The sequence below is a fragment of the Lycorma delicatula genome, chromosome 5 (genome assembly GCF_047948215.1).
Source record: "Lycorma delicatula isolate Av1 chromosome 5, ASM4794821v1, whole genome shotgun sequence".
In the NCBI taxonomy this organism is placed as follows: domain Eukaryota; kingdom Metazoa; phylum Arthropoda; class Insecta; order Hemiptera; family Fulgoridae; genus Lycorma; species Lycorma delicatula.
In genome coordinates, this window is record NC_134459.1 from 35,608,895 (window position 1) to 35,897,252 (window position 288,358).

At 30.1% G+C, this 288,358-nt stretch overlaps 1 protein-coding gene and 1 pseudogene across 1 annotated transcript; both read left to right on the forward strand.

Moving 5' to 3' along the window:
* The first annotated feature begins 6,932 nt into the window (after positions 1-6,932).
* On the forward strand, positions 6,933-195,500 carry LOC142324811 (tubulin alpha-3 chain-like; annotated as a pseudogene).
* Positions 195,501-199,744: 4,244 nt separating this feature from the next.
* On the forward strand, positions 199,745-200,893 carry LOC142324812 (general transcription factor II-I repeat domain-containing protein 2-like). The gene has a single exon (XM_075365827.1). It carries the CDS (start codon positions 199,745-199,747, stop codon positions 200,891-200,893), a length of 1,149 nt encoding a protein of 382 aa, XP_075221942.1.
* The last annotated feature ends 87,465 nt before the right edge of the window (positions 200,894-288,358 follow it).

A 288,358-nucleotide genomic window follows, 5' to 3' on the forward strand; every position in this document is an offset into this window, starting at 1 on the left:
TAATCTATTTGAGGTTAAGATTATGCAACAGGAAGATTCTAAAAATTTTGATATTATTCAAAAGAAACTAGCAAAAACCATCACAATTACAAAATCTGTATGGAACCAAATAACAGCTGACAATTCTGCTTCCATTAAAATACGGTCATAACACAATATCCTGCGTACATCAAAGCTTATTCCATTAACTAAAATAAAGCAAGGCAAAATGAACAGAGTTACAGATGTAATGCCTAATGATTTATCTCCACTTACCAGCAGTGCCTGTATCAAAAGAAAATAAAAAAGATCTTTGTGACATGATTACCTACCTCCTAACAAAGGATATGAAGAATTTTATTTAAATTTAAATTTTACTTAAGTGAGATAATAATAATAATTTTATAATATTTTTAATAACAAAAATAAATAAAAAATTATTTTTATATTTTATAAATTTATTTTCATCATATTTTATTTTACTTTTTTAAATTTACCTTGTCAGGAATAATTTAAAAATATATGTTAACTGTTTTAACTTTTAAATGATTAATAATGTTATTATTTTTAAATGGATAATTAAATCATTTGATTTGCACCTTACAACATTATATTTTCTTGTACCTTACAACTTTATTCCACAACTGAAATTTAAAAACTTCAGATTATTATTCTAGTGAGTTTTTGCAGCACAAAATATACAGAATCATGTATATTTTGTCTAAACATATCATTTAAGATAAATAAAGGAAAAATTTATTTTAATTCTGGGGTAAAATACATTTTTTTCAATTCCTGTAAAAGTTTATTTATGCGCCCTACAACATTCTTCCAGGCAACTATTCAGTTATTAATTTTATATTTAACTTAAAAATTATATTTTTGCAAAAAAATCGATAAAGAAATTCAGAAAACTTTTATTTTCATATCTAATGGACAATTGGCCTTTGTGCTATGAATAATTATTTATTCATCAATTCAAAATCTTGCCTAGTACTTTTTAAAATGTTTGATTTATAAACTTAAATGTAATAATACTTGCATGAAATTTTTATTAATCAAAAGTTTTATTAAAAAATTATTTTATAAAATGTAAATTATGTTAACTTACAAATTGAAATGTTGTCAAATTAATCTAAACTTTAATTATACATCATCACCTTATGATGTTGAACCTTCTTTGATTAGAAATATACATTAATAAAAATAATAAATGCATAGCTAAAATGTGAATTATCAAAAAGAGTAAATAAAAATATTGAAAATATTCAAACTGTGACTATGGATGGAATAAAAAGTGTGATGTGTACAATACATGACTTCCTTGAACACCTATTAAATTACATTTACACATTTGTTTTTAAATGAAAAATACATCAAATTTTATTTCATTAATAACTTTTTTTAGGTTAATATTATTAATAAATCAATATATTTAAAATAAAAAATAAAAAAGGTAAAAAAAAAAAGAGATGAAGTCTGATTCGAACTGATGAGCCTTCCCCTAAGATCCAAATATTTCATTAATTAAAATTTTATTTGACTGTAAATCTGGAACCAATGAAAATAAGTACCACTTATGAATATCGTTGAAAATCTCTCAATGAGGGCTATTATTACAGTTAAGAAAAAGTCCAAAATCCAATTTTTTTTCGATTTTGGGCTTTTTCGAATACTTCTGGTTCAGTCGATAGGAATCAAAATGGGAGTTGTACAACTAGATGTTACAACAATCCTAAATCCAAAATTTCAACATTCTATGGCTAATCGTTTTTGAGTTATGCGATATACATACATACATACATACTTATGTGCATACAGATGTCATGCCGAAACTTGTCAAAATGAATTCAGGAATGGTCAAAATGGATATTTTCGTTGAAATCTGGAAGCTGAAATCTTTCTCGATCACAATACTTCCCTTACATTGTACAAGAAAGTAAAAAGGAATTGGGATAAAATCAAGAACAATAAGACAGGGTGTAAGAATCTGATAAAGACACTTATTGATAGTGATACGTACAAAGAATTTGTTTGAATTCCTAATGGAAGCTCCAATTCATCTATCTGTAAAACTTGTGTTTTTTTATGATTTAATCCCTGAGAATGTAGTTTAAAGACAAAATTAAAGGAACAAAAGTTAAAATTTTCATAGGGATATTTTTTTAAAGTTTTTTAAAGGACACTCACTCCCATTGGCAGACACAATGCGAATTTGTCATTCATTCTCTGTCTTTCATTTTTATATAATATTTCAAGGGAAAAAATAAAATAAACAAAAATGTTAAATGCTTTTATAGAAATTTTTTTTTAATATTTTGATAAAAGGTCCTTTCCTTCATGTTACAAACGGTATTTGATGGAACCTAGGGTACTTCAGCTGGTGTAATAAATAATTTCTAACATGAACTTATTAATGAATTATTTTAATGAACTTAGACGAAAAAAGATAAAAAAACCTTCCATTCTACTTCATATTAAGTAAATCTAAATAAATAATTTATTCTGATCAGTACATAATAACAAATTATATACACATATCAGGAATGAGTGGATATGCTACTTCATGGTAAATAAAAGGAACTACCCAATTATTTACCTGGATAGATCAAGGAAAACTGTGGTAAAACCTTGATTAGTATAATATCACAAAATACACAATTAATTATGTAATAAAAAACAAATGCGATTAAAATTAATATTAGCAATTTAAATATAAATAGATGTAATAATATTAAGGTAAATAAATAAAATAATTAACAACAATTCAGAAGGTGTTATGGACAATTATTTGAGCACATTGTATTTATGTCCATAATGAACAGAGATAAAAAAAAAAAAGTGTTTTTCAATTTTTTAATTAGTATTATTTAAAATGACATAACTATTATTATTTAAAATAACATATTATCTGTAATGACATTATTCTAAAATTAAAAGCTCTTTACAAATTAGAATGTGATAAGTCATTTCACAAGATAATTCTGAATCTAATATACATAATAAAATAAAACCATGATAAATTGCTATTTCATTTGAAGCCATTCAGTATAGTAATTGTCTTAAAAGCATATATGTCAGATCCTACTCTATCATATAAAACACCAACATATTTATCCCATGTTAGATATTTGTCAATTATGGTTCCTAGAAACTTATTTCTTGCATTTTTATTTAACTTTGTCGATACTGCTGCATATATCTTATGTTGTATTTTTTAAAAATATGACGACTATTTTAGCCGAGTTTTTACTATAATAATAATAAAAAAATCTGATCTCATTATTCGTAATAATTAAGCTTGCTTCATAGTTAGCTTTTAATAATTAGAGTACCTATTTTACACCCCAACGACATTACTGTTAACCTTGAAATTTAATTTCATTACTGAAATTTATCTTAATGTTTCTTTTTTTTAGTTTTTTTTCACCACTTTTAATACTCAATCCTGCATCTGTATGAAATACATTGCATTTTTTAAAAATATGCCTTATTAAACTGTAATAAATTTATTAAAGGTTATTGATAACTTTTCCATATTTAGACATTTTTCAACCAACAGTTTTCTAGTCATGTCATTTTTTAGGTAATAACTATTTCAGTCAAGAAAAAAATAGTCATTTTTAAAAATTAAATATATTGATAATTTTAAAGGCCAACCCACTGACAATTACAGTAAGGGAGTGATAATATTTCAGTGTTTCATCCAGAAGGTATCTTGCTCAAATTCTGATCAGGCATGGGATTTTTGATGCTATAAAATTTGCATTCTACAATTGCACATTCAAGTTCCAAGTTTATGTGATGAATTAATAATAAAAATAAATTAATTACACAAAATTTATTGAAAATATAAAAAATTAACCTAAAATCTACCAAAAAAAAATCTATTGTTAATTATAGGAACTGATAAAATACAATATTATTATTGTATCATTAACTTTAATGATGTATACCGCTATATGTTGCAGACTGTTTATACCAACCAGAGGTCAATATCCAAAGAAATAATTTCCAGATTGTATTTTTCTGATGTTTTTTGTTTTGTTCCGATGTTAATATTTCTTTCTATTATAAAATATTATGGTTTTTTTTTATTTTGCAAATGGAATTGATAAAATATAAAACAATAAAGAAAATATTTGGATATTTATTTTATTTAGAAATTAAGTTTTAATATAATCTTTACGTATTAACATAAAGTTAATAGTCTTTTTTCTTTTTTATCTTTCATGAATTAGTGGATAATCAAATATATACGTAGATTTTTGTATCAATGACATATTTATAAAAAAATATATTAAAAAATGTATTGTAATTGGCTAGGAGATATGTTAATTGCAATCAACACTAAAGTTTTAATGTAATACTAATTAACAGGATATCTTACCATTAGATTTCAAATTCCAGCAAAGAGGAAGTTGAAATGTTCTTCTTAAGGAGATTTCAACCAGTAAAATTTATCATTGTGAGACAATATTGGGGAGCAATTTTTTTTAATTTAACCTGTATGTGCACCACACACACACACACACACACACACACACACACACACACACACACATATATATATATAATCAAACATTCCTACTACTGCATTGAATTATAATTTAAACAATAATAAAATTATAAAATCAAAACTATCAGATAACAGTACATTAAGAAGTTAGACACTCAGCAACTGTAGCACTTTCAAAATCAATCTTTTATCAGCAGTTAAAATTATAAATTACACATAAAAAAAATCTGCATATAATGAGTGCTTTGTCATTTACATTAAAACCTCTATTCCAAAACATGACATCATGTGATAAAAAAATGTACACATTATATATATATGTACACACATATATATATATATATATATATATATATATATAGAGAGAGAGAGAGAGAGAGAGAGAGAAAGAATAAAAATAATTGACCAAGTGAGTTGAATTTCTTCTACTTTTATCTTGCTACATTATAACTATTTATTTCTTTTACTTGTTTCCTTAGCCACTGTTATTATAACTTAACTTTTCCTTTTGTAATTTTTTATGTTAACAACACACATACTGATTAATCAATGTTTTCTTCTTTTAAGCAGAAATTCACTGGTTTATTGTCTTCTTCTTAATTTTATTTTATTCATATTCATTTTCACTACATATTTTGTCTTAATGTCTCCTAATTTTGAAATCACCCCTTGAATATCATCCTTCATCTTATAAAGAATTGATATCATCTGGGAACATTACAAAATTTGTTTTTCTTCCTCTTATCCCTTTATTCATTTATATTTTTAATTAAATGATCCAAAATCAAATGAGGTTTTAAACATAAAAAGAAAAGGATTATATCCAGACACCTGTTTCTGTTCTATATTTATATTTAACCGCAATGTATTTGTTTTATATTAGTCATATGGTTAGGTTAATATCGATATACTACTTTTATACAAATAAGTAACAATATTAAAACTGTAATGGTACTTAAATAGCTAAATAGGCTTATATTTAGATGGTGTATAATGTCCATTATCTCATAATTGTTAACAGTGAACAAATACTTTTGTGATTTTAATTATAAACAGGTCACATTCATGACTGTACAAAGGCTATTACTATTATAACAGAAATATAATGTTTTCAGTCAAATTCAGTAAATGAGTCTACAAAGAAAAATTTTAAAAACTAATTAAAATAAAATATGTATTAGTTCCTCAATTAAAAAAATCATCAGCAGTTTTAAAGAAATAAATTTATTTGATAATTTTTATTTTTTTTTATTGTGAAAAAATTCTTTTTTTGTAGTTTATTATATAGTTAACAAAGGAATTGAGTATCAAGTGGTTTGGAGGATAAAAAATAGCTAAAAGACAAGAAAAAAGAAAATTCCTGTTGTTACAAAATAGGGATACATAAGTAAGAAGGGAAACGCATGAAACCGCTGTTGGTATCGTGATTCAGAGACAGATTTCTGTTTCCTGCTTCTTCTCTTTTGGATTGGATTAAGCAGTTGTATGTTTTAGACTCCTTCCACAATAAATTCTGTGTAATCATCCCTCCTCCTACTTACACAGTATCCAAGATATTATCCTATTCTTATTTTCTTTTGTTTTCTCTTGAGAAAAAAAAACTTTAAATATAATTTTAACAGATAAAGGAAAATGATAAGAATATTCTTATTCCCATAATAGAATTATAATTTTGTTAGCTAGCAACTGAATAACATTAATAACCAGTAAAAATCTGAAAATTTAAAAATATCAAAATAATATTTCCTTGAACAATTTCCATGAGGACCATTTCTATTTTTCCATATAATTTATTATTATAATTAAATTTTTTAAAGAAATCTCAGGGAATTTTAACAATTTTTCCAAAATATGAAATAAAATATTTTCATAATATTATTATTTGATACAATAAATATTTTACAGATTATTTTATAAAATAATCTGTTTGCAAATTTCAGCAGGCTACCTCAGTAGCCCTCTACGTCTGCATTCAATTAACTGTTACAAAACAATTTTTCTATCTTGAGCAGAGTCAATACAACAATGGGCTACTTCTCTAGATAATGGAATACACTAATTATTGTTTAACACTATATGTTCAGTCTTTGTTATACCTTTGATTTACATAAATTAACTAAAATACAAGGCGGTACCAGTCACAGTTAATATTTTTGATAGTAAACATGTTCATTACAAAGCTCCTTTATATTTCAGAGTGAAAATGTTACTTATAAAGCTGAATAATACCTGCTTCAGTGCAGATGCATCTGTGTTTGGTTTGATTAAGAAGGCAACAAAAACTCAGTTTTTCAACTTTCCTTGTAAAAAATATTCAATGAAATTAAATATCATTTAAAAAAGCTGGCAAAGTGTCAGATGACTTTCACAGCTGTACCAGTAAACTATGATGATGACAATGACAACGATGATAATAACAATTATAACAACTATGATGACGATAATTGATAGTGACGATGATGGCCATGATGATGATGGTGATGATGATGATGATAGATTTGTTAAATTTCAGGAATCTTCTCTATACTCACAATAAAGTGAATTTCTTTCATAATAATCATGAAGAGTTACAAGATTTATAATCTGAAGAAAATTGTTTAATGTACTGTAATAATGTATGACTTCTCATGGATGAAATTCAGAGTTCTAGGCTCGGTGGAGTAAGGACATGCTGTTGTGCACACATTTATCAGCATTGCTTGTTGATATACGGGTAGTTATGACTAGCTGTGTTTTGCTTATGGTCAATAATAATATTTTCTGTGTATTTTATTAAATCTGACACATTCAAGAGCTGAAATTTAATTTCAATGCGGATTGCCATGTGATTGTGAGGAACTTCTGTAGGGATATGTTACAAATAAATTGGCAAGTAGAGATTAATCAAGCCCATACACTTGGTACAAAAAAGTATAATGTTCCCATTATTGAACATTTGCCATTTGATAATGATATTGAGTGTATATTAAAAAACACAAAGAGTTTAAAGGAACTCGCATGATAGTACACAAGGACTTTTGTTGGGAAACTAGGAAAAAAAGAGAAAAGCTTGTGGCGATTTGAAGAAAATGTGGTGGGCAATAAGAACATGATTATTAATGTAGACCATCTGAATGTGGAGGGTCAAAAATTTACTTGGGCAGCGACAGGACAGTTGATGTGTGGATCACAAGATGGCATGGCAGAATTGAAGGAGATGCTCAATTATGACTTTGGGGAAATTGTTAAAAATATCAATGGACAAATCAGGGAGGTTCAGTAGTGTGAAGTTGTATGTCAGGAAGGGGAGAGATAAAATACTTAAGATTCTAAGATATAATGTAGCGGGACTCAGTAGTAAGTTATTGTTGATTGATTTTTTATTTTTGCTTCTAAAGAAGTATGATATTGTTTGTTTGTGTGAGACTTGGGTGGATGATGAGAAAGCTGGAAGATTTGAAAATTTGTTTCAGGAGTATAAAGTTGTATGAGTTCCAGCACTTACAAGTCTCGGTTATGGAAGGTCTAAAGGTGGAATTATAGTAGCTTATAAATATAATTTGTGGGGTTTAAATTGTAGTTTTTTCAAGCTGTAGGGGGACACCTGTGACAGTGAAATGGAATGATTGCTTTGTATACATAATTCCAGTTTACTTAAACAGTAGTGGGACGTGGGAAGATGATTTTAGAAGATTATGAAGCTTTATGGAAAACATTGGTGAAAATTGTTACTTTGTACTGCTAAGGGATTTTAATAGTAGAACAGGAGCTTGCCAGGTAAAATAATGGGAAGTGAATGGAATGTAAATGCAATTAGGTGTTCTAAGGATGAGGTGATTAATGCTCGGGGGCAGAAAGTGATTGAATTTTGTGAGAGGTTTGATCTGTGTGTGATGAATGGGAGAACACGAAGTGATAAGAAGGGTGAATGGACTTTTATTGGGGGGATGGGAAGTTCGAGTTTAGATTTATGTTGCATATCAACGAAGTTGTTAGTACAGTTAATGATTTTCAAGTTATTTCCGCAGATTTCTCAGAGCACATACCCACTGAGGTGAGAGTACAATGGCAACAACCATTTAAAAATTATAATTGTTTTTTGTCTCTGTTACCAAAGCTGAGGCAGTCTGCGGTGGAGACCGAAAGGTATAAGCATACATTGGAAAATTTAACATGGGATGTGGCTTTGTCTGGGAAACGTGATCAGAATGGGGAAAAGATTGTAGGTATGATTTATCAAACCATCAGATTGATCTAGTGGTGAACATATCTTCGCAAATCAGCTGATTTTGAAGTTGAAAGTTCTAAGGTTCAAATTCTAGTAAAGGCATTTACTTTTATATGGATTTGAATACTAGATTATGGATACTGGTGTTCTTTGGCAATTGGGTTTCAATTAATCACACATCTCAGTAATGGTCGACCTGAGACTGTACAAGACTACATTTCATTTACACTCATACACATCATCCCTATTCATCCTCTGTAGCAATACCTTACGTGCTTTAGAAGGCTAAACAGAAAAAGAAAGAAAGGAAGGTAATTTATCAGGCAGTCGGAGGAAATCTGTTAAGTAGAGTAAACATTAAAGAACCCGGAAGGCAAAAATGGTTTGACTGCAAATGTATTAAGGCTAGGAAAAAATGCTTTGCTTGTTTAAATTTATATAGACAGCTTAATACAGAACAAATGTGCCTTATTAATTTGGAAGAAAGAAAGAATTATTATAGTCTCTGTAATAAAAAGAAATTGATTTTTTTAAAGGGATAAGGAAAAAATTTGTAAGAGTTCAGGATTCACAGGACTTTTGGGAAGTAGTTAAAATATTTAATAAGAGGGAATTTAAATAGATGGTGGAAATTACAGCAAGTTAATGGGTGCAGCATTTTCGTTGTTTATTATCTGTGGGAAGGAGGGCTGTTCCAGTCACGTATGCATTACCATTTAGGATTGATGAAACTTTGACTCTACAGTTGATGAGGAAGAATTAAATGTTGTCTTGCAGAAATTAAAAGAAAATAAAGCCCCAGGTACTGGGGTTCTGTTCAATTTTACAAAGCTGCTATCAAGTATTTCAATAAAATAATAGTTAAATTTTTTAATAATATTTTAAAGACTGTTCAAGTGGCCACTGATTTTTCAGAAGAAATTATTTTCCCAATCCATAAAAAAGGAGATCTGTTGGATGTTAAGAATTACAGAGGTACTTCGTTTAACAAAATAGCAAAACTATCTAGGTATTTTATTGAACAGGCTAATAAAGTGGCTAGGAGACAATAATATTTTAAATGAGTCTCAAGCTGGTTTTAGAAAAGCTGGTAGTTCACTACAGACAATATATTTAATCTGCATTCTTTAATTAATTTGAAATTTAGAAATAGGGGGATAGGTGTACTGTCTGTTTGTTGATTTTAGGGTTCCCTTTGATAGCATCATTAGGTCGGCGCTTCTATATAAGTTATATGAAACGGGTTTGTCTTATAAGTTTTGTAGGGTTATTGGAGAATTACATAAAAAAAAAAAAAAACGTGCTTTTGCATGGTGTTCTGAGGATTTAACTGAAGGGTTTAGTATATTTAGCGGCTTAGAACAGGGATGTTTATTGTCACATGCTTTCTTCTCATTTTTTATCAATGATCTTATGGATTGTATTGGAGAGGGTGTTTGGATCGATGATCTTAATATTACAGTTGTGTTGTATGCTAATGATCTGACGCTAGTGGCATCCTCACCATGAGTACTTCAGATAATGATTAACAATCTGAAAAAATACTGTGAACAATGGGGATTAATAATTAATATGGAGACAACAAAGATTATGGTTTACAGGAGAGGGGGTCAGTTAGTGAGATATGAAAGATGATGGTTTTGGGGAAATGAGCAAATCAAGGGGGTCAATAGATACAAATACTTAGGTGTTACTTTCACTTCTTTGCTCTCTTTTGGAGAGCACATAAGGGAACCGTACCAGTAGCCAAACATGGTTTGAATAATATGTGAAATAGTTTTTTGGCTAATAATGAAATACTGGTAAAAAGTAAATGGGACGTTTTTGAAGCAGTAAGTGGTAACACATAGGAAACAGGTTTGGGTTTATTATATATTCGATGAATTAGAGGTTTTGTTTTTTATTAAAAAGCTATTCTGTTTGCCACAGTCCACTCCTAATTATGTAATATACTTGGAAACAGATAAGATTAATTTATTTCAATTTACTTTTAGAATGAATTATAAATATATTATAAAAATATTAAACTTAAAAAAAGATCGTTGGCCACGTAAACTTGCTACTAAAGTTATCAAATACAACATCAGATGGTGTAGGTTGTGGAAATCAATGACAGAAAGGTATGCCTGTAAGTTTAGCAAGGATGTAGATGGTGCATATGATTGGAATGTACAGTTGAATGGTATGAATGAATGCATGAAGAAGGATGTAAAGAAGAAATGGATGGTGTGTGCAGAAAAGTTGTTATTTCACAATATTTACCATCATCTGGGTCATGTACTCGAAGATTGGAATTATTTTACTAGTAAATTTAATAAGAGCAAAATGTCAGTAATATTTAGAACACGGGATGTACTATGGAGATTAAATAAATTAAAAAGATTAAATATCACATAAAGAAAACATATCACATTTTATCGGTAGGTGCTTGATATTAGTGCATATGAGAAATTCTAAACTGAGCAACAGTATCTTAAAAGAGGAGCAGATAATTAATCTATTTAATGGAAGGGATTGGAAAAGGCTGATAGGATTTATTACGTGTGCTTGGTCTTACAGATGTAGTTTAGCTGCTGAATTTAATACTTAAGAGTCAAATATGGAAGTGTGTATATGTGGGTGTGCTATCCAGGTACTTCAAATTTAAGATGAAGTATATATTGCTGAGTTCCGATGCACTGAAACAAATAATTTAAAGGTAAGGTTATAATCAAAGTAAATTAAAAAAAATGTATGTTCATTAAACTGGGTGTGGATTGAAGGTCTTGTATGTGTAAATGAAATTTAATAATGTGAAATTATTGTGTCATTTATGGGTTTACAGCTTTGCAACAATAAATTCTGTTTGTTTTTATGCAACTGGGAGAGCAAAACCATTACAAATCATTATATCAGGAAGGATTAGCCAAACATGAAACACCTACACCTGGACAGAAAAATGTTGTGAATCTCTAACTAGTTAACTCAGAAATAATTATTCTACCTTCATTTCATTTAAAATTAGGGCTTTTCAAAAATTCTATTAAAACGATGGATAAAAATGGTGCTGGATTACATTATCTGAAAAAATAATTTCACCATGTTAATGATGCTAAAATCAAGGAAGGAATTTTTGTGAACCCCACATAATAATTTTGACTAAAGATGGACAATTTAAAGAACTGTTGAGTCAAGTCAAAAAGTCAGTGTAGAGGTCATTTAAAGGTATTTTGCAAAACAATTTAGGAAATAATAAATACGAAATTTATTTATTGGCTGAAGTATGCTGCTTCAATATTACAGTATCTGTTAAAGTCTTGCGAACAGAATATATTATTACCTGGCTGAATACCTATGAATGTCAGAAAACCTACATACCTACAAAATAACTTCTTTGTGACTTGTAGTACAGTTACAACATACAATCTAAAACTGCAGCAAAATAGTTCATAAATAATATTCCCCCTTTTGAATTTTACAAAGGTAACTTTCTTAGAACTGAGAAAAAATGATTCTGTACTCAAAATAATGAATGAAGAGTTTAAGTTTTGGGCAAGTTTTTAAAAAACATTTCTTACTTTCTATGACATTCCATTTATTTCTAAATCAGATATTGCAAAATATTTTTCATTTTTATTAAATTCCATTAAATAAGTCTTAAAAAGGAAAGGTACTTACGTATTAACGCCACTGCAGCTACAGCTTTATTTAAAAACAAAGTAGTCAATCGGATTTCGGTGGAAAATGAACAGTCTCTTTATTAATTTTAATAAATGGTTATTTATATTTATTTATTTTATAAATATAATTTAACCAAACTTAACCTACGCTTGCTTACCTTGACTAATTAACACCGTAATTTTTTGAGTATTTATTTAATAAATTCAGTAATTATTGCAATTATTTATTATTTAAATAATCAAAAACACGCCTGTTAATTAGTCAAGGTTAGCGAGCGAAGCGAGTGTAGGTTAAGTTTGGTTAAATTATATTTATAAAATAAATAAATATAAATAACCCTTTTATTAAAATTAATAAAGAGACTGTTTTGAATCTATGTTAAACTCTATATCGGCCCATTTTCCACCGAAATCCGATTGACTACTTTGTTTTTAAATAAAGCTGTAGCTGCGGTGGCGTTAATACGTAAGTAACAAAGGAAAAGATAATTCATGTAAATTATATTTTTCAATCTCATCTTCTCTTCTTAAATATTAATTTTCTAAGATGGATTATGATTTATCATTGTGTGAGTTAGATTGTACTGATTTGTTACAATTTGAACTTTCTTCTCATCACAGAAAGATGGTGGATCTTTATTGTTGAATTTCAGACAACAAATAAAAAAATTAATAAAAATGTTCATAATGAAACTGTTCTAGAATGTTGGTTGAGGACTAATTCATCATCTCCTAAAAGGTGTGGTGAAAATTCTATTTTACAGAAAAAGAAAGTAACCTTTGATGCAGAACAAATCACAGAATTAGGTTCAGGTTGTAAAAAAAAACAAATTTTCTTCAGTAACAATAACACATTCATTGAGTAGTTTCAGTAAAACAAATAACTTTCTAATGATACATTTTGCTATTAAACATATAAACACTAAATAAACTATAAAACCTGGAAAATTTGCAGAGCATTTTCTCTAGATGTTATCTGCTACTGTGAATATTAGCTTAATAAACCAGAAATTGAAGTGCATGTGAACGTCTATACACTTAATAACTTGTGTTGTCACTCTCAATAATGTGCACTCTTCTACTTACTGATTCAAAATTGAGCATAAAAATATTAGCTGTGAAAAAATGAATGCATTCTATAACATATCTGTTTATATATATATTATATATTCAGGGTGAGCAACATAAAACCGAACCCATAGCGTAACTGCTACAGAATCAGTAGGTTATGTTGGAATTAAATTTTATGTATGATACAGATAAATTAAATAAGAAAACCATAAAATGTAATTTAAATCTTGCATTTATTTACCTTATTGTTACAAAAGATGTTCAAAATAACCACCCTGGATATCAATGCACTTTTGTGCTCGACTGATTATATTAAGAGTCGTCTGATGCAAAACATTGTTGTCAATTGCATTGATTTCTCATTGAATTTTCGCCTTCGGTTCATCAATATTATGGGAATTAGATGCATAGACTCTCTCCTTTAAGTAGCCCCAAAGGAAAAAATTGCAAGTAGGAACCCTGGGAAACATGGAGGCACTCTCCACCGTCCTCTGCTGACAGCTCATTGTCTGTCCCCTTCAGTTGTAACGCAGTATGGTTTCAGTTTTAATTCATGAAGAACTTTACAACAAGATGTGTATTTGACACCAGATTGTTGGGATAACTTGCATAGTGAATTTTTTGGACTGCAGTATTTTTCTTTCAATGTCGACAATGGCCTGTGGAGTCCTCAGAAGATTGCCTATTTCGTTTTGAATTTGAAATCGAACTTGTTGTACACCACTTTTTAACTAAATTGTGTATGCTACTCTTTGCTGGGATACAGGCATTCAGAAATTTTTCTACGAATTGACGTGATTCTTCAAACGATCCAGAACGAATATAGGCCTCAACTATAGCTATCCTCTCCTAGATTGAATAAGCTTCTTTTTTGTTAAACTTCTGGGACCACCATTAGGTATTAATTCAGAGGATGAGATGAATGATAAGCATGTGAAAATGTCATATATTTGTCATAATTTTATTCTGAGAGTTCTTTCTGTACAATTTCCTAGTCAGAAATTTCAACTGTTATGTAAAATTATATTTCACTAATAGCAGAATGGTTTTATGTTCAGAATTAAATAAAAATATACATAAAAAGAACCTACAGTTAACCCTTTTGAGCCAGTAATATTTGTGTGCCTCCTTTCTTATCATGCCATGATGCAAGTAATATGTCATTTCATTAGCTTAGTTAGCTAATGATTGGATTTTGCTTGTGAATAAAGCTGAATTGGAGTATACAACTGACAATATTGTTATGTTTTTGTTGCTTTTGTGTAATGAGACCATCGCTGTAAAATTGAACTGTAAAAGTATAAAGCATTGAGAAAACTATGGTACACTTTTGAGTTAAAATTAATAACAGAAAAGATGCTTTGTTATTATGACCTATTTGAAGCAACTAAATGTAGCATCTTAAGAGATAAAGATTTGTCTTTACAATGATATATTTGTTAGTACATTTTATTTTACCATTTTTGTAGCTGTCTTTTACAAAGTCAAACACCACAAATATATCTACAATCAGCAAAGGATCCAAGCATTAAAGAAAAAACCTCCAAATAGAAACTGCCATTTAAGAGGTACTGTTCATTAAAGAATTCCTTCACTCTTTGTCAATTCAAAGAAACTTTAACCAGTTTCCACATATTGTACAGATAAATCAATATTAGATAATAGAATATTACCATATTTGAAAGAATCTACATTGAATTCATTCATACCAGTAGCTTTCCTTTTCTCTAAGGCTTTTACCACTTCGTTCATTTCCATAATTATAATATAATCCAAGTCCCTTGCATCCTTATCAGGCAATTTTTCCTGACGAATCTCTTTAGTAAACCACAATTTTTTATAATATTCAATCTACTTCTTCTTTCAAATGATGTTTAATCTGACAGTCACACAGTTCATTACATAAGAGTTTGAAGTGCTTTATAAGAATAGTCCTATCATCCATGTACATCATTTTTAACCTCCGCAATAAATCTTTCCTAGGATCTTGATGGTTCTTCCTAATCACTTTCTTTATGATATTTCTTGTTTCTTTCCACAAGATTTCATGTAAAATTCTTATAAGCAATATTCTTCTCCTTTATTTCCTTTTCAGTTTCTTCCGTCGTCATTTTTAGGCATTTTCCTCTTTTGAAACTTTTCTTTTTCCCCAGTATCTCCATAGAAACTTTATGTATAGCTTTTTCCAAGTTATTTCACTCATCTTCTATATCCGGCTTTGTTTCTCTAGTCTCCAGTTTTACATTCAATCTCTGCTGGAATTTAAGTCTAATACTTTACTCCTGTAGCAAATGAAATACATAGACTTCTTAATTGTCTTCTATATTTTTGTAAAAACATCAACTTCCATCTTGTATACATACCTATCTTTCTGATTAAGAAGTTGTGATCTGAACTGATATCAGAAGCACAGTATACTCTTACATCTACTAATTGTCCAACTAATTTTTTATTTATTATGTGATACTCAATTATTGACCTAAGACATCAAGCTGTCCATGTGTATTTATGAACTATTTCCTTCTGAAGAAAGTATTCTGAATATTTATATCATTAAAATTAACAAAGGTCACTCAACAAGAGACCGATCTCATTAAGTCGTTATCTTCACCAAAACTACCCACATCTAGAAATAAGGTAGTTTCCTATCCCAGCATTTAAGTCATCAGATATTACTATCTGATACTATCTATTACTATATACTTGGGATATTTATCTAATATTTTCAAAAGTATTTTATAAAAAACTTCTGATTCATTGTTCTTCTAATGAAAGTAAAGATATAACAATATTTTATATGGATATATAATTATTCGAATTTTTAGTAATATAACCTATTAATAAAAAAAAAAAAAAATTTGATACAGTTTAGACGTCATACTTACCCAGTCATCAATCAATGTACTTAATCTAAAGCCTGCAAGATGTTTATTCTTTCTGTTTTCATTTGTGGCGCAAGTGAAAAATCATTCAACAAAAATTCAGACAAATCATTTTATATTTACCTATAAACACTTATTTCACCTTCTTTATATCTGATGTTAATAAAGCATATTTACTGATTATTACAAATACATACCAAAATTTATTGTTAAAAAATCTTTAAATTTTTCAGACATAAAATACAATTTAATTAATTTTCAAATTTGGTGAACATGATAAAACATTGAAGATAATAAATCTCATTTTAAATATAATGGGGAATCAGGTGAATACAACAGAATTAACTTGCCTGTTGATTTAAAGGTAGAAGATTTAATAGCCTTTAACTAAGTATTTTTTGAATGATTCAGATATCATTAAGGGTCTTGGTTAATATTAATATAGAGATAATCAAGTACACTTCAACAACTTTTAACAAAAGGTTATCTTTTACACTGTTTGCTGAAGATCGAGTTATTATCTGATTCATGGAAAGAAACTTAGTTTGTTTTCATTTTCAGAAAAGATAACAGATACCAACATGGGAAGTATAAAGGTATTTTCAGAGATTTATTCAAGTTAGGTTACAATTTCAAAAATCATTACTCATAAAATGAATTTGCAGAGTTAGAGATGTTTACAAAAAGAACAACATCGATTTAGCCAGGGAGTTGCTACATTGATTGAGTATTTACCCTAGGCCAGTTAATAAAAACAAACAGAAAATTCAATATTCCAACTTTCAATGGTTGCTGATTACACAAAGACCTTTGATTAAGTTAACCATTTGAAGGTGAGAAATATTGAACAAGAAAAATGACACATCATCTAATAAGGCTTATTATGAGTTTGTATAAAATCACTCAGATATGCTTGAGACTCAAAGGACATAATGGTAGGAGAAAAGAGATATGTGTCAAGGAATCAGACAAGGTTGTCCATTATCATGTGTACTTTTTAACTTTTAAATTGATGATCATTAATTAATGGCAGAAAAACTTAAGGATCTACATACAATTTATGGCTTCCCACTGAATACATACATTGCCATTGGCAGATGACCAAATTATTCTCTCAAATTCTGAATATAATACACATTATAACCCTTAAAAAAATTTTTAAGGAATGTAATTTTAACATATTATTATCTTTTATGGCTGCATAGGATCACTTTAATCAGGTCATTATCCAAGTCTCTTCATTGGGACTGTTTAGGCCTTATGGTCCTCCTTATACTTTTTTGTATATTCCAATCTTTGTGCCCTTTCTAGTGTTGAAAATGTTCATATTGTGTTTTTTCTTGTGAGTATGAAGCGAGTGTTATTGTTCTTGATTTTCTTGTTTAATTTTGTCTTATCTGTCGTATCTTCTGGTGTAAGGCCAATTTCCTTCAGATCCTTTCTTATTTCTCTGATCCATCTGCAACCTGTCTTGGTGTAATATCTTCTGTTATAGCTGGCTATTTATTAGAGCATCATAAAGCTAATACATGTAGGTTCATTTCTAAGTTTGTCAAATTTTGTAATACTTCCCATATTAGAGTTTTCATTTTAGTTAACTATTGCTCATCAATTTTCTACAACAGTCTATTAAATACATTTATTGCATCTTGGAGACAGATCTTTACTGCAAATAGATTGGAAACAACATATTGTTTGTTATTTCCAATACCTAAGTATGTTAATGTGTTAGTTATATAATATTTAAATTTTATATTTCTGAACTTTAGATAAAGCCCATGGTTTTTTAAATTTTTTAAATTTTTGTAGAGAAATCCATCATTCAGTATAACTGACAGAAAATGATAGCAATTTCAGGGCACTTTTTTTGCTTTCAAAGTACCTAAGTAAAAAAAAGCTTTCCAATACCTAAGTATGTTAATGTGTTTTTATATAATATTTAAATTTTATATTTCTGAACTTTAGATAAAGCCCATGGTTTTTTAAATTTTTTAAATTTTTGTAGAGAAATCCATCATTCAGTATAACTGACAGTAAATGATGGCAATTTCAGGGCACTTTTTTTGCTTTCAAAGTAAGATTGATACTATATTAAAAAATATATGTTGATGTGTAGTATTGGAAATGCACAGTACACCAGTCCTAGAATACAGAATGAAATAATTGAAGTGTACAATGACCTGATTGTTCGAAATCTCGTGAAAGAACTTAATGCCTTCAGTTGCTTCTCTATTCTTGCAATGAGATGTCATACATATCAGGCTTAGAATAACTATCACTGTATGTTCGTTATGTTGATAGAGAAAATTGCAGTGTGAGGGAAAATTTCTACAATTCGTACCATTATATGATGTGACTGGAAAAGGAACACAACGGTGATATATGACAAGTTTCGTTCATTAAGTGTAAACATAACTAAGATTCATGGTCAAGGGTATGATGGAGCTATGTCCATGACAGGAAAAGTACACGGAATCCATGCACATGTAAAACAAATAACTCCATCAGCTTTATATGTCCACTGCTCAGCACACAGCCTCAACTTAGTTGTATCCAGTGCTCATGAAGTAACTGCCATTATAAACTGTATGGGTACAATAACGAGCCTGTATTTTAAAATCGGCGATAAGTGAAATGAAAACTACAATTTCATGCCGTGAAAAACTCGTTCACCTTTTGCAACACGTTGGTTGGAAAGGTATAATTCCGTGGCAGCAGTGATGGAATTGTATGACCCTATTATTGCAACCCTTCAAATCATATCAGAATGTAATGACAGTGACTCATCCTCACAAGCAAATTCACTTTCATGTACTTTGACTGGGTGTCAATTTGTGATATCGCTGTTTTGTATTCAGAGACATTCTTTAAGTTTCCCATTGTGTAAATTCCTGCAGAATTCAACTACTAATCTCGTGGAAGCAATAAACCTTGCTGAAGATATTAACAATGAAATGAAATGTATACACAAGATGTTAATGAAGATTTTTCTAAAATTTTCATTTGTGCTTCTAAAGTCTTGAATAGGTTGGGGTCCTCCAATCAAATCCCTCGCATGGCAGCACAAGCAAAAAGTGTGTAAACTTGGACTTGAACTTTATTTCCATGTCTCTACTTTTATTCCATTTCTGGATACCTTCATGTCCCAACAAGATTTGTGTTTCTTGAAACGCAAGGAAAAAGGCTTTCTGTGCCTTTTACCTACATCCCACTTCTGTCACTGCCATCTCAAGTTTCTGCTTGCACTTAACTCACAGAATTCTACGCCAGTGACATAAGAAGCGGTTGCCAGGAAAACTTGAATAATGAATTAAAATTATGGTACAGAAAAATTGCATATCTTCTGAAGGGAGACCAACCAAAAGCAGCCGTAGATGAGTTAACTATGAGCAATCCCAACATAATGCCAACTATATTCACTTTGTTAGATATACTAGCTGCACTCCCAGTGTTCACATGCACAAATGAACAATGTTTCTCAACATTATGCCGTCTAAAAACATATTTGCATAATTCTACTGGAAATACACATTTGAATGGACTCGCACTCTTCAATGTACACAGAAATTCCACTCCAGCTGCAGAAGATATGTTAAATGAACTATTGAAAAAGAAACATCGTTTGGACATTGTATTGTGAATGCTGAAATTTCCAAATGTAGTAACATAATACACCATAGGCTACATACATTATAAATACTATATTTATTTAACTACCAATACTCTTTTTAAACAATGATTTTTTCAAAACAATAATACACTATAGTAGAGTACTGATTTGAACATTTGTGACAATTGCATTCAATTCTTTATTCAAATTCCTTCATAGAATGTGGATTCATCAGTGCCAGTTTCATTCTTTAACCTTGGTGAGTTTCATATTGACATGTGTTTAATTAAATTTATTTCATTATATTTGTTTGCTTCCATGGATTTTATATGTTATGTAAAGTGTCTTACCTGTCGTATAAAAATAACCATTGACTAAAATATATCATTATTGTGTAGTCTAAGTGTAATAATGGCATGTGGCACTAGGACCAGTATTTTTATTATACAAAATGAGATAGATGTTAAAAGTTGTTAAAAAAAATTGTAGCCTAAGGCTGTGAAAAAAATACGTTGTAGAAGATTTTATTGGGGTATTTATGAATGTATTATATTCAAACATTTTAAAATAAATATATCATAACATGATATAATAATAATAATAATAATATAACACACAAAATTTAAAATACCAATGTCTATTGTAAACAATTTTAATAATGACCCCCCCTTAACAAAATTATGCATACGCCACTATGTAATAGGATATTATTACAATGATGGCTTATGATGGCATTGAGTAAGTCGCCATATCAGAAAACAAAATAAATTAGTATATAACACAATTTCTCAAATCAATAGAATAGTGAATACTACAATAGTTGTTTCAAAAAGGAAACATGATTAGGTGAGTGGTTAGTTCTCTCACTCTAATTAATGATTAATGTGTGCTTGAATATATAAGATGGTTTATTGCAGTGTGAAGTTATATTAAATGGATTTAAATGACAATGTTACAGGTGTAATTTATTAAATGAAGTTTAATTAATGGAAGTACATGAAAAGTTGTGTGATTTGTATCTGGAAATGCCTAATCTCATATTTATGTTACACATATCATCTTCATCTCAGAGAGTGGCTAAAGTGACCGTTATCCCAACTTCAAGGAATTAAAAATTAAATGAAATTTTAATTACCTGTTGCTCTACAAGATTTCCATTTTATGATAAAAAAGATGAAATGAGTAAGTCTGAGGTAGAACAAACAGTTCTTTAAGAGCTGTTAATTGTTTAGTGAAGGTTCTCAGGATGTAATCATCATCTGATTTGAAGAATCCACACAAAGAACAAAATACACTTTGACCTGCTTTTTAAAAATTGAATTTATAAGTTTGAAATGCAATAATGTTCTAAGTTTTGATTTAAAATACAAAATAAATTACTATAATATCCAATCTTGAATTACAATTAATATTTTTAATTTTTAAAAATAATTATGAAATTTCAGTTCAATTTTATAAAAAGGAGGCGAAAAAATAAGTTGTCATCTTGACTACCGAACTAATGCCCATCTGCATCCCAACCCTGTAGAGAAGACACCCATCTGGTCACATTCTGGTCGCCACACCAACCCCCTTCCCATTTGAAATGCCCAGCTGCAGTCAAAGACGCAAAAACCAGATCAGAAGATATAAAATAGTGGAGATTACGTGAATGCCTGCCACAGATGAAAACAGCACTAGCAGCCATGAACTCTGATGCTAACCAAGCTCCAGCCACTATCTGGAATGAGACCACTTCATGTATCCTCGCATTAGCCAGTTAATAAAGTGGAAATTGCTACTGCTATCAATAAAATGAAAAACAGCAAAACACCAAGATCAGATGACATCCCTGCTGAATTGTGGAAACTGTTGGAACAGCAAGGCACAGAAATTCTAGAGTTTGTTCAATCAGATCAGATCAGTTTAGGCATGTTTTACACTGTGACAACAAATCAGTAGCCAAAACTGCAATCCATCTTTAAATTGCATATGTGGACAGTGTAATTTTTCATTAAAGAAGTTCACAAAATAAAAAAACATGAAATGATCCTTCATGAAAATTAAGGCTTGAGATTAAGGTTTGAAAAGTTTCCAAAAACTTCTTTATTTCTATTTTTATTTCTACCTTAAGACCTTTTCATTCAATTTCCATTAACCCAACTTGTTTTCAATGCTCTTTAAAAGCTCTAAATTGAAAATAGATGAACTGATATAGTTTTTGACACATGAAAGATTTATTCCGAATTTTATCAATTCAAAAATGTAATCAGAAATTTTCCATCACCCAGAATGTTTGTGCGAAACATTTTTAAAATATTGTTTTTGTGGAATTTTACAGATCTTTTAAGAGATAACATATGCACTCAACAGAATATTTTAAATGATTTCTAACAGAGGGTGGAGTGTACACATACCATTATGAAAACAATAGATGAATGATGATTCATTATTGCAGGTTCTGATATGTAAACAATCGTCTAATATATATAATGAGCAATATATGATGTGATATGTAATACATTTTATAATATCATAGTATATGGTATGTATCATATACCATATGTAAGATATCATAGTAATTGTTTGAATCATAATATTAACACACCAGTATTATTTAAACATTCACTGTGAATGCATGTTCTGTTTTGTGAATTGCAGTTACCCTGTCAAATATGATGCGTTAATAAATAAATTTGCTAAGGAAGTGCTTATATAATATGGATGACATGTGATATGCATGAAAGGATTTTAAGTTTAAAGAACAATGTCAAAGTTTGATTCAACTAGTAAAAAATTGTTTTGAATATATTTTGCTGTAAAGTTGGTGATGAAGATAAGAACTTGGCCTGTCTCATATGATGTTCAACCTGAAGGAAATGTCTGATCAAACTGGGCTAGGGATAATCAGTGTATGGGTTTTGCCATACCAATGGTGTGGCTTGAACCACAAGCCACAATTTTTTAGACTTTCAATTTTTTAGACTGTTATTTCTGAATTACAAAGATGAAAGAAATAAGAAGTAAATCCAAACACACTGCAGTACCCTAATTTAACATCTTGTATAATACCAATTCCTCATCATGATATACCTGTACTGCATCCACCTATACATATAAATATAGAAGATGAATCAGAATATGAGGTAGCCATTGAAATTTCACACGAGGAGCAAGAAGATTCGACTTTTAAACCAAAATCCTCATTGTTTCAAACCTCATACGCTAACTCAAGGTTAACTAAATTACCTTATTAAGGATTTGAATTAAATCTGTAAAATTAACCCAGAAGTAATTTTTCTACCTCCAATCCATTTAAAATTACGGCTTTTCAAAAAAAATTTATTAAGGTGATGAATAAAAATGGTGATTATTATTTGAAACAATAATTTCCTCATACTGGTGTTTCTAAAATAAGGAAGAAATTTTTGAGAATCCCCATGAAAGAACTTTGGCTAGAGATGGACAATTCAAAGAACTGTAGAGTCAAATTGAAAAGTCAGCGAGGAGGTCATTTAAAGGTAATTTTCAAAATCTTTTAGGAAAGTATAATCCCCCAACTAAGATGACAGTGCGGGTCATACAAACATATGTAATACATGTGGGGTATAATATATCTTTAAAAATTCATTTATTGCATTCACACCTGGATTTCTTCCCAGATAATCTTGGCTCCATCAGTGTCAAGCATGGGGAATGCTTTCACCAGCAAAGTTCAGCCAAGGAAAACAGCTATCAACAACAATATAATGAAAAAATGCTGGTGGATTATAATTGGAGACTAAAGAAGGATGTTCCGAATGCCAAACAAAAAAGGTAAACAAGTTCAGATAAGTTGAGAAGTGCCATGAATGCACGTAAGTTCTTAAATTTCTTTGAAAGTTTACCTGTGAATCACAAAGAGCACAATGGGAGAAGAACATTTTTTTCCATATTTAAAAAATAAAAATAAAAAAATATATTTTTCGTATTTCAAAAAATTCATAGTGAAAAGTTCTATTAAGAACACATATTTTCTTCCTTGTGCAGAAAAAGTGTTTAATTTTGCTCCTCAGTGTTATTTGTCATTCAGGGTTTCCTATTGATTATTTTTTCTGTGTTAAGAAAAATATTTTTGTTACTTTAGCAATTCATAAGAATAATTTTAATGTTTGTTTGTTGTTGTTTATGCACAATAGGATGGATGTGTTGAAATATATTCAATATTGCATAATTTTATTAGGTGTTATCATAGCTACATTATTTTGTAGAAACATCAAATCTGAAAAGAAAGTAATTTTCAAGAACAACAAATATTCCACCCCATGAATTCTAAAAAAGAAAAGTAAAAATTGAACTAGTTTCTTGTTAACTTTTTTATTGAGTTGAATTTCTCATTGCTCATCAAAGAAACTTAAAAAAATAACAGAGGCAAGTAAATGTAGGCAAAAAATGTAGATGTAAAGCAGTCAGTTTCTCTATGTTACCAAACAACTCATTATGCACACTCTCTAATCAGTTGGGAAAAAAAACAAATTAATTTATCAAAATACACCAATCTTATTTCAATAAAAGAAATAAATTAGTGAACAGAATATACTACTACCAAGTTCAATACCTATAAATGAAAGAAAACCTACACAAAACCATAGCTACTTCATGACCTACAGTACAGTAATGACATGCAATTTAAAATTGCAGCAAAACTGTTCATAAATAATATTCCCCCTTTTGAATCTTTCAAAGGTAACTTTTTTAGAACTGAGAAAAATGATTCTATACTCAAAATAATGAATGAATAGTTTAAGCTGTGGGCAAATTTTTAAAAGATATTTCTTACTTTCCGACATTTAATTTATTTCTAAATTAGATATTGCAAAACATTTTTCATTTTTATTAAATACCATTAAATAAGTCTCAGAAAGGAAAAGACAAATCAAGTAAATTATATTTTACAATCTCATCTTCTCTTCTTAAATATTAATTCTCTTTGATGTATTATTATTAATCATTATTAGATAGCATTGATTTGTTGCAATTTGAACTTTCTTCTCATCAGAGAAAGATAGTGCATCATTATTTGTTGAACTTCAGGGAACAACATAATAAAATTAATAAAATAAGAAAACTGAGGACTAATTCACCATCTTCTAAAAGGTGTGGTGAAAATTCTATTTCACAGAAAAACAAAGTAGCCTTTGTCGCAGAACAAATTACAGAATTAGGTTCAGGTTGTAAAATAACAAATAAATTTTCTTCAGAAATAACACATTCATTGAGTCATTTCAGGAAAACAAATAGCATTCTAATGATGCATTTTCCTTTCAAACATATAGTTCTTTCTACACAGTTTCCTAATCAGAAATTTCAACTGTTACGTGAAATTATATTTCACTAATAGCATAATGGTTTTATGTTCAGAATTAAATAAAAATATATATAAAAATAACCTACCAGTTAGCCCTATTGATCTTGTAACATTTATGTGTGTCTCCTTTCTTATCATGTATTGATGTATATATTTCAATTCATTAGCTCAGTTAGCTAATGACATATATTGGATTTTGCTTGTGAATAAAGTTGAATTGGAGTATACAGCTGATACCATTGTTATGTTCATGTTGCTTTTGTGTAATGAGACCATCTCTGTAAAACTGAAGAACTGTAAAAGAAAAACATTCAGAACATAATAAAAAAAAAAAAACAAAAAAAACAGAAATTAAGTGACAGAATGTTAGTGTATTTTATTATATTTTTATTAAGAAACTTACTTTTTATAATAGATGGACTTTTAATGACCTTATACATTTCAGAGTGCCTAATAAAATCAACATTTTATTGCTGTTGAAGAATATGCATTTTCTATTTTCTTAATAAGTGTTCTAGAAAACCTTATTGTGAAAACAGCAAAAATCTTCCTCTAAAAAGAATTATAAAATTGGTTCATTTCATGAAAAATGAAGAAATATATATATATATATATAAATTTATTTATATATGGACCAATTGAACAGAAAGGAGAATGAAAACATATCAAAAACATGGAATTATAGTTTTAAAATATGCAATGTTCAACTGTAATTTTAAAAAACGTCATCTGTAAAAGTAGATAAAAGTTGCAAAATTTACTACTCTAAGTAAAAAGGTAACTTGTCAAAAAACTGAATTTGTAGAAATTTATATCTTTCTGTCGATTTACTTTTCTAATTTCTTATTTGTGTATGTTATTTTAGTCCTATTACTAATGTTGTGGGAGTATATGATGTTTATGAATAAATATCAGTTATAAATAAATGTACATACAAGTACTGTGTCATAAAGATGAGTACAATCTAAAAGTCTAAATAGAACTTTTGTCGCCAAATGATGCCTTATGAAAATAAGGAAGTGAAACTACTACCCAAAATCTGACATTATAAACCAACAATGAATGAAAAATTTAGAATTAAATCTTTGCTATTTTCATTATTATTATTTTTGCTATTACTCACACATTACTGCACACCGGATTGGTCTAATGGTTAACTCATCATTGTAAATCAGCTGTTTTCAAAGTAGAGAGTTCTACGGTTCAAATCCTACTGAAAGCAATTACTTTTATTTGGATTTGAATACTAGATTGTGGATGCTGGCATTCTTTGGTGGTTGGGTTTCAATTAACCACACATCTCAGGAATGGTTGACCTGAGACTATACAAGATTATACTTCATTTTTATTCATACATACCATTCTCATTCATCCTCTGAAGTAACACCTTAGGTGATTGCAGAGGTTAAACAGAAAAAGAAAGAGATTACTTATTTCAATTTTGAATTATGCAATTAGCAATAATGATTTACACATCATTTTGATTCCTAAGAAACTATGTTACTGTGGATGGTTTTTTTTATACAGATGTATGTACAGAATAATTTCAAACTGCACGACAATCTTTACAAAACTTTGTAGAATATTTAATTCTGAGAAAATTGATGTAAATAACGTTTATTTAAATTAAACAAAATATGAAAAGTTCAATTTTAATTAGAAACAAAATATACAAACTGGATTGGGAAAGTGATATGATTTTAAACAGACAATCTACAAAGTTAACTATAAATTTTTATTTATTTATTGGTAAATTAACGAAGTTATTTTATTCCAAACCTAAAAAAGTGTATTTTCTGACAAAACGTTTTTGTGTCTTATCCCTTTTTCTTAAAACCTAAATAAGACAGAGGTCTGGGAAAATTTTTATTTGATTTCTTAGATCAAAAACCATAAGAAGATACCAAATTTACCCCTCAATTTGTACCCTACGAATTTTAATACAGTTTAATTTCACAGAGGTAGCAGAAAGCAGAGCTAAATGTTTCGCAAGCCAAAACTCATTAAGAACGGTTTTTTGACCTATGTTTATATGAATCTTTTATCTTATTTTTGGCTATAGAATCATCTCCTGAGAGATTGCAGTGCAATTTGGAACCTTTCTGTATAGATCCCAAAATTGTTCACTATTATATTCCAAGGTATTCTAAAATTTTACTTTCAGGGTCAGATCTATGTGATGATTCAATCTAAAAACAAAATTGTTAACAGTGGTTTAATTCACATTAAACCACTTCTTTTTTAATTCATAGAGATATTTTTTCTTAATTTGATTGCAGATACATCTTTATGATTAATAAGAAAGTTAGTGTCATCTGCGTATAGTAAAGTAAAAATAAAATTACCCAAGGACTAACCAACACAACACAATTGTAATTCTTATACAACTGATCATTTTCAATTTGTCATTTAAAATGCTAAATTTAAAATCTCATTTCTGTTTGTTAAGGCTGTTTCTTAACTAGGAGCTAAAGGGAGAAACATAAAAATTATATGATGAAAATGGTGCTCTATGAAACTTAGTAAAGGAAAAAACATTTACTATAACTTTCAGTTTTAAAAAGAATGCATATAAAAAAAATTAAGTTTAATAGGTACATATATTTATTTTTATTTATGTATACCAGGTTACAAAGTAACAGCAGAGTGACATGATGCCAACAGTACTTGCAAATGCCATGGCCAAGTTTGGTGTGTAAGTGTAAATGTATCAGTAAATGTGTAATCTTAAACAGATTCAGGCTGACCACTCCTGAGATGTATGGTTAATTGAAACCCAACCGCTAAAAAACACTGGAAAATCAGCTGATTTTATAATGACATGTTTACCCACTAGATGACTGTATTAAAATTATGAGGAACTACTACAAAAGGGTTGATTTTCTAAGTCTATGAATTTCAGAAGTTACAAGTATTTAATATGAAAGGTGAATTAAAATCCATAGGAATTTTAAAATCTCTTTATTTAATAATTTATTTGAACTGACTAAAAGTTTAAAATGAAGAGATAATATTATAAAATGTAAACTGCAACATTATATGATGGTGACTTTGGCAATGTGATCCCGGAAAATTGTACAGTACCGTCTACAAAGAGGTGATAAAATTCCTTAAATATTGCAACAAGAAAGGAGTATAATTCAAAGTTAGTCAACCAGAAAGGAGTATAATTTTAAAATTAGTCAACTACATGTGAGAAAAAAAATACATGATGGTGAATCATCTGGCTCAAGGTGATTATATATATACATTTTTTTTGCAAACATTATATACCAATGCATCAAATAAATTATTTTAAAAATAACTATTTAAATGTACCAGATACAATTGGTAGGATAATAATGAATCTTTGATTCATTATATTAAAATGGTTAACAAGAGAAGTTTTAACTATAACATTGTTATATACATATTAATAATTTTTTTTTCATTTTAACTATTTATTTTAATATATAATAGTGTGTAATTTATAAAATTTAGACAAATTTGATAAATTATGATGATGGAGTAATACTCCAGAAGCGCTACAGATAGATAAGTGTTGTTACCTTTTATTTGAACTGTATCTGGGGGATTTAAATATTTGTTTTTAAAATATATATATATATATATACATATATACACACACACACATGTTCATCATTTTAGCTATTTAAAAAAAAAAATAATGGTCACTTATTCTTAAAAAATAATAATATTCACCTTTACTACACCAGACAACGAAACTGTTTTTGTATAAATAAACACAATAATTTGACTTATGAGAAAGAGCTTTATTATGCTACCATTGAAATATTTAATAAATTGCCTAGCCATCTGAAAAATTTTCTATCAATTTGTTTAAAATACAATTAAAATTTTTTTATGAAGTCGTAATAATATTCTGCTGATGATTTAAAAAAAAAATAATTATCTTCACATTCAACCTATTCAACATATATTAAATATGTGCCAAAATAATTTTCAAAAGCAATTTCTGTATTGTGAATTATTTTGTAGTCATTTTTTATACATATTGAATATTTACCTTAATATTATTTCAGGTATTTGCATTTAATTAATTAATAATTCCTTATTAATTAATAACGAATCAGTTTTTTAAAATTTTATAATCTGTTTTTATATTTATAATTTATATACTGACATTCTCAGTATAATGTATTTTTATTTACTGATCAGAATAAAGATTTATTTTTATTGATTTGTTTTATATATTTATATATATATATATATATACCCTTTTTTAAATTAATTTGGCACCACAATATAATAATATTTTCTTAATGATCACATTAAACTTTCGTTCTTCTCCCAGCTTTTTCTCCAAAAATAAAACAAATTTATTTTATATTACATTCAGAAATTTTACAATTAGCATTTTTATTGTTTCCATGAAATGATTAATCTTTTCTTATTTTATCTATTTGCACTAAAGTACTATAGGTTATTGTATCTTACAACTCAAGCTGTAAGTTCTATGATAATTTTTTTTTGTAAATTTAGATTGCTAATTTATGAAAAAAATATGCAGCAGATTAAAATCACATCAATTTTATATTTTGTTGCACCTTATTGATATAGAAATTTCTTTTACTTTTTCCATTGCACCTTGTTAGATGGAGTATAAAAAAACTTCATCTTCTATGAAAATAATCAAATCATTTAACTGTATTTTATTTCATGAATGAGTTGTTTTAATTAATTATTAAATTATAACATTTTGTATGGTCTGTTAAACCTAACATATCTAAAACCCAGAATAGATATATTGCCTTCTCTAAGAGGACGCCATTTCTCTACCACCCTACAGATTTTCCTATTTAATCCAGTTAGATAATTCTCCAATGATGGTTGTGGGTAGAGAACCATTAGCCAAAAAAATTAGCTAAATAAATGATTTGCTGTATTCATTAATGTCAGGCAGTTCCTGCCATTAGCAGTTTTCATATTTGAAATTTACTCATGTAGTCATTACTTAGTAACTACTTTATGCTATTATCTATTTACATGAAACACAAGAAAAGAAAACAAAAATTTAAAGTATTCTAGGTTGTAAATTTTTACAAAAAAAAAGTATAATAATAAATAAATAAATAAAGAAAATGAACAACTTTGTACATTGTTATTCTAAAGTCAAAATAAAACGGAAAATTTAAGATAATTTCCACACAAGAATAAACTAATGTTAGTTAGTCATTTTCAAAATTATTCTCTACGTTTTATGCATTTTGTCCAATACTTAACAAGATTTTGAACTCCATCCAGCGAGAAAATCTTTTTGATCTTGTGTGTAGCCAAGTTTGTCCCACTTCAATGTCCTCTTAATCTCCTGTATGCTTTCCCTCCCAACTACGATTAAAAAGTAAAAAAAAAAAATGAAATTGCAGGTGGGACTACAGAATGGATTACCAACAGGCCAAAACTAAAATGCTAAAGGCAAAGTGATGTTTTGTTGTATGGAGGTCATGGACATCCTGAAGCAAAATCCAATCTATTGAAAAATTTATCTCTTCTCTAAATTCTGTTTTTCAGCCTCAGGTTACCCAGCAGCTCATGGGTGTTGTCATGTTTCTACTACCAAATATTTTTTCATCTTCAGATGTGAGCTAAACTCGTCCTTCCACATCCCAGAATACTTCATTATCAGATTTACAGAAAAACCAAACCCTTTAGTTAGAATAGATTTTACAAGGAATAGGTGCACTGGCTTTATCTAGAAATTACTTCAGGTACAAGTTTGTATTTTTTTTCTTCCCCAGACAGTCTCATGGAGTCGCTACCTCACTGATCTTCAGTAAAGAAGCGATTGATCACACGACTACTTAAAGATGTCACAGATAGAACCAAGGTAGTATAGCTGACCCAGTTCCCATGGGAATCACCCAAGAAAGAAGGATTAAAGGATAAATTAAGGTGGTGGGAAGAAGATAATCTAACAAGGAATTGATTTGATTGGGGTAGTTTGCCATACTGACTAGAGTCTAACTCCAACTCTTATTTTCTAGTTCGTAGTGATTAACTATGACTTATCAACAGTTACTATTTGTGTCACAAATTTACCTTCCTAATCTTCATTATTTTTATAAATGCTTTTTTGATATTTTCAAGATCCTGTTTGTGTTACATGGAACCTATCAAAACAATGACTTTTATAAAATTTATTAAAGATTAAAATGATGATTTACTTATTATTATATTCAGTTCATTTGCATTGTGTAATTTTGACTAGCTATTCAGCACAAATCATTTGACTAATACTTTTGATACCAAAATTGGTCTTTGAAGTAGAAGATACATAAACATTGTTCACCATAGAGAAATCTGGCAATTTTTTAAATGATCTATTCACTCCCAGATATTGCTTCAATTAAAAGAATCAATATACTCAGCTAGTCAAATAATAGTCTATGTAGGTAAATGAAGGAAATGCATTTTACTTGCATCTCTTCCTTACTGCAAACATGTAGGAGAGCAGTGGGTGCACCCGGCACTTTTTTTTTATTACAGCTTTAGAAATTTCTCAAGAGAAAGATGAGATGGGTGAAATGAAAGAAAAAACCAAGATACTTGGTGGGTTGTTTGGTAATTATTCATTAAATAGGTATCACTGTAACAGAAAGCTAATTAATTATTTAACATAGATTCAGTGAGAAGTCGGTTGAGCTAGCCTCCTAATTTGTAATACAAAAAGTGTCCTTTTAGTGTTTTCTTTAACTTGGAGTTTTCTCATTGAGAATTAAGGTAACTTTATAAAAAGTAAAAGAACTATGAGAAAAAGTTGAAAATTATACAATTTTAGTAATTTGGTAAATTCAGTCAAATAATGTTTTTTAGTAACTCATCTGGGTTTTTTAAAATCGAATGTGTAATCCACATTCAATAAAAAAAAAACGTAGATCATATATATGTAGAAAAAACTATGTTCAAATCTACTTGGTACAAATATAAACAAACTGGAATGCTGAAATAAAATTAAACTATACTTTTGTATTTTTTTTTTTTTTTTGATTTAATTCAAATTTTTTTGCATATTAACCTTTGTAAGTTTTTTATTGTTTGATGAAGAATTAGCTTGCTGAGATTTATATTAGTATTCAAATATGGGCCACCTCCTCAGGTAGAAAATTCTAAAGTGGCACATGTTTGTATCTATTAAGCTGAAAGACTGAAAAATTTATAAGCAACGTTTTCAAAGAAAGAGGTTTCAAATTAAAAATACATGTATCAATAAATGTGTTAATAATAAAAGTCTGATTAGAAATAATTGATAATAGAACAAACTGAGAATTTAATCTTCAATACTTACTGTCCTAAAAATGAAAAAGAGCTCTATGCTCTAAACTTTCTTATTTTTCAATGCTTTCTGAAAGGTAGGGAGCAAAGATTTTCAGTAAGTATTATTAAATAAGGCTACTTTTTTTTTAGTTAACTTTAAAATAATCCAAATCACTAAATTGTTGCACTTAACTTCTTCAAGAGGGGGTTGTCATCTCTTTTGTAAAAAGAAACGACTTGCAATCATGGCAATATGTCATGATTGCTAGTACACAAAGCTGTTACTCAGCATTTTCAGGAGGATGTTGTAAGACAGATGTGTACTGTGCAATATACAAAAACTACTCTATACCCCAACTTGAAACATTTATGAAATCTTTCTCATGATAACAGGTGTAATAACACTTGATGTTTTAAATTCAAAAGTACAAAATTTTGTATTTATTGTACAAATTGAATATGTATTTCCTTGGAGTGAAAAAATTATAAAACAATACAGAAATGTTTATATTCTATTTCTTTGTGGTTGCTCATAACAACAAATGGCATTTTAAGTTGCTCTTTCTTTGAAAATTTGTATTAAGTTACTTCAAACACAAGTAGTACTTTTTCATAAACTAACACTTAATTAAATTCATGTTAGTAGCCGAAAGTGCTAACGTCAAGTGAATCAATAATCATTATTTAAATTTACTTTCATGATGGCTATTACAAAAGTTTAGCAGTCCTAATCATAATGTTAAATTTATTTTTTGTATAGATTAATTTTTTTTAAAAAATGTTGCACGGCAACTTAATTATAAATAAAACAGCGGTAAAATACTTCTCACTATTAAATTTGTTATAAAAAAAAAAAATAAATAACTGAAAATGTAAAAACTAAATCAAATCAGTCAAAATGTTAATTTACACACAACAATCAGTAAGTAAATGACTGATAATGTATTCTTAATTCAAATAATTAATCCTTAATTCTTTTCACACACTACAAAATTCCATCTCCATACCCCATGCACAAGCTTCAACCTTATGTGGTGATATAATCAATCCAAACAGCTAGGGTGGGCAGAGACTGCTGCCACAACACACCGGGGTGTCGTGGCCCGACGAGGACCGGTTGCCTTGGAAGTGTTTAAAGAAAAAAATGTTTTGCTGTGAGACAGCTATGGATGTATTATAGAACAGTTCATGTGTGTCCTTACCACTGTTTTTATTTTTTGTGTATGTTTCATATGTGTTTGATGTTTTTATTGTTTATGTATGCTTCTGTCCTGATGAATGTCTGCAACTGTTGGTCATTGTTGCAAGGTGCTGTGCGTATCTGAATACGGAGAAGCAGAGTTAGTAAAGTAGGAGAAGTAGGATGAGGTGATATATGTGTGAGAAACGGAGTGTTATAATTAAAAAAAAAAAAATCAAAAAAAATAAAAATTCATATAAGCATATATTAAAACAGAAATAACATACTAATATAAAATAAATATTTGTTTATAAATTTTTATTAATAAATAGAATAATAATTAGTTACTTATAAGCAACAAGGAATTCATGTGCCAGAATTGCATTAAATTATAGTTAAGATTTTTATTAAAAAATTGAATTGGTATTTAAATTTAAATTCCATTGTTTAAAAACGTTAGTGAGATTGTTCATAATTTATAGGAAAAGTGTAAATAGCATCTTAAATACATTTCACTAAAGGATGTAATGATATAGCAGGTAGGTTGGTAAATACCAAGGCCAAATGATTTTACTGCTGATGGTGAATTTTAATTTAAGAGTGGATTTATATGTATTTTAAAAAAAAACCTACTGAATTTCAGCAAAAATTCCTAATGCCTACTTAAATCTTAGTAAAAAATTCCTGTTGATTACTAAGAAAAAAAATAAGACTAGATCTTACAGTGGATTCATTCATTTTTTTTATTGTGTTTGCCTTAGTATTCTACATCATTTTTTTTAGCAGATCATTTTGTAAAAATTATTTAACTTAGTGAAAGTGATACCTAACTTATCATCTTATATAAAGAGTATTACTGTTAAAATTACCAATGTTTTTTAAATTAACTGAATTTTTTCTCAGCTTCATCTCATATAAGTATTCTAGTTGAGAGGTTTTTCTTACACATGGCCCTATTTTTTTTTTTTTTTAAGGTCACAGTGGACCACGTCAACTTTGGTTCACATTTCCTTTTTATTTTTTTCTTGATTGCTTCTCAATACTTCATTCTGTCAAATCTTGCTTTTCTAAGTTCTGCTGAACAAACTCTTGTTGTAGTTTTCTTTTCTTTAATTTTAAATCTGGAGTTTGCTTCTTTTAGTATTTTTATGTCAGTTTTGTTTCGTAAATCTTCTATTGTGATTTCTAGTTCTTGCATATCTTGTTTAATTTCAGTTATCCAGGTTGGTGTTTTAGACATTTTCCAGTATTTCTCGACCAGTTTCCTGACAAGCCTTCGGTTCTGTTCGTATTATGTGTCCAAAGAACGAGATTCTTTTCTTTCTAAAATAATCTAGAGCTGATTCTACGTCTTTATGTACCTCATGGTCTGGTATGAGTCTCCATTCTCCTGCATCAGTAAGTTGTCTTTTATTTATGCATGTTATTAGAATTCTTCTTTTTGCATCTCTACTGAGTAGGAAATCTTGGATTTTAGTTTGAAGAACATTTCGTTTCCATGTGATATTACAGTTTTGTAATGTCTGAGTTTGTTATTTATTGAGATGCATCTTATTATAGTTGTTTTGGTGGTATTTTGTGCATAATTGAGCTTTTATGATCTTTCTTTCCTGTTTATTTTTTCTTTGAGGTCAAGTGTGATATTTTCTCCTAAATATCTAAACCGTTCAACTAGCTCAACTTTATGTTCGTTTATGATTATGTGGTTCAATACCAGGGGATTTATGACCATTATTCTAGTCTTTTCATATGATATCCTTAGGCCTATTTTTCCTGCTAGTTCTTCAAATGAAGTTACTTGGATTCTAGCTTCTGCGATGTTATTGGCTAGAAACGCTCGGTCATCTGCAAATCCTGGACAGTTTACTTTGATATGATTTATATGTTTCCTTGCTTCAATTGGTACGTGTGGTGGGTCTTTTTTTTACCACTCTCTCATTCCATATTCTAGTGCACAGTTGAAGAGCAGTGGGATAGTCCATCTCCTTGTCTTAAACCAGTTTTGATTAGGAATGGTTCTGATATTTCTCCTCTGAATTTTATTTTGGTGTATGCATCAGTTCTATCATTTTTTTTTAGTTTCGGGTGTAATCCTAGGTTTCTTAGTATTTTCAGCATTGATGGTCTTTGAATACCGTCATAGGTTTTTTGGAAATCTATGAATGATATTACTAGTTGTCTACATTTCATTTTTTGTACATCCATTATTAATTTGAGAGTGATTATTTGCTCAGGACAGCTTCTCCATGGCCCTATTTTTATTATAATTTCATTTGCAGCTATCTTCCCATATAAAAACAACAGAAATATGAATATCAAAAGAATATTCATAATAGAATAAAGCAATAGTTAAGAATAAATTGTGATCAATATAAGATAGAATTAAATGATGGATGAAGCAATAAATTTCAGAAGCACGTATAAGAAAAATAAAGTTATCTTCATCTATTTAGGTTTCTTCACTTTTTATTAAGTTTTGCATCATTTTCCACATTATTTGTTTTAATAATTTTTATTATATTCTCCCTGTTATTGACAAAAACTGACTGCATTATAAAAAATCAAAGTATTTTATTTATGATAAGAATGAAATCAAGGTGGTCTGAGTTATAGTTAACTAAATTTAATTAAGCAGGTCTTCTCCTGTTAATGAACTAATAACAATAACAAATAATCAATTTGCCAACAATTTCTTAACCAGGCGATGAGAAGCCAGTGTTTCTCACCCAGAAATAAATTAACTTCTTAAAATTTTAATTAAAAGTTTTCTTGTTTTTTTTTTCAGGAAAAATAATTATTTCATTTAATTACACACATCAGCACTAACTATCCTCATGGAAAATACTTGGAAATCATATTCTGTAAACATAAACTTCACCAATCAAATAAATAATTTTAAAATTATCAGTTAGTCATTACTCAATGATGGGGAAGGCGGTAAGTTTATAAGTTAGTATTAAGATTTTGACTACTTACAGGTTATGAAAAATTAATCTCGCTTATATTACACAATTTTAAAAGAAAAGAAAAACTATAAGTGAAATATGTAACAAATTTGTACAGCAAATACGTTTTAAAAAGAAACTATGAACAGTTCTAAAAGGTTTTTGAGTTCAGATTGGCTGGCAAAAAACAAAAGAGAAAAAAGATTTTATTATATTATCCAAATTAATGTTCTGAGCAATTAGATTTAAGGAAGATATTATTATCTTATCTTAATGATATAGTTTTATTTTACATTAAAAAAGCATTTCCGAATATATTTTCATCGTTTAATCATAAAAACTCACTTTTTAAAACTGCAGTCAGAATAATAAAATAAACATTTAAAATTTTTTGTCATGTTAGCTTGTCATAAGGTTCTACAATAAAACTGGGATTGCATTATTGACATTTATTACAACAGTGTAACCAGCATGATCTGCTATTCCTTTTTAGTTAAATAATAAATAATATTTACCTCTCAATTTTTTACTGGTAAATTCCATTTTCATATTCCCACATACAAGATTCAAACATTTCTGTGGTGAATTAATTCATCAAGGAAGAAAATTAATAAATAATTTACCCCTCATAATGAGATCATATTATTAAAGTAAAAATATCTTAAAAAGCAGTGATATTAATAATAAAGTGTTCATCATAGATTTTATTATATATATCCAAATTGTCTATATATCTACATTACTTCTCTATTTTACCATCTAAATTATAGCATTTGTTACAACATTAATTACCCAGCTTTACCAAACCCTCATCAAAGAATTAAAAAACTGGACAATCAGGAGATGCAGTTGGTTAACTTGGAAGTAATTACTTATAATCTTATTCATAATAAAAAAAAAAATCAACGTATTTTCCCTTCCTCAAAAAATGCCAAGTAATCCCACTACATTCATAGTTGAAGGGTTGGCATTTATAGGTTTTATTTTACATAAACTAGTAGTTTACCATTTTACACTGAACAGAATGGATGACAATGAACATTTATAGCAAGGGTTATGAATTATATTACTGTATATAAAGTATGTTAAGCAAATTGTTTATTATCAAAGCCAGTTACTTAAAAGTCAGTTAAAATAGTTATCATACTCCTAAAACTTTTTCTATATTTATATTTTTAATGATGATTGAGGTGAACTGATATATAAAAAATTTGAATTTATTTACAACGAATTATGGTTCTGTAAATAAATGATGAATCTGACTTGCAGAAAGCAATCCAAAGATAAGTAGAAAAAAAGAAACATATATATTTGGAATTGAGCAGGATAATCTATTTAAATAAAACTGTATGGTTTGTTATATTTAATATTTACAAAGAGGTTTTAGTTTGAATTTTACAAAATAAAACTGAGGATAGCTTTTACCTGTGCTGTGTACCCAAATTTTTTAGATAATTTCATAAGAAAACTACCTATTGTAATGGGTACCATGATTCGACTTCCAGAAAATTTTGGCATATCTTCACATTTCATATTCCCCAGACCCCAAAACCACCATCAGTTCAAAAGTTTATATATACATATATATATATATATATTTCACTTTCTTGTGTTCATGATAACTGCCGTAATTTTGCACCAATCACTTTCAAATTGATACATAAAATATAATGACCCAAAATCTCGGTTGAGTTCATTAATGGGCAAAATCGGACCATGGAGGTGGAAATGGGGGAGATTTTTTTAAACTTTCTTATTAAGTAAAATATTGAATTCTTTTAAGTTCCTACTATTCTTTCGATAAGAGCCTAAAACTTATCTAAGAAAAGTTTTTTGATATCATCAACCATTTGGCCCAGGGGGTTGAAAAAATGGGGTTTCAAAGACAAAAAAATCATACCTCCCTAAATAGGCACAGTATCAAATCGGTTTAAAGTGGTCGTTAGTCCTCTAAACATTACCTAAAACTTTTGTCTGAAACAATTCTTCATATGACGAACCCTTATGGCAAGGGATGACCAAGATATTGCTGGAATTATAAAAGATGGGGCTTGTTATATGCTAAACATGTGAAACTTTTTTTCACATGCAACCATTGTCATGTTGAGTAAATTTCATGTTTTTCTTCACTTTAAGGTGGAAATCTTTTTTATCCCCTACATAGCACCAGTGAAATCTACCTCTGCCTTCTGACATGCCGAAAGGGATTTATTAGTATACTTACTGTCTGTAATAGATACAATTTTTTGTAAGAGCATAAACTGACCAATTCTGAAAGTAGCAACAAAAATTTAAGATACAAGAACTATCTACAGAAGGAAACAATTTTAAATGCTGCAGTGGAGTAATGAAACAAAACAGCAAATTTCTGACAAATTCATAAAGAGATAAAAAGTGAATAAGGAGAATTATCCAAAGAATGTTATTTTAAGGTTACAAGTTATTTTAAGTATTCAGGTGGAATCATGGAGAGATATACCTTGTATTTGTCAGTTTAATCAGTTTGTATGGTTACATTATTATGAAATTAACATTTGAAACAACATTTAGATATATTGGATTACTTTTAGGGTATATAAAATCTTAGGAGATGTTGGAAATACTGAGATGGAACTATCTTGGTCTGGAATTAATGGAAGCAGTTCTAGGATCCTTGAAGAACCAAAGCTGGAGTAATTTAATGTCGATGTAGTACACTAACGTGATAAATGACAGGATTCTGATTAGGTCTTTATTATTATCCAAACAACAGGGAAAGTCTAGTATGACAAAGAAAAGGGTTTAATAAACCTGCTAAGATTCAGATAGTGGATTCTCCCTACATTCCATGATCTCTTCCTTCAATCTACCAGTAAATAATTAATTCTTTTTATTTATATCAACTTATATGCAAAATTTTTATGAACTGTTGAAAAAGGATGCTGCAGAATTCTAGTTAAAATGCATTTAAGATATAGCTATTGTAATTACTTCTAATTTGATTTAATTGTCTTAATTACAAATAATTTTTTTCCATTGGAATCTAGACAGTGACACAGTATTATTAATGATAGGTCTGAGAATAATTTGTAAATTAGTTAATCTTAAAATTAAACCAAATTTAAACAATAATAATGTTACAAATAAATAATATTATATGGCACGCTTTTAGTTTAAAATTTGTAAAAAAGTTAATTTTAAAGTTTATAAAAAAATTATCTATGTTTTATAAAAAATCATCAGAAACCTTATTTCAAAAAATAAAGGATCTAATTTTATTTATCAAAATTCTGTGTAAAAATACTGAAATCTTAACAACTGTGTAAATAAGTTAAATCTTAACAATAATATTTTATTATTCTTCCTTTTTAGAGGGAAGTAGTTTCAATACATATTGGTCAAGCAGGAACACAAATTGCAAGTGCAGTTTGGGAGCTATACTGTCTCGAACATGGTATACGACCTGATGGTTATCTATATGATCAGTGCCAGAAAAATGATGATACATATAACACAATATTTTGTCAAGTAGGAGGAGGAAAACATGTGCCCCGAACTGTTATATTTGATCTGGAACCAACAGTCATAGGTATAAATAAATACATAAATTTAATTAAATTTGTTACAGTATGTTAATTTATGGTGGTTAGTAAACCTTTCAATGGAATGTAAGATATAATCATTTTCTAAGGAATTAATTATGTAACTACGAATTTGATTTTATAACTAACAAGAAAGTTAATACATTTTAAGTTAATATATTTTTCTTGTTTTATTCAACACTTAACTTTATAAAACAAAAGAATGCTTAATGATAGCGAAAGAAATTCATAAATAAAAATGCTTACAAGCTGTTAACAAAAAAAAAATCTAAAAATAGATGCGCATTTCAATAGTTAAACAGTTAACAATGATACAGTGGATATAAAATTCTGAAAGTTTAAGCTAAGTTAAAGAAATGATCAATTTCATTTTTCCTCCTTGAATAAATGAAATTTTCATCCTCCTTGGATGAATGGAATTTTTCTCCTTGCCCTTCTGATATTGTATTACAACTGGAGAATCTTCTCATTACCAAAAAATGTTAACAGGCAGCTACACCAGTAAGAGTAGCTGCCTGTGGTACTGTTTAGGAGACAAGAGTCTGTGGCTAAACAATAAGCTTATCTAATGTCTAAGGAGTGAAGCCTATTCAGCACTAAACATCACAAAGTTTTTTAATCCCTCCTTAAAATAAAAACATCTAATTATTTAATAGATAAATATTATTATATAGTAATTTCAAAATTTAATATTTACAGTTAATGTTTCAATATACTTAGTTCTGTAGTAATGCTTCATTTGTTTCCATTGGCTGACATCACTGTGAATGGAGTCATCACAGTACTAATGCAGAAATAGATCCATATATAGTTAAATAACGAATTGCAACTGTAGCTAGTCATCATAACTATGTTGACACACAGCTTATAGTTACTTTGTAAGCAATATTACAAAAAACGAAAGAAAGAAGATACAATGCTAAGTAAATTTATTACAATTGATATTTATTATGTTTTCCTTATTTTTTGTTTATTATTATTATATCAAAACATCTCTTGTTTTAACAGATGAAATACGAGTTAATACATATCGTAATTTATTTAATCCTGAAACACTTATAAGTGGTAAAGAGGATGCAGCAAGTAATTATGCAAGAGGATATTACACTGTTGGCAATGAGATGGTAGAATTAGTATTAGATCGACTGAGAAAAGTAGTTGAAGATTGTCCCAACATGCGGGGTTTTTTGTTATTTCGTTCATTTGGTGGTGGAACAGGATCTGGATTTACATCCAATTTATTAGAACATATCTGTAATGATTATGGACGTATACCTAAACTTGAATTTTCAATCTATCCAGCACCTAATGTAAGTAATATTTAATATACATTACATTTATTAATATAAAATAATGCTATTACTAAATCTGGTAAGTTGTCATGGTACTAAGATGTAACAAAATGACGTCTAAGGTGATATTTGCCAAGTTATTTTATAGATGCATAAAAAGATTTAGTTACATTGATAATTAATATATTTCAACATCAGTATGTAAAAAAATAAGTCATTCCCTGACAGGTATTCAGGAGACAGCAAATGGTCATATCTTTGCACTAAATTCACCATTTTTAACATCAATCCCAAGTAAACAAAAAAATATATATATATCACGCTCTCTAAAAGAAATAATTTTTTTATAGAAGTAAATTACACAGTTACATTAATGGACCAGGTTTTGTTATTAATGTCACTCCAAAAACAGATGATAGTTGGTAGACAGAAATGTGGAACCACTAGTGTTGATAGCACAACAGCTCTGAAAAGATTTTTATAGGAGCATTTGCTGTACATTATTTAATCATTCATGTAACAAGTCTTTTTTATTTTTTTCTTAAGTTACCACATTTTTTCATGTTTTTGAATGAAATTAACTAAATAGAACATTATTTATAATCCCTGCTACAGCTATTTGCTTATATTTTTCAATCGTTTACTTAACCCTCAGTAAGACAAATCAATTAATATAAGTCAATTTGTATTAATACATTTTTAATATAAAAAACATTAAATATGACACATAAAGGAAAACTACCAGAACAGGGTTTAGTATGGTGGTATCCCATCTTTTTTTCTGCATGTTCAGAAATCAATTTTCTTATTAAAAGAATTATACAAGGTAGATAAAAATGATATTACACATAATTAAATGGTGGATGAGCTGTTCCAATTGCACAAGAACATATTATCATCACAAATACAAAAATTAACTTATTTTCACTCATTTTGATTCTTAAATTTCTGACAATTTTTTCATTGTATATCAAAATACAGTTTTAGTTATTTATCTGATTTTATTCTCCCAGTTGCTACTGAATATAAATGAATAAATGACTCTATTTTCTAAAAACAAATGACTAAATTAATTTACCAAGTACAGAGCAGATAATATTTAAACAGAAATAGAATAATGAGAATTTATATGATTTGGTTAGATATATTATTCTAGCAGTGTAAATTAACATTAATAAAAAATTACTGATGTGTACTATATAGAAATTCTCCCTTTAATCCATTTATTACTCATTCAAGAGATTCTCTTCAATGAATGGACTTTCCATGCTGAGTGACTGAATCACAGCTTTAGTCTTGACCAAATCAGTTCAGTGAGAACAAGTCACTTAACCACTTATTATGAATAAATCAGTTAATACTAACTGAATCACCAAGATACTGAATTACATAACAATTTATAGTTCTTTATCATTCGAGTCAGGAAAGCACTTTAACAATATACGTTGTAATCAGACAGAAGCTAATAATCTGAAATGAATACAGTACTGACTTTTTATCAATTAATTATAAAATTAAACATCAATTATCTTATTTTATAGAAGAAAGTATAAAAAAAATCTATTATTAATATTAAAGAATAAATGTTATATTAAAACAAAATCAAATAATAAAAAGAACACTAAAAATGAATCTTTATAAAAGAAGGAAAATTGTAAATAGTAATAAATACAGCTAACTTAAGTCTACTTATTTAATTTTTTTAATTTACTTATGTTGTTTCCATGCAAAATTCTTTTAGAAGGTATAGATTGTCAATAAAACAATCATTGGATCACATGACAATGACACAAAACATAGACAAAAATACAGAGAATAATGGATCATTATAAAATCAATTTAATACAATCTATAAATAAAATATTCCTCCATCGAATAAAATCATTGCTTTACTAACCACCCTCTTAATTTTTTTGTAAAGGAAATAATATTGGTAAAGGCTTTAATTTTACTTGGGAGTTGTTAAAAATTTATTTTCCACACATATGCTGATCTCCGTAGAAGAGTGGTAGACTCAACCTTTCATCTGGAGATCCTGGGTTGGAATCCTGGGCAGGCATGGCATTTTTCATATGCTACAACTATGTATATATATATATATATATATATATATATGTGGTAGTTCTATTTTGTATGGAATTTCTCATATTATATCTATGTTGCCTTGAATCAAAAACCATATTATTTTGAACAACATACAAAACTGCCTCTTTAATACAGCAATATTCATTTGAGAAGATGGATCCCAGAATAAAATTGAATGTTTAATATGTGAATAAACAAAAGTAATATTGTATAGTGTAATATTGTAATATCAAATTAGTAAAGTTTTTTATTTGTAGTTAGGAAGTTTTCCTAATAATGAAAATATCGGAAACTAACTTAACATAACCAATAATAACATACATAGCCAATAATAACTTAACATAGCCAATAATAACATCAAGAAATCTGATACTGACAACCTCTTGCAATCTGGCATTATCTAGAAATATGTTTTAAGTCTTCATTTTTATTTTATTACTTTTTTTTGGGGGGATATATTTTATGAAAACAGTTTTATGAAACTTATTTTTAAATGTAAACCATTATCTTTAAAATACTGAAAAATATTATTAAAGTAAAAATAACAATTTTCAAAATTATTTATTATATCCTGGGAATTTATAATAGTTGGTTGTATCATCAACAAATGAAATAAATTTCCTGCTCAAAATCATATCTGAAATTTCACTTCAGATATGATGAAGTGAAATCAAGAATAGCAACGGGCTCAAAAGATAGCTTTGTGGGATTCCTGCAAAAATATTTTTTTATCATTGTTAGAATAACTACTGTTGAGTTTGTGCTAAAGGATTGATGCTGAATTTCTTTTTGTTTATGCCAATTTGTTAAACACATGTAGTTTTCTGGTTATCCTGTGTATGTCTACTTTTATTAATTTAAAAATTAGACTATCTTTCAATATAAATCAAATGATTTACTTAGGTCTAAAAAAATTTCCATTTTTTGTTTATTCTGAAAAGAATCAATTAATTTATCAAGAAATTTTTAACAGCTAATCTTTTTAGATTTTTTGCTTTAAAACCAAATTGCATTGGATTGAAAAGATTACTATTTTACAAATATAAGTTGATTATGAACCACTTAAAAAAATCATTGAAAAACTAATTAGGATTGAAACTGATCTGTAATTATTATTCATTTTATCACCTTCTTTTAACTGTAATTACACATGATACTTTTAGAGCTGATGGCTTTACACCACTAAGAAATGAAGAATTTATAATGTCCTAAAGTTGAAGACCAATAAAGTCAATGCACTCCTTTATTACAAAAAAAGTACTCCATTATGACAATAGGACTTTCTGTGTTTAAGCAACCTAGCTATAATGAATTATGTTATTTTCATTGACAGGGAGAATAGTATCAGAAGTTGCAATTGCATTTCCAACAACTACATTGTAAACCATTATGAGGAAGGATTTCAATAATTAAACTATTTTTTGTATTAAGTTATTTAGTCTTACTGTTTATAATATTCCAAACTGACAAAATTTTATTTCTAAAAAATTAATTTTTTGCAAATTTGATATTTCTTTCATAAGATGTTTTCCTTAACTTACATAAATTCCATTTAAGAGGATCTTTAGGTGATTTAATTTTGTAATAAATTTTTCATCTCTTCAGTTTGCAATTTTTCGAATACCAGTTATTTTTAAAGTGAGGAGGTTTTTAATTTCTTATGGATAAGCCTTTTTAAAATGTGTAGTGAAAATATCATAAAAATCATTATACTTTTTTCTGTATCATTAATTCTAAGATGACTAGATCAAGACTGGATAGCAAGAAAGTCTATCTCTAAGGGTTTGAACTGTTTCTTTATTTATTATTCGTTTTTCTTTTTATAAATGAGAGAGAATCTTCCAATTAAGATTCTCCAGTGATATAATGATTCCATTATGAGCAAAGAGATATGTTGAAACAACATCAGTTGAGCAGTTGGTGAATTTCATTGAACCACTCCCTAAACATTGAATGATCCATATACTCTGATATTAATTGGCTTTGGTAACATTAGTATGGAGGATTGAGTCTACCTGCCTTTGAATTTTAGAAATAATATTCTAAAAAACTTATTTTTTACTACATAATGTAGAAGTTTTTATGTATTTCTGTGTAGGATTAAAATTAAAAAAAAATGTATAAAGCATATTATACACAAACTGAAACATGGATTTGAAGAAACCAAGTTTTATCTGTATTAGTAAAGTCTGTATTAATTAGAAATTTCCATTAATATTCTAGATTTACAGATTTTTTTATTCAAACTTTTAACCTCACTGATTTCTTTGTTGGAAGTGAATCGGGTGTTAGCATTCCCCAGACAGTTCTGTTTTATTTTTTTCATGAAATTTATAATTAGAAGTTTTATATGAGCAACAAGTATACCATTCTAATTTAAGCCAATAACTATTGTAGGTTATGTACTACATTCATAATTTAAGTAAAAATTACAGTTATTTTTTGCAAATTATTTTCCTGGGATGGATTCTAATAAAAATATATTTTGCAATGCACTTCTAATGAAACATTTGACAATATATAAAGTGATAAAATTATTCAATGATTTTTTTCTTCCTTTTCCTAAGAATAACAAATAAATGCATTAAAATATATTAAATCTGTATTATTAAGAAGGAGAATGAAGTTTTATATTATGAAGTTTTTGATAGTATTGTAACTGATGGCAGTTTTCTAACAATGACACTTTTTTTTAAAACACAGTATGACTTGCGTGTTTATTTTTCAAAGGAAAGAAAGGGATGGTAATATCAACAAGCCATTTTTTAAATGATATAGTTTTCCACTGAACTTAGTTGGTTCCATGGATGTATTCCATGGTTGGTAAGCCATATCCACTAAGTTTATTAAGTGAAATGAAATTTGAGACCCATCTTGATTACTAATATTTCTTGTTATTCCTTTCATTTTAATGTAATATTTTGATAAATATGTGGGCATGGTGTAGACTTCTTCAAAACACTAATTAAAGATAGAATAAAAAGAAAGGAAGATGTTTAAATTTCAAGATTTAATAGTACATAAAAAAGCAAGTCAAATAGTCAGGTACACCTGGAAACAACAGATGACTGTTGGCAAACTACATCTGGCAAATACAAATGATATTGACTGCAACAAATCACTGAATACCCAAAATAGCCCTTTTCAGGGCTGCAGACAAGTATTGGCAAGAATATCCTTACCATACAGTTGAATGTCAAAGGTATATCTAAAGGGAGAAGTGAAGTCAATTATTTTTTTCAAGTGATTGCTATATCAAATGAAACAAAAGCAGATGTTCTTCTACTCCAAGAAACCTACACTAGAGATGATAAGGAACCACTGAGCAGAGAAAATATTCAAGGATTAAGGCGGTTTATAAACCACCTAATAACAGCTGGCCAAACTCTATGTTAAAATGCTATATACACACCTCGCCTACTATGTTGGAGATTTTAACAGACATTCCATGGGGATATGAACAAGACAGCAATGGTTATGAGTTACTTAACTGGATGGAGTGTATAAACCTTGAACTGCTTTTCAATGTTAAAGATCATGGAACCTCTTTCCATTATGCTGGAAATGAAATTGTACACCAGACCTTTGTATATACACCAGTGATGGTGAAGAACATCAAAGACCAATTCATTCACTTCTGGAAAGGTTCCCACGTAGTCAATATTGTCCAGTCCTGATAAATACTGTATTACACATTCCAATAGTAAAATCCATAAAAAAGAAACTCTGGAATTTTAGGAAAGCAGACAGGAAAAAATTTAAAGAAAGACTCGATTTATTGTTAGAGGAGGAAGCCCCTGATGTCAAGAATACGGGAAATTTACTACCTTGGTCTTCAAGGTTGCTACACAATCCATACCTAGAGGTTGAAGTAAGGAATATCCCATGTTTGATAGACAAGTGTAGAGAATTACTCTAGCAATATTCAGGGAACCAGGAAGTAATTGATGAATTTCTGAAAACTAGATGAGAAAAAAACAAAAATGGAAAGTTACAGTGGAAGATTTGGACTTTACTCATGGAATTAAAAAGGAATGGAAACTCTTCAGAAAGTTTGTATAAATTAAGTAAATAACAGATAAGTTACTAAACACATGACACCAGACAAAACAGTGCTAGACTCCTTCTGATGAAAAAATAAGAGCGGATAAAGAGGTGAACAGAGAGGTTAGGACTCAATCAACAATTAAAATCTATGCGCTTATTTCAGAGTACTCCAAGAAAGCCCGTATCAGAAATTAAAAATGTGATAAGCAGACCAAAAATTGTGAGACAAATGATTTCATTGCAGTATACCCAGAATTCCTTAAGAATTTAAATCTGGTTGCTTTGAATTATTTGGAGATCCTCCTTAACCATATCCTGGACACTAACCAGATACCAAAAGAATTTAAGAAAGCTAAAATTATCATGATATTGAAAACAAGGAAGGAAGGTAATAAGCCAGAACACTAGTCCAATAACACTACTTTCAGTGACCTATAAAGTGTTTGAGGATATTATTTATAACGGAATTGCTCTGAAAGTCAATATACAGTTCTTCCAAAAGAAAAAGGTGGTTTCAGACCAGGCAGATTGTGTATGGATCAAATTGTAGCACTTACCCAGTTTATTGAAAACTGTTTTGAAAGAAAGGAGAAGACATTAATAGCCTTTCCAGGAAAGTTTTTAAGCCATAGATCGAGGCCCTAGCTCCCTTGGGATGAAATTGTGAATAAAAGATATTTACTAAAGAAAATAAAAATTAATCCTTTTGCTTCATTATTGTATTTCTTTCACCATGTCAACAGAAAAAGTTGTGAAGTTTACCTTATCAAAGGCCTGTTTACTTTAGTTACCATAGTTACTACTTACTATTTTGTCTTTTTCAGGTTTCTATAAAGTCATACTTTAGTTATATATCAGTATTAATCTCATTGCCAAAAGGGTAATGATCATAGTGGAACCAAGGGGACAGAGCCTTCAGGCTAGATGGTAATGGTGAGCGAAGCGAGCACCGCAAGAGTCCTGGGGTAGGGCTAATTGGTAATGGTTTTTTGCTTGCCAAAAAGCAAAAAGAGTTCTTTGGCCCTAGGTTTGGCCCTGAGACCCTGAGTGGCTGGGGGAAGCCCTGGAGCTTGCCTTGGCTGATCTAGGCCTTGGGGATCCAGGGGGCAAAGCCCTGACTGTCTAGTATTAAAATAATATAATCATATGATGGGAAAAAAATTTTTTTATGAAATCCTATGGATAAAAAGTTGGTGTTTCTGCAAAACTGTATTACAGAATTAAACGTTCAACTATTATAGAATTAAACATCAATTCTTTAATACAAAAATTAATTTTATTCTCCAAGTTGAAAATTTTCTGTACATAAGTAAATTAGACAAAAAAAAATTGTATTGTAATGGAAATAGTTAAATAGAATATTATTTGAAAAGCAGTTATGAAATCTAAAAATAATTCTTAACTGATGTAAGGTGGTCGGTATTATTTTGACATCACTATAACGTATATAATCTAAGGTCAAGGTTTTTCAACTTCTAACAATACATTGGTTCTAAAGAAAAAATAATTCATAAAATTTGTTAAAAGAGCAAAACATTAAATTTTAATATTAAAGCAACTATCTTATGTAGTTATTTACTTTCATTTTAAAAAATGCAATTATTGAAAATGAATTTAAAACTGAGGAATTAGAATTACATAAAAATTTCATGTCTTTGATTTTTCATAAATACATAATAAATTCTCATAAATAATTCATTCATTACTGATGTAGATGTATTACAAACATTTAAACTGAACCAGTGTGCAATGTTGTTAATAAAACTTTCATCTAATTTACAAAATGAATCTAAAATTTATGGAATTGGTAATAGAAATCCGTGTTATAAAAATAATATGGATCAACTGAGTGAACAGTCAATACATATACAAAAATAGTTGCAGTTAATTTTTATATTTATCTTTAAAAGTTTGCGTATTTTTATTAAATTTTACTTGCCCCCATGTCAAGTGAGGCTTCTCTTATTAAGATAATATTGTTATTAGCTAGATTTCATAAGAAAGCTACCTACTTCTGGAAAATTTTGACATATCTTTGCATTTCACATCCCCCAGTCCCCAAAACCACCGTCAGTTCAAATAAATGTTTATACGTACTCGTATATACATTTATATTTCACTTTCTTGTGGACACGATAACTGCCATAATTTTAGGCCAATCACTTTCAAATTGATACATAAAATACAACGATGCAAAATCTCAGCTGAGTTCGTTAATGGGCAAAATCACGGGGTGGAAATGGGGAGACATTTTTTTAAAAACAAAATATCGCTATAATTTTCTTATTAAGTAAAATATTGAATTCGTTTAAAGTTCCTACTATTCTTTGGATAAGGGCATAAAACTTTGGATAAGGGCTTAAGTAAAGTTTTTTGATATCACAACCATTGGCCCAGGGGGTGGAAAAAATGGGGTTTCAAAGACAAAAAAATCATACCTCCATTAATAGGCACAGTATCAAATCAGTTTAAAGTGGTCGTTAGTCCTCTAAACATTACCTAAAACTTTTGTCTGAAAAGTTTTTGATATGAACAATCCTTGCAGCAAGGGATGACCAAAATATTGCTGGAATTGTAAGAAGATGGGCTCGTCGTATGCTAAACATGTCAAACTTTTTTCACATGCAACCATTGTCATATTGAATAAATTTGAAGTTTTTCTTAACTTTATGGTGGAAATCTTCTTTATCCCCTACTTAGCACCGATGAAATCTACCTCTCCACCTTCTGGTATGCTAAAAATTTTTTAGGTTATTTTAGCAATTATTGTTAAACAAGTATGATTTGAACATTATTAAATTGAGATTGTAAAATGTTTTTTTCCATTTTGAAGTCTCCCATATTCAAGAGGAAGGATTTGGGTAAAATTAATTTTAAGAAAACAACCCGTAAATGGCGATAATAAATCTTTATAACAGATCTTTTTAAAATCGTTTAAAAATAAAAAAAAAGCCTTAATTCTAAATAAACATAGTTGTACTTTTTTAAGAAGGTGGAAAATTTTTGGTTATTTTTTTTAGAGATTTCTGTAAACTTTAAATATTTACTCTTGTTACTTCTTAACAGTAAATAGAAAGGTTTTACTCGTCATTAATGTTTTTTAAAAGTTCATTATTAACTTTTTTTAAATTCATCATTAACTTCAGTACAGAAGAATTGAGAGGAGAGTGGAAGAAGTGTTAGGAGAAGTCCAATTTGGTTTCAGGAAACGTATAGGGACAAGGGAAGCAATTTTAGCACTCAGATTAATAGTAGAAGGAAGATTAAGGAAAAGCAAACCAAGATAATTGTCATTTATAGACCTGGAAAAGGCGTTCGATAACGTAGACTTGAATGAAATATTCAGCATTTTAAAAAATTAGGGTTCAATTACAGAGATAGAAGAACAATTGCTAACATTTACAGGAACCAAACAGCAACAGTAATAATTGAAGATCATAAGAAAGAAGCTGTAATAAAAAAGAAAGGCAGACAAGGATGTTCGCTATCCTCATTACTTTTTAATCTTTACATAGAACTAGCAGTTAATGATGTTAAAGAACAATTTAGATCCAGAGTAACAGTACAAGGTGAAAAGATAAAGATGCTATGATTTGCTGATGATATAGTAATTCTAGTTGAGAGTAAAAAAGATTTAGAAGAAACAATGAACAGTATGGTTGAAGTCCTCTGCAAGAACTACCGCATGAAAATAAACAAGAACAAAATGAAAGTAATAAAATGTACTAGAAATAACGAAGATGGACCACTGAATGTAAAAATAGGAAGAGAAAAGATAATGGAGGTAGAAGAATTTTGTTATTTGGGAAGTAGAATTACTAAAGATGGATGAAGCAGGAGTGATATAAAATGCCGAATAGCGCAGGAGAAACAATCCTTCTGTCAGAAATATAATTTGTTTAAATTAAAAATTAATCTAAAAATTAAATTAAAAGATTAGAAGCTTTTGAAATGTGATGCTACAGGAGAATGTTAAAATCAGATGGGTGGATAAAGTGACAAATGAAGAGGTGTTGCTGCAAATTGATGAAGAAAGAAGCATTAAAAGAAGAGACAGACTTATAGGCCACATATTAAGGCATCCTGAAATAGTCGCTTTAATATTGGAGGGACAAGTAGAAGGAAAAGAATTGTGAAGGCAGGCAACGTGGTATCAAATTGATAATCGTATGTCCCATGAAGTTACATACACAAAGAACGAGAATTTTCCAAAACATAGTTTTGAATTCTATTTTCATTACTGTTTCAGTTGTGAAAAACATTCCTTCTTCAGTAAGTTTAAAAATTATAATATAAGAACGAAAAAAATCTATCAAAATAAATGCTGCACTTTCCAACATTGTCTACAATGCACAATAAATTTTAAACAACTGAAGCACCTAATCCAAGACTAGAATATAATTCTGTTTCTTTTCCACGAAAAAAAGAAAGTTGAAAAGAAAGGTATCCTTGAGAAGAACATAAACACCATACCTGTAGCTAAAGTGCACAAGTGACCAACATATGGTATCATCTGACCATCTATTGAAAAGTGGTGAACAAAAACACCATGTTTGCCAAAGTTTTTATTCAGATGTAAGGCTGCACTTTAGAGAACATTTTTGTTGTAGTATTTAGCATATCATTGTCAGCCAAATGTAAATTTATTTTTATATCTCTATACTGCTGGCAGCTCTTGGCTTTCCTAATGAATATTCACTGCTGCTGAAATGTGAAAAATGCAACATTAATTTTTTTCTGTCTAAGTATAGACATAATAAATAATTGACAACAAGATAATTTTACAAAGAAAAACTATCGCTATTTTTGAGTATTTAATAATCACTTAAAATAATATTGTACATTGGAGTTTATTCTTACACAAATTATTTATAGGTCATCCCAGAAGAAGCCAAAAATGATTAAATTTAGTGAAATAACATAAAATACTTATTACCAACAAAAAGGTTTTGGTATTACTTAATAATATGTAAGATTGTTATTAAACGGGCTTATTGTGAAAAAAATAAACAAACAAACATTATTTCATGTAATAATAACACAAAACAAATTACATTGCGTTATGGGTTAACAGAAAAAATCAGCATAGGAATCAAAACCGGATAAAAATAGACATACAGAGATTTGCAGATGATGTAGCAGTAATGATAGGAAGTGAGTAAGACATGAATGCTGCTGTTTCAAAAATGGACAAGATTTTACCAATAATTACAACCTTATCAACAGAGCAAAAACAAAGAAGGCCAAAACAAAATAACAGTTATGGACAAGATACCGGATGAGTTCAAATACATTAAAAAACAAAACTTTAGAGCAAATCAAGGAATTTAAATACTTAGAGAAATCATAATACCAGAAGTCAGAGAGAAATAAAAACAAGAATCAGTCAAGGAAAAATAAGTGCCAATACACTTTTGGAAACTCATTGCAAATCTCTATGAACTGATAAGGAGAGAGAGAGAGAGAGAGAGAGAGAGAGAGAGAGAGAGAGAGAGAGAGAGAAAGCTTAATTTAAATTTAAGAAATATTGAAAACTTTGGATTAGATCAACAACTGCAACTGGAATTATCAAGAAGTACTTCATGTGGCTACAAGTAAAAACTATACAATGAACATAAAAATAACAACAATAAAATAATTCAAGTGTTCAAAATTAAAATTAAAGTAACAATAAACCTATTTACTGTTTCATAGCAACCATTCAAAAAGTGTGATTAAAGTAAAATTCATGTTTATTAAAAAATTTTGAAAGTAGAAGACAAGCTCGCCATTGGGTGGTTGTGCCATGGCAAAAGCTGCGGCACCCAAATGGATGGCTGAGCCATGGCTTAGCCACCCATTGGTGACACACTACGCTTCATTCTAAGAAGAAAAATAAGATGGATTAAATTTACAATAAGACATAATTATAAATTACCCCCACCCCAAAAATGAAATCTTAGAACCTTTTATTGTGTATACTTGTTTTTCCAACTATATAAGAATAATTAACCAATGCCAGGAAAACATTACAACTTTGTTGTCAGACCTTTTTTGAATTTCTATTATTCAGGTGTTAAAATATTTAACAATTTTTCAGATATTAATCAAAATTGTGATACAATTAAAGCATTCAAGCTCAACTTAAAATATGTAATATTATAAAAAATATTTATAATGATTTTTTGAATGAAGGTTTTTATAATGATTTTTTGTTCACTAACCATTTTTTATGTTGTTTTGTGTTATTGTTGGGGCTGAGGAGCAAATGTGTTTGCCAGTATCTTCATGGACAGTTTTAATATTGTTTTGGGAACTAAGTGTCTTTGATTTCTTCTTTTTTTGTCTATCAGTTTATGCTTTTATTTAAAATTAATTGTAAAAAATGTAACTATAAGACTTTTAATAATATTTTATGCATTAATGAGTAAATTTTCATTGTAATTTGAAAATTATCAAATGGTATGACAAAAATTAAACTTGTATGTAGTCATTCAATACTATATTGTAATAGATACATGAGTAAAAATATAAAATCGAATCTACTGCTAAAAAAATAAAATTTATTATATATTTAGAAGTTTTTTTTTTATCTGGTTTGATGCAGCTCTTCACTTGACTGGTCTGATGCAGCTCTCCAAGATATTATATTCCACGATACCTTAAGATGCAGCCTACGTATGTTTTTTCTTTTTAACTATATTTTTCCAAATGCTTCTTTCTTCATCAATTTGTTGCAACACCTCTTCATTTGTCACTTTATCCACCCATCTGATTTTTAACATTCTCCTATAACACTACATTTCAAATGCTTCTAATCTTTTCTTTTCAGGTACTCCGTCCAAGTTTCACTTCCATATAAAGCTAGCTCCAAACATATACCTTCAAAAATATTTTCCTGACATTTAAATTACTTTTTGATATAAGAAAATTATATTTCTGACTTAAAGCTCGTTTCATTTGTGCTATTCAGCATTTTATATCACTCCTGCTTCATCCATCTTTAGTAATTCTACTAACCAAACAACAGAATTCTTCTACCTCCATAATCTTTTCTCTTTCTATTTTTATATTCAGTGGTCCATCTACATTATTTCCATTACATTTCATTTACCACATTTGTTTTGTTTTTGTTTATTTTCATACAGTAGTTTTTGCGTAGAACTTCATCCATGCCAGTCACTGTTTCTTCTTTTAGGTAAATCTCAAAAGAAAGTTATCTATTGTAATGGATACCATGATTCGACTTAGGGAAAATTTTGACATATCTTCGCGTTTCACATTCCCCAGACCCCAAAACCACCATCAGCAGAAAAGTTTATATATTTCACTTTCTTCTGGACAAATCTGCTGTAATTTTGCACCAATCATTTTCAAATTGTTCCTTAAAAATAACTCATTCAAAATCTCGGTTGAGTTCGTTAACAGCAGGGCTTTTTCATAAAAATAAAATATTCTTATAACTTCTTATTAAGTAAAATATCAAATTCATTTAAAGTGTTTTTTTTTTTTTTTTAAAGGACCTAAAATTTATGTAAGTAAAGTTTTTTGATATCACCAACCACTGGCCCAGGGGTGGAAAAAATGGGGTTTTGAAGACAAAAAAATCATACCTCCCTTAATAGGCACAGCATCAAATCGGTTTAAAGTGGTCGTTAGTTTACATTACCTAACACTTTACCTAACATTAATTAAAACTTTTGTCTGAAACAATTTTTTATATGACCAACCCTTACAGCAAGGGATGACCAAAACATTGCTGGGATTGTAAAAAGATAAGGCTTGTCGTATGCTAAACATGTGAAACTTAACTGCTAGTACTATGTAAAAATTAAAATGCAATGGGGCTAGGTAACATCCTCGACTCCCTTTTTTATTACAGCTTCTTTCTTATGTTCTTCGATTATTATTGTTGCAGTTTGGTTCCTGTAAATGTTAGCAGTTGTTCTTCTATCTCTAAACTTGAATCCTAAATTTTTTAAAATGCTTAACATTTTATTTAGTCTACGTTAACAAATACCTTTTCTTAGTCTATAAATGCTATGTATGTTGGATTGTTTTTCTTTAATCTTCTTTTTACTATTAATCTGAGCGCTAAAATTGCTTCCATTGTCCTTATACTTTTCCTGAAACCAAATTGGTCTTCTCCTAACATTTCTTCCACTCACCTTTCAATTCTTCTGTACAGAATTCTAGTTAAGATTTTTGATGCATGAATAGTTAAACTAATTTTTCTGTATTCTTCACACTTATCAGCTCCTGCTTTCTTTGGTATCATGACTGTAACACTCTTTTTGAAGTCTGACAGAACTTCCCCTTTTTCGTAAATATTACACACCATTTGTATATTCTATCTATTGCTTCTTTACCTGAACTGCACAGTAATTCTACGAGTATCCCGTTTATTCCAGGAGTCTTTCTGCTATTCAAATCTTTTAATGGTCTGTTAAATTCAGATCTCAGTATTGTATCTCTTTTTTCATCCTTTTCGACTTCCTCTTTAACTCCAGTTTTAATTCATTTCCTCCCTATAACTCTTCAATATATTCCACCCACCTATCAACCATTTCTTTCATATTATAAATCGGTGTACCATCTTTATTTAACACATTATTAGATTTTAATTTATGTACCACGAAATTCTCCTTTACCTTTCTGTATATTCTGTCTATTTATTTTACCAATAATCATTTCCACTTTGAACACTTTTCTTTAATCCACTTTTCTTTTGCTAAGTTGCACTTCCTGTTTATAGTATTTCTTAATTGTCAATAGTTCCTTTTACCTTCTTCAAAACTAGCATATACTTTCTACGTTCATCCATCAGCTGCAATATATCGTCTGATATCCAAGATTTCCTACCAGTTCTCTTTGTTCCACTTAAGTTCACTTCTACCGATTTAAGAATTTCCTTTTTAACATTCTCCTATTCTTTTTCTATATTTTCTACCTTATTGTTTTTACTCAGACCTGTTGCGATGTCCTCCTCAAAAATCTTCTTTATCTCCTCTTCTTCAAGCTTCTCTAAATTCCACAGATTCAGCTGACAACTTTTATTCAGGTTTTTAAACCCCCATATACATTTCATTATCAGTAAAATATGGTTGCTATCAATGTCTGCTCCAGAATATGCTTTGCAGTAGAGGAGTTGATTTTTGAAGTCACCACCATTTATAAGTAAGAAGCTCTTTAAAAAATAATATATGTATTGGATGATTTACATAAAAATGCAATAAATTTTCAGGATATGTTCTACTGGTGAAAGTAAAGAAGAGAGTTTATATAAACATAGGTTCAGAAATGCATCATTAGCAAGTTTCAGTTATGGAAAGATATTGCCCTGATTTCTGCACTTTGGTAACATTAAGCCAGTATTTAATTCTTTTGTCCTGTATTAAGGGCAAATTTAGTGGTTTTATATGAAATATAACCTAAAATAATGAATAAAATATGTCCCAGAGCTGAATTTATGGTAGTTTTTGAGAAATCTAGGATAAAATACAAAAGATTGGGATTGAAAAACATAAATCATTTTAAGGAATGATTACCTCATTTTTTCCTGTGTAATCATCTTTCTCATTCAAATGGATCCAAGGAAAAACATTTGGGGTAGTTAGTAATCATTTTACATCCCGTAAATAAATTTCTAAACTCCACTTTTAACATGTATTTCAAATGTGTTTTTTTTAAAATTTAATGTGCTTTTTTCAAATATATAGAATTTATTTATTATTTTTAATTTGAAAATATTTTAAAACATGAAATTAAGTTATATGTCCTAATAATACAAGAAAAAAAACTTTCCTTGAAGCTTTCAAATAATATAGTTTACTAAAAAAAAGTATAAAACATGTTAGGGGACAAACAACATTAGATTCTATTGTTGGAAAAAAGCTGGTAATGAATTGCATAACTTGACCAGCATAAACAGTAAATTTCATTCATTTTCATTTTTTTAAAAACTTTCAATCCAATCATTTAAGCTACTTGGGGAGATATTTAAAAAAAAAAACATTTTTCCATTTGTTTTTATTTCACAGCTTCCCCATCAAGGGAGGGTTATTAAGATATTTTTGTGACTTTATTGTTTAAAAAAAAAGCTATGAGCATAAAAATTTTAAATTGTGAAAAGATCTTTTTTCATTTTTGGGGGCTCCCAAGGGGAACATTCAGATAAAATGAATTTTTGAGGAAATAATACCTAAGTAAGTGATAATAATTAATTAAAAAAAAAAATAACTTTTTAAAATTATTGAAAAGTATAAAATAGTCATAATTCTAAATAAACAAAGTAGTTATTTTCTAAGAAGGGGTGAACATTTTTTTCAAGAAGAGTAAGAGCTATTAAAAATGAGGATTTTTACACTTTAAATGCAACTGGTAACTTGTGAAATGGATTTAAATTTAAAATAAATTGTTCAATTTTTTTTATAAATAAATATATAATTTTATTTGACTGTTAAAATGGGACGGGGTAAACATTCTTTAGTGGTTTGATGGTCTAGTGATGTAGAAAATAAGGATGCAAAACACTCCCATTAACTTTTCTGAAGCAAGATATAACTGAAAAAAGAGAAATATATAATTGCTTTCTTTGGGGAGGAGGATGAGTATTAAAAAAAACTTTTTCATAATTTGTGGTGTTGATAAAAACAACTTGTTTTTGTAAAAAAAGGGTTTTTACTAAATGCTCCAGTAAGATTTGAAATTTTATTTCAACCAAAACAGCCTGATCCTTTTTTCCAATTTTTGCAAAATTGTAATACATTCTTTCACCCTAAACATATTAGTCATCTACTACATTTGAAGAAAATCAGTCAATGGGATCCAAAGTTATAATACCAAATATAAGTATATATGCGTATATACACATGTGCACAAAATAGATTTTTTTTTGAACTTGGGAGCATTGGAATAATAATTTTTTTGCAGATTTACATTTTATTTTAATTTATTTTTTTTTTTGTTAAAAAAATCTGGTTAAATATCTCCTAAAGGCAAAAACTTAAAATAAGGCAATCTTTTTTGATTTTTTTTTGACCATCAATATATTTTTCCAATATAGCTATTGCTGCTGTAGCATCATTTATTGCTGTAGCCAGGAAAGTAAAACTCTATATTTACAAATTCTTCTTAAAAGCAGTTTGGGTAAACTGTAACCAAATTTAAATTTATTGATATTAAAAATTATATTTCATACCTAAAATATAACATTTAAATCAAATCTATTAGAAAAAAATAAATAATATATCTAAAAAATACAACTCTACAAGAGTGTCCCATTTGAAATGCCCTATATTTATTTATTTAACTATATCTCCCAAAATATTACACAAATTGACACGAAACAAAAATTAAATTAGTCTTTCTTATCAAATTATAAAAAACATCACATTATATCACACCACTTCCACATGTGCCTCACTAGTCACACAAAGAATATCCAGCCGATAGGCAATTTCTTGCCATGTTTGTCAAAGAATTTCTGCTGTGATGATTGAAGTGGCATTTTAAATGCTCTCACACAGCTCCTGGATGTTTGCTACTTTTGTTGTATGCACTCTGTCTTTGACATAACCCCTGAAGCAGAAGTCGAGAGGGAATATGTTTGGCAATCTTGGTGGCCAGGGAACTGAACCACCTCTTCCAATCCACCTAAAAGGAAATGTCTCATCCAGCCTTTCCCTTACCTCAATAGGCCAGTGCAAGGGAGCCCCATCTGACCAACTGGGTTGGTCTAATGATGAACTCATCATCACAAATTAGCTGATTTCGAAGTCAATAGTTCTAAGGTTAAATTCCTAGCAAGGACAGTTACTTTTATACGGATTTGAATGCCATACCAGTGTTCTTTGGTGGTTGGGTTTCAATTAACCACACATCTCAGGAATGGTAGACCTGAGACTGTACAAAACTACACTTCATTTACATTCATACATTTCATCCTCTGAAATAGTACCTTAACAGTGGTTCTGGAGGCTAAACAGAGAAAAAGAGAGAGAGAGTCCATCTTGCAGGAAGACGATATTAGGATGCCTATGTTAAATTTGTGGGAATGCAAACTGCTCCAACATGTCAAGATTCTTGGTAGGTGGACTGGAAGAGGTCGTTCAATTCCTTTGCCATCCAGATCATCAGACATAAACCCTCTGGACTTCTTCTTTTGGGGTAATGTCAATAAGAGGGTGTATATGACAAAAGCAGCAAACATCCAGGAGCTATGTGAGAGCATCTGGAATGCTTTCAACCATCACAGTAGAAATTCTTCAACGAACATGGTGAGAAATCACCTATTGGTTGGATAATCTTTGTGTGACTGGTGGGGCACATGTGTAAGTAATGTGATTTTTTGTTATAACTTGGTAAGACAGGCTTTAATTTAATTTTTATTTCATGTCGATGTGTGTAATAGTTTGGAAAATATAGTTAAATAAAAATAGGACATTTCAAATGAGAGACACTTTATATAAAGACTGAAACAATATCTGAATAGAGAGTCTAGTTAAAGTATGTGTTTATGTAAATCAAATAATATTTAATTCCCATTAGTGTTCTGTTACTGAGCAATAGTCTTGAAGCCTTTTAAAGTTTTAATAATTCCTTGTATTTTATTTGTTAATTCTGAATGAAATTTATGAAAAGAAAAAATTCTTGATTTATTATTATTTTTTTAAATCTTTATTAAACAACTATTCTTTCTTTTTTTTTTAGAAACAGTTGTTTCATTTAAGCTGTCCTCAGCAATATTAGATTAGAAAACTATTGCCTGCAATGAATACATATTTAGTAAGAATAATTTTTAAACTGATTTGAACCACCAAATATGAAATATTGAAATTGCAGTATGAAAATTTAAATTGTATTTCATCATATTGGTCTGCAACAAAAAAAGAAGGTTACTCAATTCTTAAATTTAAACATTTTAAATTAATTACATCAGTCTCTTTTTCCAGATTTCACCAGTCATTGTTGAACCATATAATGCTATCTTGACAACCCACGGCACACTTGAAACAGCAGACTGTACGTTTTTAGTTGACAATGAAGCAATCTATGATGTATTAAACAGAAATTTATATGTTTCTCGACCAACTTACACTAATCTTAACAGATTAATTGGACAGGTTAGTACAGCCACTTCTATTAGCTACTCTCTTATTTTAAACTACTGGCATAAACTAAAACAAAATAAAAAAATATTAATAATAAAACAGTGTTGTTGCTTATCTGCTATTTAATGAAATATGTAAAAAGTTTTTTCCTAATTATGTCAGCAGAATTATAATCACTCATTTGGAATGATTTGTATCATTAATCAGAGTATATGGGAGGTTCTGGATTTCAATACAGGTTGGGCTAGGGATTTTTCACATGCTACAAAAATTCATTTTCTATATCTCAAAAAAAAAGTAGTGATTGCAATTAGGTTTAACCCAGTAGTTGCCCAGTAAATAAATAAACAGTGTTAGAGAATAAAATTGGTGTATATTATATGTAATAATGAATTAGATCAAGAATATTATTAATTTCACATGTTAAGAGAATAGCAGCAATGCTACAACGGTTGGTAGCTAGTGAGTTTTGGGTTCCAGTAACTGGACGCCATGAAGAAAATTCTACGAACATGTTATCAAAATAACTTGTATATTTCATTTCAATTTTATTTAATATCTTGTGGTAAATCTTTTAAAATTTACTCTCATTTTTGTTCTATTATGCAAATACTCAAAGGTCATGAGAAAGAGATATTATGAATTATGAACACAGGAAATATATATAAAAGTATCAGTCTATATAAGTTAGTATCCAAACACAATTCTAACACCTTTAATTGGTCTAAAATTAAATAACTAAAGTTAAGGAGTGCACTGTATCTATCAAGTTAATGTTCTGCATTCATAAAACTATGATTATAGCTATAAAAATACTATAAAAAAAAATTAATGTTCTGTTTGACGATAATGCTAAACAAAAAAGTAAATATATGATTTTTAGGAAATTTTCAATTTTCTTTAAAATTTATTAAAGAATCTAAAAGAGAATTTCCTACTAAAAAAAAGAATTTAGGTATTCTTCTTTTTATGCGGTCCATCATATGCTTTTTTCTGATAATTTTTTTTTTCATTAAAAAATTGAAGCATATTATCGCTTTATTGAAATTTATGTTTTTGTTTTACTGTACCACAACAAAGTAATGACAATCATTTTTTTTTTTAAATTACACAATAATATTTTAATACTTTACAGTACCGTTACTAAACCTTAGCTATGTTATATAATAATAATAGTTTTATTCCCATCTTTTACAAAGTACATACATATTTCTTACAAAATTATGTTGGAACTTAGTAAAAATTACTGCAAACTTAAAATAAAATAAACACACTTACATAGATATGAATAAAATATACACAGCTATAATGGGTATAGTAATATAATATATATATATATATATATATATATATATATATATATATATATATATAATACTGTTGTAATAACATTGAAAGAAAATTACCTAATAATAGATATATACCATTAATAATTGATATTACCTAGTAAATGATACATTACAATGTTAGATCGTAAATGAATGAGAACCAGGAAATCCTATATGGGAGTTTCCACCTTTATAACTTAACAAATGTGAAAATTGGAATTATTAAATAAATGAATTGTTTATGCTGAATGTTATTGTATCAGTATACAAGTTTTCAAAAGATAGAAAAAAATAGAATATTTTATTCATTTTAATGTACTTGACTTCATTATCCATATCTTATTTAAAATTAACGTACTCATACTTAATTAATTATCTTATTTATATTCAAAATATATCTTATTTATACAATTATACATACAAATCTTCAGTAAATTAGCTTATTTTTGAAAATAAACTTTCAATATAATCAAGTAGCCATTTTTTTAAATGCAGATTTAAATTTTGTAATTATTTTTAGTTGTTTGATGTCTGTAGGGATGTCTCTGAAAATTCAAGAAGCGATAAAAAAATAAAATCTAAGGAAAATCTGTTTGTTTGTTTTTTGGCAGTTTGATGGTCACATGTTGTAAGTAGTGCGAATATAGTTTTGCTGCTGCTGGCCACTTTTTATATAAAACATTACTAGAGTCTTATGAAAATAATAGTATCAAAGGGGTTTTGAAGTAGTTCTTGTAATATATCCTAATATAAGAGGTTTTAATACAGAGTGAAAGGCTCCTCCCTATATTGATATTCCGTATTGGAGTCTACTTTCAATTAAAGTGTGATATATTTAAAGTGTAATTATTTCATAATATACTGTGGATAGGATTGCGAATAAAATAAAGTTTTCTACATGCATAATTCATTTCTTTCTTTAATTTCATTATCTGGTCTCTCCAGGATAACTTGGAATCAATCACTATGTCTAAATATTTTGCATTATTTGCTTCCTGTGTCCTCTCACAGTTGCAGTTAATAGTTTTCATTTTATGGTGCACATTTAAAACAGTAGTGGCTGAACTAAATTAGTTCTTAAATTAAATATAATTATTTTAGTTTTATTTATATTTATACTTAAAGCGTTAACTTGAAATTACAGGTTGAGGTCTTGGAGATATTTTAACTAATTGTTCCTCTTTGACAGTGCAATAGCTCAATTCTGTATCATCAGTATATATTATGACAGATGTGTTTTAGTTTTCCTTCACATAGGCCATTAATATACACCAGGACAGTATCACCGAGAGAGCCGATCCCTGAGAGACTCTACATTTTATTGATTTGCTAGTACTTAAATTATTACCTACTTTGACTTGGGTTCTGTCTGAGAGGAAACTCTCAAATCAAACATTAAACACTCCTCACACTCTTGCATTATGGAGTTTATTTAATAGAATTTCATGATCAGCATTGTCAAACGCTTTTCTGTTATCAAGAAAAAGAAGTGTTCAGTTTTATTTTTGTTTACAACATAATAAATATATCTCAACACTTTTGAAACAGCATCCTCTGTGTTTAGTTCTTTTCTAAACCCGAACTGGTTTTTAATATAAAACTCATTTTTGATAAAAAAATTTAGTCAGTCTGTTTCAAATTAGCTTTTCTAGAATTTTTGCAAATACAGATAGCAAGGTGATAGGTCTATAGTTATTCGCGTTATCTTTGTTATCTCCTTTGTGAACTGGAATTAGAAAAGCTTTTTTTTAAGCGTTCAGAGTATTTGCTTGTTGCCATATTGAAGTTGTAAAGAAACACTAAAACATATGAGATAGCATCATTTACCACCTTGATGGTGTCAATCTTAATACCATCAATATCTGGTGCTTTTCTAAGTTTTAAGGATTTAACAAAGTTTAGTATTTCAATGTTTATTGTTAGGGTGAAGAACATGAGGAATTAGAATTAGCTTGAGGGAACAGGATGTCATGGTAAGATAGCTATCCATATCTCGTTTATTCCTGTAAGATTGAGATGAGTTAAGTATTTGTGTAAAATGATCATTCAATTTGGAATTATGAAAATTGAAAACTTTCCTGGAAGTTTTATTTTTTTAACTTTGAAGTTTCTTTTTTAAATGATCGCTATATTTTACGTAATATTTGAGAAGTTATTCATTGTACAGTTGATTAGTGTCTTGTTATATAATTTTTTTTCCAAATATTTAAGCAATTCAGTGCTTAACCATGGCTTACCTTTCATGAAAGATGTCTTCTTTGAATGCTTACTTCCTTCATAGATAGTTCTCAACATAGGTCTTAAATTTATGCAGAAAAATCAGTAAAAGCTAAATTTACATCATTACATTGAACTATATTATATATTCAGCTATATGCAATGACAAAAATAATAAATTTTAGTGTAATACTAAGTAAAATGGATAAACAATGAGATGAGATGAAATGTAAATAATATATAATGATTATAAATCTCTTCTTTATCATTTTTACAAAATAAATTATATGATAAATAATAAAAATACACTTTATTCTAAAAATTAACGTAAATTTATTAGTTAAAACACATGAATTAATATTTAATACTTTAATTAAATTATCATAAGTAATCATTAGTTGAAAATCTAAAAATATTTTTCAAAAATAAACTTTTAGTAAGTATTACTTTTCCTAGACCATGAATATAAACTAAAATAAAATAAATTATCTTCATTTTACCCAGAATAATTTTTTGATCTAGTAAAACTACATCTAGCAAAGTATCGGTGAATACTTTTTTGATTTAGAGTTATCTATTGAAAATGTTCTAATTATCAAGAAAATTAGAAACTTAACAAGTAATTATAAAAAACCTCAACTGCAAAAAACCCATATTAGTTGTCAACTTATAATTTATTTATTTATTTTTTAGGGTTGATAATTTTTTTAGATTTTATGTGCACTTAGTGTCATTCTCAGGAATTAGAGAAATGCTTGAATATTTATTGTTACTATTGAAATAGGACAAATTAGATAATCGAGAACAAAGAGACAAACATAGTGTTTCTGAGAGCATAGTCAGTTATAAATTACTTTTAACTGTTTACGATGATTTAAAATCTCCACTTAGGATATAAATTTTCATTAATATTCTAGTAAAGATTTTCACTTAATTTTATATTTGTAATTTTATCATGTAATTTTTTGTTCTGGGTAATGCTCTTGCTGTGAGTATTCTAATATTCAATAATTACAGCTGTTATAAATGTCTATGTATTTTACATTACTGGTCTGCTTAACATAATGAATTAGATGTTTGATAATTGAATTAATAATGTTAATATTTTTAATGTTATTCTGGTATTTTCATAATATTATAAAATTATATATCTGTACCTATCAAACAAAATGTCCTGACTGACTCATAATCAATGCCCAGCAAAAACTACTGAAGATAAATTGAAGAAAATTTGTGTACATCTTCTTAGGCAGTATAAGTGCACACTAAGAAAGGATTTTTTGAAATTCCGGGTTTAAAGGGTTAAAACAGGGTACCATAAAATTTTATTTATTTTTTTTTTTAATTTCTCAGTAACAAATGAAAATATCAACTTGATTTTTAGTATGTAATGTTCATGTGAATATCTAAAAACCAATTTCTAGATTTTTTAAATTTGACTTTGAAAGGGTAGACAGTGAAGAAGAGGCTGCATAATTAGCTCCAAAATATTTATTGAAACACAGTTTCATATAATTTTAAAAATGGGAGAGAAATCACTTTTCACATAATGAAAACCAAATAAAATGTTTAGTTTTAATTTTGTCTAGTTTAAAATATTTTTCTAGAAAATAAATTCAAAAATATTGTATTAGTAAACAAACTTTTAGTAAAACAAATAATTAGTAAAATTGTTCATTAAATTTGAGATTAGATTACAATAATATGAAGAAAAAATATATGAAAAACAAATTAGAAAGGAAACAAGCTAATGGAAATTTAATATTAATGACTGTTTTACGTTTTATACTTTAATAAATAATTTCAACACCACTGGTTTTTTTTTTATATGGATGTTGGTAGGAAGCTCATTGAGTCTCTATGTAATATTACATGACTAAACATATAAATGTTAATTAGATGTAAATTTCACATGTAATCTGGGAAATTACATCTTATGTAGAAAAATGACTAATCAGTGAAAGGAAGTAAAAATTATTATAAGTATAATATTAAATTACATATAGTAAAAACAAAACAGTTTTTTTTTATTCTGCATTATTAAAATACTTAATAGTTAACAGCTATTTTTTATTAATTTATGAATATAGTCGTATAATAAAATGAGAAATTACTAGCTTAATCTTAATTTTTTAGGTTTTTATTTTATAATAGAAGATTGAGTTAGATTCCAGATAAGTGTGCTACGACATTACAATTTACATTTTTGTATACTGCTCAATCTGTAATTTTAATATTTATGGTGAATATATTAAATTAAAAATGTTACCAAAAACTTATGCATAAAACAGAAACCTTTGATCAGTGGTTAGTATTTTTCTCATAGAAATGATCGTTTATCATTTATTAATCCAATATTTTGCTTTGAATACTCATGATTGGTTCAACAATTACTGAGAAACAAAAAAGGCAGAAACATTATGAAGACATATATTTTATTCAATAATGGTTTTACATACATGAACATAAAGAAAAAATATTTCAAGACAAAGTCCTATAAAAAAACATTTTTAAAAGTACGCACCTACGGTAACCTCTTAATAAATTAATAACCCAAAAATAACCAAGCTACGAGTATATTGATTATTTTATAAATAGAAACTGATTAGTCAGTTTTGAAATTGCAAATATAAATTGTTTGGATTCTGATTAGGCTTCACAGTTCAGACAATCTGATTCAAAACCCCTAGCAACAACTATCATAAATGTCTGTTCTGATTGTCACCATTGCAGTACACAAGTCTGACAAATAAATAATGAGACAGGACATAACCTAAGCAGGTTAGAAAAAATGATGCAATGTACTGTAGGAAGTGGGAAATTAATCTTACGGAACAAAGAGAATCAAATTATCTCTTGAGCATGGGAAATGTACATCTGAGATTATGCAGTTGATGTACAAGTGTAATGCTTCATGTTTATTTTGTGCACATATACTTTGGTTATTCTCAAAGTTTAAAAAAGGAGAAGAGAAATTCTTTAAAATGAAGAGATGTCCACTTTCTATTTATAATGAGGAACACATTGTACAAGCAAAAGAGACCCTAAAAAGATCATGGTATGTCTGTGAGAATGTTTGCAGATGATTTTGATGTTAACAGAGAGACTATTTGTAAATTATTAGTAGAAAATCTGAGCTAGAAAAAATCTCTTTTCAATATTCCTTGTTAATTAATCAAAGATATAATTGTGGTGGCTATATGTAAGATATAACCTTAAAACTGCGTGTAGAAATAAAAAAACTTTTTGAATTCAGTTGAAGATAGATGAGACTTGGCCCTTTTTCTATGATCCTATAACTAAATGTCAAAGTGTTAAATATAAATTACCAGGAAAATTAAAATGCAAGAAAATTCTTTATTAAAAGTTGAAGATATGAATTATGTTTCTGTGTTTCACAAAGAATTATTCACCACCGAGTTTACTTCTGAGGAACAAACTGCCGCTGGAAATTTTAATTACAGTTTTCAAGAATGTTTATGTAGAAGGATTCATCACTTCTTTTTGGAATTAGGCATTAGGCAGTAGTTCTTTATTCCTGATAATATACAAAGGTAGTAGTTATCCGTTATTTCTGTCTTAAAAGCAAGTTTGTCTATATAATTATCCATCTATCTTCTAAATTTGTTTCCCTGCAAAATTACTTTCTCTTCCCAAAATTAAAATTACAAAGAATATAATTTGTTAACTCCAAATTTCTAGTGAAATGTGATTAGCTGTTCTTAAAAATGAATCAAATGAAGACTGGCAAGGTGATTCCAGTAACTGGTTGATCTGCTCACCATAGTGATGCAGAAGGGATGTATAACTTGTAAAATAGTTCAGTTTGTACACTGAAATTTGTTTTTATTTAATTGCATGATATCTGTTTCATTAATTAGTTTTAGTACATGTAATTTTTTTTTTTTTTTTTTAATTTTAACTTATGTTATCAAACCAATCTAATTTATTAACTAATTACATTAATTTAAATATTTAAAAAAATATTTTTTATAAAGTAAAAATAATAGAAAGATTACAGCAATTTCAGTTCAGATTATATGAAATTAATTTTAGTTAGCTAGAAAGTTAAAGCCATAAAAAGTTTCCTTTAAAAATATAAAGTTGAACATTGTAAGTTACAATGAAAGTTCCCAATATAAGAATATTATTCATGTCTCTGTATTTTGTTTAAGTTGTAAAGAATAAAAAATTTATAATTTTATATGCTTTAAAATTTGGCATTCTTTATAATTAAAAAAAAAAAATTAATAGAACAAAAAAATATATATTTAAATCAAATCTGAAATGCATTCATGAACACTTATATTCTCAAATGTTTATTACTGAAAAATGGAAGGGAGGTAAGGACTGAGCTTGTCTGAATTCTAGTTGCCAGATGGTACGATCTCATTTATTTGCTTACACTCTCAGTTTCTAATGATGTTTCAATAATTAATACGTCATGAGTTTTACTTTTGATGCAGCAGTTGGCAAGTGTTGCGCATCTCATTCAACTGGCAAAAATGTTGAATGAGTTTCCTAGTGACTAGCTATTCACAAAACATAAATTAACTGAAAGTGCAAATGAGTATATTTAACAGAAAAATAGTTCATAGTGTTAAATTAAAATTTATGAATAAAAAATTATGTCATAGTGCATTTCCTGCTGCTTCTTTGAATAAAATAAACAAAGCTTCTGGTAGAAACTGGTCTAAATTCACCTATTTTGATAAAGTAGTTAAGGATTATTTACCTAAAATAATGATGTGCAGTATGTACAAACGTTCTTCTCTTATACTTTTTTCTTCTCAATACAACTACAGTTCCAGCTGTTATTGTTCAAATTCTGTAATTTAAAATATTTTTTCTTCCATCGCTTCTATTGTATCCTGAAACAGTATTACAATATACTCATAATGTGCTTACTATGCAACCTAAATTTATGTAATTGAATTCTTATAAACCAAAATTTTATAATTTATCATTTTCAATACATATATTAAATTAACTTTATTTATAGCTATACAGAGGATTCTGGAAGGTTAACGCTTAACTTCAGAGCTTATTCATAAGATTAATTTAAGAGATTTAAATAGTGATATAAAATGGTGATTCTAAATATGAAAAGCATGTGATTTTTACATCTAATGATTTTATTTACAAGTCGCTAATACAAGGGTAAGTCAAAAAGTAAAAAGAAATTTTGATTTCTCTCCCAATCATATGTATGGCAGTAATGATTTTCTGCTGTAACTCATAACATCTATTATCTATTCATTGAAAGTATTGTTTCACTGTTAGCTATTTGTAATTGTGTTTAAAAGTCTGTTTAAAATGAGTGCTCCTTTGTCTGATTGCACCAAGGAAGAGATGCAAGCAGTGATACGTTTTCTCAATTCAGAAGGGGTGAAACCAGCAGAGATTATTCGTTGAATGCTGCAGCAATATGGAGGGAGTGGTTTGAATGGAAGCAAGATCTACGAATGGATTGATCACATTAAAAATGGTAGGATTTCTCTCTGTGATGAATAGCGGCAAGGTAGGCCTTCCACTTCAAAGACTAATGACAATATTGAAGTGGTTAAACAAATGATTCTCAGTAATCGATGAATTACAGTTAATGACATTGCAAGTGAGTTGAATGTAAGCCATGACTCAGCATTTTCAATCATCCATTATTCTTTAAACTTTCGAATAGTCTGTGCTCGCTGGGTTCTATTCAATTGACCAACATCCACAAAGAGAATTGTTTGAAAATTTCCCAGAAGCTTTTGAAACGTTACAAAGATGAAGGACTCATTTCTTAAGCGAATAATAACCGTTGATGAGGCATGGGTCCATTACTTTGAACCCTACAGCAGTAAGTGACAAAGTTTAATGTGGAAACATTCTTCATCTCCCATAGCAAAGAAGTTCAAAACTCAGATATCTGCAGGAAAGGTGTTGATGATGATATTCTAGGACATGGAAGGTTCACTTTTGGTCTACTTCACATCTAAAGGTCAGTCAGTAAACAGTGACAGCTACTGTGAGCTACTGCATTTGCTAAAGCAAAAAATCAAATCCAAAAGATGTGGTAGACTTTCTAAAGGCATGATTTTGCTTTAGGATAACGCTTGACCTCATATGGCTAAAAACACAGTTCTTTGCCTTTAAGATCTCAGTTTTGAGCTGCTGGACCACCCTCAATACCGTCCAAACCTGAAAAAAAAGAAGAGTTGTGAAGGAATCATTATCGATCTGATGAAGAGGCCATAGAAGCAGTGAAAAGTTTTCTGTACACCAGACTGAAAACTTTCTTCCAGAAAGGAATTCAAAAGCTTGTTAAAAGATGGACTAAGTGAATAGAAGTAGAATGGATTATGTTGAAAAATAATGCATGTATCACTTATGTAAGTACAAAAAAAAAATTGATTTTTTGAACTTCACTTTACTTTTTGACCTGCCCTTGTACTATCTTGCAACCCCTTCTCACAGTCAAATTTTTTACTGTTATATTATCTATCATACTTAAACCATGTATTGACCAACAAAATTGATCGGTCTTAATACATCTGAATCACAGTGGTATGCTACAATACTATGTTTTACAGTGCACAATGCACATACATTCTGCAAACACAAGATATGTTGTTGATGGTATTTCTTTCACAGTACCTCCTATAAAACACACAAACTTACAACTTCTACTCACTGGCAAACACAGAGCTAAGGAATACATTGACTGTTCAGTTTTTAAAATTGTCAAAGAGACTTATTATTTATTATTTTCTATTGAGCAGAGGCATTGTATTTGAGCCAGTGTTTCAAACAAAAAGGGTATATTAAGTTGTAGCTTTAAACTATTTCTCTCAGTCTTTTTATTACAGTGTTGGTTTCAAGGGTATAACAGAGATTTGATTTCTCTGTGATTAGAAATGTTCACTATATACTATTGTAGTGGTTAATTGATTGAAAGGATGTTTTTGTGCTTAACATTTTGCAGTTGAACAGTATATTATATTAAGGGTGCAAAATATCTGAGGATGGAAAGATTAATTAGGAAGTTAGATTCTACTAACTTCCTAATGGCATTGGATTTTATCAGTGTGTAAGGAGTTAAGTCTGGGACGTGCAAGTACTGATGAAGTATAAACAGGAATTATGCATGATTTATTGATTTTTTATTTGCAATTGTGGTTAAAGGCTATCAAATAAAATTAACAGTGGTTAGGCTGTCTACTAGAAGTGAGGACAACAAAAGACAGGTGCAACGTTTTTAAGAAGAATATTAGAAAAGATAAATGAGAGCTACTAAGAAATGCTAAGCTAGAAGATCTATGCTGTAGAGCATTATAGGAAAGAACTGATCAGGGATGACTAAGATGATTTGATCATTAACAGAGAACCAGTTGGATAAAAAGAAGATCTAGAGAAAGACCAAGATAAATATGAGATATGAAAAAGAGAACAGAAATGGAGAAAGTTGTTGAGGGAGAGTAGTAAAGGTTCATCATCTGTAATCTAGCCCAACAGCTACAGGATAAAGGGAAAGGAGAGTAATCAAAAATACATCAGCATAAACAATATATGGTATTCAATAATACCATTTATAATTATTACGGGTGTGTTACTTATGTAAAAGATTTATTAATGAAAATCATGCGAAGCTGATAAAGCTTTTTCATCCTTGCATGATAAGGATAGTTTATACCATTAAAATTAAATAAATATATATATATATATATATATATATATATATTACAAATTTCCTATAAGTACTTTTTAATGATGAACAATTTTTTATACAGTTTTTTGAAAAAAGTGTTAGTGTAAATATTTCATGGTGGTGGTATGTCACAGCATTTCATCTGGAAGGTTTTGTGTTCAATTTGGTCAGCATTGGTATTTTTTCACATGCTACAAAATTTCCATTCGGTTTCCGTGCAAAAGCTTTCCAGTTTATGTGATGAATTAATAAAAAAAGGTCGTGTGTGTGTAAAATAGTAAAATGTCAGTAAATATAAAAAAAATAATTAAACCACTACCATATTTACTCATGTAATCTATGTCATTGTGTAGTTCACGCATCTGAATTTTTAAACAATATTTAAAAAAATGGAGGCGCCTTCCTTGGTAAAATATTCCGGAGGTAAAATAGTCCCCCGTTCGGATCTCCGGGTGGGGACTACTAAGGAAGGGGTCACCAGAAAATTAAAAAATAACATTCTACGAGTCGGAGCGTGGAATGTTAGAAGCTTAAAAAAGGTTGGTAGGCTAGAAAATTTAAAAAGGGAAATGGATAGGGTGAATGTGGATATAGTAGGAATTAGTGAGGTTCGGTGGGAAGAGGAAGGCGACTTTTGGTCAGGTGATTTTAGAGTAATTAACTCAACGTCAAATAATGGGCAGGCAGGAGTAGGTTTCGTGATGAACAAGAAGATAGGGAGGAGAGTGGAGTATTTCAAAACGCATAGCGATAGAATCATTGTAATAAGGATAAAATCAAAACCTAAACCGACAACGATTGTTAACGTTTATATGCCTACAAGCGCCCATGATGATGATGAGGTAGAGTGTGTATACGAAGAGATTGATGAAGCAATTAAACACGTAAAAGGAGATGAAAATTTAATAATAGTTGGAGATTGGAATGCAAGCATTGGAAAAGGCAAGGAAGGAAATATAGTGGGTGAATACGGGCTGGGCAAAAGGAATGAAAGAGGGGACCGACTTATAGAATTTTGCACGAAGTATAATTTAGTAATTGCCAACACCCAATTTAAAAATCATAATAGAAGAATATACACTTGGAAAAAGCCAGGCGATACTGGAAGGTATCAGATAGATTATATCATGGTTAAGCAAAGATTTAGAAATCAACTCGTTGACTGCAAAACTTACCCTGGAGCAGACATTGATAGCGACCATAATTTGGTGATAATGAAATGTAGATTGGGGTTTAAAAACCTGAAGAAAAGGTGTCAGATGAATCGGTGGAATTTAGAGAAGCTTGAGGAAGAGGAGGTAAAGAAGACTTTTGAGGAGGACATCGCAAGAGGTCTGAGTAAAAAAGATAAGGTAGAAAATGTAGAAGAAGAATGGGAGAATGTTAAAAAGGAAATTCTTAAATCAGCAGAAGCAAACTTAGGCGGAATAAAGAGAACTGGTAGAAAACCTTGGGTTTCAGACGATATATTGCAGCTGATGGATGAACGTAGAAAATATAAGAATGCTAATGATGAAGAAAGTAAAAGGAACTATCGGCAATTAAGAAATGCTATAAATAGGAAGTGCAAACTGGCGAAAGAAGAGTGGATTAAAGAAAAGTGTTCAGAAGTGGAAAGAGAAATGAACATTGGTAAAATAGACGGAGCATACAGGAAAGTTAAGGAAAATTTTGGGGTACATAAATTAAAATCTAATAATGTGTTAAACAAAGATGGTACACCAATATATAATACGAAAGGTAAAGTCGATAGATGGGTGGAATATATTGAAGAGTTATACGGAGGAAATGAATTAGAAAATGGTTTTATAGAGGAAGAAGAGGAAGTTGAGGAGGATGAAATGGGAGAAACAATACTGAGATCTGAATTTAAGAGAGCATTAAAAGATTTAAATGGCAGAAAGGCTCCTGGAATAGACGGAATACCTGTAGAGTTACTGCGCAGTGCAGGTGAGGAAGCGATTGATAGATTATACAAACTGGTGTGTAATATTTATGAAAAAGGGGAATTTCCGTCAGACTTCAAAAAAAGTGTTATAGTTATGATACCAAAGAAAGCAGGGGCAGATAAATGTGAAGAATATAGAACAATTAGTTTAACTAGTCATGCATCAAAAATCTTAACTAGAATTTTATACAGAAGAATTGAGAGGAGAGTGGAAGAAATGTTAGGAGAAGACCAATTTGGTTTCAGGAAAAGTATAGGGACAAGGGAAGCAATTTTAGGCCTCAGATTAATAGTAGAAGGAAGATTAAAGAAAAACAAACCAACATACTTGGCGTTTATAGACCTAGAAAAGGCTTTCGATAACGTAGATTGGAATAAAATGTTCAGCATTTTAAAAAAATTAGGGTTCAAATACAGAGATAGAAGAACAATTGCTAACATGTACAGGAACCAAACAGCAACAATAACAATTGAAGAACATAAGAAAGAAGCCCTAATAAGAAAGGGAGTCCGACAAGGATGTTCCCTATCTCCGTTACTTTTTAATCTTTACATGGAACTAGCAGTTAATGATGTTAAAGAACAATTTAGATTTGGAGTAACAGTACAAGGTGAAAAGATAAAGACGCTACGATTTGCTGATGATATAGTAATTCTAGCCGAGAGTAAAAAGGATTTAGAAGAAACAATGAATGGCATAGATGAAGTCCTACGCAAGAACTATCGCATGAAAATAAACAAGAACAAAACAAAAGTAATGAAATGTAGTAGAAATAACAAAGATGGACCGCTGAATGTGAAAATAGGAGGAGAAAAGATTATGGAGGTAGAAGAATTTTGTTATTTAGGAAGTAAAATTACTAAAGATGGACGAAGCAGGAGCGATATAAAATGCCGAATAGCACAAGCTAAACGAGCCTTCAGTAAGAAATATAATTTGTTTACATCAAAAATTAATTTAAATCTCAGGAAAAGATTTTTGAAAGTGTATGTTTGGAGTGTCGCTTTATATGGAAGTGAAACTTGGACAATCGGAGTATCTGAGAAGAAAAGATTAGAAGCTTTTGAAATGTGGTGCTATAGGAGAATGTTAAAAATCAGATGGGTGGATAAAGTGACAAATGAAGAGGTATTGCGGCAAATAGATGAAGAAAGAAGCATTTGGAAAAATATAGTTAAAAGAAGAGACAGACTTATAGGCCACATACTAAGGCATCCTGGAATAGTCGCTTTAATATTGGAAGGACAGGTAGAAGGGAAAAATTGTGTAGGCAGGCCACGTTTGGAGTATGTAAAACAAATTGTTGGGGATGTAGGATGTAGAGGGTATACTGAAATGAAACGACTAGCACTAGATAGGGAATCTTGGAGAGCTGCATCAAACCAGTCAAATGACTGAAGACAAAAAAAAAAAATTTAAAAAAAAATATGCAGAATAAAATAGTCAAACAAATTTCATTTTCTCACTGATTATCACATTTTAATTTCATTATAAACCTATCAATTCCTTGCATAAATCACAAATGCTTGGGTTACATGAGTAAATACAGTATTTAGTATGGTATAATGTAGAAATCCCTTGTTATTTGAAGAAGTTTGTTAGTAGCTGCTGGACACAGGCAGTTGGAGTTCAATTACAAAGCTTTCTTGTGACCTGTCAGGTTACATTCATTACAGTGACTGTATACATAACCATCCCTTCTGTTCCTATGTAAATCGTCTGTAATGAATCTGACCTTGAAATGCTGGTAGATAAGTGGCAAAGATCATTGTTTTATTTATTATATTATATTATTAAAATTATACAGCAATATTATTGACAAAGGAATCCAAAATATTTATCTAAAAGTATGCTTTTTATTGAAAAATATAATTTATACATATTTAATTGATATATATTATCAATTCAATTACTATTCATTACTAATTCATATTAACTATTCAATTATGGCATATTCATACAATAAAAAAATAAGCAATTTAAAGAATAATTGTTTACTAACCCAATGGTTTCTAATACCCAATATTTATACCATAAAGTTTTGAAAGTATTTTCTAGATAATACTATACATGATGTTATGCCAGTACATAGGATACTCTATTATTTTTTTACTTTAGCTTTTATGAATGATTAATCATATTAGAGAAGGGGTTTTAAACATTTTTTGTTGTAAATATTGATCTTGTCTTTTTTCTGACAGTTCAAATAAAAAATGATGGAACCTGTAGTAAAAATTGAAAGTTGCATTTGTCTTTACTATGATCAAGTTAAAAAGCTATAATGTATTTAGATTTCCACCACTTTTCTGGTGAAAATTGTCTTTTAAATTTTATTTTTTGTATACAGTACACTGAATAAAATATATATGAAAATATTAAAACCTAAAACAAAATTAAAACAATTAGTAAAATTTTGATCAGAGATTCTACTTATTTTTGCTCTTTCTTAACATTTCATCAATATATCACATTATTCTAGTAAATTATTTTTTGAAATATTTCCAGGTAAAAAAATATTAAAGTCATCAAATCACTTAAATTACATAGAAAATTAAATCATTAAGTCTGTATATTGATAAAATATTTAAAAAAATCTTGGATAAGAAGGTAAAGTGGATAATCCCTTACAATCAATACAATCAAATGGTTTGACAATATCTGAAATATCCCAAAAATTGGGATTCAGAAAAATGGAAGGGTGTAGAAATTGAAACCACCTTTAATATTTATTAAATTAATTTAATATTTACTATAGATGGCTCAAATGACAACCGTTCCTATAGATTTCTATATTATTCATCAAAGGGATTCCTATAGCTGCATAAATTTAAACAATTCTGTTTAAATACAGTTTCCTTGCATGTATTAAAAAATAATATTAGTGGCTGGCTACTGAATATATATAAGGCAAAAAAAAGTTTAACAGTATACACCTATAATTATATAAACTTCAACATTGTGTTGTAATTTATAAGGGTTGAATAATAATGAAACATGTGGAAAATAATATTTTATAAAAATAAACAAAATCAGATGTGAACACCAAATGACTTTCTTGTACGCCTATTAAATGACATATATACATTTTTTTAAATGAAAAGTACATAAAATTTCATTTCATTAATAACTTCTTAAATTTTTTCATATTTTTTTTTATTGTTATTGAATTATTATTTACGGTAAAAAATTTTTATAATCAGAGGTTAATAATTATTAATAAATCATTACATTTAAATTTAAAAAAAGACTAAAAAAGGAGATGAAGTCTGATTTGAATCGATGTTCCATCCCCAAGATCCAAATATTTCATTAATAAAAATTTCATTTGGCTATAATTCTGGAACCGATGAAAATAAGTACCACTTATATCATTGAAAAGCTCTCAATGAGGACTTATTACTTTAGTTAAGAAAAAATAAAAAATCCAAATTTTAGGTCATTTTTGGTCTAGTCGATTTCAATCAAAATGGGAGGTGCACAACTAGATGTTACAACAGTACTAAATCCAAAATTTCAACATCCTACGGCTAATCGTTTTTGACTTATGCAAGGTGCATACATACGTACATATATACGTCGTACAAACATACCACGTACATACAAACGTCATGCTGAAACTAGTCAAAATGAATTCAGGGATGGTCAAAATGGATATTTCCATTGAAATCTGAAAATTGAAATTTTTTACGATCACAACACTTCCTTTACTTTGTACAAGGAAGTAAAAAGATTTTAAACATGTATATAATAGCTACATATTTACCAAAAACTCTTTTTTTCAGAAATGAATCTCATAGACATAGGAAAGATGGGGCACACATATATTCAAAGACAAATGCATTCCTAAAATAATATATAAAAATTAAAATGTATCTACACACAAAACCAAATAATGATATCTAATGTATGTCATTACTAAGTTCCTGAGCATTATTCTAGCAGTATACCTTTATCCTTATAATGCTTGTCTTACAAAACATGGAAATTTAAATTTGAAGTTTACATTAGGTGTGACCTGCATAACATATCTATGAGTATATGTGCAGAGAGATGTTTAGTAGTATCTGTGCGAGTTAATGAGCGTAGTGAGTAGACAGTGCATGTTATGACTTGCAAACATTCATTCTGAATATTATCTAAATATTCATGATTACTACAAATGTCTATATCCAATTATAATAATAATTATTCATCATATAATGGTACAAAATATAATGAAAAAATAATTTTTAATATTTTTCAGAATACTGTACTCTTAAATTTAATTTTTCAGACATTTGTATTAGAACATAAAATACTTAATATGTAAATTAGATTAATTAATTCCCTGATTTTAATCAAATGGGTAGTAAAAAGACAGGTTTTGATACTGCAACGTAATAAAAGATTTTTAAATTATTAAAATATTATAAGTGGATTGCATATTAGCAGTAAATCTTACACCATGACAGTAGTGCAATAGTTTGTTGACAAAGAAGAAACAAGCCAGCTGAATTTATTAAAATGAACTATAAATATAACTTAACTGTGATACAACAATCTTAGTTTTGGATATGACGATAAATTGCATTTTCTTACAACCTGATTGTTCTACATCTGAAATGTCTCAGGAGAAAAGCTTGGAAATTCACCATGTACTGCTGAGCTAATTTATTAATGACTAATAGCCACACCAACTGAGCCACACCTGTTATAATTTAACAATAAAGATTTTACATAACCCTGATGAACTGCATTAACAACTTATTTAGTCGTTTTATCACATGATGTTAACCAAAGAAGAATAAATACTTCTGTTGGCGGGTCATACAACTTATGAGAAAATTTTGAAGAGACATACATGAATTTTTAGTACAGATAAGTTTGCTCATGAATACACTGAACAAGCAAAAACATAATACATGTTTTATAAGCTACAATTCTGAGCTCTTCTTAGTCAGGCATAAAGAAGATTATATTCTATGGTACATAACGTTTCAATAAATTAAATGAAATTGAAGTTTTATTTCGATAAATAATCTACAATTAGTAAAATTTTGATCAGAGATTCTACTTATTTTTGCTCTTTCTTAACATTTCAAATCAAATGCTCAACATTTGCTCATCAAATTTTGTACAAAAAACAATTTTAAGCATGCACTCTATCTGTTTGTCAAATTCAACCAATGAGGCCTCCATGGGCATGGGGCATCTAAGTTTCTACTACATTAGCAAATTTCTTTCTCTGGTAATGTAATCAAGAATTCTTTATACTTCAAGAAGTCCTAAATGGTAGCCCAAGAGAGAATTACTTTGAACATAAAAACACTTTGAACATAAGAATACCATAAAGATTTAATAAAAAAACTCTTAGAATTCAATAATCAAATCATTTCACAAAAATACCTACTTAAAATGACACCATTTTGAAAATTATTTTAAAAGTGTTAAATATTATTGTGGATTTTACAAGTATCATAAATCCAAAACCAAAACCATATTATACAAGCATTATAATAAATTGGACATTTTTATATATTTGTTCTTGTTAGCCAAATTATAGTAAATAATTGTTCACAAAAAAGTGACTATGTTATATAATTAGATACGACTTTCAGCACAGAGGTAGATTATTTATATACCAATATAGAGATGAGTTTTATATCAGTTAGATAAATATCATTTGAATAGAGTATTGCAAAGGAGGATATTTGAATCTTTTGTCAGAATTTTACACCCTTCTCTCCTATTATCACACTGGAACTGTTTATAGCTAAAAAAATGCTACAGTAATAACTAATATTTAGCAACAAACTGATTATTCAGTTGTCTACATTATGGTCATTTTACACTGTAGAATGTAAATGGTGAGTGTCCCTCAGAACATACTTCATAGACTTGATGGAAAAATTTCAAAGTTATGAATAGAACTAACTTTAGGACTAAATTCTTTTGTTCACATTCTTTACAAAAGCTTTAGAAACACATTCTTGTCAGATAAAATAATTGCTTGTATACTTTCATTGTCATGAATTGTTTATTGCTTATAGGAGTACCTATTCAAGTGCACAATTTTCAAAATTTGGGTTTTTATGTTTTATAAATTACCGGTTGATTCAGTTTTTTTTTTAAATTAATCCTGTACTTTACTCAACTTAGGTAAGAAACTTAACTGATAGTGTGACTATATCTGTGTCTGTTTATTATAGATGAATGTTTTACAAAATGTTCTAGTGATATGTGTAAAATTAATTTATGTATTTTATAAATATCTGAAAAAAATAATGAAGTAATTCCTAAGAAAAACTGTAAAAAATTAGAAAGTTTTATGATAATCAACATTTTAAAGATAAATAACAGTATCACTGTGTTTCATTGGTTTTATTCTTGTTTATACACATACATGTTCATAATCTGTCATAAAAAAAATTGTCACTAAAATTTTAAGTAGGCACTGTTAAGGGAACACAAAAAATAATATTTAATAATATTATTAAGTGATGAAGTCAGTATTATTTATAATAAAAATATATATACATAATTTCTAGGCTGAATTTTTATTAAAGAAAGTACATGAATATTGTTTTGGCTATGAAAGTGGATTTATTAAGCTATCTTTAATAAAATAATTTATTTTTTAAACAGAATATTTGTACTCATTTTCTTATACTACACCACACAGAATTATTATGATTAATAATAAACTCTTACAATGGTATCACTGAAATGCAGATGTATTAGAAGAAAAGTCATACATTTTATAATTATAAGGAATATTTTTATAATTAATAAGAAATAGGACATACATACACTATTGGATTAGGTATTTCATTCCTATATAAAGATACTCAGATCCAAACAAAGATAAACAGTTAACACATATTCAAGATCTTAGTCCTAATCTTTCATACACAGCCCAGCACAAAATGCCAAACTTCATGCAATTACCTGTTGAAAAGGGCAATTGTACTCAGTATTGTTTAAACTAACTGATCTATATGCTGTTATATGTTTTATAAGCTAAAATGAAAAAGGTTGTGGCAACATGACATGTGACTCCTGTAAACGGTATATTCATTTCAAGATGACTAATTCCTTGCAATACTTGCAACGAAATGTGAGGAGACAACTAGTATTTATTTGCTCTCATATCATCTGAGATTAGGATTTCCAATCCTGAATTCTTGGGATTTCAAATCCTTCATGTAATTTAAAACAATTTTTAGAATCAGGCCTAAACATAAGAAATTTTGAAAGTAATGCCAGATTCAGGATGATAATGTAACATCTTGAATCTACAAAAATAAAATCTTTACATCTAGCAACCATATGGTATCAAAAAAAAAAAAAAAAATTACTGCACATTCTAGTATAAAATGTTTGAAGGCTGTCATTAAAATAGAATGGCATAATATTAAAAGTGCTGGTCATGATATAAATTACTGCAACAGACCTATTAATTTTCCCTTTTATTTAATTACAAATAACTGAAAATAAAAAAATCACAATAAATTAAACAAAAATGTAATAATAATAATATTTAAGCATATTAAACTGGGAAGATGAAAGTGAACAATAGATTTACACAGAACCAGATATAGTAACTAAAACTAATCCATATTAAACAGATTATAATGGACGAATAAGAAACAATCAACAATACATGAACATTTGATTAAATTCTATGAGGAGAATGAATAAATTTAAATTAATACCTTTGCTTAATACTGCTACAAAGCAGGAATATAATGCTTATAAATAAGGAACATTATTTCAAAGTCAATCCAATAATATCATATGCTTCTGGTACAACTATTTTCGTAAATATTAACTTTAACATAACCAATTATAAATTTGAACAGTAATCTCATTCTGTAAAATTATTATCAAAAGAAACAATTTTTTGTAAAATATTAATGTAAGTAGTAAATACTTCCAATTCCTTCTCACTGGTTTTTATTCGTTAAAGATGTTATGTTGAATGATAAGTTCAATAGAGAAGTTGCAAAAAGATGTATCATAGTACTTAGAAATTGACTGTTGCCTATAAGACTACAAAGAATATAGTTTTCATTATTTAACACACAGAAGAAGGATGGATATGTTGCTAGTATTTATTTGCTCTTATATCATCTGAGATTAGGATTGCCAATCCTGAACTCTTGGGATTTCAAATTCCTTAAGTACTTTAAAACAATTTTTGGAATCATGTCTAAATATAAATAATTTTGAAAACAATGTCAGATTCAGGATAATGTAACAACTGAAAAAAAAATCAGTATTTTGAACATTGTCATCAGGTAGCAATTCTTTAGAGTACAAAAAATTACGTTAAATCATCTAAAATGATTTTTTTTTTTTTTTACTAATATAACATTTTCTTTTATAAACATAACTGCAACAGGAATCATTGCGAAAGTAGATTATCATATCATGACTTCTTTTTATTAACAACAGTTAATCTGGGATAGCTCTAATGTTTCTTAAATTGACTTCTTCTAACCTTCATTATTACTCATATTAATTATAATATAAAATAAAAATTGCTTATTAAAAATAGACCCAGAAATAATTACTAAATTATTATTATTATTATTATCTTTTATGATCGCATAGCATCACTTTAGTCAGTACATTATCAAGACTCTTCGACAGGCCACAAGCCCAAGATTAAGATCTTCTTAAAATCTTAAATTTTTCAAATATTTGATAAAATGTTCATTACATAATCAAAGACAGTTGGTTTAAAATAGTTTAACATATTTTTCTGTCTCTGAATAAATATGAATTTGTTGTGCATTGCATTATGTTATATTTCCATGTTGTACACAGTTAACATCTTTACTACGTAAATATATATAGTCATTATTTTTATCGCAAAAACAGTTTGAAATACTTGAAATATAATAATGTGGGTGTAAAATATCAGTTTCTTTTTTTAATATTAACTACACCATTTAGCTTAAATATAGCTTAAATACCACCATTCAATTAGTCCAGTAATTAAGCATAGTACTTCCTGGTGATGGTTCTGTTTTTCCATGTAGTCTCTGAACACTATAACTTCAGAATCAAAAAACCATAGCCATGACTTTTCCTGTGGGTAGAACCATTGTCACTTTTTATCTGGTGCACTTTTAATGCGCTGACCCACTGTTAGGATCGCTATTTGTCTGTGGCATGTAATGATGTTTTTTTCAGTAATGATGTTTTTTCTCCATGTTTTTTTCAGTAAAACATGGAAGAAACTCATCGGAATTGAATTTAAATAAAAGTAAACATCCTCAAGAAGTGTTCTGTTGAATGTTTTTTTTGGATGATGTCTTAAGAAAACATGGTAGCTAATAAGCGGAGAGCTTTTTCATATCCAAAACATCATGTAAAATGTCATCCTGAGTGTTTCATCATATAGAATGAATGTACAATCATGTTTAAATTCAGCAGCTTGCTTTTTTATCATCTAAAACAAAGGGGATGAATCCTTTAAAGTAGAATCTAACTCTTTTCATATTTCTGTTGAGGTTAAACCTTTTAAAACAAGGTATATTTTAGTTAAAAGCAGCATTCTTGCCTAACACTCTGACCTAGATGCACTCTGTAGGTCATATTTTTAATTACTTTCATTGCTACTGCTTGTGACATGTATAATTCTTTAATTAACTTTCTGTCTTTCAATTTTACTTTTTTTCTCTTTAAGAGTCTCCATCATTTTTTTCCCACTTCCATTTCATTCTATTAAATGGTTTCTCTAAACCTGTGAATCACAAACGTGTGACTCTTTTTCTTTGCAAATATTTCTTTCCAAACATCGTTAGTGGTTCAATGACATCTATCTCTAACTTCTTTCCCTTTCCTGAAGCCAAACTGTACCTCCCTGCATCTTTTCCATTATTCTACCAACCTCTGGTTTAGGGTTCTTAATATTTTAGTGACATAGTATCATTAAGTGCTTGTTTATATTATACATGAATTTAACGCTTCATAGTGGCTCTTTTTAACTGTCAAGGAGATAGAGCTGCTTTATCTGATCTTTAAAAAAAGTTAAAATTTAAAAAAAAATGTTCATCAGGCTAGTGAATTCCATTTAAAAACTCTCATATTGTTGCTGTTAAAGAAAGTGATATCTAATTGTTCTGTTACAGTAGGTTTGTAAAAAGATTAAATAACAATTCAAACAAAAAACCAATATAAGCATGTCCTAAGTTCTAAATAAATAAATAAATAAATATATATATATAGATATGTATATGTATATAAATATTTTACCCTGTAATTAACATTAGACCGTTCATGGTTTTATTTTAATGATACAGTATATTGTTAATTTTTAATATATTTTAATATTTTTATTTTAATGTGTAGTTTAATAAAATGTATTCAATCATGACTAAGGATGCAGGATCCCGCAAACATATTATCATCTTAAAATTAAGTTGAGAAATGTCTTATCCCAATAGTCTGTACTAGGTGGTTTACGTTAGTAGAATATATGTATTTGATATATATATTCGAGGAAGGATATTTATTTTGGTTGCTTATAAGTAATAATTAAATTAACTTCACTTCTTATGAATATTTAAGAAGTAGAAATTCACTTGGTTATTTAGGTCAAGGAATCCAGTTAAATTAATAATTCTACTACTCACATGATTTATTAAAATAAACTTTAAAAGATTTATTGAACAATTACTTCATTAATGACAAATTATTATATTGTAATGTAAATATTATTTACTGATTTTAAAAAAACCAAAATAGAATGATATCTAAAGGAAGTTTAGGAAGAAGCATTTTATAAGAACAGTTATAGTTGAAGAATCTTGATGGTTTCTTTTAACACCGATTAAAATAATCAATCTCTCATTGATTAAACCTTCTGACTTGGATGCAATCAGAATTATTCCAAAATATGTAAGGCCTCATTTAAATATTTTAATTACTTTAAAAGAAACGGTTAAAGGTTTAGAAACATCCTACAATAATCTGGATAACACCATTGCATTTGGGATGGATTTGAAAAAATGTTAATCTAGGATCCAAATTAGAGAAGATATTTTAATATAATTATTATTGTAAAATTGAAATTACAGTCATCTATTTTTTATACATTCAAGAATTAAAAGAAGAATTCCATTTCTCCTAACTATTGTCCATAATATAATAAATAATGGAGAAAATGAATGAAAAATGTAATAAAAATAACATACATCTAATAACGCAATTCCATTTGTAGTGTAGACAGCCAAACCAAATTTAAAATAAAACCAGCTTGATGAAAAAATCAAATTGTGAAAGAGAAATCATTCGCTTTATCATTTTGACAAAAATATGTTCATTTTTGTGTGGGAAGTGGGAAAAATAAATTTATTTGTTTGATGGGGAACTGGGGTGCTGGAAAATCTAATAAATATATTCAATTTTCAACTATTTTCCATCCTCTCAGAATTGTTTCTTAGTCTCCGAAGTTTCTTATCAACCCTCAAAGCCATGGTGCAGTAAATGTCAAGATCACTGAACAGTTTTATTTTCCATTTTGCAAAGATTCTTTTTTATACATTCTCGTAACTGAAGACTAAGTATAAAAATGGAAAAAGGTAACTTTTTTTCTATTTTTACGCTTAAAATTTTTTTCAAGATGTTACTTTAGGTTTGATTTGGTACCTATACAACTGGAACTAGATTATTAGACATTGGTAGTTATTTTTACTATAAAAAGATCTACTTTTTCGTTACATCATAAATCTATCTGCCGATAGATTTAAGAACATTTAAATCGGTATGAAAGAATAGTTCATCGGTATGGTATAACATTAATAAAAGAACTTATTGCTATGAGTTTATTCTTGCTTGCTGTCATGTTCATGAGTTTATGACAACTGTGACTAATAAGTTATCATATAATAAATAGATTGTTGTTATGGCCATAAAAATGAATTTCTGATGGTATTGCAAAAAGTATACTGCTATAATCTGGTTAGGAATTACCCATCCTTTTTCTGTTTTACCTCTGGAATCATCATAATGTATTTATTCAGAGGATGATATGTATGAATGTAAATGAAGTGTAGTCTTGTACAGTCTCAGGTCAACTGAGGTCAAATAATAGTCAAATGATAATTTTGACTCAGGTCAAATTTTTTCAAACGTGCTTTTTTAGTTTCAAATTTCACCTCTAAAAAGCCTGATAGTATTTTTATTAGGTAATAATTATTTGAAATATCATTCTCTAGAATCTATCTGTCTTAATGTAGTAGAAGTTTTAATTAAGGAGAAATAATGTAAAAGATTGATATTTTTATCATTTTGTTTAAATCTTTATACTACCTCTATATGGGTACTCAATTTAAGTCTAGCAATTTTAAGTCAGAATGCACACCGTTCTTTTCAATTAAGAAACAAAATGTTGAAACAAATGCTGTTTCTAAAAAAAAACTAGTAGTTATTAAGTTATGGAATATCAATATTAATAATCTCACAAATGAATGAAAACAGAGTGAATAAAATAATCCAATTTAAGTGATTTTAATATCTTATATTTAAAATATCTATTGAAATACTCAAAGCGCAATAATGATCTAGGCATACAACATCAGTTTTCATTTTTCAGTTAACTTTGTGCTTCAAAGACAATAATAATAGAAATATTTAGTTACACAGAATAATGATCATAAAGCATACAGTGATGAAAAGTAAACAAAATTATTTTTAACAGTTCTTTTATCAAGCACAGGAAAAATCACTATCAGTGATTGCATAATGAAAAATGATCGAATAACATAACTGTTAGAATATCTGAAGTATTTTAACCCATAAATATAATTAATGGTAATACTCAGTTAAGTATTCTGTAAAGATGCTCGTATTACAATTATAATAGCTAGTCTAAAAATATTGGGTCTTTTGCACACGACAGTGCTAGCATATTCTGGCAAAATTCGAAGAAGACAGGCATGTAAAAGCAGTCATGACATCACCAATGATCTAATCATTCATCACCAAACATTGTTAAACCATTTGGAAAAAGCTGAATAAAAAAATAAGTTCAACTTTTGGGTAACACGTGATCTGACCTGAAAAAAAGTTACTCAATCGAATTTGCATTTGTCAATCTTTATTGAAACTTAATGAAATCGAGCAATTTCTGAAGCAATGATTACAAGTGATTACAATCAAAGAAAACAATGTGCAAAAAAGATTGTAGTTGAATAGAGGAGAAGATCCACCGTCTCTGGCAAAGCCCAAACTAACGCCCAGGAAGGTTATGTTGTGCGTTTGGTGGGATTGGTAGGTCATCGTGCATCACGAGCTGCTGGTGCCAGGCAGACTGATAAATTCAGATCTGTACCATCAGCAATTAGTCCGATTGCACCTAGAAATAAAAAAAACCGGTCTTAACTGGTCAACAGAAAGGGTGTTATATACCACGTTGACAACATCAGACCATATACATTTTTAACAACCACCTCAGAAATTGAGAAAACTTGACTGGGGGGGTTAATAATACATCCACCATATAGCCCTACCTGGAACCGTCAGAATATCATTTGTTTTGGTCTCTGCCGAACTCCCTGAATGATGATAAGTTAGTTTTAAAAGAGGCCTGTGAAAGTCACGTGTCAAAATTATTTTATCAGAAACTACAGAAATTCTATAGCGTCAGGATTATGGTGTTGCCAAAAATATGGCAGAAGTCATAAAAAAAAATGGTGCATTTGTGGTCTGGTGTCATAATGTTATTTTCCAATAACAATAAATGTATTTTCTATTTTTCCCTCCAAAGACTTAATGCTTTTTAGATAATCTGATATTTCTTTATGACAATGTTTTATGTTCAGTAATTAAGAAAATTTCCTTCTTCCAAACCCTATCCGGCTTTCAATCATTTTCTCAATTATCAGAAGCAGCATCTGATATTTTTAACTGCGAATGAGACAACACAAGCACACCATTCTCCTCCTTTTTAACGGTCGTCAATAGTTCTCGATTTCTGTACATTTTTTGCCATCCACGGATGGCAAAAAGAGTACCGTTGCACTTTAAGCCATCTGCGGTAAACCCACAACTCAAAAGTCTATACTTTATTCATACCATGATTGTTCAAAATTTCTCGTTCTGACAGAGAGATGACGGAAGGATGGCCAAATGACAGAACGAAATACGACAGAAGAATGACATTTCTTATATTTGTCAATTATGATCTTTAGGTGGTTGCGAAGTTTCAGACACTTGCTTTATTTGCTTGTTTGCGGTGATCGGATAAAATAAACAAATTTTGACAAAATTAAAATTTAAGCTGTTATAAAATACGTAGTTTATTATAAAGAGTTTACAAAGAAATGACAAAAAGAATTAGATTCCTATTTAAAGGATTCTTCTCCTTCGTTTTCGACGATGAAAGAAGTGGAATTTAAACATAGTCGTACATTAATTCAAAATGGGATGAACGCTCGGGACGCTGACGAAATCGTCATAAAAATCTACAATCTCGAATTAAATGATCGCCGATTGAACGTAGACAAGTTTGCAGAGATCGATCGCAAACATCTCGGATATACCATGTCTAATACATTTTAGACAATATTTTGGGTATGAAAAAGCTTTCCGTTCGATGGGTACCACATCTGTTAATAGTTGACCAAAAACGAATTCAACGTACACTTCTCTAAGATGTTTAATCTCATTTAAACGAGATTCCGCTAAGTTTCTTTCAGGTTTTCATAACAGCAGATGAAATATGGATTCACTATTACATGCCAGAGACCAAGCAGGAGTCAAAACAGTTCGTAGGAGCAGATAAAAATGCGCCAAATAAAGTGAAAACGGTACCATTCGCGGGAAAAATCATGGCGAAGGATTTTAAGATTGTCGTATTTGGCAATGGTATTCTATCTGGACAATGGCAATACCATTACTGGGAAGAATTAATCTTCATAATGGATCGATTGAAGCATATTATTTTTTGATAAAAGTTCACATATGTACAAAAAGAAAGTGTTCCTTCACCACGAAAATGCGCCTGCACAGGTCACAAATGTTGCTACAAAACTCAATTATCTACGTTTCAAATAGCTTCAAGATGCATCCTATTCAACGGATTTGGCTCCCAGCGAATACTTCTTCAACTCAAACCTGAAGAAATAAATTCCTTTACGAAGATTCATTTCAAATGGTGTGATCAAAATTGAGATATACGCTTATTTTGCCGATTTACATAATTTGGAATAATTTCAAGGTGATTACAATGAAAAATAAAAATACAATTTTCTGAAAAACCCTGTTTTTTCATTAGCCTGAGAACTTTCCGAACGGCCATGTACAGACATTTTAACGTAGAACTTTCAATACCGTACAATAATACTAACCAGATATAACATTTCACGAATCTTGACCTTAAACAGGAATTGAAGTGTATATTTTTGAAAATCTTTTGAATTTCGTGAATGTCTTATCTTATCGACGATAACTGATGTCATGTCTAATTTTCATGTCTGATGTTCCATTCTCACAAAACCTAGTTAAAAGTACCGATTAAATCTGTTTATCGACATACCCGCAAATGTATCTGGCCTAAGCGAGTTGGAAGATTGACTGATCTCAATATCATTTTTATTTATATGATTTGTTATTCCCTAAGTAATATTTTTTTTAAATATTAAACATCTGAAATTATGAACCGCTTGAATTGATATTTCACGTGATTGATTTTCATTGAGAAATCTATGCAAACATAACGGCCAATCATATTATCATCGCTAACGGTCATTAGCAAGCATTTTTTTTGTCCAGGCAAGTATATTAATTAATTAACATTATCAATTATATTAACATTTTTAAAATGCCAGTTTTAAATTTTTTTCTTTCAAGTGAATTTAAATGTAAATAGTAACTTGCCCTATATCCAAACTTTTTAAATTATATTAATGTCAAACTCGCTATTGATGTTTAGTATTCAAACATTTTCTCTAAAATAGCTAAAAAAAAAAGAAGTAATTCTGTTCGCTTCTATTATTTCACGCTCATTATTTCTGAATTGTTTTTCCTGTACCTATCATCAGGGGTCTAGCTGAACCATAAGTTCAATTAGATACTGCCATGTCATACAGTTACGGCAATTAATGAGTAATATTGAGCAGACTTTTTTAAGAAATTTAATTCTATTTTCACATTTGCCTTAATTTCTTTCTGGAAAAGTAAGGTATGATATAGACTTGAACTGCACAATGCTTAATTGTTATTTAGACTTGTCTGTTCCTATATTGGGTAGAAATTCCCTAATTTCCCCAGGAATCAAGGTCATGAATCCGGAATTTGAAGAAAGTTTATACTTTGGATGTAATCTATCTCTTCGGTTCCTCTTTGGGTAGTAGATCGTTGTTTTCTTTATTGTTCACTCTTTATCCTTTCCCTGACTCTTTTTCCTTGTTTGTGTTCTGCAGGTCTCGTTTAGAATCCTGTTTGGCTTATACTAAAGGTACGGTAACTCGTGTCTTTAAATCAGAGCCGGTAGATTCTTAATTACAGGACCTGTGTACCAGTTGCAGGACACTTTTTCTTGTTTGATGGCTAAACAATAAACTTAATAACGATTTATAAAATTTTACATGAAATGTTTTTGAAAAGGGTTACTCGAATATTATTCAATTTTATCAATAATTTATATCGTAAAACATGACTTAAATCTTCATCCCTAAAATTATTATAAAGTAATTTTACTGACAGTGTTGATTGAAGCAATTCAGTCCACCTTGACTTTTAACTAAAAATTAAGTCCTAAGATTAATTACACGTCTCAAATATTTACTTTGTATTTTATTTATCTTCATTATGAGAAAACATGCATAATATAACGGATAAAAATTGTACTTCATATTTACCGAGAGAATAGAGCAGAAATGAACAATCAAGAACATTAATCATGAGCTGTTTTGCCTCGGCTAAGCAACAACGCTTTCTCACAATGTTATTCGCGTGACAAATAAACGTTCATTTATTTTACGTATTTTAACAGCATTAAGATTAAATTTTTTAAGCGATATTATTGTGCCATAAAAATAATAATAATGTTATAGTAATATATACTTTGCGATTTGAAAATATGCTGCTTTAGTGGCATAAAAAAGTAAGGGAAAAATTCCTCTGCGGGTTTCGTAGTTAAGGTTATTATTATATAAACTGCAAAATCATTCTGATTATTTTAATATATTCTCTTTTTTTAAATAACTTACATTAAAACGTGTCAAATTTATGGCTTTTTGTTCTTTTAAACAGAAGGAAAGATTAGGCTTTAAGATTAGAAAAGATTAGTCTTCTTTAAAAGAAATACTTAAACTTTTTTTTTAATAAGTGTGACGAATCGAGTAATTAACCATTTTTAAATTCTGAAATTAAAATTAAAACAAGGTTGTGCGTTACCTAATTTTTTTTTTCTTGTATGATGAAAAACTAAAGACAAAAACCTCAGAAAAAATAAAATAAAATTTTGTACAAGTATTTGTAAGCCCTTAGAGTGAATCATGAATTTAGTTATGCTAATTAAAAAAAAGAAGTTAAGAAGTCAAATATAAACATATACTGATAAACATTTTAAAATTAATTCATATGTTTTGTAGAATATAAAATTTTTACATAAATAATTCGTTTAAAAATATAAAAATTACACTTTGATTTGCCGTTTATATATGACCATAAATAAACCTTATTGATGTTTTTACAACGATGAGATGTGAATTCGTATGTTTTGCGGGCGCGCACGTATTCAGACGAATGCACACGCTATATATAATCTTTAATTGATTGTAAGCGCATTAATTTTTGATCTACGATTACAAAACGAAGTTATATGAATTAAATTGACTGAAAAACAAATCTCACAAAAAACTGAGAAAAACCGCACAATAATTTAAAGGACTGTGCTGATGGCAAAATTTTATGCATTATGATATACAACAGACATAGTAAAGAAGCATAATTTTTATATTTTTCTGTAATCCATTCACGATTCATTATTTTTATAAAAGAAAGTTTTGTTATTCTATTTTATTTTACTTGTTTTAGTTCATAATACTGAAGTAAAACCATTTTTATAAAAATAAAATTATTGAGCAACATTTTAAATTAGATAATCATGACCTTTAAACATTTTTATTAATTTTGCATTATTTTTATGTTTAATTTACTTCTATTAGTTTTTTTTAATACTTTTATTTATAGTCGCATCAACAGTTATTAGCGACTTATTAGTGTAATGTAACTGTACCGGTAAATTTGTAAACAAATTCAGGTCGACTACTCCTGAGACGTATGGTTAATTGAAACCCAACCACCAAAGAACACAGGTAGCCACGATCTAGTATTCAAATTCGAAAAAAAGTATACCGAATAGAATTTGAACCTGAGAAATTCGACTTCGAAATCAGCTGATTTACGAGACGAGTTTACGGGTTGGCGTAGTGCCAACCCGGTGGGTTTCTATTAGTTTTAATTTCCTCAGTTTTTAATTATTACATTATAAAAGCGGAAGTATTGCTGTTTGTCAAACTGAACCCCCCTTTAAATATTTTGTAGTTTATAAAAAAAATTTAGATCTCTTACCCAAAATTTCCAGTAAATAGGTTAAATTCTATATATATGTAAATAATGGCATCTACTCGACAGTATATTTCTGGAATGGTTTAACTTATAATCGATAATTTACAAGGGATCGGTTCTATATTAAGAGGATTAATTCTATTATATTTTTGAAAAAATCGGATAATGGAATGGGGAGCTATTGAGGGGGATTCTACTTTTCCAAGAAGTTTGGAATTATCAAAAATTTTATTAATGCGTTTTTAACGTATAAAAAATTTATATCAGTAATAAATCGAGAAATAATTTCCTTTTTATCTGTAACTCTCAACTCTTAAAATTTTGTTGAACTTCTTAATATACATTTTTATAACTTTTCACTCGACCTTTCCAGTCAAAATGTTTTATTATTTTCGTCTATATTGGAGGATAATAGAAGGAAAGGAACAATTTTAAACTCATTTCAAAGGAGAGTAGTTTTCGATGGTTTCGTATGTGGTTGAATCATTAACCTTTTTAAAAATTATTTCTGAGCAATCTTTAATTTAAAACAGTATATACCGATATGTTTCTTGTTACTTTAACAGCGAACAGAATATAGGGCTGAATTTTTGTTTGACAGTTTTTTTTTTTTACTAATACGAGCTCGAGTATGCTTTACACGTATTTTAGCGAGAAAGATGAGATGAATTAAATAATAAGTGTAAAAATTCCACGACTTTACTGGTATTCAAACCTAAAACCAGCTACTTAAAAAACTAGCATGCTAACTACTACAACTTCCCGGTCATTGTTCTACATTTCTATGACTATTTAGAAATTAAACAAAATTTTTAAAAAGTTTTTGTATTTTTTTTTTTTAAAGAAAAAAGTAAATAAATAGAAAAGCGAAGGAGCATAATATGGGAGAAAATAATTTTTATTTTATTTTAAGTGGAAGGTTTAAATTTCAATCTTCATATAAATCCCGGGAAACTCCAAGAAAATTAATGGTAGCATTTTAAATATATATGAATTCAAATGCTGCATTGTTTGCGACAGTAAAGGATATATTAATTTAATTATTTTACATAATCTCTTCCAGTTTTCTTTACTGAGAGATTATGTAATGAAATTATAAATAAGAATGTTTATGTAAATACTAAATAATTATACTCGTATGATTATGTTTTCCTCATTTAGAATAGAGTTTAAGTGCCGCTTTAGGGCCGAATAACACTTGAATTTCCGTAGAATTATATTTTTTTAAGCAGATAAGATCGAGAAACTACTTCATTCTTCATTTTCCTTATCAAGCCTGACACGGTAAGCTGGTTATACTTCACAACGATTATGCTTACTTTAAATTGTGACTTATACGTCATGTGACGTACACAACCGTTCATCCCAGCTGCTAACAGATAAAAAATATTTTGAGTAGAAGAATTACTTTTTAATTTCTTTTTTTTATTTCTTGGTGATATGATGATTGTTCCCTGTTAATGGTAATTAAGAGACAATTTTAAAATTATAATGTGATTAAAATAAAATATTTTTAGAAAGAGCTTTATTTGAAAAAAAAACGATTTAAAAACAATCTACGTAGCAAAAAATGAAGTAGTTACATTATACGTATACGTCTAAAATGCACAAATTTACTAATTTTATTTTTTAAAGATAATTTGTTCAAAGACACAAGACAATTTGTTCAAAGACAAGATAGTGCGCGCGCACTATTCTCTACATATTCTTTAAAAATTATTAACCTCATATTGTTTTGTTTAAAAAACAACTAAAATACAGGAGATTATTTCAGTCAAATGTATTTTTAAAAAAAAATATTAGAGAAAAATTAAAAGAAAGTATCACTGACTAATACGATTTCTTTTTTTGTTAGTTTAAAGGAATTAAATGTAAATAATGCTAGATTTTTTAAGTAATTTATAATGACAAAAAACAACTTAAAATAAATTTGTGAAAATTATTTCAAAAAAATATGGATATTCATTTTCAAAAAATGAAACATGAATTATATTTGTTTTTTCGAATAATCCCTTAAGAGGAGACGTTAATCAACATCTTTATTTTTTTCTTTCTAGATGTTTCAGTTTTATATTTGGCCCAGTATTCTTTCATTTTCTTCTGCGACTGTAGTTATTTTACGTTCTTCACACTACTTTCTGCCAACTCTTCTGGAGTTTTTGAAATTTTTTATAATTTTGTATATGTTTGTTTACTAACGGAATCTCTATCATTAATCACCTTCATTTGTAATGTTTAACTCTGCAATTCTTTTTTAAGATTTTACTCATACAGAACTATTTTTTAGTTTATTCATTTCATCGAAAATTTATTTTGTTTGTCTATCATTGCCTATTCTGAAAATATGTTTATAAAACCATAAGCGTCGTTTCCTAATTGTGTTTGAAATCCTTTCTATTCTGGAGTGTATTTTTTCGTTTGATATATTTCTTGATTCAAAGTTCTCATTTATTTTTGGGTCATTAGAGTTGTTTATTTAATTTTATTTCGTTTGTATCTTCCCTTATAAGATTAATGGAATATAATTCGATGTATTATACACAAGGAAGCTACATTATTATACGTATTTTAGGATTTATTATTGATCCAGTAAAGTTTTTTAAATATAATTTTATTCAATATTATTCTATTTTATTATAGTTGACTTCAAAACCACATCTTGTACGGTATTTTTTTTTTTGTGAAATCGAAAATCAGTACAATTGTAAATCTGTCGAAGCTCTTTAATATGAAATTAACTTTTGGGCACCATTCAGTTTTGTTGATTACAATTTTTATAAAAATGGTACTTAAAATTGATTAATCGTATTTATTAATGATTGTGTACTCGCTCTAGTTCAAGCGGTAACTGAATACTGACACTTAATACTAGAGCTTAAATAAAAGCTAAACCTTAGTAATTTAGGCACTGAAAAAAGTATAAAAATAACACGATATTGTAGATTTAAGAATTTTTACAAAAAACTTAAAAAAAGTTTAATAGGTTTTTCATTTTACTTTTTTTTTATAACAAACCTTATCTATAGCGATCATTTAAATAATCACATTCGGTGTTACACTACGGATCAAGAGCTTCATCATACGTTAAAAACAACAATTTGACTTTAGATATCAATCAACAAAAATCGATATTTTTTTTACAAATTTTAGGTCTTTTTAATTTATTTTTTAATAAATTCCTAATTATAATGATGTGATTAGGATTGATTATCTGTATAATAATTATAGAAATAAGCAATTACAGTGAAACTGAAAATGGCAAAATAACATTTTTAAAATTGGAAATTTATTTATCTCTACTTAGATAATCTAATCTTCCTTACTGGGATTAATTCTGAAACAACATTTTCCCGTCCCCTTAAATTTAGTATAAAAGGTTAACGTGGTTATCAACCATACATTATAGATTAACATTACATGTTAATCTAATGTTAAACATGTTAATCATTACAACCATACATTATAGATTGTCTAAATGATTTGTAATATACTTACAAATCACACTTCAACATCACACACAATTCTATGGAATGATGCGACTCCCTTCAGGAATCTTAATCGTGTTATTAACTCTATATTTTTTTAAATAAAACAATTTTTCAACATATTTAAAATTTCCAATTGTAAAACCATTGATTAATAACGAACTACTTCCATCAAGAGTAAAAATGCGTCGATCAACCGATGTTGGTTGTAGTGATAACCAACTTAGTTGATAACCAACTCTTCGCATCCGACAGATGGATAAAAAGCAGCTAGGAACTTATTTTGAAGTATAAAATGTAAAAATATAACCTACCACATTACACATTTTTTGTAAAATTAATAAAAAACGGTTCTATGAAAGGTTCATGAAATATATACAAAGAAAATCTAAAAGTTTAAGTTCTTACATAACCTATACCATACTAATCAAATTTGATTTTATATATATATATATATATATTAACATCCCAGTCGCGGCTTCGCCCGCTTCATATGCGTTTCCCATCCCGATCATTTTTTTACGTTTTACGTTTTTTAGTCAAGTAACTGGAGGCCAGTTGCCAATTAAAACAAAGTCGAAATTCATCAGAAAAACCGGAAAATGATTTAGATATTTATCTGAAGAATAATTTACAAGCTCCAAATTATTGAATATCTCATATAGTACAGTCGGAAATAAGGAAAATCTGCAATCAAATTTTTACTTTTCTTCACCTCTTTGAAGTTCGAATTTTAGAAAATTTAGAAATTTACTTTTCAATATTCAAATAAAGATTATACACGCCAAAAATCAAGTTTATAATATTCTTTTTTTTTTGTTTTTTTGAGAAATTAAAAATAAATAGTCGGGTTTCAAAAAAAAACTCAAAAATCCATTTTAATCCTTTAAACTTAGATATTTAAAATAACTAGAAATTGGCTTTTAGATATTTTTTTTCACATGAAGATTACACACATCAAAACTCTATAAACCTTTATATATATATATATATATATATATATATATATATATATAAAGGTTTATATAGTTTTGGTATATATTTAGCTGATAACAGGGTTGTTGGTCAAAAATCGTCTAAATTTGTCAAAAAAAACTAAAAAAAGAAAAGTATGATTAGGCAGCTAACAAAGCATATTCTTAGACTTTTTTTACGCATTTCCAACGGAAGAAAAGTAAAGTTACGTTTAAATTTAATTAAAAAAGTTATTTTTTTTTTATTTTTTCTTCAGACTTTTGTAAAGTAATTTCAGGAATGATATGAAATTTTTCTAAGTAAAAGAAAATTGTTTGGGTAATGAGATAAGACCTCTCTCAATTAGACAACGCGTCCATTATAGCATAATAATGACACAATTATGTTTAATTAAAGGTCATACGATTAACATAAAATAATAAGCTAAACATAAACAAGGGAAGGTTCAAGTTCTGTTAATCAGTATCGGAATATATTTTAAAAATAATTATTTATAATGATATATTAATTTTTTTTTAAACGGTTAATTTATCATTTATTTCTAAATTTCGACAAAAATTCTGTTGTCTTTTCTTACAGTGATCACGTGATTAGCAGAGTATCGAATGCATTAAGTTCATATAATTTAACCGTTTTGATAAATTTTTTTTATATGAATAAAGAACAATGAACGAACGTGATTTTCCTTAAAATGATTAACAATAACAATAAATTAACTGATAATTAAATTATTTAACATAAACAGCTAAATTAACCAATTAAATTATTTTTTTAAATTATCAAAAAAAAAAAAGAAAAAGAATTTAATGATATTATATCAAATTAACCTCTTTAAGCCATGTAAAAACAATACTAATTTAGATTTAACTGCAATTTATTATTTATAAAAAAAGTTAATCATTTCATTTTGTGCTTATTATTATTATGCAATGACGTCATTACAGCCTTACATGCGTACACTCTTCTTATTAAATTATTTCACAATAATATATAGCCTGTTCGTTTAGATGCAGACAGTAGATTGTTTTAAATTTAAACTTCCAAGGCCAGTGAAAAAAAAAAAAATTAATATTTATATTTATTTTCAACAAACGTAAATTATAATTATTATTATGAAATTTCTACATATTACAAAAATAAAAAAATTGAGAATGAATTAGCACAATAATAATAAGTAAAGTTTACTAGTGGTTGTATTAATAATATATATCATAGAGAGTATTTATGACCATTATAAATAATAAATAATAAACAATACAGAAAATATACCCTCCAAATTTTGTGAATGTAAGTGCTCCAAAATTTTGAAATCGATTATTACGCAACTTCTTATAATTACACCTTTAAATCTGTTGATGCGTTCTAGTAAGCATTATTTTTTTAAATGCTCTTTTATTATTAAAAAAGTAAACAAGAAGTAAAGAAACGTTCTTAGTGAGAATAGCGATTGAAATATCGAAACGCTTAAGTAGGCTTTAGGCTTTGTTCTACATTAGGAAACAATCGATGTGTTTCTAATTAGGTCATTTTTAGTTTGTTTTTATCAGGAAGTTTCTTATTCTTGAAACCCTGTGCAAAATTCCCATGGTTGGAGTTTTTACCTCTAGTTCATGATAAAATAATCACCAATAAACTATACTCAAAATAAGTAATCGTCATTTAATCTCCACTGATAAATAGTTGGAATCTTTTTTCACCAATCTGAAAGTTTTTCCCTATTGAGACGATTTTAAATTCATTTTTCCAATAAATAAAAAAAATTCATTAATTATCGCTTTACATTTTTTCACATTCTTCTTACGGTTGTGACACATTTAAAAAATCAAAAATACAATAAGTAGACTTGTTCGATTGATTTACTTCCTCTGAAAGTAACAGTGATTCACTACACAGCCGCTGTGTTGCAACAGTGTGAGAATGTCACTGTAGAGCTGGGTAAAACTTACATTTCAGTGGGCTTGTCAGTATAATCATCTCGGTGAAGTAAAGAAAAACAGGAAACCACTTTATTCCTCACCTTTCCAAGCATTCTTACCAAAATGTGTTATTCTTGAAAACAGCTGTTCCGTTTCTGGACTGAATGGTCGTTATATGTCAAGTCGCTTACAACTTTCTCGGTTATAGTACCTAACATTCCTAACATTTAGAAATTATTTATACTGTATACAGCCAAGAAATGTTTTTAGTTTCAATATTTTTTCTTTCTTTTAATTTCTTTCGATCGTCCTGGATTAGCACAAATTTTTTCTTAATGAATATTTTTTCTTCTGTAATGTAATTTTGAATTACGCTTTCTATTTAATTTTATGATAAAAGTCAGATTATTCTTAAGCATACAGCTCTGCAAGTAGACCTGATCATATTAAATGAATTTTACAAAAAACATTACTTAACCAAACAATTTTATTAATTTTTAATTTTCAACGTTTCCGTTAACAGTTGAAATGAATAATGATTGTTTAACTTAAGAATGAAGAAGAATATTAATTTGTTATTTTAGACTACCGACCTCGGTCTTACGACTGTGACGCAACAAATTAACTAAAGGGAAAGAGACACCAATTACAGCAACTACATTCTCTGAAAATAATGATGAATAAATTATAATTGTCATTCGTAAAAATGAATGTAATCTGTACCTTAGTGAACCTGGTATAATGTTCTGCAAAAACTACTCGGATTATTTAAACGGATAAGTTGTAATCTATTCATAATATCTTTATTTTTAACTTGATATTAATTGCTTGTTTTTGAGGACTTCAACGTTTTGAGGGGCTTACTGTTTTTTAGAACCAAAACTTTTTTGAGGGAAATACATTTCACGAAAGTTCACTCACCTACATCTGTTTGATTGTGGTAACAAAGAGATAATTAATTATTAATAAAATGTTATTATCGTATTGAAATCGTATCATATTATTTCAGAGTAAACCTGTACAAACTGAATGTAGAGCAGAAGTTAGAAAAATAATATTACCTAATATTAATATGTAATTTTTCGGGCCAGCGATACACAGAATATGCGACATAAAGAGAATTCAACAATGGATGTTGTAATTATAAAAATTCGAACATAGTGATGCAATTGAATTTTTTTTTTTGTTGGGGGTATTAGTATGATTTATATTTTAGACTATTAAAATTATATTAATTAATTTTAAGGAAGATCGGTAGAATGATTTTAAATATAATCTTGAATAAATCCTGTGCATTAATATTTTTAAAAACTTTTTCTATTTTCTATGGGGCGTTTACGATTTGTTCATTCGCTTAATTCCTTTTATCCTCCTGCGGGGTGACCTGCAGAGAATAACACTAAATGCACCAAGCCTACCAACATTATAATCTGAAAAAATATTTATATTTTACCCGTTTGAAATTTTTCACAAAGTTATTTACTTTGTAATATTCACGCACGTAGCGAGCGGGGAGCTAAGGGGACGATAGACCCCCAAAATTTTCGGACGACGGGGACTGCAGCACCTAACACCCGAAAATTATTAAATTTATCAATCAAAAAATTTGACATAAAAACAGTATGATACTTCTTAATGAAATAACTATTTTCTCCGTAGTAATTCACATGCAGTCGATGTGCTAAAAGAAGCAGTGAGTGTGTATGAACCAGATGAGAAATAATAAAAAAAAAAAACATAGGATTGTGTGAAACTAGATTTATTGAGCGTCATACAAATGTTGATGTATTCGTCGAATTATCTGAATATATTTGCGTTAGTCTAGAAGAAATCTCACAAGAATTAAAAACAATCGCATCGCCTAAAGCTTTTTTCGTAGCAATAGAAAAAAGTGAATTTATTATTTCATAACTGGTTTGTGAAAAACTTATTAGACTAAAATTGTCAATACTATTTCAAATCAAGACTATTGATCTGAATAACGCTATTCAACTTGTCAAATCAACACTATCATTATTGCAAGGAATGAGAGATGACGCAGAAAATATTTTTGTAAGTGCCGAACAATAGTAGCGCAAGATTTTTGAAGCTGAAATAAAAACTCTACAAATAAACAATAAACAAGGCCATAGAGAAAATCGCAATACTACGACGATAGAAGAATACTACCGAGTATCTTGTCTTATTCCCCGCACCGATTCATTGGAAAGTAAATTCAATGACAATGATATCTTCTGAAAAGGCTTTCAAAATCTTTTCCCAGGTTCAGCTAATCCTGGAAAAGTAGATAAACTAAAAGTTTTAGCGATCAATAATGATAATAAATGTTCTGAATCTATTCTCCAAGCGGAGTATCTTATTTGGTGCGAGGAGATAGTCATTAAATTTAAAATGCGATCTAAAAATGATTGAAGTATTGGATCACTGAAATAAAGAATATTTGCCGTATATCCATTATCTCTTGCAAGTTTTAGCAACTCTTCCGGTAATAACATGTACTAATGAACGCTCGTTCTTCACAATAAAGAGAGTCAAAACGATTGCGCGTAACAAGTCGGGGGATGGAAAATTAAGTTCGTTAGTTTCTTTGTCTGTGCATAGTTATGTTACTGATAATCCTAATGAAGTTTTAGATGTTATGGCGAAAAAGAAAAATCGACGACTAGCTTTCTAATAATTCATAACTTTTATTGGAGCGTAAATGTATGAGTGTGAAGCATAAATGAGGATTATGAAAAAATTATATACTAGCATTATGATTCTTATTTGCGTAGTAAATGATGTTATAAATTTAAGCATATTTTGTATTTTTCAAACGCAGTAACTAAAAAAAAAACCGTTTCAATATAAAATTATTTTCATTATTATTATTTATCATCATCAGCCCCCTTAGTTCCTCGCCGAAAAAAAATCCTAGCTACTGCCTGATAGTAAATGTGCATTAAGCTTTTTGAATGTTATCAGATAAACTTGTAAAAAGCCTACCAAGTTGTATTTCGACTATAAAAAAAAATCAGTATTTAGATTTAAATTTTGAGTTAAAACTTATGTATATAGTAAATTGATTTCGAAAAGAGTTTTCACAACTCATAATTTGGCCTGAGATCCAATTTTATTGGGTTATCGTATTCATCTTGGCCAAATTCAGTTAGAAAAATTCAGGAGAAAGTTTTAATAAAAGAGTACAACCTGCTGAAAGATGATGGTGAAATGGTTAAGTGTTTGGTTTAACACTTTTTGAAACCTTCAAAATATCTGATTATTTTATTTTCGATTTAGTAAGTGAATAACCAAAAAATGAATGGTTAAAATGATATTCAGATTATTTGACTGATACATATATATAGATATAATCGGAAAATGTAGTGATTCTACCGTTGGTATGGACCAGTTTCACAACTAGTTTAGAAAGAGCAATGAACTGTTTCAAATTGTGAATTATCATGAAATGAATATAAAATATTTGGAGTATTTGGAGTAAAATATTTGAAGTAAGCAATAATTTTAAACGTATGACTTAAATTTGAACCTTAAATCTTATAACTAAAATTTTTGTCATTTGTATCCTTGCTTTGCTCTTTAATAAATTTACGTTGCTTTCTAGCCACGACCAAACGGAGATGGTATATGCGTTTGGGGTAGGAGGTTGTGTGTGTGTGTGTGTGTGCGCGCGTGTGTGTGTGTGTGTGCATGCGCGCGAGTGTGTGTCTATTATCATTTTCCTCAAAAACTACTGGACCGATTTCGATGCGGTTTTTTGCATTACATAGGTATCATCTCAGAGCAGGTTCTTAGTTAGATTAGTTTTATGGCTATAAGCTGCCAGAGGGGGCTGCAGTAGATATTTCTTCAAAACGGCTTTTGAATGTTTATAAGTCTTTCTAATTAATATATTTTTGGTTAACGTTTATTTCGTCGCGGGTTTTTAAAATTTTTAATTTTATTTACTTTTTTGTAACAATATTACTTACATTAGTATTTTTATTTACCTATGTAAAATACCTGATTACCACATCATTTCATCTGCAAATGTTACCTATATATTGTACGTTCTTTTGCTATAAAATGTCCTAATCTAGAGTGTAGTGCGGCTGTTCATGTAATCAATTTTATAGCTAGGTACTTGCTGCGCAACCCACCGGATTGGTCTAGTTGTGAACGCGTTTTCGCAAATTAGCTGATTTCGAAGTCGAGAGTCTCAACGTTCAAATCCTAGTAAAGGCAGTTATACGGATTTGAATACTAGATCATGGATACCGGTTTTCTTCAGTGGTTGGGTTTCAATTATCCACACATCTCAGAATTGGTCGACCTGAGACTGTACAAGATTACACTTCACTTACACTTATACATATCATACTCATTCATCCTCTGAAGTATTACTGATGGTGATTCCCGGAGGCTTAACAGGCAAAAAAAGGTACTTGATGCTTAACTCTAGGCTGCCGTGCCTGTTTTATCGAGCTCTCAAAGAAAGAATTTTTTCTTTGTTAAATTTTTTTCTACGATTCAATAAAACGATTAAGTAAATAATAATAACGAATCATCCTGGGTATCAGAAAGCTTTGCAGAAGATGTAGACGCAATATCAGCCGGGTTATGTTATACATCAATAAACAAGAATCTCGATAAACGAGACTAATAATGAAAAAATTATAATTTAGACAGGTATTTCTACGATAGACCGGGCTAAGACATTTAAAACTATGCTGTTAATGAAATGTGTTTGAAGCGCTAGAAAATCTCAAGGTTCACAATAAGGAATAGTAGAATATATAAACGAATCTGTATTTATGTATTTCGTGTGAAGAAGATAAACGCGAAGAGAAAGAGAGAGAGAAATTTTTGTTAACGTACTTATGATTGCATGTGCTCGTGAGTTTTTGTGTGCATCAACGTGTGATAAATAACGCTGAGCGTCGAGAGGTGTCATAAATAACTTAAGTGAAAGTTATAAAATATTGTTACCTACACTACATTAATTATACTACTACATATGAGAACAAGAATTAAAAAAAAATAAATAAATAAATGAAAATTGAGTCATTTACATACGTTATGATATTGAAATTATATATCTCTAAAATAATTTTATAATTTAAAAAAATATATTTAAAAAATTATTTTTTCATTCTCTTCCACGTTCATATTTCTTTCTTTTTCCTGTTTAGCCTCCGGTAATTACCTTTCAGGTAATACTTCAGAGGATGAATGAGGATGATAAGTATGAGTGTAAATGAAGTGTAGTCTTGTACAGTCTCAGTTCGACCATTCCTGAGATGTGTGGTTAATTGAAACCCAACCACCAAAGAACACCGGTATCCACGATCTAGTACTCAAATTCGTGTAAAAGTGACTTTAGTAAGACTTCAACACTGGTACAGAAGGAGGATGTGAATTTAGGAAGAAAGAGGTGCAAGATGTTAAATAGGCTAATAAAAATGGTCAGTTACAGATTCATAGTAAGGATGGTTTATACATGTGGTATAAGCATTTAACGTATTAAGTATGATAAATTAATAAAAATATTTAAACGCCTAAGCGAGTATAGCGGAAGATAGACAATTAATTTAAAGAACTCTGAATCAAAAAACAGCTAAGAAAATAGGTTGCAAACGATAAAAATAATAAGGAATAAGATAAATATAGTAGCTCTCTCCCCGTTTATGTTTTATATTTATTTTTAAAAAAAAACGATGCGAAATTTTCTAAAAGACGTTGGAGGAATCGGAATAGGAAAAAGGAAAATAAAAAAAATAAATTTCATATATGAAATGATGTATTTGTGGTTTATATTTATATTTTATATAAACCACAAAATATTGAATAGAAAATTTCGAAATAAAAAAAAACATTAATGGTGAAGATGGGGGTGAAAGTAATGTTAGAAAAATAAAAATAATAAAATAAGAGATAATAAACCATAAAATATGAGAAAATTATCATAAAAGAATAATTGAGTACAAGGTACAATTACTTAGGAACCGTGTTAAGAGAAGATTCCAAAATATAGATTAAAAAAACAATGGCTAATGAAGCGATTAACAGAAAGAAACAGTTATTTTGTAGTAAGATTAATTTATATTTGACGAAACTTATTGTGGAGTGTAACAATTTAATAATTGTGAAACATGGACATAAAAAAAAAGAAAGGGCAATTTTATAGACATTTGAAATATGGACATAACCCACCGGATTGGTCTAGTGTTGAGAGGTAAGGAAGTCGAGAGTTCCAGCGTTCAAGTCCTAGTAAAGGTATTTAATTTTACACGGATTTGAATACTAGATCGTGGATACCGGTGTTCTTTGGTGGTTGGGTTTCAATTGACCACACATCTCAGGAATGGCCGAATTGAGACTGTACAAGACTACACCTCATTTACATTCATACATATCATCCTCATTCATCCTCTGAAGTAATACCTGAACGGCAATTCCCAGAGACTAAGCAGGAAAAAGAAAGAAAGACTTTGAAAATTATTTATCTATTGTTGATCAATAAGTAAAGTGTAGAGAAATATTTACTCGATAACGCAAAACATTACTACGAAATTGTTTCGAATTTTACTAGGTAAAACCAATAAGTAAAAACAGAACTTAACTGGAAATTACACTAGCTCATCACACAGTATAAGACCTACCCCATTTACTGTGTAGCATATGCCATTTTAATGGTGGTTTGGATAAAGTACGGAGTTTTGTCGTAATGTGATTTTGTTGATAAAAAAAAATTATTTAAAATAATTCTTTTTAATCATTCTGAATTGAGCCTCCTATCATAAAGTTTGCAAAGCCAGTCGATCTAAAGCACGGGTTAACCACGTACATATTACATATACAAGGCTGTTGATAACTATTACGACTTTTGTACGATTAAAATTTTTGTTAGTTACAAATAAAGACTGTAACCCGATTACAGTAACCATACTACCTTTTTGAAGAGAAGTAGATCCGTGACGTGTGCGAAATACCAAACGCAATGGTGAATTAAAGCCCTGAACCTTCTGAATGAAAGACAGTAACTCCTTCTGTACACTTTTGTCTATAGATGAGTTTAATTCAATACCTCATCGTCCTGTAATACTTCTTATATAAATATCTGTAAAAAATAAATCAAAATAAGTATTGAAATTTTTCAATAATATAAAAATCTGATGTGGACGCCACATAACTTTCTTGTACGCCTATTAAATTACATACACACATTTTTTAAAAATAAAAAGTACATAAAATTCTATTTCATTAATAACTTCTAATATTTTTTCATATTTTTTTTTTTTATTGTTATTATTGAATTATCATTTATTGTAAACATTTTTTTTTACAATCGGAGGTTAATAATTATTAATAAATCAATGTTTTGATCAAGCCGATTGCAATCAGAAGGGAAGGTGCACAACTAGGTGTTACAACAGTTCTAAATTCAAAATTTCAACATCCTACGGCTAAGCGTTTTTGAGTTATGCGAGAACATAACTCAAAATGAGTACGTACGTACAGATGTCTCGCCGAAACTAGTCAAAATGAATCCAGTGATGATCAAAATGGATATTTCCGTTGAAATATCCATTCCGTTGATAAATCGAAATTTTTAACGATCACAATACTTCCTTTACTTCGTACAAGGAAGTAAAAGGTATTTTTGGCAGTTTTTTCAGTTATGATTCCTGTACGGTATTTCTTTTTAGAAATTTAAAAGGAAACAATTAAGTATAATGTATCATGGAATAGGCTGTTGATATGCGTGTTTTTTAGTCTAAAAATGTTCAAAAAGATAAGAAAAATCTGGAGTAGTAAAATAATACCGAATTAACCTACCTGAATAATACGAATAAATTGATAGCAATCCAAACTAGTAAATGATATTTACTGAATTAAAGCTCTTAGCTGTTTTAAACGTTTTAGCTGGTTATGTAATTTTTTTTTTTTTTTTTGTTAATTTACGTGAACTGAGATGACATTTCTGTATCAATTTTGTTAACGATATATCAGAATTCATTAAATATTCACTTAACAAAATAAAAGACATTAATAATAATTATAAATGTATTAAATAACTTTGATATGAGAATTGTTAATTATTATTTTAAACACAGAATATTATAAAGATTACAGTAGTAATTTTTCAGTATTTTATGACTCGTGGGTTTCTAGAATGTTATTACTCAAAGCTTGTGCGGATTTAATTTTTGAAATTTTATGACCTTATGCTTATTCCAGTAATAATGAAATTCAGCACCTTGTGACGGAATAATACTAATAATGAAGCGATTTATCTTTCATCTCCATTTTTTAATCGAGGGGAATTTTTGTTCTGTCATTTAAATCAGGTAATAAAAGTTAATTCTTTCATAACTATTTTCTTTATGAAGTGATGATCTCATAAATGCATCTTTACTAAAACTCAAACACTGGAAAACATTTGAGATTTTGATACTTCTTTGCAAAAAGCACGTAAGCTACTATATTTTGACCGAAGCATAGTCGCACGACTTAATCGTTAGCTACGTTCATGTTTCGTATCGAATCATTCTGAAACAGATCGCTTGCAATCGATCTGAAGTGACTGTAAAATGTGATGGACCCCGTTGTCTGTGGAAGAGGGACAACTTTTTTGATACAAAGTGTCAATTGCAATTTGGAAATCAAACTTTTTGAACAATTCTTATTTTTGTGCACCTAGTGAGTCGAGTTTGATTCTACATTTAAAGATTAAATTATCAGAAAATAAAACAAAATTCGTTGTATTGTTATTCTTAAGAATTGAGCGTATACTTCGTTAAAATTGTTCAACTGTTTTAAAAGACAAAGAATAGAAAATATCTATAAGTCGACCTACAACATTTTACATTTTTAGGTAGATAGCATAAGAAAGCTAATTATTTTAACGGGTACCATGATTCGACTTCCGGAAAATTTCAATATATCTTCGCGTTTCACATCCTCCAGACCCCAAAACCACCGTCAGTTCAAAAGTTTGTATATACATATAAATATATATATATTTCACTTTCTTGTGGACACGATAACTTCTGTAATTTTGCACCAATTACTTCAAATTGATACATAAAATATATCGATTCAAAATTCGGCCGATTTCTTTTTTTTTTAATGGGGAAAATCGGACCACGGAGGTGGAAATGGGGGCCTTTTCAAAAAACAAAATATCGCTATAACTTTCTTATTAAGTAAAATATCGAATTCGTTTAAAGTTCCTACTATTTTTTGGATAAAGATCTAAAATTTATTTAAGTAAAGATTTTTGATATCACCAACCACTGGCCCAGGGAGTAGAAAAAATGATGTTTCGAAGACAAAAAAATCACACCTCCTTTAATAGACACAGTATCGAATCGGTTTAAAGTGGCCGTTAGTCCTGTAAACATTACCTAAAACGTTTGTCCGAAACAATTTTTGATATGACTATCCTTTACATCAAAGGATGACCAAAATGTTGCTGAAATTGTAAGAAGACGGGGCTTGTCGTATGCTGAACATGTGAAACTTTTTTTCATATGGAACCATTGTTGTATTGAGTAAATTTGAAGTTTTTCTTAACTTTAAGGTGGACATTTTTTTATCCCCTACTTAGCATCGGTGAAACCTACCTCCACCTTCCGGCGTGCCGAAATGGATTTTTTGATCAAGGGCTTGATACCTCCTTTTCTGCCACTTTTTTTGCCAACAATACTTCTTTCTTTATTTTTTTGTGCTATTTATTTATAGAGTATTTATAACGAGAAAGAGTAGAAAATAAGAACAACAATTAAGAACCCTGGCAGAGGAACCGAATGGTTATAGAAATTGGGAAGACAACCCGACGCTGGAAGGCGAAAGGCAGAAATAAAAGAATAACCGAACTATTTATGAAAACAAATTTTCCATTTTTTTGACAGCTAAATATTTTTATTTACGATATTCGGTAAAGTGAAGGTTAAATTAATAAGTATATTTAAGAAAAATAACATTTTAAAATGTATGTATATGTTAATTGGTAACGAAAACAAGATAGTAAAGTATTAAACAATTTAAATTATTAAACTACAAATGTTGTGCACATTAATTTCTTTTTACCAATGTACATTCGATACCACAAGTATCGTAATTGAAAATGTAAGAGTATATTTTTAAAAGAAAAAATCCCAATAAATTAAACTATAACATAAAAAAATAACATATATGAAAGAGACAAATATTTATTTAGTTAAAAACTCTTAGGATTGATTTTATTCTTCTTGAAAGTTCCTGAGTAGCTTTCAAAAGCAGGTAACTTACCCATTTTGCGGACAAATTAGTGGTAATTTTTATCAATTTTGTTATGTTTTAATATTTTTTATTTTAATCATTTTTTTCTGATTTGAAGAATAGCCAAATTGAATTAAAAAGCGTTGACGTTTTTAAATTTTTTTTAGTTTATCAGGTATTAAAACGAGCTGTACTTTCGGAACTTATGTAGGTGAACTTTATTAATGTACCACAGACATTAAAATAAAAATTACGATCTTTAACCGAGAAAGTTCGATTTTTTTCTTAAAATGATCATGTATGAATGATTTCGTAGTACCACAATTTGGGTTTATATACGCTTTCCTCAGATGCACCAGATTAATTGGATTCTTTCACCTTTCTTAATTCTCTACGTAAACTCTGTTTCAATTTTAGTCTTCAAGAAATTTAAAACGGCGATTAGGATTTTTTCGCGGGTAATAAATAACAGAAAGTTTATTATCTCACCGCGCCTTGTCCTATGTTTGTAGTAATTGAATCATTCATTTCAGAAACCCGTTACGTTCCAAATGAATATCATCGCAAATAACGGGTTTTTGAAATAAACGATTTAATTACGTTCCACAATATGTGGATATTGTTGGTATGCGAGCTATATACACAAGAACCTGTTTTATCGAACTTTGTTCTTTTGAACCAAATTCCCTTTTGTTTCTCCGTTTGCGGATGCTAGTAATCAGAGTTTACTCGGTCTTCCACCGAGTTGAATTAATTTCTGTTCCGTTCGCGTACAATTTTTCTTGGGTTCGCCACGTTCGTGCAGTATGTGAAAGGAACGAACCGTTCGTCACGAGTAAGTAACTGCTGAACTCTTGGTTGGGAGTATTTCACAATTATAGACAACACAACTTTGATGAATCCATCTTTTCTCATAGATTTTATCTAAGCTACACAAATGAACCGATTGTAATGATTGGTTTCTTTTGTTTTCTAGAGGAATTTACTTTGGTGTTCCAGTTAAATGGTTTTTTCCTTAAAGGGAAAGTTTTTTAAAAGAAAAGTAACGTTTTGTCACAGACCTTTTACAAAAACTGCTTTATGCATTTTTTTCTTTGTCTTTATCATCGCTTATTAATGGATTGTTGCAGCGTAATGATATTCTGATAATCAAATTAGTTTTTTATTGAAAATTCAAGGAAATTGTTAGGAAATATATTAGGTAAAAATAAACTATATATTCCTTCATTCCATAAAACCTTAGCTTCCTACGGGTAGACGTCTATAAGGAAATTTTTCTGCATCCTGTTTTTTTTGTTTTTATTTACTTCTGTTTATTTATTTAGTTTCTCACCTTTGAGCGAAAAGTTTTTACTTACGGGCAGCAGTTTTGAAAGGCTTATTCATAATTTTAATTAAAAAAAAAATAATATTAATAAAACCGGCATTAAAACGCCTACTAAAACGGTAAAAGGTAATATTTTGCGAGTTTAAATGTTACCGATTTGATGTCGGTTTCAAATTTTAAGTTCTGGTAGTAGTTTTGAAATCAGCGCGACCTGAAAGTATTGAATTTTAAAGAAGAGTTAGCAAAGTATTAAGTTTTATATTTTTATTGGGATTAATTTGTAGTAGTGTAATTATTTTTAAAAGTTTAATTATAACTGTACCTTATACTCAAACTTTATTAATGGAATAGTTAAGTAGTCGGTTAGAAACAGGTATATCCCTACGCTATGTGATTTTTATTCTAGGTGGTAAAAATAACAGTAACAATTTCTTTTTTTCAGTAAAGAGATAAAGGAAAAATGTTTCATGAGGTTTAATTAAAAATAAGAAAATTAAATGAACAATTTTTTTTGTATGAAAAATATCCTAAAACCTTTTATCGAATCGTTAATATTGTTATTAAAAGATTACGGATTCTGCAACTAATATTATTATAACAAGAACATATTTACACGATTATATCGCATGTTGCCTGGCTGAGAATAACTCGATTACTATCGAGAGGTCGTGCTAATAATTATTCATATTAAGTAGACGACCTTTGTTAGTTTCCACTCGTATTGGACTTTAAACGGCAAAAAAAAAACTATTGATACTTATTTTTGATAATAACTGCATTTAAATTAAACATTGGCCTTAAAACATCATCAGACATCAAAGGTGTTCAAGCGTTCAAGCTGATAAAATTTAATCTCAAGATAATAAAACCTAAAGAATTATTCACTTAATGATAAAACGATGTCATTTTTTTTAAATTTACTAAATTATCCACGATTATTTTTTTACATATGCACATATATCTAACCTGTAATTTTAATTAAAACGAAGCGAAAAATATAAATTTTACTATGATGTATTAATTAAAAGAGTTAGGTTAAAACTGACGAGAAAAACTGTTTTATGAAAGTAAATTACTTTATAAGTGTTTTTAAAAACGTTTTTAAGAACTTTTCACTGCTACCCATTATGAACTTGTACTTTCGATAATATATATAAAGCAAATTTTTATGGTAACTGAGTTGTGTGAGGGAAGTCCCCAGAATTCACAATAATATATATAAGTTTTTTTTTCAATGATTTTAATTATTTTTGTTAATAATTTCGTTAAAATTTTTAATAAATTATGTATATATTTTGCTTTTGTAATTACATTATATGGTATGATATTTTTCTGAAACTATATGAATTTATTTTGGATGCATAATCCAGACTGGTAGTAAACCCATCAGAGAGGGGAAAAATCCGAATTCTTAAAACTTTTATTACTTTTTTTAACTGACGACTATTTAGTTTTAATTTATATTATATTAATTTTCTTTTAATTTGTGAGTGGTCTCTTTACAATCCCCTTATATTTCTATTTATTTTATGCCATAATTGCAGAACTTTACTTGTTTCATTATGTTTATATCGAATCTCTTTTTATGAAAATTTCCATTGTTGTATATACACATCTCCATTAAATGATAATAGTTTGTTCGAACGAAAAATTATCCTATCACCTGTACCATATGCTGTTCCCTACATTTATCGTCTTTCTTTTTAGGAAACAACTGTTTTTTTTTTGTAATTTTAAGCCCTGTAGGCCGGTTTTAGATAGATCCTTCGACGTATTAACTAGATAGGTAATTGATATCCTTTGCTACAAGATTAAATAAAATCCTTTATTAGATTAAATAAAATTCTGTTTATCATTCGGCTTTTTTTTTAATCGGTATAGCCATCGATTTTCTCTCGTTAACTTATTTGAATCATTTAACTCTTTCATGAAAATTGGTACAGCTATTCTGGAGTTACAGCGAGAAAAATTCAAATCGTCTAATCACATTATACTTCTCTTAGCATTGTAGAACAAACAAAACTAAATAAAAATACATAAAACGCAAAAAAAAACATGGAAATATATATCTTCTTAGATATCCTGGTTAAATATTACAGAAATAGAATAATTTATGTTGATGCCATTCTTTTTAAATTTATATTAGACGATTGAAAATAAAAACTATATCAAACCAGCAAGAAATATATATATATATTTTATATGTTTTCAAAGCAAACTAACATTTAAAACGGTTTTAAATACATTTATTACATTTTCCTGTAGCACTGAATTTCTATTTTAATTTTAGCAAATACAATTTTTGATTAAAACTACATTTTAAAACTATTAATTATTCTACAAAATAATGAAACAATCTTTTAATATAAAATGAATGTTTACACAACCGTCTAGTTAAATATCAAAATTCAGCATTTTAAATTAAAATCTGTAAATAAAATAAAATTATGGTTAACTCTGTACTCGATTTTACATTCTATAAATATTATATTATATTTTTTTATAAAAGTAGTTGTTATCCGATGTAATTATTTCATGTCTAAGGCTGATGAGATTTTATGTAGTAATAATTTTAATTCATAATGATTATTTTTCTTGGTAAGGGATAATAATTTCTGTAGTGCCTACTTATTTATTATGTACATCTATGACCAAGAAAAAAACGAGTAAACTTAAAGCAAATCAGTTCTTTTTTTAGGGTCTAGGTAAAATTTAAATTTTAATAGGTATATTATCTGAAAATAATTTCAAAATTACATCCAGATACTAGTGACATGTATACTCGTATTTCTGATAAATAAACATCTTAAAAATCTCATTCTATTGTTATTATACTCACTGGTGTTCTTACAAGTTTAAAAGACCGATGATTAGCATTTTCATCATCATCTTCATCAAATTATCACAATTACTTTTATATGGAGTGACTTACAATTATTTAACTGCTAACCACAATTTTGTTATTAGTATTGATTTTTAATTTTAAATACAAGCCTATTGTAAACCGGAACAAATTACCTAAACTACGGAATACGAATGAATAATTGTGATCTTTTATAGATATTAAATTAAAATATATATATATATATATATATATATATATATATGCGAGTGTAATGATATTACTAAAAAATTAAATAAATATATATATATATATATATATATATATATATATATACGTATAAATACACACACACATACACACACACACACACACACACACACACACACACACACACACACACACACACACACACACACACACACACACTACGCTTTATGTCCGCCAGCAACAAATTAACTTCTTTTAACACAAAACGCGACTAACTCAGGATACTAAATGATGGCGGTAACACCAACGTGCTCTTAACTCATACCTCAGTAATGGTTTTTCTTATTTTTCAAACATCTCAACAGGATATATTTTTGCGTATTTAAATTTTTCTAATCACTTAATCATACTGATAAAAAATAAGTAAAACCTGAATTTTATTAAAAAAAAATTATATAATTATTTTAAAATTAGGAAAATCTATCACAATTAGACATACAGCTGTAAAAAAAAAACGATAAATCGTAAAAAGTAGTAAGCTGGACTGTGCTGCTCTCTCTTAGAAATATGAACTTAATTACTGTTAGACACATTGTAACGAAATATGGTATTTTAAAAAACGGTGACTTCAAATACATTATTTTTAACACAATGATTATCTTACCACCGTGATTTTTTAAGAGTGAACTAATAAAAAAAATTCAATATATATTTTTACATTGGTTGTATTAGCGATTTAAAGTCTTCATCATGCTGAGAAACTTACGGAGGTTTTATTTAACAGTTGGATACCGATTTTTAAATATTTTATAATTTAAATCGGACTGGGGATTTTTAAAAAATCTGTCAGTAGTTTATTGAATACAGTTAAAATGTAATTAATTACTTTTTTAAAATTTGACGAGGTTTTCGATCTGGATGATATTAAAATCGATTCGTATATTAAACAATTACGCGACTTATGTGAGAGGTATTTAATAGTATCGGATGAATACTATGTCTTTACTGTAGTATTTCTTTAATTAGAATAAACATTACAGGATTACTCCACAATTGATAGAGAAAAAATATTTAATTATATAGTAAAACACTAAACTTTCAAATCTGTTTTTTACGACGGAGGAGGGTAAACCTATACCAGCTACTGTCTACCAGCACAGACGATAGTGACAGGTTCTCACCGAGTAAAACCCCTCCTCCTCGGCAGTAAGTGAAGACTGGATCCGCCAAGAAGCATAACACAGTCTCTGGTGGCACTTGCAGGATCGACTGTCAGATGGAGACAGCTCAGTCACCATCTTCTCTGTCCACATCGCGGCTTCGAATATATGTCTCCGAAAGGTCCATCCAGCCATACCCCGAGGTACGTAACCGACAGGTCTATAGACGGTGGGTCATCAATTGGAAGTCCCTTCTTCCTGATTAGCACCAACCTAGATTCCTTCCAGACCTACGGTATCTGTTCATTGATCAGGATGTAGTTGATCTAGCATCCATATGGTACCGCATCAACCACAGTCCTTATCACTTTAACCGGAAGACAATCAGATCCAGGACTCTTGCCAGACTTCATTCTCCAGGCAGTAATCAGCTCCTCCAAAATGAACCGAGGAATGTCATCGGTGACGATCTCTTCCCTTCTAACGGCACCACCAGGAGCGCTGTCACACAACTACGCAGCTAATCATCCGTAAGGACCAGCAGTCTCCTAAGCACAATTTGGTATCCTCGGCCCCAGATTTCACCTTTGATATTTTTGCAAGGTTACCGCCAACAGTCCAGTTTGAATTTGATAATAGCCAGGTTATAAACTCTCCAGGCCTCGGCAAAAGAAATTCTCGCCTGTTCCTTCCTATCCAAGTCAATTTCACGGTTCAACCTCTGTAACTGCCGCCATGCTGACCAACAAACCTCCTCAATTCGGCCAGTTCAGCTGACACCAGTAGACCTGCTTGACCCCGGTTGATCTTCTAACAAAACCCACGGTCTCACGGATCTCTGTGACCGCCTTCATCAGGCCGTCCGGCCTCATTTCGCCCGTTTTATGCAGCCTAGCCACGATTAAATACTTAAATCTAACGCAACCTTCAGTAGATACTACTACCCTGTCGTCATCATACTTCTTCGAGGTCACGGCATCAACCTCGAACAGGATGATGTGGTGATCTGAGACCTCCCAAAAATCGATCCTGTCCGCATGGTCATAGAACTAATGAGAATCAAGTCAATCCACGAACGATCGAACGACCATTCGTTCCCTTAAACGTAGGAAGACGGCTGTCATTTAAACAAACCAACCCCGCTGAGCTCATCAGATCAATAAATACGAAACTCCAAGGGTTGTCCACCAAACCACACCTTGTTCTAAATTAAGCATTGAAATCTCCTGTGACCATGACCATGCGGCCCCAGCACCTCCTGATCTCGTCAAACACACCAAAGTCAGCAGCACAGACATTGGGCGAGCAGTAGCAGCTGAACAATACCAGCTGCCACATGTGGACCCAAACAAAACCATCGTCCCCTTTGCTATGCAACAACATGCGCGGTAATAACAAATATAAACATTACGCAGCATGCCCACCCTGATTATACGGACGACGGAATCATTCTACGCGTCGCTCAACCAAGATCCGACCTCCAGTACGGAGACGTTGGGTTTGAACACCAAGACTAACAGAACTTTTCTGGCGGCCATCTCCCATCAAGTGTCCATATATGCGCAACTCCCATTGTAGTTGACTTGTAGGAACCTCATTTCCTACCTTTACAGACATTACTACCGTTCCTATGTCCTTCCAAACCGCACAAAGCAGTCATCAGTTGACACTGCTTTGTCACAGCCCAAAGCGGGCCACATCAGGACACTGCTGCCTTTTATGGTCCCCTTTCCCACACTTAAAACACAAAGAGGAGCGATAAGGACCCTCTGATTCTTGGCCACGGCATGGCCAGGCTCCCAACATTTGACGCAGTGCTCCTTCTCCTGTATCTGCTCAACACGATAGTGGACCCAACCACTGTATTTTATTTTCAAATACATTCTGGATTTTTTACGGTCATTCGTAGAAAACGTTAAACGCAAATAAATGGGATTCTCCGGGTGGGGGGGGCCTCCGGGTCACCACCACTGATGAAGTGTTTGGGACTTCTCGATCCAACTTTAATGCTATTAATGCTATCGGGGCGGGTACTGGAGAGTGTTGTTTCATAGGAGGAGTTTTGATGGGAACCTCACACACCCAATGCTGCCAGTAAGCAGTTGGTCCAGTAGGGCTGCTGGGCGTCTGGGCGCAGATTTTTCCTCCTCCTGAGAAAAAAATAAATGGGATCAGTTTTCTACGATATTAACAATAATAAAGACGTTTACTGAAGATTTAAGACCCAGTATATTTAAGTGTAATAGGCTTTTTGTAGCGCTTAATACAAAATCTGTTCGTATTCATTTTTTAAATAAAAATTTGAGCTTAATCAATGCACAGCTCTGATCATACATGATTTATAAGATATCAGAAACTCGGGAGAACGAGTGGTCGACATATGTCAACCCTAAGCTTTACTACATTAATAAAACACATTGCTTGAAGACAATTCTGGGGTGATTTACCCCAGAAATAAATTAAAAATGAATAAATGAATAAATTAAATCATGAATAAATTAAAAATTTATTCATGATTCAGATAAAGTAGAACTTAGATTAAAAAAAAAAAATATCAGGCTTGGAATTTTTAGTATTATAAGTGTTGAAGAAGTTAGTAGATAAGTAGGCTAACATATTTTCATCATTTGACCCAGACTTCCTTTCAGGAATGGTTCCTGATTAAAAAAATAAACACTTCATATTACGTAAAACTGTTTTATTGAACGCAAGCATTTCGTAATTAATATTAACGTCTTAGGTAAGATGATTATGAAAGTAATCTGTTTCTTTGAAAAATCAACCAATAGTTAAATAAAACTAAACTGAAAAAGTTTGTATTTCCGTTGACCTTTTACACAGATATACAATTTTATTCCGATCGTTATGAAATTTTGCATACTAACAGTTTCAAACAAGCGCAAAATTTTTATCTACATTTCATTTAAAAAAACTACTCCCACTCTTCTTTTCTACCCTTTAACCAAAGTTTTAACACGCATTTTTACAGTTTCTCCTGAATATCTGAAACTGTAAGAAAATTAACCAAAGTGGTGGTAATTTTCTGAAAGCCTACAACATTTACTACAAAATGCAATTATCCAGGCTCTGACAGCGTTCTTTCTTCCGAAGATATTAACAATCAAAGTTGATAATTGGTGCACAACTGTTTTGTTCATCATTTCATCTGTTATCTTCTTCTCACCCGTTTTCCACCTCTTTGTCGGTCTCACTCGCTTAGTGTCAAGCTACAAAAAACCCGCACGCTGTATTTTAAGTAGCATCTACAGCTGCTGAAACTGAAGATCAAACGTGTGTCGAAGGACTCAAACCGCACGCGTACGAAGCTGCGGATAGTCGCTAATATAAATATGTATGTATATATAAATCTTATGTTCACTAACGAAATAATAACGAAAAGGCAAAATAAGCACTGAATTACGAAAAATCCGGACAGTTAGGATCACGTAGTTAAAATAAAGTTAGTAACGTTTTAAAATCACGAAAAAAACAAATACGTTGTGTTTTATCTATACTGAAATTAAACATGTAAACTGTATAAAACAATTTTAATGTACTTTTCCTTAATTAGAGGATCTATTTTTATGTGGAAAGTTCTCTGTGCAATGTAGAAACCCTACATCAGAAGGTAACAAACAAAACGATAAAAATTTGGGTTTATAGTGAATTTTTTAATAAATTTAATTGTTTTTTCTCAATTAAAAATTTTTAAGCTATTTTTAACGTAGCTTCCTTTAATCATCAGAACACCTTTTGATAATGATATCGTAAAGTATATCTCGTGGACTTCATTTTAAAATGGTTATCAAACGTTTTTAAAATCACTTTCTTAATAAATTTCATTGTTTTATATAATTAATTATTTTTATTTTTTTATTTTTTATTATTGTTTTTTTAAATTATAATATAAAAATATTAATTCTTTACTAAACAACTGGACTGTTTGTATATATTTTTGTAAATTAAAATTTATTGTAGTTTAATCAAACTCTTCGTTTATTTTCTATTTATGTTGATGTGGTTATATCATTTTTTGTTAAAAATTTAAATTTTTGACCAATTTAGGATGAAAATTATCTTTTTTTTAGTTTATTTTTAAATCCGTCATTTCTGACAATCGAAACAGCAGTTCTTACAACTTTTATTTATAGTAATATTCCTTTACGTTATGGAATTTATTTTTTCAGTATTAATTTTCTAAGATCATAAAAATGCGCGTTTTTTTGGTAGAATTGGCAGTAATTATTTGGTAAAATAATCCAAGTAAAAGTTTATACATTAAAAAAATGATGTAATGTAATTTTCTTTAGTACAAGATTTAAAAAATTTAATGAAAAATTATTAAAAACAACATAATATTTAAATATTCGGAATTGAAATATTTAATTGATTAGTACAATGAAATATTTTAATAGATTACATAATGCACATTTTATAAACAAAATATAATTTATGGTAGTATAAATTAATAACTGTCACAAATAAATAATAATATTATTGTTAAACGATCTCATTAATAAATGTAAACATTTATTAATACAAAATTTATTAATACTGTTTACAATACAGATTGTAACACAGATGTATATTTGGTAAGGAATAGATTAAAGTAATGGAATTTGAGTTTCAGTTTAAGTTCAACATTTTTTAGTTTTAAATACATTATTTAAAAAGTAACAATAATAAAACTCATCGCTGCAATGTTGCATTTATACAAAACAAAAGCTTATATTGGTTTATTGACCTTTCCATTATTGATTTCTAAATTAACTGATAACTTATGACATAAACTAGTAAACTTGACCTCTTTTTAAAACTACGACGACTGTTCAGACATTAGAAAAAGATAATAACAATAACAATAACAATAATAACATGTTAAGTTTTACCTTTTATTCATTTTGGGTGAACAATGTTTTTTTTTTTTTATTCCTGACGTATTGAAAAATTTCGATGAAGCCCCCATTTAAAGGAACTGAAAAATATCTTCTCTCTCTAAATTAGTTAGTAACGATAATTCCAACATTTATATACAGATTATAAACCTGTTTTCTGCATAAATTTAAGAAAATTTTGTAATTAAAGCATATTGAGATCGGACTTACTTCTGATAAACCTTGCATTTCTGTGGCCAACTTTTACCATATAATGAATGGTAGTGTTTAGGAGATAAAAATAAAAGCCGCGACATGATTTCAAAATACAGTTGTAAAATTTGAATCTACATTATCTTAACCAAATAATGTAGTGAACAAAACTTTTTGTTTTTTTAAATCTCCTAGTATAAATTGAATTTAATTGTATATTACAGATAAAAATTTTTAATGTACGAATTCATGACCCCGTTGATTAAATTAGATTTTTACTAAGTAAAAAAAAAAAAACTGGGTCCCAATTGACCAAATGAGGGTTTAATTATCAATATTATACTGGATTTTGAGTATAGCTGTTAACATTTTTAATAACATTTTTTTAAGTTAAGTTATTAAAAATGGCAATCTGAAAAAATATAAAGTAAAGAAACTTTTAAAAATTGCTCCCTTGTCGATGGGATGAAATCAAGCAGAAGCTGGGATATAAATACAACCAAATATTTGTGTCAAATTTCAACTTTTTTAGTTAACGGGTTTTCAAGATATTTGACAAAAACGTTTTAAAATTATTGTTGAATATTTCTAAAATTACTTCCCTACCCTAAATCCGATCAACGTATGTACATACAACTTCCGGAAGTATTATGGTGTTTTTTGGATTCAGGGGGTTATGAAACGTCTATAATTGCAAAAATTGCGACATCGACATTTTACTTTCCCTTTTTAGTGGTAATAGCTACGTATATAGCAGCAATAAATAAATTATATATACGAGGTGCGACAATAAAGTAATGAGACTGATTTTTCTTTGCAAGATGTGGCAACCCTGCAGATTGCGTAGGCACACCATCTTTGACCTTGGTCTATAAGCTACTTCTAGTCCAAGCGGCACATTGATGCAACTGCTCAGTCGTGAGTTATGCTGTAATAAGTGAACACGTGTTTGTGTCTCTCATCACAGAAATGAAACCGCAAAATATTGCGCAACGGTATGCCACTTCTTTTTGCGTTAAATCGGGTGAAAACGCGACGATAACTTACGGTAAGCTTCAGAAGGCTTTTGGAGAAGAGGTTATGTCAAGAGCTCAAGTTTTTCGGTGGCATAAAATTTTTAGTGAAGGCAGAACGAATGTTGAAGATGAAGACCGCAGTGGACGACCATCAACCTCACGGACAGATGTCAACTTGACCAGGGTGCGTGAAATCGTACGATCTGATCGAAGATTATCCATGAAAATGATTGTAGAAGAACTCAACATCGATCGAGAAACGGTTCGTCTAATATTAACTGAAGATCTTGGAACGAGAAAGATTTGTGCAAAAATGGTCCCCAAAAATCTCACACAACAACAGCGAGAAACACGGAAAAATGTGGCAGCCGATCTGTTAGAGCAAACGGAAATCAATCCAGATTTGTTGAGGGAAATCAATCCAGATTTGTTGAGCCGTGTTATCACTGGCGATGAAGGTTGGTTTTTTCAATACGATTCGGAGACAAAACGCCAAAGTTCGCAATGGTGCTCAAAGGGATCACCCAGACCAAAAAAAGCTCGCATGTCAAAGTCAATAGTGAAATGCATGCTTGTGTGCTTCTTCTATTCCAAGGGAATTGTTCATAAAGAGTGGGTGCTTCCTGGACAATTTCTACAAAGAAATTTTAGAAACACTTCGTAAACGAGTTGTTCGTGTAAACATTGCTGATAATTGGATTCTGCATCACAATAATGCGCCATCCCATACTGCTCTGTCAGTACAGCAATTTTTAACCTCAAAACAAATTTCAGTACTACCACAGCCACCAGATATCGCTCCGTGCGACGTTTTTCTATTTCCAAGAGTCAAAATGGCGGTCAAGGGACATCATTTTCAAACAACACAAGATGTCCAAAAAGCTGTGACGAGAGTCTTGGAGGATATTACAGAAGATGAGTTCCATAAATGTTACCATCAGTGGCAGAAGCGCTGGAATAAGTGGGTGCAATCAGAGGGGAACTACTTTGAAGGAGACAACACTAAACATGACTAAAACGGTAAGCAACATTTTTTTTCACATCAGTCTCATCACTTTATTGTTGCACATCGTATATATAAAAAGCAGTCGTTGACTTAAAGTAACGAAGAACTGTCTATCACCTCTTATAATAGCTAATCAATGACGATTTAGAACCATATTTCAAATTTACCTAAATACATATATATTGTAGTTATTTAAAATGTGTCTAAATTATTATCTTATACGTTTACTTCGGTCCTTAAGGTAACGGTAGAGTTTCAAAAATGGTTACCAAAATTTAACATGAGCACTTTTAAAATTTTTATTAAGCATATATTTATAATTTTCAAAAATGTATCCGAAGAAAATAATTAATACCAAATGTATTAAAACTATAAAACAACAAATATTCTAGTATGTATAAAAATATATAAACTCAATGAGTTGTTTTTGTTGTATAAATAAAGAAATAAAAGATGCACAAGAAAAGAAAAAAAGAAAAGTTAATGTTAATATTAATAAACAATGAATTACATTACTAAACAAAAATTTAACTCAGATTAAAAAAAGTAAATGTAAATGTACATTTTATTATTTTCTAACAATCCGTTGATTTCAATTCTCGGTTTTTCATCCAAAAAGTGCCGGTTTCGCATTCTTGATCAGGCATGGCATTTTTCATTAACTTACATTCCACAAGCTTTAAGCGCGACTCTCCACCATTGGAAGAAGATACAATATTGAAAGAAGTTAAACTACCGTTTTTTATTTAAACCAGAAAAATATTACATATTTTTTACGCAGACAAACGTGATCGAAATTAGTCTATGAATACTGAGATTTATACCGGAATTATCACAATTCATTTTCTAATATATTCTAAAAACTTACTATTCTCATTTGTTCGTGGAAAATAACTAAAGTTCTCATGAAGTACGAAGAAATTTTAAAACAAATCATTATACAATTTCATTTCTGTTAGTTTTAAAAAGATTATGTTGATTAATAACTGCAGTAAATTCTTAATTATTTTACAGGTGGTGTCAGGAGTAACAGCTTCATTAAGGTTTGAAGGTCCAGTAAACATAGATCTGTTGGAAACACAAACAAATTTAGTTCCATTTCCTAGGATACACTTCCCACTTGTCACTTATGCACCGATTGCTGCCGCAAACAAATCTTATCACGAACAGTTATCAGTGCTACAAATAAGTAATAGCTGTTTTGAACCCGCTAACCAGATGGTGAAAATTGATCCGAGAGACGGTAAATACATAGCTGTCACGATGTTATGGCGAGGTGATGTTGTACCCACAGATGTTAATAATGCTATCACCAGCCTCAAATCTAAAAAAGCTATATTGTTTGTTGATTGGTGCCCGACAGGATTTAAGGTATCAATTTTAGTTAATTTTATCAGTTACTCAAAAATTTTGAAATAAAATAGAGTGTAATTTAATGAATTTATTTTGAGATTAAGGTCACACTTTTAGTTTTAATATCGGATATATTTTTTTAAATATTTAATTTAAATTTTATTTGAATTTAAAAATGTATTCCTCTTTGATAAAAATGCATCTTTTGCATTTTATTTTTTTAAGTAAAGAACGAGTTTTAAAAATTCAATAAAAAATGTAAAAAAGTAAAAAATAATTCATACAACCCATTTCTCATACTTTCTAATAAGCCAAGTGGCTTTCAAAATGGCTTAAAAAAATGTTACAATATTTATAATTTTATATGGGGGAATCAATACATTTTTTAATATAAAAAAGAAAGGGATGTTAACGATTTTTTTTTAAATTTTAGATCCAAATATTAGAAAAAAATCTTATTGATAAATATAGGGATTTGAATTTTTTCTTTATCACGAAGCTAAATATATGCGACACGAGCTTTTAACCACTTTCCCAGTCTTTAATCTGGAATTTGATTTGAACGATCAAACCTTAAGAATATTAATTAAATAATAATTATATATTATAAATTATAGACAACCCATTTCATTAAGAAATGGGTTGGTCTCAAATGATTATAATTTCAGTTCTATCATTTATTCGATATTATATTACACATCATTATAGAGATACGGGAAAATATGATGTTTTTATGGAAATTCTCAGTATTAAATATTAATTCAATACCGTTAATTAACCAAAACCTTCGTTAATTAACTAAACGATTTTAATTTAAGAATATAATAAAAAACGGTTCGCTTAAAGCGTTAAGAAACAGACTGGGTAATCCTATTAGAGTCTAAACCAATATAATATTCGATGCATTTCATATATATATATATATATATATCAATGCCTACAGTCTGTAAATAAAATGTTTAGATCACATTATACGTATAGGTTCATACTGAATTACTTTTTGTACACTCGTAATGCATGACTTTAATAGATGAAATTGAATACGAAAAATTGTTGTAGTCGACAGATTTTCGTAATACTAATTCTCCTTTGAATTTCGAAAGCTTTTAAGTATTTCCATCAATTTTTTGTTAAGTTATGAAATAAATGATACTGTTTATTAATTTAAAAAAAAAATGTTTTGTATTTTGATTGTAAACTATTTATCAATCTATATTGTATATACAGCGATTGGGATAATAATGTGCAAGTCACTACTTAATTACTAATTACTGTATATCTACTTACCTATATGCTTATAAGTGTTTCATAAAACTGGGATATGATAAAAGACAGCGTGTATCGATAAAAAATTTTAAATTTTGTTTTTAAATTAATAAATTCTTTATTAATATAATGACGTTGAACTGATAAATGTTTATTCATAATTATTTATAATACTGCTTCGTGAATAAAACTTCTGTTAATTTGGTGTTAAGTAGACTGAGCGTTTGTGTTCAGTTGATATAAATTTCATGTTTGCTATAAGAAAATCTGACTTTATTTCCTAAATGGTTGTGGAATAATAAAAAAAAGTTGATTTCTTGTACGTGTAACAATTTAATACGAGTCTTTTGAGAAGATATAGCAGGTGAATGAATTTAACCTGCATTTCGGGATACTGAGTATCTAGTATGCTACAGTATGTTCATCTTATCTCAGCAAAAAAAAAACTTCATTTCTGACTTTCAAATAAGCCAAGAAAAGCATGGAAGAATGGTTAGAGTTCTTGGGAATGCTTATAAGGTTTACACGAGTAACTGATGTCTAATACAAGTCACCTGTAACCATTACGGTAACAACACCTAATATAAATATCAAACACAGAATCGTATTCACGCGTACATTAAGATAAAATATCCAGCCTATTGTATGACCTATTAAATGGTGAGGAGAATTTTCATTTATATTTAATCAGAACTTGCTTCTTTTTAAATTTCTAATTTGTACATGAACGCCTAATAAATCTCAAAATAAAAATGTCATGACTTATTAATTTCTTATGAATAAGTTTAAATTTAGTTCGACATACGGCCTATTCTTTTATTTTTAAGATAATAAAAAATACATTTTACTTCTTACTAAGCTAAAATTCTACAAAAAAATCTTTTCCTAGTATGGTTTATGACCCATAATGAATTCATTAAGATATATCGATTAAAATCTAATAGCTCAAAGATAAGAGATACAATTATATTTTAAAAGAATTTTTCGAAAAAATACTTAATGAAATTAAAAAGAGTTTAATATATTAGTTAATTTTACTGTTTTATTTTGGTAAATGAGAAAATGTACGATTGAAACATCATTCTTATTACTCACAATTCCAACGACGGTTACCTTTCTGTAGTCATGGATTGAACTCCTTGTACCGTACATGCTGGCTTCGTCAGAGAATTGGAGGCTGGTTGATTTGTTTTGAGACGGACGTATTGAGTACTAAAGGAATGGTGGCTAGGAGAAGGGCATACTAGTTCAGGGACGGGTGGATAGCCCCAATTGCGAGGGACGATATGCTTAGATGTACCGGTTCCAATGAACGGCTGGGGACTCCGTGGGAGAATAGGTGAGGATAAAATACAGATTGGGTCCCAGCCACCGGGTGAGGTTCTGGGGACGACGTAGTCGGGCCTGGTTCCCCTCCCCTCACCTCTAGTCAGAAACAGGCTTACGAAAAGACCGAGTCCCAATCTCTGTGGATGGGGGGGGAGTGAGGAACGACGTAGTCGGGCCCGGTTATCCCTCCCCGGGGATTAGAGCAGGCATGTAAAAAATCCAACCGGGGGGGGGGGCCGAACTTTCTTTCTTTTTCCTGTTTAGCCTCCGGTAACTACCGTTTAGATAATTCTTCAGAGGATGAATGAGGATGATATGTATGAGTGTAAATGAAGTGTAGTCTTGTACATTCTCAGTTCGACCATTCCTGAGATGTGTGGTTAATTGAAACCCAACCACCAAAGAACACCGGTATCCACGATCTAGTATTCAAATCCGTGTAAAAATAACTGGCTTTACTAGCACTTGAACGCTGTAACTCTCGACTCCCAAATCAGCTGATTTGGGAAGACGCGTTAACCACTAGACCAACCCGGTGGGTTAAGGGGGGCCGAACTGTCATGCCGGACCTACTGCCGGTAGGTGGGGAGGCTCCTTAACAGTTGAAAGGACACTCCTCTGGGCAGAGCTATACTTCATTGTATGTCCGGCCCAGGGGGAAGTAGGGGAGAAAAAGTCATAGATTGAAAGCCGGCCTCCGTGGCGCGAGTGGTAGCGTCTCGGCTTTGCATCCGGAGGTCCCGGGTTCGAATCCCGGTCAGACATAGCATTTTCACACACGCTAAAAATCATTTATTTCATCCTCGGAAGCAATGACTATCGGTGATACCGGAAGTTAAAAAAAAAATTCTTGAATTAAAAAACTTTATTACATACGATGGTTATCATTGACATTGAACATCCAATGTTGATGTTATACAAGTGTCGTATATCAAGAATTACATAAATTGCATTATATTTTGAAAAGACTTAAAACAAAAATATTTCTAAAATTTCTATAGATATGCCAAGCGTCAACTGTCCACCGCTGAAAGATATAGCTTATAAAATCCATATGCTAAAGATTAAAAACTGTGCAAAAATTATTAAAAATAATCAGCAAAATTACTTTAAAATAAGACTGAATTTCAAAATAAAAATGCATTATTAACTAGAGATACTTTATTTTTTATTGAAATACAGAATATAACTTCATTTATCAGCCTTTATTCACGAATAACATCTAAAAGTGTATTTTTTTTTTTTTTTTTAAAGAGGATGTGTGTGATTTTATTACTTCGTTATTGAATATTAACTAAAACATTTTCGACAATAACGACAAATGAAAAAAAAAAAACTAGTATAAAGTTAAGGTTTTCACTGTACCACGGTTGCTTACATAACAATTGTACTAGTAGTCGCCTGAGCAATTTTAGGTCAGAAAAAAAAATCATATATATATATAATTTGTAATGTAGAGAATTTTTTTTTATCTAAAATCAAACGAAAGGTACACTTAGGTAAAATACATTTCGAAAATCATCAATTTTGTAACAATAAAAATAGAATAAATAATACATTTTTATTACTTTTTAAAACTTTTAGTTGAAAATTTAAAAGGGCATTAAGAAAATCTTTTCTTCAAGATGCTGCTAAAATAAATATACATATATATATATATATATATATATATATATATATATACATATACAAACACACACATACACACACACACACACACACACACACATAATATATATATATACATATGTGTGTTTAAATATTTTATTTTTTATTAATTAAACGATTTAATTAATTTTGTATATAATATTCTTTTATGTTAGTTAACATATTAGCGTGTATATCTGATTCCTATTAGGTGATTGACAAAGATTATAATATATATATATATATTAAAGCTGAGAAGTTTTTACTTTCCAATCAAATTTCATAAAAGAAAAAAGTAATAATAATAAAAAAAATTAGAATCCAAATTGGTGAATGATTTTTAAAACTACATTGGCTAAATACTATGCTAGCATATTTTTTGATGTATCACGTAAACCACCTTGCAATTAATCTACTCGATAACAGCGGAGACGTCCGACGGTTGAAACGAGCCCATGTACTCGACTTAGGGTCTGCGTAACAGTTTGGAATCTAACACCGTCAAGTTTAGTGGTGTCGTATCTAATTTCTTGTTACTTCTCTTTCTTTAACTTTTTTATGTTATTAATGTTTGTTTTGTGTACTATATGGTGCTGAAATGAATGATTTGTAATTTATGACTGAGCTTGAAATTTCATATTTGACTTTAAGTTTGCTTGCGACTGTTTATTGTGCATTATTTGTATTATTTATTTTAGGGATTCCTTAAGGACCTTCTTATCACGTGCTTTTGTCAGGAAACTTACTTATGGCTCCGCAGGAGAGCCTGTAATTATAACTGTTATTGAGCAAAAAAAAAACAAAAATATTTATTTATATTTTTTAACCGAAATACGTTTTGTTCTGTACCTTTACTTTTGTTTTAAACCGCGCTTATGTTATTTTCATATAAACAGAGTCAATCATTTACATTATATCGCGTTAATTAATTGCTATCTTGAAAAGTCTAATGTAATTTAGTAACCTAATTAAAAACCTTCACCATAGAGTTTAGAATACGGGAATAAGAATCACCAACTCGTAACTACGTGAACCACTTAAAATCTGATTCCCACCTCCCACTTGCTAATCCACCATTCTTCAATACGAGTATGTATTCATATTGAAATACATAAATTATATAATTAAATCTGTTCAAATTTTTACGTTTATTGAATTTTTAGAACCGTTACAAAGTCTTTTATAAAAATAAATATTTTTGAATATAATCTATTTTTGAAATGGAAATAGATAAAAATTTTAGAACCCACAGTAGACAGATCTTTGTATGTATGTGTGTTCGGTTTTGACCTCTAAATCACCTTATATCTCCAGAACTAAACGACCGATTATGACCAAACTTGATCACATTACTTCTATATATGGGTCATTGCCATTAAATTTTCAACTTAAAAGGTCAAGGGGCAAGGTCACCCTCAGTATCTTAAGATTTCACCTAATTCAAATCTTATTTTTCTTAGGTACATATTTTAACGATTAAACAATAATAATATAACAAAAAAAAAAACAATAAAATCGCACCCCTACTGCAAAAATACTCTAAATAAACTGGTGGCTAAGTGGGTACAATGTGACATTAGTCACCACTCACCACAGGGATCGCTAGTGTAGCACTGAGGTACATCCTGTACCTTTTTTGACATATACCAGTCCGTCTTGGCCAGGAGGCCACCTATGCAAATGGCACGAGTGACATTCCCATTGGTGTATACTATTTAATAAACTCAAAACAAAACACATCTCACCGAGTCTTATGTAAGACTGAAAAGACCAAACTAAACAAATGAACTGAACTACCCAACCGTAGAAAGTAAAAACGAGTTCAACACATAACATGAAACATAAAAATATTACACGGAACAATAACAACACAGTAACATTGAAACAAAACAAAAATAAGGACAAAACCTCACAGCGAGCACCAAGGGCCTGTAAGAGAAAAGTGATAGCCACAGCTGTGACGCCGGCACTCCTGTACGCTGTGCCGGTTGGGTGGCCTTCTAGAATACAAGAGGAATTACAAAAAAATGGCTAGTACACATAGAAGGATGCTAATAGGCGTGGTCTCGGCGTACTGAAGGGTGTCGTACGAGGCGTTATGCGTGCTCTCCGGTACACCTCCAATTGACCTGATGGCCTAATATAGAGTAGACAGAAATAACGGACTATCAGAGCAAGATGCCAGAAGCAGACTTTTGAATAGTTGGAAAGACAGATGGAGTAAGGATGGACCGGCAAGCAGAACTAAAGAGCTGATACCAGATCTACAAGCATGGCTCAGCAGGAGACACGGGGATATGGATTATCACATGACGCAGTATTATACAGGCCATGGCAATTTCAACAATTACCTATACAGGATAGGCAGAAGGCAGGAGCCTGCCTGTATGCACTGCGGACGCGATGATGATGCGGAACACACTTTCATAGATTGTAATAGATGGGACCAATACAGAACGGATTCTGGTTTTGTTGAAAAAAGCACTGGAGGGATAACCACGTACATGTTACAAAGCATTGATAAATGGAATGAAGTAACAGGCTATATCAAAAGAATCTTAAAGACTAAGGATGAAGATGAAAGACTACAGGGCTATTAGTGTAGAATAGGGAAGGGTGAACAGCCCCAGCGGTGAGAGTCGGCATGCTGAGGTGTGCCGATTTCAGTGATCCGCTGGGGACTCCAAGGGAGCGTAGATAAAAAATAAAAATAAAAGAAATGTTATGACACACGTTGCGATAGATCAAGATTTGACGTGAGGTCATCAATTTCAGTAAAAAATCTCAATGGCAAAATCTCATGGCAGGTCGGCGGGCCAACCTGCCATGCCGGATATTAAGCCGGTAGGCGGGGAGGCCCGTTAGAGTATAACGGACACTCCCCTGGGTTGTGAAATACCAATCAGTCGATCTGACCCAGAGGAGGGGGGAAAAAAAAAAGGTGAGCGGTTAGTACAGCCACACACGCGCGAATGAAATTCGGTTTACGCGCGCGCGCGCGCTATTAAAATCATTGAATTAAATAAATAACAAATTTTATATTTAAATAAAATGATATATATTTTTAGTTAAGGTGTGTGCGTGTTTTGGTGTTTTGTGTGGGTGTGTAAACCGTGTATCAGAAATAAGGCGCGTGGCCAGAAAAGTCCTACAATTGTGTTGTCAGCTTTTTTATTTTCTATCACGAATTTCTTTTTCACTTTTATCGTTCCTTACTTCTTTTTTACGTTCGTCAGTAAGTTTAGTTTCTAAAGTAAATGAAAATTATTAAAAATTAACAACTCTGTGCTAATTTTGTAAATAACTACGTTTATATTAATTTACTTCAAACTATTTTCAATTCCTCTTGCGACCATCTTTAGCGACTACTGTTGCTGTTCTTGTTCTAGCATTTCATTAGACGGATATATATTTAGAATTTAGTTGAAAAATGAGTTGGATCTCAATTACGTCTGTCATTCATTATACAGTTGTAGAGTATTTTCATATTTTATAAAGCGTTCAAGCGTGTCTGTCTATCTTTATGTACATGTAAAATAAGAAGGTCGTTGCCAAATTTTTATGGCTTTATGACTTGTATCTATTACGCGGTCGGAAAAATCGTTTTAGTATCGCTTAGGAAGGCTTTCACGTTTTCATTCTGATTTTGTTTGAAAATGCATCCCGTTTGACCGATATAAAATAATAAACTGTCATAACAGACCTGTTACGACCGTTTAAACGATCAAAAGATTGATCATTCAAACAATTTATTTGATTTTAAACAGTAATTGCGCATTACATTTGTTTGGTGATTATAATTCGGTGTAAAAATTTATTTTACGAAGCGTGGACTCACCTTATTCAAAAATAAGAGCGATTAAAAATGCTTTCACCAGGACCAATCGAAATTGAAGTAATGAAATTTTAAAAAGAAAACAAATAACTTTATTTAAGAAAATGCTTCATTAAAACAACAAATAAATATAGTAATTTTTTATTAATGAAAAGTTCTTCCAACGACTCGCTTTCTTAAAATCGAGTGGGGGCTGGCTTCATTGTTAAACAGTTTTATTAATAAACCGGATAAATCGAACGAGTTTAAGACTACAAACTGATGCCCTTCTTCTACTGAGGCACCCTTATTGATAAAAATCAACTTAATTGATGTAAGGACTTACTCTAAATCTAGAAGTACGTACTCGTTATGAAACAATAGAGTTTTGTGTATAAAATTTCCCACATCGTGCAATATTTTAAGCTAATTAAATTTAACATTTAAGTAAGTTAACATGGCTTCTAATTTCTGAATTTTAAGTAAAATTCAGAAACCAAAATTAGGTTCAGAAGTAAGAAAAAATATAGAAAAAACAAAGTAAAATTTTCTGTAAGTAATCTACTTAAATCATAGGTATTTCAATATCTTTATGTTATCCTAAACGTAACAGTAGTGAATTAGATTATTGATAAAACTAGATTCTGAATAGTGGTAACGTCTGAAGGAGAATCTGAAACCGTTTAAGTGAATTACGTCTTTGTACTGAGTAAATAGATTGATTGCCTTATCTAGTGTAACACAATATATATTACTAGTCAAGTAGATATTTAAGAAACGAGGTATCTATAATTGATCTGTTACAAGATGAGGTTAACCTATTATTTTACTTAACTTTGTTAAGATTATAAATTTAAAAATTCCAATAAATAAAAACCGTATTTATAAATAAAACAATTAACATTAGTTGTTCACGCTATCAACTACTTTATAAAAAATGCGATGCGATGGGAAAATAATTAAAAAAAAAAAAATAAATGAAAAAGTAAAACAAACTAAATATTTATGTACAAGTAAATCATTTTTTATTTATTCTGACCAGTACATACGAGGAATAAATATTATTATAATGCAATTACACCAAACAAATGAATAAAATTAAATAATCTAATCTACGAGTAATAATCACTTGGTAATAACAATTTAATACTGAAAATGATGGAAACAGAATAAATTAAATTAAACGTTTATTAAATTATAATTTATTTTTTTCTAATTTAAATTAATTTGATATTAACTTGCGTCATTTTAGTATATATGATAATTAAAGCTGGTTATTGTAAATAATATAAATTAACGATTAAATTATTGTTATAAATATGCAAATTGCGTAGAATTTTATTTGGGTGATAAATAAACATTTTTTTCTCTTGAAGGTGACTTTTGTAAATAAAATAAATAATTAACCGTAACAAATTTAGTCGGATAACGTTCGTATGCCACCCGAGAGGTGTGTACATTAGTTTTCCCTGGTAGGTAATTAGTTATAACAAGCAGGATTTGGCTTTTACTAAGATAGCGGTAAAAAAAAATTCGCAGAACGACGTATATAAAGTAACGTAAATTTATTGCTACCAACATTACTTAATGGGATACTCAGTTATGTCATTTAAAGGGAATATTATAGTAAAAAATTTCCCACTATCTTTCTTTGTTGAATAATTTTTTTTTACTGAACTTTCGAAGAAAAATACGGTATTACTTTCGTTCGCATGATATGAGTAGGGGGATGAAAATGAGTTTTCTATACGTTTTGACGTATGAGCAGCACGAAAAAATCAGTAAATTAAAGGGGTTTCCTTCTATATATATATATATATATATATATACACCATTATATAAAGAGAAAGAGGGTTTTTGTGTTTGTTCGGGATAAACAAAATAACTACTAGATCAATCGCAACCAAATTTTTACCCACATTTCTTGGCATAACTGAGAAGGTTTATAGATATATTTCATCTTGGAAAATCTCGAAAAAAAATATGTGTACTAATGGAGATTTGCAGGTTGAACAAATTTTAATGAACTGTAAATTGTGAGTCTCTGAGTCTCTATCACTGTGATAGACACAACTATGAGCTGGGTTTGAACTGAACAAATCGAATGAATAATATTACAGAAATAATAGAATTAAATTTACATTAAATAAAATAATATTAAATAAATTAAAAAATTTCCGTTTAACAATAATAGGTTTTCCACAGGAATTGCATGTGAGGCTAGGTGGTGATGTATGTGAGCTTTATACATATATATATATATATAGCTACTAACAAATACTCCGTTTGAAAGTTGAAAATTGGATGATTGTTTGAAGGATACATTCGTGTTATCCCAGGGAAGGTTTTAATCCATCGACTGAAACCCTAGCTCCCGTGAAAGTTAATATAATAAAAATATTCATTATTTATTTGCCACCAATGAGGTTAAAATTGTGAATTAAAGATATTCATTAAAAAAAAAGATTAATCCTTTTATTTCATTATTATATTTCTGCCTCCCTGGCAAAAAAAAAGTATAACTGTTTATTATTCATGGTATACTGTAATAATTCGTTATGTGTGCAGGGGCATTATCGTAGTAAACGAGCACTTCTTTTTTGGCCAGACGCAAACAATTAGCCTGAACAGCACACTACATTGGGTCCAGTGGTGGTAAAGCGTAATACTCACGGTGATGGCCCCGCTTTTTTTCAGGTTTTCTATTAGGAAAGCACTACGAGAATTTCAAAAAACTATACCCATGACTTTTTCTGCAGATGGAACCGTTTTTCGCTTTCTTTGGTGCACTTTCTTCTACTCCCAACCACTGTTTGATCTCTGGCGTATAATGGTGAATCAATGTTTCATATACTGTTATATAAAATGTCGACGAATCTCAGCAGAATCACGTTTAAATAAGTCTAAACACCATAAAGAAATGTTCAATCGAATGCGTTTTTGGTCGACTGTTAACTAACGTGGCCCATCGAGCGGAAAGCTCGATGGGCCAAAACCATCGTGTAGAATGTAGTGGATAAGTCTATCGAGATGATTTTAGTGTGAGTAAATTCGAGTACCTTCAGTCGGCAATCATTTAATACGGCATTGTAGAATTTTGTAATGTTTTTAATGTCCAAAACGAATAAGCAGATCCTTTAAGGTGGAATCTGCCTTATTTTTATACTTTTTTCGGGTTTAAATCTTTGAAAACAAAGTACTTTATAACAGCTCAAACTTAACGTACATGTTATATTTTTATCTCGAATTTTATCCATTTTTCAGAATATCTCAAAACTTCTTTATCTTACTCCATCGTCACAAACAAGCCGACGCCGTGCCAGATTTGCGGCGTTCCCGAAACAGTCTCAATGCTCGGTACCGAACATTGGGGTACCTGTGTGGGGGCTCATAATCTCCCTTTTCCAACGATATGCATAATTTATATTTTCGGCTTGCTTTTGTGCGGTCTGAGGCTGAAATATTGAATTTTTATATGTTTATTTAAATATTTTACACATAAATATTGTCCAAAGTAGACATTAATTAAATCGATTTATCTCGACAAACTCTAAACATAAACACACGAATCACCGCGCTATCACGTCTAAGTCCTGTGCTACACTGAATGTAAATGAGCGGGAGCGCCGGTTTTGGTCGATCTGCGCTGTGCCCCCTCCTCGCCAATCCACTCGGCAGTGACGCAAACTCAAAGTTGTATCGGTGAGCTGACCATGTAAGTTACTTGTGTTTTATATAATCAGTAAAAAGAGATGGAATAAATGGTCCTCTCAGTTTTTTTGTATTATTTCCGTGGACCCACGCAGATTTCATCTGTAACTATATAAACTTGCATAGCAATACTTTTAGATTTTATATATATTCCATCACTTTTTACTGATTATTTAAAAAAACAATTAACTTACACGGTCAGTTCACCGATACGACTTTTAAGTTTGCGTCACTGGCGAGTGGATAGTGTGGAGGGGGCACAACGCAGCTCGGCCAAAACCGGCGCTCTCGCTCATTTACATTCAGTATAGCACACGACTTAGACGTGATATATGTCACCGTAAAAGACCGATATCTGGCGAATTTCGACATTCTCCGGTGAATGTTGAAACATACCAAATACGTCGGTGAAATACCGAAATATATGTTTATTCGGACCTTGGCCGGTAAATGTCTTCCATCAGCACGCACTGATTGTGAAAATTGAATAAAGATATTTTATAAGAAAATTTAACAAAGGAAAACCTTCTGACTATTTATCTGTATGGTTATCGTTCATCCATGCAGTTAACATATTCTGTATATCCCTTTCAATACATATTGGCCCTTTCAATTGATAAAATTCTGAAAATCTGAGTAAATTGTTTTATAAATGCGGTGAATTAGATTAATCGCCTCCAATGTTGGAGAATAACATATGCAATTTGTATATTTAATATTAATTAGATAAGGTTAGCAAGCGTAGGTTTACATTTCATTAATTTAAATATAAATATAACTATAATTTAATTAAACGAGCGAAGCGTGCGTAGGTTATGTTTGGCTTAAATTTAAACTTCCTTTTTGTACGGGGGTTTCTTGAAATCTTAGTGATTGGTGTTGGGTGATTTTTTTTTAATTATGGTTATCGTTTCGACCCTCACCAGATCTTATCTGTGTTTGTCGACATCAATTATCATATACTAAATGTATAATAATAATAATAATACAAGCAAATATTTCGGTCTTTCACCGACATATTTGATAATATATATATATTTTTATTTATTTAGTATTATATGAATAACTGTGGGAAGAACTATTGGTCTGGGGATATTGGTCAAGAGATCACTATTAATAAAATAGCAATCAACAAATTTCAAATGAAGAAAATTAATTTTTTAACAAATTTTAAAGGAATGCCTGGAGAGGCAACAAAAAAGTGAAAAATATTACTTTTTCATAAAAGCAAAATATATTTCGATTTTATTAAAAATAATATTTTTTTATAAACTTTTTTGAGAAATTCAGCAATGGAGTTTTAAAAAATATTGGACACTCGAAAGTATCAGCCTCTATTTATTCTTCTTAGGTCGGTCCTAGTCCGTCTTAGGACCTAAGTCCTAGTAAAGTCAGTTATTTTTACACGGATTTGATTACTAGATCGTGGATACCGGTGTTTTTTAGTAGTTGAGTTTCAGTTAAACACGCATCTCAGGAATGGTTGAACTGAGACTGTAAAAGACTGCACTTCATTTACATTCATACATATCATCCTCATTCATCCTCCGAAGTAATACCTTACGGTGAACCTGGAAGCTAAACATAAAAAACGGTCGGTTGATGTACGCGTAGGCTAATAACATACGCTTTTCAAGAAAAGGGCTGACCACATAATGCATAAATCCTCCTAACTGCGAACAGCTCTTTTATACAGCGTGTACTTTATATAGTAACTAATTTTTCATTGGGAAATTTAATCAGCCTTCAAAACAAATAAACACTGATATATTTATTGAAAATTTTTGTTTGGTAACCTGGGATATAATTAAATATCATAAAAAAAATTGAATAAGATATGATAAACAGTTTACATTAAATCAGTTTTCATGAAATAACAATCATAAGAAAAAAAGGACCCAATATTTAACCTTACTTAAAAGCAGCACGCCTTCTCTTGTCCAAACTAACTTTGTTAATCTTAATCCTTTTAAAAGTTTTAGCAGACTCCTAAAATAAAGAGATAAAAGTAACAACAGTGAACGTATTTTATTTTCCACATTCTTTCTTTCCCTTCCAACATTCTATTGGCTGCTGAATTTTCTCTCATTCCTTAATCAAGTTAATTTTTTATACGTTCAATACAGCAATTCTTTTAATTTTTAATTGCTATATAATTTACATCACTAAGCTTATGCTCATTTACAAGTAAAACTGTACAAACCAAAATTAATAATATTTTTTTAAAAATAATTCATTTTCAAACGCTTTTTTAAAATGTAATTTCTTATGTTTAAAGTGATTTAATATACATAAAGTCGATGTAAAATTTACATAATTACTCTTTAGTATGCGATATGAAAACTTGTAAGACTAACTTTTTTTTATTAATCTTTCCTTTTAAACAAGTTAACTAATAATAGAATATTTTTGAATCAGAAATAATAATTTCAAAATCTAATTTTGTACAGGTCTGATTGCAGTACAATATCTAATTTTAGTGTTAACACTGGGTAACTGATGTACTGCAATTCAAAACACACACACACACACACACACTAAAAGATTAAAATCTGGTTACTCACATAGATATATAGGTGCAAAGTTTACAGTTTCGTGTATTACAACAGTTTATCGATAAAAACTACTGTTTAGTGGAAATTCAGGATCAGTTATTCCTAAGAGCCATCCAAAAGACCGACTATATAGTATAGTCGATTTATTGAGAAGCACAAGTCGCGCTAGATCAAACAGATCTCTAATTACAAAGGAGTCTATCTAATAAGTTCGATTGCCATATTCGTGCGTATGTGTATACTACTATTAAATCAATTATCAGGTTTAAACCACTGCAATTTAAGTCAATATATTACAATTGAGGCAACCTCGTAATAACAATAACAATGAAAACAAAATTAGATGGAGTTAAAATGACTGACAAAATGGAAATTATTTAATATAAAATTTTGTAAAACAAGAACATTATTTTCCATTTGAGGAGTAGTGTAAATTATCACAATTTTAGTGAATAGAGAAGATAGTAAACCACGTGAGATAATGAATCGCATACAGATCAGCTAAATATTCTTTTTTTAAATTTACCGTTTCTGATTTTTTCTTTTTTCTTTTGAGCCCATTTCAACTGACAATACTCATCTGGATTTACTTGAATATTATCTAATGCCACAAAAACAGAAATATGTGAACAGAGAATTCATTTTTAACAGGTTTTAATCTGTTAAAAGTTAAAAAATACGACTGCTAAAATAAAGTTAAAAAAAAATAGGATGTCTTCTGGGCATGGTTTTTGATCTTAGCATTTGATTCGGAGCGCGATAGGCGTGCGGGTAACAAACATTGCTCTTTAATATAGGATAATTAAAGATCGTGCAGGTGACAATGAGTATACAGTATTTGTATATAGAATAATTTTTTTTTTCTAATTTTTTAAATTTAACCTAAGGATTCCAACACAGGGTCATACATGTAAATCGGTTCAGCAGTTGAGCTTCTACAATGGAACAAACATACATACATACACCCTAAATACATTACATTCCTTTAGGACAGTCGTGTAAAAAGATGACGATCCTTTATTTTTTAGAATGAAATTTTCTTTAACTTAAATACTTAAATCACACGACGGATTGAGCGTGGCGGAGTAATAACTTCATTTGTCGCCTGATTTAATACCGACAGACATCACTGAGTAGGTTAAATTTAAGAAATAAGTTTTTTACCATCTTTTCCTTTAAATTTAGACTAGCAACGGGTTTGAATAACAGAAAACATTGCAACTGTTAATGCAGATCTATTTTGTAAAATCAGGGACGAAATCGCTTTTAGATAAAACACCTGACCTTACATTAGGGGCCAATATTGAACGTTTTTCAATGCAAGTTTATGCAGTTTTAATGTTGCTAAAGATAATATCAATCCATAAACACTGAAAATGCTCTTAATGTAATATTGATATAAATTGAATATTATAAAATGGATGTTATACATAAAATATTATTATTTTTTTTAATATATATTATTTTAATCAATTTTCACTTGTTCGTTATAACTCTAATGATACCAGCAGTTTTAACCTTCTACGCACAGTTTAATTTCTATGAAAATGTTCATGTAATGAACTCATATCGATATTTAAAAATTAAATTAAATTAAAATATGTAACGAAGAATAAATTAACTTAAGAAAGACCAGTTTTAAAATGTTTTACCCGATTTGCTAAAAAGCTTATTACGAATTTCATATATTTTCTTGACATGCTTTATTAAAAATACTTGAATTTTTAAAGGTACGCTTTTTTTTAATGAAATAAGTCGGCATACTTTTGATGTAATATGGTTTCAAATTTCTTCAGATGGAAAAAGAAATTAACAACAACAATAATTTATTAGAAAAGAATTATTTATTTAAAAAAAGGACTATATCTTTTTTCTCTTTATTATTTAAGAAAGTGGATTAAAGAATTAAATTACATTTTATAACTTCATAACCTTTTTGTTCAAACGGCACGAATTTCTCTCTGAAAAAGTAATCCTTAATGCAATTTAAAAGATAAATTGAAGTTTCTGTAGTGTAACTAAAAGAATAGACAATACAAATAAATGGTTATTTTCCAATCAAACTTGTATGTTACTCTCTTTCCTCGGAAATACCATCGAGTACAACAAAATTATAATGTTTTCAATTAAAATTTTATCGATAGTTAAGGTTAAATGAATTATTAAATTATCAACCTATAAAACATCTATAAAGAATAACCGACTCAGGAATTCGGAATGATGTTAATTGACGAAGACGATCATAAATTTTATATAAGATGAATAGAGTCCCTACTTCCAGTTAACGTAAGAAATTTGTATAATATCAATTATGAGGATCAAACAAATTAAAGGAATATTCCCAAATAAATAACTCATTTCGAAATCTTATAAACATAATTTATATAGATGTCATGGATGGGAATTTTTCTAAACGTAAGAAATACACATATACGCGTACGTATAAAATTCAATCTTTATGTTGCTTATTATTTTATCCGTTCTACGTAATTAACTTCTAAATATTTTATCCCTTCTATATTTCTATTTTCGAAAAAAGAAACATTCTTTTTACGAAAGGTATAGATAACGCTTTTGTAAAAACATTTATAATAGCATTTTTTTATTAATTAGAATTTTATCTTTTTTAGAGCATCATTAAGTGAAAAATATTTCCACCATTTGATTTACCATTAAACTAACAGAAATTTATTTAATTAATTTCAACGATTTAATTTAATAATGGAAAATTTGTTAAACTTTTTTTGAACTAGAGAAAAGAAGTAACGGGAAACGGTGAATTTTTTGTTACTGACAGGAATAAAAACTAAAAATCTAACATTTTTAAATGATTCCTTTACCGATGGCCTACTTTATTATCTGTAACTTAACTTTTAATTCTTTACGTTGTTACCTTATAAATTACTGTATAGCATTTTTGTCCAATTTAGACAGTATATAAGATATTTAATAATTATTTTAATTTATTTAAAATTAACTTTAATAAAATTTATTTAAAAGTTTTTATGCACGATTTAATTATTAGATAACCCGTAGATAGTGCAATGACTGCATTATATCGAACTTGTTTTTGTAAAATAAAATTTACTGGAGTTTTTTCACGAATAATAAAAGAAACAAGGAAGTATATAGAAATAAGAGACGGAGAAAAGGATAATGGGAGGGAGTGAATCTGGTACAAACTACTGATGTAACGACAAATCTAATTTATTCGATTCATTTACTGCACAGAAATACGTTTACGATAATATAATATTTCGTTTAATGGCATTAGTATTACATTAAACTAAGTTCACGGACACATCAGATAAGAATATCATTACACAAACGCATACAAAAAGCGTATATATGATCTGGTTTTACAAAATCGTACGAATCACGAATTTATATGGTTAGTATATGGGTAAAACAATTTTGAATCAAAATAATTTAAGAAAATGAAAGCATGATGCCGTAGAGATGAAATATGTAACTATTTTTTTTTTTTAAATTGTCCTAAGATGTTATAAATGGGGCTAAATGCCTAGCAAATGAAAAACAAAAGCTGGCATAGTATTTCATGACTTTCCCAGCTACGCCGGTTAAATTTTATGAAAATAATGAAAAAAATTGCTTCTTATTTTTACTCCGAATATTATGTAGGTGCTAAAGCTACTTGGGCTTTAATAGCCCTTTAAATGTTGAAAAAAAAAAATAATGAAAATTAAAAGACTACAGCTAAAGAACAAAAAACAGAATATATATTTTTTAGACAAATTTTAAGAAAGTTTTTTCTAAACATATTTATACATAGATTAAGTTTAATAAATTTTCTTTAGTAATTGATTTTCTAAATCTAACAATCCCTTGAATAGATAAAATAAGGAAAATAGAATTTTCAAAAAAAATTCTGTATTTTAGTTCCGGAGTCTATATTTAAAAACAATTCTGATGTGGGCACCACATTACTCCCTTGTACGCCTATTAAATTTCTTATACATTTTTAAAATGAAAAGTACATAAAATTTTATTTCATTAATAACTTCTGATATTTTTTCATATTTCTTTCTTATTATTGAATTATTTATCGTACAATTTTTTTTACAAACAGAGATTTATAATTATTAATAAATCAATATATTAAAATTAAAAAGATGTTAAAAAAAGGAGATGAAGTCTGATTCGAACCGATATGTCTTCCCCTTTTAAGATCCAAATATTTCATTAATTAAACTTTTATCTGGCTATAACTCTAGAACCAATGAAAATCAGTACCACTTATGATATATCGTTGTAAATATCTCAATGAGAGCGTATTACTGCAGTTAAGAAAAAGTCCAAAATTCTAATTTCTTTTGGATTTTGAGTTTTTTGGGACACTTTTGGTTCAGTTGCACGCAATCAAAAAGGGAGGTGCAAAAAGGGAGATGTTTCAACAGTTCTAAATCAAAAATTTCAACACGTATGGCTAATCGTTTTCGAGTTATTCGAGATACATACGTACGTACGTATAGACGTCACACCGAAACTAGTGTAAATGGATTCAAAAATGGTAAAAATGGATATTTCCGTTGAAATATGGGAACCGAAATTTTTCGCGATCATAATACTTCCTTTACTTCGTAAAAAGAAGTAAAAATTGTAGACATTTCTTGTCAGTTCTATATATGATATATGAAGTATAAACTTATACATTTTTTTTGAAAAATAATTAAACCGAAGCGAAATTTTAAGATATAAGGGTTCATTTTAGTAATTTCGTTTTGCATTATTTATATATACATTGTAGGTAACAAAGGTTTGTTTTAATAAAGTTTTCTCCAAAATGCCTCTGAAGAAAATCAAAGTCGTGTTTTTCGTGATATCCCATCACTCCCTTAATGAATTTTGGAAAAAATTAATATGATCAATGACCCAAATTTAGGGATATTTGAGCCGATTTGAAGGAAATCAGTTGGGTCAATCGTGAGATACAAGCCCAAAAATAATGACAAACACAAACATATATAAAAATTTTTTGGTGTAGATGAAATATTGTTTTCAACCATAAAACCATAAAGAAAAAACGTAGCATTAGCATTTCAATATTGAAAACGAAGTATGGAAGTATGGATCTTTATGTTTTATGGTAAAGATACCATAAAAAAACATAAAGATCGATACCCTATTTTCGACATGATTATCATACTTTCTCCTTTAATATAGTTATTCTTATTGTATTCGCCGAGGCAGTAAAATCGGGAATAGTAATAATCTTGAAAAAAAGTAGATAGGCTTATTCTGATTCACTGTTGTAAACGATTAAAACTTCTTCATCCGTAAAGTCTTTAATAATTCAAAGGCAGTAAAACCAAACTTAGAGGTATTAAAATGAGTAAACTTGGATTTAGATAACAAAACTCAGGGTACACATTATGAAAACTTTATACACATTACAATTAAATAAAGTTTATACAATTTTTTGAGAAATATTCAATACTATTTTTAATAAAATTTTTGAAAATAATATTCAATGCTATTTTTATCAGTATTTTATCAAGTGTAACTGAAGTTAATTTTCTTTGGAAACGAAAAACGATTTTGTATTCCACACTTTTATTCTTCTTTGGTTAATTTGTGTAATTTACAAAAATTTAAATAAATTACATTTTTTTTTGTCGGTTAAGGAAAGCAAAGTAAATCATTAAAAATAGAAGAAACAGAGTTTTTTATTTTAAAATTTTACATGAAAACATTTTGAAGTTTAAAATATAAACATTTTTAAAATTAAAAAATTTTTTTTTAAGTAAGAAAAAATCAATTTGATAAAAACATTTAAATAAATGTATCTTTATATACCTTATAAAAGTTCCACTTTGTGCCAACATGGTCTTATAAAATTGCTTTTGTGGTGATTAAATTTACTAAGCATATTAGAAAGTACTTGATTACCTAACTAAGAGAAAAAAATCTTAAACTGTTTAGTTTTTGTAAAAATAGGACGTAGTAGAGTATACTATTTAGATATTATTCAAAATGAATTAAAAAGGACAATGTTTATTCAAGCGTGTTTCTGGACGTAAATCATGCTTTCGGTAGTTTTCCAACTTCTTTTCCTTTATAAAATCAAAATTAACTTGAAGCATACTAATTACAAAATCTTATCCTTTCTTCCGTTATTATTTAATCTTCTCTCTCTCTCTCTCTCTCTCTCTCTGTCTGTCTGTCTATCTTTTAGCATAAATTCATTTCGTTTTTTCATATCAATTTTTCTTTTGCATACAATTTTTTTCTCAAAACTTTCAGATTATGAATTACTAACCACAGTAATATACGCGAACGATATGGCAATATCACCAATTCGAGCATCTCCAAATACACCTAAAAACACGGAAGTATGGTTCTAAAAATGTAGAATTGAGATCGATCAAGGTGAATCTACACCTTTACTTAAGGAGGGAAAAATATTCTTTAACAATAAATAGGATTGCAATATACTCCGAGTAAAAACGTTTCAGTTATTTTGACTAGTTTAGCAACAAATTTTTATTTTGTTTTTAATAAAACATAAGATTTTAAAAGCATAGAATAACATATTAAAACTTGTTTGAGCGTACACGATACATCGACAGCATCCTGATTTAAAACTTATATAATACTTAAAGTTTTCAACATTGAAATGCTAAAAAAACTTTTACAGGAGTTCCATGATATGACCGAAATATTACTCGATGATCTCAAAATGTCTACAATAAAAAAATGAAATTATACAAAATTGAAAATGTTTTCAAAATTTAAAATCATTGAAAATCTGTAATAAATCTCCTAGAAGATATTCACAGATAAATGCTTAAAAATCACTATTTTACCATAAGATTTATTTAAAATCAACGATCTAATTATATAGATAATTCGACATCAGTATCTTTGAATTTAGGTAATTACGTGAAAACATATATCATGCATAGTAAAATATTTTACGAATAAACAGTTGTAAAATATTTTTCTGACAAAAAGTATTTAAGAACTACTCATTCAAACAATAGTAAATATCACTAATGTATTTATAAAATCTAGAAAAAACAAAATTTTTCGAAAACTATTAAAATAATACAAGTAATTATTGTTTTCATGTTAAAAAATGTTTAATGCATCTTTATCCTATAGGATTCACGTTATTTGATCTACCATTACTTCGACGATGGTAAAAGGTTATATTTTCTTAGCGTCACGGACATGTATTACAATTGATTGAACGTTTTAAAATTAATTTAACATTTCATTAAATTCTATTTTTTTAAAACACGAACGTAAACTTAAACTTATAAATTATTAGTAAATTAAATTTTTTAACAATTTATTAATGTGAATATTTTCAATTTGATACCATGAGATGGAGACATCAATTTTTTAAAGGCTTACCAACGTTAATAGATTAGAAAAATGAGGTTAAATTTTGATAATAAAAAACAAGAAGAAAATAACAGTAATACAGAGCGTTCGGAAAGTCGCTGTGCACTGGAATTATAGAAGTACTACGATGGAACTTTCTTGATTATTACTTTGTATTTTTATTTCATTATTTTATAGGAATGGACATTACAATAACTAGAATGGTTTATAAAAGGTGCTGAAAATCACCTTCTCCATCATTCATTACAATACTGCACACGTTTCAATTTGTTTTTAAACACTAACCAGCTGATGTACTGGAACGTCTCGTAAAACATACGACTTTATTACGGTTTTTAGTTCGTCAATCGTGCATGGCTGTTGCGATACACTGTTTGCTTACCTACCCCCCCCCCCTCCCTTCGACACAAGTAGAAAGTAATCTAGGAAATTCAGACCGGGCGATCGTGCGGGCCATAAACCTCTCGAAATGATTCGTTCAGCAAAGACATTTCGTTAAAAAAAAGTCAGCTATGTGCGCTGTGGCGCCATCTTCTTGAAACTAACCACGATTGATTTCCACTTCTATTAACTGAATATTGAAGTTTGTTAAAATAGCACAATAACGATGACTATTAACTGTGTTTACAAAAAAGATTGGACCCATAATGCCCGTTCTAGTCACATCGACCCAAATTCCAACTTTCGCTTCGAGTAAAGATTATTCGTGTAATTCATGGGTGGACTAGTTCTTTACAACAGTCGTGTATTTTGTAATTAATATATCCTCCTGGATGAAACCACGCTTCATCGGTAAAAAACGTAATGTCGAGGTACCTACGGAATTTTGGTTAATAAAACGTTAAATTATTGACAATAATTTAGTCTGTTGGCATGATTTTTTAGTTTCAGTTCTTGAACACACATTACTATGTAGAGGAAAAACTTCAGTTCTTTTCTTAGATCTTTATGTATGGTAGCAAGTTCGATATCTTGTTGCTGTGATAACTTACGCGTTGACTTTGATAGACTTTCGGCCATAGTACCCAAAATATCAAGCAGCTTCTATTCGTTTAGTTTAGGTGATCTCCCACTTCTATCAGCATCTTCAACGGAGACTGTTGCCCGAAATATTTTGATCAGAGTTCAAACTGCATTGTGGTGAGGATCAGGAGTATTTGGAAACCTTTCAGAAAATTTGTGCTTCACTAAATCAGTATAATTATCACCTTCACGAAAGTGTTCAGCGAGAAAAATTCTACCAGAAGAGCCATTACGTTTGTCGCAACTATTCTTTCCGGCCGGCCTCCATGGCGCGAGTGGTAGCGTCTCGGCCTTTCACCCGGAGGTCCCGGGTACAAATCCCGGTCAGGCATGGCATTTTTCACACACGCTACAGATCATTCATTTCATCCTCTGCAGTAATGCTTAACTGACCCGGAGGTTAAACCAAAAAAAAAAAAAAAAAACTATTGTTTCCGATTAACGAAACGAAACGAAACACGTTCAATCAAAACTCAACAACCACAAAGTCTTGGTTTATTACTGAGCAACATCCAATGAACCCCAGGGTTCATTGGATGTTGCTCAGTAATAAACCCAACCCAGGGCAACAACGCAAATCCCAAAAGAACAGTATGCACCACATCATTCTAAAGTATATTGCACAATGACTTTCCAAACGCTCTGTATTTTAATATACCTTAAAAACATGCTTTCTGGAATTGTTTTGCCGATATTATGAAATTTGGAAATATTCAAAATAAATACATAGTGAATACATATAATGTAAAATAATGATAATAAGAATTATTATTTATTTTTCAACAAAAAAAATAAAAAATATATATATATATATACGCACGAGTATAAATATATTAAATTAGAAAATAACAGTTTTTAAAATGAATATAAAACGATTACATTAAAAAAAATTCAAATCAATGAATTGGATTAATCTATTTCAATTTGACATAGTTTACGGAAAAACAGCCTTAAAAACATATCATTTAAATTAACTAAACTGTTGTTCCACTGTAAACAATTATGTATTATTATAAACTACTATATAAATTCGATGGCTGAGATACTGATTATTATTTTTCCCGTACAGCTCAATTGTTGCGGCAATAGCTTGATTACAAAAGGAAAGTACAGCGATCAGCCAAAATTTTGAGTAACATGGGTTTCACTAATGTCTCAAGGTTTCAAGACTCATTTAAAAAAAAAAAAAAACAAAAAAAGTTATACAAATTTACGAAAGATGTTATGAAATTCCATTCAGACTTGTATTGGCCTGAATTTTTATTAATGTTTCCGGACTGGCTTATCATAAATTCTTCGAAAATGGTTCAGAAAATTGTATATGAAACCAATGTTTCATCAGTATGGCAATAAGTATTGTACAAATTTAAAAAAAAAAGGAGGAATGTAATTTTCAATTTTCAACACTTTTAATATTTTACCCTTTTTATAGTGATGGTAGAAAATTGATCTTTAGTAAGATTAAAGTATTTATTTAAAATTTCAACGTTTTAAATAATTCGGATTTAGGTGGTGATATTACAATATTTCTAAAATATTTTTATCTCATATCTCGAAAATCCGTTGAAACAAAATAGTTGAAATTTGGAAAAATATTTGGTTACATATAAAATACTTGGTATATACATATATTTATATATATTGACACACCTACAACAGTTTTAAGTTATCGATCAACATCTATATACGAGGGTTATTTATTTTTCAAGGTCCGATCGGTCGCGAAATAAAAACCCTCGCAAAACTCGGATGAACCTTTGCGCATATGTGTTGCGCAGCGTCTCTAGTATGTCCTTCAATCACGCCGCGTCACTTCGTTTAGTTCTGAACACGCAGCTAGCACTTAAACATGTCTACAACAATAGCATCTCCCGCCAAGTGTGAAATGCGTACGGTAATTCGATTTCTTCAGGCTGAGGGGTGTAATGCGGCTGAAATTCATCGACGAATAAGTAATGTGTACGGTGAAACTTCAATGAGTGACAGAAAAGTGGGACAATGGTGCAGGAACTTTAAAGCAGGACGTACAGATGTTCACGATGTAGGCGGTCAGGGAAGGAAGCGAGTTTCAACCGATGATCTCGTTGAGCGAGTGGATGAGGCGATTCGAGAAAATCGTCGGTTCACAATTTCTGTATTGAGCGATTCGTTTGCTGAAATTTTAAGGTCAGCTCTCTACACCGTTGTGAGTCAGAAACTTTAGTACCGCAAACTGTGTGCGAGATGGGTTCCCAAGATGCTGTCTGACCATCACAAAATAATGAGAATGGACGCCTCCCTAACGTTTCTCCAGCGCTACCACAATGAAGGAGAAGATATTTTGAACAAAATTGTCACATGGCACGAGACACAGGTCCGTTTCGAAACTGAAGAAACAAAAGAACAATCCAAACAGTGGATGCATTCTCATTCACAGGCGGCTCCGTTCTACGACGAGGGTATTGGAAAGTTGGTACGACGCTACGACAAATGTCTAAATCGGAGTAGCGACTATGTAGAGAAATAGCGTAACTATGTAAGTACTTGTTACAAATAAAAAATATTTTATTTTCACTGTGGTTTTAATTTCGTGACCGATCGGACCTTGAAAAAAAATAACCCTCGTATATATTTTAATAAATTATAATGTATGTTCTTGTTTAATAATACTGCAACAATTTCGGCCAACGTATTAAAGTAAAATGATTATCTAGTAAGTCATCAGTCTTTTAAACGTTAATTTTCAAGACTGCAATCCAACTGTATCTGGTATTAATAGAGATAAAAGTGGAAATTAAAAAAAAAAAAAAAAAAAAAAAAACAACACAGGAGTTTCCGTTCCGTTGAATCCGTTTAAGAATTTAATTTTTTTATAATTACTCATACTTCTTATGTTTTTCAATACAAGCTGTAATTGTAATTAAAAATATTTCTGAGGTAGCTGTCAAGCAAGAGGGTGAAATGAGACCTCAATTTTTATATTAAAAATTGCGATTTATTATTTTTTTATAGTAAAAATTTGCTCTAAATACAGTATAATTCTGATAGTAAAACGGTATTTGGTCGAGACGATCGCCTAGGACTCAAAGCTTTTTTGTTAAAAATCTAAATTTTTTCTCAATGCATAATTTTTAAGGTAACCCTTATTTAAAAAAGGGGATAAAATGGGACAAAGATTCTTTAGTGAATGTTGGGTAAAGTTAAAAAATAAAAAAAACACACAGCTAGTATTTGCCAAAAGAAATTGGACTTTAATGAGAACAACTTGATATAAGTTAATTATTATAACCTTAAAAACTACTTAATACATCAGCTGAAATCAGCGTCTGAACAATGATAGTTAACTGAAATAATACATGAGTACGCTTCTAAATACAGATTGTTACAATATACGTTTTTGACAAAGCCTGAAGGATAACGTGAAACACCTTAGTTTTAATTATAACTTTAAAAAAATATGACATCAATAAACATAGTATATCTGAAAACTATTGCATTACTGACAAATGCTGTAATATTGAAAAATTAGCAATGAACAAATGTCATAACCTTAGAAAAATAAATTAAAGTAAATCTTGATTGGCATTGGCCTTTCCTGATTTATGAACCACAAACTTGACGTTAAATAATGTAAAAATGTAATTTTAGTTTGACGTAGAAAAATACACAATAATATTACAGTACAAAAGAGTTAATTACAATATAATCACACTGAACTTAATTGAGCACATGAAATGGGTTGCAGCTGAAATGACAGCCTTCTGTAAGTGACCTGTCGTGACTGTACTAAAGTGAAATTGAAACTTGAACGGCATAGGTAGGATGAACTGAATGTTCCACAAATTTGAATGATAACATAAAGGTTTAACGTAATGAGTAAAGAAAAACTGAACTTGCCTGTAGCACACAAATATTTGCCAGAGATGACCTCGTAACAGCAAGTACGGAAGAATACCTATGTAGTCCTGGGCGTAGTCCGCACGGTGAATCAGGAATACAGCGGCGTGATGTGGTTTAGTGGTAGAATGCGGCGCGGAATCTCAAATGTGTTGTGATGAGTTTGAAATTCTGCTTGAGCGTGAATGTTGACACAGAGTTTGCAGGAGAGTATTGCCATAGGCGACTGCACTGGTTAGATGTTGGAGGTACTCTGCCGAAAAGATGGCGAAAAAAGGCGGGGGTAACCAGAACCAGGTAGTGGACAGGATATTGTGTGTGTGTATATTAGTAAGAGGACGAAAAGATAACGGGTGTTTGAAAAGGGTAGTCAGAAATAACTCGATAGAATAATAGGCGCGGTCGCTGAGGATGACGGTGGGAGGTTCGAATACAATAACAATAATAGAGACAGGTGGACTTTACGGACCCAGCAATACGAAACCAAGTGGAATTCAAACATTCCTTGTAACAAAGCAACGGGACCTACCCTAGCTGGGAATTCGTAGAAATAACGGAAAAACTTTATGCCAGAATGGCGTAAACAGTGAACATTTCAATATTATTTGCAATTATACTCTTAATATTGTATAATTAAGTTATTATTGTTTAAAAAAAAAACGTATGGAGTATTTGAAATAAGAATGCACCAGTTTGTGGTCGCTGTGACTGTTAATAACAGCGCACCACATCCTTGTGGATTGTCTGTTATTCGGCATCGCGTCACAAATTTAAACTAAAGGCTAACATACCAACTATTCTAGGGGATAATGAAACGAAGTTATCATGCTTTACGATTCCTTAGGGCTGTCCGATTATACTCAAATATTTGAATTACTGTGTTTCAGCTATCTATGCCACTTGCCGTAAAACAGATGGTAATTTTATTTCCTTAAGCAGATATGTAGCGTGATATATCATTGTGTTTTTATTTTAATTTTAGCATACGCTACAGCTTTTTTCATTACAAGATGATATTTTAATTATTTTTGAAGATGTTTTTGTTTTTAATTGTGAATTTGTAACATTTAGTTTTTATTTTTAACACATACATCGTGCTCGGGCGATGATAACACCGAATCGTTCTTCGCCAGAAAATACCGAACAAAAAACATTTAACAAAAGTAGAAAAGTTCCTTTACCGTGTTGTTTACATGTTAATAACACTCAAACCTTACATGTGTTTATTTTTAGCAATATTTATTTACGGTTAGAAAATGAAAACTGCTTGTTAAAATTAAACTATTACGGTGTAAAAAGTCATTAAGTTTTATAATAGTGCAGTGAATTGTATAAAAATAATTTTAATGTTTACGAATAAAAATAACATATATACACATCTACATCCATTCATACTTATCGTAGTGCACTTGCACTACGTAGACATATGTGTTTACAGACGGCTAGATTCTAATTATAAGCTAAATGTACGTAGCCCAGCATTTATGAACGCGTCATACAATTAATTTCTAATATCATCGCAACAAAAAGCCGGCTAACAGATTAATAACGCATGAATACAGAAGTGATTAAAAGGGTGTATAGGCGGTACTAGCAGCAAAGTACATAATTCTGGATAACGATCGTTGGCATTATCTAGATATAGCATGTCATTATAAAACAGTTAATGCATACTAGTAGTATTCTACTGAATATTGATTTCAATTAAAACGAGTAATTTTAAATCAAAATTTTCGGCGTTTCTAAATTTGCTTTGCAACTAATAAACAAATATAATCGAATTAATTAGTTATTATAAATATTTTACGTCTTTCAGTAAAATAATAATAAATACTTAAAAAAAAATAGCTTATTTTCTGCAAGATGCGATTATACATTTTTAACCAATTTCACAAAAAACAATAATCTTGATTTACATATTCATTCATTTGCTTTCTTTATCGGTCAAAAATTAAGAGAGATAGAGATAAAATCATGTTTGAATCATCTCAAAGAAAAGTTTCAAAAAGAGTTTTCTGTAAAACGTTATACATACCGGTACATACTTATTATTTCCGGTAAAATTTATACCGGAAATAATAACATAAAGGTGTTTAATGTACTTTACTTTTTATTAAGTAATTTTATCATACTTTTCAAACTAAGTTATTAAATAATTTATGAATGTCATAAACAAGAAAAGAATTACTATGAAAATAAAATAATAAAAAAATGAGAAACAAATAAAAATTGATGCAACAATTTTGATGATGGATCGTTTTGGAGTTTGTCAGTAAATTATAATTTAATAAAATCGTTCAACTGGATGATCTTAAATGATTAGAGTAGACAAGTTCCTTATCTTCTACCGACCTACGTGCAAAATAAAATCTATATTTAATTTACGTAATGTAGCGATCGGCTTCTTTAACTTTTATTCAACGATAATTTTCAGAATTTACTATTATATAAAACCACTCATGCACAAAACAAAACACACTCCCACACGTATCTACAGATCTCTATTTTTGTGTTTCAATAACACGGACAAAAATAACTTAAAAGCAACTTGCCTGAATTGTTATGCTTATGCAATAATAGCTAAACGATCGAAATAATTCTGTAACAAAATTGTGATACATAATATACGTGTTAACACGCAACTGATTACCAGGATGGTGAAAAGGATCTACCCCTAAAAATAATTATAATAACCGTTTTGCATATCGTAGGAACTGAGTTCAATTTCAGGTAATTAGTTTAATTTATATTTGAAAAGCCGCGTTATAAAGTATATTATAATTCAATTAATATAACTGTTAATTTTGTGGTTTAAGTCAAACTGTAATTAAGTTAATAATCCGTTTTATAGGAAAGTGTAGTAGGAATAAAGTAGATGGACCACTGAATACAAAAAATTGAACGGGAAAAGACTATGGAGGTAGAAGAATTTTGTTATTTGGGAAGCAGAATTACTAATGATGGACGAAGCAGGAGGAATATAAAATTTCGAATAGCACAGGCAAAACGAGCTTTCAGTCAGAAATATAATTTGCTCACATCAAAAATTAATTTAAACATCAGGAAAACATTTTTGAAAGTATATGTTTCGAGCGTAGCTTTATATGGAAGTGAAAGAAACTTGGACGATCAGAGTACCTGAGAAGTAAAGATAAGAAGCTTTTGAAGTGTGGTGCTAAAGGAGAATGTTAAAAATCAGATGGGAGATAAAGTGATAAATGAAGAGGTGTTCCGGCAAGTTGATGAAGAAAGAGGCACTTGGAAAAATATAGCTAAAAGAACAGACAAACTTACAAGCCACATCTTAAGGCATCTTGGAATAGTCGCTTTGATACTGGAGGGACAGGTAGGTGGGGAAAAAACCGAAATGAAACAAATGGTATTAGATAGGGAATTCAAATCCTACTTCAAGTTGAATTCAGATTCAAGTTCTAGTAAAGTCAGTTATTTTTACACGAATTTAAACACTAGATCGCGGATACCGGTGTTCTTTGGTGCTTGGGTTTCAATTAACCACACATCTCAGGAAAGGTCGAACTGAGACTGTACAACACTAGACTTTATTTACACTCACACATATCCTCATTCGTCCTCTGAAGTATTATCTGAAAGGTAATTACCGGAGGCTAAACAGGAAAAAGAACAGAAAGATAGGACATTTTGGAGTGGTGCATCAAACCAGTCAAATGACTGAAGACAAAAAAAAAATAGGAAAATAGTTTAATTCGATTAATAATTTTTCAAAATTATGTTGACTATCAATTTCTGAATTATAAATCGGTTTATTCGAGTCATTTATGTTGCAGAATAATAACTTAAAGTTACACGGTTACTAATAAAAAATATAGTTGATAATACATACTAGCAACTATATATTGATTAAATATTTACACGTACACTAAGGTGTTGCCAATATACCGGCAAAACAAATAATAACTACTGGATAACCTGTGAAATGCTCTATTACAGCTTGACATTAAAATTTACAGAAAATGTCAGGTACGTACAGATTTTAAAACTAGTGTCATCGTACCACACCAAAAAGAGCATCTACAACGAAATGTAGACAGTATAGAACAATAAGCTTAGTACCACATGCATCTAGAGAACTGACCTCAATAATACTAAGAAGGATTCAGGAAAAAATAGAATTGATTACTTGTGATTAATTGAATTCAGAAAAAATATGGGACCAAGGGAATCTTTTTTAGGATTACTGATTATCACTGGAAAGAGATCAATTTAAGATAAAGAACATACATAGTATACATGTTTTTGACAAAGTAAATTAGGCAACGCTTTTTGAGATTCTGAGGGGATCGGGTGTGGTATATATATATATATATATATGAGACAGCAGTGATATAGTAGAGAACAACAAGCAAAGACCACCAATGGAAATGGTGTACGACAGGTTTGCATGTTATCTCTTATTTGTTTAATAGTTACACATAGAAAGAGTTGAATGAGGCAAGAGAAAGTTGAGAAAGATGATAGGAGTAAGGAAACACGGAGAAAGAGTGATCTGGTGAGATTTTCTGATGAAACATAAGTATTGGCAGACTGTGAGCAAGATTTAATGGCAATTTTGGAAGATATAGGATTCGTAATCAGTACAGAGTATTAAAATATGTGCATCAATAAAACTAAGGCTAAAATACTTGAGGCAAGTCGGAATCAAACGAAAGTACAATGAATGCTGGGAGGAGAGTGTTTAGAAAATGACTGCTTTACATATTTGGGCAAGATAACATAAGATTGGCAATCAAAGAAGAAAATAGATGTGCGTATCAACCGGGCTAAGAATGAGTTTAACGAAAAAAGTCTTCTATTCATTTTAAAAAACATAATAATGAACTCAAGAAGAGGCCAGTAAAAACTTTTGTGTGTCGTGTGATTTTGTTCAGTTGCGAGACATGGACTCTTGGAGTGGAGGAGAAAAGGAGAATTATACCTTTTGAGATGTGGTGTTACTGCAGAATGAAGAAAATCATGTGGACAGACAAATTGACTAATGAGGAGTTATTACGAACGGTTGGCACTCTTAAACCTTGACCTCTTGGTCAAGGATTAAGTTAAAACAAACAAAAGCCAACTGGTTTGGCCATTTGTTTGTTTTAACTACAGAATGCTACAGGAATGTACAGGATGACCGAGGCTCAAGTATAACGACCAGTTTATGAAAGAAATGAAATGAGGTTAGGAGATTTGGTGAAAGTCGGGAAGATGGAGATCAACTGGAAACCAACTCTAGGATCGTCAACAAAAGAGGAAGAAGGTATCAGAGAAAAAATATTAATCTTAAATTAATTTATGTTTTATAAAATTGAGTGAAGTTAATTAAAAAGCATCTATCCTAAAGGTACTTTTATGATATTGTTTTATGTGTTACCTCTAAGAAAGATCGAAGAGCGTGGAGTCATATTTTTCTCATAATTTTGAACTTTTCTTTGTAATCTATTGTAGGATTTGGCTCAAAAGATTAGTAGACTACCATTTTTTATAATTAATTATAAGTTAATGCCATATTTCAATTTAATACTTTACCAAAATGGTTAAGTTAAATAAAAAAAAATATTCGTTGTATAACAAATCCAGTTATTCTAGAATTATTTTCATAATTAATATTTTTAATTTTATGTTAGTAGTAGAAGATTTCGTAATGAAGAATTGATAAGTACCATCAATTTTGAACGCACAACAATCTGATGTTTATTCTGAAAAAGAATATGAAACAAAAAATTAATTTTAGATCGTACTTCTAGCTTATAATACCACAAAAAAAAGAAAAGATCGTACTCCAAGTTACAAGATACCTTATAGAGTTTACACATTAAACCAAATGTAACACTAAATGATACAACAGATGAGATTGGTTTTGGATGAGGGATGGCGCAACCTGCAGCTCTTTGTCACCCATCATGTTTAATATAATACATCTGTATATAAGGAAAGAAGAATACTTAGTTGATGGGAATAAATGAGAATATGTTTAGGTAAAAATGAATGGAATTCATAGTATACCAGAATATACGTTTATTATTCTTTTTCGCCAAAGATGATTGAGAAAATATTTGAAAAGCTAAAAATAATAAATACAAAATTTGAAGAATTTTTGATAAAGAAATTTTACTTTTTTGGTAGCACAGTTACCAAATGTTTAAATTCAGAATTACAGAATGTCCCAAATGCAACTGTGGATTTAAACAAAATCATCTGGATCTCAATCAATAAAATGCAATTAATGTTATTTCTTTTTATTTTCAGCAGCAAAACTAACAGTAGATTTTCATTTTTCATTACTGATAATGCTTTTTTATGTCCAAAATCACTGAAGTATTTAGAAGAAGTTTCGACTAAATATTTAAAATTACACTCATAAAACATGACTTCAATGCATTAGTTCCACAATACTGATTTTCCAAAAAGTATTGAATGTTGCCAGTGGGTTTTGGATTTTATAAATGAAAAAGAAGACATTCACGATGTAACATCTTTTCAGATGGATCGTGCTTATATTTATCAGGTCATATGAACAACCAGAGAGTCGTGTATGATCTGTGAATAATCCTCATATGATTTTGGAACGACATTACACTCGGATGAAAGAAATTGAGGTTGGTGTGCTATATCGCGTAAGCGGATAATAATACAGTTAGTTACCTGAGAAATTTATTGCGATAAAATTATTAGAATCCTTTACATCGGCTGACTAAATAAGGAAGAAATTGCTGGAGTGTAATTCTCAAAAGATGGAATAATAATAACTCACACCTACAATGTTTCAGTAAATTTGCTTCTCAAAATTATCAGGGAAGGCTTATTCAATGCACATCTAGATCCCAAGATATTTCAGCTACAGTTATTTAATTATGGTGAATAATTGAAAGATCTATTTACACGAAATTTCGCATAAACTGGATGAACTGAAAAATAATGTAACTGAATATGTAAATGCAATCACTCTTTTTATATTTCAAGGTGTTCTTTCAAACATTTTGAAACCGTTCAGGTGCGCCTGAAGGCAAATGAACACATTGAACATCGCGTACATAAAAATTCATTGAATAAAGTATCTTTTTTGGATCCTATAATTATAAAATAATTAAATGTTTGTAGGTATTTACGCATGGTTTTATTCGGGACATCTTATGAAAACAAGAAATAAAATTTTTAAGGAAGGCTTAAAAAAATTTTGAAACCAACGTAAAGTTTTTAAACAAAGAACTGAGATAAAATTTTTGAAATATTTATAGCAGAACGCACCGTAAATACAAAGTTAATAAGGAAAGAGAATGAAAAAAGTTACCTTTTGCGATGAAACCTACGGAAGGAGTAAAAATCGGAAAGAAGGGTAAAGAAATTCTAAAAAAGAACAAACAAAGAAACTAAATTCAGAACTTCTTGAGAAGTTTTAAAGCAGCCGGTCAGAGGGTATAATGAGAGAAAAGAGAGGATAAATGAACTAATATCATATAACAAAGTATACCGAGATGAACGGAAAATACAGTGATGTGAAACGACCAAGTATTATGGAAACTATAAAAGAACAAAAAGCGGCAGAACAAGATTATGACAGGCTAGACAAACTACTTCGTTTTTTTAAAAATTCTGTTCTTGGTTTTTACCTATACTATATAGGAACCGCTGAAATGTTACATGGAGTAAAAAAAAGGTTTTTAAACATCCTCATAAATCTGGATCAATTTGTAAGATACAGTTTTCTTACTTTATTGTTATTATCTTAATTGAACGATCTAATCGGCTTTGACTTAGTTCATAGAACAATTAAAAATATTTTTTATACGCCTGCTTAAGTTAAAGATTACCGGTCGACAACCCATGTAATGTTTTCACTCGTTAAAACAAGTAATTTTATCTTTTTTATATATCTTAAACGAAATTCACAAACAATAAGAATACCAATTTAAAAAAGTTGTGATATTTTCCTGTTTATTTATTTTTTCATATAGTTGAAAAACAGTGATACATGAAAACAATTCAAAAAAGGTTTTAGAAAACACAATGAGTGTAAATGAAGTGTAGTCTTGTACAGTCTCAGTTCGACCGTTCCTGAGATGTGTGGGTTATTGAAATTCAACCACCAAAGAACACCGGTATCCAAGATCTAGTATTCAAATACGTGCCTATTACTATGTATTATCCGTATTCCTATTATCATGCCTAGGAAGACATAAAAAAAATGAGTTAAAAAGTATTCTATAAATTATAAAATAGCTTTTCTTCCATTTTTGGGGAGAGGAGGAATTTTAAGGCTAACGTTTTTTTTAAAAATGATAAAATTAGTGTTTATACTAAGCTTAATTAGCTTAATATAAAGTGGGATTATGTTACTAAACTCCTGAGAAAATTGATCTCCTAAAAAACTATCCACCACTACCTGAAAATATTGACCCCAAACTTTTACCAACGAATTGGCAAGAGTATCTGTGCCAAATTTCATAAAATCGGTTTATCCAGTCAAAAGTTATTAAGTTTCAAACACCACTTCCAGTTTTTTTTGGGGGGGATCCCTGGGTTATGAAACGTTGAGAAATACAAAAAAATGAATATTCCATTTTTTGACTGATTATCATTCTTTCCTTCTTGCGACATAGCTCATTAGAGCTATGATGAAAAAAAGTAAAAAAAAAAAAAAAAAAATTAAATAAAAGTTAGTCACGTATAACCCAAATGGCTGCTGTTACCACATTCCAAAATAATGGTATTTAAGAGTCCTGTACACACTAAAGGGACAAGAAAGAAATGCAATGGCCATAAACTACTTACTATTTTCGGCAAACGAAAAATTGAAAACCGATTGTAAATATTGATGGTATAGGCTAAATAGTGTTAAGACCTTATGTAAAATATTGTAAACATATACTAGGATAAACTATACTCAGGATGGGCAGATGCCACACAAGTCGCTGTCACGATTGCGGCGGACTGGATACAGAAGAGCATGCAGTTTTTTTGCCCTAGATGGCGCAACTTCCGCGTAGTGCTCGAGGGTCAGGGAATGGAGGGGCCAACAATATAATCGGGGTAATGCTCAGCAATGGCAACAAGTGGGAGTGTCTCGACTACGATCGCATCAATGATACGAGAGAAGGCCAATGAAGAGAGGCGACGGCAGGCTGAGTTGATGCGAATCTATGGAGGCTTGGAGTTCGATGACGGGTGATCAAGGGAAGCCAGCTTCTGGTGGTGGCCGGCGGGGGGTCCTCGGAGTCGTTGCTCGTCCATCGCCCCCTGGGGACGCCTTCCGGTCACACGGATTCGGATAGTGGAGTGCCTGGGTGATCATGCAGGGGCTGTGCATATGGCTTAGATCCGGCCCCTGCATGGTAGAAGGGGAGGTTTTTTACCGGTTGAGAGCCCCGCACTGCCGTCAGTAGGGGCCTGACGGCGGCTGGCAGAGCTTTTTCCTCCGCTACGGAAAGAAAAAAAAAACATATACTAACATGTAAATAAAAATAAACTTTAATATCCTACAATTCAATGAAACAATAAAAATATATTGTACTCGTATTTATCATTATTATTTTTGCTTTGGAGGACATAAATTAAAATAAAAATAAATATAAAATAAAATAAAATAAATATAAATAATAATAAAATAAAGAAAACATAAATAAAAATCTAGTGATTTTTCTTTTATTTCGTACGTAAAGATTATTATAACTTTTTTTTTTTTTAAAGTTAAAAGACCAATAGTATTTCTACTAGACACTTAAATTAATTATTTTTTAATTCCGTTATTTTCTTAAAATCGTACATACAAGAGTATTACATTTACACACTTACTAAAGGATTTTAATTCTCTATGATTATAGTTATTAAATAATTTAGTAAATTATACGCACTAAAAATATCTCATATAATTTAAAACATTTTTATTTTTATAAATTTTGAATTGAAAAATAAGATACAACGGTTTTAGTGTATACAAACTGGCTTGCGAATCGTGACATAGTACATACGTTAGTCAAAAAATAAATTTTAAAAATAAGTACAAACAACGTATAGCTGATGTAACATTGAATCGGCCAGAAAAATCAAAATATGCACGTCACATTTTGAAGACTGGACTGAAAATAGTGTAATTGATAAAAAAAAATGTAATAAAGGCTATAATATGAATTCATGGAAAGTTTATAAATGTGTAAAAACAAAAAAAATCACTCATTTCAAAACTCATAAATAAATAAATAGATTTTGAATCTGATAACATGTTTTCTGTATTGGCAATAAAAGATAAATATTAGTTGAATTTAATTACCAAATGAACAAAAATAAACAACCTTATTTTTTATCAATTCAGGCCTAAACTTGATCGGGTAGCACGGCAAATTTGCGTGTTTTTTTTGTAAATACTAGATACTTTTATATGTAATATTGAGAAGTGATGTTATATATATATTTGTTTTTTGTGTGTAACGAAAGGTTACGTGGATAATTTTTCATTTCCTGATGATGCTGATACATTGATACGATGAAACAAGTAGAAAAAAATATTCCTCTGACAAATGTTTGGAAAGACGATATAAAAATTATATATATGTTTTTAGTAAAAGATAATATATACATATATATATTTAATAGGAAAATTTATTCTAAAAAGGTTTTCTGAATAGAATTATTTACTTTAACTAAAATACAAAGGCTTAAAATGAGATTTTTTTTGTATGCGTATTTTTATACGATGATCATTGCTATTTAACTATGTCAGACTTAGGACAGAAAGGGTTAAAGATCAGTAGAGATTAATAAAATGAGAATGAAAAAAATATAATCTTTAATAATAAAACAAAAGATATTACTATACTGTAAAGGAAAATTTTATTTTTTTGCTTTATAATATATTTAAAGTACGTACAAAGATGAATTTTTAATAATAACCTACACGTCTATAGATTTGTTTTTCTTTGGTGTAGATAGTATAACAATAAATTTCAAGATTTAACATTTAGAAGTTATTTAATAACTGTGATTAATCAATTAACACTTCTTGTAACAAAAGAAATAAATATGTAAAGTAAATATATGTATATATTAGTAAATGTAGGTAAAAGCAAATACGTATTTGTACTTTATTCGAGTTTCAATGTAGTTGTTAAAACACAACGATGACATTTTTTTAAAAAAGATTTATTTAAAATATAAGTAATTTATACAAGTTAATATACATTAAACTGTTTAAATAATTATATAATTTTAATAATATTTGGCGTACATGCTAATATTACAGAAATAAGACAATGCGTAGTATTGAATGAATATCTACGATTTCAATCCTTACATAGAGAATATAACTGATGTAGAATAAAACTGAATAAAATTCTTATGTAAAACTGAATAAAATATATAACGAAAAAAACAAAAAGGTGCAGCTAGGAAACATTCCTAAGCGTAATGATTTCCTGGAATCTACTCATATCCAGACGCTCGTGAAAATTACCACACGTCAGCCAGTTATTGTATTAAAACTTATAATAAATATATTGAGTTTTTCATTAAATTATCCCTGTTTTTCTCCATTTGAAAATGTATCTTGAAAATAAATTCTTTATTAAATTTAAAGTATTAATCAGAAAAGCATAAAATACATTACTTAAATGGCATTTACGTTAGCTTGTAATATGTGGTTGTTATTTATTATATACTAATTTCAATAAAATTTTAATCGGTTGTAGATTTATTTTTTATATATTTTTTAAAAATATTAAATGAAAAATTTCTTGATTCACAAGCTTTTTATCAATTTTGAATTATTAATATTTGCTTATTATTTAAGATATTTTATTATATTACGTTTAATAATGAAACATATTGAATTCTAGAACCGTAGCTCGCGTTGGATAGCATTCTTTATCTCATTTCTCCGTGCTTCCTTTCTTATTTTAATCAAAACTCAGTTACTACACTTTTCGTTTCTTATGAACATTTTTTCTCAGTTTTAGTTTTCTGTAGACTTATAAAAATTGTTAATAAAATTCAGATTTTAAAAATGACACAAAATAAAAAATAAAATTACATTTTTTCAATTTTTCTTTAAATTTTTTTTAAGTTGATGACTAGTTAGAGGCTAATGTTGAAAGTATTTTTATTTTATTTTGATGTCGAATTTTCGAAATTTAAAGAAAGAGTTGAAAAAGTAATATCTCTGAGTTTTTAGTGGTTTTTGTTCAAAGAGTTTGTACGATCTCTTTACTGATTTGTTAAGAGCTACATTAATGGAAATTCGTTTTTCTGATCGGTAGAGAAACTTAGAATTAATGTGACGTCATTTAGTCAGTACGAGATCAGGTTTACCCTTGATTTATATTTAAATACCTCCAGCAATCGTTTAAAGGTGAGATGATAGTGAGGAAGTAAGTGAAAAATTGCACAGAATTTATTTAACGGTTAGGCGTTGAGCATAGCTTCTTTAATTTAGTCAGTTACTTGCTAACCGGCTACAGTTAGTAGAATAAATAAATCGCTTTAATTATGGATTGAATTATTTTAACTCTTAGCATTCAGAGATTGAATTTTATCCTCTATTAAATTACTTAAATATAAAAATATACACATATTCATTTGATATCTGTTTTTTATTTTTTTGTTTTTTCTTTGAGGGTGAAATTGTCTGGTGGGAAAGATTTATTAACAGTGTAAAAAGGAAATTCTAATTATAAGATCGGTTTTTATTATTTTATACGAAATTCTACAGTTGACTATTTCAGTCCAGTTCAAATTAAATAAGTAAAATATTGGTGATTTTTACAAATTATTATTTTTTAAAAATTAGGGACTACGGTAAAGACAATTACTAAATATAGAGGAAAATATTAGCATTAAAAAAATCAGAAATATAGGAATATTAAAGAATATATAACTTATGTATAAGTGTCACAAATAAATAAAGAAGCTTTAAACAAACAAAAATAAAGAAATTACAATCTAAAGTAAAAATTTGCAGTTCATTTGTAGAACTGTAATTAAGGTGTATTTTCTGTACCAAAATGTAATTTTGTAGTACAAATAAAAAATCAGTTAGGCAATTATAAACAAGACGTATTAAACTGAAATATATACATTTTTTTTATAGATTATGGAAAACATAAAATGAGAATACTGTATGTATGGAGACAACAGGATTAGAGGTTTTATATTCATTTGTCATTTATGAGGTCAATTCTTTCGTTCTCTTAAACCCTCCGTCATGAGTTGGTGTGTTGAACAGTACTTCATTATTTTTCCGCATTTTTTTTTTATACTGACATATCGGCTTTTAGTACGTTTAATAAATTTTTATCTTCATCTCTATAAATCATTCACGATTAAGAACAGTTTTAGAATGAACTATTTTGCGATTTTTACATGTGGCTCATTGTTATACTTATAGAAGAAAAATCCCTGCAGAGTCGTAAAACTTACCCGGCTTTACTCTCCATCGATTTTAACTTCAAATACGCCATAGAGTTTTTAAATTTTAATAACCAAATTACTTAATATTTTTAGGTAAATATTCGAAAAGATTCGATTTGATTTCCTTGATGAAATTACCTTTTTACCTTAAACATTATTCTGGATAATATATTATATATATGTGAAATAAAATTTTTCATAAACAAATTGTTTTATTTTTTTTATTTACCTCCGGATCCACCGTTACGTATTGCTTCAGAGAATGAGATGAATGATTTGTACCGTGGGTGAAAATGCCATGCCCGACCGGGATTCGAACCCGAGACCTTTGTATGAAAGGCCTAGACGCTACCACTCGCGCCACGGAGGCCGGCGTAAAAAAATTTAATTAAAAAAAATGTGGAATCCATTTACTCCCCTGTTCGATATTTATTTTATATAGCATTTTCAATATCGACAGCCACAACTTGAAAAACAGATAAAGGATCAAAAATTAAAAAATTGAATTATCATATCGAGTCTCATGGAACCCCTTCTTAGAACGTTTTTGTGCAGATAAAAAATGTATAATTATTTAAAACAGAAATATAGGTACTATGATGTTCCCTTGCCCGATAAGGTCGAAAGTCACACCAAAGCTAAATTTTACGAGTATATAGAAAATATTTACGTAATACTTAACTTTCTTGGTCAGTAGGTATTTCAAGGTACTAATGTTCAATTTTTCTACAACGGCTATACAGAAAGGAATAAATTAAAAATGGCGTAATCCACCTCTTCCACCTTTTTTTTACCTTTTCCGTCTAGATAGCGGGAGCTCTAGAAGGGAAAGAACGGCAATCTGTCCAATTTGGGCATATGCAATTTTCACCGGATCTTGACGTATTGACACCTAAGGAACCCAAATAACCGGATGGAAATTTTCCGGATATTAATGTTCGTATAAATGTGAGTGTGTGTGTTCGGTGTGTGCCTCTAAATCACCTTATGTCTCCAGAGCTAACGGATCATTTTTGATCAAAGTTGGTCAGATTACTTCTACATATGAGGCATTGATACCAATAAATTTTCAACTTAAAAGGGGGTGGGCTGTAGAGCAAGGTCACCCTCAGTTTCTCGAGATTTTGCCTAATTAAATCATATTTTTCTTAGACACATTTGTTAAAAATTAAAAAATAACAATATTTGCCAAAAAAAATTTTGTTAAATCGCACCCCCACCCCAAAAAATGCTGTTGTAGTCGATTGCTATGTTGTAACGTCACAGGTGAGCAGTAGAATTAAATACATGAATAATATTTAAAGTGTAAAAAAGTAACTCGATCTGGCTGAGTCTCCAACTCAATCGCCCGAACGATTCGGTAGCTAGTGCATTAAGCCTAGCGGCTACACCAGTCTACCGACCGTACAAGCGAAATTTGCTGTATGTAAATTATGAAATTACATTAGTTTATTTTGTGCCAACCGTCGTTGCTAGTACCGCCTCATCAGAGCAAATTAAATACGGCATGCGCACGCGCTTAGAATCATTAAATTAAATAAACGAAAAATATTATATTTAAATAAAATTATAATTATTTTAAATAATGTTATCTGTGTAAGCCGTGCATCAGAAACAGTGTATTGACAGTAAGCCGTGTATTGACAGTTTTTTTAATTATGTCCAAAAATTAATGTCACTTTGTTCAACATATATAATTTTTCAAGCATATTCGTAGAATTTATGATGCACCAGTCCAATCAATTTGATAGTTTGCGCCGTTATTACCTGACGATTATTACAACATTTTAATTTTGGCGGCAATTTTGAGGTAACCCGACGGCCGATCGCGGTTATTCGTGTATTTTTAATCCTCCAAATTTGCTTAATCCGAATCAAAAAGAAGTGTTTACACATGATATACATATTTACTTTAATAACGAAGTGAATGTTCGTTGAAAATAATATACTATATCACTAAATAAGTAATTTGTTTTTATAATAACAATAATTAATCATTTTTACATACATCTAAAGCTTAGACAAATAATAATAATGTAAAAAAATCTATGAAATATGCTTCTCGCATCCAATATTTCTTAAGAAAGACTATAAATACTATGACAATACATGCCAGCATGTTCTCATCCTTCCGTAAAGGATGCGTGTGACGGAGGGTTAACGTTAACGTTGAAAAGGGACTGTTACCGTCTGAAAAGGAACTTCTTATAAATGATGATCATTTCATACACATTTTTTCCTTTAGTAAGGGTTTTCTTGCTTTAAAAGAAAAAAATGAGAGCTTCTGTCAAAGACAACCGATTCTCAACTAACGTGATTGGACGTAACCAACAATATAGTTGTAATAACAATCTTAAATTAATTAATTTCCTTCATCTAGTTTCTTATGCTTTAGTTGTTTATTATAAATAATTATTACATATTCGTACATTTTGTTAATTACGTAATTAATGCACGGATATTCGTGAAAAAACATACGACAGTGTTAATTTTGAATTTTTTTTAAAGATAACTGGAAGGTATTTTCCAACCGTAAGTGAAATCAAAATTTTTATGCTTATAACATTAAATAATTTAAGAACTAACTGAACTTTACGGAATAATTTAGAAATTTATTATTTTCAAATTTACCAATGAAAAACACAACTGCAATACAGAGTTAAGGAGTGAGGGTCACTAGATATGAAATAAAAAGGAAGCCGACAAAAGGGTAGATTTGAAATAAGTTACTACCAAGGGCTTAAATTATATTAAATCCATATCGATACGTTGAAAGGTCAAGAAGCCTTATCAATTATCAATTCATAAGAAGTCTTTTCTTTCTGATTTTTTTAAACGGGACTGAATTTAAAAAAAATGGTGATGAAATCTTTGTAAAAAAAATGTGACAAATTTGAAGATTTGGGAATCCCACCAATACTTGAGTTCTACCGCAAACTATAGAATGAAACCCATCCGGTTGGTCTAGTGGTGAACTCGTCATCGTAGATCAGCTGATGTCGAAGTCGAGAGCCAAAGGTTCAAATACTAGTAAAGCCAGTTACTTTTATACGGATTTGAATATTTTATCGTGGATACCGGTCTCCTTTGGTGGTTGGGCTTTCAATTAACTACACATCTCACGAATGGTTGACCTGTAAAAGACTACACTTCACTTATATTCATACATATCATCCTCATTCATCTTCTGAAGTAAACGGTGGTTCTGGAGGCTAAACAGAAAAAAAGAGAAACTATAGAATGGGACGAATCATTCGGTATGTTGGAATTTGATTAATTGAAGTTAAAATATATACACATAAAATTCATTTGAATACTGGACTTAACCTTTATAGGGAATTGAAATGAATATTATTAAAATGTATAGTATGTTTAATAATTTCTTAAGGTCGGATCACAAAACATTAAAGTCATTCAAGTAAAATCCCAATTATTAAAGTCAGAAAAAGGCAGATAAAAACAATAGTCACAAAACAATAAAGTCACAAATTCTCAGAAGAGAATCACACTGCCGACTCAGAGTCAACCACCAGCTTCAACGTATGTAAAATTCCAGTATAAATTCTTAAAGAGTAAACTATAGTATAATTATCACATCTAACACTTTTATCACTTAATGAAGTAATCATCGTTACGTGTTGAGAAAACATAAGCACATTTTTTGAAACACTTAATGGTCATTTAATTCTGTGGTTATTGTCTCATTCAGTTCCCTCACCGTTTAACAGTTCCCTCACCGCAGGTGTCGTCTGCGGCCAACCATTGTCATCCAAAAAAGAAAATCCTGCGGGACAGCATCCAACGTCACTTGTTTTTTTTATAGCTCTCTAAGATTTTTAACATTTTCAGTAAGTACTGGCATTCATTGTAATTCTGTGATCACTAAATTCGAGAAGCAAGATATTCTTTTTGTCCTAAAAAAAATAGTAGCCATAAGCCTCTTTATCGAACGTTGTTGTTTGAAATTTTTCGTTCTAGGAGATGATGAATACTGCCATCGCTGCCTTGTATCGACGTTTAAGACACTAAGTTGTATTTTTGGCAACAATGTGATAAAATAATTCATCACCATCATTTTCGTAATGCCGCAAAAATTTATGCATTACACACTAAGACGTTTTTTATTTTGTGTGTCGGTTAACATCTTCGGCACCCATCCGGCAATTTTTTCTAGCCCAATTTCTCAATAAAAATATATCAAAACATATCGTGAAATATTACGATATAAATATTATAGAAAATTATTGACGCGGTGAAGCTTTGTATTTATATGCATAATTTATTATGTTTATGCTACAAAATTCTTTTTTTCAGCTTTTTTTTTTAATTCAGTTTTATCTATAATGCATTATGGTGTGTTGTAAGTAATTATCTATACATTTGAAGGTCTTTTACATTTACTTTTTAACGAAACTGCCATTAATCTTAACAAAAAAAAAAGAATAATAATAATATTGTTTTGCGTATTTATTGCATTTTTATCATATGTTATTGTGTAGGTGTATTTGTATGTGTGTGTATATGTTCGTTTTTGTTCAAAGTGCACTGCGTAAAATGTAGCTCGAAATTTTTTTTTCTGCAAAAATTTAATAAAATAAGATCGCTTAGAGTAAATTAATCTGATTAACATATTTCTTTCGAAATTTCCGTCAATTTTTTTAATCAAATAATCCATTATCATCGACGGCCAGTATTCTTCATCGTTCGCTCTCATACGTTCTTCATCGTGAAAGTTCATATGCCTTTCTTGAAATGGACGACACCACCGTCTCACTTAACGTCACTCATAATATTCCTCTTTGAATTTCAGCCGCAGAAGATTTTTTTGCCATTAAAAATCGGGTTACTCCTCGAATTTCACATTTGATGGAATTACGAATTGTAGCACTCATTGTAAATGGATGAATATAAATAACTAACAGGAAAATGACCTAACTATTGTTGCTAACAGCTGACTGTTGACTAAAATAATTAAACTACACAAGCGCCATCTGTTTCTATTGCAAATATAGGTGGAAAATTAAAACCGGACCTTCAAGAACACACTACGAATAATATAAAAAATGAAAAACTAATTTGACCCCTTAGTTTTTGTATAAAGAATTATGCTCGTATAATATTATTTTATTATTAGAAAAGAAATGAAGGAGAAATTTTTCGCTAGTCGTAAGTAAAGAAGAATGAGATTTCTAAATAAATATTTTCTCGAAAATGATTCCCAGCAATGCTCTTCAGGAATGGGGATAAATTTTCGAAAATGATAGGGTCGAATTATTCTATACATTTTAATGGGTAATCTCTTATTTCTTTTTTTTTTTTTTAATTCAATTTTATCTATGGTTGATTGTGGTTTGTTCTAGTAATTTATTTATCTATTTATTCTACATTTACTTTTAAATGAAACTGCCAATATTCTTTAGAAAAAAATAAATAATATTCTGAGCATTTATTGGATTTTTATCATATGTTACTGTGTGGGTGTCTGCGTTCGTTTTGTTTAAAGTACACGACGAAAATGTAACTCGAATTTTTTTTGTGTGCGAATTAAATAAAATAAGCTTGGTAATAGTAAATTAAACCTGATTTACATATTGGCTACACACATTATTCATCCGATTGCGAAGAAACTTTGGTGAGTTGTGCGCACGCCCGCGAAAGTTTCTGAATTGGTTTGGACCAGCTAGGGGGCGCTGGGGTCGAGATATTTCGAAAAATTGTGATTTACGGTCCGATTTGGCTCGTATTCAGTATATATATTAGTTACGTGAAAATAAATATTGTTGCAAAAACAATAACCGCTAGGTGGCGCCGGTGTCGAGATATTTACGAAATAAACAAAAAAATATATAAACAGACTTTCTTCTTCTACATATATAAAAGGCAATGTTTGTATGTGTGTCCGTTATAGACAAAAATCTACTGGACCGATTTAAGCGCGGGATTTTGCAAAATGGTCCGCGTTGTCCGGAAAAGTATTAAAGGTATTGAAACCCTTGATCTGACCAGTAGAAAGAAAGTTAGGGGTATTTTGATCCGACAACTGTGTTTAGAGAGTAGTTTGAATTACATCCGATAGGTAGTGCTGTTGTTTTGCAGATTGGATTTATTTCCATTCTGACTTTTATAAAGTGAAAGGTTAAATTTTGTGAAGTTCCGTAATGTTCAGTTTTTTAAAGTTTTATCAAACTTTCAATTGTGTTCATTTAATCTGAATATATACATACTCAAATCTTCTAGCAATAGTGAATGAAGCATTGTCGAGTCTGCTAGTACATAATAATTAAATGTAACTGCTTTTGGGTTTAACATTTTATGAAATAAGTCGTTAAAATAATTTTTGTTTTTTTTTTTTTTGTTTTTGAAAATGTTTATCTTATATGGCATTACAAAATTCAGAAAACCAGTTTTTTAAATTTTGTTATTGATGATAAATAAAAGGGTTCTTTTTTAATAATGCAGCAGATAAACAGTTATGAATTATTATGTTAACGCTAATATTATTAAACATTTTTTTGATGAACTTTGGATATTTGTTACATAATAAAATTATAAATTTAAAAAACTCGCAAAACTATTATGTTTTACATTAAAAACTACCTGCTTACGTATTATCAATTTGTAGATTGCGCATTTCCAAGATGTTTTCATAATAAAATAAAAATAATAATAATGGTCCCTTTATAAAAATAATTTATGTAATTTCAGAGGAAGTTCTGTGGGTCAACAATCATTTAAATTAGAGATAAATGACAATAAAGTTAATGATCGAGTTAATTAATCAATTAATAATAATGAAGATTATTAATAACAATGATTCAATAATCAATGATTATTATTATTAATCGTTAATTAACCACATAAGAGTTTACTAATAATTAATTTGTGGATGATATATATATAATTACAACTAACAAAAAGCATATTTCAGCAAAAAAGCATATAAGTCAGACTAACCAATTTTAATATTTTTTTCGGTATTGCTATACACAACTGTCTACTTTTACCGGGTGTTTGTTTTAAAATGCAACTGAATTAAAAACAAATAATATGATATATTTAATGCAGGTTTGGTTACAAATATTACAATTACTTGTGCAAAATAATATTGAGATCAAATTTTTTTAATACAAATGAAAGTGTCCACCATTTTCATCAGTGCTATTTTATATTACCTTCTTTTTCATATTAACTCGCATTATTTGCTATCTTAAATGATTTTATAAAAGAGGCAAACACAGATTGGAAAAATTGCTTCGGAATATACACCGACGATGCTCGTTCAATGTCTGGAAGATTCCTAAGTATACAAGCACTTGTGATACAAAAATCGCCACAGTATGTCTGGACACATTGCACGATCCCCAGAGAACCTCTGGTTTCCAAAGAAATGAATCCTGGTCTGAATATCGAGCTAACGACGGTTGTAACCGTAGTAAATTATACAAAAATGAGACTCCCTAAATTCAAGAATCTTTTTTCACTTTGTAAAGGCATGGGTGTAGTACATTCAGCGTTACTATTTTAGTGAAAAGTTAATGCTTTCTGTAGAAAACTGAAATTAAGGAGCAGAAATTAAATGCAAAAACCTAGATATGTTTGCAAATGTGGATGAATGTGTTAAACTTACAAAACTGAAGAACAACATGTGAAAGTTGTTTTTGTAACCATTGAAAATCATTTAGCCATGCTGGTAATGAATTTTAAAAAGTATTTTCTTGCTGAAAACAACTTGGTAGCAAGTTAAAGTGGGTTAGGAATATATTTCAAAATAGTCCCGAAGAGTTCTCAACCCCCGAAGAAGAATTCTTCATAGACTTCACGGCAAGTGGCGAAATCAAAAGACAATTTAATATTAAATCACTTTGAATTTTGGACAGGGGTGGATGAGTTTTCTGCACTGAAAACAAGAGCATTTCGTATACTATTACCACTTTCAACATCCTACCTTTGCGAAACCGGATTTTCTGCGGTGGCTGCCTTCAAGACAAAACGTAGATCTCAGCTAATTACATAGAAAAAGAACTCAGAATCTAATTCTAATATTAAACTTTCCTTCGAAAAATTTAGCTCTGCAAGACAGGCCCAAGGGAGTTACTAATAATTATTACACTTGTTTTTAATTTAGTACTGAAAAGTTTAAACTGTGCATTACTGATAAAATCCTGTTTATAAAAGTATTATATCAGTGTAAATGTGTATTTTATTATTTATTATGTCAGAATAAATTTTATTTCGCTTTACTTTCAGTAAATTAATAAATGTTTTTAATAATATTTTCTTTTCGATATGCTCGCGCCCCCCATTTAGTGTTATTATGACCCACTAGGGGAACGCGCCCCACAGGTTGAGAAACACTGGATTAAACCATTGAGTGGCGCCTAGGAGCATAATCGACTGGGTGAAATTCATATGATACATGAATTCGGTATGGCTTTAAGTTAAGTAGCCGGGAAGCTTTAAAGGCATTATACAGTTCCTTTTTTGTTGAGCAAGTTTTCGTAATGATTTGTTAGGCAAGTTTAAAAAGCTTACCCTAATACCTTCCAATGTGTCATCAGTAAGTACCGAACGTTTCCGGCTGTCTCCGATTATAAACAGAACCAGTCTTTATATTTCTTTGTCAAACGATGAACAGAAGATTTATTTGGTACGTTCTTATCCGGCAACTGCAATTGAAAAGGTTTTTGGTACAAAACAAAAGATTTAGTTGTTAAATAATTTTACATAATAAAAATCCTTTCTTCTCTGTTCAAACCCATTTCTTCTAATAAAAAACACAGATAACGAAAAATAACTAACATTTCACAAAAAATAAATAGAAAATTCATCTGATTACAAAACAACAATAGATAGTGCTGCCAACCTCTTCATCTGAAATTATTGCACTAATTTTTCTAAAAGTATATTTCTTGGGTTGTGTTTTAAAACAAACACCCAGTATATGTTACACTCAAGGTTACAAACACTCAATGAGGTTACACTCATGTTACAAACAAGGAATTAAAGAATCCGTCACATAAAATTATCGTTATTAATGTACTATTTTTTTATTAAGCCTAAAGCTATATACTTCTATTAAAGAAGTATTTTACAGATGATTTTGTGTGATACAATGCGAATTACGAGTTGGGTAAAATAATTTTAAAAATCGTACGCTGCTATTATAACTGAACGAATTTGTTTCTCATAAAAAAAAATTGTATAACTTTAAACAACATCAAAGCATTGCTAACCGCCTGTATCCCCTTCCCACACAATAAATGTGCAAAAGCCTACAAAAAAACAGCCAAAATTGAAGTGTACCGTAACACGTTATAAGCCCACCAATATAACTCCAACTATTATCAAATTGGATACAAATACATAAATAAATGTATTCCATCCTATCCAAAAGGTTAGCATCATAAAATTTCTTTTTAATTAAAAAAAAATAAATAAATAACGATAATAATAAAGATAAGATTTCTGTTAAATGTTACCAAAAAGTTAAAAAAAAAAAAAAAAAAAAAAAAAAAATTTAAAATTAAATGTATGTATAAATATTTATTTATAAATCAGCATACAGATAGATTAAAGAAAAAAAAAAGAATTTACCAGAGGGGACAGAGTTTTAATTTTTTGAAAGAGTACTCTGCACCTATACATGAAAATTTTCATATCAGATTTATATATCATATAAAATGATGTGTAATATAATCTTAAATTAAATTATTATTATTTTTATTATTATTATAATAATTATTATTATTATTATTATAACTTTGTTTAATATTATTTATTATTAAATTTATGCCAGTTAACGTGTATCCTCTTGACAAAAGTTTGTATAAATGCTTACAATGCATATGTTTTCTATCTAATAATACGTCAAATCTGTTGCTTCCTACCCACTAAAGCCCTGTTTAACGCATGTGCTGTATATAATGCCTCAAAGATGTGTTTGAGACTGAAAAAGAGTCAACGAAAAGAAATTTACCTTTATCTCTTTTCTTTGAACGGTAGTTCTTTGGCCTTTAGGGATTGTTGTTGCTTTATTAACACCAAACACAAAGAATCATCTATATAATTTCAAAGAGAATGAGCTCAAGTACAATATTAAAAAAAATTTAAACAATTTCTTGAGACTTTTCTCTTTTTTCGATTTTATTATCACAGTGTTAAACCAAAGAATGTTCTGTTACTATTGACAATGTCAGCCTGGGTTTAAAAGAAAAAAAAAAATTTTTACCATCTTACATAGTCCTATAAATTATTAATACTTAGTACGACAAACGATGAAACTAGGGTTTAGATATTCGTTGAACATTTGAGAAAATAAATTTATACGTGATAAAAATTGTTATTTTACTCAATTTATATACGTAATATAAAATTTGAAACTTTACAGTTTAAATGAAGGTATAATTCAATAAATCAGAAGTAACTTTTAACATTAAAAGCCTGAATCGAAAGAGATTTTAAAAATTCAAACTTCTAATTTGCTTAACTAAGCAATTTTTTTTGAAAGATTTAATAGTCGTGTTTTTGTGTTGCTGAGGGTTTACAATGGTATAACCAAATTAATTAACTGTTTTGGTATTCAATTACTCCTGCTCACAAATAACGGTGTACACCAAGAATGTAAACCATTAATAATAAGAAGTAAGACACATAACGATTATTATTCTTTAATTACTTATGTATATATGTAAGAATATGATGCACATAACTTCAACTTGCAACTCAGGAATTCAGTTAATTACTCAAACTTATGAATTGCGAGTCTGTTTACAACACATTTTGCATATATATCAAAGCATATTGTTCACTGAATTATATACATTTTAAACATTTAGTTGTGTAGATTATAACGGTAACCTAAGACAATATATTTACAATATTAAATTTAACATCAAGTTGGATTCAAGTTATATATTGCATCACCTACAACATTAATACTATCATCCGACAGTAACTTCCGGTAATAGCACCACAGAACTAAGGTATATTCATTTTAGATATAACTACGTTTGAAATATGGTATTATACGATTATTAAATAATACGTTAGCAGTAAATACGTGATATTTACTGCTTAAATAAGATTTACCGGAGGATTATATAAACAGAGAGAATCATTGTAATTATAATTATATAATTACCGCCAATATTTATGAAATTAAATGCTAATATTTACCTAACTATTATTTAACTAAAATTTAATAAATCAAATACTGACTGTATAAACTTCTCTTGTAATTCAATAAAAGGTAGCTTGCAGTTAGTTAATAAACTATAATATATCTTTAGGTATATAAAAAAAAACTTGATTATGTAAAAATTAAAAAAAAAAAATAGTATTTAGTAGAATTATATTTACTGTCAGGTCACACTTTCAAACTAATGGACTGCAACATAGTACAACAAAATTACAACATCAATTTTCTGCCATAACTCGGCTATTTGTTAACCGATTTTAAATGTAATTTTGTTCAAAATAAAAGGCTTATGATTTAGCCTTTTTTTAGTGTTAGAAAAAAGGCTAAAGGATTTTTTAATGGTTTAGCCTTTTTTTTAATAACATAAATTTTGATAAACTAATATTTATGGAGATGTAACGGATCGATAAATAATCATGGCCGCCATTTTGTAATTTGCGAAGGTATTTAAGTCCTGATTTTTTTTCTAATTTTAAAACTTTATTACCAAGACCGTACCAAATATTAATGTGATTCCCCTAACAAAACTTCTGTTATAAAATTTTATATAGAAATAACAAAATGGCGAACAGCGGGAGAACGAAGTAGAAATTGCCATTTTTCCTAACGATAACGGTAAATGTTGTTTTTAGAAGAACAAGAAAAATTTATGTAATACTAATTTATATTAAAGTACCCCGTAGCCAATTTAAATACTTATTTAAGTTTGTTAAATGTGGTATATGGGTATCAAAGTTTAAAATTTTGCATTTATTTATGCATCGTATAGATTAATTTCGAGAAATACTTTTATAACTTTTGTGAAACTGATTTTTTTAAATTAATCCAAAAGGGTATAAATTATTGTTGAATTACAAAAGTTCTCATTAAAATTTATTTTAGTATGATTAAAAAGTTGCATGATATATAACGAAAGTCCTTTGTAAAAGTAGCGAATTACAAAAAGGTCTGTTCTGAAAAGCAAATCCCACAAAAAGTTATTTCATAACAGATAAACAGAGAAACTTGCGGTTTATTAAGTTTCTGTTTTAACTAAGTGGAATCACATTTTCTCTTGAATATTAGTCGGTTGCAATAATTAATGGATAAATAGTTTTTAATTAAATTAAATTAGATTTGTTGTATAGTTTCCAACAAGCAAGTTCATCAACAAGCAATAAATATTCGCGGTCGCATAACTAAATTAATTAAGTTATAAATAGTAATTTGACTATTTTTGGTATTATATAAATGTAGGTAACTTCGCTTACCACAGTTAAATTGGAAGTGCTCATTTTCTCCTACACACCTATTTTGCTTTAACCGTAGATATAATAAGATTGCATAGCTAGGTTCATAATTCGCACAAGTGTGCCCCGAAACATGCACATGAATGATTATTATTTATTATTAACAGCGTAAAAACATGTAATTAATGAAAACTATATCAGAAATTCACATGAGCTGTTATCAGCTAAAACTTAATGGAATTTAAATTTTTCTGTTAATGATAAATTATTGTAAACTGAATATTTATTAGAATAAAATATATATTTATTATACTACAATTAAAATATAATATAATCACAATTATATATATATATATATATATATATATATGTAAAATGCTTCATTTGCGAGTTACGGCTAGTGAAAGATTTTGCTCGGATTTCAGGATTTCAGTTAGCCTGGTGAAACGAGTCGTACGGAAATATTTAGGACGTTAATTAAGGGGAAGAATGATTAGTAGTAATATTTTAATGGCTTTTGACCAAAACAAATTGAATAAAGTAGATCCTAGAATCATATCTACAGTAGTTTTTGAGAAATCTAAAAACCAAATAATTGAAAACCATTAAATTGCGGTAAAAACCCCTGTTTTTTTTTACGTTTAATGTGCAATAACTTTGTTAAATGGGTAATAAACACATAAAACTTTTAAACAAAACTTGTGGAGAATTTAATTTTCAACAAATTTGTTTAAGATAAGTTGAATAAAACAAAGAAAAGTTAGAAAAATTCGAATTGCATTTAGATCTCCTTATGATTGTTGGGAGGGCGCTCCCTTTTATAAAAAAATAAAAAAAAAAAAATTTTTTTTTGTAAAAGTATGGATGGTAATTATATAAACGTTTGCTAATGTAAATACATTATTTTATTTTATTTATGTTTTCGTTTTTTCATTTTATTGATAAAATATTACTTATTGCGACTGTGTTTAGCCTGTGGCGGTTCAGTTTTAATTTGCTCATTCTGTATATTTTGTATTATATTATATATTATATAAAGGATAAAATCAAAACCTAAACCGACAATGATTGTTAACGTCTATATGCCTACAAGCGCCTATGATGATGATGAGGTAGAGAGTGTATACGAAGAGATTGATGAAGCAATTAAACACATAAAAGGAGATGAAAATTTAATAATAGTTGGAGATTGGAATGCAAGCATTGGAAAAGGCAAGGAAGGAAATATAATAGGGGAATACGGGCTGGGCAAAAGGAATGAAAGAGGGGACAGACTTATAGAGTTTTGCACGAAGTATAATTTAATAATTGCCAACACCCAATTTAAAAACCATAATAGAAGAATATACACTTGGAAAAAGCCAGGCGATACTGCAAGGTATCAGATAGATAATATCATGGTTAAGCAAAGATTTAGGAATCAACTCGTTGACTGCAAAACTTACCCTGGAGCAGACATTAATAGCGACCATAATTTGGTGATAATGAAATGTAGATTGGGGTTTAAAAACCTGAAGAAAAGGTGTCAAATGAATCGGTGGAATTTAGAGAAGCTTGAAGAAGAGGTCTGAGTAAAAAAGTTAAGGTAGAAAATGTAGAAGAAGAATGGGAGAATGTTAAAAAGGAAATTATTAAATCAGCAGAAGCGAACTTCGGCGGAACAAAGAGAATTGGTAGAAAACCTTGGGTTTTAGACGATATATTCCAGCTGATGGATGAACGTAGAAAATATAAGAATGTTTTACTTTCTTCATCACTAGCATTCTTATATTAGAAAGTAAAAGGAACTATCGACAATTAAGAAATGCTGTAAACAGGAAGTGCAAACTAGCGAAAGAAGAGTGGATTAAAGAAAAGTGTTCAGAAGTGGAAAGAGAAATGAACATTGGTAAAATAGACAGAGCATACAGGAAAGTTAAGGAAAATTTTGGGGTACATAAATTAAAATCTAATAATGTGTTAAACAAAGATGTACACCAATATATAATACGAAAGGTAAAGTCGAGGTGAGGTAGCGATTGATAGATTATACAAGCTGGTGTGTAATATTTATGAAAAAGGGGAAGTTCCGTCACACTTCAAAAAAAGTGTTGTAGTCATGATACCAAAGAAAGAAGGGGCAGATAAATGTGAAGAATACAGAACAATTAGATTAACTGTCATGCATCAAAAATCTTAACTAGAATTCTATACAGAAGAATTGAAAGGAGAGTGGAAGAAGTGTTAGGAGAAGGCCAATTTGGTTTCAGGAAAAGTATAGGGACAAGGGAAGCAATGTTAGGCCTCAGATTAATAGTAGTAGGAAGATTAAAGAAAAACAAACCAACATACTTGGCGTTTATAGACCTAGAAAAGGCATTCGATAACGTAGACTGGAATAAAATGTTCAGTATTTAAAAAAAATTAGAGTACAAATACAGAAATAGAAGAACAATTGCTAACATGTACAGGAACCAAACAGCAACAGTAATAATTGAAAGAAGCCGTAATAAAAAAGGGAGTCCGACAAGGATGTTCCCTATCCTCGTTACTTTTTAATATTTACATGGAACTAGCAGTTAATGATGTTAAAGAATAATTTAGATTCGGAGTAACAGTACAAGGTGAAAAGATAAAGATGCTACGATTTGCTGATGATATAGTAATTCTAGCCGAGAGTAAAAAGGATTTAGAAGAAACAATGAATGGCATAGATGTAGTCCTACGCAAGAACTATCGCATGAAAATAAACAAGTACAAAACAAAAGGAATGAAATGTATTAGAAATAACAAAGATGGACCAATGCATGTGAAAATAGGAGAAGAAAAGATTATGGAGGTAGAAGAATTTTGTTATTTGGGAAGTAGAATTACTATAGATGGACGAAGCAGGAGCGATATAAAATGCCGAATAGCACAAGCGAAACGAGCCTTCAGTCAGAAATATAATTTGTTTACATCAAAAATTAATTTAAATGTCAGGAAAAAATTTTTGAAAGTATATGTTTGGAGTGTCGCTTTATATGGAAGTGAAGCTTGGACAATCGGAGTATCTGAGAAGAAAAGATTAGAAGCTTTTGAAATGTGGTGCTATAGGAGAATGTTAAAAATCAGATGGGTGGATAAAGTGACAAATGAAGAGGTGTTGCGGCAAATTGATGAAGAAAGAAGCATTTGGAAAAATATAGTTAAAAGAAGAGACAGACTTATAAGCCACATACTAAGGCATCCTGGAATAGTCGCTTTAATATTGGAAGGACAGGTAGAAAGAAAAAAATTGTGTAGGCAGGCCACGTTTGGAGTATGTAAAACAAATTGTTAGGGATGTTGGATGTAGGGGGTATACTGAAATGAAACGACTAGCACTAGATATGGAATCTTGGAGAGCTGCATCAAACCAGTCAAATGACTGAAGACTAAAAAAAAATATTATATGTCCCTTGGTAAAAATTTCAATACAACACTACAGGTATACGTATTTAATTATTTTATATGATATTGAAATATCATATCAGATAATGAAATACTCAGTCGAATTTAATAAATATACCATCACGTTAACGTTACTGAATAGCAAGGACTACAAAGTAAAGTGTTAACTAATCTTAGTTATACCATTTTATTTTATTCTATAACCCATAGTTAATCCTAAAGATTGGTCGAAAAGTATTCATTTATTATCTATCAATGTGCGATGATCTGGTAATGTTTCGCTTGGAAGAACGGTAGTGAAAGCTTTTTTTTTGACAATCGCTAATGTCGAAAGAACATTTTCAAATCAACCTCCTGACTAAATCTTACTTTTAAAGTCGAATAATATGGGTTGAAAAAATAATATAAAAAATAATATATTTTCCAAAAAATTCTAGCTTTAAATGGATGTAAATTTTACAGGAATTACGCTATTAGAATAATTAAAAATAATGATCTTTGCAATACCTCTTACATTAAAAATATTTTATTTTAAAATTTTCTTGTCGACGTTACATGAATACAATTTATGAAATTCATTACTCAGCTCCGTGTCACGATGAAATAAAAAAAAATTGTATTGGGCTCTATTTTATTAAAATATAAGTAGAATAAATGACAAAAAAATAGTTTTATAAACCGGAATTGAGTCGGTTTAAAAATTCTCTTATCTAATCAAATGTTCTAAAAGATAATAGATAGTCTAAAATGTAGTGAGCATTTTGGGCACGAGATAGCGTTAGCGTCCTCAATCTCTGAGTCACAGTTGGTCAAGCAGAAGGTCATTTGACAGCTGGCAGTTGAAACTAGTAGATTTGCAGAACGTATGCTGGAATTCTTACACTTGGACGCAAGGTATTGCGCCGTGAGGATGAGTGAACTTTCCGCAATACTGCGCTACACTTTACAATTTATTTCGATAAAAGTTCGATAAAAGTTCGATAAAAGTTATTTCGATAAATAATGCGCAGGCCTGTGAAGAAATTTGTGCTGTTTATTGGCAAGATACGTTATCAAAAGAAACAGCCAAAAGATGCTTCAGATGCTCTTCGCAGTGGGTGACCAATCTTGGAGAAAGTGAATGATATTCTGGCAAAAGTCCAGGAAGACCGGTACCTAAGCAGTCATGACATTGCCAATACCTTAAAAATCTATCTCCATAAGGTGTTAAACCGCTTGGAGGAAGTTAAAAAAAATGTGCTCAAAGTTTAGGTGCCACACAATCTGACTCAAAAGATTTACTCGATCAAATTTCTATCTGGGAATCTCCACTGAGACGTAAAACAATCGAGCCATTTCTGAAGCGGTTGATCACGAATGATGAAAAGTGACCTACAAAAACAATGTGCGAAAACTATCGTGGTTGATGCGAGGAGAAATTCTAAAGTCTGTAGCCAAGCCCACACTAATGTCCAGAAAGGTTATACTGTGCGTTTAGTGGGACTGGAAGGGCATAGTGCATAACGAGCTGCTGCCGGCAGGCAGAATGATAGACTCATACCTGTACTAACGAAAATTAGCGCGATTGCAACTAGGAATTCCAAAGAAGTTGCCTGAACTGGTCAACAAAAAGGGTGTCGTATACCACGCTGACAACGCCTGACCGCAAACATCTTCAACGACCAATCAAATATTGAGAAAACTTGACCGGGAGGTTTTAAATCATTCACCGTACAGACTGGACCTAGGACCGTCAGACTACTAGTTTCGGTCTCTGCAGAACTCGGTGAATGGTGTTAAATTAGTTTCAAAAGAGACCTGTGAAAACCACGTTTTGACCAAAAATCACAGACGGTCTATAGCGTCGGGATTATGGTGTTGCTAAAAAAATGGCAAAAGGTCATTGAAAAAAAAATGGTCCATATGTAGTCCAATAACAATAAGTGTATTCTCACTTTTGGCCTACAAACGCTCAATAATATTTAGATACTAGAAGTATGTTGAAGTAACTAACAGATTAATTATTAATGTCTTCTTCCTTTAATGTCGTGACATGACCATTAACGATCCATCGCTGACACTTAAGGAATCGTATTACTATCATAATATCGCAGCTGGTCAAAATAATGATTCTAAACAGATTCTAAACCATTACCTTAAATTTTCATACCCTGACTTTCCTTCACTCAGAACTACATCTTCAAAAATTTTTCTTTGCAATATGAAATGCGAGATTTCATAAATTACCATTGTTAGTTTCATAATGCCGCCAAAATTCTCTAGTTTCGGTTCAACAATCCCAAGTTTTTCTTCCTTCCAATGAATAAATAACTTTTTAAAGATATGCACGACTTAACATCCGACGGAGTATTTATCTATGAACGCATACTTCAAATGCTTCAAGACGTTTAAGCGTTGTTTTGTAAACTGTTAATGTCTCTTAAATAAATAATGGGCTAGATGATGTGTAATGCCTTAACGTTCTTATTCTGAGATTCAGTTGAAGTTAATAAATACATAAGTTTTTAATTCATACAAAATTTGCTCGAGCTCGTACAAAGTGGATACCGGTTAATTGATTGGTAATAAAAATTCTAATTATGTAGGCAATAAAATAAAAGGTACCACAATATAAATTACAGATTAACCTGCTTATTTGTCGGTGAAATATTATAATCAGAAAATTAAAGGAATCGTTCTTGTACAGTGTAAAAGAAAAGTCATTACACATTCGTAATTCCGAAAAAAAATTTACTGGACTAGATTATTTATATTTTTATACTTTTTTTAATCCTAGATATCGCTGGGATTTTCCAAAAGACTTCCATTTAATTATATATGTATTAATATTAAATTATTTATTATGTGAAGGTTTTACCCTAAAATATTTTCTTTTTAACATATTTTATTACTAAAAAAAAATTATAAAATTAATAATATATTTAATAAATATTCAGGACTTCTTTTATTTAATACATAAAATTGTTATTTAATTTAATTATTTATTCAATAGGCTTTTTTTCTTCATCTTGAGAGTAACAAATATTGATGAATTAACGATTAATTATAACGTTAAGCTATAATGTTAGCATTATATTTAACAAAAAAAAGACGATTGGCCGTTCTAATAAAATTTATTCTACTTAGAACTGCATTAATGACTTACTAAAATAAAAATACTAAAAATGAAAATATTACATTCAGCAACAAGTTCAAGATGAACGATCAGAGTAAATATTCTTTAGAGCGGCTTTTTGACCAAGAGGACTGGTATTCGATTGGATATTTCATTGACAACAGTAGCAAGTTTGATAGCCCCACGGTCAAACAGGAAAACATTTGTTACATTGGGGACAGATTTATCGCTAACAGTTGAATAACTCACGCTAGATATCGGGATTGAGGTAGAGATACTTCACCCTGCAATGTCTCGTTCACCTTCAACAATTCTAGTATAATTTACTTTTCTATTATCTGAAAAATTATCAAAATACACAACAAATCTATTTATAAATCCACGATACCGTAAATTAAAGTAAAAATCTGCGAATTGTGCGATATGCAAAGCAATTTATTGCATATTAAAAAAAAAAACAACAAATACTATCAACCTTCGATTAAAAATTTTATTATTTTCTCTATACAAAAATGATTTACGCAATAGTGTTAACTACTTTATTGTTATATGGATTTCTAAAATAATACTAAAAAGAGATTTTTTATTAATTATATAAGTTAACGTAAATCACATAGTAAAATTAAATAGAGCACTTTATATTTTTATCGTTCAGTTTCATTCTTAATATTATTTAATATAAAATTAATACAAGATCCATAAATGATTAAATTTTTGAAGAAAAAAATAGAGATGAGGTCTATCAAAAATGAATGCTAGCTATATGATATATAAGTAAACAGGATTTGTATTAACTAGAGCCTGAGTTGTGCAATCAATAATTAATAAGTTCTCTTGAGTGTAATATTCATTAATTCACCAAACCATAGAACTTTTAAGTACCTATTAAAATAGATAGATAAATCTAACTGACAATTCAAAAAATAAAACGGTTCACAGCGCTAATTCTTCGTTAGTATAAAGACTAACAACAATATTTTTTTTTTATCAAAACTCACCGCGAAAGCTTGCTGTGAGATGCCAAGTTGAATCGGATTTTATTTTTTGAAATATATCTAATTGTAAATTTGGTATCATATATTTAAAAAAAAAACACCCACGTACACGCATGCACGAACATATATATATATATATATATATATATATATGTAGTAAAAATTGATAATCTTTTTCTCAAAATCAAAACTGCAAATATTTCTATATCGTTTAGCTTTTAGAGATTACATCGCAAATACGAAAAACTGCCCGGAATGATGCATCGATAAATTTACTAAAAAAAAAAAACCAATCAGAATTTATCAGTAATCCTTTTGCAACTTATCACGAAAATTAATAATATTTTGTTTTTATATTGCTTTATTTGCAATTAGTTTCCTAAACAATGAAAGCATAAGTAAATTGTACAGTAATAACGTGAAAACGAGTCATCCAGTGATGATACCTTCCAAGTCAATATAAAGGATTAAACACAGTAAAGTACAATAAAAAGTATAACGAATAAAAATATAACCAAGCGTAACAAAGTACAAACAATTTAAAAATTAACTGTTTTGAACAAAAAAAAAGTTAAATGGTAATAACTTATAGGTATTGAGAACAACAATATTAAATGGTTAACAAAACAAAACGAGCAATTGAGAATAAAAAAATTATCAAAAGTCATAGATGAGAAAAACGAAGACATATAACAAATTAACACTTATCACATAATTATAAGAAACAAAGTCGAAACCACGAAATTTCAACAATTATAAACGACAAAACAAAAGGATTCATATTACTAAATTGAAATACTTTATAAATAGTATCAGCAAAATTTCAGCAACAAAAGGATGATATTCAACGCAAAACACCTTATAGATCCAATACATGAAGCCTCTTCAGTCGTCTCACATCTTCACTACTATCCAAAAAGTTAACAGCCAGATGGTTTTTGTGCTAGTTAAGCTAAGTACGTATGTTGAGCTTACCGGGTTAATTACTTCACGAATAGACGGCATCCTTAGGTAATCGTGGACCTCCTTGTTGTTCGCAAACCATGGCGCCTCCGATATGTTCCCCAGCACTTTGTTCTGGATCATCTTGATGTTGATATTGCTATTGCTTGCCGTACCCTAAAGTTGTATTCCGCAGGCTCAAATTGGCTTTAAAAACGCCTTTACAACAACAATTTGTTATTTAACTACAACTCGGACATTCTCCCTAATAACCAGTTTAACCGTTTAAGCATGATATTTAATTGTTTCCTCGTTTCTCTCACATGATTTTTCCATGTTAGGCTGCGAAAATTCATAAATGCAAATAAACTTATAAGTTCTAAATAAATATTATATTCACTAAAGATTTACAGTTCTGCCCATTACTTCAACATTTAGAATTTTTTAGAATATTTTAAAACGTTTTATCCGTAGCCGATTTTAATATTCCAATATTTTAGCAAAAATTATTATATTTTTGTTTCTATACAAGTTTATTTTTATAGCGATCGATATATGAAATCGGCAGAAACTACTATGGCGTACTATGTTGAACAATAACGTGATATTCTTAAAAGTAAATAAACAAAACTGTTTTGTGTTCATGTTGTTTGTTTAACATAACAATTTCGATTCAGATGTACTTCAGTTTAAAAAAAAAAAGGCCAGAACATGTTTTACCACTTAACTTAAAGCATATCAATATGTATTCACTAAATGAACGGTAAGAATAAAGCAGCAAGAGCATAAATATTTTACAACCAATAAAGAAATGATTCATCAGCAATTATTATTCAAAAACCTTACCACTTAGAAACAAATTTATGCTCCCTTCAAAATTTAACAAGGCTGTTTAAAAATTGTTTAATTTAAAAGATTTTATCGCTTTCATATAGTTTTAAATGCTAACTTCAGATCAAAACTTTTGCTTTATTATGGATCTATGATTTTTTTCATTCAAAATTTATTATTATTATTCTTTATTTTAGAATGAATCTTTAAAAAACAGAGTAGTACAGTCTATAAAGAAGTATATTGCAACTTAAAAGATTTCTTAGTTGAACCTACTAATTTCTTAGTAGAAATTTAGAAAAGAAATTGTATGATTCGGATAGTCTAAAAAATTATTTTTAAAGTATTAGAACGGATAAAACCCAAACAATGAAAATGCAAGTGATGGGTCATGAATTATAATTTTATTAGGGATTTCTCTATCGGTTGACAATAACCGGTAGAGAAATCCCTATCGACATAAGATTCAGTTTATACAATGGGTTTAGCAAAATAAAGTTAAAATTTAAAAAAAATCCATTTTCCATATAGCTATGAAATTATTAACCATCGTATTAATTCATAAATATGCATTAAAATTTGAAAACTTGTTTTACTCTAAAGTTGTCTTTAAAGTAAAAAATTAAACATTTAGAAAAAAAAAAACACTTTCAAAACAAAACTGTTATTCATGATAGCGGTAACTATTACAAAAGCAGAAAAAAAATTGAATTTTATACTGAATAAATACATTTTAGTACATAAATATTATAATGAAATGTAAATATCTATTGCCTAAAAAAATATAAAGAAACTTATTAAAGAAATGTTGAGACCATCTGTTATTTAATGAATTTTTTTATTCTATTTTCTTGACCCTGGAAAAATTTGTTTGCTAAAAATATGATCTACGTTATAAAACATTATTTTAATGTTAATTTTTTTTTTAATATTTCAACTATTCTTAAAGTAAAAGTTATAGTAAAAAAAAAAAAAAAAATAATAAACAACTTTTAATACAGCGGTATTTAAATTCTATAATGACGTAATTATCAAAAAAATATTCGTTTCATTTATATATCAACGGGTATATAACAAAGGAAGAATATATAAAATCACTGACCGTAAACACCATTCTTCAGAAATTGGGAGTGGAATTTTTTTGAAAAATTGTTTAAAATTGGTAATGAAAAAATTAATAACATGATTTATGAATTAAATAATAAATTAAATTTTGATTTTTGATTTCAAATGATTTATAACAACTTATAATTTTCATATATGAAGTATTAAACTCTTTGTTTAAGATAATAAAGATTAAATTATTTTCACTAAAAAGTTTCAATTTCAGGTTAAAGAATTCAACATAAAAAGTTGTAGATGTTTCTTATCTTTCATAATAAACGTATTTTTACTTTCCCGTTTATATCTCTAACACTGTTGCAACAGTACTGAAAGATGATATAAGGGGAGAATACATAGCGATCGGTCAAAATTTAGGGTATCAGTGTTTTTGCTAATGTCATCGTTTCAAGACACCCTTAATAAAAAAACAAAGCAATAAAAAAGGTATAGAAATTTAAGAAATGTTCAACGTGCGTATGTAATTGTGTATTGTATATTTTGATTAATATTTCCGCACTGGTTTAATACAAACGCCTCAAAATGTTTATATTTACGGACATTGACGGTATTATGTGTGGAAGAAAATTAAAAAAAGGGAAAAGAATCGTTCCAAAGTTTTAAGTCTATCGATTTAGAGGTGTGAAGAAATTAAACATTATTTTCAACTGGAAAATTCATGGCCCAAAAAAGTTGAAATTTGGCTGTACATAACTATCTATATATCTCAGTTTTGGCATAATTTTCAACCTTTTTTTAATAAATTATAATTTTTTTATGCTAGTTTATTAACACTGCACAAAATTGATCCTACTTATTTAAGTAAATAATCACTCCATTAATTAAACTTTTAAGCTCCAAAAGATTAAAACATCAATTTTTTTAAAAGTTTAATTTTCAAGATTGAAAATCTAATTGTATCTAGTATTAGTGTAGTCGAAATTGGAATTTATTGAAACCCATTTGACATGACCTTAAAATTAAACAGTATTTTGAATTTTTATGTTTTTCTGATTCTTTATTTTTATCACGCAAGTTGTTATTAAAAATGTTATACATGGTAGCTTTTGAGCAAGGGAGTCAAATAAGATCCGATTTTTTTTTAATAAAGATTTTGATTTTTTTTCTCTAAGTAATTATCCTCTAAAACACAGTATAATTTTCATGATAAAAACGGCATTCGATCTAACAGCTCAATTACGATACAAATATTTTACTAATAATATTAATTTTTTTTACTTAACTTGATCAACAGGGTCAAACTGGAACCAAATAAAAGATTCGTATAATATTAAATTAATAATTCTATTATAAATAATACTTCTAATAATTATATTAATAATTAACATTAGGGGCTATTCCGGTCCCCGGGAGGTGGAGACAACAGAACATTAGCTGCAACGTCAATTTTTCCTGACTATATGCCTGCGTTTCCTCTCTCCGGAGAGGGAAAACTCGGAATGTAATCGTTGTTAGTGATCCCATCTGTTGGATAATGACGAAGTAAAACGTGTATCCAACGAACTGTACATGTTACATATGCTTGGAAAAATTTTACGTTTGTGTTGTTCCTATCCCCCGAGTCAGGAGTCGCAGTAAATGTTGGTCAATTTTTCCTCACATAAGGTACCGGTGCCGCACTGGTGAAGAGTAATGAATTTAATAACGTGTTGTGGAAGAAATTAAATTTTTATTATAATTAGCAGCGCTTTACATTCGTATAGTTTACTATTTTTTTTTTTTTTAATTTATCTGGTATTAAAATACTTTTGAGCGGCGAGTACAACTATGAACTACAAAAAAATAGGATGAAATGACATGCAGAAACGAAATAAAAATAAAATCAGTACGAATGAAAACCAATTACATTTCGCAATAAAATTAAAATTATCGTGAAAAGTACTATATTGTAATTATTCTGAAATAATAAAAGCATGATGAAAACAATAAGCAATAAAAAAAAAATACTTGAGCTTTTCAGAGTTTTTTAATAAAATAACGATATGGAATTATTTTACTCCAGAAATTAGATTTATATCAATTAATATTGATGAAAAATAATTACTGTAACTATTTTTTTTTTTTGTTTATTTTCATTTTATTTGTTTTATTGTTATTTTTTCAACAAAAAATTTAAACAGTATAAACCAGTGATTCCTAAACTGTGCGCCGCGGCGACCCGGCCTCTTCACAGGGGCACCGCGAAATATTATAAAAGCTTCATAATTAATTGAACTCAGACAATTGTAATTATTAATTTAACGTTAATAAAGTAAAAAAATAATAAAGATACACGAGTTTTATTCATTTCTATTTCTTACTTACGAGTAATCATACTTTTACTTAGAGTAGGGCGCCATGGAAAAACTTTAATTGAGAAAGGGCGCCGCGACTCAGAAAAGTTTGGGAACCACCAGTATAAACAATAAATTAAAACAATCCAGACAATATCCCGGTTTTCCGTCACAGTTTTGGAATTAAGAAATAATTTTACTCCCTTTTCTATCTGCTTCGTTGCGAGCCATTGTTTCGTTTAGATTTTAGCAGCAACCTCTGCATGTGTTTCGTTTCTTTCGCCTGGGACCTTCCAGCTTGACGAATGCATGGCGAAGTCTATTGTCCGGTTTTTTCTCTGCTGTGTTATTGTTCCTAGAATTTATGAACTAAATTCTAGGCTAAAGTTCTCTTGAATTTTGTTATAGTAATTTTTTATTACCAGGGATCATCTTATAAACAGCCCATGATTATATTGATTATCTTTATATTTATCTTCCCACTTTCGACTAAACTGTCATGAGAATATACAACAATTAACTTCTTAACCGTTCTTTAATCATTTAAATTTATTACCTTAATCTTTTTCTTAACCGATAATATTTCACCACGTTTTAAAGATGTATTATATTTTTTTAAAATTTCTTTCCGGCCACTTCGTAAAGTTCCACAGTACGTGGAACTATATAATAATATTATATATATTATAATATATAATATTTTGAAATATATAATATTTTATGCAAGAGGATTTTGTGGAGAGGTTTTTGTGCCAAAACTGTTTGCATATAGTATTCTTCCCTCTGCATACTCTATAGCGTTTATTATTTTCAATACTATTGATAAGTTATATTTTCTTTTGGCTAGTTGTCTTTTTACCGCCATATAGTTATTTCACAAGGGGTATCCATTTCGAGTATAATGCTTGTACAACCTGATGCTATACTTGTGGGGTTTATTGGATAATTATACTATTAATTAGTCAAACAACCAGTAAGCAAAATAAAACATACATAATTGCTTAAAAATAAACAGCCCGACATATTCTCAGAAAATAGTTTACCCTCCCTATAACTAATAACTAGCAATACATAAGTAAGCAAGAACGAACGAATGAAATTATACAGACCTTGACAGGAGGAATTGAACTTTACTAATAATTCATAACCGTATAACTAATAATATAACCCTTAACTAATAATTAATGACCCTTAAGACCTGAACATTATATTAAAAAGTACAAATAAAAAATAAGTTGTAGGTTGCTGTAATTTAATACAATTATTTCAAAAATCAAAATATCGTACAATATATGCGTAGCAGTGGGAGAAGTTTCGACCATTTCTACACCGCACTAGACGAAGACGAATTCCAGCTCACAGGGGCCAGAATAGCATCCAAAAAAGATTACACAAATTTAACCTGCAGCTATCAAATTAAATATTTTTTAAGTTTATTTTTATGGCTTTGTAATAAAATCCATAGGCAACACATTGATTCTTTAAATCGTTATTCTATGACGTTATTAGTACATTACACATTTTACACTGATTTGAATACTAGATCGTGGATACCGGTGTTCTTTGGTGGTTGGGTTTCAATTAACCACACATCTCAGGAATGGTCGAACTGAGAATGTACAAGACTACACTTCATTTACACTCATACATATCATTCTCTGAAGAATTATCTAAACGGTAGTTACCGGAGGCCAAACAGGAAAAAGAAAGAAAGAAAGAAATTAGAAAAGTACATTACACATTAATCTATATTAGTTATATAAGGGGTTTGCAAGCTCTTAAGTCTGTACATTAGTTTGTGTCGGCAAACAGATTACTGTTATCAACATTATTTATTAGCCCAATGGAGTGGTCTAGTAGTATATTCGTCGTTCTAAAATCGTTTGTTTAACAGTTGGTTTTCAAAGTTGATGGTTCTGAGGTTCGAATCCTAGTAAAAGTTAGTTGCTTTTATACGGATTTGAATACTATAGATAGTGAACAATAATGTAGTTTTATGGCTGGGGTTTTAATTAACCACATAACTCTCAGGAATGATTGGCCTGAGTCTGTAAAAAACTATGTCATACATATTATACATTAATCATTGGGTAATAGGAGGGGGGGGGGGTTGCTTATTGTTCAGTTGAAAATAGATTGCTAAGAACACATTAGAAATAATAAACACATTTTTTTTTTCTGTAGTAAACATTTTATACTAGTTTATAATACGCATAATTTAATAAAAAAATAAATAAATAAATTATTGTACTTATCAAGCTGTATCTGATATATTAAAAATATGAGTAATAACTTAAAAACATTTACGCAAAAAATGTGAATTTTAGTATTACAATACAACACATTTTTTCAGCGATCACCAAAACTAAAGGATAACTTATGCGATACCAAAAAAAAAAAAAAAAAATATTTTGCTTAGTTCAATGAAAGTGAATAGAATTCATTTTTATAAGTCACTAGCAGACCCGGCAATACTTCGCTATTGCTAGCTTTGATATATATATATATATATATATTAATTGAACACAATTGAAAATTTGATGAAACATTAAAAAAATGAACATTACGGAACATCACAAAATTTTATCTCTTTTACCCTTTATTCCTATTTCTCTATTTCCCTTTTTCTCTATTTCCCTTTTTCCTTTTTCTCTATTTCCCTTTTCCCTTCTTCACTTTTCCCCTATTTCCCTTTTCTCCTTTTACATATTTCCCTTTTTCCCTTCTTTACTTTTCCCCTATTTACCTTTTTCCCTTTTCTGATTTTTCCCGCATGTAAATCGGTCCAGCAGTTTTTAGTTTATAGCGGACATACATACGAACATTACCTTTTATATATATAGAAGAAGAAAGTCTGTTTGTATATTTGTTTGTTTCGTAAATATTTCGACACCGGCGACACCTAGTGGTTATAGTTTTTGCAAAAATTTGTCTTTTCATATAACTAATGTATATTCTAAATATGAGCCAAATTGAACCATTAATACAAGTTTTCCAAATATCTCATCCCCAGCGCTATCTAGCGGGTCCAAACTAATTCAGAAAAATTCGCAGGCGTGCCCACAACAACTTACCAAAGTTTCATCGCAATCGGATGAACGGTTTAGAAAGGCATAAGAGACATACAGACAGACATTCATTTTTATATATACATATTTAATTTAAGGACAATAAATTAAAAATTACGAATTGAACAAACAGAACACTAACTTAGAACAATAAAAGGTTGTCTGCTTCCTTCAACGTTTATTGAATTGAGCAACACAGAAATATAACAAAATATAATGAAAAGATAATTTTATACAGAATCGTAGAACAATACAAAAAGTCTATTCTGACGAAAGGTAATGGATCAGATGATCGGGGAATCTTATCCTAACCGATTAGTAATTTTAGGTTGAGCGGTTAAGTATCTGCTGCCATAAAAATAGTGTTTCTACCAAGAAAAGCAACCAAAAGTTCCAGGTTCTTAAAGGAATAATCAAATCCATCTTCGGAATTGCGCTGCATGTGGGAGAATGAAATTGAATAATTTTTAGTACGAGTCTAAAAGTTGTTAAAATTAACTGGGGAAGAAATATAATTTTTGAAATTTGTTCTTTCTTCCAACAGTTCATTAGTCACTCATATGAATATCGTATTAATTTAGTTATATTCTTTAAACTACTAGTGGGAATCAATAATTCTCTTCTAAAGAAAAGATTGCTATAAAAAATATTACTTCTATTTTAGAAGTGGTTACTTCTACGCAAATATGTTATGTATATGGTTATATACATAACATATTTGCAATTTTATTTATTTATACCTATCTTGCTACACTATATATACATACATTAATTAATCCGTACAGAATTGTAATACAAACTGATTTATTTTGACTACGTACCTACACCCAGTGAAATAAGATGGTTTACATAAAACAAAATCTTGGTTGTAAGTTCGGGGATTAGAAAATTAAATTCTACCATATGGCCCCAGACTTATCGGAAGCTGTTCTTTACATTTTCCTCACATGTAGGCTATACTTATTTCATACGAAAACATTTAATCGAATATTTTGTTTTCATTTTATCATCAGTTTTCATTGAACACATACGATACGATGCACTACATAAAAATAAAAGTTTCTTGTACGTAGAAGAATGCGTGAAAAAAAGATTAATCATTAGTGTTGCAGAATCGATTCCGCAAAGGAGCATGGAAATCGTGCTACAGACTAACATTTGACATAACAGAGTACTGAATAAAAAAAAAAAAAAAAATTTCGCGTAGTCAATAAAAACGAGAGAGATAATTTAGGCGGAAAAAAGCGAAATATCCGAAAATAGAAAAAAACGTTTGCAGGGCATATATGGAATACATGTTTGTTTTGATACGCGATTTCTATAGAAATATGTTAGGTGAAAGTTCTTAGAATTGCCGATAAATTAAGGTTAGGTAGAGATGAATTCAAAGCTAGTCTTAACTAGGTACGGCGATTTATGTTCGAAGAAATAGGCCGAAATTGGTAATTGGGTACGGCGTTTTTCTATTCGAAGTAGGTCGAAATAGTACAAGAGCTACAAGCATAAGGAGAAAAACTGACAACGTTTCCAAGATATATCATAAATTTACGAAATGGAACAATTATTCCTTAGATCAAATCGGGAGTGCAAACCGGTTACTTCCGAAATGCTATCGACAACAATTGAGATTGTAGATGCAAAGATTGTTCAGATACCAACTGCTTGTAACGAAAAACCACGTTGCTCGGTGTCACAGATAATACTTTTAAACGGTAAAAATTACTCCGTATGTAATTTTAGAAAGGAAACATCTACCGAAAGGTGAAAAATTCCCACCCGATATCGTCGCAAAATACAAAGAAAAAGAGTTGGATGAATAATGAGGTAGCACTGGACTGGATTAAATGAGTCTGATAGCGCCCACCAGGCGCTTTTTTATAATGAAGAATTTCCTTATTTGTAATGGAAAGCTTTAGGGTCAAATCATCTGTTATTTATTTAACAGATGATGTCAAACGAAGACTGACTACTGGAAAGTCCCATCATATTTCATTATTCTGTAGAATAATGCTTATTATTTAACCTCTAGATACCTACGTAAACCGACCATTTAAAACCAAACTCCGTAAACGTTACACGAACTGGATGGCCAAATCGACAAACGAGATTACGAGATTAATCATTTAATAAAATTAAAAAAACGTCTTTGATACAAATTTGTCAGTGAATTATTGAGGCTCGGTCTGAACACAAAGTAATTTGATTTAAAAAAAAATCGTTCAAGAAATGAGTGTTCCTGATGTAACTGAGGACGATTATTTGTGGTTAAAAACCACAATTACGATTATTTTTTATTAATTAGGAAGACAATTACAATTCTACAGATAAGGGAAACTCTAGCACTAATGACAATAACCTACTGTAATATCTACTGTATACCTACTGTAATTTTTATGCTTTTAATTAAATATTTACAGTATTGATTTACTGACATGTAAAAACAAAAACTGTTATTCGTTCAATTTTCTACGGTTTTTTTATTAATAAAATGCAAAAACGTTTTTTTTTTTAAATTTTCCATGCTCGTGGTGCATGGGAAGTTTACCACTGCTAATAGTGATATAGTAATAAAATAACGATTTAATAATATGAAATATTATTAAAATCTGTCAGACCAGTCGTGTTTATTAGTGTTACTAGACAGGGTACGTTTAACCCACCGGGTTGGTCTAGTGATGAACGCGTCTTCGCAAATCAGCTGATTTCGAAGGCGAGAGTACCAACGTTCAATCATAGTAAAGGCAGTTAGTTACTTTTATGTGGATTTTGAATACTAGATAGTGGATACCGGTATTCTTTGGTGGTTGGGTTTCAATTAACCACACGTCTAAGAAATAGTCGACCTGAGACTATACAAAACTAACTTCAGTTACACTCATACATATCATCCTCACTCATCCTCTGAAGTAATACCTGACGGTGATTCCCGGAGGCTAAACAGAAAAAAAAACATAGGATACGTTTATTGCTGTGTTACATGTTTCATTTAGCAAAAAATATTATTGTTAGTAATCGTTTTTTCATCCAAAATACTTATTTTATCATATTTATTATGTATTATTATGTATAAAATTTGTTTTGGTCTATTTAATTATGTGAAAATTGTATTATGAAGCGGTGCGATATAAAATTAATTAACGATATAAAGTTGTAACATAACAACATGCTTTCTGAAGATTTGATCTGAAATTTCCAAATTTTATATATTAAAAATTACACTTTTTTTTTGTAAAAGGCGGTTTTCTTTTAATTGTGTATAAAACAGCGAAAGTATTTTTAATTTACACAGTAATTCACAATATGACAAACGCTATACAAAGGGTAGTGATTTTATCAAGCCTTTATAAGATAGACTATTGTATATATATTAAGTTTTTACTGCCTGTAGCTAAAAAGGGTGGGCTGATCGTGATCAAACAAAAATTAATATAATCCTTGTAATATCAGAACCGTTTACTGTTGCTTTAAATCACTAAAAGCTATATAATTTATTTTTTATTATTTCTTTTAAATTCTGGTATCAGAGAAATTAATTTCCTTTCCCCCTCCATTTTTTTTAATAGATATTCTGGTATTTATTATTTATATTAGCTCATCAATATAACAGAAAAAAATTAACTTCATATAAATTTCGTTTTTCGCAGTCTGATATTTGTTATAATATTTTTTTTTTCTAATAATATTTCCCAAAAAAATTCACCTGGATTTTTTGTTAGCTAAAATTAAGATCGTCTAGGATTAAAGATTTAACAATTTTCTAATAATAATTTACGCATTTACAACCGAAGAATTACAAAGTTTTTAACAAAACATCAATATAATACATTGTAACTATTGATATAAAACATTAAGAGTTATTTATTTTGTACAAAAATTGATACACAGTTTTTCTTTAATTTTTTTACTAATTTATTAATATTTATTTTTAGGTCGGTATTAATTATATGCCACCCACTACAGTTCCTGGAGGAGATTTAGCCACTACTTTCAGGTCCGTTACAATGCTATCCAATAATTCTGCCATTCGATCGAGTTGGCATAAGCTTCGTAAAAAATTTAATCTTTTGTACAATAAGAAAGCATTTGTATTTCGATATGTTGGAGAAGGAATGGAAGAGAGTGAATTTCAGGAAGCCAGAGAAAATATACATGCACTCGAGTTAGATTATAGAGAAATAGAAACATAAAACAAATAATTAATAAATTTAAAAAATAAATAAAAATAATGGTATTATTATTATTTTACTTTTAATTTTATAAAAACTTCATGGTTAACGTAACAGAAGTAAATTTAAAAGATTTTAATCTGAATTAAAATTTTTGTGCATATAAAAAGATAACAAAACTATATTAACGTAGATAACAAATCGGTATTTTTTTAATATTATTACCAATTATGTATGAAGGTTGGCGCTGTAAGGGCATTTGGCTGTAAAAATCCTCTCTTATAAGCTTAGAAAAAATAAGAAAAATGGGAATAATAGAAAAAAATATCTTGAACTGAAACAGCAAAACAAAAAATAAGTATAAGAAATACGTTGGAAAGAAATGTTATGGAAATACCACCAAAAAATTGCAAAAAATCCAAAATAAAAAAAAGGAAAAAATAATGGATTTTTATACTTAAGCAAGATGCCTGATTAAAGGATTGCCCAATTAAGGTTAAACCATCTTGTAATCCACTGTGATAACAAACATTTGTAAAAAAAAAAAAGGTTTCGTTTCATTGTTAATGATCAAAGTAAAGTAGAATTAGGGGCTTATCGTTACTAAAGAACAACCGGTTATCTTTAGCAATCGACTCGTATTTTACAGTCCTTTATTAATACAGATTAAGATTATATACTGTATATTTACAAGTGAAAGAATAAAAGTCCACTAATTTTCATATTAACGCTTGTAATATCACTAAAATTATTGAAAATAATCAAATAAAAGAGAAACGTTTTTTTGAAACCGTGCAAGAAAAGTTGTATTTCCTCATACTCCCCTGTCATAAAACACTCGTTTTTAAGAATTAGGTTTATATTTTCATGATTTCGGATTAAATTCCCGTTAAAAGATATAAAAATTGAAAGTATATTGACTTAACACTTAATTTTTTCATTTCTGTTAGGTTTAAAAGAACAAAACATCGACCGATACGAATATAAACTAATGAAGTGTCTAACTGAGTCCTTTATACTCGGAGATTTTATTCTTAGCTTGGATTGCTATCACTTTATGTTAATTCACTTTACATCAAATCAAAAATTTGATTTTAATGGAATGTCTAAATTAGTTAAATAAATCTGAATATCGTTTTGTAAGTAAATCGAATGAATGAAAAATCTTTAGAGAGATAGTTTGAAACTTTTATATAAAAAGTAAGCGAACGAAAAAATATCACTGTTATAAATAACATTAAAATATGTAACAAATGTTTATTTTACAAGATTTACAAGGTTTAATTTTCATAAAAAAGGTATCACAATCTTTGTCAATTTAAAAAAAAAGAGCTATCAAATAGTAATATTATAAATTCAAACAAAATTTTCAAGAACTATTCACAAAAATAAAAAACAAGATAAGAATTTCGATAGTTAAGGAAATATCATAGCAAGTTGTTTAAAGTATCAAGTTTTTGCAAACAAATTTAGCCAGTCCAAGTGAAAGTGGTATCAAGTTAACTTTTTTCTTTTAGTTCGGGTAATCCGCAGCTAAGTTGTATTTATCTTTTTAATTTTTTTTACATAAAATGAGGGAGGAAATTAGTTTCTTAAAAAAACATTTAATTAATGTTTGTTTTTTAAGTTGTTTCCCAAATGTTTTCAATTTGTTGTCCCCTGTGTGTCATTTGCTCAAACATTTTGGCAGCAGACAGCATGAAACTTAATATACTTAAACATTTGGAAACGCTTCATAATGAGTATGTTAACAAACCCCGAGAATTCTTCGAATTAAAATTAAGAACATATGAAAAGCAAATATCAGTTTAAAAAAATAGCTTTGTAAAAAGCCTCACATCATTGGCGAAGAGCTTATTTTGCTTTTGAGCTTATTTTAGATGCAATTGAGATTGTAGAAACTATGTTTGGAGATAATTTTGTCAAACAATTTCAGTCCATACCTTTATCAATTGCTACTGTTACCCTCGAATTGGTGATATAGCTGAAAATATACAGCATCATCTTTTTAGGAAGTTGCGTGTCAAATCGTTATCAATTCAGCTTCATGAGGCAACAGGTAGCAATAAAGATACACATTTCATTGCCTATGTTCGATTTTGTAATAATATGTCAGAAGTAGAAGAACTACTTTTTTGTAAACAAATAGAACTCAAAGTAACACCACTCGCACTATTTGCTATTCTAAATGATTTTATAAAGGAGGCAAACAAAGAGTGGAAAAATTGCGTCGGAATATGCACCATTTACTTTCAACATAGGTGCTCGTACAATGTCTGGAAGATTCCTAAGTATACAAGCACTTGTGAAACAAAAATTCTACTGTATGTCTGGACACATTGCATGATCCACAGAGAAGCTCTGGTTACCAAAGAAATGACTCGTCTGAATATTGTGCTAATGACGACTGCAACTGTAGTAAATTATAAAAACAGAGACCCCCTAAATTCAAGAATCTTTTCTGGACTTTGTAAAGATATGGGTGCAGTACATTCAGCGTTACTATTTTTTCTTGCGTTTTTTTTCTTGCCAGGCAAGATTGTTAATACACGCGAAATTTTTGAAACGTGTTTATGAATTAAGAGATGAAATCGCCATTATTCTTTAAGAGGAAAACCGATCGAAAGTCGACAAGTTTCGAGATAGTTTATTTATGGTGGAATTGAGCTATTTGGTCGAGATATTCGAGAAATTAAATACCCTGAATCTTCAACTCCAAGGAGTAAATAAAGTTTAGTAATAAATCACTCTTTGAGTTTTGGAAATACATTTAAAAATAGTTCCGAAGAGCTCTCAACTCCCGAAAAAGAAATCTTCATAGACGGCAAGTGGCGAAATCAAAAGACAATTTAGTAATAAATCACTCTGAACTTTGGACAGGGGTGGATGATGAGTTTCTGCACTGAAAACAAGAGCATTTCGTATACTACTTCCATTTTCAACATCCTACCTTTACGAAATCGGATTTTTTACGATGACTGCTTTGAAGACAAAATATATATCTCAGCTAAATACAGAAAAAGAACTCTATTTCTAATATTAAACCTTACTTCCAAAAACTTTGCTCTGCAAGGCAGGTCCAAGGGAATCACTAATAATTATTAAACTTGTTTTTAATTTAATAGTGATAAGCTAAATATTAAATACATTGTGAAGGAGAAATACAATTCTAATTATAACAGCATTATTTCAGTGTAAATGTGTATTCTATTATTTATTATGCAAGAATGTATTTTGTTTTGCTTTCCTTTCAGTAAATTACTAAATTTTTTTAATAACATTTTATTTATTATTTATTTTATGTATGTAATGACTAATGTATATAGCAGGGATGGCCAGCAAGTCGACCGCAAAGGCTTTAAAAGTAGCCCGCGAAGCCAAAGTTGAACAATTTGTTCTAACTTAAATAAATGATTGAAATTCTTAATTCTATAATTTAATCTTACAATAATAAATTATTTGTGAAACATACACATACTGTTTATATTTATCCTGATAAGATAAACAATGTAGTAATACTGAACGCCCTCTGTCGGCGCTAGTTGGTAGCTGTATGGCCGTGTGTCTCAACTTGCTTTTTCTCTGTAGCGAACATAGACAGGGCGCATAATCAGTATCGGTGTGTGTTAGAGAGTTAGATAGTAAAGTGACAGCCAGTGAAGTGACAGTCAGTGATAGCGAACAGAAGTAAGTATGTTAGTTATTGTTTTAAATATTCCGTAATAATATCTTTAGTAGGTAAATTCTAAAATAATATTTAACCCTATTATTTTAGAATGAATAATCCAAGTACAAGCAGGAAAAAACGTATCATTATCACAGTGAATGGGAAGAAGATTATTTCTTTACTATGATGAAAGATAAATGTATCTGTTTTATTTGCGATGCAACAGTAGCTTTGTCTAAGAAAGAAAACTTTAAAAGACATTATCTAACAAATCATAAAAATTACGAAGAAGATTATCCACGTGGCACTGCGTTAAGAAAAACAAAAGTGCAACAACTGAAGGCACAAATAACTGCACAACAAAATAGTTTTTTAAAATACAATACAAATTCGAAGACAGCTACGATTGCTTCATTCAAAGTCGCTGAAACTTTGATTAAACACAACAAACCGTTTCACGATGGGGAAATATGGAAAGAGGCATTCATTAAAGCAGGAGAAGAATTGTTTCAGAATTTTAAAAATAAATCTGAAATAATGACATTAATCAAAAATATGTCGTTATCGCGAAATACAATTTATGCGTAAAACAGAAGGAATGAGCCGAAATCTTGAAGACATTTTACATGAAAACATTAATAAATGCGTTGTATTATCGCTGCAGTTTGACGAATCTACGGACTATATCGGTACTGCACAATTATGTGTTTTTATTCGAATGGTTTTCGATGATATGTTGGTTACAGAAGAATTATTAACTATTATGCCAATGCATGATCGCACAAGAGGTCAAGATATCTTTGATTTATTTAAAAATTATATTGCACGAACAAATTTTCCAATCTGCAAGTTGGTATCAATAACCACTGACGGGGCTCCAGCAGTGATTGGCAACAAAAGTGGCTTCGTTGCTTTGTGTAAAGGTGATGATGACATTCCAAATTTTATTGACTATCATTGTATCATACATACTCAAATATTATGTTCAAAAGTGTTAAAATTCAATCGTGTTATGGATGTTGCGTTTAAAATTGTAAATTCCATAAGATCTAAAAGTTTGTCACGTCGTCAGTTTCGCGCTTTGCTGAATGAATGCGGTGAAGAACACAATGAACTGTTACTTCATACTGATGTAAGATGGTTAAGTCATGCTACATTTTTAGCAAGATTTAGAGAACTTCTGCCACAAATAACCTCATATTTACAATCTAAAGGTGATTCATATCCGCAATTAAATGATCAAGAATGGCTTCTCGATCTTGCTTTTTTCTGTGATGTTACTGAAAAATTAAACCGATTAAATCAGCAACTACAGGGTAAAAGTAAAACAATAATACATATGATTAGCATTTTGAAGTCATTTAAGGAAAAATTAAATATGCTTGCGATGCAACTAAAGCGTCGTGATTTAAAACACTATCAAAATCTGGCAGATGAATCTAAAAATAACAAGACTGTTGCTTACGACAAATATGCTGATGTTATTGGAATGCTTCTAAATGAATTTGATAGAAGATTTCTCAAACTAAGTGAACTTGAAGATATTGCTTGTTTTTTATCTTACCCGTTTAATGAGATCGACGTTAAAAGTCTTGCACAGAAACTTCACAATTTTCTTAATACTATAAATATAGCAGAATTAGAAGAAGAAATACTAAATATTAAATGCGATATAAATCTAAAATCAATGGTTTCAGATAGCAATTTTTGGAAACTAATAAGCAAAGATAAATATCCAAATATTTAGACAATTGTTGCTCGTTTCAATGCCTTCTTTGGCTCCACATATTTATGTGAATCCGCATTTTCTTATATGAATGCGATCAAAACAAAACAGCGATCGCAAATAACGGATCTACATTTACAGTCATGCTTAAGAATTGCTTTAAGTTCATATGAGCCAAATTTTGAGAAACTTGCTGCTCTTATGCGATGCCAAGTTTCATCCAAATAAAAATTGTATGCTTAAAATTTGTTTTGTTCGTATTTATTTCTTGACATTGTTTTTTTTTTTTAATTTTAATTAATATTGTTGGAATTCATAAAATAAAAAATATGTTTTGTTCGTATTTATTTCTTAACATTGTATTTTTTAAAATTTTAATAAATATTGTTTGAATTCATAAAATAAAAAATATATCGTAGGCTTAGATTGCAAACCTGCTAACTCATATTCAGCATATTTTGCACAACTTTCTTAAAACGCATAAATTTTTTGCTTGTCACGTGATTTCAATTAAATAGGTGCAATAGCGGTGTTTCATAGCCAATGTAAGGTGTTTTTCTCTTTTTAATAGTGTGAAAATGTAATTTTTGACCAAAAGTGGAAGTTTGCTATTTAAATCGGCGATATAATGACTTCCTTAATTATCTTCTAAAATTTTAAAATTATTTGTCCATATCCATAGTCGACCGCAGACTATATTTTATGGAAAAAGTAGCCCCTAAAAGCTTAATGTTTGGCCGCACCTGGTATATAGTAACTAATGTATGTAAACTGGATCGACTGTTAATTCTGTGCTACACTCATAGACGTTAAAACGCCTTAGGAATCGTGTGTATCGTGTTTGACGATCTACAGAGCCGATAATGCACACATCGCTTACAACCGCCGAAGCTCTTGTGAAGTTGAAATTATTTCACATTCTTTTTAATCACCAGAATTAGCGCCCTTCAATTTTCACTTCTTTTACAAAAAAAAGAAGATAATAACGGTATTCATTTCACCACGAATGATGAACTGAAGGACGCAGTGAAGTCATGGATCAAGGAAAGACAGCTAGGATTCTTCACTAACGGAGTGAGAAAACTGGTTCATTGTTTCACTAGGAGAAAAATGTGTAGTTGTTATTGATGACTTTGTTGGAAACTTAAATGTTAAGTCTTAGTAGCAAATGAAATGTACTTTTATAACATATTTGTTCCATTTGATTTGATTTTTTCATTTGCGAGTTATGAGTAGTTGCGCATTACATTTCATCCACCCGTCTACTAATTTGATGGTTCGGCAACACCTGGAATACCAGAAGCTGATATAGAACCTGTTAAAGCTTTAAATAATCAGTTCTTATTAAATATAGCTATTTTCCACCTAATGGTGTTTCTGCAAGCGAGGGCAAATAGTGTATTACAATGAATTATTTCTCATTAAAATTCAATTAATTTGGAAAGCATTACTTTGAAGTTTTCATTCTTTTTATGACTGAAACAATATTAATCAGATGGCGTTTTCTAGGAACGTGGAACTGGGCTTTATATATCTCTGAGAATAATTCAGTTAATCCCTCTGTTCTAATGAAATATATTAAATATATCACTTTTACCTTGAATATCTACTGATTTCGAAGGGGTTAGTTTGCCAATTTGTGACATTGCATTTGCCGTACTAAAGATGACAAATGGAAATTAATTCACCGCTCACTTTCCCTAGTAAGGCTGATATGATACGCTTATTTTTTTTTATTTTTTTTTTTTGTTGAGGTTTTTAGGGGCATCGACTACTTTGGTCATTAGCCCCATCCCACTTCAAAAAAAAAGAAAAAAAAAAGGTTCTTTAATTCATATTGCCATGAAGAAAATAAGTGATCAAAATTTCAATCTTCTAATTTAAAATCCACAAATTACCGCCTAGGCTTTCCTTTCGGCCATCCTTTCTTACGTTTTTCCATTCTGCGAACGGCCTCGACTTCCGACGACAGAGTGTCTGAGGCTTCGGACATGGCATCGTCTTCTCTTTCTGACGCCAATGACGTTCGCCGGCTTACATCAGGTGATGAAAGCTTCAATGGTGCTGTGAGCATCGTTGCAATTGAGTCTAAACTTGCAACCGATGCACTTTCGGCGGCTGATGAACTTGATTCAATGTCTAAGGCTGTGCTTGGGCCGGCTGATACAGATGCTCTCGCCACAGTTGTTCTCTGAGCTTTTGGGGCCTCTGTAGGTACGGTTTTAATATCGTCTGTGTCTGGTGCTTTTTCGATAGTTACTTGCACCTCCATTTTGGTTGACGCAGATTTTTCCTGTACTCTTGTCACAGTATCCTTAGCTATATGACTCGTCGTCGGGGTGATCTTTAGATCTTTGTCGGATAAATCAAGATTTTTCTTCATTTAAACTGCGCTGGTACGGGTCTTCTGTCGGCGACGTCAGTCCGGGAATGAGCCTTCTCATGTTTACTTTGTTGTATCTGATGAGTCGACTCGATCTTGGAATCAATGATTCTTTCTATCATTGTCGCGAGACTTGGTGCCATCGTATTAAGCAACTGCTCCACGTTGATTTTAGGTGTGGGGGGAGCAGCAGCTGCTTCTGCGCATGTAGTCGATGGTCTAGGTGTACGTAGGTTTACAATCTTCTTCGCTTCAGGGTAGCTGACTTTTTGAAGCGTTTTAACCTCCTGAATGGCTGTTTCTGATTTGTATACTGGGCAGTTCCTGGATCGACAGTTATGGTGCCCTTTACAATTAATGCAGACTGGAGGGTCTTTACATGGATCCCCCTCATGTATCTTCATTCCGCATATACAAATTTCCTGCGCTTCACATCTAGCTGCAGTGTGTCCGAAACGTTGACATCTAAAACATCTCATCGGCTGCGGAATAAATGCCCGTACATCAAGCCGATGGATGCCAGCTCGTACCTTTTCTGGAAGACTTGGCCTATTGAATGTCAAAACATGAGAGGCCGAAGGAAGAATCTCACCATTTCGTCTCATAGAAAGTCTGCGACAATGTGTCACTCCCTGACTAGACATTTCCTGCACTATTTCTTCTTCAGTACAGTTAAGAAGATCACGGCAAACAACAACTCCTCTAGATGAATTAAGTGTACTATGCGGTTGGACAGTAACCGCAAATTCACCGATCTTCTTCAACGCCTGGACTTTCTGGCTTTGCATGTCGTTTATAGTTTCGACATGTAATCCGTTAAACGTCTTACGGATTTCCTTGACAGGACCACCAGCACAATTTGTAATCTCTCTAGCAATTAAGAATGGACTTACCTTTTGGAAGTTACCATTCTCTTTTGTAATGACCAAAAATCTTGGTTTGGGAACATTATTTCCAAACAAAGCTTTTCTTAAATCTTTACTGATTTTATCAGCATCTTTTCTAATCTTATCACTCTCCTTACTTTTTTTCCTCTTCGCTTGTGGCGAATCGGCGGTTTCTAAACGAGGGTGTTTACGTGCACCCTCTGCCACGTTAGTTGGTTCAGGAAAATTCATGAACATTGATCCCTTCTGTAGCAAGGCTAGCAGCCGGGGTACACCCCCACTCCAGGGCTACTAACCTTGGAGGTCCGATCCGGTACTCCGGTGGAACCGGCATATGTCCTGGCAGAGAGCGGATGCGCAGTCTCTGCACTGACTCCAGGCTCCTACTCACCGAAGCTTTCAGAGCTCCCATGCACCGACATACATGGGCACCATTGCTACATGCTTGCCATCGCAGGGGGCATGTGGACAACGGAAGGGTCTCCGTTACACCTGCAACAACAACATTGACCCTGGCCGCCACATCGCCAGCTCTAAGAGTGGTATAAATCCATTTCCAAAATCGTTTGTTATTCCATTTCCTGCAGGTAGCCAAAAATCCAGTCCGTTTAGTGACCTGAAGGTGGAACCAGGTCAAACTTAACAAAGCATAACCGAGGAATTTACTCGGAACCCCGTTAGCCAGCTATATGTGATGTACAAAGGTACAGCTGTTGCCGCCCTGGACGTGGAACATAGATGTTGTGTTCCGGACGTGGGGATTATCTACCTCAGGGCGATACGCTTATTATTCTTGAGAATGTTACACTATTATCGCATCTTTTTTTCTGGTTGTATGCAACTGTTGTGGTTATGAACCTAACGCATTAACATAAGACTATTTATTTGAATTTAAGAAGGAAAATTATATAATAATAAAGGTCTACATAAATTTGAAACGCGTGTTTATTTACTCTCATATGTTTCAAACGAACTATCATATGGTTAACTCAGAATTGTTAATGGTAACATCACTGAAATGGTTTGCTTGAGCAAAGAACAGGCTTAACAGCTTAAAACAGGCTTACAGCCTATACTGAACCACTACACTAAGGAAGACCATTATGTTACAATCAAGTAAAACATTTATTTTTTTCAGAGCACATATTATCCGGTATTTTGAGTTTAAAAAAAAAATTATTTTTTAAAAGACGTCAGAAAATTCCTTAATTTTTCGATTCATTTGGATAAAAGAAGATTAAAAATGATTTCTAGAATTGGCTGGTAAATTTAAAAATAATAATTATTAAAACATCGATTTAGATCGAAATTAAAGAACCGGAGAGGAGGTGGAATAATTTGGTTGAAAAATGTGTAAACCAAGCTATTCAAAATAATCTCTATATTTTTAATAAATAAAATAAATTTTAAAAGATTCTAAAACTCATACATAATAGATGAGTTTAATTTTAGGTTTACAGATAATTTGAGTAAAACCTACCGGGTTAGTCGAGCGGTGAACGCGTCTTTGCAAAATCAGCTGATTTTGAAGTCGAGAATTCCAACGTTCAAATCCTAAAAAAAAAGCAGTTACCTTTATACGTATAAAAGCAGTTACCTTTATACGGATTTGAATACTAGATTTTGGATACCGGTGTTCTTTGACAGTTGGGTTTCAATTAAGTACACATCTCAGAAATGGTCGACCTGAGACTTTACAAGATTACACTTCATTTACAGTCGTACATATCCTTATTCATCCACTGAAGTAATACCTGACGGTGATTCCCGGAGGCTAAACAAAAAAAAAGATACTATGAATTAAATATACTGTGTATGTGTATTTATATATATATATATATATATATATATATACGTAGGCTTAAAGATTTTATTTTTATTTAATTACTTTTTCAAGCCGTGTGATCGAAAATATACATAGATTTAAAATCGAAAAAAAAAATAGTTCTCTTCTGTTTAATAATGAAGCTTTTAAAATTCAACCGTATTATGACGAGCAATCGATAAGCTAGTTAATTATTATGATTAATATGCTTAAATGAGCGTGTTAGTGACAACTAAATACGTAATTAATTATCAATTAATAATATAAAATTAATTATATTGATCAAAACAGTTTTTTTTTTTTTTTAATTGAATAGTTGAATAGAGTATATCTTTGTTTCCGAGCTTAACTCCCGATATTTCATTATTTTCCTTTTATCTGTTGAAGTCAATCTTTTTCAGTAATATAATTACATAACTTTAGGAAGAAGTTAGATATTTTAAGATCTATTAGACTATAATTTTCTTTTCTAATGAAAAAATATTCCTAAAATTAATGACTTATTCTCTAAAAAAAATCTGATGTAGACACCACATGACTTCTTTGCACACCTATTAAATTATATATACACATTGTTTTTTAAAATGAAAAGTACATAATATTTTATTTCTTTAATAGCTTCTGATATTTTTTTCTTTTTTTTGTTATTATTGAATTATTATTTATCGTAAACATTTGTTTACAATCAGAGGTTAATAATTATTAATAAATCAATATATTTAAATTAAAAAAAAAAAAGAGATGAAGTCTGATTCGAACTAATGTGTCTTACCCTTGTAAGAACTAAATATTTCATTGATTAAAATTTCATTTGACTATAATTCTGGAACCAATGAAAATAAGTACCACATGATATATCGTTGAAAAGCTCTCAATGAGGGCTTATTACTGCAGTTAAAAAAAATTCAAAAAACCAGATTGTTTTGGATTTTGGGCTCTTCTGAACTCTTTTGGTTCAGTCGATTCCAATGAAAAGGGGAGGTCCACAACTAGAGGTTACACTTACGTACATATGTACAGACGTCACGCCGAAACTAGTCAAAATTAATTCAGGGATAGTTGTAATGGATATTTCCGTTGAAATCTGAAAACCGAAATTTTTCGCGTTCACAATACTTCTTTACTTCGTAAAGGAACTAAAAATACATCGTATGGATTTTTTGGTTGATTTGATTCTAATCTTTTTTTTTTAATGACGTAATTATTTTATAAAAAGATTCTGTCACATAAAGCCTATTTGCGTAAACAAGATAAATTGACTACAACAACCTATATACTTGTAATGAAATGAATTCATCTGAAAGAAAAGAGAGTAACTTTACTTAACAAATATAATATTTTACCTCAAAATAATCATTGTATTATCTATTTTTCTTTGTAAAAAATTCCAAATTTTAATAATTTGAAAATAATTGAAGAAAACTAAAATATCACATTATAATGATTGGCAAATTTTCTGGTAATTAAAACTTAATTACAAGAATTAAATCTTAATTTTCATTATATATGATAATTTATTACAAATTTTTAATCTATTAAGGATGTCAGAAAGGTTATGAAAGATTATTTAATTGTAAAAAGCCTTTAAGAATAAATAACTTAAAATAGTATAATATATAACCCAACTTTAAAATAATAAATCACAACTTTACAACTTTGAATTAAAACTTTAGAAATGAATAGTTTTTCCAATTTAATAATAAAGATTTCAACTTAAAATTATGAGATTGAAAATTGACTTATTACAACTTTAAAATTATTAGTTTCCACTTTAGGAAACCCATAGTAAAAAAAAAAGTAAAACTAAGTTATAAATTACATTGTATAAGAATCAAATATTTTTACGTAAAATATTTTAAAAAAAAATGTATTTAATTTTGTGTAATAAGAATAGAAATCTTACATTAATAAATTCCTTTTAACCATAGCTGATCTATCTATTTTACGTTTTAGCCTCATTGAACATTCTTAACTTTTTTTATCTAATATTATTATAGAGGCACTTTTTATTACAGAGGCACATTATTATAAGGCGCATTTTTTTATGTAATATTATTATCACGTCCCAGCTGTACTTCTAAATACAGTGGATTCCGGATAATTGGACCACTTAGGGACCCGACTGAATATAGGCCATTTGGCATATTGAACGAAAAATAAAAGAGATATCCACAAATACAGTACAGAACACACTAAGTATATTAACATGAATTAACGTCTTATTTTATTTACATAGATGTTATTTACAATAACAGTATTAAAGTTACATACAACATTATTAAATTAGAAAGATATTAAAATAAACGGAACTTGATAAACAAAATAGAGATAATATAAATGAAAATAATAAGACTGTCATTAAAAACAAAAATGTGTACTTTATTGTCTCTTAATTAGTTGAACTTCTTAAAAAAATTTTTCGTTTTGCTCTGTTGTCTCCCTTTCGTTAGCTGGCATTCTATAAATTTGGACAGACTCGGAGTTCTGCTAGCGAGTAATCTTCACTACCTTTTTGCATAAAATACTGCTGAAGTCCGTCAACGAAATTTTTTACATCTTGTATAAATACACGTTTCACTTCGGATTTATGTACATCATCTTCAACTTCGTCCAATTTTTTATTAATTTTTTTTATTTGTTCGTAATCATTCATAAACAATAAGTACTCCGCAGAATAGTACAAATTTTTTCTCTTATAGTTAATAAAAATTACCACCCTCCCTAGACTGTTTAATAAACGGTTCACAAATAAAATTGTATTATTTTACGAGTAAAATAAAGTGGGGCTTATAAGCGGAAATATGGGCCGTTAAACCGGCGTAATTTTACATGGACTGTACCATGTAAATATATATTTCTGTTGCTAAAAAACTGCCAAAATTAAAGGCTGCCTAGAATAACCGGTGATCCTATTATAACTGGACTTCACTCTATATTTTTTCACAAAAATAGGACAAGAACATTCAGAAATAGATATTTTTACATTCAAATCACATGTTACCCATTATTTTTTATAATCTTTTACGATTTTTCCGAAATATTTTCATTTTGAATACTTATGTTTGTAACCTTCAATAACTTCTGCGCTAATATTTCCATAAATGACGCTGATATTACATAAAATATTGATAAATTACCATCTTCTTTATGTAAAACCTTTTGATTAGACTTCTTCAGTTGTAGCAATAAACTGATACCACAAGAATAAAAATTCAAAATTTTGAATTTGAGTTGTTGAATTTAAATTAAAAATTCAAATTCTTTTACCTGAAAATGTCAACTAGGATATTAATAATTTGGAATTTCAGGAACTCATTACGGTGACTTTTCTTACGATATAATTATTGAAAATTATACAGTTATCGGTAGAATGATTCCGGGTAAACAAAAAGAATATATGAGTTTTAATTTCTTATAATATTTTTTGGATGAGATGTTCAGGGTTGATTTTAGGATAGAATCTAAGAGCAAAACAGACAGCTTGAGTTTCGCGCATGGCCGTAGATTGATTCCCTATCTTTCTACTTAACAGCGCCACTAACAAAGATGGTGACTCCTAACAAGAAAGCTTACTGTGTTTTGTAATTTGCTAAATGTGATACGCAGCTGCAGTTAAATATGCGTTTCACAGAAAGTTTAATTGTCAATCTCCAACTGACAACAGCATTCGTCGATGGTACAGTCAGTTTGAAACGACCAGATGTCTGTGTAACGGGGAAAGTATGAGAGGATTAAGGGTGGCTGAAGAAAATGTTAACGTGTCAAGGAGTATTTCTTACCCAGTAATAAAAGATTTGTTAGGAAGGCAGGCCGTAAATTAATCCGGTAATGACAATTTGGAATATTTTAAGGAAACGCTTACGTATCTCTCTATACCGTCTATAACTGTTACAGGCTTTGAATCTTACCAACTGTGCTGTGCGTGTCGACGTCGCAATCGAAATACTGCACCATAAAGATGACAACTTTCTTGATCGTATTCTGTTATAAATTAAAAATTCATCTTAATGAAAAATTTAACACTCAATCTGCGGGTCAGAAAAGTCCCCATAAACTCTTACAATTCGAAAAGGACTCCCAAAAATTAAATGTTTTCTGTGTAATATCTCGTCGGCAAGATTACGATCCGTTTCTTTTCGCAGAAACATGCGTAACAGGATTTTCTTATTCGTATATGCTGCGAACACTCAATTCTCAACTGCAAGATGAACTAGAGAACTTTATCTGGCAACAAGATGGTGCGCCTCCTCACATAACTCTGTGTGGGATCGGTTGAATGAAGTTTTCCCCTAATCGCTGAAACGGTCGGCATGGACCCGATGACAAGACTAGTTTTCGGTGGCCTCCGAGATTACCCGATCTGACCCGTATGATTTTATCCTTTTGGGGTTTTATAAAGAATCTTGTGTATGTGTCTGCGCTGTCTACTGATCTACCCAATTTCATACACAGGACTGAAGCAGCTGTCGCTTCCATTAATCCAAACGTTCCGGTTTCTGTTTAAAATATGGGATGAACTCTCCTATCGGTTTTATGTGTGCCGCGTGACGAAAGGTGTTCGTCTTCTATACCTGTACAGAAAAGCTGCAAGAGTACGGAAATGAATGCATTAAAAGTTTAAAAAAATAATACTTCTTCAATTTTTTCAAAATTTTTGTTTTGAAGTCAACATTGAATTAAAACAAAACATTTATCACACTTTACAAATCATTAATTTGGGACGATTATCAAAAAATCAAATTTAAGTAAGATTTGAAAATTTGTATTTTCAAATCTTATTTTATATATCAAATCTTATATATATATATATATATATATATATATATATATATTATTTTTAGGTTCGACTTTTTGAAGACTGTTTTACTTGTTTATTTCATTTTAAACTTTTTAGTATCATGGTATTTTAAATATAGATACGCTAAGAAAACAATTTCACCGCATGAAAAAAGTGCTAAGAGCCCAGAAATCAGTTTGGTTTAAAAAAATTATATGAAAACTAAATTTAATAACTACTACTGATTATGAACTGGTTTTAACTAATAATGGAGAAACTTATTATTTTTTCCCTCATTTTTAAATAATTTTCTGCAAGTTTTGCGAGAAGGAATTTTGATCAAACGACAGACTTTAGATCAACCAAATATTAAACAATAATGAAGAAACAAAAAATATCTTCAAATAGTCTATCCTATTTTGTATTTCTATACAGATCTGTTTGATATAATTGAAATAGACTTATGTAAACAGGTGGTGACATTTTTATGGCACTTTAATCAACGTTGAAATACAAACTGGGAAGTTTTATATAAATTTCCGACTGAGCTAAAAACAGAGTTAGGGCAAGATTGTAAATGGCGGATGAGTGAATAACAAATAATATAGATAGTTTTTCGACAATGTAAAATGAACTGTTAATATGTATAAAATTCTAAACTGAAAATTAATTTTAAAATAATAGTATATAGTTTTAAAATAATAGTGTAAATTGTGTGATATTTACAGCCAAATTAAAGAAAATTAGGGAAAAATTTTCCAGTTTAGTAAACTAAATTATTCTAAGTTGATATAATTATTCAAAAGAAAAAGAAATTACAAGAATATTTAATATTTTTATTAGAAAGTATTATTATTTATTTGGAATTATATCTGAAAGTTATCTCATAAAAAGGTTAAAAAAAAAAGTTGCGATTCAGCAGCGGGTCTTTTCAGTTTATTGGTGATCAACGAAAAAATGCAACAAAACAAATAAAAAATTTCACAGAAGTATTTAACTATTACATTTTAAATCGAAGAAATTCAAACTGGAATAGATTATTGCTACGAGTATTTTTTTTAACGTAGTTTAAAATCAAAACAATCAGATAATACTAAATCTAAAGCAATACTTTAATTAATAGGAAAATCCAATTTTTAAATAAATTATATATGAGAATTATAAATACAAATATGGCTTTTTTTTTCCAAGTGAAATGACTACGATTAAGTCGAAAAGAAAAGTCCCTCAAAAGAGAAAAGTTTTCATCAACTTTAAAGTTTCATACGAGACTTAGCTAGTCTTAATCGAGTTCATAGTAATTTTATACCGAAAATTACATAATACAGCTGTTTAAACCCTACAATCAGTTGTAAGGAGACATTTTAATTACATCTCTTAGTGAATATCAGATTCAAAAAAAAGTTAGGAATTCTGACAGCAGTGGTCATTCATATCGTGTACAAGAATGACATTCCTTCCTGTTAAACAGAGCTCGGTCTCTAGAAAATGCTGCTATTTACCAGATAGAGCGGGATAGAATTATTCTGTAGAGAGTATTTATTATTTTTTATAACGGTAGAAAATTCTGTGAGTGTATCGTTTTGTTAGAAGAAGGTAGAAGAAGGTAAAAGTAATCTAAAAAATATATTTTTTAAAAAAATCGAAAAATGTGATAGGAAATTCATTTTTTTAGCATTAATTCTCTCTGTTTCTCTCTCTCTCTCTCTCTCTCTCTCTATGCGTATGAATGTAAAGATTTTTTAACAATGTAATAATATAAATAATTTAAGAGTTAAAATTCAGAGTAACTATAAAAACTATGAATGTTTGAGTATGTAGTAAGATGGTGTGTGTGTGTGTGTGTGTGTGTGTGTTTGTGCGCGCTACAAAACTGAAGTTAGATATTTAATATTATGTTACATTTCAGTTAGTTGAAATATCTTGTGAATAATTTTATAAGGTATTATTTTACCAATTACGTTTAGTTGAACGTGATTTCATTTAATTCTCTGACTGTCTATTTTTTTACGAATGAAAAAAAAAGAATATCTAATTTAATAAAGTAAAATGGAATATATTTCTGGTTTGAAGATAAAATCATATATTTCCTTCGGAAATACAATAAAATAAATTGAAATATCTTTACAGTGGATAAAGCACATATGTCTCCGAAATACTCTTTTTTACTTCATATATTTCATGTGTATTTGTGCACGTTTCCTACAATAAATTATTTTTTGTTTCGGGGTAAAAATATTACAGAAGTAATAACCTATCGATATTATATATCGGAATGAAAACGTTTTAGTCGATAAATTAAAAGAAATAAAATAAAACTAGGTTTATCTGTTTATATATTTATGTTATTTTTATTTAAAATATTCATCACGAACATCACAATAGTCGAAATCTGCTCTTGTAACAGGTGATAAACCACTACACACGTATTACATGCAATGAAAAACGTTTTATTCAATAATTTTGTTACAAATAAATTTTCCAAGATTTCTGTATGAACCGTAAACAAATATTTTAAGTTTTAACATTTTTTTTATACTTTAAATTATTGTATTTCAAAACTGAAACAAAAAAAATCATTTATTATTATTACTGAACTGTTGCTTTCATCAACGAGTAAATAGTGTCAATTTAAAAAAAAAAAAAATATGTGAATAAGGACAGCTAGAATGAGGGTAGATTTTACAGCTGTACAAAATTTATTACCGTTCTTTGCAATTAAAAAAAAACTTTGTGATAGAGTTGTACAATCACAACTTTCAGTAAAAAAGGTCATACTCCAACGTTAGACTACCTTGATTGTGTAATATCTATTTTCTTGGAATACCATATTTTTGAAAATATCTACCTTTATCTTAGCGAAATAAATGTGTAGAAATCAACTCAAAGGTGGTTGATTATATATTTAAAATTACTGTCTATAGAATTCTCTTTACTGAAATAAAAAGTAATCTTACTGCTCTTGTTTCATCGACCGAGAATGACTAAGAAAGTGTTAAAAAATACCGGATCAGAACTTGAAACCTAATCTCAACAAAGTAAACATAGTGGCGACATCTAACATTTTTTGAATGAAATGAAGAAATGAAAACGCAAATTAAATTTAATTGTGTATTTATATTAGCAAAAGTTTACATATTTATCATATTTTTACAAAATAGGTTCGAAGTTTGAGCGCCCTCCGCAGCGAAATACTTTTGTACTTGAGTGATCATACTGAGAATCACCTGATGCAAAACTTTGCTCTCAATACCATCAATTTCTTGTTGAATGTTTACCTTCAGTTCATACATAGTGTAGTAATTCGATTCAAACAATTTATCCTTTAAATAGCCCTGAAGGGCTATTTAATATAAGAGAAGTAGAACGCTGCTACAACTGGGGCGTGGATAAAGAAGATTATTCCTGAGATAGGACCGTGACGGGGGAGGAAACACAGCGACGTGGGGTACTACCTGTCACAATTCTTCTCCGATCAGGGAGGATTTGGTGTATACTTACACAGGTTTTAAAAGAAGGGAGCTCCCAAACTGTGTGTACTGCGGTCACTCCCTGCCACACTTTTTTTGAATGTGCACGTTCGAATCTAAAAGCAAGATACAACATACAAGAGATTACCCCGGAAACTACAACAAAGTATGTACTGAAAGATAAAGAGGAATGGCTGATAATAGATTCGTGGCTGAGGTTATACGAGCAAAGGAAGTGGATTACAAGAAATTGGGGGAATTACTTTAATAAAAAAGATAAATAAATAAGAAAAAATACATAACGACCGAGACCGACTGCTGGGGCAGGACTCGGGAACGACATAGTCGGGCCCGCTGTCCCTGGGCTTAGCAGTTAGAGATAGAGGCAAGTTGTGAATAAGGAAAAGATCCGGAACCGATGAGCCGACCTGCCAGTAGGCGGGGAAGCTCATTAGAGTTGCAAGGACACTCCCTTGGGTTGACTAATACAAGATTGTTGAACCGGCCCAGGGGAAAATAAAAAGAAAATAGCTCTGAAGGATAATAGGTAAATTTGGGGAACACGGTGGCCAACGCCCCCTACTGAGAGCTTGTTCTTCTTCTGTAAAAACCACACAAAGGTGTGCAAATGAATCATTTGATGTACGAAAAGTTGCTGTATCTTGTTGGTAAAAGCCGCAATTATTTTCACCATCGGTTAACCGAGCAAGCGTACAATTCTTTCAAAATTGAACAGTACACTTCTATATTTATAGTCCGGTCAAAAAATATCGGCCCTACTATAATTACAGAATACGGCTCCCACGATTATACAGCCACGATTACAGAAAAGCACACCACACAAAGATTTTCTCACCATAAAGTGGTCGCTCAAACATGCGGTAAAGATGTCATGTTATCTGATACCTGGCATTATGTGAATTAATAAGTCCAGATGAAATGAAATCATGCCTCGTTTGCCATCGGTTCTATTTGTCTTTCAACAATGTTTTTAAGAATCCAGTCGGAATAATTAAGACATTTAGGTTTTACTTTTTCTCTTAAACTATTGCACAGCTGTTACACGATTCAGTTTCAAATATAAATCATGAAGAATCTTATGGCAACATATGTGTCACCATGTGTCGGACCGTTTGGGTGTTCCTTGATGCCGCTGCTTTATTCAACCGGCATCAGTAGTTTATTTAAGGGAAGGACTCCTACCTTGCTGCTGTGAGAAGCTACCCGAGAGTTATGCTGGCCATCAGCCAATTAAAGCTCCAAGCGCTTTAATATTGGTGGACAGGCACTTGCTGGAATTCAGCGACCTATGCGTGTCAGAGAATTGCTGTCTTGACGGGATAAATTGTATTTATTAGATGTCATATATATTTTAGTAGTTGACGGGGTGCGCCTACCCATTTTAGAAATATATGACAAGTGAGCGGTGAGACACGAAGCAACTGGTGTATGGTACCACGCTTGGTTCACTCACACAATTTGGTTAGTTCTAGGAGCTACTTAGGACAATGGTCGCTAAACTGATTCGAGGTTCAGTAGCCGTTCGTGGCACAGATATTCGGTCTTATACTTTTGGGCGACGGAATGGGGTGGTGGCGGGAGTAATGCCGTGCAAACCAATTATCGGAGTTATGGGTTTTTCCTTGATTGTGGTTTTCAGTATTGTTATCGGCTGAATCGAATTGAACCGATATTTTTGAATTTTCATCATAGTTGATTCCAAGGTCCTGTATATCTTCAACATTTGTTCTACCCTTTTTCTGGTGTCCAGACTGACCCGGGGCAAAACGCCGTCGGTTATAAACTTTAGAAATCTAAATGTCACAGCTTACATTTCCCGTAATCTGATAGTTTCTGGACAATTGTGTAATTTGAACTATTTGTTCTCAGTGGGGATGGATGTCTCTGGTATATTTTTAAAAAATCGCTTACAAATTTCTTTTCGACGCCATTTTACTTATAAATTTATAATTACTCACAAAATACAAATAAATAATATTTATTCCAAAAAAAAAAAAATAATAATAATACCAAAGATAAAATACGCAGTACAAGTAACGTTTTACTACACTCTAAAAATGAAATATGAACTGGTATAAAATCAACAGCACTACACAATAAAAATAACAATGATATAAGACTGACTATAAGACACCGTCCAACACCCGGCGACAGCTATAACTGGTGCGGAATATCTTTCAAGGATTTATCTGTACATGTGTGACAACTTAACAAGAAATCTTAACCAATTGATCTCTCAACGAAAAGTCGCTCATCTTTTCCGTTCGAGAATACTAACCAACAGATTTTTTTTAACTGTGGTAAAAAAACCTTTAGATAGTTTGATAAATATTTACGTCTGTAATCATGCACCAATAATTATTTTCAATTATTTATCGCTCATTTCTATAATTGCTTGTAAATCACTAACCGTTCTTCTTTATATTCACCTATAAATTGGCCAAATCGGGAGATAAATTTTTCCGTGTTTACCTATCCAATAAATTTGTGCGATTTATTTTTCCTGATTTATCGCTCCGAATGTATCTAATTAATTACTGTATAAGTATTCTTTGGAATCATAAAAACGAACATAGAAGACTTTTACTTTTTAAAATAAAAAACAATAGTGAAAGCTGCTTTCGCTACGTGGTATTAATAATATATAAGGTATTAAAGTTAAAAATAAGCATAGAGATAGATAGAATATAATTAGAAAATGGCTCGTAACAAGACTTTTTTTGGACCAAGAATGTAAAAATTGGGTGGAGGATCTTGGAAAAAGATTAGTTGTGGTTCAGTTAAGTGTAAATTTTATAATTATTTTTTTCGAACGGATCTAAATTCAAGTTGAGATGTAGTAAAAAAATTAGTTCTTTAGGTTTCTTAATTATTTTAATGATATATTTGAGTAATAAAACAAAATGCTAAATAAAGTTTATCAGAAGAGTGAATGAGAGGTAAAATAATATTTCTCTTGCCTTTTACTATAGTAATAAAACTTAAAAATTCTATGGCAAAGATATAACGATTATTTAATTAATAGAATTACTTTAATGCAAATACATAAAAAGAATTCTAGTATAGAGAAATTAACAGCTTTATTATTGTAGAAATAAATTATAAACTATTTTTTTTTCAAGTTAAATCTTACAATTTTGAAAAATTAAAAATTTCGGATAGATGGAAAAAAGTTAATAAAGTCAGTAAGAATCAACATTTTATGTACGAAAAATGTATTATGTATTTTAAGAGAAAAGTCGAAACCATAAATTAGAATAAACAGTTCTCTTTTTGTCGAGTAAAATACGGCAAGACATTAGTTAATTACAAAAGGGCAGAATTCATACAATCTTTAGAGGTATTAAGGAAATAATGTATTTCACTCTACATTATTTAATTTAATGCCCTTACTTTGTGATTCTTCTTTACAAGCAATTTTACCACGAATCGATTAAAATATTGTAACTTTAAAACTTGGCTCCTTAAAAAAAGAACCTTTCTTTGTATTAATGAAAAAATTTCTCAATATCTTTCGCAATAAATATATTCTAAAAAAAAATTATCTCATAACATCCTAATATATGCAGATAAAATATCTGAAAAAGTTTTCCCTTACTGGTTTTTAAAACAAAGTGGAACAAATTATTCTTTATTCCGATCTGTGAATGTTCAGTGTCTCTTGGTTCAGTTATCATAAAAAAAAAACAGAACGTTTTTTAATAAAATTCACAAGACTTGTAGTCTTTAGTTAAGGCTTTCTTATATACTTAAAATGCATCACATTTTTTATTGCGGTGAACTTCACCGAAGAAATAAATATAATTATAAAACAAAACAATAAATTTCATAAAATGTATTGTTATTTTTTTTTAACGCGAAAGAATATTTTTACTATATTGATAAGTGGAAAATAATTTACAATAAATACTTCAAAGTTTGGTTTTATAGGCATCTAGGAGAAAGAAGAGAGATTTTTTTGGAAAAAAATTATATTTAGCTTTTCTTTTTTATCTACATTACGAATGCCAATAAACCCTTTTTGAATATTTTTTTATTGTTAGCTTTTAATAATGAGATACAAATGAGACAACCTGATCAGAAATTGCTTGAAAATCATTGTTGGATAGTGGATAACAGATTAATTAATCTCAAATAAAGAATTATGTCATTTAAAAAATTAAACACCGACTATAAGAAAACTTCAGTTATAATGTGTATCATTAAATTTTTCAATAATGAATTCACAGATTTAAGGGAATGCCTTAGAACTTATGTGTAATGGCAAACATGACATTCATAAATTTAATAGGGAGAAAATTAGTGCAAGTTTTAACTTTTATTATTTTTTTTAATTCAAATTTTGACTTGAAAAATATTTATTTAAGTATATTATCCATCAGGTCATAACAGTCAATTAATTCCCAACAATAAAATGGATGTGCTCCCAATAGGGGCTATCAAAATTGATTTTAAGTTAATAAAATAATTAATAATTAGAAAGACTACATTAGTTTACTGCTTTTAATGCCCAACAATTATGTACCAGATTATTTATAAATTTGTTACATATTACGAACAATTAAAGGGGAAAAAAAGTTTTTTATATAATAAAAATTGTAAAAACAGCGAGGTTATTTTTGCCGAAATAAAATTTCAAATCTTCAAAAGTTGAAGTTTTTTTATAAAGATCACAAATTACCAAAAGTTTTTATTTATTATTTACCCCCTCGCCACATTGATTTATATATATATATATATTTTTTTCTTTCTTAGCTATATCTCGCTTCATATTTGAAAATTCTTATTTATTGTAAATAACCCAATAGATTAAAAATTATTTTTTAAAAAGTCCTTTCAAGTAAGAGACAAAAATTATATAATAAATTAATAATATTTCGATATGAATTAAGACAAATAAATTTTACAAAAACTACTTACTAAATAGATAAATCAATAAAAACTAACGTACGAAAACCACCTTCTGCGTTCTCTTACCATCCACATACGTACAGTTACAAAATCTCTTTTCTTTGAGAAATACAATGCCGAGAGTATTTAAATAAAGTTTGCCTCAAGGGACTGAAAAATATAGATTATTCCAAGGCCTGTTTCCAACTGTCTACAAAAGATAATTCAAATTAGGTACCGAATTCGACTATAAATTAATTATATAAAATTCTACAAATCGTATAACTATAAATTTAATCCATAATTACGTGGAATAATTTTCCTAATGGCAATATAAAATGATTTTAACCAAGCAAATACATTTTATTATAATCCATTATTTACGGACTATTTTCTAATTAAAAAAAAAACCAAATTCAGAACAAAAAAAAAGTAGAAATATTATGACGAATCGTACGTAGTATTGAATACTTATGACAAGTCAGATTAAAGCATATTACAACAAATCATAATATACATACACGCGCAAGTGCAATCGCGCGCAGACACACACACACACATGTATATATTATATAAAAAACTAATTAAGTTAGAAAAATATCCAAATTAATAGAAAATTCTCTAATGAAATTCATTAGGTTGGATTCATAATTTGGATTCATAATTCATAATTTGGATAATTTTCTAACTTATTTAGTTTTTTAATATTTTCTAACCAAAGAATAGAGTTTAGTTATTATTTTGTATATTAGGTGCGCGAGCGCGCGCGCGCGCGCGCACACACACACACACACACACACACAAAGAGGAGGGATGGAGAGAGAGATAAAATGAAGAAGAGAGACGATTCTAAACACCGTACTAGTTAATTTTGAATTTTTACTTCGCCGGAAAAGCGAGTAATGCATTTCTTCTGTACATTTTGCTTCTTTAGATGATGTTCCGGTTTTCATCCTGACAACTATTTTATCTTATTATAGTCATTTAATATTTACAACGTAAAATTATATGCTTTTACAGTGAATTATTTGTTAAAATGAATGTAAAAATTAAAATAATAATAAAAAAAATTGTCTGGAAATAATTTGGATTCATTATTCATGAATAACTTTATTAATGTTAATTACATGACTAGCATGGCAACGCTAAATAGATCTGACCAATCAAAATGAACTTTGTAACAATTACTCATTATTTTTGAATAATAACAAATATTTATTGGTAAAACAATTTTGATAAGTTACATGTTCATATAGATAATTATATATTAAACTATTACAATATAAAAGTCATATACACATAGCTACTTATAGTATAAATAGCTAAGAGACAATAACAGAGTATGATTGGGAACGGTTTAATTTTCACTTAAAATACTGTCTATGTGGCGCAGAAGGTAAGCGTTTGCTTTCCCAAGAAGGAAATTGACGTTTCTGGCACGGTAAGTGATAGTGTTTTCGCACTTTTGGACTCAATTAATACCTCATGGAAACCCAGGGGTTTGGTCTAACGGTTAACGCGTCATCGCAAATCAGATGATTTCGAAGTCGAGAGTTCAAGTTTCAAATCCTAGTAAAGACTTTTATACGGATTTGAGTACTAGATCGTGGATATCGGTGTTCTTTGGTGATTGGATTTTTACTTAACCACACGTCTAAGGAATGGTCGCTGAGACTGTACAAGACTACACTTCATTTACATTCATACACATCATCCTCAGTCATCCTTTGAAGTAATACATTACGGTGGTCCCGGAAGCTAAACAGAAGAAGAAACTTACCACCTCATGGATCTTCTGATCCGCAGAAGTAACAAATTATAAACATCTTACAGGCCAGAAAAACTGACATTACGGCTTCACCAAATAAATCCGCATCTGATAACTTCCAAAATATTATATGAATCAATCAGAAATCTGACTACTTATATTTTAGATTAGATTTAAGAATCCTGCAGTATTATAAATATCGACTGACATTTTCATTTTAATGGCCAATTTTTTTCATTTACGGTAAATATTTAACTTAGAGAAATAAAGGTTAATTGCTTGTCTAACGTTTTAATTTCTACGGAAATTCTGATGTTAAAATAGGTAATTTTACGAGCAACCACAGCTACAATAATATCCAAATTTTTATATAAATCAATTTTACGTTAAACGTTTTATGAGCAGCTAGAATTACAAATGTCTACTAAAGATTTAATTGTTAACGTGTTTATTCTAAAATCCGCAAAACGGGAGTTATTGAATAATAATTAAATTATAAATACACAAATTATTTTTAAAATAAACAACAAAAATTATCTTGACAAAAATTATAGTTTTTTCGTCATTTCATGTTTGTTTATTACTCAGCTTAAAAATAGTACAACAAATAAAATAATCACCTTCAATAAAATGTTATAGAATTTCTGTATCTTGCAGTACTCTAAAATAAATATAAAATGGCTGATCTGACCTACAATTTATTTTCGATTTGTTTCTTTTAAACTATAAGCAAACACTTTGTTATGATTAACAACGCCATAAAATCAGAGAACGATTCAATATAATAATGAATAAGATATTATGCAAGAGGAAACGACTGCGGTACGAAACAGAAGACAAATGTACATGAATGATTTTATTTATCATACGTAATAGCTTATTTCACTCGCTGGAATAAGTGATTAGTTGTGATACAATAATACATTTTTAGCCTCGCTTCGTTTGATGGGAATGAAAAAAAGAATGTTTATAAATTTTCATTACACAAATAGTAGGAATAAGCGGTAACATCTTTCTATATCATTATTAATACATATGAAATATGAAAGGAGTTCACGAAAGGAGTAACACGTTTTCTGCAGCGGATGAAATAGGTAACTTAACCATCTTGCTGTTAAAGGACAACTATGATGTTGTATAGCAGAGGTGGCCAACAAGTCGATCGCGAGGCCAATTTTGGTCGATCGTCGATCGCTCGCAATGTCTGGGGTGGAATTCCGTGTACCATGGACTTTGAAGCGATTGTAGAAGACAAAAATTTCTAGCAATTGTTTAATGGATTCTGGGAATTTGCCAAGGTCATAAATTCCTAGAATTCTGACAGCCTGACACTGTGATCTCCGCTCACCCAGCACAATACATTTTGACTTATGTGTTACACTCGTCAGCGGACCCAACGCGTGAACGCAACAGTTACAACTCAACTCATCGAAGAACACAGTCGGTTAGCTTGAATATTTGGTAGTAGCTTATTTTCTTTTGTATTAACAGTATTATTATTAATCAATATTATTTATCCTCGGTGACCACGTTGAGTTTAAATTTTTCTTCTGTTTAAAATGTATGTTTGTTTTAAATTAAATTGCTTTTCTTACCTATCTATTTACTTGATAAGTGAGCATTCTCGGCAACAGATCTCATGACAGCAGATAAACTGCTGTCATTAGACTGAGAGAAAAATAAGGGACAGTATTACAAATATATTAGGAATAACAATAATTCTATTTAAATTAAGAAGTCAGTATTGTAAACCGTAATAAATATATTGTTACTTTAACATACTTCTTGTAAATTTGAATATATCTATATTAGATTTTAATATACTTGTATTGCTGTCCCCTATCGTAATATGCAGTATCGTTATTTTTTCTCTCAATGTAACGGAGATAATTGCCGCAGTTCATGAGTTTTTGAATTTTCTAGGAAAATATTTAATTAAATATTTATTCTTTAAATTGTAATATTTCTTTGCATTCTAGTATACCCATGGACATGAATAGAAAACCGAAAAAATCGAAAACTTATCACTTAAATGATGAATGGGAACTCGATTACTTTTTTACGATGGTGAATGATAAATGTTGTTTAATATGCCTTACCTCGGTAGCCATTGCTAAAAAGGGTAATCTGGAGAGACATTTTTTAGCTTTACATAACAAGTATCCAGATATAACAGATTATCCAAAAAATTCTGAACTGAGAAAACATAAAGTTAGGGATCTTAAAAATCAATTAACAAATCAATTAAGCGTTTTTAAAAAGCCAAGGTTGAAGTCACAAGCAGTAACTACTGCATTATTCAAAGTAAGCTATCTCTTAGCAAAAAACTATAAGCCATTTTCCGACGGTGAATTTGTAAAGGAAATTTTTTTGGAAATGTCAGATTCACTTTTTAACGATTTTAAGAACAAGAGTGAAATTGTTGCTACAATTCAAGATCTATAATTGTCTCGAAACACAGTGATGCGACGAATTGAAAGGACGAGTGGGAATGTAAAGAGCAGTTATATAATGATATTAATAGATGTTCTTGTTTTTCTCTTCAGTGTGATGAATCGACAGATATAAGTGATACAGCACAATTACTTGTTTTCGTTCGTATGGTTTTTAAGAATTTCACTTCTAAAGAAGAATTGTTGGGTATGATTTCTTTGAAGAAAAAGACTAGAGGTGTAGACATATTCAAAGCCTTTAAAAACTAGCTCAATGATTTAAAAGTAGCACTTTTTAGATTAGCCTCAATAACAACGGATGGCGCAGCTGCAACGATAGGTTGCAGAAATGGATTTATAACCTTATGTCAAAATGAAGATGAATTCCCAGCATTTTTGAGTTATCACTGCATAATTCACCAGCAAGTGTTATCACTAGCGACTAAACACAAAAGAGGTAATGGACATAGCATTTAAAATTGTTAATTCAATTCGAGGAAGTTCCCTCAAACGGCGTCTCTTCCAACTGCAGCTCCATGAAGGCCAACCTGAATTATTACTACATACCGATGTCAGATGGCTGAGCATAGGTAAATTTCTGCAGCGATTTCGTGATTTATTATCTGAAATTGTAGATTTTCTTCACGAAGAAGATGGAAACTGTGAAAATTTAAATGATGAAACTTGGCTTAGCGACTTAGCATTTCTTACCGATTTTACTTCAATATTAAGTCGTTTAAATTTAGAATTACAAGGTAAAAATAAAACAGTAATTGATATGATCAGCTGCTTAGACGCATATAAAACAAAATTTATTTTGCTAATAGAACAAAATAATGTAACAAAATAATCTGAATCATTTTCCAAATATGGCAGATAACCTACAAAAACATAAAAATATTAATTATAAGATCGACAAATACGTCGCGGAAATCCAAAAAGTAATTGAAGATTTTGAGGTAAGATAGCAGGATTTTGAAAAAAATTAAAGAAATTATGGAATCTATATATTTTCCTTTTAAAAAAGATTTAAGTGTGAAACGCATTAGCAAAAATGTTTCAGACATATTTCATATGGATCAAAGGGCATTAGAAAATGAAATTATAATTTTACATACTGACTTAATCTTACAAGCCAGAAAATTTGAAGAAGAGTTTTGGAAATATGTCAACGGAGGAAAATATCCCAGTATATCACCAAAACTAGCAAATATATCTATTCTTGTTTCCGATCTACATACCTATGCGATTAGGCATTTTCATACTTGAAGCTAACGAAGAGTAAACAACGTTCTGTTCTGACTGATTCCCATACTGAAGACTCATTATTATTATCTTTGTCAGGATATACACCTAATTATGATTCCTTGGTTAGAGACATGCAAACTCAGTCTTCCCATTAATGTTAAGGCAACAAAGTAAATTCTAAATCTGTCTTTATCGGTAGGTACTTTGAATTAATAAATACTGTTAATAATTATCCATGTTCTCTTAATTCCCCTCGACGTGAGTTTTTTGTCCCTATAAATAATTATTGTGGTTGTTTTTTTACGTAGATAGATAAGCCGTATATCTATATTTCAGTACGAGGTGTACTCAGCGAGCTATTGATAGATTAGCAAAAAGTAAGTCATATTATTCTTTCATTATAAATTTTCCTGGCCCAATAAAACGCGAAAGTGAAATATTGAAATCAAATTATCAGCCATACTGTGCATTTTTATAACAACTTTTTCATATTTAGGAACAAATAGTACAACAACTTATATATTGCAGTTGATAAAAAAATTGCATTTTAAGTTAGTAAAAATCTATCCTGAAAAAGTGTCGGAAAATCGAATTTTTTAAGTACCGCATGTACGGAATGCTGCTATCAATAGATGGGTCTGGAAATTTATTTTCTTCATGAGCCTATCTCGAAAACTTATGCGATTTAAAAAATAATATATTTTACTTATCTACCCATACCTCGCTGGAATGCACCTTATACTGAAACACAGTGTATAAACATAGTATGCATTTCACACCCCTTCTTCGCCATTACACTACGCCTATGACAAGTCGATCGCGACATACTTTTAAGAAAAAAAGTCGATCTTATATACAGAAAAGTTGGCCACCCCTGCTGTTTAGTAATTACCTACTACGTGTTACGGCGCACATTGGCACGTCCTGAAGTTATATACTGTGCGTGTAGTTTTTATACGCATTTCCTCTATATTCAAACTGTTTGACCTTGAATATTCGTTTTTTATGCGTTTGTGCCGTACCGCATATAATACTGTTTTTTAGTCTCTTTCGGACAATTTTATTTCCTTTTCATACCTTTTTATCACAAGTTGTTCAATAAATCATTCATAATATTACTTAATCTCATAAGCCGTTTTTTTTTTTTTTTTTTAATAAATTAAATTAGTTATATTACGTCACCTAATGCATTACTCACTGTTAGGTATATTTAATAAGAAAGCTTACTTATTGGAAGGAAGATGAATGAGGATGATATGTATGAGTGTAAATGAAGTGTAGTCTTGTACAGTGTCAGTTCTACCATTCCTGAGATGTGTGGTTAATTGAAACCCAACCACCAAAGAATACAGGTATCCACGATATAGTATTCAAATCCGCATTAAAGTAACTGCCTTTACCAGGACTTGAACGCTGGAAATCTCGATTTCCAAATCAGCTGATTTGGGAAGACGCGTTCACCACTAGACCAATCCTGTGGGTTTATGAATATAACCTGCTTCAAACAATTTTAACATAGGAATAATAATAATTTGTCTTAATCAATAACAAAATTTATAAAAATTAAAGTAGTGACGTTTGAAGATAAAAAAAATGTAAACAAATCGATAAAAATACAGAGTACTAAATAAATAATTTAATAAACAATTACTAAAGCAGTATGGAAAATACCGGTAATTGTAAGAGAATAAATTCGGTAAAAAGAGATAAAATAAGTGGTTTTTTTTTATAAACAAAGGAAAGTATTTAACTATCATAAAATCAAATAAATGTAGACTTGTTTATCAAATTAAGTAGATAATAGTCAAGGGTGACTTCCTCAACGCTTTGAACTTGAAAAATTTCCGTCAAATATTGAGAGGTATTGCATCACGTTTTATAACCAACACAACATATGGTCAAGGTTATATATATATGCAGATTTCTAAATTTACAAATAATTTTTTTTTTCTTTTAAATTCAACACATAATTTTTGTAGAATAATAATGCACTACTGCGTAAACAAAAATAATACAGCGAGTAAAATCATTAATTAACCACTTATAAATTAAATACTTTTTACACTGTTACAGCGGACTGAATTGATCTTAATATGGTCTATATGGATCTATATGGTTGGTATGTTTATTTTTCATTTAATTTATAATACTTGATCTGCAGTACAGAAGAAAAAAAATAATATTGTTTTTTCAACATTAATTTGAGTAATAAAACATTTTGCGATAATATTATATCTTTTATAAGTTACAAACTTTTTTTTTGTACTTAAAGGTTAAACTTTATTTTATAAGGAACAAACTTATTGCCAATATTTATTAGTATTATTGTTACGTTTGTAACAACTTCATGATTACATCACGGTAGATTTTACTCCTTTGGTACACAAAGTAAGCGGAAGGTTTGTCCCTGTCTTTGCCAACCGAGCTTTGGCGGGACTGGTGAAGGGATTTGTATTGTCTAACCAGATGACATCATCCGACTACTAACATAACACATTTGTATATAAAATGCAAACACAACAGACGTACATACAATGACTAATACCACTAGACAAAGCAGTTGGCGAGGGCAAACTTTCAGCTCATGTATAGTAATGAAAAATGAAACGGAACAATTAAATATTTCAGTATTCCGCACAATGCCAAAGTATCAGCAGACAGCATTTTCAACACCTTCCTAGTGAACAGTCATGAGTTAGCTCGATTGTCCACAACTGGCAGAGTTTTTACTTAATTCAATTACGGTTTACAGTCTGCAATACCCAAGTGATTACACTTGTTGTTCGAGGGAGATTCTGGTATCACCATTAACTTTTGTAGTTCAACTTAATTTTAATATCAGGAAGTAATTTTTATTACTAAGACAAATACAGCTATACTGTTCAGTTAATAGACTGCTGTATGCGCAATAAGCATATGATTCTTGAAACGTAAACAATAATTTTAAAGTATGAAAACTTTCTTTAGTTTTATTTTTAAAAGTCCACGTCACGAATAAAACGATGCACTAGTTTTATTTTTAAATTATTTTTTTATTATTCATTTATCCAAATTATCCAAATAACTGTCTTCATTATCAAAATAATGAAGACAGATATAATAATAATGACAAAAGAAAGGTTTATGAATTATTTTTGTGAAAGTTGATAAGTTCTATAACTCTTCAATTGTTCATTATACTAAAAAAAACGACGTTTAAAACAAATTAAGAGTAATTGATTTTTAACGGTAACGTTGAAAATTAAACAAGTAAAAAATTTGATGAGGACAACATGACTTCCTTGTACGCCAATTAAATTAGATATACAAATTTTTTTTTTTTAAATGAAAAGTACATAAAATTTAATTTCATTACTAACTTCTATCTTTTATTTTTTTATTGTTATTACTGAATTGTTATTTATTGTAAAACTTTTGTTTACAATTAAAGGTCAATAATTATTAATAAATCAATATATTTAAATTGCAAAAAAAAAAAATAGATTAAGTCTGATTCGAACCGATGTGCCTTACCCTTGCACGATCCAAATAATTCATTGTTTAAAATTTTATTTGGTTATTAATGAAAATAAGAACCATTTATGATATATCGTTGAAAATCTCTTAATGAGGGCTTATTACTGCAGTTGAGAAAACATTCAAACCCAAATTTTTTGGATTCTGGGCTTTTTTGGACACTTTTAGTTCAGTCGATTGCAATCAAAAAGTGAGGTGGACAACTAGATGTTACAACAGTCCTAAATCCAAAATTTCAACATCCTACAGATAATCGTTTTTGAGTTATGCGAGATACATACGTACGTACAGAGGTCACGCCAAAACTAATCAAAATGAATTCAGGGATGAAAAAATGGATATTTCCGTTGAAATCTGAAAACCAAAAATTTTCGCTATCACTTTTTTTATTTCGTACAAGGAAATAAAAATTATGAATAATAAGTTTTAAAAATTTCCAACTTTTTAAAAAACTTTCAAACTGTGGCGACGACTTAATCATAAAGAGATAACACTGCTTTAGTATGAGTAAAATAAAAAGGGGATTTTTTACGATTGACATATTATGTTAAAATATTGGTGTCAATCATGGTCGCCATTAATCTAGAAAGCCACCTATCAAAACAGCAATTGTTGCCACAGAGGAAGGATTTAACCTAATTGACGCCTGGCGTCAAGAATGGACTACAAAGCAGAATAAATAAATCCCATGTATTACTCAAAAGCCGCCGGGTACTGACTTGCCACGTAAGACATGGTCAACGCTAAACAGAATACGAACTCAGCATGATAGGTGCGCCTATTTCCTGTATAAACGGGGTAAAACACCGACGCTCCTTTGTGAGTGTGGTGAAAATCAAACTGTTACAACACGTTACAGAAGTTTGTCCTAGGACAGCTTATGAAGGAACTCCTGAAGATTTTCTGATGGCGACTCCAGAATCAGCATCTTATATTAATTTGTTTTAAATGTTTGTTTGTAATTTTTGACTGTAATTGGTATATTTTGGTGCCATACGCTAAATAATAAATTATGTTAAAGAAAAATTTTTGGTTTCTTTGTTCTTGGCCCTGCTATTGTTTTCAAAAATATATCCTTACAAATATATATATATATATAAGATATTTATAAATTTGTGTAGGTAAGTAGATAGATAGATAATAAAGATTTAGTAACATTGACGTTTACGTGTCATGAATGGTAGAGAATTTTCTTTCTCGGTTTATTTATTGCAAATACTATACAATTATTCAAGATAATACAGTAAAATTCTAAAAAAATTTACGACAACAACAATTTCTTTAAATATAATTTTACTGAGAATGAGGAATATAAATTATTTATCTTCTACTAGATTTATCGTTTTTCTTTTATTATAAGTTAATTAGCATCCAGTTTACGTGCTAATAATTGGTAATTGATAATTAGTTTATATATATCTAACCTCCTCCCATCCACTTCCCCTAACGGCATAGACATGAAGTCCGTTCGGTAGAACTGTTAAATACAATTAGTATGCAACTACGGCAGAACTAAACTAAACTAAACTCAAAATTATATCAGAGGCTGGTACTAGTCGAATTGTCTTAAGTCAAACAGTGAATATTCTATCAAATCGAATTACGTCGAAAACTAAACTAGCTTATCAGAGCCTTAATTGGAAACAAAGATCGGAAATCTTAAGGAAAAATATTCACGTTTTTCCTATATCTACCGATAAGGTATGAGCTCCTATAAAAATATTATGGATTTCGATTTACGTAAGCAAGTAGATATCATACTATTTAAATGCTAATTTTTTCAGCCGGATAGGAAATCCAATAAAGTTATGCGGATGATAAAAATTAAGAATCATAGTTTGATGTATAAATAAGATTTATACATCTTGGGTTATTCAAAAAACCGAAAGGGAAAATGAATCTTATTAAAAGACCAAAAATAAACACCAAGGTTGTCTATATTACCTTGGAGAAATTAACTTGATTAAAATAATAGGATACTAATCCTGGGCTAAACTCAGATTTACTTAGGAAGAAAGATTAATATACATTTCACCTAAATATAAATTTAAAAAAATAAAATCCTAACTAAACTCTAACTGCAAATTCTGGCACAAAATTTCTGATTTTTGTAGTTCTCTGGTTTTTTACCTTGTTTTTTAACAACCGACAGCTTAATTTTTGTAGTAAGCTTCTTATTACATGTTTTATTTTAAGAAATTAAAAACTTTACTAAAGTAATTTTTCGCTTTTTACTTCTTTTATTTATTTATTCTGTAATCGCTGTTGATACAGTGCTGATACTCGCACAACAAATTTCCAAATTTTATACTTCTCTCGTTACTAATGAGATGATTAATGCGACTTTGCAAAGTGTTAGTCCAAACTTCTACCGATATTTCGCTATGATGAAAATCAGTGACACTTATTCTGCCCGTTATACAATTTATAACGTATAGTAATTTCCATACACTTTTTATCATGCTTTTTTAACATCCTAGAGTGAATTTCGTTGGATATGAAATTCTTACGAAAAACTCTTATTACAGCACGATTTTAAAGATGTACACGTTTTAAGCGGAACCGAAATTTTTGTAATAAACAAGAAAGGTTATAACAGACATGCCAGGAGAAATCTGGACTTCTCAGATTCAGTTTATATTATTAAATAATTTTTTCATTGTTGCTAAATGTCTATTTAGTAATTAACGACCCTTGTATATACTAATATTATTTTTAAATTTCTTTTATTTTATAAACCTATTTCATTTAATGTTTTTATGCTGATCTTTTTTAATTACCTCATTACTACTGATAATATTTTTTTTTTTTAAATCGATACGCATTTCATTATAGAATTTCATATTTTGCAATCGCTTTGATTATTTTTATCGTTATATATTACGAACTATAACAAATAATGTTTTACCCTTACATTTAAATTTTGTATTTTAAAATACTATGAATAAATTTTTTTACAACCTATATCTTACACGTAATATTTTTAATATAGTATACTCGATAAGTAGAAACACGTGCAAGGTAAATGAAAACATAATCATGATAAATATTGAAAACATAAAATTTAATTACTACCTAATCCCTGCTAGATTCAATCTATTGAATTTTATAAAAAAAAAAAAATTATAAAAAAATATATAAAAATATGTTTCCACTTCATCAAATTTCATTCTGTAAACGCATGATTTAAACAACTTGTTTTTTTTTTCTAAAACGCATTCAACATTTCAAAAGTGTCATAATCGTGTGATAGGCAGTTTAAGTATCTCTTCATAATGTTGTTCTATAATCATACGAATGACACGCATAGATCAAGCAATATTAGTCATTTCATTTCGTAAAAATTAAAATCTACACAAAACATTTTTAAATCGCCACGTTTATTTTAGTTCACGTTATAAAAGATATGAAAAAAATACATTACTATTATTAGCGACCTACCATATTATAAAAAAAAAATTGTTTCCTGTTTAGCTTCTGGGAATCACCGTCAGGTATTACTTCAGAGGATGAATAAGGATGATAAGTATGTGTGGAAGTGAAGTGTACTCTTGTGCAGTATCAGGTCGACCATTTCCGAGATGTGGTTAATTGAAATACAACCACCAAAGAACACCGGTATCCCCGATCGAATATTGAAATCCGTATAAAAATAACTGCCTTTACTAAGATTTGAACGTTGGAACTCTCGACTTCGATATCATCTGATTTGCGAAGACGCGTTCACCATTAGACCAATCGGGTGGGTCATTCAAACATTTAAAATGTGATATGTCTATATTCGTGTAATTAAATTTTAATTTTATATTTGTACAAGTTAATATTGTTTATAACTAATTTTTTTATTGATAGTCATTCTGTCAATTACTATTGTTAGTATTGCAAAGAACTACGTTATTTTACCTTAATTAATTTTCTAAACGTATTTTATTTAGAATAATACTTTATTATTGTTGTAATTAACAGGATTTTATACATTATAGGTAGTATTATTACGTTATTAGTTGTTGGTGTTAGAGAATATTCAACAGACAATAAACAAAATCTGTTTTTATTTCTATGAGTTTTACTGCGAAAACCTTTTTAATGAGGTTTTATTGCACGACCCGAAATGATGTTTTATCTTCACACTTCTATTCAACGTTTTATTTTCTGTTGTAAAACGAATTTATGTGCTTAACTGAATATTTCTCTGTTTAAATTTTATTTTCCACTTTATTAAATGATAATAAAAATACCTGAGCTAATAAATACGTAATGAAAAAAAAAACATGGATTAAAAAGAAAATTAATATAAAAAACTTATTGTATAACAGAATTTTTATTAAATCTCAATTATCTATTATGATTATTCATTACCAATTAATTAAGAATAACCCGTTTTAAGGTTCATTTAGTTCTTAAAAGTTGCTGCTATTTATTTATTTCAATGAAATTCAATTTAGTTTAAATTCAATTTTAGTGATAAAATTAAGAAATTTATGATTTAGATAAAAATATAATTATTTAAAAACAAATACTGCTGAATTATTACAAATATACATATTTGTTTAAAATTCAAGAATTGAATATTTCTGAATTTTGATTAAATTGAATTTCAGTGTCAATTGACACTGTTAACTGACATAAGATGACTTAAGACATGCTCATTTTTGGGAATTTCAGTATTATTTGAAATTAGTGTTTCTATTTTTTATAATTTAAAGAGAAAAAATTTCTAACGAATTATTAATATGTGAGAGAATAGTAATTTAATTGATTAATTAACTTTAATTAATTAAAATATTTAAAAAAAGAAGGCAAAACGATACGAAAATAATTTCTTTATAGAAAAATAATTGCTTTTGGAGTAAATATTCATTTGCTTAATCGATCACGATGATTTCTTTAGTAAGCTGAAGTTAATCACTGCAGTAAAACATAAGTAGAATGGACTTGGAAATTTTTATAGATGTGTTAAGAAGTACTAGGCAGAACTGATTTATATAATAAACCATGTTGTGGGTTATTTGCACATTCACCAGGCAGGAAATAGGTGACTACAGACAGAACCGTCCTCACTAAACTGTATAACACGCCTTTAAATAAAGGTATCATCGAAATTATACTAATCTCCATATTCATAACAAAGTTTCACTGTGCATTAATCCAATACAGAACACTGTGAAGAAAAATGGATTACGTATAAGGAAAAGATGTCTCTACTTCAAAATTCACACCGTGATAGCGAAAAAAAAAACAAAAAGCTCACGTAAATAAGAGATTAAAGACTCCTACTACTAGTCGATTCCCATTCTACCCACAATTCTCAAGAGATTGAGTACCCAGAATGCTATTACCTGATTTTGTGTTACCAGCTTAAATAAACGGCTAAAATCTACGATTATTAATATTAAAAGATTACCTAACAAATATACTGAAGCTTCTTGGAGGAAAGACTTCGGTTACTTCCAAAATTGTGTGATGTGTGTAACTATAAAAAAAAGAAGAAATTAAAAGTTATTAAAGAATAACTGAACGGACGAAATATAGTATTACTTCTTTTTTTTATTATTAGTTTAAATTATTTAAATTCTAATACAGAATAAAATTACACATAAATATTTATCAAAGAAACTTTTACTGTTTCTTTAACACACACACACACACACACACACACACACACACACACACACACACACACACACACACACACACACACACACACACACACACACACGCACACACACACACACACACACACACACACACACACACACACACACACACACACACACACACACACACACACACACACACACACACACACACACAGTTCTTAAAAAACCAAATTTTGAATATGACGATTAATAGTTTTCTAGAAACTGATATGCACTAATTTTGACAAAATAATTACCAAAAATCTATTCATCAGTTACAATTAATCTCAAAATGTTTCTTTTATGCAAGGAGGCAATCCTTGCATAAAAATTATGCAAATCCAGATTCATTAATCCAACCTACAGAGTTGGTCTAGTGGTGAACTCATCATCGCAAATCAACTAATTTCGAAGTCAATACTTCTAAGGTTCAAACCCTGGTTGTTACTTTTGTACAGATTTGAATAATTGATCGTGGATACCGTTGTTCTTTGGTGGTTGGGTTTACAATTAACCATACATCTCAGGAATGGTTGACCTGAGATTGTACAACACTACACTTCATTTACTTTCATACAAATCATCCTTATTCATCATCTGAAGTAATACCTTACCACAGTTCCGGAGGCTAAACAGAAAAAGAAAGATTCATTAATCTACTGAATCAGGGAATTTGCTTTTACATTGGCTCTAATGGGCGAGTTGGTAAAACTTGACCTTGCAGCAAAAACCGTGTACCCAACAATCAAGTTATCTCTTCCTACGTTTAGTCGGTGGCAGGTGCGCAATACAAAGGCTAACATGCATTTTAAAATCTCAACGTGGATTTATTCTTTAAATTTATTTTAAACTGCAATCGTTTTTAAAGTGGAAAAAATGAAGATTTTTTTGGCATAGCTTTTCCTCGATTGAATGTATCCAATACATCAATAATTTCACGCACGGTCACTCGTTTTAGAGAAGCAGGTATTAGATGAACGAAAACGGAATTCAACAGTTATAAATGATAAATTTTTAGAGTTTATCCGTGCATTTTTTGAGTGATCAACTTGGAAGCCAATAAGATTACTATTTCAGCACATTGAAATATTACACGGGAGTAACCACCAAGTCACGAAGAAATTAAAATTATATCCGTAAGATATTCATGTCTTGTACTAATTCGAGAACTTGATCACAGAAAATTATTATTGCAAATGATTTATGCATTTTGTTCGGTGCAATATTTGTATCTTGGATAACATTTTCTTTAGAGACTTTGCATGGTTTCATCAAAGTGACTATTTAAATAGCCAGAATAACTAGTACTGGAGTGAAAAATCCGTCATATTTTCCATGACACTATATGAAATTCAGAGAAGATAAGAGTTTCGTACGAAATTTCTCGGAAGAAAATACTGGATCAAATGTTTTTCATGGAAACAGTAACATCGAAGTCTCATAGAAGATTATAACTGATTTCAGAACTGCTAGAAGATGGATGCGATTGTTGGTTGCAGCAAGACGATATAACAGCCCACAAAGCGAATAACACAATGTTGCTACATGCGATTTCTTTCGGAAGAAACTGATGCCTAGATCATCAGATTTATTCCCACCGATTTTTTGTTTGGGGTTATTTGAAAAAAAAAAAGAAAGTTAAAAAATAATCCTCGCGCAAATGATCGACTCAACCGGAACAATGAAGTCGAAATATACCATATGAGCTCTGCAGCTATTAAAAACGTGGTTGTTACCATTAAGAAACGTGACGATGTCTGTACAGCTGTAAATGGATTCCGTTTAAAGTAAAAAAAAATTAGTATAAAGTATGAAACAATTTCATTTTACGTTTCCGTCTAGCGCTATAGCAGTAGAAGGGAAGGTATTGTAATCGGTCCAATTTGGGCATATGAGGTTTTCACCGGATATTGACGTTTTGACACCTAACGAACCCAGAAAACCGGATGGAAATGATCCGGATGTACGCATGTTCGCGTGTGTGTTTGGTGTCGCACACCTTATATCTCCAGAATTACAGGACTGATTTTGACCAAACTTGCCAAATTACTTCTTTATATGAGGCATTGATGCCATTAAATTTTCAACTTAAAAGGTCAAGGGGGTGAGTCTGTAGAGCAAGGTCTTCCTCAGTATCACGAGATTTCGCCTAATTGAAATCTTATTTTTCTTAGGTACCTTTGTTAACAATCTAAAGATTGATAATATGTTCAAAAAAAAAATTCCAAAATGTCACTCCCTACCACAACAAAAATTATCTAAACTAGTGGCTAAGTGGGTATACTGCGTCATAGCACCCCTGCCATCACAAGGAAGCTAGTCAAGCACAGCCGTGCTAAATTAAGTTTGTGTGTAAGCCGTGTGACGGGAAAGTCCTACAACTGGGTTGTCAGTTTTTTATTTCTTTTAATTTAATAAGGTTTTTTCATATATTGGATTTCATGTTATGTGTTTTCTACAAAGATTAGGTTACCTTTTTAGCCTGTAACATAACTATTAATTTTATTTATTAATTTCCTATTAATAAGGTCGAAATGATTAAGACACATCAAACTTAATTTTGAATTGTAATTATTGTTCACAAAAGAAATTATTAAAATATTTAAACTGAAAAATGTGGTTTGATGAGTTGTAAGAAAAAAAATATGAAAGCGAATTTTCATAAAATATATTCAAATATAATTTGTAAAAATATTTTCAAAGGTACGCTGATTAAAATTATATGTAATTTTCTTAATTCATATTTATATGTTCATTATACATTTTCACTAATTTTATTTTTTGACTTGATGAATTTAAGCCATCTTATTTAAAATGTATGATACTGTACGAAAACAATATTCATAAATCTAAAAAATAAAACGTATAAAACTGTTTACATAACCATTTTTCTATACGAGTATTAAATATTCTCCTTCACGGAACACAATTTATTAAACGTTTTTATTTATTTATTTATTTTTTTGCCTGATGAAGTAACTCCACACATAAACCTGAGGCTTGTCCGTGGGAATGTGGAGATGTAATTTTATAGCGCATGAAGAATGCCATGCCTGATTGGGATTCGAACCCGAGACCTCCGATCAAAAACCGAGACGTTAATTAATAATAACACTGCAGTTTCGTTTCTTTAAATTTTATTTCTTGTTTTTGTTATCTTGAATATGTTTTTTAGTCATACGATGAGAAAATATTATGAAATTGTTAATTTATAAAAGTATTGTTAGGTAATAATTGTAGTTAATTAATAATAGCTATAACTGAAATAATTTATTTATGCAATAATGAAAAATATCTCTTTGTATTTATCAATTACATTTATGAGAAAATAAACTGTAAGGATAAAGCTAACTTTATAATAAATCTAACAGTTTAAAAAAGAGAGGGAATGCAGCACAGTTATAGTAAAAAATTTATTACTTTGTAGAATTTAATTAAATGTATTAATAAAGTAATTTCATTGGATGTCGACAAAGAATTTTTAGGTTATATGCCTTGAAGTATCGTTTATCTTTTTAGATATTCCGGGTAAAGTCACGTACTGGTGTCGGCGCGGACAATGAGAAGTGCGCACTCATGAACTAAACAATAGCTTGCTGATCCTACACCGTATTTTAACTATACAACAACCATGTAATTACTTTTAAAATACATATTCATAGGTATTCTTCTGTAAATTTTAATTGCTTTATTTTGTTTTAAATTTTGTGTTAAAAAGTAAATATAACAGGGTTAATTTATATAAAATCAGTGTAATGTTTGGAAATAAATTAATAAATTAACATTATACATATATATATATTATACATATTATATAAGAAGGACGATCAGAAAGTAAGTGTCATATTTTCCATGAAACAAACACATATTTATAAGACAATATTTCTTTTTATTGTTCAAAAAACTACATGTTTTTATTTATTTATCGACATAATCACCGAGTTTTTCTAAACACTTTTCATACCCTGACACAAGTTTTTCAACCCTCATAAAAATTTCGTCCAATTTCCTTCAACCATTTAAGAACCGCTTCCTTAAGTGATTCATCATTGGCGAAACGCGCCCCTCCCAGGTCTCTCTTGAGAGGACCAAAGAGGTGGTAGTCGCAGGGTACTAGGTCAGGGTTGTAAAGCGGATGAGACCACAGTTACCACTTGAATTTTTGCAGTAACTCCTTTGTCAGATGAGGCTAAATAAGAAGTAGCGTTGTCGGGAAGAAAAACGATCCCATCGCTTAACCTTCCGGGTTTTCGATCTTTAATGGCTTTACGCAGTTTTTTTACAGTTTCACAGTAAATTCGGTATTGATTGTTGCGTCTTGGGGGAAAAATTATTCACTGTGACAACTTCCTCAGAATCAAAAAAGACTCTCAGGATAACTTTCGAACGTGTGGAGATGTTTTCACTTTTTTTGGCTGCGGCGAATTTGTACGTCTCGATTCATGTGATGCTCGTTTAGTCTCGGGAGTGTAGTGAAGCACTCAGCTCTCATCCCCTGTGATAATTTATTTCAAAAACTGTGGACCAGTCCTGGAATAACGTTGAAGAAAAGAAAGAGCAGACGCAAAACATTGATATTTGTAGTTTTCGGTCAACAGATGTGGCACCCATCGTGCATACATCTTACGGTAATCAAGGTGATCGTGAATAATCGTAAACACACTACCATAACTGATGTTAAGTTCACTTTTAATCTCTCTAATTTTAATGAGCCGGTAACTCAAGATCATTTCATTCACGCGTTCCACGTTACCCTTGAGTTTGCAGTTGAAGGACGCCTAGCACGCAGTTCGTCACTTACATTTGTTCTTCCGTTTCTGAACGTTTGGAACCATTTTGTGATCATCAGGCGTGACATTCCATTCTCTCCGTATACCTCAACAATTTGGCGATGAATTTCACACCAATTGTAATTTTTTGCCCACAACAATCGGACTACTAAACGCACTTTTATGCTGGACAAAACCTCTAAAGGACACGCCATACTGACTAAGGTACTACACACGTACTGAATGTTGTGCAGAGTTGCTGCTGGGGAGCTAAAGACAATAACGCAATCAGTGCTGCCACCACAAGACATTAATATATCCCATTTAGTTCAAGAATACGGCAAGGGTGTATGTTACTTTTTGATCCACCACTCGTGTGTATATATATCAAGCATATACGGAAGGTGGGGTCATCCCCTCAAAATCATAAATAAGTATAAATAAAAAGTAACTTTTTTATAATCAGTAACGAATTCTGCATTGATAAAAATAGTTCTTAGTCACATGAAGACTATTAAACGAATATCGTGCTACATATATTTATTAAATAAAATTACGAATATGGATTTTTAAAAAAATACGATGTGTGGAGGTTTCATGCTAGTTTCTGCGAAACGGCATGAGAAGGTTATATTACAGAAGATGAGTTAAAAATAAAATGTTTGAAGAATTAATTGTATCAAGAAACGTTGTTAAACGGAAGGGCTGTAAAGCTTCTATTAAATTGCTACCACAAAGGACAGAAAGAGCACCAGGTAATTAAATTAAAATATTATTAAAGACTACCAGAAGTAGCTCAAGCCGCTTTAAGTCCTTATTATCTGAACGCGATAGTAAATAATAGTGTATGATATACAGTAAATTAAGACTATTAAGTAATTTCTCATGCGGAACTTGCCACATCAGTAGAACTTAAATCGAATTGTTTACTGAAGTACAATATATAAACATATATGACCATGTTTGCCGAAGTGTGTTTGACATTCTTTTAAAACAATAATTGACCTTGTTATATCTTTTCGAATTGTTGAAAAGTGTTAATGGCAGAATAATGTTCTACGATGAAAAGAATACCGGAGAAATATTGACCGTAATCAACAGTTCGAAGACTAACATACGAGGTGTGTCAGAAAAGTAATGAGCATGTCTTTTTACTTCCCACAGTTTTCATTTTTTTCAAACAACTATATTATCCCCTTCAAAATAGTTCCCTTGGGCAGCTATACTCCGGCAGAGTCGTTTTTCCCACTCCTGGTAGCAGCGCTGAAAGGCTTCGACTGGTAGGGCTTTTAACTGATCGGTCACAGTCTTTTGAATGTTCTCCAGAGTTCCGAAATGACGTACTTTTAAGACATGCTTCAATTTCGCGAAAAGGAAAAAGTCACAAGGACTCAAATCAGGTGAATAGGGCGGTTGAGGAACCGTAGAAATGCGTTTTGAGGTCAAAAATTCCCTGATGGAAATGGCCGTGTGACAATGGGGATTGTCATGATGAAGCATCCACTTGTCTGCAATGTCTGGTCTCACGCGAATCACTCTTTTCTTTCAACTTGGTTGAAAGTTTGTCCTGGAGGAACAAATTCTCTATGCACGATACCCCTTCTGTCAAAAAAGCAAATCAGCATGGTTTTGATCTTTGATTTGCTCATTCGACATTTTTTCGATCGAGGAGATGACGGAGTGTGCCACTCTTCGCTTTGCCACTTTGTTTTCGGATCGTACTCAAATATCCGGGATTCATCACCAGTGATCATACGTTGGAAGAATTCTTGGCGATTGTCAATCCTCTCAAGAAGATCAACGCACACGTTTCTTCGATTGTTCTTCTGTTCCGTCGAAGTCGAAAGTCTCCCTGAGCGAGGTTGATCTTCAACGTGTTTTCGGCCTTCCAAAAATAATTTATGCCAGCGGAAAACTTGTGCTCTTGATAAGCAATGTTCCCCATAGGCCTGTTTCAACTTTTCAAAGGTCACACTCGCGGATTCTCCAAGTTTAACACAAAACTTGATTGCACAACGTTGCTCTAAATTCCGATGCTCCATTTTCGTAACACACAACAAAAACACAACTTCACTGATGGCGCTGTCAAAACAATGTGTTGGCTGAACGGAGTTGAAACACGTACTGAGCATGTGGAAGGGATGAACAAACCGGTCTAGCACAGACTGGTAGACACAGCGTTGCCAGATCGCTCGCAGTGTAACCAATCTCCATTACTTTTCTCACACACCTCGTAGATATAAAAAATAATAAATCAGTTACCATAAAAATTTTGATATTGATTTTTGCTGATGTTTCTACAATAGTTCTTAGTAGAAAGGAATTTAGGAGATAAAAGTTTCATGGGTAATTATAATATTTTAAGTTATTAGATCATTTTTTTAATGAACTGGTGGTAAAACAGACCAAAGAGAGTATTTTAAATCTTATGGTGGATCATAACGACAAACGCTTGTTTTAGCAATAATTAATTATAGAAGTGCTCTATTGTGTAATTTGATAAAACCGTTTAATTGTATAATTTTCGTATTAAACTTTCTTATAATTAATCTGGGTATGATTTCATGACAGACATTTGGCTACTCATTTTCGTTTTCTGCACGTCCTAACGAAAAAAAATATTTTATGAAAAAATAACGATTTTCTATTCGTTTTCCTTCTGTCAGCCATTTTATGTTTTTTGAAAGAAAAATTTATATCTCAAAATCGTATCAAGATATCATTATAATATTTAATAATATGAATGTTTCCACCAACATTTTTTAAGAAATAAAAAATTAGATTAAATAATGGCAGCCATGTCAATCTTACAGTATTTTTTATTTCGGTAATCGATAGTTTTTCAAAAAATATTTTGTTAGCTAAAGGCTAAATTTTATGTCTTTAATTTAACCAAATACACAAGAAATCTTAATTTTGGACATCGGTCGATAAATAATGGAATTACTGTAGAAAGTTATGATATAATTTTCAATCGGATTTCTAAACTGAAATAATTTAAATAAATAAATACTAATTATCAATGATAATATTTAATTTATTAATAAATTTAATTAATAATAAAATAAATTAAATTTAGCAACATCAGTAACAGTTGTAAAACTGTACAGTAATAAATTACACTGTTGTATCGAATACTATACTGTGACAGTCATCTCATCCTCTGAAACAATACCTAACGGTGGCCTCGAAGTTAAAAAAAAACAAAGAAGAAAAATAGTATTTTTTCTAATTTTTCAGTTAAATTTTTTTTTTAGTTAAAATGCCTTGATGCTAGTTTTTTCTTGTATTTTTTTTTTTTTAAACGGAAGTTATTCTCACATCGAAATGGGAGAAATATGCATGTTATTTATGCACTGGCAGACTGCATTCAAGTAGTAATCGTTACATAACCCGTATGTAGAACGTTTTTCATAACCCTCCGGGTAGGTCTAGTGGTGAACGCGTCTTTCCAAATCAGCTGATTTGGAAGTCGAGACTTCCAGCGTTTAAGTCCTAGCAAATTCAGTTATTTCTACACAGATTTTAATACTAGATCGTCGGTACCGGTGTACTTTGGTGGTTGGGTTCAGTTAACCACACAACTCAGGAATGATCGAACTGAAACTGTACAAGACTACACTTCACTTACACTCATACATATTATCATCCTCATTCATTCTCTGAAGTATTATCTGCAAGGTAATTATTGGAGGCTAAACAGGAAAAAGAAAGAAAATAACGTTTTTCTAATCGTCATTTGCTTAATAAATGGAATTGTTTTTTTTTTTAATTCTGCAAGAAATATTAAGAGAAATCTGCATCTTTTCTCCTAGAGCTCATAGTTAAAGAAGATTGAAACACGAGAAGATGGGAAGAAGATAATGTTGGAGGCGGAACAATGGGCATCGAAACCCGTTGAGGAAAACTCAGAGAATAGTTGCAAGGATTACGTTACGAGAACAAGGTGCTCATACAATTGTTTGTAAAATTCTGCAAAGCCAACTACTTAATGGTTATCATGTACAAAAACAGTGAAAACGATTAATGAAAATAACAATCAATTAAAACGAATTTTTTTTGAGGTAATTTTACAAAAAATGACATTAATTTGTAATAATATTCGCTAATGAAGATTCATTCAATAGAAATGGAATCATTAATTTTCACAATATCTATTAACTGGTAAAAGAAAATTCTCATGCCATTATACAGTCAAGGTGTTAGCAATTATTTTCTATAAATATTTGGGCTTATATCATTGGTGATTCATAGGTTGGTCCATGTTTCCTGATAGTACGACTGAATGATTAATATTATAATCATATCCTAGAAAACTTCCAACCGAATTATTTGGTTGAAGTTCCTCTAACTATAAATGACATGTAATTCGCGTATCATGATGCCCCACTGCGTGCGTGGTAATTTTAGTGATCACAGTCCACAACTTTTTGGAGGATTTATTCTCTGAAAGGATTGGCCGGACAAGATCAATTTCTGAGCCCAGAAAATCAGCTGATCTAATCCTAATAATTTTCTGCCTTTGGGAACAACGCAATTTACCGTATTTCCACCTTTACCGAATTTTACAATACGGTAAATATTTCGATATATATCTAGGCTCTTCAGTAGAGAATTGAAGAAGGTTTCTACCGTATCACAACTCCATCTAGAGACTTTTTAAAGAGTGATGCAGTTGTTAAATTGTTGGTTACAGTGTATTGGTACAATGGAAGCTACTTCGAACATTTGGTCTACAGAAATTGAAAGTAAAACTGTATATGATTACTTATGTCTAACTTTTATGTTAATAAAATTATGTTCAAATTTAATTAAATCTCTTTTGTTTATTGCAATTATATTAATCGAATATATTAATTCCTATTGTTTTCCTTTAATAATTAACCTTCACTCCCATCATTCATTATGAATCACGTAAAATAGTTCGTTATTAATTAATTAAGTAACCGTTATAACATAAAAAAAAAAAAACAATTTGCAGTATAAATATTACTGTACAAATCAGTTTGTTAGTAGTAAGTTAAATTAGCCACCAGAGTGACAGGAGACAAAAGGTGATAGACCCGAGACGTAATCGGCAACTCGGAATTTGTCAGCATTGCATAAACCATCAGCAGAATGGACGTCGACGAAGTACCTGTGGTTATCAACAAATATTTAAAAATAATAATAAAAAAAAGTAATAATAGCCAAAAATAAAAAAATAAAAAAAATGGATGCATCTTTCACTGCAAGAACGTAGAAACACAGGACTGTTTTAAAGTAATTTGTTCAACAATTAAGGCAATACGAAAAATTTCTTAATTATATAAGAATGTCTATAAAATTATTTCATTTGTTAAATACACTTAGGTCAATAAGAGGGAGAGTTACGAATTTTATATTTTGCATTTTTCCTGAAGAAAAAAAAGGGATTCAACAGCTGGTTGCTCTGTGCGTCGTTTATGCTGGAAACTTGTTGGTTGCCGCGACTAAATGTGCGTACACGCATGTTAACTTTTGAGTTTAGCGGTTGCTGCTAACTTGGTTACGGGCAATTGATTACCTAGTGCGTAACAAACATTTTTTTAAAGAGAATCTTGGTGTAAACATAAGTATCAAATGTTATAAAGATTTTTGAAACTTCAAATACAATTTTTTATTAAAAAAAAATCAAATGTCGGATCAAAGGGAGACGAAGGTGAAATCATACTTTTGTCTTAGAAATTTTTTTCATTAATCGTGGTTTGCTGAATCCAAATATCATTAGTCAGATAAATTTTTTGTTACATTCTATAATTAGTGACAAAGAAGAAAACGCGTTTCTTAATTGAGTGTCTTACTTTTTACTTTAACGTAAGAAGGTCAATTTGTAGTAAAAACAAATTTGAATAATCTATGATAATATCTCGATAATGTTTATTTTTCAAAGAGGTACTAAAAATTTACGTAAGTAATGGGAGTACTTCAGAATTTACGTATAATACGTAACATTTTATGTTATTTATTTACATAATATATAATAACTGGGATATTATTGTTGATACAATATTCAATTTTTTTTAATACAAATATGATTTTAAATTACTCGTATTTAATTTTTATCCGTTTTACTGAATGGAAGGTTAAAAAATTTAATTAAATCGGCAAACATAAATGAACCATAAAAAAATAAATAAATTTAGGGGTCAGTATGATAAGTAATTGTGCTTTGACATTTATAGTGTACTTTGATATTAATGATAACAGCGATTAGGGACTAAATAGTCTTAAAAAACTAAACTTTTTGTTTAAAATACAGATAATAGTACTGAATGCCGCTGATGATAAAATTAAATATTTGTGACATACATATACAGTAATTGGTGTATTCAAAACCATTTTAAATATTAATAAAATATTAATTCCAGTTTTATATGCCACACTTAGAAGAAAAATAAATTTTTTTATTCTAGTTTGAACTCGAAATAACTAAGAAATTATCATTTGAGCTGGATTTATTTTCCATAGATAATAAAACTTAACATAAAATAAAATTTTTAGAAAATTTTCTAAGGCAGAAGTTACGTCGGAGATACGCGCATCCTTGCATGTGTTGGAAATATGCGCATAACCTCATAGTTTTATTTAGTAAAGTACATCCAAAAAAAAGAAGAAAAACAAATTTTTATGCTTGATCATCTTAAATTATTCTATTGTGAAATATTCAATTATATACTTCCTTGTATAAGTCTAAATATATTAATATATCATCTTAAATTTGCTTTGACTTATATTTATCAAAACAATAAGAAAACAATATAAGTACTTTAAATTTAAATTAAAAATATAACAAAAATAATTTTTGCCCTGTAGAAAAAAAATTTATGATAGTTGGGTGATAAAAATTAACATAAAACCAAAGTACAAAAAACCTGTGTAAAATTAGACTACGAAATTCTAAACATTTTGAAAATGATGTACCTTGAAAACGACTTTTGAAAAGCTGATGGCTTTAAAAATACTACATAAAACTTTTTGTTTAACAAATTTACATCTTTTTAATGGGCCTAATTCTCAGAAATTACAAATTTCTAGATGCTTTGAAAGATTTGTTATTCATTTTCAAAGCAATAAAAGTCTTATGACCTATTACAATTAATTTATGTTAGATGAATTTTGAAGTTTTCAAAACTTTTCCAAGCCTATCCGGATTCAAAACCAGAATCTTCTAGATGAAAAGTTGAGAAGTTACCACTCCATCATTGAGGTTAGCAAAAATTACTATTACAACCTCATTTCCTACTTTATTTATAACTTGTAAATCTTTTTTTGTTATAATTTTCAAATTAAAACAAATTTTTAAAAAATTCAGTAATTTATTTATTTTATCTGTTCATATTAAATGTTGCAATTTGAAAGTTCACCGTTAACTGAAAGTAATTAAATTTTAATTTACTCTGTAACGTTCTTTATATTTCTAATACATAAGCCTATGATTATTACCACTGAAAACTTACTTTCTTGCAGCATGATTCAGGAGGAAAGGGAAATAATTTTGAAACTGATTCTAGACTTTGAAATAAGGAAAAAGATTCATACAAACATATATCCGGAGACGCTTTCGTATTGAGTTACGGCTAGCGAAAAATTTCGCCCGGATTTCAATTCCCACCGTGAAATGAGGTCATAATGACCTCATTTTTTTAACATCACTCAATTTGGACAAAAGGAGAATAAAATTTGAGAGGAATGGAATGGAATGGAATGCAAAGTTGGCGAGAGTTTCACAAATTCTCCCTACAGATCGCAGAGCCTGGACAGTGTCCCTTGTTGCTGGATGATTCTAGAATCGGGCGTGTTTTTAAGGGTTTATTTTTAATGACGGGTTTAAATTTTAAGTTTTAAATTTTAAGGACGGATTTAATAGCATTCCAATCAGTTTTTACCAGCGTTCTCGAACCCATTTTACGGTCCGACCGCGGGAGGCTAGGCTTTTGAAACCTGTCCTCCCGATGTAATTCCCCTTCAGACCGTCCACTGAAGTTTTTACGGTGCTAACGCTTCTTAGGCTAGCAGGAATACCAAATTTGAGAGAAAATCATCACGAACATCATTAACGGAAAAAAAAATAAATTGAAAATATGAAAAAATATAATTAATCTGTATTAAATATAAAATCTTGACTTGAGAAAATCATTATCAACCGACAAAAAAAAAAAACAGATTTAAGATTCCATTTAATAAATAAAAACGAATTGCGAAAATGACGGTGGCACTCTAACGAAATTTCCTGGAAACGGAAATAATAGTTTAAAAAATCGGATAAGAGAGCTAATTATTTTTTTAACGAAGCATTTGTTTGGCAGTTCATCAAACCTTCAGAATTCTGAACAGTTATGAGAATAATTTTCAAATAATTTGGCTTGCTCTCCTATTTTACAGTCTAGATAGATGTATCACCCTTAGTAAGAATATTCATTTTTTTATGGTTTATAAATTTACACCCATAGAATTTATTTGACTGAACATGAAATTTGTTTATTATAATATTTTTATAATTTGTATATTTATGTAATAAAAATAATTCTCCTTTTTTCTTATCTTACAATAAGGCAGAATGTATATTTAATAGGAAATCGGAGGCGTACACAATCTTCGAACGATTTTTATCTTCTCAAGTACTCAAATATTGTAAAAAATTATTAATTTTTAAAATCTGGTTTCAAGTTTAGTAAAAATAAGAAAATCTGTTAAATTTAAAATATTTTTTACTTTCCTTTTTAACAAAATAGCATTTTTAATTAAAAAATTACAAATTACATTAGTAAAAATTACTTTAAAAATAACCGTCCGGGATAATCACCGGTAATATAAAAACCTGGAAAGGAACACACCGCTGTAAAGTAATTTTATAAAAATGTTTGTTAATATGTGTTTACAAATTATCTAGAGTATTTCCGGAATTTTGAAAAAATGAATATTCTACAAATACACAGATTTAAGCAATAAACAAAATATTTATCATTTGTCATTCAAACGTCATAATCATCAATAATAATATTAACTGATAATAAATTGACTAAAGATATGACGAATGTTTTTTTTATCAATTAATACTATTATTCTTTTATTTTATATCGAGTGTTTTATTTTGATGACTATTAAAAAAAAAAAATGATTTTACGATGATTACACGATTTTTTAATAATTTAAAATTAAATATCTACTATATCCTTTACACTACATGTAATGCATTTTTAAGTTTCTCCGTTTCATAACATAGAGGATATGAATGAAATGTACTGCTACAGGTAAAAAATACCTCCCAGAAATTTTTAAATTCTTGTTATAAGATCCACTGCTTTAAAAATAGCATATTAGCATGCCTTTATATTTCAAGAAAAGTTTAAAACTTTGGCTACCAAGAAATTTATTAAAACTTTCCCTCCAACAGAAATGTTTTTTTTTGTTATAAATATGCCATTTAGAATCTTTAAAAAATGGTTTAAGGGGTTTTGACAACAATATAACAGAAAACGGATTGAATAAGTATTATGTCCGTTTTTTGTGTACATGGACTAGACAAACAAAAAATCGCATTATCATGTTTGATCGGGACATGTGAACAAAATGTGGAAACATGATTTTATCCTATATGAAAGTTGAAAATAATGAAGCAGTGTTGAAAAATCTGCAATTATGTAAAATAGGCTAACGTGGCGACCTGACTGAAAATAATTAATGCAAATAATATTGAGTTGACATTTATAGAAATTACACAATAAAATACTTACTTAATTTCGCAAATTATTGTATTTTTTCACAATTTTTTTTTAATTATCACAAATCGTAAATAATTATACTAATTACAGAGAAACAAATGTCAATTTTTTACAAAATATAATAAAACAAAATAATAATGAAAAATAAATTATTCATAACAAGTTGTTATATATGAATGTTTATTATTTTAACATAAATTTATGGGTAAAGAAAAAACAATTAGAACACAAGTACATTTTTTCAGGGCAACCAGCACAACATGTGATAACTCTTTTTGAATTTTAACAGCATATTCTACCGTGTTTACTAGTAAATTTCTGGTACTGTGCAAAGACTACGTTTACCTTCCACAAGCATATGTTTAGTTACAATTTTTTCTGGAATTTCTTTCTTACAGCATAATGTAATAGCAAGTTTCTGTTTAAAACCTGTAATATTAATTTTCTTTCCTGTTTTTAATTTATACAAGATACGTGCATTTACCACACACGCGCGGGCGCGCGCGCGCACATTTAATAATTATTCTAGTTCAGTTTTCCTGCACCAGTTTTTACCCCTTCGGTGTGGTGAACTGTGAGCAGCACATTGGCAAGAAAGGTCGATAAATGTTTTGCTTGAATTATATATAACTGACAACAGTAGGTGACTTTTGTATATTAAGACCACATCTATTTGTGACTGTAACCATCTCTGGTACAGATTTGGTTGTAAGAAAAAACACCAAGTTTATCCCTCCATTAGATAACTATGATTTTTTTATTGTTTTGTAATGAAATCATTTCTACTGTTTTGAGTTTTTCCCGGAAGAGAGGTTTAGGTAAACTTCCTTTTTCTATTATTATAAACTCACTCCCGTAATCTGGCATTTAGATAATCATTATATTGAAAGGGTCGCCAACATAACCCTTTCTTTTTCCTGTTTAGCCTCCGGTAACTACCGTTTAGATAATACTTCAGAGGATGATATGTATATGACAGGATCCAGAACTGCGAAGCGTAAGATTTACGCTCACGTAGTTAATTCCATCTTACTTTACGGTATACAAGTCTGGGAAAGAGCTCTGCGTGCCGACAAGAACAGAAGAGCCCTTGAAGGAATTCAACGGCGCATGGGCTTAAGAGTGATATGCGCATATTCTTCAGTCTCCACCGAGGCAGTACTCGTAATTGCAGGAGTTCCTCCGCTTAAACAACTGGCGGAGATGCGAGTGAGTATAGCATGTGGACAACCTTCTAAAGAAGCATATGAAGAGATGCTGCGTAATTGGCAACATCGTTGGGATGTAGCCAACACGGGACGATGGACACATCGTTTGATACCTTTGATCCGACCATGGATAGAAAGGAAGTTCGGGGACATAAATTACTGGATAACGCAATTTTTTACAGGGCATGGGTCGTTCAGGTCCTATTTATGTGAAAGACTAAGGGTAGATAACAACAACTGTCCTTACTGTGGGGCATATGATTCCCCTGAACATGTAGTATTTCAATGTAACCGTTGGACTGAAAGCAGGAAATCCTGTGTAAGACGTATAGGGCCATTATCTACGGAGAATGTGGTGGATAAAATACTACTTAATGAGGATAACTTTAATGTGATCTCGTCGTTTATAACCGCAATTATAAAGAAGAAAGATGAGGAAGCTCGTCAAGAAGAAACCGCTCGCTGATGACGGCTTGTCGTAGGTGGAATTTCCACCTACGAAATAAAAGAGCTAACCGGTGAACTGACCTGCCGTGCCGGACATACAGTCGGCGGGCGGGGAGGCGAGCTAGAGTAAAGGACACTCCTCTGGCGCGAGTAAAACTTGATTGTAGATCCGTTCCAGAGGAGTAGGTGGGAATATTAAAAAAAAATAAAAAGGATGATATGTATGAGTATAAATGAAGTGTAGTCTTGTACATTGTCAGTTCGACCATTCCTGAGATGTGTCGTTAATTAAAACCCAACCACCAAAGAACACCGGTATCTACGATCTAGTATTCAAATCCGTGTAAAAATAGCTGGCTTTACTAGGACTTGAACGCTGGATCTCGACTTCCAAATCAGCTGATTTAGGAAGACGCGTTCACCACTAGACCAACCCGGTGGGTTCGCCAACCTAACCCAAACTCAAGATGATATTTTTCCTTCTTACGCTCCGCTTGAATAAAACAGAAATTTGAATTATATATAAATGTGGCCAATATTGACCACAACTGCTACAAACATTGCTTGCTAGTGTGTTCAGAAATTGAACACATGGATCCGTAGGAAAATTCATTGTGTACAAATTTGGTACACATGGTAGCCAAAGTGTTAATAAAAAATAATGAGATTTGATCAAGTAACTTATGTATTCTCATATTTTTTTAACCGAAAAAAGGGGTAATTTTTAAACAATTCGTTGAAATTGAACTTTATAATATGCTTACTTTGTATAATTTTTGTACGTTCTTTACAAAATAATATCATCAGCAATACCATACAATTAATAAAATCTTGAAAAAGGAAAAAAATAATCATCGTTAAAAATGTGTATATATTCTTTATTTTATATTTTTTTTTACAATTTTAATATGACATTTTAAGTTTTCTTTTATTGCTTTTTCCTAAATAAGGCGTAATAAGGAAGCTGAACAGTAATAAATTTTTTTCGTAAAGCTAGGGGATAACACCCTCCATAAAACAGAAGTTTTATAGCTCATGTATTATGTATTAATTTGGCAAATTTGGTTTGAGTTGTTTTTATGTTTTTTTTCCTTTAAAAGAAGTTTTATTTAATGAGGTTAGTTTCAAACCAAAATTACAGGGTACTTTCTGATCTGTCAAATGATAAGATTACCACCTCGGAGACTTTTGTATTCTTTTCCCATACTAGAATTTTTTGTTCAAATAGTTTAAAATATTCAAATAGTTCTGTTTAAGGAGATAACTGTTTAAATATAATAAATCAATGTTAAAGTTATTGTTTTATTTAAGAGGAGTCGTAAGGGTAAATAATAACTTTAAAGTCAATCTTCAGAAGGGAGGATGAAAATTTTGGGAATTTCCCCACAGTGTTGATGGTTTTTGTAATTTGATATAAAATACTTAACTAAGTAATACTTACTTAAATAATCTTTTTAAAACCTAATTTATATATATATATATATATATATATATATATATATATATATATATATATATTAAATACACAGATAAATTTCATGTCGAAAAAATATACGTATGTAGTAGTGAGGATTTGCTGGTTGAACTTTAATGAACTGAATTAATGATCTGTGAACTGTAAATCTCAATCAATGTGAAAGCTGGGTTTGAACAGAATGATTTGAATCAACCGAATTAATAATATTACAAAAATAATAGAATTAAATTTACGTTGAAATAAATTAAACAAATTTCAGTTTAACCATAATGGGCTTCACGTGGGGGAGCGTGTGAGGCTATAGTGGTGATGACTGCGAGCATAATAGAATAGTTTTTTTGTTGTCAATGGTGCGTGAACTTTAGTTCCTATAGCTACAATTATTCTGTTTTTTATAATTTAGTTTCTTTTTCAGGTTTCTATAAAGCCTGTATACTTTAATTTTTATTTATCAGTATTATTTTAACAATCATAAGGATAACAAACAGCGCGTAGTCCAGGGGGCAGAGCCCTCTGGGCAGAAGGGAATGGTGACCGAAGCGAGCTCTGCGGCCCTGGAGTAGGTCTCGTGCACCGGGAGCCCCCGAAGAGCCCCTGAGTTGGCTCCGTATTCGCCTGGGCCCTGAGGGTCCAGGTTCTGGCTAGACGGACCGCTAGTCTATATATTTTGTTATTAGATATTATAATAACAGCAGATCATTTTATATATATATATATATATATATATATATATATAGAGAGAGATATAATTATAAATCGAGCCAGTTCATTTGATTAAAACGGTAACATTTTAGATTTTTTCAACATTAAACAAATGACGTATAGGATGAATATTGTTTAAAAAAATAAACAATAAATAAATGTTCCTATTACATTCATTACTGACGTATTAGTAAATTGTAGTATGACGTCCCAATGATGTTGATTACTCGGATTCATTGTATACGTCAAATTTTGTATCAGATGTTATTTTACAGGTTTTTAAACGCCTTAAAATATTTCGATATAACATTAACGTAATAATTTTGTATTAACTTTCCACGTCACGATATTTCTGGGCGAAACATAGCAAACTGAAACTGACACAGGAACTATTAATGAAATTCTCAGCGTAAATTGGATTTTGTTTTGTAATGATAACGTTGTATTATCTATACTTTTATAATATTTTTTTAAATAATTTTTTTATTCATAACAGTTAAAGGGAGAAAAGTATTTTTCTGATCTTATAAATAAATAGATACAAATATTCGTTAGGATAATATTTCTTCTTTTTCTTAATGTTTTTTCTTTTAATTTTTTTAATTTAATTTACGTAATTCAATTATTTTTAATGCAAGAAAAAAACAAACGAATATAAAAAGTTTTTAAATTTATTTCATGTATATCTATCTGTAATTTTAGTACATTTAAAAATTTTTCAATATTTATTTTTTTGTGAGTGTATCTGTTACCATTTTCTTCAAAATTACAGGATCGATTTCGATGTGGTTTTTGGCCTTACATAGATATCATTTCATAGCAGGTTCTTAGACATGTTTTACGGTTATAGGCTACCAGAGGCCGCTGCCTTAGATGTGTTTCTCTAAAACAATTGGGCCGATTTTGATGCGGTTTTTGCATTACATAATTATCACCTCAGAACAAGGTTTTTAGATTAGTTTTACAGTTAGAGGCCACCAGTGGGCGCTGCAGTAAATGTTTTTCTCTAAAACGGTTGGGTCGATTTTGATGCAATTTTTTTTGCATTACAAGTATCACCTCAGAGCAGATTATTAAATTAGTTTTGTTATACGATGCCAGGGGGCGCTTCAGTAGATATGTTTCTTCAAAACGACGTTATTATTGTGTGGATTATTACATAATTTGCGCTGGTGAAGTATATTAAACTTTCATCATCATCATAATCACCGTATAAACATCCCACTGTTGAGCATAAAAAAGTAATAAATAAAAAATTTTATTTAAAAATCCTACGACGAAAACACCTTAAAAAACGTGAAATAATTAAATAACTGTATTTTTACTTTATAATCCGCTGTGACTTTGTGATATTGTTTTTTAAGACAATAAAATTTAAGATTTTGATTGACCGTCGTGCGTGACCCGCAGACTGCAAAAGTAAGCCTTTTATTTCTTTTTTTTTTTTTTAGCCTCCGGGACCACCGTTAGATATTTCTTCAGAGGATAAGATGAAATAACAATTTTTTAGCTGTGAAAATGCTATGCCTGACCGGGTTCGAACCCAGGACCTCCGGATGAAAGGCCAAGATGCTGCCAATCGCGCCAGAGAGGCCGGCATAAATAAGCTTTAGTTATCATCATAGTCAAGCACGACCATCAAAATCTTAAATTTTATTATCTTAAAAACAACATCACAACCTCAGAGCATTAAAAGGTAAAAACACAGTTACTTAATTATTTCACGTTTTTTAAGGTTTTTTTCGTTGTGGGTTTTTAAAATTTTTAATTTAATTTTTAGAAGCTATTAGGGTTCGTATATTTTATGAAATAACATAAAATGGATTAAATCTGCAAAGGAATTCATAAGCACATGACAAATGAAAACTGTCATGTAGTATCTTCAAATTAATGCAAAAATGTATGCAGTATTAATACGGTAATCTTTAATTTCCTATAACTCTTTTTTGTAGGTATTTACAAAATCCGCTCTTTGCAATTCAAAAACCTGTAAAGGTTTACTTACTGAAGGTTGTTAATCTCATCATTTCAGTTCTTTCAGATGTAATACGTTTAGATATCGTACAATTAAAATATTACTTTTTTTTATATTAACACTTTAAATAATCGTATAATAATTTCCAAAACGGTAATGGATAAAAATAATGTTCTTTACTGGATTTATGAGGAGAACGAATCGATTCAAAAATGGCCCGCAGGGAATTTTCCAAACTGAAACCATTAAGTGTGTAAGTGATGACCTACCGATAGAACTTCGTTAAGTAATACATCATTCCAACTAAAAGGATGGATTTGCTTACTTTTAAGCCTTAATGTTGCGTGATAGAATACGGTAGGCCTAACCACTTCCGAGTTACAGAAAGTTTTGTTGTAGAGATTTTCTCCAGTTAGTTTACTAGTTAGACGTTTCAGTGAAGCGTATTTTCCGTCATGATACAGCATTTTCAGATGTTCATTTGGATAACCCGTTAATGATTTTATTATTTATGAAACTTATAATAACTGACAATTTCAATTTAATATATTAAAAAAAAAAATTAATATTTCATTACTATTTAATTTAAAACATTTGTAATTTATGTATCATTTCAGGAAAATAGAGAATTTTGAAGTCGAACACTTTTTGCTTTAAATAATTACTCATAATAACATTTTGATTTGTTTCATGATTTTTTCATTTATTTTAATCTATCACTAAAAATCTCAGAAATTGTAACGTACATCAGAAAAAGTAAAATAAAAAAAATTAAAATAACATTTATGTAAGAGAATCTCAAAACTCCTCAAAAATAATACATTTTTCTTTTAATATTCTTGATTTAAAACTTTTAAATTTTAATCTATCTTTATTATTACATTAATGAATTACTTATTTTTGTATATAATAAACTAAATTACTTAATCTTACAGTTTAATGTAATGTAACCAGTAGTTTCCATCTGGTGCATATTAATCCTTTCTTTCCCTTACATTTGACTATTCGTGCAAACATTAGGACCACTCAAAAGTTATAAATGTTTGTGATAGTTTTTGACAATCTCAAATTAGATTTTTTTCATTTAAGAATAAATCAATGTTGACGATTATTAATCATAGTTTTAAAAATAAATTACCTTATCCAGTTTAAAAAACGCGGTTCTCTATGAATTTCCCCCCTTTAATTTAATGATGAATAAATAAAATCGATTATCTCATAAACATCAATAAACATGATGCAACTGTTGTTTACGAAGCAATGTATTTCTGCGTGTTTAAAGTATTAAGGAGGTGATATCATGTTTCAAATACAAAAAAATTATTTTAATTTAAATTTTGATTTTCCTTTGCTTTTCCATGATAGTGTAGTGCTGCCGCTCGGTACGGTTCTTCTGTCGTATGTCGTGTATTTTGTTACATAAACAATGTACGGTACGATATTTTCTTTTTTTTACGGTTAAATTTTCGGTACGATATTTTCTTTTTTTTACGGTTAAATTTTTTTAAAGTAGTTTGTTCACGTGAGATTAGTTGTGGCTGAATTTAAGGCTGTTGTGAAAGGTTACAGTTAAAATGTTAAGCATTTAAAAAAATTAGGGTTCAAATACAGAGATAGAAGACCATTGCTAACATGTACAGGAACAAAACAGCAACAGTAACAATTGAAGAACATAAGAAAGAAGCCGTAATAAGAAAGGGAGTCCGACAAGGATGTTCCCTATCTCCGTTACTTTTTAATCTTTACATGGAACTAGCAGTTAATGATGTTAAAGAACAATTTAGATTCGGAGTAACAGGACAAGGTGAAAAGATAAAGATGCTACGATTTGCTGATGATATAGTAATTCTAGCCGAGAGTAAAAAGGAATTAGAAGAAACAATGAACGGCATAGATGAAGTCCTACGCAAGAACTATCGCATGAAAATAAACAAGAACAAAACGAAAGTAATGAAATGTAGTAGAAATAACAAAGATGGATCACTGAATGTGAAAATAGGAGGAGAAAAGATTATGGAGGTAGAAGAATTTTGTTATTTGGGTAGTAGAATTACTAAAGATGGACGAAGCAGGAGCGATATAAAATGCCGAATAGCACAAGCTAAACGAGCCTTCAGTAAGAAATATAATTTGTTTACATCAAAAATTAATTTAAATGTCAGGAAAAGATTTTTGAAAGTGTATGTTTCGAGTGTCGCTTTATATGGAAGTGAAACTTAGACAATCGTAGAAGAAAAGATTAGAAGCTTTTGAAATGTGATGCTATAGGAGAATGTTAAAAATCAGATGGGTGGATAAAGTGACAAATGAAGAGGTATTGCGGCGAACAGATGAAGAAATAAGCATTTGGAAAAATATAGTTAAAAGAAGAGACAGACTTATAGGCCACATACTAAGGCATCCTGGAATAGTCGCTTTAATATTGGAAGGACAGGTTCTAGGAAAAAATTATGTAGGCAGGCCACGTTTGGAATATGTAAAACAAATTGTTAGGGATGTAGGATGTAGATGGTATACTGAAATGAAACGACTAGCACTAGATAGGGAATCTTGGAGAGCTGCATCAAACCAGTCAAATGACTGAAGACAAAAAAAAAAAGTGAAAGGTAAAAAACTTTGAAGACAAATCTGCGAAATTGCGAACAACGTGTAAAATTTTATGAAGAAAGAAACTTTAGCTGCAGTTAAAAAATGACAAACATTTAATTACTATACAGAAATGTGAAGAGAGAACGCAGCTGCTTGTGATATTTCCAGGACTCAGTTTCAAATCCTAAAAAAAAGTAACAATAGAACATCGATCCGAGGGGCCAGAAAGTTCGTTCGTCACCCCGAAAAAAAAGAAACGTTCTAAACAGTTACCTGATTAGATGATTTTTTATAAAGGTGTGGTTAGGCGAAATGTGAATGAATTTCACGCAAAGATAGGGATGCTGACAACAGTTAACAAAGTGTGTAAAGAATAAAAAATTGAAATTTTAACGTCAGTGAAACTAGTTAATGAAGAATTTTGAAAAAAATAGGTTTTAAGTGGCGCAAAACAGAAAAGTTAACAACATGATATTAGGCATATATTTCATATTTGCACGAAATTAGTGGTTTTAGAAAATGTAACCGGGTGGTCGTATGCTTAGATGAATTCTGTTTTTTATCATCTCAATCAACGGAAAAATCATGGGCGGACGACAGCAGTGCAGGAATTTATTTACCATTAAATAAAGGTGAACGCTTAATTATAATTCACGCCGGAGGTGAAATGGGCTTTATTCCAAAAGCAATGTTAATTAGGGCAGCCAAATCAAAAAATGGCGATTACCATGACAGCATGAATACTAAAATTATTTGAAATGGGCTGAAGAAAAATTAGTTCCTAACCTTCCTCCTGAGTGTGTAGCAGTTTTTAACAATGCTTCGTATCATAATATTCTTTCAGAAAAACATCCCCTCTCATCAACCAAGAAATAAGACATGACTGTTTGGCTACATATTCCATTTTCTCCTCAAATGCTTAAACCACACTTATTCTATGAACTAATTAAGATAAAAAAAAGTAATAGATTACCACCAGATACAAATCTGACAAATTGTCGGAAAGAAGTGGGCATCAAGTTTTGTGGCTTCCACCTTACTATCGTGATTTAAATCCATCGAGATGATCAGTGATAAAACAAGTAGCGAGTCACAACACAATGTTTAAGATGTCAGAACTGCAGAAACTGTGTGAAGATAAAATGAATTCGATGACCGATGGCCACTGGAAACTTTATTATGAAAAGGTTAAAAAAATCGAACTTGAATATTGGAGCCAAGAATCGTTAATATAGATTCTCTGACGGAATCCTTCATTGTCTCTTTATCTAGTTGATAATAGTGACAGTTACACTGAAGATAGTAGTGATTGTGAGAAAAGCGTTCTAGCTAAGGGATTAAACGAATAATTCATTTTTCAGTAAGTAATTAAAGTTACAATAATAAACATCTATCGCAATATTTACCATGTAATTAGTAATAGATAATATTTTGTCATCCGTCATTAGATTTTACGAGGTACAGAACAAAATTAACCAACGGTATTTCATTTCAAAATTGTTGCATTCATTTGTTAAAAGTAGAGCAATTATTTGAGAAGGGAGATTACTAAGAGCGAGAAAAATGTTTTTACATTCATTAGTAATCATCGCCACTCCAAGCTCGCCGTTACTGGGCGATGAGGCGACTGTATAATTTGTTTACATTTAATATTAAAATAAATTTTCTGTTATAAGAAAAATAAATTATTATAACTCTAATTTGATACAATAATTAAAAATAACGAGTAGACCTTACACACAAACAGTGTAGCTTACATCACTACAAAGTCAGCAGAACTCAAAATTCAGGTTATGTTGTCTGTTGACCTTAAATTGAGCGTAACTCAAGAACGACACAACCAATCTTCATCAAATTTTCACTTGCCCAATTTCAGATACACTACTACAGCATACCTGCATAGACTTCAATGAAACTGATCAAGTATTTTTTGTCTAAAATTTATACTTAGGCCTACACACACGCGCGCGCGGACACACTCATACAGGATGTTTCTAAAATGGTGGGTTGGCTATACTTTTTCGGATTCTTTTTCGTTTATGTTCTATATTGAGAAAAAATGGTATACAAAGAAGTTTTACACTGTAGGGTATCTTACGCAACCCAACGGGTTGGTCTAGTAGTGAACGCGTCTTCCCAAGTCAGCTGATTTGGAAGTCGAGATTTCCAGCGTTCAAATCCTATTAAAGGCAGTTGCTTTTATACGGATTTGAATACTAGATCGTGAGGTACAGGTGTTCTTTGGTGGTTGGGTTTCAATTAAACATACATCTCAAGAATGGTCGAACTGAGTCTGTACAACATTACACTTCATTTACACTCATATATACACTTCATTTAACTCGTACACATCATCCTCATTCATTCTGTGAAGTAAAACCTGAAGGGTAATTCCCGGAGGCTAAACAGGAAAACGAATGTATCTTACGTGGTTGCGGTCTGAGCTTAGAGGTTGGTTCAAAACAGAACCTCATCGAACTGAGTACCCAACGTACAGCTATTATTTTTTGCACTGATGATCGTAATATCTATCTACATATGACTTGTTGAGGCTTTTCCAAATCATAGAAATTTTTCCCTTTCCATCATTTAAAGAAGTTTGCAAGCGGTTAATAAATCTTATGCCTGTAGAATGATGTTCTATCTGAATAGACATCTGATGTTTGACTGTTCTCCACTTGGAGAGAAAGGGAACGCACCATCCTAAAAGTTCTAAATTAGAGAAAACCTGCATTACACCAAGGCTTTGCGGCACAAGTCATACTGTCGAAATTTATAGGATTATCTTGTTGAGGATACTTTTTCCATATAAAACTTAAAATAAGTATAATGTAATATAAAGTAAATATAAGTTTAAGAAAGAAAGCCTCAGTCGTTTTGTGATGATGAATCTGATGCAGATGACCGTATTGGTTTCAAAAATGTACGAAGTTATATATGCGATCAGGTGGCTAAAAGAAGACTTTAGTAACAAATTAACCCAGCCGCTTAACGAGGGGGATTATCTCCATCTACTTTAGTTGTAATATAAGTGAGAATATTTTACATTGCTAAATATAAGGCCAATTTTAGTTGTTACACTGACAAAAGATGGTGAATGTCACGCGGGACTCCGCGATGGAGCTGTCCGGGAGTAGGCGTTTATTCTCCTCTCCCGGGCGGATCGGAGCGAAGTCAGATAGAAACTCACTTTGAGTAATAAGCGGGGTTATTAAGGGAACTAGGTCTAAATTTCGCCGTGTAAAACTTTAGTGAGAAAGTTTGTTATAGAGGCTGTTAGTACGGATCTGAGACATTCAGTAATTGGCTCTTTAATAGTTAGGACTAGGCGCGGGGTCTTCATTCCGCGGTTAGGCTTCTAGCTTAGTTCCTGAGGGCGACGTGGTAGCTGCAGGTGTCCGTTGTCTTCTTTCTGAAGGCATAAACACGTAAAACTATCTCGGGGTGAACTTTACCGATGCAGATGTCCCTCGGGGCATCTGCATCGGTGGCATCTCTGCGGGGCCTGGACTGAAAGCTGTGGTGCGCAATCAGTTTGAGGGCGAGAAGATGTCCTCCGTTAAAGCCACTACTGGATAGGAACGGAGGGGGTGGTGAAGCTACCGGACACGCAACGAGGTGGGATCTTCTCCCCTCGTGGGGGAATCGAGATGTTACACTGACAAAAGGGTGGCGAAAACACAGTTCACTAAGGCTTAGCTGCCGTATTCACTCTTCAACGTATTTTAAACTTTAATTTGGCACAATTTTTCAAAAAAGTTAATTATTAGAGAATACTATTACAGAATTTCACTTTGAGTTGATATTCCTCAAAATTTACTGAAAATATTTTCAGTATTATGATATTTTCAATGGTATTAAATTTACATAAAGTAATACGATTTATTAAATGATGTTAATTAAATATGTACATCTAAATCTGAATACATTATAATTGACGGTAACTGAAACATACTGGCCGATGCAAAATATAAAAGATTAAGAAAGTTTCCTTTAATTAAATTGCTACTTTGAACAGTTAACTTGATAGCAACTGTTAAAAGTTGCTAACTGTTAAAATTAGAAACCCGGAAAAAAGTAAAAAGCGAGAAAATGAAGTAAAATAATAAAAAAAGGAAAAGAATTACTCAAGTATAAATTAAATGATTTATACCGTTTGGAAATGGTTAAATTAATTTATATTTATTTATGAAACGTTACACTTTAATTTAACTTCTGTAATTTAATACTCTATTCGTTAATAATGTGGAGTGTATTTTTCTATTTCATTATAAGTACGTTATAACTATTTTAATAATAATTAATTTTAAAACAATCAGAAATTTCATATTAAATGTAATCGTTCTAAGAAGTTAATTAATAAATTATTTATAAATATCTTTCAAAAACATCCATCAGTTTCACAAGATTATAAGATACTGGGTAGAACTCTACATGCTACTGATTTTCACTGAAAATCAATTTTGTTAATTACAATATTATTATAAATAATAAAATATTATTGCAAATAATGTAAAATATTAACTTTGTAACCTTACGTTTTTTAATATATATATTTTTTTTTTACTAAGCCTGAACGTAAAAATGCTGTCACCAACAGGTTAACTAACAGAAGTAATAAATAATAAAAATAAAAAATAGATCTCGGTGACTAAGTTTTCTTTTCCCTTTCCGTAGGGGGAGGAAAAAGCTCTGCCAACCGCCGTCAGGCCCGCACTGACGGCAGTGTGAGGCTCTCACACGACAAAAAACCTCCCCCCTATCATGCAGGGGTCGGTTCTAAACGATATGGTGTGTACAGTCCCTGCACGATTACTTAAGCACTCTACTATCCGAATCCGTATGACCGGATTGATCGGAACGGATGACCGGACTTCGAGGAGCCCCCGCCGCCCACCCGCAGAAGCTGGCCTCCCTTGATCACCTGTCATCGAACTCCAAGTCTCTATAGATCCACATATGTTCAGCCTGTCGTCGCCTCTCTTCATTGGCCTTCCCTCTTATCATTGATGTGATCGTAGTCAAGATACATCTCCATTAGTTGCTGTTGCTGAGCATCATATCGATTATATTGTTGGCCCCATCCATACCCTGATCCTCGAGCACTACTCTTAAGTTGCGCCATCTGGGGCAAAAAACACCACATGCTCTGCTGTATCCAGTCCGCCGCAATCGTGACAGCGACTTGTATGGCATCTGCCCATCCTGTAGAGATAGACCTGAAAACATCCATGTCCAGACAGGAACTGAGTAAATTCGTAGGCTGTGTTACCATAATTTCGCTCCACCCAGTTCCTGACGTCGCTTATGAGCCTATAGGTCCACCTTCCTTTGTCCGAATCTCGTCATCTGTCCCGCCAAACCATGTAGAGATCGTCAATTGCTTCCTTTATGTCTCGTCCATTCACTATTGAAGCTCTCATTTGCGTTTGTAACTCTATGGGCGGTACTCCAGCTATAACCGATGCCGCCTCGGCGCTGATCGTACGATACCCTGCGATAATACGTATGTTTAGCCTACGCTGTTGCATAACCAAACGCCGCACGTTCCTGGCCCTCGACGACGCTCCCACCTTACAGGAACTCCATATAACACCACCTAAGAGTGCACACTGGCCAACAGTTTCCTTTTACCCGTCTGAGGACCGCTCTTATTCCTCATCATGTTGCTGAGCGCCTTCACCATATTTTCGCCCTTTCTCGCCGCCTCCTCAACATGTAAGGATCTTTTTTTTTCTTTTTTTTCTTGTTAAGCACCCCAAGGCAACCAGCCTCCGTGGATCTCCCGCCGGGGTCCCCAAAGCCTCTTCGGGGGGAGGCAACCACCTCATTCGGGCATCTAACTCCCCCCTCTTCAATGGGGCTACCCTCCCCGTCCTTATCCTACATGTAGCCGGCACGCCTTCCGCGTACCGCTACCCCACGCGATCCTCTCATACCTGAGGGTCCTTAATACCATCATCGGGGAGCCCCGACTCCATCATATGGGGCCAGAACACCCTAGGCAATAAGGCTACCTCCCTGGTCCCTAATCGTCGCCACGATTCAATAGTGCTCCCTCAGCACTATATTACACACAATACAAAATAAAATATCAAAATTATACAGATAAAATAATGTCACAAAGTCGTCTAGACTCCACGTCACCCTTTTAGTGCTCCTTAAGCACTTTATTACACATTATAAATATAACAATTAAATTCAAAAATATACAAAAATTAAAATGATACACAATAATTTACCACACACGTTGTCAAACCTAATAGGACATATATTCGTATTGTGTACACACAATACAAATATAACAAATAATTCAAAATTATACAAATAAAATAATGTCACAAAGTCATCTAGACTTCACGTCACCCTTTTAGTGCTCCTTAAGCACTTCATTACACATTATAAATATAACAATCAAATTCAAAAATATACAAAAATTAAAATAATACACAATAGTTAACCACACCCTTTGTCAAACCTCATAGGTCACAAATTCCTTGCCCATCTGCCGGGTTCACCCTAGCTTTCTGTAGCTTTGACCCGACTGATGCGTGCGACGTTGACACAAGATGTTACACAATATTTAAATTCACAACCGTCTACCTTTCACACTAATATACATCTTCAAGCAGTCACTCACTCACGCAGCATTAAACAGAAAAATGATAAAAAATACAATAAAATAACAATTCCTAAATCTATCCTCGACACCGGCCAGTAATCCGCAATCCTCAGAGGTGTGCCCGCAAACGAGGGGGTTCCTCCTTGGCCTTCGTATCCAGGATGTGATGAGCCAGGCAACATGTAAGGATCTGTTCTTGTCCAGCCACACGCCTAAATACTTCGCGGCTGGACTAGGGTGGACCATCGTCTGTCCCACTCTACAATGCAATGGATGGAGTCTGCGTCTTCCAGCCATAAACACCACTTTCACTTTGTCTTAGCGAGCCGTATACCATGAGCTATTAGCTACCTCTTAACCATGTCAGTCGCTTCTTCACCGGCCGCCATCAATTCCTCTTCTGTTTAGCGCACAATCACGTGCCAAATCATCGGCAAACGCCACCGGGGTGACGACCGCCGGGTAGTGCTGCCTTAGAACATTATCGAAAGCACAGTGACTAAGTTTACAAAAAAAATCATATATTATGTAAAAGTTGTCACCATTTGTGTAAAACATACATTTTGTAAATCAAGTAAAATTATATATGAGAAAACACCTTGGAATACATTCCCAAACATTCTAAATACTCGTAGATATATCTATTCATGTTTTGTAGTAATATATATATTTTTTTGGAATGGAAAATGAAAGTAAAAAGAGATTTCGATTTATCTTAAGTAACTATAAAATTTTAGGTCCATCCTATTTAAAATACTTTAGTAGCTCGGTTTTCTTTTGGGTTTAAATATAAATATCTGGTTCTAAAAGTAAGGAAAGAGTTGGAAAAATATTTTGAGCTATTCAAAAAGAACAAAAAACAAAAAAAAACGTGTTGGAAAGGACCTTAAATTTTATACACGTTGGAGAATTATCGTATAACGTATAAATATCAACGTTTTTCATAAATTCAAGCGGTTATTTTTTTAAAATTTGCCATGAAACATATTAATTCAGGCTATTTCATGCAGTGAACTCTTTTTGGTTATATGCTATACATCTTGCTAACACATCTTTTTTTATATGCTAAAAAACAGGTGTTCTTCAGAAAGATATATGTTACTAAAACAGAACTGGTGAAAGTTTCGTAAAGTACGTACAACAAAGGTTGTATTCAGAAGCATCAATTCAAAAATAAAAAAATTAGACATCTGATTAGGAAAGACAGTAAAGATGAATGAATAAAGGTAAGTGATAAAGATAAAACATAACTACATTTGTAGATTATAAGTCGTGGTCAAAATTTTCTACATGTTTTTCTTCTAACATTAACACCAAGAAAAAAGAAATATAGATTGACGAAAAAAAAATAAAACAAAAGCTATAACGGTGATTTCCTGCTACATACGCTAATTCAGATAATTCGTAATGGAAGATGAACTTTTCAGAACTGTAAAAACTCGTATGTTATCAGTATATCATATTCAGTTTTTTACTAGTTGCCATTCTGGAGGCGAATCCTAGTAAGGAGGGCCCAAAATTCCCATTATTTATTTTTAGGTTTACAGTTAAACTCTAAAAATGAGATATAACTCATTTACAGACTTGATGAAATTAAACACTATGTTCCTAGGACATAAATTTAATTATCAATAAAATATATAAATTTTATTAACTGCTTTAATATTGTAATAACCGTATTATATTGTTCGTTCCTTACAGGTAAAAAAGAAATCACTGAAAATCATATGTATGTTTACGTCACTGTATCAGACAATATTTATTGATAAGTACCTTCCACGATCGATGAAAATATTTTCATAATACATTATATTTTGATCAATTTTAATATAATAAAAATTATACAATTAAAATAAATAATACATTATAACAATTTGTAGTAATTAAAGACTATTTCTCGTTTCTTATTATAGAATAATTTATGTAATTATAGCGTTTGATTTATTTTCAATTTGAAACGTCTACTACAGATTGAAATCTTTAGTTTATTACCTTCATTGCCATGATGAACTAGTGATTACATGTAAAAAATTAGAGTTATATAACTACAGATGTCATTATTATTTCAAATAATTTTGCTAATATATGATGTGAAATAAGTCTTTCGATAATTTGTTTGGATAAGAGGATTAACGAGTAAGATAAGATCCATTATTTTGGGTTGTGTGTTTTTGTATATTCTAAAAAAAATTTCTGAAAATACAATAAAACGAATAAAATACAAAACATCTAAAGGTACGTTTTTCCTGAATCTCTTCGGCGCCATTGACAGTAGCGGCTGGTAGTATCGGTTGAGCTAACTCGCTTAACTGCTCGGCTGTCCTTGCCATCTATTACCAGTAGTCTGCGCTAAGCTCTAACAGTAAAAGCAGTATAAACTTAAATTATGTATGTTTACTGTAAAAAAAAAAAGAAATAAGTTAGATATACTAGTGCCGTCGAGAGTTACAGCGTTCAAGTGCTAGTAAAGCCAGTTATTTTTACACGAATTTGAATACTAGATCTTGGATACCGGTGTTCTTTGGTGGTTGGGTTTCAATTAACCACACATCTCAGGAATGGTCGAACTGAGAATGTACAAGACTACACTTCATTTACACTCATACATATTATCCTCATTCATCCTCTGAAGAATTATCTAAACGGTAGTTACCGGAGGCTAAACAGGAAAAATAAGGAAAAAAAGATATATTAGTGCCGATTATGTTTGACGAAGAAGAAGCAGAAGCAGAAATATCGATTCTTAATAAAATAAATTGGGCCTCAGCAGAAATATCGATTCTATTAAGAACGAAGTCAAAAGAATTTTTCAAAAAAGAACATTGTCGCAATATTGATTAACGGTCATTTGTAAATCGATGACGAGATGTTCCAAAGGTTTTTTTTTTAGACTACCTTAATTTAATTTCGTCTTTAGCTTAGTGAGGAACAACTTGTAAAGAAGCATTACGAATGCAATGCAAGTCCCGATTGAAACAAAAGAAAGATTATCAGTTAACATTAAGCAAAATTCGTAACTTTTTTTCTATACATGAAGCTATAAAACAATTACCCTTTACAGTCATTAAAGCAGGAAAGAGAAAAACCCTGGTTATAGTAAAGATAAAAAAAAAGCAGAAAAAAATTTTTTTCAATTAACTTGTCAAACTAGTACTGTAGTTTTTTAATAAAATATTCAACTTTCCTATTTTTTAGTTTTCTAATTGCTGTTTACATATTTTTGTTTTTTTTTTAATGATTGTTGTGTGGTTGAGTACTGCTCTGCGGACAATTGATGAAATAACACGTACAGCTGACGGGTCAGTTCAGATGTGGAATTCATATAGCGAACATAATACATAATGAGGTTAAAATAGTTAATGCAATACAAAATTCAGTTCAAATAAGTTCTAATTCAATTAAGTTACGACAAGATGTTTTTGAATAAAGTGTTTATACAATTGAACTAAAGTGGGATTCATTTACTCCCTAAAAATGATTATTAAGCAACTTTTGTGATTACAGTATACCAGCATGATTTTAAAATGTTGATTTTAACGTTTAATTGATATGAGAATATGATTTCATTAAAAAATGTATAAATTTATCACATAATAACTTTATTTAATATAAGAAAGTACGCACTAAAATGAATAAAATGGAAAATGGAATTATTTATATTTATGAAAATGCATTGTTTTACAATAACATAATTTATAATTGTTGTTTACATTAATTTAAATTTCCCGAAATCCCTTCGTTCACCGCTTCGATAGATGTTGCAGCAGTAGGAGAAAAATCGGTAGTTGTACCTGAACTTGTGGGAGCTAAAATGTGTGTATAATATATATATATATATATATATATAAATGTGTGTGTGTGTGTAAACGTGTGTATTTATAAGAAAAGTTATCAATATTTCTTACTGTCAATCTTTTTTTATTTCTCTCATACAAAAATCAATGCATAAAAGTATCCAGAAAAATAAGTTAGGAATTACCTTTTAAAGGGAGTGATAACAGAGCGAGAGCAAGTATTACGTTATATGTAATAGGGTGAAGGATTAATTGCATTAATCCTTCATACTAAAAACAAATAATGGATATTTATTTTAGATTCAATTCAACTATTCTTGTCAATAAATTAATTATATTTACTCTTGTTATTCATCTGCTAGTTGAAATCATGTTTGGGACATAATCCAAGTTAATAATTGTAATATTTATCGCCTAATACTGAATTATAATTAATAAACATTTACGGCATAAACTATTACAAATAAATTTGGCAGTCATATTAAAATAAGAAAATATGGTAAAATTTTATTTGAATATTTTAAGTTAATTAATATTATAATATGACTATTATGCGTCTCAAATAAATCTGGTTGAGTATTATGGTATTTCAGGAACGATAAGGAGGTCTAATATTATCAAACAAGTAACCTGAGTTACTAAAATAGCCCGACAAGGATTTATCTTTGGTTGGCTGTTGAGTTACCGAAATTCGGGCACACGGTACCTTGTATTTTTTGTTCCATTTTTGATTATTTCAAATGTTGTTTTATGAATATAAACCAATAAAAAAGCAAAAAAAAATATATTTTTAGTGGCAAAATTGATTTTTTTGTTAAGCACTACTCTTCGAAAAATACGAAATTTGAAGTTTTTTCTAAACACTATTTGTTTTTCATTGGCACTGTCTAGTTATTATAAAAGGCAAATTTAGCGTTTATATATTGAATTTTGTAATTTATCCCTGCATTGTGCATGAAACGGTGTTAAAAATCTGACAGCGATAAAAATTTATCAGTTGCCATTAATGGAACATGGCAACGACATGGCTACAGAAGCCTGAATGGTATTGTGTTTGTAATTTTGCTTGCAACTGGTAAGGTCCTTGACATAGAAATTCTTAGTAAGTACTGCCAGTTTTTTTAATTATAAAACAGATCGTAATGAAAAGAAAAAGGGGCACCTTATAGGACAACAAATTAAATACAGAAGCTAAAATGTATCAGTCATATTCAGAAACGGATGGGCTCCCAATTGCGAAAACTCCGCAGAGATTTGAAGAATGTTTTGTAAGAAGATGGTAAAAAAATTTCAGGAAAGAGTCGACTGACAAATAGACTTATGAATAAAATTCATATGAAATAAATAAAAAATTATATTCACATAAATAACCTATTCCTAGACCGACTGCCACAGTAATAAAACCAATTTTTCTAAGTCTTGCTAACATTACTCTTCTAAGAAAATGTTTGCATGGTCTCACGCAGAACTACAATGGATTCTGTAACAATGTTTTTTTGTCCCGAGTACCAAAACGCGTTTTTGTTGGGTTGAAAGGTTTATATTGATGCTGCTTTAACATACAATGATGGGAATGCAGAACGTGTTAAAGTTATTCAAAAGTTTGGAATGGAACAAGGTGAAAAAATGTTAAAAACGATAGACTATCATCGAATAAAAAGTGCTAATAAGAAGGAAAAAAGTTTATTTAGATAGAACTAAGAAAAACAGAAACAGTACTCAACCAGAATATAAGGAGAATGAGAAAGAAAAGACCCAGACAATACAGAATACGGTGTTAAGATGCATTGACCTCTCTTTTTCCTGTTTAGCCCCCGGTAACTACCGTTTAGATAATTCTTCAGAGGATGAATGAGGATGATATGTATGAGTGTGAATGAAGTGTAGTCTTGTACGTTCTCAGTTCGACCATTCCTGAGATGTGTGGTTAATTGAAACCCAACCACCAAAGAACACCGGTATCCACGATCTAGTATTCAAATCCGTGTAAAAATAACTGTCTTTACTAGGACTTGAACGCTGTAACTCTCGACTTTCCAAATCTGCTGATTTGGGAAAACGGATTAACCACTAGACCAACCCGATGGCTAAGATGCAATGACCTGTGGTAAGTGATGGTTTTAATCGTTTTCCAAAAATTGCATGCTTTTTAACTATAACACACATTATCTCATGAACGGCTAAAAATAGGAAAATGAAATTTTTACAGTGTGTTTGTGTAGGCAAGGCACAGCTACAGAGTTTTATTAAGATCTAATGATCTATATTTTCTAAGATACATAACTTTATGTGCAAAAAATCAGCTTCAAAAATAGGAAAATTGAATAAAAATTGTAAGTGAAGAAAGTTTTGTAGTAAAAACAAGAAAAAACTCAGTAGCTAAAAGAAAGACCTTTAAACAATTGTTTTAAATTTCTCTGCTGAATTCCTATTATGTCCTGAGACAATGATTCTTAAAGTTAGAAAAAAAAATCATTACCGAGATACAGGGTACCGGGTGCCCTTAAATATACCTAACTGAGTATTATGGTATTTTAGGAATAAGGAGGTCTAAAATTTCCTAACACGTAACCTGAGTTACTAAAATAGTCCGACCAGGATTGATGCTTGGTTGGCTGTTTTAGTTGCCGTAATTCGGATCAGCTATTATTCAATACAGCAATATCTAACACTAGTATCGCCGGCGCCGTGATGGTTAACCAATAATCGGAGCAGAAAAGATACACAAAAAAAATCCGCTAATGGTTAGGAAATAGAATCTAGGTTAGGTCTATAGGGACCCTCAGGTGTGAGAGGGGGGACGCGGCGGTTTTCCGGCTACGCGCAAAGAGTAGTCGGCAACCTAGTGTAGGACCGGGAAGGGTAGCCTTTCAGTGGAGGGATGTAGTGGTCGTCCAGAAGGGACGACTGCAGGGCTACTGCATCTTGATGAAACTGTGAGGACCCCGATGGGAAGCCAAAAATGGCGAGACAGGGGGGCAGTCGACTGCCACGACATCCTGACATTCCTGCGCATAGCCTAACGGCAGAGGCCGGGGATGTTGGGGGTATTTGAAAAAGGATATAAAAAAAAGGTTAGGTTTATAGAGGGAGCTGCCAACAACAAACCAAATGAATACATCGAATTCAGCAAGTCTGAATATATTTAAGCTATTTAGCATTTAATCAAAATTCACAGAACACTACCGTCAAAAAAAATATCGATGGTAACGAAATAGTGTGGAGGGGGCAATAAAGGGAAATTCTACCGACAGAACGTCTGCGATTTCGTTTAATTCAATGATTTTAACTAAAGCGCGGTCGCATACCGTATTTAATTCGCGTGGATGGGACGGTACTAGCCACGATGATCGGCACTAATTACAGTTTAGTTACTAAACTAATGTAATTTCACCCCTTACATAGATCACATTTCGCTTGTCAGTCGGCGAACTGGTGTAACCGCAAGGCTTAACGCATCAGGTCCAGAGTCGACCTAGTGATCGAGTTTGAGACCCAGCCAGACGGAGTTACTTTCTTATACTTTAAATATTATTCATAGAAAGAACAATGAACAGATTTGATTGCAGAAAAGCAAATGGGTTTTCGCCGAGGTCGGTCATGTATAGATGCAGTTTTTGTTTTATTCCAGATCATAGAAAAGCATTGCGAATATAACTATAAAGCTCACATGACTTTTATAAACTGGGAAAAAGCTTTTGATTACATTAAATTCGCCATGGTATGGAATATAATGCTTAGAAATGGATATCCGTGTCATCATGTAGCAGCTATTGCTTGAATGTATGTTGACACAACTGTAGTGACTTCTCACAGTAGAAATAAAATAACGGGAAAATTAAAGATCAATAAGGGAGTGCGTCAAGGTTGTATATTGTTTCCAATACGTTTTAGAATTTATGTGGATAAAATTTTTTCTCACTATGTGATATTACTCACTTAAATTCTTTATTGTATGCAGACGACACCGGCAATTATTTTTGACAGTGAGGATAAGTTACAACTTGCAATTTATGTCCTAAATCAAACAAGTAAGCAATTGTGTACGAAAATCTCGCCTGCGACATTAAAGATTATGGCTTTTAAAGGTAAATGGCCAGTGCACTCGAAAATAATCTTGGAAGGGCAGATCTTGGAACAAGTACGAGTCTTCAGTTATCTTGGTTGTAATCTATCATACGACAGAAATACAGATGTCGATAAGAAGAACATCCGATTCGGGGGAATCTGTAGCTTAATATGCAGGACTTAGGGAAACAGGCCAGACAGGAGACTCAGTTAAGATTATACAAAATAATGAGTTTGCCTATTCTTACTTATGGTGAAGTGTGGGTTTTGCGGAGTTGGGATGAGTCACGTATTCAGGCTGTTGAGATGAGGTTTTTGAAAGCGGTCAAACGATGTACTGGAGTAGACCGAATAAGGAATGAGGAGATAAAAAGATAGCTAAGAGGGATGCCAGTACTGGGTATATTAAAGGAATATCGTAAAAGATGAAGTGACCATTTGATGCGTATACCGCTTTGTAGACTTCCTTCTCAAGTATAAAGATACAAACCGTGGGGAAGAAGAGGTATAGGACGGAAAAAAATGATGCCGGAACAAGCCAATGATCCTAATCCAGGACGGATGATGATGAATATTATTTATTTATTTAAATCATAAAAGTTAACCTGTGACGTAACAACATAGACGACTACAAAAGTATTTTTTGGGATGGAGTGCGATTTTGCAAAATTTGTTTCGCAAATATTTTTATTTTTTAATTGATAACAAATGTGCCTAAGAAAAATATGACTTTAATTAGGCGAAATCTCGAAATACTGAGGGTGATCTTGCTCTATACCCTCTTGGTCTTTTAAGTTGAAAATTTAATGGCATCAATGCTCCACCTATTGAAAGTAATTTGTAGTTCTCTAGTAATCTGACCACGTTTGGTCAATATCGGTCTAGTACTTTTGGAGATATAAGGTGATTTAGTGGCCAATACCGAACACACAGACCTACATACGAACATTAACATCCGGAAAATTTCCATCCGGGTTTTTAGGTATCAAAACGTCATCCATCGGGTTGGTCTAGTGGTTAACGCGTCTTCCCAAATCAGCTGATTTGGAAAGTCGAGAGTTCCAGCGTTCAAGTCCTAGTAAAGCCAATTATTTTTACACGGATTTGAATACTTGATCGTGGATACCGGTGTTCTTTGGTGGTTGGGTTTCAATTAACCACACATCTCAGGAACGGTCGAACTTAGAATGTACAAGACTACACTTCATTTACACTCATACATATCATCCTCATTCATCCTCTGAAGAATTATCTAAACGGTAGTTACCGGAGGCTAAACAGGAAAAAGAAAAGGAAAAAGGTATCAAAACGTCAAAATCCGGTGAAAACCGCATATGCCCAAATTGGACCATTACTATAATTTCCCTTTTAGAGCTATGGCTATGGTATAGCGTTATCTAGACGAGAAAGTAAAAGTTAAATGGATTTCATTATTAAAGTTTCATTCAAATTTTATGTTTCAATTATGTTTAATGAAATTTTTTAATTGAAATTAAAAAAAATTTCTTGATAAAAAATTAATAAATAAAATTTTACAACATTAATGTAAAATAATTACTGCCGAACTCCGTGGCTGAGTAGGTAGCGTCTTGACATTTTATGTGGAGGTCCCGGGTTAGAATCCCGGTATGGCATCTTTTTATACGATACCAATTTCCACTAAGCTAAGGACCGTAGCTGTTGATGCAAATCTTTCAAAATAAAAAAATAAATAAATAAATTATTGTATTTTCAATTAATAATTAATTTTTGTTCATAATAATTAGCTTAATATAATATTAAAAAAAAAAACAAAAAAAAAAACGATTTTATAACTTAAAACAGATGAATATTTTAAGGACAATAGATTTTTAAATCACTGTAAACATCAACTTTTTTCATGGGGCGAACATCCCTGGGATCATTGTTATTATCCGACAATACACCAATCAGCTGAATAAGAAATTGTTTAAATATATTCAAAATAAATAATGCGGTCATGAAACATACAAATATCTTCACACGTGTTAAAACACGAGACTTTCTAATGTTTGGCGAGTGGCAGATAAATTTTAATGAATACAATAATGCAGTTAATAATAATCAGTTTATAAATCCTTTATACTTGTATATGGTGAAATGCATGAGAAACATAACAGGGTAATCTGGTTCACGTTTTTATATACAGTAGACTATTAAAACAGAAGCCTATAGATAACATTTAATCATAATTTATAGTGTCCATAATATAATACAACAATTTTATACCGATTGACCTTATTTGTAATATTGAATTATTAACAGGAAAATAGTATTATTGAACCTATAAATTATCAACATTTTTTAATTTTGTGGTATTCTACGAATTTCTATTCTAGTCGCGCTATCTATTTTCCAGTCTTATTGTAACTTAATTAAAACTTCAGTTCGCGTTTGAATATAAAATATTAGTTATGTTCACAAACGCTCAATAATGGTCCCTTCCGATTACACGGCATATATCTACAGTTTTACAGGATAGTTAAACTCGTTCTATACGCAATCTGTGCCTGGTCCCGTAATAACACCTATCTGGTGTTATTATTACTATATCTGGTGCTATGATTCAGCCACTGACTTTGTTTCCGGTTTCTCAGTTCCTCCATAGTTGGAAATTTTACACAAACTTCCACAAGAGAAATCATGGGGATACAGCTTCTTGGTGACCAGTGGTGAAATGTTAAACGATGTCAGGAACCCTTACCGCTGATCCATCGTTACGGAAGTTCATTGTTAAGAAATGCTCGAAATTTCAGATGTGTCATTGCGGTGGTCCTTTCTGGAAAATGAATTCATCAAAATGTCTTAATAACTGCTGGAAACGCCAGTTCTAATACATTTCTACATGTGAGATTCGCATAACAGTTAACCATAAAAAAAAATTGTGAAACTTTTCTCAGGAACCTGCGTAGATGACATTGACTTTTGGAAAGTCACGCTTGACGCTTGCAAGTTGTGGGTCTGATTCCCATATACTTACGGTGAGACGGTTTACCTTATTCTCCTTTCTAAACATGACCTCGTCACTTAAGACGAAACGTAAATAAAAGTGTCATATTCTTCCTGCTTGTCGAGAATGAATTCATAAAATTCCATAGGTTATTGTTTATCACCTCTACACAGGGCTTGCACCACTTGAATCCTGTACGGTTTGAGTGACAAATGTTGCCGAAAACATGACATACATTCATATAAAGAACGGCTAGCTATCGGATGGTACGATGAGTAGATTTTCCTAAACTACTTACGAAACTCTGTTGGATGCGCTCAACGTTTTCGTCTGATACAAGGGTGGGGGGGGGGTACCTGAGGATATACCTTTACACAAACCTTCTGTTTCTTGAAACTCTTGGTGCCAAACTTCAATTTTAAATTGATGCTAAATAGTTCTTTTGTTAGCGGTGAACAGTTGCAAGGTTGAAATCGGATGACTTTTTTAATACCCTCATTATATTTTACGTACAGTATATTTATAACGCTAAAGTTATGATAATTAATGAGACATTTTGGACGAACATAAAAGTCAATTTAGATGAATATGCAGGAAAGATTGTACGTTTTTTTAGTATTTTTTCGGCTTTTTGAAGGCAAATTTAAGCAAAGAAAATAATATATGTAGGATAATAAAAAAAAAAGATTGTTGGTGTACACCAACTTACCCTCACATTTTTTTTTAAAGTGAATTAATTATTAAGCTTTTTACTCATCGGCAAAGTTATAGCTCGTCAAATATAAGATCGTGCTAATTATTAAATGTGTTTTCCATTATTAAATTAAAATTAATTATCAATTAACTATTTATACCTCAACTGTAATGACATATGTTTAGATTAACTACCTCACCTTATTTTGAACTGTTACCGATTTTATTGTATACCATTATAAAATAAAAGTCATAATACTTCAAAATTACTCAATTCATAACTTAACTAAAATAAACTTCTTTAACTAATTTAAAATAAAAAACTTGTTATCAATACTGTTTTCAGTTATTTCATTCTTAATTACTTACACTACGTAAAATTAAGCGAGACTCATATGTACAGTAATATATATTTGAAACTTTTGTAATTATTTTAATGGTTTAGTTTTGTCAATTTCATCATTATTACTAGAGTAATTATGGTAGAGTTTGGATGGATCAAACTGCAATTTTGAATGTACATTTATCGTAATTTATGAAGCTTTAATAGAAAACTATGTTAAATTTTCAAGTATTCATAGAGTGAGCGACAGAGAGAGAGAGAGAGAGAGAGAGAGAGTGTGTGTGTGTGTGTGTTAATTGTACTGCTAAAACTTAATTTGTACAAATGTTTAATGCAGCTCTACAATTAATGAATTTGTTCATTTAATGAAAACGTGTAATCATATTGACAGCTTTTGTATTTTTTACTATTTTATAATTAAGATAAATTAATTTTGTGGATATCCAATCGTAATTAATTTTATTAGTATACCAATGTATAAATAAAAAATTCTGACTTAAAAACTTCTGAGCGTAGCATATATTTCTTATGATTAATGATAGCCAGAATCATATAAAAGAATAGATTGCAGTATGATATTGACGGTTTTAAAGACACTGGTATAGACTGGAAAGATAGAAGATTAATAAATTAATTTTACGCAAAAGAGAAAAAATAGTAATTACAGTAGAAAAATGTGAAACGAAGTGAAATAAGTAGTATGTTGTGTACCATCAATTTTTAACACTATTTAACTTAAGTACTGAAAAATTAACCAAAAAACCAAGAGGATTAAAGTGAGACGAATAATAATAAAGACAATCAAGTACAAAGATGATCAATTATTTATGGAATTTGCGAGAAAAAATTTAAGTTCATGGAAAAAAAAGATTGTAGAAGCGGAAAAAGGTTCAAAATAAAATAAACAGAAAAATTAAAACTTATGAGTTTTTAAGAAAATACAAATTATATATGATAATGTATCTATATTATATGGTATTATACATTATGTTATCTATAATCTATATGGTAATTTTTAATATATCTTGAGGTTATCGTGGGTGTGATACGGCTACACCTTTTGTTGGCAACAACGAATGCAAAATGTTTTGTGTGCATAAATTACTTCCTGGGCAATTTTCAGTTTATATGAGCGAAAATGTAACTGAAGGTGTAAAACTCGTCGCACACTTCTGTCCGACAAATTTAATTGTTGGCAATACTGTCGCACTAGTCGACGTGAGCACTTCTTAATGGTAGTTGTCACATGCTTGATATTTTCTGGCGAGGACGGTGTTTAGACGATTTCGAACTTTTATCTTAAACGGATTTTGTCTTACCTCACAAACGCAACCGTTCTTCGATTATTCTAATTGAAGGCGTTACAGATCATTATTAAATTTCCGACGAAATTCTCTCAGCACGTATCGACTTGTTTAAGAAGCAGTGTTACACACAAAATACGTACTGTTAGACGAACATATCTTCTGAATCCAAGACCACGCGGAACTCAACCATCGCGTTCAGCGATCCCTTCCCATGAATCATATAAACATTGTTACCAAGTAAAAATGGGTAAATTAATACCGCAGTCTTTAGGTGCCTAATTATTCCCTAGACTTCTTGCTACGTTGTATCTTTTTGCTTTTATGCGAGCTCTTCTGGTAGGCACTAAAGCGTATACTATTTTTGATAAACAGATTTTTAGAATTAACAACAACCATCTAATAAAAGCCAGAGTTGAAAATCGTTTAATGAATACGACTACCGTTTGAGCAATTTGTTTCTGTAAGTTATCTACTTAATTTTCATGAAGCTATTTTATTACTTTAATTTTATTTAGTTTTCATACTTCCATTTTTAATTTACACGTACATTTTTATTCTGATTAAAAGTCCGAGTCGATAGGCTAAATATTGCTGCGGCTAGCTAAAAATTTGAAATACTTCGGCCATTTATTTACGTTTACTGTAGATAAAATTAAAGTTTTAAAATACTTTTTTTTCATCAAATTCATATTAAATATGATAAGTTGAATTTATTAATATTATTATTAACAACATCAGTAATTGATATTTTAACTTACTGATTCACATCAAAATATTTGCTGTGATTTTTAATGTTGTGTAATTTTACCATATTTTAAAGCGTATGAATGGTTCTAATATTAAAGTAATGTAACCCATATATTCTACTGATAATATGAATTATAAATGTAATCTAATTAAATCCCAGAAATTCGAGGTTTAAATTGGTACCACAGGGAATCAATCCTTTTGATCCATTATCGTCCATCGGTTACGATCGGTAGGCTCGCGTGCGTAAAGACCGGTAGTGCTAAAAATTACTACCCTTTTGCAAATAGTCCCCTAATGTCCTCTCGGATTATTCTAAAATTTATTGATTCTAACTTTTTGTTAAAATCTCATATTATTTACATTTTTATATCCCCAGAGCACTATACAAATTGGTACAAATTTAATAAACAAGTAAATTTAGTTATTAATTTAATTTAATATTGTAATTTTCATCGAAATTGTTTTTTTCTTCTTATATAGAGAAATATCTTGTTGAATGAATGGTTAAAAAATATTCTTGTTTCTAAAAAAGTGCACATTGATTAATGAAAATTGGTTGCAGTAAAATATAATCTACAGAGTGTTGCATAAAATAAATATTGTATGTCACGCTGCAATAAATTATTTTAAGTGCTCATATTGACAAAAATAATTAATTTCTAGAACCTAAAAAAATAAACAAAAAAACCAGGAAATGTTTTATAGAAATTGTAATAGAATGATTAAACAGATATTTTTATTAGTTAAATATGTAATAAATAAATTTTAAAGAGTACTCCCATATTTATTTATAATAAACAATTGTACAATAGTTGAAAATGGTTTTTATATTGAACAAATTATCAATATCGCATAATTTATATTCCACAATGTTTTACCATTCAAATATATATTGTTTTTTAAAGATATGCAAGCAAATTACAAGAAACACAAACATTATACGTTACAATGAACTAAATTAAAACTCTACGGCCTTTTGTAATATGCTATATTGTTGTAGTTATTAGAAACAATTTTTTGGGGTTTTTTTCTATTATCTCACCCTTTCTCTTTTCTCGGGAAAAAAAATTATTTTCATCATTTAATATTATGCCTGATGGAAAATTGGATATTTTTTGTTATGAAAAGTAATTTCAACTACGACAATGGTTTCGACCCTAATAACAATAATAATTGCATTTTATTCGTCATAATGACCAATGGTCGAGATTATAGATCGAGGCAGCAAATGTATTAACAGACTATTGAAGGGCAAATGTTACTACAAATTCATAGAATTTTTACGGAAAAAAGTATATACGTTTTTTCATCTTGTCTTTTGGGTGGTCGAGGTGAAAATTCGCCAATGAACAGTTGCTTTCGATTAAATTTGTTGTCTGGAATGTTCAGCACGAAATATGAAAACATTAATTACGAATTAGTATAATGTCATGCCTCTATTGTTTTTTAATCCCGAATTTAACAAAGCTTCACAAACGTTCTATATGATTTTTACGTGCTCCGCTGTCGGGATTTACAAAATTATATTTGTGGTTAATCGTCTCATAAGTGAAACCTGCCGTCTTATTTTTTCGAGTGTGTACACCTACCTGTAGTCTGAGTAAATTGCACAACCCTTCTTTCCATCTCTTTGACAATTTTAAGTAAGGTATAGCAGACCGGTTAACGAACTCAACACTAAACAACAATTCGCTTTTCTTTTACATATTCCTCCAAAAATCTACTGTTGAAGGAGTTCTTTGCCTACGACTGATTTTGGCCAATGATTACACAGTTGTCGATTTTGATAATCTATTCGGGGCCTCCAATTTTCACGTGGTTACCTATTTTTGGATGGCGTACGAATATATTTCTCGTAAGTACGTATTCCAGTAGATAACACAGATTCCCTTATACATATCCAACATATATATTGTCACCGAATGGCTTCGACGGCACGTGGCATTTATCATTCTCATGGTGGCCCTGAAAAAGGCAGTTTTTTTTCGTCGAATGGCTTCGACGGTTCGTATTTCATAACCTTGTGGTGGCCTTGAAAAGGGGCCTTTTTTGCGTTAGCTCTAAGAAGAGCTGTTGGGTCTGGAAGCTGGCCTCCGGCGAGGTCGGGGAGTTGCAGCTCGTCCATTGAAGTCCGACCGAGCTTCCCTCAGCGGCAGTTGGGTCCCCACTACAGCGTGGCAGTGATGGCTCTTAGAGCTCCGCAGTATCGGGTTATCGTCGGTCTTCCTTCGCCGGCGCGACCGAGGCGGTACTCCCCGAGCGATCCCACGCTGGGCTAGCTCCTGCGGCTGAGTTCGCCGGCCAGGGCGATTGAAGCCCGGCGAGCTGGAACTGGAGCGGGAAGGTAGCGTCCGCATCCAGCGACTCCCTCGGCGGGCCGGCCAGGCCTGCTGCTCCGGCGGGGATGTTGGTATCTGCCGGGAGGTTCCAAGTTGAGACTGCCAGGGAACTTCTTCTGTATTTTTCCATCTTCTTCTTCTTGGTTTTCTCCAGTGGTCGACGATGAATTGCCAATTCACTCTCGTGCACGCTCTTTTATTGGAGCCTGAGAGTGGAGCGGCTGCAGCGCCGCTAATCGTGGGACAACTGCGCGGTGGGAGTGATGTTTGTACCCGCGTGTCTGTATACTGTGCGCCCCTCTCACGTCGTTCCTACCGTTATCACCCGCCGATATTAAAATTAGACATATATGTGGTAACATATGTCTAAAAAATCGACAGAAGTAAGATTTTCACACCACCAGTAAATGAAAGTATGATCATGACAAATGTAACCTGCGAACCTTCAGACACAAATTCCTATTTTTTCTTCTTTTTTATATGAAGGATTTGAAATTGCATTTCCAAAACAGTGATTAATACAAGTAAAATTCCAATTCATGCCAATTTTACAAACCCGATTCCTGGGCAGAATTCAGCGCTCTTGCAAAAAAAACAGATTTTTTTTTGAAATCGGAAAACCTACAGCTTTATGGAATAAACGAATAAAAAGCATAATATCGAGGTAATATGCGCGTTCAATAACAGTACTAACTCAAATTGAATCTAAGAGCATTTAAAGTGATATAATGTTATCGGAATTTATATTGCAAGAGATAACGAAAAGACAATATGCTAATTATGTACTGTCTGAGTAGTTTCAGCGTTATTTTCCGTAAATAATGTACAAATATAAACGAATTTCTTGGGAGGTTCGAAATGATACATCACAGATATAATAATATTATTCAAGTCAGGATAATATTTATTATCTCGTCGCAGTGCCCTTGATCCGAAAAATATCATTATCCTCCGTAATTTTTCGGGACATTATCTGCCCATTAGTGATATCTAGTTAAACAAATGTCTAATTTTTAGCAAAGATGAAAACTTGTACTTATGAGAAAATAAGTTAGGAAATTTCTTTTCTTTGTAAGGTGAGTGTAATTCTTATCATTATCAGACACAAAATTCCAACCAATCGTATTCTTTGTTTTTTAACCAATCATAAGGTGAAAGTAATTCTTCTCATTATCGGGCACAAAATTCCAACCGATCGTATTCTTTGTTTTTAACCAATCATAATGGGAGAGTTATTCTCATCATTATCAGGCAAACAATTCTAACCAATCGTATTCTTTTTTTTTAACCAATGTTAAGGGGAGAGTAATTCTTGTCATTATCGGGAACAAAATTCAACCAATCGTATTCTTTGTTTTTTAACCAATCATAAGGTGAGAGTAATTCTTATCATCATCATGAACGAAATTTCAACCAATCGTATTCGTTGTTTTTTAACGAATCATAACGTGTGAATAATTCTTATCATTATCAGGCCGAAATTCCAACCAATCGATTTTTTGTTTTTTAACCAATCATAAGGTGAGAATAATTCTTATCATCATCATGAACGAAATTCGCATACTGCAGCTGTAACAAAGAAGCTCTGGCGGCGTTTTCGTTTGAAAGTGTTGGATCACCCATCATCCAGCTCGGACTTGGCTCCATTTTCACCTTATTGCTTACATGAAACGCTGGTTAGAAGGACAACATTTTGGCAAAGAGATCCAGCTGCAGACCAGCGTAGAAACATGGCTGATAACACAGGTGGCTCCGTTCTATGACGAGGGTATTGGAAAGTTGGTACCACGCTACGACAAATGTCTAAATCGATGTGGCGACTATGTAGAGAAATAGCGTATCTATGTAAGTACTTATTACAAATAAAAAATCTTTTATTTTCACTGTGGTTTTAATTTTGTGACCGATCGGACCTTGAAAAAAGTAACCCTCTTAGTAATAATGAAAAATGTTTTGAGAATGTTCTAACTAATGTGGCTAAATAAATCTAAAATATGTAGACAATAAAATAATCTCTAAAGGTACATTTTTTATTTAAACTATAAAATATTTTTTTTTTTTAAATCAACTGAATTAATTCGTCGTACTCATCCTAAATTTACTTTATTATAAAACTATAAATGAAATTAATATTTTTTTGGTTGATTTCATAAGAAAGCTACCTATTGTAATGGGTACCATGACTCAACTTCCGGAAAATTTCGACATATCTTCACTTTTCACATCCCCCAGATCCCAAAACCACCGTCAGTTCAAAAGTTTAAATATATATATTTATACTTTCTTGTGACACGATATCTGCCGTAATTTTACGCCAATCACTTTCAAATTGATACATAAAATATAACAACCCAAAATCTCGGTCGAGTTCGTTAATGTGCAAAATGGAACCATGGGGTGGAAATGGGTGGAGCTTTTTCGAAAAAAAAACAAAATATCGCTATAATTTTCTTATTAAGTAAAATATCGAATTCGTTTAAAGTTTCTAATACTATTCTTTGAATAAAGGCCTAAAACGTATCTAACTAAAGTTTTTTGATCTCACCAACCTTTGGCCCAGCAGGTGGAAAAAATGGGATTTCGAAGACAAAAAATCCACCTCTCCTAATAGGCACAGTACCGAATCGGTTTAAAGTGTTCGTTAGTCCTCTACACATTATCTAAAACTTCTGTCTGAAACAAATTTTGATATGATCAACCCTTACGCCAAGGGATGACGAAAATTTTGCTGAAATTTAAGATGAGCCTTGTCGTATTCTAAACATGTGAAACGTTTTTCACATGTAACCATTGTCGTATTGAGTAAATTTGAAGTTTTTCTTAACTTAACGGTGGAACTCTTTTTTATCCCCTACTTAGCACCAGTGAAATCAATCTACCTGCGCCTTCCGACGTGCCAAAAGAGATTTTTTTTTTTAAACCATGAATATAATATGTAAAATAAATTATTTTTCAAGATATCAAAAGGTGTAATTGTTTTTTTGCGGCAGAAGAAAGAACTATTATACATAATATAATATTTTTCTAAAACTTTCATTTGTGCAGAAAAGAGAAAATGATAAACCTTGTTGAGGTGATTATTATTTTTTTTATTATTATTTAGATACGATTTATAAGAGAAATACCTGTAACTTATATCTGATATCTACAGAATAATTTTTTATAAATTTAGGATAGGTATTCTGTCTAATAATGTAGGAAATACATCATTATTTTACATCTTACAGAGAAGTAATTTTATATCTTACATTTCATTAAAGTACAAAGTTAAATTTACTTGCATGAAATCAAATGTAATTTTAACATTAAAGGGAAAGGTGATTTTCAAGCGGAAATTTAGCAGAAAGTTAACTGTTTTGTTTAACTGAAAGTGTAGTTTTCTTACCGGTATTTTAAACTTGTCTGAAAGGAATGTTAACTATTTTTGTTCTATTAAAACAGAATTTTCATTCATTTTATTCGACATCATCAAATATATTTTATATAAATATTAATTATTTTTACTTTAAAATGATGTAGATAAGAAATTACAATTCTTGTTTTAATTAGTAAATGTTAATTTTATTTTCATAGAGTAATTAGAAAAAAAATGTTAATCGTTTGTATAATTTATTAGTTTATAAACAAACATTTCTTTTATAATCACATAAAATTAACGGTTTATTTATGGGTTATATGAAAAAATACGGTTGACATCGTCATTTAAATGTACTTTCCAATATTAAAATAGTTTGTTTTTTAAAACCGAAACTTGTTAGCGAGCCCGACACTGCCTAGGCGCCCGTAAATGAGGTTCCTCTTAAAAAAAAAAAAAAAAAAAAAAAAAGTTTTGCCATAAACCCAAGTCCTAGTAAGGACAGTTAGTTTTATACGGGTTTGAATACTAGATACCGGTGTTTTTTGGTGGTTGGGTTTGAATTAACCACACATTTCAGAAACGGTCGACTTGAGACTCTACAAGACTACACTTCATTTATATCTATATATAATTCATTATAATATAAATTTATATATATTTATATATAATACATTCATACATATCATCCTCATTCATCATCTTAAGAACGGTAGTTTTGATCCATAGTGCTGCAGTAGTTACAACGATTGAAATGAGTTAACATAAGAGGCATTATACGTAGTAAAATACTCAAAAACCATGCCTTTATAAATAAATAAATGGAGTTAAATAAATAAATCCAGAAATTCAACGTAGTAATATTTTTTCCATAAAAGAAAATTATTTAATTGTATTTTAAATAAATTGGTGGGAAGAGTTTTCAAATTGTTCGATAATTTATTAAAAACTGCCGACAGATGTGTATTATGACCGTTTCTCGTAAGCCGAATTATTGAGTTGAATTATACAATAATGATTCCGTTACCTGGTTTAGTAGGGGTGGCTATTATTATTTTTTTTAAGAACAAGTGGCTTATTTTTACTAAAGATTGTACATTCATAAACACATGTATAAGTTAAAAGTTTAATTTTCTAAACATCGATCTACACGATTCATACTTACGAGCCATGCTTATATTATAAAAATAAATAAATAAGAAAATCTTTTTAGCATTAATATTATTGATTAACTAAGAAACTCTTAGATAAGTACACTATTTCCAGTACATTAATTAAATAAAAAAAAAGGTTAAAAATTTATTAAATTAAGAGAAAATTAGGATTAAAGAATTCTATTCAACGCAACAGAAAAAATTCCATATAAGTATTCTCCACAACTTTCATGCTTACTATATAGTCTTCGATATGTATATGATTAGTTTTTTTTAGGTTATACATATCAGGGCTACAGTATAATATTCTTTAACGATGGCACTAAGTGAAAATTTAGAAATAAGAAACGTTGTTTATGTAATAGTATGCTTTTGTAATTATGTTGCGAGGAGAATAAAATCATTTTTATTAGGCTCAAATGATTTCATCTCCGAGGCCTCAGGTACCTTGAAATTTGAAATCGAGACCTTTAGGAAGATGGAAAAGCGAATCAAAAAAGGACGACCTAAGGGAAAACCTAGGCGATTAAGTTTAAAAAGAGATTGTTTTTATATGTTTTTTGAAGAGTTATAATAATTATCTTTTAATTTTTGTATTTCTTGAAGTGTTTTTAAACACCTTTTATTAGAGGTGATTTACATGTTATTATGTGGCAAGAGTCCTTTACGCCCTTGTCATCTTGTGTTCAAGAGTTCTTTTTTTATTGTATTTTTTAATTATTATATGAAAGTGAAATATTTTTTTGATAATTATGACAAAATTTCGTAAAAAATGGTTAGAATATTTTTAAATGGCAAGGGCCTTTACACTTTTGTTATGTTGTATTTCGGGGTTTTGATAACCACTGACAAGTCTGTTTTTACATGATCTTTTTTGTTTTTTTGACAAGATTAGTCTTTGACCCTATCGATAGTGTTTTTACAGGGGAGGATAATAAATCTTTCTTTTTCTCTTTTTTTATGTGGAAGGACTAATAACCACAGTAGTCGATGCCCCTAAAACCTAGAAAATAAAATAAAAATAAAAACAACAGTTTACAATTATTCTTTTAATTACAAAATTACTACTTTTTTTAATTAAAAAATAAACATTTTATTGTGAATTAAACCAGCAAAATCCATTGTATTACTTAATATTTATTAATATAATCAACATATTTTATATTTTTTTTTTGTTTCCGTTGATAAAAAGAAGAACGTGGGATGTCTGCTACTAAGACCGAAAATTTTTAAATACAAAAAAATCATAAATTACATTACTAGATTAAAAAGTTTTAGTTCACTATGACACACATTGAAATAAAATTTGAAAATATTCTACTTCTATTATTTACAGACATAAAATTTCTTTTTCAAAACGTGTTTTCTTGTAATTCAAAAAATAAAAATAAAAAAATATTACTGTGAAAGTATTTGGCCCTTCCTTTTTCAAGGTCTTCTCTTAATAAACGAAATTTGAAATATTAGATGATAAAAACCGGTCCATTTACAAAAAATATATTCTTATCCGGCGACCAAATAAATTGCGTATAGTGGTTGGGCCATTTTTTTTTCTTTAAACAGCTCCCTAATCTCTTTCAAGAAAAATGAAAAAATGAATAATTTCAAAAAATGTTCGTCATAATCAATGCTCAGTCTGTTTAAAGGTTACATGGGAACAAAGAACAGTTTCTGGTAAAAAATCCCACACGCTACGGCGGTTTACCGTGTCGGTTAAAGAAAATATATTAAAAGTATGGCATAATTTGAGCTGTTAAAACGTGTTCTACTCTTAAGGTTAAGTAAAACAAAATCAGTGTGAAAATTGTTTTGACACCTTGCTCGCTGTACATTAGATCCTTTCAGTTAAAAAAAATCCAAAAACTCTGTGTTGTACTTTTTAAAAAAGTAGTTTTTCAGTAAAAATCATAACGGGTCACAGCAGAAAAATTCAGTAGGTTTTTGGGATCCATAAAGTAATTAACAAAATCGAAGCGGTATTCACCCCTTTTTGTCTTCTCCTAGCCTTCCATAATCAGAATTTGAAAATTTTCGTAATTAACACAAAATTATATAAATTAATACTAACAAGTTTTCTCTAATTTTTTAAAACACTTTTCTTATTCACTAAAGTAAACGTACATCTATTTATTCATTTTTTCTATAGTTCTTAGAACATTATATTTTTGAAATTAAATTTTATTTGTTTCAAAATAATTCAATATATTAGAAAATATAAAAGCAATTTTCATTATTCTTTTCATACTTACGTCAAGTTTATTTTTGTGATTATTACTTTATTAAAAGGCCTTTTTTTAAAAATGGTTCTGAATAGGAAAAAAATTTTTTGACCTGAAGTGATAAAAAAGTAAATATCTAACTAAAGTTATAAATAACAAAACAGTCAAAACTTCGGATATCAGTCCAAACTTATTTATTATATCAATACTCCCCATAAATGTTGCCTTAAATCCAGATTGTTGAAAACTTTTAACTACAAAGTAAAAGTTTACAAGTGACATTTCCTCTGTCTACGTTACGCTGTTATGTTATTTTCAGAGCATTTGAAACTTCTTGACACTAAACTTTAGGAAATTTACAACAATTCAAAGATTATGATTTTAAAATGATGCGACAGATTTACAATTTTATAATTATTAAAAATAATTCTAAACTTCAGATCGACATTCTGTTTCATAACGTAATATACTTTTTATTCTAAATAAATTCGATTATGACATTAAAGTTTAGATTAAAATTTAATACACTACTTCGAATGAAATCGCTGCATAAACGTAGTATAGGTATCTATTTTATTAAGGGAGTCCTAGATTTACGTTTAATTCAATACTAACTCTGGATTATATAACGCCTAGTAACAGTAAAAGTAGAAAGAAATCTAGTTTTATTTTTATAAAATTTCAGCAATTTTTTGATGGCGTATGAGTATAGTTTTAATCAGACAAAAAAGAAAAACAACTGTTTGACGCTAAAGTTTCAAATAATGTTTTTTTCTATCATAGGTTTTAAAAACCGTTATAATTACTACAAATAATTAAATATTAACGGGTAGAATAAATCATAAAAATTTAAACTGTTATGAACTTTATAGAAAGGTAAACCTACTCTGGAGCAGCACATATCTGAACCTGATGAAGACACTGATAAAATATTATATTTGGAGTAAACGTTTGTAAGGTAATAAAACATTGATACCGAAAACAAAGGAAAAGATAAGACGTGGCTTTTGTAATGTGGATCTGGATGAGAATGGAGACGATAAAATGCGTAAACAGAGGAAGTATCGTAGTGTTACGAAGAATAAATGAAGGTAGAACAATACTGGAACTATCAGAAGGGGGCAAAGAAACTGGACCAGGCAAATAATTAGAGGAAAAGGAATAATAGATACAGCTCTTCAACGGGGAAAAAGAAGAAGAAAGAAGAGGCTAAAATTAATAAATGACATACGGATATTACGATGAGACGAAAAGAAATATAAGAAATACAGTGTTGCCAGGGACCTGCCAACAGGCAGAACGCCACACGACGATCGTGTTGATGAATTTCTTATCTATTTCCATCTGTATCTTGAGTATGAGATAAGAAAAACCTTCTTAATCTAACTAAAATCAAGAATGAGAAATTCCGATTTTAAAAACTTATTAAATTTAATTTCAATGAAATAAGTAAAATAGTTATTTAATCTTTTTTTTTTTAAATTCTTTTATTTATATTGTCATCAACAATTAAAGTCATTAGCGACTTATCATTTTAATGTAATTGTACCGGTAAATTTATAGTCTTGAAAAAACTCAGGTCCACTACTCCTGAGATGTGTGGTTAGTTGAAATCCAACCACCAAAGAACACCGGTAACCACAATTTAGTATTAAAATACGAATAAAAGTAACTACCTTTGTTAAAATTTGAACCTGACAACTTCGACAATGAAACAGGCTGATTTGCGACGACGAGTTTACCACTAGACCAACCCGGTGGGTTTATTTCATTCTTGGATGTATAAATTTGTATTTAAATCCTACCGTTGACTAATTATTAAAAAGATAATATTATTTTTGTTGTAGGATCTTAAGGAAAGCAGTTGAAGATTAATTATTTATACGATCAAAAAAATTCTAGTATATTATAAAAGACGTACAGGTTATTGACTACTAACTGTAAGAATGAAAATAATGAGTTCTTAAAAAAGTTCTTAATAATTTTTTTATTTATTAAATTGCAAAAAATGTACGTTAAAACAACAGGAAATACTAAAACAAGATAATCCGAACGAGAAAGAGTAACAAAATAAATAAATAAAACTACTTTGATTAGTCAGAAAAATA

Bases quoted from the DNA above. Each gene is read 5' to 3' on its own strand.
- LOC142324812 (XM_075365827.1), top strand. From the start codon at position 199,745: ATGAGCCGAAATCTTGAAGACATTTTACATGAAAACATTAATAAATGC.